We start from the raw sequence: 278295 nt of genomic DNA, 5'->3' as shown, positions 1-278295 counted from the left end.
TTGCTTTCACACTACATTGAGTCAAATAAACCAAACCCTTTGAGCAACCTGTTCTCTTGGCCTGTTTGGGCATTGCACCAAGAACTAGTGAAGGAAACGACACAAAACCTCTGAAGAAGACGCTGAGCTCAACTTCCTTCTTTATGAAATGGAAACAAAAATCAGTGGTTTCAGATTTTGGAGGATTTCTCCACTTTTCTCAAAGTGTTTCTTTTGGTTGTATTTACCCAGAATGCCTTGCCTCATAGTCTGCTTCGTGCTTTTGTTGGTGGTCTCCAGTCCACTTGGCATTCACATATGCATTTCAATCGAACTAGGGCCGAGGTTTTTAGGGAACCAGAGTTTGATTGATCTTTCACAGCTCTACAAACGAACCAAACTTTTAAATCAAATAGTTTAATTAAGCGGACCAAACAAAGGCAGGTGTGAATTAACTCTTACCTTTAAAAACCAAGTTCACTTTCACTGGGCACTGGTAGACCTCAAGAATCAAGAATTCCCTTAAATAGAACCTGTCTGATAACATGAAGTAGTCCAAAAAATTGAGCCTCCAGCTGAACATGGAGGCTCAATCTAAAGCAATTCAAGAGCAGATAAGAAGCATCAGAAACCCCTGCCACTGCCAAAGCCGTTTCGGAAGTTTTGGGTCTCCAGTGAGCCTCCATGCCAAACAGTTAACCACTAAAGGAGAGAAGAACGGCCGGCCGGAAACCCTCCAAATAGCAGTCAGCACACCAGATTTGCTCCCAGCAGCCATCAATGACTCAAGCAGGAGATCACAAAAGAACCCAGAGGGACATCCGAAGCACAGACAACCTCACTTGTCCTAGGTGACATTAGACTTCACGATTCAGCAAAAATACTAGGTGAAAATGGATTCCAAAGCGAAAACCACTGCTGGTCAAAAAAGACTGCAGAGGTCCATCACACTTCCTGATGTTCCTCAAGACTTCTGGGGAAATGTTCTGTGGACTGAAGAGACAATGGTTCAATGCTTTGGAAGATGTTTCCATGACATCTCCTATAAAAACTAAGAATATTTCAGAAAAAGACCATCATCCTGCCATCAAATATACTGGTGGAGGTGGTGTGATGCTGTGGGATGGCTTTGCTGCTTCAGGACCTGAAAAAATTGTTCTCACTGATGGGGCAATGAATACTTCCCTCTCTCAGAAAATCCTCCTAAACTGATCAGATGCTGTAGTGAGTTCATTAAAGAATCAGGACTGAAATTCCTACTCAGCTCAGTGAAAGACTGAGTTATCAGAAACGCGTGAGTGAAGTTTCTGCCACCAAGACCGACGCTGTTTTACACGGGAAAGCGAAGTAGGGGGCAGTGTGCTACTGATGATCTTCCTGTCTGAAACTTGACCTGAAACGGAACCTCTGATGTCTAGAAAAGTACCATATTTTCCGCACAATAAGGTGCACCTATTTTAAAACTTTTTTCATATATAAGGCGCATAGAATAGGTGTTGCAGGACAGGCTGGAGTTACGTTATGCATCCACTAGATGGAGCTGCACTAAAGTGAATATCAACAAAACAGTTTGACTCGGGTCGGCGAGGTGAGCCTTCCTGGGCCAGGACGTGGCCGGACGATGGTCACCCTTCTCCGTTCGCGCACAGCATGTTCGTGGAGAACGTGGTAGATAGGTCAGTCAAACTTTATTAATAGATAACAAACCAGTGTTCTGACAACTATCCCAGCATGCACCGCATGCTTCTTCTTCTACAGGCAAAAATGAAGTCGGCGGCTGCTTACCGTAGTTGCTAGACCTGTTGTGGCTCAATATTGGTCCATATGTAAGGCGCACCGGATTATAAGGCGCACTGTCGGCTTTTGAGGAAATTGAAGGTTTTTAGGTGCCTTATAGTGCAGAAAATACGGTAATAAAATATTTATTTTCACCACTACTTTAGCCACCTTTAGGTTATGTTCTGTTCTCAATAGGTTTCAAACAGGAATATCTTTTTTCCCCTCTTCCAACTTCTATTTCCTGTGTACCATCCAATTTAAATCTGACAATGTTTAAATTTGTACTTAAATAAACTTCTAAGACTTTAGTTGGGTTCAATCTTAAAAGTTTGTGTTGATTCTGGTCCATCCAGATCCAGGTAATTATATTGTGGGTGTTGGTTCTTTTCAGGTTATTTTTAAAGTTTAGTTTTCTCCTGCTGTAATCTGCCACAGTCTTCTCCAAACTTCAGCTGAAACGGCAGAAAACTGAAATATTAACCTCGGATATCAGAGGGTCTTGAAGAAAAGCTTTGCTAACGTTTCTGTTAACCTTTTGTTATTTCATCGCTCTCTTAATGGCTTGCATAACTGCTCGTTGTCGGTCTCTGCTGTGTTTTGATTTAACTGCGTCTAAAAATTCAGAAATTGTCATTTAAATTTAAACGTAGACTTGCAGGTTCAGAGAAATCCCATGCTATTAACAGGAAGCTAGAAGCTGGGCTGTTTTAAGAGTGCTTCACTTCAGTTCGTCTGACTGCACTGGAGATGAGGAAGGAGCATTTATGAAATCTCAGGGGGTTATAGAAAGGTAAAGAGGGTGCATGGATGTGGAATAACATCCTGAGGGGGTGCGCTAATTGAGGACAAGAAGATGGAAGAAAAACATCCAGGGCTGTGTCTTTTCTTCTTACAGATTTCTTCTGTTTTTGCTGGTTTTCGACATTTTAACCTGAATAAATGGGACACACCAGCCTAATGTGAAAAATAATTCATGCCCTAAATCTAATTAGTTGATTTGTAAATGACCCCCCAACGTAAACATAGCAGTGGCTTAAACCTCCTGGCAGTGCCAGCTCCAAGCTCAGAAAGAGCAAGATAGATGTCTGGCTGGACAGCGAGGAAACAATCAGGGAAATAATAAGAATGACCTATTAGTTCCCCAAACCACGATTAAAAAGAAACCTCCTGAAAGGCACGTGCCAGGTCAGGGCGACCCTCTATGGTCAGGGCAACACATTGGGATCAGAGCAACCCTCAGGGGTCAGCTCAGAGGGTAAAAAGCTCAGGTGTCTGTAGTGGTTTAACCCTCCTGTGGTTGTAACACTTGGCGTCATTTGGAGCTCACCGGTTTACTATGTGCGATCCAGTAGGTCGTGTGCGCTTTCACTGATGGGACACATGCTGGATCTATGCCACTGGCTCCAGAGACTGACCTCTGACCTGGAGTATAGCAAACGGATGGTGTTGGCTGCACTCAGACTGCAGGAGGGTTAAAGGTCCATAAAAGGACGTCTTTGGCAGCAGAGGTCTAAGATGGTTAATGTCTGTTTTGGTTATGGGAACTCCTACATTAGCTGTTAGCTTTAGCCTCCAGCACTAAGTAAAATGTTTTACAACAGGCAAAGAAGGTTTCCCTCATCTTCTCTCAAACTAATCCTGAGACTGGAGGTTTTGGAAATTAAAAGCAGCAGAGGAATTAGCTAGCAAATAGCCAAGCGAACTGCTAAATGAAGGACACAGCTTTGTCTTCAGGGATCGCCTGTGATGTGGGAAGGTGTGCGGGCCTCTGCTGCAGCCTGTGAACAGGATGTAATTAAGGTGTCAGAGAGGTGGGGGGGAAATATATCACTCTTCTACAAACTGAAAGATCCAGGCTGGGGGAGAAAGCATGCAGCACTTTTCTTGATTACCCACTTGGAAACAAAGCACTCGTCTGTCCCTGCTGTGGTTCCCAGAACACTTTGGCCCACCTTCCGCCTCCTCTCTAACTCTTTTCCTCCAGCCAACAGCTGTGAAAACAGGGACAGACAGAGGCGATAATGACAGCCAGCGTGGCGGTTCGATCTCAGGTTCTGAGTCGTTGAAAGCTGGTGCCTGCAGGCAGGACTTGGGCTGTCTCTGTGCATTGTGCTGTGAAGACAGTATCGATGAAGTTGACAGCAGTTTAGCCCGCCTGAGTTGTGCTGGCCTCCGAGGACGCCTCAGAGACGTTGTGCTGCCAACGCCTGCCTGGTGATGTCACAGCGTGGCAGAAAAAAGACTTTGTCTGCTTCTCAGGCAGCAGGAAGGAGCCGGTTGGCTGACTTACAGGCTTCCAGCGTTACCTGGAGGCAGATTTGAAACTACAAATTAATCCTGTCAACTAGGACTTTTCTACATAGGTGATGCAAAATACACAAAACTCACGTTTTCCATGAAACATGTTTGATGTTGATGAGGTTGAACATTTACTGACATCTTTATTAATTAATCTAATTTTAAATGGTTAACACAGACCTGACCTGAGTGAACTCTACCTCTCACCCAATGAGTGCTGGAGACTGACCTCTGACCCAGAGCATAGAGGATGGATGGATGGATGCCATGTAGAAAAATCACTAAATAGAACAGAAACAAATTCACATATTTTGAAGCTAATGAGTTTTTTAGTGTTTTAAATTTGAAAAAAGCTGAGTGTTATTGTTCTGAGCTTTTAAATTTCAGTTGTTTCTTTTCAGACTCCCTGTATTAGCTAGCTGTGCTGCAGTTTCTACACAACTACTATGAAAAAAATCTGGTTGTTTTTCTGTATGGTTTGTTGTCACACTGATTGTGTAATGGTAACATGGAGTTACTATTGTCTCTTGAACCAATATTTAATAAAAGGTTAAAGTTCAGAGGGGTGAGAGGTACAGTGGGTGACAGCTCACATATGGAGGAAGTCAGCCCAACACACCACCGTCTTCAAACCTTTTTGCTGCTTGTTTTACACATTTCCTGTTTAAAAATGTCAAATAATGAAGCTGAAAACTGATAGTTTTCTTACTTCTCTGCGGCAGCTAGCTGTACTGCAGTGCTAACAAGCGACAGCGTCACAATTAAAAAATGTGGCATAACTTTTATGTAATGTTGTTAAATGAGTTGAAGCACATCTCATCAGCCTCTGTAAGTAGTTCTGGAGGTTCAGTTGGAGGTTCACAGCTGAAGTGGCTTATTGAGATGAATGCTTTAATTAGGCCATTATTATGAGGAAGTGGCCACTTTAAGTTCTATAAACACTTCCAGAATTGCAGTGCAAATTCAAAACTCCTACTGTTATATGTTGATGTTAATGACGTCTGAACAATGATACTGATGGATTGGCAATACATTGTGCATTTCTCTTTTTTATAGTGGTTGGACTTTCACAGTGGAAATGCTTGGATGATTCTGATCAATAAAGTTTTGAAAAACTAAACTCCAAATCTGTAACAAATTAATCTATTATTCCAACTTCATGGACAGTGAAATCTGTAAACAGCTGGTTAATCTGTCTTAGAGTAACTAAATATTTTAAACTCCAGTTTTTACTTTGTAAACTGAGTGTTAAACTTTATAACATGATCCGTTTCAGCCTTTGCTGCCGTTCAGTGTTTGTATAAAAGTACAGTTGGTAATTTTCCTGCAGAAGAAACCAGAACATTTATAGAGCCTTGCGAAAGTATTCAGTTCCCTTGAACTTTTCAACCTTTTGGCCCTTTTCAGGGTTCAAACATAAAGATCTGAAATTTGTATTATTTTGTGAAGAATCAACGAGTGGGTCACAATCGTGAGGTGGAACGAAATTTACTGGATATTTTAAACTTTAACATGAAAAACTGCAAAGTGGGGCGTTCGATGTTATTCGGTCTCCTCTGTATCACCATCTTTTGCTGCAATTACAGCTGCAAGTTGCTTGGGGTTTATCTCTATCAGTTTTGCACATGGATCGACTGGAATTCTTGCCCATTCTTCCTTGCACAACAGCTGGAGCTCAGTGAGGTTGAGTGGAGAGTGAACAGCAGTTTTCAGCTCTCATTGGATTCAGGTCTGGACTTTGATTTAGCCATTCTAACACCTGGATACATTTGTTTGTGAATCATTCCATTGCTTTATGTTTGGGATCATTGTCTTATTGGAAGATAAATCTCCGTTCCAGTCTCAGGTCTTTTGCAGACTCCAACAGGTTTTATTAAAGAATGGTCCTGTATTTGTTTCCATCCATCTTCCCACCAATTTTAACCATCTTCCTTGTCCCTGCTGAAGAAAGGCAGACCCAAACCATGATGCTGCCACCACCATGTTTGACAGTGGGAATAGTGTGTTTAGGGGGTTTGAGCTGTGTTGCTTTTACGCCAAACATATCATTTTGCATTGTGGCCAAAAAGTTTGATTTTGGTTTCATCTGACCAGAGCACCTTCTTCCACATGTTTGGTGTGTCTCCCAGGTGGTTTGTGGCAAACTTTAAACGAGATATGGATATCTTTGAGAAATGGCTTTCTTCTTGCCGCTCTTCCATAAAGGCCACATTTTAATTTATTTGTGGAGTGTATGACTGATTATTGTCCTGTGGACAGACCGCAGCTATGTGGACGTCCATGAATATGGAGGCTTACCTGGGCATAACACGCCACTTCATTGATCCCAATGACAAACTGGGCATTAATTAATTTGTATTAATTAGAGTGGAGCTTTAATGTGGAGCTTTAAGCACCCTTCCACTCACACATGTGACAATATGGCCAGGGTTGTGCATAAACACATGGCGGAGTGGGGAATTACTGATAAGGTGAACTGTCTGGTGACTGATGCCACAGCTAACATGATTGCATGTGCTAAGGCATTAAAGATCAGGCACTCCATCTACATTGCTCATGGACTGAATGTATTAGTCCAAAAATCATTTAACCAGATCCCTGCCCTCTGTGACATCTGCACAAAGGCTAAAAGAATTGTGGCATATTTCCACTCGAGCACCACAGGTAAAGAAAAGCTAGAAGGGATTCAAATACAGATGTGAAGACCATCACAAAAGCTCATAATTGATGTGGACACATGTTGGAACAGCACTTACCTTCTGTTGGAACGTCTGTTTCAACAAAAAGAACCTATGGCCGCAGCCCTCACAACACTCAAAACTGATATAATCCCTCTGACTTCTCAGGATTATGAGATAATTAAGGAATCCTTACCGGTGTTGTTCCCATTTTTCCAAGCAACTTCAGAGCTCTCTGAAGAGAAAAGGATGTCAATATCCAAGGTTATACCTTTAATGAACATGCTACACCATACAGTGCTTACAAAGATGGCAAATATCAAAAATGATGTTGCACGACTTCTGTCTGAAAACCTATTGAGGCGTGTCAAAGCACAAATTGAAAATATTGAATCACTAAGTGTGTCATGTCAATGGCCACATTGCTCGACCCTAGGTTCAAAACTCTTGGTTTTCTCAGTCAAAGCAAGGCACAAGAGGCAGTACGGCAGCTGAAAGCAGAATGTTCTGCACTGATTGCAACCAATGAAGGTATCCAGCAGCAGGATTCAGCAGATGCAGGGAAGGCACCAGCAAATCTTGTGAGTTTTTATTTTTGAAATTTTCTTGACATTTGTACTGCTATTTTTCAGCTGTTGGTGTTGTGTATTATCTGTAAATATTTTTTTTGTTATTTATAGGTGAACTGTGGAATCTGTTAGATACTACAGTGGACCAGAAGAGGCGTTGAAACATGTGCATCCCCATTTGTACTGTATGGCACTGAAGTTCCTCTGTTCACCTGCATCATCAGTGCCTTGTGAACAAGTTTTTTCCAAGGCGGGGGAAGTCATCTGCTCAGGCAAACTTTATTTGTAATATTAAAAACCAGAACTAGAACTCCCAGGAAGAGATTATTTTAAATAAATTATGTTTTTCAGGAAGCAAGTTTCTAACTCAAAGTATTCAGTCTGCCTCAACAATCACTCAATTCCCAATACAGTAAAGTACAACACATCTTCATTGTCAAATAAGTCCATGACATAAAAGAAAACCCAACACAACCACTGATGGTCAAGGATTAGATTGGCTACAAATCATTTTAATAATTAAAACAAGACAATTAAATATGATTTAATTGTCCTGTTAGTTCTCCTGTTACTAAATATGAGTTTGATGAAAACTGACAATATTGCATTTACAAATTTTTGGAAGTATGATCAAACTGGGTGACAAAGCTGTTACAGTTCCACCAGCAGATGTCACTAGTAAGTGATGAATGAAGCATCGAGTAATGAACCTTTTCGCAAAGCAAAGTGTTGGAAAGCTTCATTGCTTCGTGAGGCTTCATTTGCCCATCACTAATGTCCGGGTCTTGGTAGATTTGCAGTGGTCTGATACTCTTTCCATTTCAATATGATTGCTTGCACAGTGCTCCTTCAGGTGCTTAAAGCTTGGGAAATCTTTTTGTATTAAAATCTGGGTTTAAACCTCTTCACAACAGTTTCTCGGACCTGCCTGGTGTGTTCCTTGGTCTTCATCACATGTGTCAAACGCATTGTATTTTGATACATTTATGCTAGGGGTGCCCAAATCTAGTTTTCCAGAGCTACCATCTGCAACTTTAGATGTGTTCCTTCTCTAACACACCTGGATCATTGACTCATTATAAGCCTCTACAGAACTGAGTTGCTGCTAATGAGGGAAGTCAACCTTTTGTCTGGGGTGTGTTTTAGCAAGGATGCATCTAAAAGTTGCAGTCTGGAGGACTGCACCTGGGAACTCCTGATTTGTACCGTCAATGTGGCCCGTTGAGGGTGGCCAATATGCTGAAGTGACCCTCAGTGAAATTGAGTTTGACACCCCTGGTCTTCATGATGCTCTCTGCACTTTAAACACAACCCTGAGACTATCCCAGAGCAGGTGCATAGGGGACTTGATTACACACTGGTGGATTCTATTTATTATCATCAGTCATTTAGGACAACATTGGATAATGGTCCAATGTTGTCCTAAATGACTGATCTAAAGTTGCAGAGATCCTCATTGAACTTCTGGAGTGAGTTTGCTGCACTGAATGTAAAGGAGCCAAATAATATTGCACACCCCACTTTGCAGTTTTTTGTTAAAAAAGTCTAAAATATCCAATAACTTTTATTCCACCTCACGATTGTGTCCCACTGCACTGTACACTGAATAAATCTAGTTTGTAATGCAGAGCAGAACTCCAGGAGATCAGGTAGATTCTGGTTCTTACCTTTAAGGGAATCTTGCAGGATGGTCTACTGTGAAGATTTTCCATTTGATGTTTTTAGTCCTGGTTAAAGTTGAACTGAAAACTTCTGACCTTTAACTCTGCAGCCATGTTTTACACATTCTTCTGTGACCCCTTCTGTGTGGACGACCTTCCCTCTCTTTGTGACCATGCGACCACACTTCTCTAGTCCGAATGACATCCCAATGTCAGTGCTGTAGATCCTGGTGGTGTGGATCAGTGAGTCGATGTCTCGCTCGCTCTTGGCGTACAGCTTGATGTCATCCATGTAGAGGAGGTGACTGATCGTGGCCCCATTCTTGAGTCGGTATCCGTAGCCAGTCTTGTTGATGATTTGGCTGAGGGGGTTCAGGCCCATGCAGAACAGCAGTGGGGACAGAGCATCTCCTTGGTGTATGCCACATTTGATGGACACTTGTGCAAGTGGTTTGCAGTTGGCTTCAAGGGTGGTTTTCCACAGCCCCATCGAGTTTGCAATGAAGGCTCTTAATAACAGCAAACCAGCGCATTCAGCAGAGCGCTTCCTCCCCCTCCCCCGTCTGAACGGCTCAGAGTAAAGGCAGCAGCAGATGGAGTCAGAGAAACTCCGTTTGAATGAGGTGAATGATCTGTCAGGAATTTTGCCATGAATATCGCTCGTTTATAACATCTTGTTGTCAGTTTACTTTCATATATATAACTAAATCTTTTTGGTTAAGCAGTTTTAATTCTGGAATAGTCACATGTCCAAAATTTTACTGCTAACTTTGTTAAAAGTTAGCTAGTCGAGTCACAATGATTTAGAATGAGATTGAAACAGCAGCAAACTTGGCCTTTTTATTATTTAAAGTGAGCAACACCTGATCATACTCGACCACTTAACATGTATTTATATTTTATTATATTATATTATATAGATATTTAGGAGAAAAGTAGAGCTAGAATGATGAAGAAAGGTGATAAAGCTCTGGTGAGATCTTCATTTAGTTTATTGAAATATGTATGAACTGTTTTTAATTTTTAAATAAACTAAACTATTTTATTATGAGAGGAGCAGGTCAGGGAAGACAGGAGAGCCAGGTGGAGTTTCAGAGAGTGAAGATATAAAAATTATATTAATTTCAATAAAACCAGAAATGAGAACGGGTGAAGACTGATGTCAGGTTAATTTCTTTCAACGTTTCAATATTTTTTTCATTATTTCCTCATTATAAGGGTAATGGTTAGGAGACAATAAGAAAAGTGCTTGAGGAGAGGTTTAAAAATAATAAAAACATACTTTTTATATTTAGTTCACATTCTGACACTGTACATTACTGTAGTGTCTGTTGTGTCATGTATTTACATGAATCCATGCAGGAACATCAGGCTGCAGAAAGTCAGAGGGAAGCAGAGACAGTAACACATATCCGTAGATATTTTAGTTAAATGTTTGCGGCTGAAAATGACAGGGAAAAAAAACATTTAGGCTTTTTGCTTCAGTGTTTTTTATGGCTCATGTTTGGTAAGTTACTGAATGCAGAGCTGGAAAGTGAGACTGAATTAACAGTGAGGAGCTAAAGGTCTGTTAGACATGAAAAGTATCATTTTTATTTATTTTGTAGATCAAACTGTTGCACTGATGTAGAGAGATGTTCAAGAAGAACAAAACTTGTTTTTTAGATTTTATTTTTGTTGGTCATACTGCTGTATTGAGTTTAAAACTGCCGAGTCCTATTTTATTAGCTGTTTTCTACTTTGGTTTTAGAAAGAGGTAGAACCAATTCAATTACCAGTCAATTTATATCAGTGCATTTTGACCAATAATCAAATGTCTTTTGACCAATAAGATATATCAGAATCTGGTAGCCTGTCTGTGCTACCAGAGTATTTAGCTTGCCAGTTGTGAGGCAAATTCTAAAGTGAGTGTTCATCCTGGAATGACGGTCATTATACTATGCATAACTTTAATCTGATTATTGGATTGTACATAGTAACATGTCAGAATGCTTGTTACTGAAACAAGGGTCAGACTAGAGTAACACATTACTGATGGCATAATTGTTTGACATTTCTGCTCAAGGTATTTACTGATCTGTCAGGTTTCCGATATGCAATGACAGACTGGTTCCTACGCCCTTGCTATAAATGTTGTACATCTCTAAGCATTCAATTATTCAAGTGTGTGGCACAATCCAAGCCACACACTCGGGTTTTGCAGTCTCGGGCGACTGTGTGGTCTACCAGGACTTGGTGTTTGGCTCCTCTGCTATTTATGCCTATGCCCTTCTGTGCCGGGGTCATGTATTTATCCATGTGCCCGCTTATCTTAGCCGCTATGATGCCTGAAATGAGCTTCCATGTTGTACAGAGACAGGTTATTGGCCGATAGTTGGATGGGACTGAACCCTTTGAGGGATCCTTCTGGATCAGGATTGACCGACCTTCAGTTAACCATTCAGGGTGAGTCCCATTTTGTATCAGCTGGTTCAGTTGAGTTGCCAGTCGCTCATGGAGGGCAGTGAGTTTCTTCAGCCAGTAGGCATGGATCATGTCAGGTCCTGGTGCTGTCCAGTTTTTCATACCCGAGACTCTGTCTTGGACATCTGCCACAGTGATGATTACTAGGGCTTGTTCAGGGAGGTTGCTGTGGTCCTCTCGTAGAGAGGTTAGCCACTGTGCATTGCTGTTGTGGGACGCCTCCCTTTCCCATATTTCTTTCCAGTATTGTTCAGTCTCCAGCCTTGGTGGGTCTGCTCTGTTGTTATTACCCTGCCATTGAGAGTACACTTTAGCTGGTTGGGTGGAGAAGAGCCGGTTAATCCTCCTGGCTTCATTCTCTCTTGTGTATACTTGTGTTTAGGCGGCTGGCCAAGGCTTGGAGCCTTTGTTTGTCAGTTTCGAGTGCTTCAGGTATGGGCATCTGGCTGTACTTCTTAGGTACCGATCTTTTCATTGCACCCCTTTGGAGTTCTGACAGTTGGCTCACTTCCCTCCTTGTTACCTTGATTTTAGCCTCTAACCGTCTTTTCCATGGTGGGTATTGAATCTCATGGTTGCTCTTATAGCCAAGCATCTCAAAGATCACTGATGCTGAGTTGTATATCAGCTCATTGGTTTATGTTATGGTGTTGGTAGGGATAGTTCTTAATGCTGCATTCACATCTTCAATGAGACTTTCTGATGGTACTTCACTCAACCGTTGTAATTGGCGTCGGGGTTGCCTGGTGTTCATTCGGGCCACGATTCTCTCTCTCAGGTCACCTGGCATCCTGGCTCCTTGCCATAGCACTTGTGTTGTACCTCGTCAATCTCAAGTTGTGATAGCAGTTGCTGTTTGTGGATGTTGGAACACTGAGCTACTAGTTGTTTGTCAGTTAGTGTTGACTGGGGATGTCGAACTAACCATTCCTTCCACATACTTTGCATGTATCCTCTCTGACTAGGGTTACTTGAGTAGTAGCATTCCAACAGATCCATGTTTTCACCTCTCGCCCATTTCCGTCTTGTTCCAGTTTTCATCAAGGTGTTCTGGTTCCCCAGCACCTGACGCAGACCTTGTTTGGCCGGACGACGTCTGAGCCGGCATGTCGTGCTTATCAATGTCTCTCATGGTATGAGGTAGGCTATATAGCTCAAAGGGTCTTGCCTAAGGACCCACACTCCCACACTGGATAGCTATAGCTATATATATATATATATATATATATATATATATATATATATATATATATATATATATATATATATATATACCTAAATTGCCCCTAGGTGTGAGTGTGTGTGTGCATGGTTGTGTGTCCTGTGTGTCTCTGTGTTGCCCTGTGACAGACTGGCGACCTGTTCAGGGTGACCCCGCCCCTCGCCCGGCACGCTAGCTGGAGATAGGCACCAACAACCCTCCCGACCCCACTGAGGGCCAAGGGTGAAAGAAAATGGATGGATGGATGGATGGATATATATATATATATAATTACTGGTAAGGCATAGCTGTTTATTGCACAGATCTTGTTCTTGGCATTGAGCTGGCTTCTCAGGACGTGCCTTATTCGTTGGAGGTATTTGGCTGTGGCTCAGACTTCTGCAATAGAAGCTCAGATCTACCACATGCAGTCATCCATACAAGGTAAAGGATATGAATCAGGCTTTTAGTTATGCTATTGACTTTTCTGAAATCGGAACAAAATCTATAAGTTTTGTCTGATTTTGGAACAAGCAAGCAAGGTGAAGACCAGCTTGAACATGATGCTTGAGTGATGCCATTTTTTGACATGTAGTCAACCTCAGCATCCAGATGTTTACATTTTTCTGGGTTAACCCTGTAAAACTGCTGTTTTATGGGTTGTGCATTACCCACCTCAATATCATGTTCGATCAGGTGCGTGCAGGATGGGACATCTGCAAATAAATCAGAATGGGATTTTATCAACTGAATCAACTCAAAGCGTTGAGATTGTGGCAAATAACTTAGCACAGTATCTATGCTTTTCAAAACTTCAGAATTCTTGAGTCGACCAGTTAACATGGCTGAATCTGGAACAGGCAACCCATCACCATGCCCTTCATCGCCAGCAGATGTCACTGTTTCAGCAATGCACACAGGGTGAACTTCATCCACCAAGACATTATCAGCACGAACATAAGGTTTCATTAGGTTGACATGAACTATTCGCCGTTTCTTCCGCCTTTCTGGAGTCGCAATGAGATAGTTTTGGTCAGACAGCTGTTTCAAAACTGTGTGTGGACCAGAAAATTTGGCCTGAAATGGTGAAGTCACAACAGGAAGTAAAGCCAGTACTTGGGCACCTGAAAGAAAAACATGACGTTCAGCTTTCTTATCATACAAACGCTTCATTTTTTTCCTGTGCAGATGATAGGTTCTCTTTTGCCAACTGAGTAGCAGTAAAGAGTCTCTGCTTAAACCCATTAACATAATCCAACAGGTTTTGTGGTGGTTCAGCATCCTGACACTCATCTCTCAAAACTTTTAATGGACCACACACAGTATGACCAAACACCAATCCATTAGGCTAAAGCCCGTACTCTCTTGTGTTACTTCTCTTGCTGCAAGTAACAACCAGGGTAGACCATCCTCCCAATCAGCATTCATCTGAACACAATAAGCATGGAGCAAAGATTTTAATGTTTGATAAAATAGTTCCAGTGCTCCTTGGCTCTGCGCATGGTATGCTGTGGATTGGTTGTGCTTAATGTGCAGCTGCTGCAAAACTTGTGCAAACAAATGAGAGGAGAAATTAGATCCTTGGTCACTCTGAATGACTTTAGGTATCCCAAAAATACCAATAAACTGCACCAGAGCCCGCACCAGACTTTGCAGTAAGTGTGTGCAATGGATATGCTGCTGGATACCTGGTACTTTGGCACATAATAGTCAACAGGTACTTTGCACCTGAATGTGAAGGGGGAAGAGGACCCACACAATCAATCATTAAGTTCTCGAACAGTTTACCAATAGCTGGAATAGGATGCAGTGGTGCCCGGTTTAGGACTTGATTGGGTTTACCAGTAAGCTGACAGGTGTGACAAGTTTTAATATAAGAAGAAACATCTTTTTTCAGTCGTGGCCAAAAAAAATTCCTCAAAATGCGGTCATAGTTTTTCCTAACTCCCATATGTCCTGATTCATCATGGGACACCTGCAAGACTAAGTCACGCCATTTCAAAGGCACCACAACCTGATAAACTGGCTCCCCAATAGCATTCTCACCACAAGGCATCCACTTCCTTAACAATATCTTGTTTTCAACAAAGTATCCAAGAGCACGGCTCAGCATCTCCTCAGCAGATAATGCAGACTGAAATAAATGCTGTATGGTGGGGTCAGATCTTTGCTCCTGTCCCAGATCATTCTGTGAAGTAGACAGAGGAATATTAGATAAACAAGAAGAAATGCATTTATGTTTTCCGAAGTCTTCATCCTGATGTACATCACTGGATGCTTTCATTGCTTGTGTCACAGCACATGCTTGAAAAATGTCAGGGTGTGATTTTTCATTTTCATCAGGACCACTGCTGATCAAAGGTACTGAAACAACAACTGGAGACTCTGGTTGATCAGGCCAGACTTTCCCTCCAGCAATATTGTTCCCCAGTATAACTGTAACACCCCTCACAGGCAGCGCTGGTCTCACACCCATCCTTACTTCTCCTTCAAACAACTCTGAATGCACGAGTTTATGTACTGGAACACAAAACACAGACATCCCCATACCCAACACAGGTATAGATAATCCAGTGTCAGACTCATCTGAAAAAGGTAAAACGGATCCCAAAATGAATGAATCGTATGCACCAGTATCTCTTAAGATAGTAACTGGCACCTTAATGTCACTCCCAACCAAAGAAACGTGTCCTTCCAAGAGAAATGTTTCGTAAGAACTCAAGTCAGGTTTTCCAGAAGATGACACTTCAGCCATTTTGTGAGGAACGTTTATAGAAACTGATGCAGCAAACGCTGCTGGTTTAACCAGAGTTCCATTTTTATTTCTGGATTTCAGCAAAGCACAGTCTTTCTTCCAATGACCTTTTCTGTGACAATAATTACAAATTTTGTCCAGATCATGGTTACTGCGATCAAAAAAGGAACCTCCAGAATGTGTTGAATGCCAGTTTGGAACTCTCCTTCCAACTGCGTGCTCTCCACTTGTATCTTTATGTGTCAAGACAAAATCGTCAGCCAAGACTGCAGCTTCTGACACAGTTTTAACCTTCTGTTCATTAATGTACACTGCAATACTATGAGAAACAGAGTTTTTAAATTGTTCCAAAACCATTAAATTACAGAGATCACCAAGTGTTTTAATCTCAGAGGAAGTGCACCATCGGTTGAAATGAATTTCCAACTTTCTTGCAAACTGCACATAAGTTTTGTCACCTTTTTTCCAGTTTCTAAACTTTTGTCTGTATGCTTCAGGGACTAATTCATATGCTTTCAGTATTGCAGCTTTAACCTTAGCATAATCTTGGCCATCATTCAAGCTCAACATAGAAAAAGCTTCCTGAGCACGACCAATCAAAACACACTGAAGCAAAATGATGCGGTCTGAATCAGACCAATCTCTTGTGTCGGCAACTCTTTCAAACAAAGTGAAAAACGTGTCAACATCCTTTTCACTGAACTTAGGCACCAAACGCAAGTCATTTAATACATCAGAGGGTTTGCATTTTGAGTCCCCAACACAAGATTCCACAGACAATTTGCCATCTTTCACCAGATTTAATTTCTCACTTTCCAAATTTATTCTTGCTAATTCAGTTTCCTGTCTCATCTTTTCCAAAGCAAGAACTTTATCCAAATCTGCCTGCTGTCGTAAATTCTCTAAAGCCAACTCCTTTTAATTCTCCAGTTGCATTCTCAACCTTAACATCTCTTTTTGTTGTTCAAAATCCAAAACCTGAGCACCCAAATCTTCAAGTCTGGAAGGTGAAGACCCATCTCATTTAAATTCTCCCTTAAGATTGCTTTAACATTGTCTTTCAACCTTTTGTCACCAACACTTATTTTATAGTGTTCAGCAATTTTTACTAATTGTTCTCTAGAACACTGCTCCAAAAATCCTGCTGATAGACATTTATTAAAGTCTTCCACAGACATGACTAAAGTCTTAATCACAAAACAGCATTTCAAAAATTTTAATTGCTGACAATCTGTGCAACACAAAAACAACCAACCCAAACCTCCCCTCTAACTGCCTATCAGAAACTTTCTAACTCAACCCTCGTCTTCAGAGATCAGGGACGATGGGTATTTATGCACTTAATACCAATAGAGTGGAAAAAGGCGACCAAAAAAATCGGCAACCCCCCCCAACACTATGGCTGTGCCCCCGAGACAACTGCTCCAACCATATGATCTCACGCTACTGTTTTTGAGCACATGAATCCCCAAGGGGAGACACGCTGAGGCCTACAAGGGAATCAATTCAGATCAGACATAATGACTTGCACAAATCAGTCAACAATCAAGATTTACCAGTGAGCTCATCAGATGAGATGAAAGCGAGCAACTTACCCCAAACCAGAGAGAAGAGAAAAAATAATAATTTCCCCAAAACTAAACTCAAGATTCCCACACTAGCTTCCCAGTTAAATTAACAAACAATGTTTACCAACTAACTAACATAAATTTGAGCGAGCCCCCAATTAGTTATGGTCTGGCTCTTAAACCATAACAAATGAAAGGGAAGCAACACAAGGGATAACTTAAAAGGGAATTTATTTAACAAAAATCATAACTGGTTGGGAAAGAAGGGGAGAGAGTGGCAGGGAGACAGAAAGAATGAGCTGCTCTGTCAGAGGAAGTGGTGCGTCTTAAGGTGGATCGTCATCTGGAGACACTGGCCACTTCCTCCACTTCCAATCAGCACCAATTAGTGAGTCCAAAGACATGGATGTTAGAAACCCAGAGGAAAAGGCCTTGGGCCGTAACACACCAAGCAAGACCCAAGGTGTAGGTTGTGCAAGGAGGCCCCTGAGACAGTCCAGCACATAACAACAGGGTGCAAGATGCTGGCAGGGAAAGCGTACATGGAACGACACAACCAAGTGGCGGGCATAGTGTACAGGAACATCTGTTCAGAATATGGACTGGAAACCCCGAGATCAAAGTGGGGAACACCCCCAAAGGTGGTGGAGAATGACCGAGCTGAGATCCTGTGGGACTTCCAGATACAGACAGACAAGATGGTAATGGAGAACCAACCGGACATTGTAGTGGTGGATAAACAACAGAGGAAAGCCGTTGTAGTGGATGTAGCAATACCAAGTTATTACAACATCAGGAAAAAGGAGCACGAGAAACTGGAGAAGTACCAGGGCCTCAGAGATGAACTGGAAAAGACCTGGAAGGTGAAGACCACAGTGGTGCCTGTGGTCATCGGGGCCCTCAGGGCAGTCACCCCCAAACTGGAGCAGTGACTAAAACAGATCCCAGGAACAACATCAGACATCTCAGTCCAGAAATGTGCAGTACTAGGCACAGCCAAGATACTGCACAGAATCCTCAAGTTCCCAGGCCTCTGGTAGAGGACCCGAGCTCAGAGGATGAGAAGGGAATTTATTTATTTTTTTTATATACATTTAGAGTAGCCAACAGAACTGTCACTATTGTCACTGGATTCTACTGAGCCAGCCAGACTGTAGTTTTGAAATTTATAAGTATATAAGTAAAATTGACTGTGTTTTTTTTATTTTGAGAAAACTTGAATCTTGCAGAAACCGTACAGGCACTGCCTGTGTCCACAAAGTTCCTCTTAAGAACGTTGTGAGCAGCACAACAGAGAAACGTTGTTGTAATGATGAAGGCAGAAGGTCAATAGGTGGGATTTTCTCTCAAGTCCAGCAAAAATAGATCTGTTTCTATTGACCACATATTAAGCAATTTGACATTTTGTTTTGCAAAACTGCCATGGAAACGCTTCTTTCTCATTATAAGTCATGCATTTAACAACCAGATGTTTCTGCTGGTGGAAATGACAAAGAAAACAACAGGAAGTGGTAGTACGATGATTGTTTTATCACATCAACAAACTTACTCATGTGTGACTTTATCTGCATTTCTTTTTTTAATGGAAACAGCAATTGTGAAATTGTGTTTTTGAATTTAGTGGAATATCAGCAAAGTTTTGTGCATATTTCTAATGGAAATGCAGATAAAGACAGAGAATGAAGCTGGTGGCTTCATTAATAAGCACTGGGTTTGAACAAAGCCTAACTTAAAAAAAGATTTTACATACGTATTAAAACTTTCGCTGTCCTAACATGAGACAGATAATCTCTAAAAAATAATTGATCTCCTCCCTGCTCTGCATAATTACTCCGCTCAGTCAGAAACAGCCACTCAGAGCTAGCAGTAATCAGCTAGCCGCCATGCTAACAGCCTCTTCAGAGTTTTCATGTTATCAGTTTGTTAAAGATAGTATTACTGATAGTACAATTTGCAGAATACGACTTAAAATAAAGATTAGAACTGATGTTTGATAAATTCTCCATGATATAAATCTATAAACAGTTTAGTTTCTGTTAGTTCTGTCAAGATACAAGAAAGGGTGAATATCTACTTGTATTGGTCAATCGTTTTATTTTAAATATGCTGTAGGAGCCGTAGTTTGACAACTGTTATAAATATCACCATGTTTTTAGAACACAGGGGATTAGCTCAGTTTTTGTCGCTTGTTTTTAGTAATTGCAGCGGCTGCAGTGGCGCCACAATAAAGGTACAATAAAGCTGATAAACAGGTGAAGAACCAAACAGAACCACTTCTGACTGTTCGCAAAGCCAAACATCCAATAAAAGTTCCACCAAGTCACTACTAAGGCACTGGGGTCATGATTCTAGACACAAGCAAAACAAGGTTCAACGTCCAAACTTATTGATTGTTCTTGGTGATTTATTTTTCTCTTTCACCAAACAATTACAGACATCAAACTTTCATTTGTTCTCATGCTACCGCTCTTAAAAACCATCGGCCCCAAACCCAAATGCCTGCTGGTCCTTCACCAGGCCTGCACTTATCTATGTGGACTGACCCACATTACTTCCTGTCTAAATTTAGAAAATAAATAAGAAAATAATAAAACAAAAAAATAAAATCAACAATTATCAACCTACAAATAAACTCTGTAAATAATACAAAAAATAGAAATTTAAGAATAAAGTAACAAAATTCAAATGGATAATGAAATAAAGAAAAAATAGCTCCAACAACTTTTATTCTGCCTTTTCTCACTCTGTGTGTCGCTTTACGCGGACCCGTTGCCATGGCGACCGACAAACAACAGCTCAACGAGCTCATAGAGCAGAGATTACCGATCAGGGCAATCAACACCAAAAAACAAACATTTCCCACACAAAAAAGTAGCAAAAACATTAAAATAACATCCAGTCTGTTACATTATGCTTTCAGGCTTAATGTCTTAATTTGGATTATTAATAAGTTTTCGCCTGGGCACAGCGGCGGTTGATTAGTTGATTTAATAAACAGCTGCTCTACTGATGACGTGGTGGCGGGTTGACCTGTTTTAGTGCCAACGGAACCGGGGTGGCAGGGGTGGCAACTGCCACCCCTGCCACCCCGCTAGATCAGCCCCTGATACTGGAAATCCCGCGCTCCGCGGAGTAAGGGGCGTTCAGCTCAAGGTTGATGCTAATTTCAGCCAACTGTTCTTTACCGCTCCTCCTCAAGCGTTCGGAGGTTCATATATGGACCGTCAATTTCCGAACCAAACACTCCTGTAAATAAATGCCTTGTCTTGTGACCAACTGATACAAAAAAGTGGTCATTCATGCTATTACACGAGGCACACTATCCTCTATTAAAATTTTAAGTCATATTCAATAATTTTAATAATTTTAATGTTAAATGTTTTCTTCAATAGCTTCCAAATCGTGTGCCCCATTAACTCAAAATCTGTGTGAAATTGTTCTACTAGACTGTATAGATGAGGCACACTCATCTTTATTACATTTTAACACTTTTTATATATATTTTAGCTATTTCTGTAGTCAAAATTTTGTATTTTTCTTCAATAGCTTCTAGGTTATGTGACTTATTAACTCAAAATTCATGTGAAATTATTCTACTAAACTATATAGAATAGGCGTATTTTTACTTTAATTACATAAAATATTTAAAAATATAATCTTTCATTACGTGTATGTTTATTACCTGAAATATTTACATATCAAATTTTGACTTACATATCAAATTTTGACTGTTTACATGCAACTTGAAGTGCTTGAATCAAACGTTTCAAGAATGTTGAATACATGAAATTATTAAATGAGAGAAAACAGCCACTTCCAACTGTACACATATTTCAACAATTGGTTCCTGTTCCTCTTCAGAGTCTGCAGCCTTGCTGAACTCCTCTTCTGGGGTTTCTTCCTCAGCCTCTCCAACTTGCTCCTCTTCTATTGCCTCCGCTACTGTGTTTTCATTATTTACCTCTTCTGGGGTAAATAATGAAACCAGTCTCAGTAACTTGTTGATCCACCATGGTTTTGCTGTATCGCCTCTTTAATTGACACGCATGTCGGTCCGATGTTGTGGGGTTGACCTCGCAGTGACCCATATTCAGCGCTGGACCCCAGTCAGGATTGAGCTCATCCATTTCACACGTCGGTTTGCCTTTAAGAGGACATATCAGAACACACATCAGTATTAATGCTGTAAATTTGATAACACTAAAAAACGTAAATAGTTTACCTCACAATAATGGAATAACCTCGATATCCACTAACAAAACTCGGTTTATGCTACATTAACAATATAAGCTCGACCTAAACAAGGTTGACCCACTTAAATGAACACAACATAAACTGAACATGAGTACACCCGGACAAAATTATAGCAAACAATATGACACAACACCAACAAAGCAAATTTAGACACCAGAATGGAAATGTCTGGAAAAAACTTGTAGGCATCTGGGGATGTTGGAGAACGTAATATCAGGACATCTCAACCGCTGATGGCAGGACATTCGTCTTCTTCTCGTTAGCTCCGTTAGCTTAGCCTCCTCGCGTTGTTTCCAAGCAGGAAAATAGTGAAACGAAAGTCAGTTTTCCATCTTTTTACTGTTTCAGTCGTGTGATCGGACATTACATTCAATAACGCAGAAAGTTTGTACCATAGCTAAATTATTTTTAAGTAACTTGGATTTAAAAAAATCTGCGACTGTTGTTTTTGTCGTTAATGTTTATGTACCCCAAAGATGGCGCTGATATCCCCTCATCCACTTTTAGCAGGTTCCAGTCCCTGCTGAGGAAAAGCATTCCCAAAGAATAATGGTAATGGACGCCATAGGGACAGAGTTCATGTGTTTTACCTTACATGGCTTTTTGCTAAAAAAAAATAGCTGCAACCCTCAAAGCTGACTTCATGCCTCCCTCCCTCCATCAAGGTCGATGGCCAACGCCTTTTACTTTGCTTTTATACCAATTAGGTTCACTAGTTGAGTGATGGTTGCTTTGAGTTTTATTCAGGGTTATCAGAATTAATTCATTAATAAGTAATTCATTATCTATGTTTAGGTTTACTCTGTGCCATTTATAGATCAACATATTTCCATGTACATACTTATCTTACTTTATTTATTTTTTATTTAGGTCATAGTTAAATTACTTATAGTATCACACCTATGTGTACATTTTTATACATTCTATATTGCTTATGATTATATTTGTATTTGCTAATATTTAATACTTTGTCAGCTAATAATAAATTTCCCCTTGAAGCTAAATGAGCTTCTGATTCTGAATTAATGAACTAAAAACAAATGTATATTTTGAGTAGTAAATCTGTATTTCTCTCCCTTCAAAGCTGATCAGTTTATGAATCATGAACAGTTGATTCATATACAGTTTATGTATATGAATCAATATAATAATTATTTGCTTTTATTAAATTGCACCTATTTGGTATTTAAATAATATCTGTAGCAGCTCCCCAGCATTTGAATTAATTTGCGGGGTCTCGACGGGTGATTTTCAAGGTTTGTTTATTTTGTTTGATGATCATCAATCATCTTGATCACCATAGTCATCATAGTCACCTTGATTACGTCACCGTGAAAACTAAACAGATATACAAATATTAGAATATAAACATAAACTTACAACACACAAAACAACCAAATAAAACGTGCCTCACTGCTTTCACCGGGAAACGCTAAGTGTTGATAGTGCCAAAGACTTTGACAGTTCATTCAAGTCGTTCATTAGTACAATGATTCTGCCAGCTTTTATAGGACCTGCCCTCATTTAGTTACGGCAGCCCGTGAGGTACATAACACACACACACAAAAATAAACTTTACAATGTGCAAATACAGTTAAACAAAACAAAATACAAACCACCAGTGCTAATCAAAACAGACAAATATTAAACAATCGGCAACATTCTTCAAATAATTTACAATAAATAATCTACAAATTTGAATGATTTAGGCAACTTAATTTAAATGATTCATTATCCATTACGTGTTAAAACACACATTATGTGTTTTAAGAAACACATCTCGGGTTTAATTCAAATGTTCTGTTCCGTTTTGTGTTTTTTCTCTAATACTTGGAAAACCCACGATCCAGAAAATATTTCCACCTAAGTAAAATCGTGTTATGTTGCAGATTTTTCCTCCCCAACAGTCGCTGCCTGAATGAAGTGAAACGCTCACAATCTGCTTGATGGTGAAGAGTGGCTGTCCAGGTTCCTAGCCCTATCTTTATTTCACTCACCATGCATCATCTGTACACATTACTGCGCAGTAAGCCATGAATCAGACGCTGTTCTTATCATAACCCAGGCGTGGCAATGTTCTGAGGCACGCTGGTGCACTGTCCCCCTTCCCTCTGTGTCTCCAGTAAGCATAACTATATCTGACAAGACCAGAACTGGAAGGAGGGAGGAGAATCCTCTCCTCCTTTAGGTACATTACCAACCGTCTGTTCACTTGGCTTATTTCCACCGATGCTGCCTTGGCCTCGTCCTCAAAATGGAGTAGCTCTATTTCTTTCTGTTTCTCTTATTTTTCTCAAGCATTTTCTTTTACCCCGCTTGTCTGTATCCTGGGGCCTTCTGCAACAGGATGAAGGGAAGTAAACAATACCTCACTTTGTGACTTTAGACCAAAAAAAGCACGATCCAGCAGAGATTTGGCGTTGTGAAACGGTTTTATGTATGTTTTCAGGCATAACCTCGTAATTTTTTCTCTACGTTTGGGAAAGAAGTCGACCTTTTCCACCTTTAAATCAAATTACATCTGCAAACTTTAATCAATCAATCAAGTTTATTTATATGTCACATTTTAGCAGTACGTGCTTTGTGTAATAAAAACAGAAAATTACAAAGTTATAAAAAAAACACAATGCAGTCAAGAACTGAGCAAACATTACATTTTGACGAGTGACATCACCAAAATCATACACATCAATATGTTGATTAATGTTTCATTTATTATGGTTAAGAATCATCTCCAACCAGTTGGGTTTAAAGGACCTCAGTGTTTCAGCATCTTTTCAGTTTTCTGGTCATTTCTTCCAGATTTGTGGCGCATAGAAGCTGAATACTGCTTCTCCATGTTTGGTTCTATTCTGAATCCTCAAAACCAGAACCAGAAGATCTGTGGGGTTTTCATGTAATAGACCAGAAGAACTTTGGCAAAAGCAGACTAGTGGACCGTCGTTGAATCACAGTTGATTCGCAGATTTTTCTGTGATTCATAGCTAAAAATTATTTCCTTAAAATTCACCTGTTAATAGCTTGTTTCATAGAGCATATCATAAATATTCTAAAGAAAATGAGCACTATGAATTTTCCTTGACGCTGAGGAAGGATAAGGAAGGCTGTAGATATTAGCTTCTATGACCGTGCTAAGGTTTCCATCGTCTGTGTTAATGCATATTAAAGCTGCTAACATACTAATATAATTACTTTTATAATAATAAAACTACATACTACAAATTAAGCTTTTACATTCTATGCAAAACCATTTTGTGGAGGAAAACTAGTACAAGGCTTAAAGTGACAACTCAATTAGATTTTTCATAACCTCCCTACTTAACCTGTGCTGTGTAAGAAAATTCATGTTTCCACTTTGGCAGAGATAAAGTAGAAGGAAAGGAGAATAGTTGGCTAATTAACAAAAAATGCTGAAGTTGTGCAGATGTTATCTTAATTGATCATAATAAACTATGATCAATTGAGCCCATCCATGCAGGTTTCGTACTTTCTCTTACACTGTTTCCTGGATTGTCCATCACCACAGTGAAACATGGTTTTGGCAGCATTATGCTGTGGAGAGGCTTCTCTTCAGTAGGTCTGTGGTGCCCAAGGTGCATCCTGGAGGGCCGGCATCCTGCATGTTTCAGTTCTCTCCTTGGTGGTAGTAACAACGTCCTCAGCATGTCAATGTTCTTCTAATTAGTCACCATTTGATCCAGGTGTGTTAAACCAGGGAGAGAACTAAAACATGCAGGATGCCGGCCCTCTGGGACCCACTCTGGACACCACTGCTGTAGGGCAACAAGTATAAACATACAACAACATTTGGTTAGGATGGTTTAGTCAAAGTCAAGAGCTAAATTCAGTTGAGAATCTGTATTAATACTTGAAAATCCATCCAGTTTGACCGGTGTCGAGCTAATTACAAAGACAAATAGGCAAAGATGTCAGTGTGTAAATGTGCATGTTGTTGATCCATCACATCAAAACCAGTAAAGTCTATTAAGGTCATGGTTGTAATGTGTAGATTTGTTAAAGTTTCAAATGTTTGAATACTTCTGCAATGCATTGTGGGTACAGGAGGCCCACACACTTGCATGAAATTCATTAAGTATCCACATACTGCTTTTCCTGACTTGATCCTGCGTCTACAAGAATGATATACATGCGGCCAGTATCTGCAGAAGGAGCTGCCAGAGCGTGAGGGCATCTTTTGCCTGACTGACTTTCATTTACAAAGTGGTGATGTTACTATTGTGTGGAGAAATGAGATGGCACCGCAGCAGACAGTGAGCTACATTATCCAGAACCGGGCACACATCCGGTTTTCTCTTTTCCCCTTTATCAGCGACTTTTTCTCACATTGTTCATCAGCCCATGAGACAGGCGGTTGGGGTGGGGGTGGGCAGTGTGTGTGTGCATGTGTGTGTGTGGGAGGGAAGGGGGGTTGTGTTGGTCTCTCAGGATCAATTAGTCTCTTGTAGGGAGTTGTGGAGCAGAGAGGGAGCTGGGAGACAAAAGCTGCAGCCATGTTAGCATTGCATGGAGGTGATTAAGTGACACAGTGTTTCTTCCAGGCCATTAACGTGACGAGCACTGGCTGTCCAGGGAATGTGTACCTGACAGTGGAGTGATGCCACAGCAGGATGAGAGCATAGCTCTCACAGGAGAACGGCCTTCTTCCTTTTAACGTACTTTCCTCAGTTCTGAGCATCTCTACCTTCCATGTCCTCTTTGCCAGCTGTTTTCTTTCACTCTCCATCTCAGTGCTTTCCCCAGGGGCGACTTTTATTCTCCTTCTTATTATAAAGAGAATAATTGTTAAAACTTTGAGCTCGTTGTATTCTCTTCTCCCCGGGTCCAAGGTGCCACATGTGTGAAAGTGACAGAGATAAAAGTCAGCGCTCCATGTCACACATTTTCAGAGTTTATTCAGAGAATCAAAAGCATAAAATCATATCAACAGCACATCAGAAACTTCAAAACCACAAAGCAGACATTAATTACCTGAGAAAAGTAGAAAAATAGGAGCAAGAAAGATAGAAGAAAAAGGCAAAAACACTTTTTTGGAGATCGCCGTGTCGCTGCAACAGCAAAATCTAACTTGTTGCTCGGGGTGGTGACTTTTTATCAAAAGGGGTGTTGTTTTTAATATATGCAATTAAGGTGTGTTCTCTCCTATAGCTGCAAGAAGTTTCAAATTACTAAAATGGGTTGTTCGAAGTAAATTTTATTACCTTCTGAGGCCTGTTTAATCTCAGAACTACAGTGTTTCTTTCTCTAGAAAAGGGAGATCATAGTTAATTTTAGACAGGATTTTCTCTTGTCAGTTTGAAACTTGGACTCTCTCACAGTTCCTCGGTTTGAACAAAGATTCTTTTTATTTCCAAAGTTCAACCAAAAGTTATCTTCTCACAGACCTAATTTTATTTCCTTGCCGAGCAATTCCTTCAAAAAGACACAGATCTTTTGCCGTGAATTAAAATGACACAAAGACCAACAGAGCAGAGTGAGTCAGAATTCCTTTCCTGGCTGGTAGATCACAATGCCGACTTAAGAATTAACACAATTGTCTTCCCACACTTCTTAGAGTATACCTGAACAGTTTAAATACAAACATATTCATTCCAGACATTTTCTAATTAATGTTCCACTTGTTTTGATTATTATGTATTTGACTAACTGACATCACAGTTTAACATGAGTTAGACAGTAACTAGGGCTGTTAATATAAGACTTCCAATTACACTATTACTCATCAAAACATGCTGTTAATAGCTAAGAAAAATCCTACAAATTAGATCATAATTATTAAAAGTATTACGTGTTATCTTTAGCCAGCAGTTTTATACTAGCTCAAATACTAGCATTTAATGAACCATGTGCTCTGCCAAAACTTGATCTTTTCCAGCTTTCGAGCCCTGAATCATGTCTCTTGTGTTACTGCTTGCTTGAGAAACTGCATGTGTAGAAGAGTTCATTTATGGCCTCATTCCTCTCTGATAACAAACACAGTCTCCCCTGCAGGCCCAACTCTTGTCTGTAGTGTTTATATAAATTCAGCAAATACTTAACCAGTTATTGAGATTACATCATTAACAGAAACCTACCTAAATTAAGATCTTGTTCAAAATAATCACGCTCAATCTGCTATTTTCACATGCACTTCGATTAACTGTTATTAATACTAAAAATAATCAAATTTGAGTTGATTTGGCTCGGGCATCTGGTAAGGATGTCTCCTGGACGCCTCCCAGGTGAGGTGTTCCGGGCACGTCCCACCGGGAGGAGACCTTGGGGAAGACCCAGGACAAGCTCGAGGGACTATGTCTCTCGGCTGGCCTGGGAACGCCTTGGGGTTCCCCCGGGGGAGCTGGAGGAGGTGGCTGGAGAGAGGGAGGTCTGGGCCTCCCTTCTGAAGTTGCTGCCCCCGCGAATTGACCACGGATAAGCGGCAGAAAATGGATGGATGGATGGAATAATCAAATTTGTATTCCTGACATTCTCTTTGTCTATCACCCCTCCTCACTTTCATAAAAAGCTGCCTTCATTTAAAGCTGCAAACTCCTCCACACACTCATCCAAATTTCTCAGTTCATCTTTGACTCGGCTGCTCTTTTTTCACTGTACCTCGAATCGTCTCGACCTTTTTTCTCTGTGTCGCCCATCTCAAGTCTATCAAACCCAGCTTCTTACCTAAGAAGCTTGTGTTCTTACTTGCCTCTTCGGGTTATTGAAGGTGACAGATGATGCAAAAACATGTTCTCTGCCATAATAACAGGACAAAGGCCCAACAAAGCAGAAGAAGGTGTGGGTTGCTGTTGATTGTCTCTTAGAGAAGTAGTTGTAAGGATGGAAAAGCCTTGTTGATTTCAGAGGCCAGAGTAGAACAGGCAGCAGAAGCTCAAATAACCACTTGCTGCAACCAAAGTTTGCAGATTAACATGTTTGAACACAAAAAGCATGAAGTTTTGAAGCAGCAGAATATACACACAAGTGTCACATCTGGTGACTAAAAACATGAAACTGAGTTTGCAATTTGCACAAGATTATCCAAAGCTGGATAACAACAAACTGGCAAAAGTTGCCTAGTCTCTACTGCTGCCACAGCATTCAGGTGATACACTCAACATTTGTCAATAACGTCACAAAAGGATGAATGCAGGCTGTCTTGTTCAGGCTGGTAATGGTTTAATGATGTGGGGAATATTTTTCTTAAGGGCCCTAAGTACCAATTTAGCATAATTTAAACTCCATATTCTGCCTATAGTTGTTGACCATGCCCTTCTCTTCATGACCACAGTGAAACCATCTTCTGATCTGTATTATAAATCTTATCAGAAAGCTAAAATCATCTTAAACTGGTTTGAGTTCATTGTACAATCCGCAGTTACCGGGTCTCAGTCTGTTGCCCCCACTGACTGCATGCTTAATTTTTTGGGTTTTTTTTTGCAAGCGTCTGTTGCTCTGAGCATTTCACTGGCAGAGCAGATTTATTCCTAAAAGATTGGTTTTCACACAGCTGGCGCCTCTGCTCATTCCCTCGTTGCGGATCGCGTGCACCTCCTTTCACTCAAACTGGACACAGGCTGAGCTATGGATATTTACATCAAGCCCCTGTGAGGAATTATGATTCTTTGGAGAACTCTACATCAAGGTAAGAGTTTAAAACCCACCGCATTATGTGAACCACAGGAATAACTTGTGGTCACGCGCTTTCAGAGGTGCGCTTTGAGGGAGCGGTGAGAATGATTTATCTTTATGAACATCTCAACACACTGCCCAGTGCCTGGCTCTGTCTGCGCTGATAAAGTTTATGTCTATGTTCCCAGTTAGCTGGTGCTAGTGGTTAACAAACCAGCGCTAACCTCATTATGCAGGGTCAGCCCGGTGAGGAGCTTTCGCGCTCGCCTCATAGTCACGCTGATTTTAGATTATTTTTCTAGGTTACACGATGGATTAAACCACATCAAATGCTTTGTCCACTTAGTCAGCCAGAGTTAATGCACAGAGCCGTGCAGATGTCTGAAAATCTCGTCCCATTAACTCCAGCAACCAAAACAGATTCTGTGGCATTTATTGGAAGAGCTACTAAAGCCACATTAGCAGCATTAAATGAAATCCTCCGTTTGTTGCGCATTTCTGCGCAATGCAGTGGATTTAACTCATCATGCAAGGCAGGTTCAAGGCTGTATGAGGACTCGAGCAGAATTTTACTTAGGGGCCCCTCTAACAGCTTCTTTGTTACATTTTATGAAATCTGGGAGAGTGGGAGTAGTTTAATTGGCCTACTTAAAAAGCAATCAGTTATAATTGTAGTTTACTAAATTGTATTTGTGAACAAACAGCTCAAACTCAAAGATTAAACTCACAGCATCACATTGTTACTGTGGTAACATATCGAACTGTGGTAACATAACTATGAATATTGTTCCTTGAAGTTTTACAAAGTTAACTTGCCAGCTACTTAAATTGTTTAACATTTAAATGTTAAACAATTTAAAGTCTTTCAATTTATGTATGCTAAAACCATTAAATCAAATTTAGCAGCATTGATAATCTCAATAAACAAATGTTACATTTTTGTATCTGTAATTTGTGTTAAAATATGAGCATTTATGGGGTCCCAAAGGCCTGGGGGGCCTTATGGACCTGCTGACTTAATTTGAATTAAACAGAAGTGCAAATAATTTATATTCATTTTAATTGCATTTTTTGATATGTTGTTTTTAAAACTAGTTGTGGGTTTAAATAGCGTTTCACTGGCGATGTTTTCCCTTATCATATAATTACGCAGTAATATTCCTACGATTCCTGACTACTAAACATCTTTAAATACAAAACACGGAGGACCGCCTCGGTGCCCCGACCATCAGGCTTAGCCCTGAGTTGGCAAAGTGTCGAGCTGCAAATGGATGATTCTATGGTCAAACCTGGAGGTCTAAAACTTTTTGTCAACTGTGGCAGAAGAGCACATTGCAGTGTCAACTGGATGGGGCAACCCGCAATGAACAATTATGTCGAGATTTTTTAGAAAGTGGCCACACAAAGATACATGCACAAAAGGACATCATTGGACCACCGGCCTCAGCTACTGCACACACGTTCCTGCCCATATCCATGGCCACGTAGTGAGGAACACACTGCCAATGGAGACAAAGATAACTTGGCTAGAACCAAAACAGACATTAACTGGCTAGAGCAAGACTCAGCAGTGGAGAAGGGGCTTAACAGAGTAGCACTGGGAAGTGGTGAGACATCCCAGTGCCACTCTGTGCTGGATTCACATTATGGATGCACATCTGACAAATCTGGATCAGAATCTCTCAGGAATGTTTCCTACACCTTGTTGAACCTTGTAGAAAACAGTTTGTATTCATTTCTTTACTTTTTATAAATAGCAAACATAACTTTTTTTTTAATGTCAGTTTCATGTTTGAATCCTGCGATTGGAGTTAAAACATTTGTAACGCTAACCTGTATGTTGTTCCTTTAAAACCACAAAACTTCATGTATTTGAGTGCATCTGAATGTAAAAGATCAACAAAAATTAGCACCAAGCTGAGTAGTGGAAGAAGCAGGATACACGGTTTGCAACTTTTTAGAAGTCCAAAAATGTGGATCTCAGAATAAATGCAGGAGCTCTACAGAACTCTTTGTTCTCTAATGTTCTCTCAGAGATTTGTTAAGAGAACATTGGAGAGCAAACAGTATCGTGAGGAACCAGGAACACAGCAGGGAGAAAGTTTTGTTCATGCACTGTTCAAATGGAAAAAATAGGGTCCTTCTACAAAGACTTTCTTTTACAGAGAATGCATGTTTAAGAGACATTTATTTCTCACTTACGGCCAGAAGAATGTGACCTCACCACATTCAGCCCAAAACACGGTCATAGTCTGATCTGTATCGCTCCAAATGTTACATCATTTCTGTTTCATTTTAAAGATGGGGCAGTGGTGGTTTGCCTTTAGGTCAATCTGACTAATTGTTGACTCGCAGAAAGGAGTTGGTGCATTTCACATGTTTGCTTTGGTTTTCTTATAGCATGTGTTTATTTAAATGCTTACTCTTTTACTGAATAGAGGTGAGGGTGAATGCTTGTTTATTTCATCTGTCTCTATGTCAGTGTTTCTCAATTATTTTCTGTCATGCCCCCCCTAGGGATCATAATTTTTTTCACACACCCCCAGTGCCCTGCGAATCTGTTCATATTTCATAATTTATCTGTACAAACTAGAGATGTGCCGATCAGGATTTTTTCTGCCGATTCCAATTCCGATCACCCGTGAGGGCCGATCATGGCCAATCACTGATATTGATCACATAATTATTATTTTTTTTAATCATAAGCACTACATACATTATGTGGGAAAAGAAACCATGAATTCACCTTAATTTAGACAAAAAACTTGTTTTTAATAACTTTTTTCAAGAAACAAACAAAACAAAACAGGCATTGTGCAAATTGTACTGCTCTCGATAATACTATCTTTAACAGACTGAAAACATATGAAGGTTCTGAAGAGGTTAAATAATGCAAAATGTCAAAGTAAAACCTCTCAACATAGCCAAAAAATTCAAGTATAAAACTTGACATTCAAAGGCAAATACAGGTTCCATTACAATAAACAGTTACTGAGTTAACTGTTACTGAGTTACTGAATGAAAACTTCCTGATAGCAAGACTAGCTGATTACTGCTAGTTCTGAGTGGCTGTTTCTGACTGGGCGGAGTAATTATGCAGAAAAGGGAAGAGGCAGATCAGATCGGTTATTTTTTCAGAGATTATCAGTCTCACGTTACGACAGCGAAAGTTTTAATACGTATGTAAAATTATTTTTTTTTTTATTAAATGCTGCATCTTTAAACAGAGGTTCGGTGTGAGAGTCACTACCAGGTGCAGAAGAAGCAAAGATCCGTCTGTGAAATATTACTACCTGTATCTGGAGTTAGATTTGTTTCACAATTATACAATCAAAAAAAAAAAAATCACGTCAAACAAAAAAGTAGTATTCAATCAAAAAAAAAAAATCATGGCAAACAAAAAAAATCTTTAAACTTTTTTTTGTTTCATAAATTATTTTTATGATTAAAAAGTTTTAAAGATTTTTTTTGATTGAAGTCACTCATTTTTTCATTGAAACTTCTTTTTTGGTTGAAACTTTTTTTTTGGTTGAGTTTTTTTTTGTTGAACTTTTTTTTTGGTTGAGTCTATGTTTTTTTTGGTTAAACTCGTTTTCTTGCTTATACAACTTTATTTGCTTTGGCGAAGCTTACATGAACATTCTGGGCGGGGGTTAAGTACGAGCTACGTAAGACGTCTCCCTATTGGTTAACGCTGACTGAAGCGATGCAGCTGGAGCTGGACTGGAGTTTTGTTTGACTTTAGTGGCTTCTTGAATGGAGACATCGACTGAGCTAAAGCGGCTAACAATGTAAAATTTGAAACTTTTTTTTTGGTTGAAAGTTTTTTTTTTTGGTTGAGTCTTTTTTTTGGTTAAACTCGTTTTCTTGCTTATACAACTTTATTTGCTTTGGCAAAGCTTACATGAACATTCTGGGTGGGGGTTAAGGACGAGCGATGTATTGGTCTCCCTATTGGTTAACGCTAGAGAGACTATATATACCACCTCCGAGTTTGATGGATTAAACGTTATCAAAGCCCGCCCCCTTTAATTACCCCCTCCCCCCATAGGATGTTTGTGACCTCCTGACCTTCCCCTATGGAAACTTTGTAACCTCCCCCTACCCCCATAGGACGTTTGTGACCTTGTGCCCTCCCCCCTTCCTGTGACCGAAAATTCCCCCACGAACAAAGACTTTAATCATACGGGAACTATGTAACCTCCTGACCTCCCTCTGTGACCATCTGCTCACCGTTAACTCCTCCCGAACTCTTTGAATTAACCAATAGGAATCATTTACTTGTAAGTGAATGTTAAAATAGATTAGGAATAATGTAACTATCTCAGGTTTTAAACAGATTGTCATGCAGCGTGTGCGTGCGTGTGTATCTGTCATTAAAGAATGGGGCCGGGGAGAGTCTTGCTGCATGTGCGTGCGTGTGTGTGTATCCTCAAGCATGAGAAACCCACAGGATACGTCAGACATTCCTTCTGACAATAGCTTACAGTGCATTATTTGATGTTAGACTACCTCTGAAGGAAAACAACAGTTTAACTGTTTTACTACAATATTTAGCTTACGGTGCGTTATTTGGTGTTGGACAACAGACTTATAGTCTGGTAAGAGGGACTGACCTCTGTCCAGCACACCAAAGTATTTGTGTGTCCCTGCATAAAAGCGGGTAGAAACCTCTGAAGGACAACAACAGTTTAACTGTTTTACTGCAATATTTAGCTTACGGTGCGTTATTTGTTTTTGGACAACAGACTTTTAGCTAGGTATGAGGGATACCCTCAGAAGGAAAACAATAATTTAACTGTTTTACTGTAAATATTCAGCTTACGGTGCATTATTTGGTGTTGTTGTGACCTCCCGACCTCTCTGTGTGACCATCTGCTCACCGTTAACTCCTCCTGAACTCTTTGAATTAAGCAATAGAAACGGAATCATTTACTTGTAAGTAAATAAATAAATATACTATATTCTAAATCATGTTGATTTAGATTAGGAATGTTGTAACTATCTCAGGTTTTTAACAGATTGTCTTCTTGTTGGGTCTGCGTGCGCATGTATCTATCATTAAAGAAGGGGGTTACGGGGAGAGCCTTTGCTGCTGCGTGTGAGCGTGTGTGTGTGTGCTCAAGCATGAGAAACCCACAGGATATGTCAGACAGCAATATTTAAGGTAGCACGACTAGTCAGTACTGACTGAGTTTGTAATTTCCTTCATCCGTTCCGAAAACAGTGACTTAAATTTTAAACTCTATAGGTACTTTTCTATAACACCTGCTAGTGTGATACATTTCAGTAAAAGTTCTTCATCTGTAATTATATTTCTTAAAGATATGTGGCAAGTAGTAAACAGGCCTACATGAGGCTACTCAAATGTAACTTTTAGTTTTCTGCAGTGAGAGTGAAAGACAAACTCTAACATCGCTGCCTTTCCAGGATTTGTCCTCGCATCATTGTGAATTCTACTTTGCTTCAGTCTTTTTCCTGCTGTTGAATCAACACTGATCTTCTCAGTGCTTCATGCTTTCTCCAAAATAGTAAAGGTTGGTTGAAACTTATAGATTTTTTTTTCTTCAACACTTGCTAATGTGACAGATTTCAGTAAAAGTTCCTCATCTGTAAATGTATTTCTTAAGAATATGTGACAGGGTCTAAACAGGCCCAGGTGAGGCTACATATTTATCTTTCAGTTCTCCCCAAAGTTTAAAGTTTTTACACTGCACCACCACGCTCCAAGAGTTGCTCCAACATTTTGTTACCTTTAAAATTATGTACAGCTTTTGTCTCTGACTTATACGTTGTTTGTTTTTTGATACTAATGATTCTTTCCTTCCATCTGTTATCTTACATGCTTAAGTGTGTTCACTAACAAAATATAGTACACATATAGTTGTTAAGGTTTCACTACTAAAAACTTATAAATGATCAGTGTCAACCATCAGTCTGTATTAAAGTATTTAGTACAATTTGTATTTATTTAGATTTGATGTTTTGATGTGAGCACTTAGATTTCTATCGATTTATTGAATAATGCTCTATGTAAATATTTATCAAACTGAATGATCATTCAGGTTTTATATAGTTTTTGCTTTCCTTTCAATGTTTGTTGCACAAATTCAAATATATGCTGGCTATCGACCAACAATTCAATCAGTGAATCTTAGTTTTTTTCCTCAAGTAGCCCCTCTCACAGAGACTTACTTGCATCTTCTGACACCTGGTCCTACTTATAATAACATTGACTTGTTATGGCTACACTTTACCTAAATAATAAAACATGCTCACTACACAACCAGGCTCCGAGAGTTGGTCACAATGTGGTAAATTGTTTTGTTACCTTTAAAAGAATCTACAGCTTTTGATGCTGTCTGTTCACTAATGTTCACTAACAGACAGTAACTAATAAGTAGCTGTAACTGATACGCTTATAAATGATCAATGTGAAGCATCAGTATGTGTTCAAGAAGATCATATCAGTCAGACTTTGTAAAATATCATGATACTGAAAGGAATCAAAATTATAGTTCACAGAAAGGTGGTAATGTATCATTTTTAAGGAGCTTCGACTGTATGAAAGGAATGATTGAAATATACTATGAAAATATTGTATTTGCAGAATCCTGATAATAAAACTTCAATTGTGAACTGAATAATTAGATTGCAATTAGACACAAAAGAATCAACTGTTAATTAGTAATCATACTATGGAAATGACAAGCAAGATCTGAACAAACAAGAAACTTGACTACCTCAATGGATTTCACTCGTAATGAACCGTCTGACTTTCTTTAGCCGACTAAATTTAATCTTACCAAATTGTTGCCCGAGAGCAAACAGGTACTGAGTTTGAAGCGGGTCAGATGCCTCCAACCGTCTGCTAAAGCTAGACTCCGGCCTTCCTCACTGTAAAATAAAACATTCTGCTTAATTAAAGAATTCAAGTGAACATCACTTAATTCTCAACAACATGTTGTTTGTACTCATCTTAAATAAGCAGCAGGGACTTTTGGATTTAAAAAAGAAAAAAAGATGCTTTACAAGTTAATCTATTTAAGTTGAGTCTGCAACAACTAGAATAAAATAAAAAGTTAACTATTTGAAAGTAGTGAGAATTTTGGGTGGTAAATGTTTAACATTTTAACATACACAGACATTACTCCATTTCTACTCAAGCAAACCGAAAGGTTTTGAACAGTACAACTATGTCATGTAATGACATGTAGTAAATATATTGCTGCTGCTGTAAGCAGAAAGTAAAATAAATTTTGCATTGAATAATATTTTGGATGAGTTTAAGAATATTGTTTGCCAAAATCATACAATGTAACTACACTTGTCTTTTACATGTTGCAGTAATTGAATCTTTTGAGGCAACTGGTTTGGATAAATTTAAGTAACTACAACCTATTTTCCTGCTCCACATACTTGGCTAGCAATGTTCCAGTTAGCTTCCCACTCTGAACTTCTGGACAATGTCTTGATTCAATCAAATCTTCTATCCTGTATCTCCTGTACTCTGATATTCTACAGAATTCATTCTGTGAAAGCTTTGCTTGCTGGTCTTCATGCTATGAATGCAGTATCTGGTTTTTCTTACTTTAACCTGCCCAACTTGCACCTGATTGGCATGTTAGCCTTTCGATTCCCTCCCAGTGAGGCGGTGCTTCACAAAGCAAACTGTTTGTCAAACTGTTGATCTCCATCAGAAGATGAGAAGACATGGTGACTGAGTTTTAGACACTATTTGACAGCTCATGCAGCTTTTTACTAAATGGCAGTCCTAAAAGTATATATCTTTAAACTATGAATAAATACGTACAATTTTATAATTATTCGATCCAGCGGTTATAGAAGTTTGATAATAATGCAATTCGGGGATTGTTGTTTCTTAATGTCAGTGTTTCTGCTACTGGAGTGAGACAGTGAGAAGACAAGGATTAGGGTTAAACGAGGATTTAGAAATAAAAATACAAAGATGATAGTTGTATTTACTGGGAGAAAGACTATGACTAGTTATCAGGACAGAATGAGACCCGTAAAACTGTTGGGTCCATACAGTCATCTGCTCCTACAATTTATTACCCTTTAGGAAATGTTTGGACACAAGGAGCAGGAACATCACAACATCAGATGTATTTTTCCTCCATATATCAGTGATTTAAAACTATTTTTAATTTTTGATACCATACGGCAGAAAGCAAAGTTGTGCATGAATGTAAAAGTCAATTATTTTCTTCATCGATAGAAGAGTGTAACATGTTTATTATGAGTAGGATTAACTGAGCTGAAGGAAAACAAAGGAGAAATAAATATTCATTGATACAGAACCGAATCAGGAAATATGAACTTATGAAACTATTGAAACCTTCAAGAATCTTATGTTGTGTAAGATATTTAAGAAAATAATACTGAAACCGCACTCATGAATTTTTTTATTTGACTGTTATCTCCAAAATATTTTACTTTTTTATGTTGAACACCAGACACATCTCACCTCTTTCCCACAGTTTTTCACTTAGTTCCACGACTGCAGTGGATTTTATAGTCAGTGTTTAAAGCAGCACTGACTCTGAAGCGATGGAGGAAATTTACGTCAACATGGAGCCTGTTAGACAAACTGCATCTAATCACACAGGTAAGAAAAACGTTACAGATAAATCTAGCATGTACTGCATTACATTTTGCTAAGGTTCAGGTTTTTCTTAAGGTTCAAGCAGCTCCAAAGAGAGGCTCTGCCTCTGTGTGGCTTTGGGAATCCTGAATGTTTTACTTTTGGCCAAACTCATCGCCATCAGTGTACGCAGTGAGTCTCGTTCTAGTCATCTTTTAAGGATGAGTAAATTTTAAGAGTAAATTTTATGTTTCTGTAATAAAAAATATTGACTCTTCTGTAATCAAACTGACCAAATAGCAAGGGTTTTAAAAGCATAAAGCTTGGTGACTCAAAGTGTTTCAGAGGTAAATCATTACACTGTTACATGAGTTTGATTTATTTTCAGCAACGGATGCATTTTCAGCCATTTATGTCTTTAATATCTCCTCTTTTTTACACTATCTACCCAACGATTTATTGTTTAGTGTATTGTAACACTAAGTTTTCTTGGCATCTTATTTTCTGTTGTTTTACTACCCCTTTGTGGCAGGATTTAAGTTAGGTTTTGTCTCGGTTAAAATTCAGTCGGTAGCGTTTTCGGCCTGCAACGTGGCAGAGCGACTTTGTCTGAATCTTTCTTCAAGCCTCGAGTATCTTTCTCCTTTTACCAAAAACGATTAAAGGTCAGACGTACTACAGTTCGACGTTTGGAGTTTTTGTGTTCGCTATCTGTCTAGCTCAGTCCAGTACGACTGTGTGAGGAAAGAATAGTAAAAGGACAGTTATACATCCGGCTGGGAACAGATTCAATGTCGTCGACCACACACTACAATCAAGATAAGGACATCATGGAGCAACGAAGGCAAGCAGACTTTGAAGTCTTGTCTCAAGTTGCAGCGTCCAAGTCATCTGGGAGATCAAGTAAGTCCTCAGCCAGTGCAGCAGCTACCAAAGCAAAAGCTAAAGCACAGGCAGCCCTGGTAGAAGCCAAGTATGCAGCTCAAGAAGCGGAGATGATGAAAGAAAAAGCCCGCATTGAAGCTGAAAATCAGAAAATGATAGCTGAAGCAGAACAGCGCAAAGCAGAGTTGGAAGCAAATCTGTACGTCCTAAAAGTCAACAGGAGTGCAAAAGCAGCTTCAGCAGAAGCTGCAGTCTATGAATCCGCAGTAGCATCAGAGGTGGATTCTCTTGAAGAAAGAACCCAGATCTACCCTGAGGATCGCACTCAACGCACAAGTGAGTATGTGCAGGCACACTACGTGACACCAAATGCTCAGCAGCAAGCTCCGGTCTCACAAGAATCACCTGCCATGCCCATAAGTGCAGAACGAGTTCATCCTGACCCAACTTCGTGGTTCCCAATTTATAACGAAAAGCCTTGTTTACCTAAGTTCTGCATTGAAGATGAAGAAATGACTAGTGCACAAAACAGAGACTACCCACCAATGTCGCATGCATCCAGTCTCAGAGATTATCCGTGTGAACCAGCACAAGTAACGGCTCTCACTAAATACCTCGTCAGAAGAGAGATAGTAAGCTCTGGGCTGTTAAAATTTTATGACCGTCCAGAAAACTACTGGGCCTGGAAAACATCTTTCCAAGACATCACTAGAGAGCTCAACTTAACAGTACGAGAAGAACTTGACCTTCTGATAAAGTGGCTAGGTCCAAACTCATCTCCTCAAGCCATGTGTATCAGGTCAGTTCATGTCCACAATCCATCATCAGGTGTCGCTATGGTGTGGCAAAGGCTAGATGATACATATGGTTCCCCTGAGATTATAGAAAATGCACTTCTGCTAAAGGTAGAGACTTTTCCAAAAATATCCAACAAAGACAATCAGCGTCTTAGAAAACTGGGAGATATTTTAATGGAGGTTCAGTCAGCTAAGTCAGGTGGAAAATTACCAGGTTTAGCTTATCTTGACACAGCCAGAGGGGTTAACCCAATTGTGGAAAAGCTTCCCTATGCCTTACAAGAATGTTGGATTACACAAGGTTCTAAGTACAAGGAAGAACATAATGTTCCCTTTCCACCCTTCAGGTATTTTATAAGTTTCATTTGTAGTCAAGCGAAAACCCGTAATGATCCGAGTTTTATGTTTTCTACATGTAATGTCATGACTCATGTAAAGTCAGAGAAACCGTTAAGACACAACAACCCTTACAAAACAGTGTCAGTGAGAAAAACTGAAGTTGCAGTCACACCTGGAGTCATCAACAGTGTATCAGAAAAGAAACTAGAGGAACCAGCTGAGAGGTGCCCGATACACAGTAAGCCACATCCCTTAGCAAAGTGTTGTGGTTCTAGAATGAAGCACTTAGAGGAGAGAAAAGCTTATCTAAAAGAAAACTCCATTTGTTTTCGTTGTTGCGCATCCACTAAGCACTTGGCCAAAGACCGTAAAGTTTCTGTAAAGTGCAAAGAATGCAACAGCGACAAGCACCTTACTGCTTTACATCCTGGTCCTGCTCCTTGGGTTACAGAGGTTGAAGCAACACAGCAAGAGCAAGGCGGGGAGCAAGAAAATAGTCCATCACTGAAGGTCACTTCAAAATGTACAGAGATTTGTGACACATCTCATGGACTCAGATCCTGTTCAAAAATCTCATTAGTGAACGTGTACCCTGTTAACGATCCCAACAAAGCCCAAAAGATGTATGTGGTTTTAGATGACCAAAGTAACCGATCTCTTGCGAAGTCAGCCTTCTTTGACATGTTTGGCATTGACGCAGTCTCCACCACTTATACTCTGAGGACGTGTGGAGGAATTAAAGAGGCTACAGGAAGGAAAGCTCACGATTTTGTTGTCATGTCTCTGGATGGAAAGATTAACGTAGCTCTCCCACCTCTTTTAGAATGTAATACTATGCCAGATGATCGTTCAGAAATTCCTATGCCTGACATTGGGCAACATTTCCCTCATTTAGCTCCTATTGCAGGTGAAATACCATCGATTGAGCCAGAAACGCCCATTCTTCTCTTGCTGGGGAGAGATATCCTGAGTGTCCACAAAGTACGTGAACAGTACAATGGTCCACACAACACACCTTATGCCCAGTGACTAGATTTGGGCTGGGTCATCGTAGGTGAGGTGTGCCTTGGAGGGGCACACATAAAAACAAAGGTGAACGTCTACAAAACAAATGTGCTAAACAATGGGCGCATTTCTTTTCTTGAACCTTGTCCTGGTGCAATACAAATAAAAGACAAGTTCAGTGATCCCATTCAGCAAACTATAGACCACTCATTGGACATCACACAAACAGCTGCAGTCAAACTAACTGACAGTCTGGGGCTTAATGTGTTCCAAAAGAACCCGGATGATGACAAAACAGCCTTGTCTATCGAAGACAAGATCTTTCTTGAAATCATGGACAGAGAGGTTTATATGGATAATGAAAATCACTGGGTGGCACCACTACCATTTCGTACACCACGTCCTCTACTTCCCAACAACAGAGAACAGGCTTTGAAGCGTCTTGCTGTTCTGTTACGGACACTAGAGAAAAGAAAAGACATGAAAGAACAATTCATTGAATTTATGCAGAAAATATTTGATAATAACCAGGCTGAAGAGTCACCACCACTCAAACCAGAAGAAGAATGCTGGTACCTACCAACATTTGGAGTGTACCACCCCCAGAAACCAGGGAAAATACGAGTTGTGTTTGACTCAAGCGCCTCGTACAAGGGTGTTTCATTAAATGACATTCTACTTAGGGGACCTGACTTAAACAACACACTGCTCGGTGTTCTACTGCGCTTTAGGCAAAAACGAGTTGCAGTTACTCTAGATGTTGAGCAGATGTTTTACTGCTTCAGAGTCAAAGAAAGCCACAGAAATTATCTTCGGTTTCTATGGTTCCAAGATAATGACCTCAGCAAAGAAATCATGGAGTTTCGCATGAAGGTGCCAGTTTTTGGCAACAGTCCTTCCCCAGCTATTGCAATCTACGGTCTCAGACGAGCAGCTGAACTTGGGGAAGAAGAGTATGGCTCCAACACAAAGCAGTTTGTCTTCCGCAACTTCTATGTAGATGATGGACTGGCTTCTGTGGACAGCGAAAAGGAAGCCATTGAACTCTTAACACAAGCAAGGAACATGATGGCAGAGTCAAATATAAGGCTTCACAAAATAGCCTCAAATGTCAGTCAAGTGATGAATACATTTCCTCCAGAAGAAAGAGGACCCTAACCCTAACCCTAACCCTCCACATTGTCTTACTGGTGTAAGTATTTTTTCTTGTTTTGTTTTAATGAGGAGCTAGCTACATTTTCAACAACAAAAACTGGTGCTTAATAAACATGATTTGATTTATAAAGATAACTAGACAGAATTTTTTACCTTGTTAATCTAACATTTCTCTTTCATACATTTTATTTATTGTTGGCTTTCAGGGCCCTGTGATGGACTGGTGACCTGTCCATGGTGAACCCTGCCTCTCATCTGATGACTGCTAGAGATGGGCACCACCAGCCCCCCTCACCGCCCTGCAAGGATCAGTGTGTTCAGATCATGGATGGAATTTAAAGTAGTTAAGTCCACACTTACAACAGCTTCATAGTTAATGCCAACATCAACTGATTCTATGACATTGCTGACTATTTTTTTCTATTTCTAACATAAGCAGGCAAAGAAGACGCTCAGAAATGTTTTTCCACCCCGGGCATCCGGTCCCAATCATCATCATCAGTTCTGATGATGTCACATACACAGCGAGTCCACAACGTCTTGAAATTGTAAGAATTTTTTTTTTGTGCCATTTTTATGATCTCTTTAAAATACAAACGCTTTCTCTGTCTAATTGCTCTATTGTTCTTTTTTGTAAGTTTCTGTAAGGTGCAGTGGTGAAGTGAATAGGAATGTTCTGTCGTTGATCCTCACTCCTGTTAGGAACATACCAACAGTGTCATGAAATGTCCTTCAGTAAATAATGACAATTTTAATGAGAATTTGCCTTAAAAGTTGGATGAAAGGTTTTATGTGATGTTTATGACAGTGTCATGTCAGTCTTATGCACCTCCCATAAAATAAAGTGTTACCAAAATGGTAATATATTGAAAGCACAATGTAATTATAATTTTTGTTCTTTAAAGTAATAACTTTCATGTTTTTTGTCACACTTAAATTCACTTTTGACGTGTAAACTGATAATTTATGTAAAGTTCATAAAGTTGAGTAAAACTGGACAATTTTAAAATGTCGGTAATAAAACAGAATATTTGAATTACCTTGAACATCTTGTGTAATTAATCGTTCCGTGTAATTGTAGCACAAAACAATGCAAGTACTGCAGTGTAGTTATGCATGTAATGTATAAAATAGGAACATAGGAATAAAGACTTCCACGAGTAATTAAAATTGTAGTTTATCATTAGCAGGAAATCAAAAATAAAAATTAAGTGTAATTTAAATACATTACTAATATATTAATAGTATATTTAAAATATATTTGAAGTATGTTAAAAATATATTTTTAATAAAATTCTGACAGAATTAGTACTCACAATATAATAATCAAGTTCTTAAATATTACATTTAAAAAGTATAAGTACACTAAGTACTACTTGAAGTTGTTCCAAAAAAGTACGTCTAAGTATACTAAAAGTTGTAATTTAGTATACTGCTAAAGTATACCAAGCACAAAATTTGTTGTTCCAAAATAGTACAGTAAAAGTACATTAATCAAAGTATGCCAAAATATGTTAAAATTTAACACACTAAAGTATGCTTTTTTTTTTTACTTGGGCAGGCTGTGAAATGAGAAGCAGGCGACCAGTTTGTGTGATCGGCAACAACAGACTGCAAAAACCGATCATACACTTTTTTGCGGAAATCGGACGATTATGATCGGTGGTCAATCGATCGGCACACCTCTAGTACAAACCACTGGCTCCAGCATTGTATGACCGTATTATCAAAATCGCTGTTTTGTTCTAAGTCTCAAAATAATTTTCCAAAATCAGTTTAACATTTAATCAAGAATACTTAGTTTGAAAGAAAAAAAGTACAATTGATTCACTGGGATGTGCATTTAACATTTACTGTGGAAAAAATGGCAGCATATTGCTTATACTTCAGCTTGTCAGATGAGAAGAGATGAAAAGTGCTTAACATTTTGCATCAACAATAAAAAGATAGGTTTCGTCTATTTCCTGACCTTTTTCCTGAGTTACAGTTACTTGCTTATTATGGAGTATAAGAGCCAGGCTCTGAGTTTTTGATTTGTATTTTAAGTACGAGTAAAGTTGGATGAGAATAAAGTCATAATTTTATAACTTTTCACCATACTGCCCGAAATTATGAAATACTGATCTTGTAAGGTTATAGTTGGTATTGGTTTAACAAATGAGTAAATACTAAATGTTTTGGCATTTAAGAAGCAAATTTTCCGCCCCAGGACTTTGAAACAATTTGAAATAAACTTTTTATTTAACAGAAAGAACTGGACTTGCTGTGTGGGTCACATTACATATCACTCTATCGAAGCTTTTTAATTTAACAACTTTCTTCCGGCAATATTGCATCTTTATTCTGCCAATATAATTCTGCTACAACTTGGTTCTTGTAGTATTATTACTATATAATAATAATATTGTATTTGAAAATAAAAATCTCAGCCTGGCCATTAAACTCTGTCATACTTGTGTGACCAATATGGTCCCACGCTTAGTTCGCGATACAAGAGGAGCAAATAACTCAAAAAGCCCAACCAAAGGAACAATCAAATTTAAAATATATTACAAAAAAAAGGTCACTTTCCAATAGTGACAATAAAAACAGTCATTTTCCTCTTTATCAAATCCAAAGTTCAATAATTGTCCTTAAAAGAAAGTCACCAATTCGAGGCCATCAGTTGGGTTCCACTTATCGGGCTGCTCCAGGTGATGGCAATCTGCCTACAAGGCTCTCACTTGCTGATCCTCAGCTGACTTCTTCGACCTCCTGTACCATTCCACTCTTTGGCGTACCACGCCCTTTTCAGTCTGACCCAGAGGCGCGGGCAGGTTCCCTTCTGCCCCGATCCTCTGCAATGAGCCATCGGCCCGCCTCTCGGCGCTCCGCGCTTGGCGTGCAGATTCCTTTCCGCCCCGATCGTCTACGCCGTCGACCCTCTCGGCGCTCCGCGCCTGGCATGCAGATTCCTTCCGCCCCGATCGTACGCCGTCTCTCCCTCAGTTACAGGATCAGTCTACAAACACACACACGCTCCTTTCTCCTTCTTCCAGGCTCCTTTTATTCTGGCTTCAATGAGCCCCACCTGGGCGCACCGATTACAGAACGCACTCAGTGCGCTCCGCCTCCTTAAACTGCCGCTTTCAGCCCAGTGTGTTTGGGTTGTTAAAGGGGAAAACAAAACACAAAGCAATCCAAACATGCAAAACGCATCAAAAATAAAATTAAAGAAATCAATATTTTCCACTGTGCGAATGTAGTGGTATAGAAATGCACCTAATTCCACACAGGTGGTTGTCAGGTGAGAAGTTCCGGTTGTTAAGGTGGGCGTGGTATATAAGGAGCTGCGGCGTTCATTCAGGATGTGTCGTCTTTGCTCTTCCGCTGTGTGGCTTGCATCCTGTGGACTCTGGCAGCGGAAAGTAACAAAATCTCTGGCTGGCTGGTGCGTGCTACACTAAGATCCTGGTGGTAGGTGTTCTCTCTCCCTGCACTTCAGCTGATCTTGGCCAGAAAATCTAAATTGACTTGTGATTATAGGTAAAGCGCCACTGCGCTGCGCTCCTTCTCTTCCTCCTTCTGCGAGTGTGTGTGTGCGTGTTTGGATCGGCAGGTAGGAAACTAACGCTCATCTAAGCAATAGTTTGTTAGTTTTATTTAAAATGGTGGCTAATTAATTTTTCCTAGGTCCCCCCACAGTTGGACCATTGCTGCTCTGTTCTGCTCGGATCTACTCTGCTTTGCTCTGTCTGCGTTCGTTTCCCGGATCCGTCAGTCGGCGTTCGTTTTCCCGGACTTCCATCTCAGTCGTTTTTAAAGTTGGACTGCGGCGGTATTATCCGCCTCCATCGAAGCGGTGTTTGGGGTGTGGCATCGGCGCACCCATTTCACCTCCTGTTGTGGCAAGACAAGCGGGCCACGCATGGTCCTGATGTTTTAACTTGCATTGGCTGTTGTTAATTTCTATTACTTTACTTATTTTGCTTACGGCCCTTTTTGTCTTTTATTTTGTTGGGCTGATATTGTTTTTTTCTAATTAGGTTTAAGATTGTTATCTTGGTTAACTGTTTTTCTTTTGTTTTGCAGTTGCTGAGGTCCGGTGGCGGTGTTGGTGTGGTGACGGTGTCTTCCTCTTCTGCGTGCTGTGATTCTTGAGTTTGGGGTTGTCTCACTGCGTCTGGTGTGTCAAAGGGTTTTTTTTGTTTGTTTGCTGTGTTTGGTGGATTCCGTCCCTATAGCGCCCCCTCTGGCCGGTAACTTCAGCTACTGCACTTACTTTGATTTTCTTTGTTTTCCTTTGTGTCCCATTCTTAAAAAAGAAACTGGTTTTAAAAAGTGTTTTAAAAAGAGCTTAATGTTTGTTTTATAAATTTGAAACTGTCTCAGATGTGCTAAATTCATGCATAACTGAACCTGTGTGCCTTATACCAAAAGAAATATTCTCTGGGTGAAATTCCCAGGGTGGCGTTGTTGTGCAACCTATTAAAACTAAAAGTTCACCAAATCTGAGTTTCCGTCTAGTATCGCCACACAACCATTGCATTACTGACCTCTGCTGCTGTTTTTCTTTTTACTGTTTGTATTATTAACTCCATCATGACAGAGATGGATGGATTTGTGGTGTAGTTGGTGAGGATAGACGCAGTGGACCCAGGTAGTAGAGTAAATGATGGTTTAATGATGAAATTACACAAAAACTCTAGGCAGCACCGGTGAGCAGAATCAATCAATCAAATTTTATTTGCATAGCACATTTAAGCAGCAAGGCATTTCAAAGTGCTTTACAACATTAAAAACAGAAACAGAGTCATGTAACATTGAATAAACAGAAAAAATAAAAATAAATAAATAAAGATAAAAACATTAAAAAACCCATTAAGACCCGTACCCCTTTACACTTCCAAGAAGGGGGGATGGCACCTGCGCAATTCCGGAGGAGACGACAGTCGCACCCCTGTACACTTCTAAGAGAGGGGGTCGGTACCCACACCTCTCCGGGGGGACGACACCCGCACCTCTTTACACTTCTTAAGACCCTAGACTCTGTTCAGCTCAATGTTTGGATCATTGTTGCTTGGTGATCCAAACACATCCATAACGATGCCATGTGACTTATTCAACTCGCATGAAAAGGCATTGATATGAGATAATGTCAAGGGGAAAGTTCTCATATGGAAGTGTTTTAAAACACAACACTGGATTGTAATTTGTTTCCCAGTTCAACAAAATATGCAATATTTTCATAAGGTAAGAAGAGTAGTTTGATTTTAGTAGAAAATGGATCTGTAAACCACTGTAAATCCAAACATGATCCGGGTATAGTTTACAGTCTTGTATTATTTGTTGTGTTTAGCCAAAATGATGTAATGTATGTGCCTGAAATGCTTTCAAAGGTGTCCATCTACCAAATTTATACCTTTCATCAAAATCTGGCCTGGAAAAATTGCTTCTGGACTTTGTGAAGAAGAATACCCAGTAAAAATCAATGTGTACATACTGGGAGCTCCTTTTAAGCAAATGTATCAGTAACCTCATAGCATAATTGCGTAAGTCATATTTTGGTCAAATTGAGATATTCTTACACTACTACATCATCCTGATTGCCCATGTCCTGAGCCTATCAGAACATGTGTTACAGTACAAAACAATCCATATTTTTTCTATACTTTAATTCATGTTTTTCCTGTTTTCCAAAAACACTAACATATGACTTAGTATTATGAGGCTAATGATATGCATATGAAATCTGTCAAAATGGTGGCAGAAATCGGCATCTATCTGTACAACATCAGAGCAAAATTATCCAGAGTTTCTAAAGGTAGACTGTGAAACCTGCATGGCAATACTGTTTCACTGTTGTGTAACAATGAGCTTCCGCTGTCTGCATTATAAAAAAGACAGCAATCACATTTTAGTATGAACTTGACAGAAAACCAATGGGAGGTGTCATCACCTTATAAAAGTTTTTTTTTAAATATGTTAAAAAGCATGAAAAAATAAAGCATGAAGGGCTTATTCTCTATGAACAGAGCCTTTAATGAGCTCCTCTCACTGTAGCCATGTTGTGTCTTGAGGCGGTGATGTCAAGCTGCTGTGCTGCAGTAGAAATGAGCTCTGACTGCGGGATGCCCGCACACTTCCTGACACTTTCTCCTCTAACTGGTCCACAGGGTCACCGCAGCCCGGTAAGCCGCTTACACCCGCGGCTCTCTGTTCAGGAAAACAACTTCTTGTTTGTATTATTAAACTTTAGAAGACTTCCTGCTCCTCACCGAAACAAAAGCTCCACACAACACGTTGTTTGCTAGCCTCTTCTCACCATTACCCAGTCCAATGCACACACACACTCTTCACTGCGTCTCCCCCTCCCCTTTACGCTGCCCTGACAGCTTTGTCACAAAGATGAATTTATCGTCAGCACAGCAGCCAAAACAAGTAATTTGATTGGCTGAACCACAAATTAAGTTAGTGTGATTCAATTTTTGATTTGGGCTTCTCCTGCAGCCATGCATCAAGCGAGACATATTTCATTACACAGCAAAACCGCAGAGGGAGGGAGTGGTGGCGCGCTCCCTCCGTAAGAAGACATCATGGCAGCATTATGGCATTTACTCAATATTGTTGCGGGAACGGTCAGGACGGTGTCGGTCTCGGAGCCAGTCTCCGGGCTTGTTAACCACAGGACAAACGCTGCCACATATAGAAACAGCCGACATATGCAGCAAGTTGGGACAGCTGTGAGTGTGGCAATGTGCAGAAAGGAAGGTCAGGCTGAACAAGGAATCACAGGAAAATGGATCAGAACTCCCGAGTTTCAAGACTATGGCAGGTTCAAAAAGTATTCAACCCCTGAACATTTGTACCTTTATTTTCCTCAACCACACATTTCTGGATATTTTATTTGAATTTTCCATGATGGTGCACCAACAAACTCACTCAGTGTCATGTCCCTGCTGATATTAGCTGATTTACCAATTTTACATTTCAACTGGCATTTGCATTATTTTATTTTTCTCATATTGTAAATAGACTTTTGTTCTTAATGCACAAATACAAATGCACATATATATGTACATATGTATGTACATATATATGTACATATATGTAGGTGGATCAACAATCTACAGCTAAAATAGGTGGTGTGAAAACTAACAATGCCAGAGCAGCAACCACCTTCTAACATGTAACGATGGCATTGTTTAAATTGTATTTCCAGATATTTTATTGGAATATCTGGAATATAATCTGCCTAGCTTGGTTGTCCTCAGAGTGCTAATGTTGTTCACAGCTAACTCAGTGCCGAGTTCTGGACAGAAAATATGTTTATTCAGCGGAACTTTAATGCTAATAAAAAAACCCCTAAATAAATTAAATATTAGCTACTCAGCCATACAGTCACAGTGAGCTGTGGCTATTCCCCCACATAGTTTGTGTCTGGACACAAATTATATTCATGGCCAGACACGAACACGGGATTTCTGTAGATCGTTGCAACTAATTGACCTACATTGAGCTTGAATCCAGAGTCCTACAACGACTCAGCATTAATATACAACTTCAGCATGAATTTGGTTTTACAGAAGATAAATCAATTATTTACCAGGCGATCCAGGCTCATAGAAATAACATGGGTTAGTTTGTTGTTAGCGATAGCATTGTAGACCAGTGTTTCTCAACCTTATTTGGCCAGCACCCCCCTATCCATTATCCAGGTCCCTCACCGCCCCCCATGAAAAAATGTATAGGCTACTTTGCACTGAATGTTATTAATATTACTATTACTATTGTTGATGTTTTAATTTTTATCGTTGTTTCAGTATTTATCATCAAAAATGATTTCCCAGAGAACAAAAAAGCCATGGGAATAAAAATCATTTCTGCAGGCGTCTACGAAAAATGAATGGACATTCAAGTTAAAATCGGTAAGCCTAACCGCAGCCAATCAGAGTGGGAAAAATTCTTATTCTGTGCCATTTTCTGATGTTAACTGTTAAATATTGCACAAAATGACTAGATAAAATATGTACAACAATGCCAGTTTAAACTTTGAACTATTTTCCAAAAACTGTGCTCTGCAACATTAAAACATGGATAGAACTGCAACTATAACATTCAGAACTCTTCTTCTCTTCAGTGTTTCTGTGAGTTTCTGGTGGTGCAGCTCTGTGCTTCCTTTAGGAGAATCAGACATCAGAGTATTATCCATAAAATTTCACCCACATAACATTTACTGTGCAAAGTAGTGCTTTCAGTGGAAAAACTAAAGTTCCAGATCCTTTTAATGCCATACAAATTAGATTTATAGATTAATAATGAGTCAAATTGAAAGTGTCGTGAGTCATGACATTAACACTGACATGAAAAATAATATTGAAGAAATGAATATATCAAATCTACTGTAATTAAAAACGTAACTGTTATCGTCTGTAAGATACAGGGGCGCCGCCAGGAATCGTGGGCCCCCTGACAAAAAATTTCTTTGGGCCCTCCTGCGTAGACTGTTTTTGAGTCTATTTGACCCATAAAATGCGTCACAATTTTAAAGGCTTGCATCTGCCTTGCTTTCTTTGGTTCACTACTGATAATTGGCACAATATTTACTTCTCATGAATTTAACATCCAACAGTCCACCACATCCAGTATGCAAGTAGGTTGCTTAAATTTTTTCTATTAGTTTTAGATACTGAAATGTCTCTCCCCATGAGCAACAGTCACAGACAATGTGCAAAATACACATAAAGCAATCCAGACTTCTCAAAAATGCTATGTAGTTGCATTTTATTTAAGCTGCAATATATAACTTTAATAAAAAAAATGTTTTCTCCATATTTGTTAAAGCTGTCACCATGTCGTAGCAGTTTGTTATGAGACAGATAATCTGTGAAAACAATCAATCTCCTCCATCTCCTTCCTGAATTACTATTACTGCCTATAGTTATGCACTGTTCTGACCAAAACAACCAATCAGAACTAGTAGGACGCTCTTAGTGCTGTCATTAGCCTCATTCTATCAGGGCAAATATGGATGTGTGTTTTTTGATCTGGGAGTGGGAACATAAAATTTTTACTGCTAAAAACAATCTTTGAAAATACAATATGATTTATTTTGTAATTGACAGGACCCCAATTTTTGTTTTCATTTCTATGAAAAAAAAAATTTAATTGTGGAGGGCCCCCTGTTGGTCAGGGCCCCTAGAATTGTCATCACTTTCCCCCCCCATACCGCTCCCTGGTAAGATATATTTCGTCTTGTTACTAGAGGTGGTCCCAACATCCCCATGGCACTTCAACAATATTATTTTACCTTTTATCTGAAAATAGTGTCTGTTATTGTCATATAGTCCTCTGTATTAATTATTGCTCGAAAAGTCTTGCCATACAAGTATATTCCTCTGTATTTACTTTAGGTTCTTAGTTTATTCATGCATTTTGTTCTTCATCTCCATTTAATTTTATTTGATTAGAATTGTCCTCTCCTGGTTTATTATGTCCTCTTTAGTTTCTTTCCTGTTGCTAGTTTTATTTTATCGTTTATATTGACGCTTACCACCAGTAATCTTCACTCATGTCATTCACCTGCTGCGTCGCCTAATCATGTGTTTCACCTGACCTGCCATTATAAGCTCTTGATTTTTCACTGTTCAACGCCGTATTCTCTGATCCTGATTCACATCTAGTTCGTTACTCCGTTCTACGAGAATCTTCAGAGTTTTGCGCAACGTGCGCGTCGGGTTTTTTTTCCTAACCCCTTACGGTGCGGAGCGGTCGGGAAACGTATTGATGGAGAAAAGCAGACTGACGTAAACCTTTTAAAACAACAGAAACAATTCTGGTATTCTGATGATTAAAATTCAATAGTGCTGTCGTACCCTTTCATACCGGATTACTTACAGCACCAATGTTGACTCTATAGAAATGAACGCTCTCTATCGTGGTGTCACCCATGGAGAGATTTCTTTATTTACCGTATTTTCCACACTATAAGGCACACCGGATTATAAGGCGCACCTTCAATGAATGGCCTATTTTAAAACTTTTTTCATATATAGGGCACACCGCATTATAAAGCGCATAGAATAGACGCTACAGTAGAGGCTGGAGTTATGTTATGCATCCACTACATGTAGCTGCACTCAAGGGAATGTCAACAAAACAGTCCGACTCCGGTCGGTGGGGAGAGCCTTCCGCGACTGGGCCGGGACGTGGCCGGACAATGGTCACCCTTCTCCGTTCGCGCACAGCATGTTGGTGGAGAATGTGGTGCAAAATGACCTGCAGACGACCTGATTCTTGACAGTCGGTAGGTAGATAGGTCAGTCAAACTTTATTAATAGATAACAAATCAGCATTCTGACAACTATCCCAGCATGCACCGCGCGCTTCTTCTACGGGCGAAAATGAAGTTGGTGGCTGGCTGCTTACCGTAATTGCTAGACCTGTTGTGGCTCAATATTGATCCATATACAAGGTGCACTGGATTATATACCTGATTATATATCACTGTTGGCTTTTGAGGAAATTGAAGGTTTTTAGGTGTGCCTTATAGTGCGGAAAATACAGTAACTTAGTCCATTTTTCTGAGGGATACACGGGTTGGATATCGTGATCTTAGACATTACATATTTATAAGAGCGATATTTAGTTGTCCTTCCATGGAAGAGTGCAGCATCCAGACAGACAATAAAACACTTATACAAGTTGCTGCTTTGACACCACAGCACTGGCAAAACATATTTACAAAAATACTCAATAAAACATAAAATATTTGAAAATCAGACTCCAGACAAGTGAATGACAGCAACGTCACCAGCCGGTGCAACTGTGACCAGTAGGGGGGATTTTTTTAAAAAGTTGTATACAAGATGCACCAAAACACAAGCTGAATTGTACACAATTCCCGGAGCCCAGGAACTGATGTGCTGAATGTATTCTTGTTTTGAACAGAATAAACTTGCCCCGCTGCTGCAAATCACCCTGGGTCCTTGTCTGCTGGTTCCTTTTATCCATTACACACAACGCAGAGTACACACAACAGATGAGTCAGATGATGACGACTACACCTACATTTTATTTAGACCTATAATAGTCTATAAGTTTTAACTATGATATCCATTTAGACCTTGTTTAGATTAATTTGCAACAACAAAAATGGTTGTAGTTAATTAAAATGTAAATAATGTAACTGGCTATTATTTCAAACCCTAAGTAGTTTTTTTTTATGGCATATGACCCTTAGAGGTTTATCCTTTCCTGCCAGTGAGTGAAGAAAGCGACAAGTTTCTCTGAGACTATGGTGAGATCTTGTAGCATATGTCCTCATCTAATCTTAATGCTTTAATATTTCATGCAGTTCAAGGCTTCCTTTGTAATCTGCCGCTGCAGCACTTTTCTGGACAGTATTTGAATTATGTGCCTGCAGGCCATTCTGTGATTCAGGCAGGAAGCAGTTGTCCTAATGAAAAGAAATAGGGGTCACTTGTCATAATGGTGGAACCCTTCTGTGCTAAATGGATGCTAAGATTAGCTCTTCTGAGAAAAGGATGAGTCATAATGTCTGTGCAAAGTAACGCAAGCGGCCGTTCGACATTTAAGTGGACAGCGCTGTGATTTCAGCAACAATAGAGCTGGAGCTCCTGAGGGAGGGACATTTGAATGGAAAATGTCACCAAGGAAAGATTTTTCCACTGCATATTCTAATTGGATTTTACTCCCATTTTTCCGGGAGTAAAAACGGAAGTTTTTCTCCTTTTGCTTTTCAAAGATGCTTTAACTGCTTCTCCATGAAATGTTAATTGCATTGCATTGCAGCAAGTAAGAAAACATGAGAGGAAGCTGCCGAGACGCGGCTGCAATTTCAGGGCCGTTGAGTCACTTTCCCTGGGAAGCGGCTTGACGAGCAAACACAAACTTCCTGCTGTGGCCATATGCTTGGCTGGCTGCCACTCTGCCTACAAAATAAAGAACTACAGTAGGCATCTGTGAAGAAGGATGGTTCTACTAATGGCATGAGCCTTAAATATTTACTTTGAAACACTATACAATCATTTACCCTTGTTTTTTTCCCTCACCATATGTAATTAATTAAGTTTTAGGAAGCTGGAATTTCTCCCCCGTCCACAGAAAATGGTTTTTATGCCAGCTGATTCTTTCCTTGGCCTTTTTGTTTTGAAGTGCAGAGAATTAATAAAGACCTAACTTTGAAATTCTAGAATGGATACAGCACCAATGTTAACTCCAAAAACCTTGGTGGTAACACTTTATTTGAAGGGGGGTGAATAAGACTGACGTGACACTGTCATAAACACCTGTCGTTAACATGAATAAGCCTTCATGAATATTTATGACTGTTGTCATAAAGCGTAATTCGGTAAATTATGACACTTTTAATACAAAGTTGACATTACTCAAAATGTCTTTACGACAACCTGACATTTACCAAGAAATCATTACTGATATAAATTTGTTATAAAAGTATTACTGATTGCACTTTAAAAATTAGGTAACGTTATGTTATTAAAGGTAAAGTTTAAACAGTAATGATTTATTGATTAATGTCAAGTTGTCATAACAAAGACATTTTGAATAATGTCAACTTTGTATTAAAAGTGTCAGAATTTACCGAATGATGTTTTATGACAACAGTTATAAATATTCATGAAGGCTTATTCATGTTCATGACAGGTGTTATGTCATGTTTATGAAAGTGTCATGACAGTCTTATTCAGCCCCCTTCAAATAAAGTGTTACTACATTGGTTTATAGCATCTTGTATATAACTTTTTAAAAGAATCGCCCCTACTGGTCACAGTTACACCGGCTGATGACTTTGCTGCAATTCACTTGTCTGGTGTCTGATTTTCAAATATTTTATGTTTTATTGAGCCCAAAATGGTGCATGTTGGAATAATTTTAGATTTTAATTTGCCCTTGGATGATGGTGTGTGGATGGTTGTTTTCTTGTCTATTTGTTGCTGGTTTCCTGCCTGCTGATTGCCAAAGAATTGATTGCCAAAGAACACCAGGTTCCTGTGAATTCTCATTTCAAAGACACTCCAGTTTTTTTTCAAACATAAAGGTGATGTAAATTTAAGTGTTTAGAGTTGTTTTTGAAACATAATCATGAAATATTAATCAATAATTTGATGTGTAATGTTGGCAAAATGGAATGTTGAAGACTCTGTTTCTATGACTTTGTATTTTTGTGTTTTTATGATGTGAAGCACTTTGACATGCCTTGTTGCTGAAATGTGCTATGTAAATAAAATTTGATTTGATTTTGATTTAAAAAGCCTTTACCCCATGACATGTGTAAATACGAGTTTTCTGTGACAGAGAAAAGTGTTGCATCTGTTAGATGGAACATTATCACATTCCTAATATAATGACCTCAGTCATTTTTTGCCAAAAGTTATTAGGTAAAAAGAAAATCATCACCAGTTTCTTTCAAAAGATGATTTGGGTAAAACAAACAAACAAACAAACAAACAAAAAGACTTTTTGCAAAAAAATTACTTTGGCTTTTAATTTAGGAAGATGACAAAATGTAAAAATGAAAAAAACTTCAGTAAACTAAATCTAGGTGTGTGTTCAAACTAACAGTTTGATTCATTTTCAGAAATTACACTGGACACTTAATAAATTAAAATTAAGTTAAAGCCACTTCATAGGATTATACTGACATATGCTTGTTTTCATCTTTTAGCTTAACGTTTAAAGGGACTTTAAAAAAATCAAAATGATCTCAGTATCAGTCAGATAAAAAACTGTTTTTTTTCTACATTGCATTTATCCATATTTGGCTGCACAGTGGTGCAGTTGGTAGCTTTGTTGCCTTGCATCAAGAAGGTTCTGGGTTTGAATCCCCACACAGGGTCTTCCTGCATGAAGTTTGCATGTTTTCCCTGAGGATGGTGGGTTCTCTCCAAGTACTCCAGCTTCCTCCCGCATTCCAAAAACATGACTGGCAGGTTGACTGGTCTCTCTAGATTCTCTTTAGGTGTGTGTGTGTGTTCATGGTTGTCTATCTCTGTGTTGTACTGGGATGGACTGGTGACCTGTCCAGGTGACCACGGCTTTTGCACTTTGACCTCTAGAGAGGCACCGGCATCCATTATCATACATGGGAATAAGCATGTGTGATAATGGATGGACTTATTCGTATTAAATACCATATATTTAATGTATGTGCTAGATATAGGACTTTTTTGGTGACATTTATGAAAAATTTATAATGTTCATGTGTGTGTATATATATATAAATTCCCTTCTCACCCTCCGCGGGTGGTCTGTTTCATCCTCTGTGCTCGGGTCCTCTACCAGAGGCCTGGGAGCATGAGGGTTCTGCACAGTATCTTGGCTGTGCCTAGAACTGCACATTTCTGGACTGAGATGTCTGATGTTGTTCCTGGGATCTGTTTTAGCCACTGCTCCAGTTTGGGGGTGACGGCCCCGAGGGTCCCGATGACCACAGGCACCACTGTGGTCTTCACCTTCCAGGCCTTTTCCAGTTTCTCTCTGAGACCCTGGTATTTCTCCAGTTTCTTGTGCTCCTTTTTCCTGATGTTGTAATCACTTGGTATTGCTACATCCACCACAACAGTTTTCCTCTGTTGTTTATCCACCACCACAATGTCCGGTTGGTTTTCCATGACCATTTTGTCTGTCTGGATCTGGAAGTCCCACAGGATCTTAGCTCGGTCATTCTCTGCCACTCTTGGGGGTGTTCCCCACTTTGATCTTTGTGTTTCCAGTCCATATTCTGCACAGATGTTCCTGTACACTATGCCCGCCACTTGATTATGCCATACCATGTACGCTTTCCCTGCACCCTTCTGTTATGTGCTGGACTGTCTCAGGGGCCTTCTTGCACAATCTACACCTTGGGTCTTGTCTGGTGTGGTAGATCTGAGCCTCTATTGCAGAAGTCTGAGCCACAGCCAAATACCTCCAATGAGTAAGGCAAGTCCTGAGAAGCCAGCTCAATGGCAAGAACAAGATCCGTGCAATAAACAGGTATGCCTTACCAGTAATCATATATATAGCTACCCAGTGTGGGTCCTTAGGCAAGACCCTATGAGCTATATAGCCTACCTCATACCATGAGAGACATTGATTAGCATGACATGCCGGCTCAGACGTCGCCCTGCCAAACAAGGTCTGCGTCAGGTGCTGGGGAACCAGAACACCTTGATGAAAAATGGGCTACTGGAACAAGACGGAAATGGGCGAGAGGTGAAAACATGGATCTGTTGGAATGCTACTACTCAAGTAACCCTAGTCAGAGAAGCTACATGCAAAGTATGTGGAAGGAATGGTTAGTTTGACATCCCCAGTCAACACTAACTGCCAAACAACTAGTAGCTCAGTGTTCCAACATCCACAAACAGCACCTGCTATCAAAACTTGAGATTGACGAGGTACGACACAAGTGCTATGGCAAGGGGGAGGAGCCAGGACGCCAGGTCAGAGGGGAGTTAACTACAACTACCCGCCCAGAAACTGGGTATGTAGCCACAGCCACAGTAATGAACGAACCATCAAAACTGAACAAGGCAGCAACTGACCTGAGAGAGAGAACCGTGGTCCGAATGAACACCAGGCAACCCCGACGCCAATTACAACGGTTGAGTGAAGTATCATCAGAAAGTCTCATTGAAGATGTAAATGCAGCATTAAGAACTATCCCTACTTTGACAGTCCGTGTTGATCACACTTCCAAATATGGAATTAACATTAACAGCTATCTATTTTGGATTGGTACTTCTCTCTTCACAGTTCTTAGCGAAGAACTGGCACATTGGCATCAGGAGGTTGGGTGAAGATGGGGCAAGAAATGTTTACGTTTCCCTACTGGTCCTTTTACACAGGGATGAATGAATTAAACTTAACTCATTGTATTTTCCTCTCCACTCTGTCTCTTAGAGCTGTTGTAAAATAGGGGAAAAGGGTGCCAATGCTTCCCTGCCACCTTTTACTTCCCCAGCGGTGCTCCTCCTGGGATCTTCAGGATTCTAAATAAGCAAAGACACTTGTCAAGTTTTGAATTTACTGCCTGGTAGATCTGTGGTTTATCTTAGAGCAAGAAGGGAGGGCACGGTCTGACAGGATGGGAGATGGATCATTTGGTTGGGTGACCAGACGTTCCCGATTTTAGCGTTTTATGAATGAGAAAAAAAGTTTCCTATAGATTAGCGGTTCTCAACGTGGGTGGTACCGCCCACCAGGGGGCGTTCAGAGGATGGCAGGGGGCGCTGGCGGACATTTTTACAAAAGGGGGGCGCTGGGATGCCTTTGGGGGTCGTTTAGTCAAAGGTAAACTTTACACCTTGTAAATGCACAACAATGCCAGTTTAGACTTTAAGCAACTTGGTAAACAACTTGGTAAACTTGACAGTTCTTCTTCTATTCAGTGTTTTTAGCTTCTGTTAGCTTCTTGGCGCATCTCCGTTCTCCAGCTACTGGTAGCTAAAATCACGATACCCTCACTGTGTATCCCTCTGAAAAATGAACCCATTTAAATAAAGAAATAAAGAAATCCCTCCATGGGTGATTCTACGATAGAGGGCGTTCATTTTATAGCGTTAACACCGGTGCTGTAAATGGTCCGGTATGAAACGGGGGTGATAGAACAACACAGCACTTTTAAATTTCAATAATCAGAATGCAGAAATTGTTTCCGTTGTTTTAAAAGGTTTATGTCAGTCTGACTTGTCCCCATCGATACGTTTCCCGACCGCCCTGCACTTTAGGGGCTTAAAAAAAAAGAGGCGCACATCGAGCAAAACTCTGAAACAGGGGAAGCGGGACATATAACGGAGCGATAAACTAGATGTGAATTATGGCATAAAAACAGAATCCGACGCCGCTGAACAGTAAAAAAATCAACACATGATGTGAAACACATGACGATTAGGTGGCACAGCAGGTGATGAGTGAAGAGTACTGATGGTCAATAAACGATAAAATAAATCTAGCAACAGGAAAAAAACTAAAGTGGACATAGCAATAAACCAAGAGAGGATAATACTAATCAAATGAAACTAAATGGAAATGAATGAAGAACAAAATGCAAGAATAAACTAAGAAACTAAAGTAAATACAGAATAGAAAACTGGTATGGCAAGACCTTTCGAGCAATAATCAATACAGAGACTGTATGACAAGAATAAACAGACACTATTTCTAGATAAAAGGCAAAATAATAATGTTGAAATGCCATGGGTTTGTTGAGACCATATCTAATACTGAGAATAAATATATCTTACAGACCATAACAGTAAAGAATTGATAACTTATTTATGTTTTTAATTAGATTTGATATATTTCTTTCTTCAATATTATTTTTCATGTCAGTGTTAATGTCATGAGGCTGATGACTCCATGACACTTTCAATTTGACTCATTAGGATTTGATTAAGAACCAGATTTGCTCTTTGTAATTTCTGTCCAGTAAAACTAATCAATCTATAAATTAATAGACAGGTCTATCTAAAGATATAATCCATGTTTCTGTCTCATATTTGTATGGCATTAAAAGGATCTGGAACTTTTGTTTTTCCACTGAAAGATCTGGTTTGCACAATAAATGCCATGTGGGTGAAGTTTTATGGATGATACTCTGATGTCCCATTCTCCTGAAGGCAGCACAGAGCAGCACCACCAGAAACTGACAAACACTGAAGAGAAGAAGAGCTATGATTAATGTTCTATCTATGTTTTAATTTTGCAGAGCTGTACATCTTTTATCTGGTCATTTTGTGCAAGATTTAACAACTAGAAAATGGCACAAAATAAGAATATTTTATCCACTCTGATTGGCTGCTGTTAGACATACCAATTTTAACTTGAATGTTTATTGCATTTTTCAGACGCCTGTGAAAATAATTTCTATTCCCATGGCTTTTTTGTTCTCTGGGAAATTATTTTTGATGATAAATACAGAAACAAGCATAAAAATCAAAACATTTACAATAGTGATAGTAATATTAATAATAAAATAATAGTCAGTGCAAAGTAGCCTGCAAATTCTTTGGTGGGGGGTGGTGAGGGTCCTGGATAAAGGTTAAGGGGGCGCTGGCCCAAAAAAGGTTGAGAAACACTGCTATAGATCGTTATTACAGTAGCTGGAGATTCCTTATGACACGGAGTAGAAAGTGTGAGTGAGCGTATTGCGCACAACAACAGCAGTTACGACAGCAGTTACGGTAGCTGCTCGCGCTACTGTTAACTGAAGAAGAGCAGCAGAGCCAACCGCCAATAAAAATCAAGAAGAGCAGAGCGCACTGCCAGAAAAGACAAGCTGGAAGAGGAGAGCTTGAGTTTTGACCAGCTTCGAAGGGGAGCTGACCTGTGATACGGTATGTGTGAATCAACAAATTTTGTTTGAATTGGGCTAATCTTTGTCGCCATAAAGCTTGGTTCACGGTAAAATAAAACAAAGCTCTTGTTAACAAACACAACAAGCCGAGAGCACATTGAGCAGGTACAGAATTAGCCAGAGTGAGAGAAAAAGCAACAGGATCATTAAAATAAACTTAGTGTAAAGAAAGATGTTTTGTAATTAACTGGTCATGATGGGGTTGTACTTTCAAAGCTACATATGACTTTATACATTTAAAAGTTTCTCACAAAAACTGGAATCACTCAGGGACAAGGAAACTGAATGAAGAAGAGCATAGACTGAAACTGATGAGGATGGAGAGATAATTTCTTCTGTTCGTTTAGCTCCAAACAATTTTTTTTATGCTAAATATGGCATTTTAACATTTCATCAGCTGATGAAAGTTCTTTAGGGAAGTGTAAACTCTTAGGGAAATTTACACTTCCCTAAGAGTTTACTAGGGAAAATTCAGCTCCTCATCTCAAAAGTTATAAAGAAAACTAATCTAATTTTATTTATTACATTCTACATTTTCAGTATGTCGTATGTACATTATAATGTTCTTTGGAGGAGATTGTGATATGTCTCTGTTTGAGAATAGTGGCAGACTGATAAAAGATGAGACAGGAGGAAAATAGTCTGATAAACTGAATGAATGAGGAATATGGGAAAACTGACAAAGCTTGAAATATAAACATATTATTATTTAATTGTGTCTCTTATGTTGTATTTTAAGTGTTTCTCTTTACTATCACCTGTGGTGTTTCTCAGTTTTTCACTTAATCTATGCTGCTCTTATTCTATCCAGATCTGCCATGTGGCTAATGGCTCTTCAGATAGAGGAGGATTTGCAGATCCAGAGTTGAGCTCATGTTTCCCGACTTCCTGACCAGAGTTCACTCACCTCAAACACACATATCAGCTTACATATCATTGACATAACTTTACACACACCTCATGTATTTATGGACACTTATGTGTCCATTCATGCTCAACATTAACATGTGGACAAAGTTGTTGGTACCTTCTGTTAATGATTGAAAAACCCAGTTGTCACTGAAATAACTTGAAACTACCAAAAGTAATAAATGAAAATTTACTGAAAATTAACCAATAAAAATCAGACATTGTTTATAATTGATGTTCAACAGAAGAAGAAAATGACAGGCCAAGATAACTACAGTTGCACAGATTATTCTGAAATTTAAGGTCCACAGGACTGGAGCCAATCTCCCAGGCTGTGGCCGCAGGGAGAAAATGTACAAATTAGAGATGGTTACTAAAAGTCCAGTACAACCAAGTCCAGAAAGTAAAGGTGAACTCCAAGGTCAAGGAGGACTTTATGTGAGACCAAGGAGGAAAGAAAATCATTAAAAAGTGAAGCTGGAATTTACCACAAAGACTCTGGGAGAGATGAGACAAAAGGTGCATCAGCTCTATGGTCACAGACACAAAAATGCTAATAGGTTTTAGCTACCATTATTTTAATTGAGCCACAATTTAAAATCAGTGTCTGACTTTCATCAGTAAACAATTTTTTACTACTTTTGTCAGTTTCGATTTACTTCAGTTACCATTGTGGGCTTTTCGTTCATTAACAGAGGGATACTAATTATGTTATTTATGTGTATGCATGCTCACTTACAGGCACGTGCATAGGGGGGAGCTAGGGGTGCTTGACGACCTGCCCCTTTTGCTCCTTGCCCCCAAGTGCCCTTTTGGTCAAATTTTTTTTTAAATATTTTTATTTCCTAAGCCGTCTTCTGGCATATAATAACATGTACTAAAATTATTTTGTTTTTTGTTGGGGTTTTTTGTACAACATAATAAGCCGGTCACCTTGTTGCCTTTGACCTTTTGCCCGTGACGCATGACGCAAAATTGCCTCTTGCACAGTGAGATAAGGCAGCTAACAAGCTCAACGTAGCGAACGTTCCAGATTACAGAACAGTTTTTGGTGAATTAAAAAAAAACTTTTTTGGTGAATAAAGTGGGGTAGACTTGTTACTTGTCAGATGCCAGACATCGTTGAAGTATCGTTTCTGCTTCAGCAGAGTATACTCTACACTATAGTGGTTTAAGCAGAGAGGTAATGAAATACAACAGACACTGACAGGCCTCTGCGTCTGCCTTTCTCTGAAGAACTACTGAGCGGGAGGAGACAGCCAGGTGAGGAAAAACTGTTTTTATCTATCGATTCAGAATTTTTATCATACGGACATTAGGCTGTTGTTGTTGTGATATTAGCTAGTTGCTAGCTAACTACTTTGCTAGCAAAGCAAGATAACTAAAAAGCTTCTTCCCTGTATCGTTAATGATATCAGTCATTCTTCAGTATTGGTTATGCAATAGGGCCACAACGCCTGTCCAAAACCGGTCATCTCCATAATGGATATATGTCTTCTAATTTCCTTTGCTGCATAATGTACATTGCATTTATTCTAGTGGCAGGTAAATGTATCTTGAAGGAGAATAGCACTTAAATAAAAGACCAACAAGGATATTAATTTAGAATTAAAAATTACTCACCCTGAACTACATGATAAATACAATGTATAAAAGTGTCATTAATGAAGGGAAAAAACTCAATCTAGACTTTAAGTTTAGGGTCTGGTTCACAGAGTATGAAGTTAAATTTTTTCACAACTATTCAATTAAAAAAAAAACTGACCTCAGTTAAGTAAAACAAAATTGTAATAAAAACTTTTCAAATTGTAATAATTTCTTTTCTTAAACAAAAACTTTTTTTTTTTTTTTAATTAAATAACTCGTTTTTGTCTTGTGAACTTTAAAAGTTATTTGCCAAACAAACTTTTATTTGCACACATCAGAAATCTTTTGTTGTGATTTTGGGCCCTGCCTGTCATGGTGTCTGGCAATTTGCGAACCCACATGCAGAAAACCACACTGAGGTGTAGAAAAGGTGTATATTTATTGAAAACAAACAGGTAATGGAAAGGGGGTTCTGAAGCAGAGAACTGCCTGGCTGGGTCTCTGGGGATCCTGGCGCGCGGACAAACAGAAATGGTGAGTTCACGTTCAGCGGGAATTTGAAGTGTATAAACGGAGAGGTTCGATCTTACTTGTAAGAGGAGGTCCAGGTGTATAGGGGGGAAATATGAGGCTCCGGGGTCGGCGGGTTGAGTTGGCGATGGAGGAGGAGGAGCGGACAGGTAGGTAGGCAAATCGTCTCGTTCTGCACAAGGATAAATCATTACTGATCAACAATCAGGCATCGAAGTACCAACAGCTCCCTGTTGATATACCCGTCCACTGATGAGGAATATGCTGCAGGTGCGTGCAGCATCATCATGGACACACCCTCCAGGAGAAACGCCTCTCAGCCCCCTCTGGTGGACAAAGAATGGGAGAACAACCCCAGAACCCCAACACTGCCCACGACGTCATGTGAGAATCACAAGCAAAACTTTGAGTCACAAACAAAAACTTAGAATAGCAAGAAAAGATTTCTGACACACGCAAATAAGTTTGTTTTGCAGAAAAAAAATTCCCTTCATGAGACAAAAATGTGTGATTTTAATTTTTAAAAAAGTTTTTTTTAAGCAAAACTCAGTAGGTTTTTCTCATGGTGACATGCATTAACAATTACATTTTTGCTTTTTTTTTCTCAGTTCCACGTTAAAGTTTGATGCAGCTCTGCTTTCCTGAATGGACCATCTTCATCTCCACTGCAAGTGCAGCAAACATGCAGCTCTTTTTTTATAGATTACAGTCACTAAAAGGTTGCTTTGTGCCCTTTTTATATTTTTAATAGTGTAATTCTGTAAAGACAAAATATGTCTGGTGCTCTGATTTGCATATCTTGCTAAATTGCGGGTTTGAATATTGCAATACTTTAATATAACAAAATAGACCTGCAGAAAGAAATTACTAATAAAATATCTTACATGTTCTATATAGAGATTTTCCTTAGCTTTGATTGTATATCTCACAATTTTGTAATTTGTCATTGTTTATTAAACTCTGAAAGCTGTGTGGCTTTGTTAATATTCTGTCATAGAATGCAGTTAGATGTGCTCTTTTATTGTTGTTGAGCACCTGCCCCTTTAGTGGTCTCTGCACGACCCTGCTCACATAGTATGTACACAATTTCCCCACATATTTTCAGTTTTAGTTTTCTATCACTGATATTACTTTTATTATTATTAATAGTAATATTACTACAGTGTGGAAAGACATATTCCTGCTTTTATATTTGATTTTTAATGTTTAAATACTAATACATATGTAAACTGTAACTGTCCCGGTTTCTTCATTTTATTTTGATAAATTTGCTTGTTCTTTATCGCCGAGCGAAAAATGTCCCCAGATTTAGTCTTGGAAATTTGGTCACCTTATCATTGGACGCACTGGAACAGCAGCAAAGACCCAACGCTTCGTCCTCTTCCTCAACGCTGCCTGCATGCTAATGCAGCAGCTACGAATAGAATGAGACAGCCAGCTTGACTTCGTTATCCTCCAAATCAAAGCAACGAGTCTTCATCACTGGGAAATTTCCAGATTTCTACAGAAAGGCTCATACAGGTGACAAGAGCTCCCAACTTCCCCGCACCGCCTGGACCCAGCGCGTTTTATCCACAGGGGGTGAGCTGCGTGAGACCCTCGCTGCCCCTCTTCTTCTTTAATGTATATTTTATTGGTTTTTTATTTTTATTTTGTCGTGACATTTCACTGCGCCGATGTGCACGCGGCCATGCAATGACGCACCTGCGGCTTTTGGCCGCGTTTCAGTGATCTCATTTCGGATTGTTCTCATTTTAACGGGGGAGTTTAGAGATGGCGCACCGGAGTGTCCCGTTTTCTGACAAGTTTCCGCTGCTGTTTGGTATGTTCGTCATGTCCCCCCGGCTTCACGCGCTCCTCTCCGTGTAGAACCAGGCGCGGATTCAGAAGTTGGTCGGGAATAACAATAAGAGGAGTGCGCAGCTCGGAGGAAGAAGAGCAGAAGGGACAGCGGCATTCAGGGGTGCTGAGCGGCTGAATTTACTACCAGCATCAGCATCTCTGTGCGAGGAATAAAAACTGCGAGGGGGGTTCTGCTGCTGCCCACTCCCTCTTCATCTACACACGTTTTAATTTTTTAAACATTTTCTGCAGTGAATCCAGGCTTCTGGAGCCGCAGCGGAGCAAAACTTGGCCAGATCTGGGAACATTGTCGCCTGTTTGCGCAACCTGCTGGATATGCGGCTGACGGGGGGAATTTAATATTATTATTATTAAAAAAAAAAAAAGAAAAAAGCAAGGGGGATTATTTTCAGTCCCTCGTCCATTATACCCTCAAAATGGATGCCTACGTCAGGCTTTGGGGACGCCACTGGAAAATAGGCATCTGAGACGCGCTTACAGGCGTTTAAAGTTTGGATAAATCCGAAGCAGCTGACAGGGTAGGATGCAGTCTGGGGCCAAGACGCTGTCCGCAGGTGGAGGGGCGTCCCTCTGCTGCCTACTTCTCCTCTGGATCATCTACTCGCACTTGCTCAGAGAAGGTAAGGGCGCTTCCAGTCAGCCTCTTCACTACTTTGCCAGCAGCAGCAACAATGTCTGTACGGACTGACCGGATTTCAGCTGCACGGTCAGATCCTTTCATCTGAGAGAAAAAACCTTCCAGTCCAAATAAAAAACCTGCAGCGACCACATCACTTTATTTATGCTCTCCTTGTTGAACCGTATGACATCTTTTAAATATAGTTATCTATCTATTGCAACGTCTCCGCAGTTTTAGGATGAAATGCCTGACAGTGAAAGTTGTAAATTTTAGTTTGGAAATTATAAGATAATAGAGATAAACTAAACAGTCTATTTTCAGTTGATCGGCTCTGATAATCTCTAAAACGTCTGATTTTTTCCCTGTTCTTTAAATGCATCAGAACTAAAAACACCTACCATTGATATATAGCACATAAACAACATTAATTCTGTTGCACTTTCCGAGTTTCATGAAAATTAGATAAAGGTTCTTAACACTGCTGGATGAAAATAGAGCTATTTCTGTTATTTCATTTTGTGATGCCGATTGCAGTTGAGCTAAGAAATGAGGTCATTTTCTTTAATAATGTTTCTTTTCCAACACCATAATGTCACCGCTAGCTCTGAACTTTTGCATCTGTCACCAAAATAAAGATCAATTGTGGACATAAATTAACTGCAAATTCAGCAAACATATTATGGGTAAGCAGAGTTTAAATAGACAGGATTCAAGATAGTCTAGCAAATATTGCATGCAATCCTTAGAAACTGCAGTATTGCAAAAAACTATATTGCAATGAAGCCTGTGGATCAGTAGCTTGTACAGTTAAAAACAACATGACTAGTTATTTTGCAAAGTCCTGAGGTATATGGACGGACGCCATGGGAGTGATTATTATTTATTGAAACTGCATAAAAAATACCAAATCTGTAATAATAATAAAAATAAAAAAATCTCATACTGTTTAGATCAGTGTTTCTCAATCTGTTTTGGCCCAGCGCCCCCCATCAAAGAATTTGCAGGCTACTTTGCACTGACCATTATTTTATCATTATTATTACTATCACTATTGTAGATGTTTTGATTTTTATGCTTGTTTCTGTATTTATCATCAAAAATAATTTCCCAGAGAACAAAAAAGTCATGGGAATAGAAATTATTTTCACAAGTGTCTACGAAAAATGCAATAAACATTCAAGTTAAAATTGGTAGGCCTAACAGCAGCCAATCAGAGTGGAAAAAATATTCTTATTTTGTGCCATTTTCTAGTTAAATCTTGCACAAAATGACCAGATAAAAGATGTACAATATGCCAGTTTAAACTTTGAACTATTTGCAAAACGACTGAGCTCTGCAACATTAAAACATGGATAGAACTGTAACTACATTAATTATAACTCTTCTTCTCTTCAGTGTTTCTGTCGGTTTTTGGTGGTTCAGCTCTGTGCTGCCTTCAGGAGAATGGGACATCAGAGCATCATCCATACAACTTCACCCAGATGTCATTTACTGTGCAAACTAGAGCTTTCAGTGGAAAAACAAAAGTTCCAGGTCCTTTTAATGCCATACAAATATGAGACAGAAACATGGATTATATCTTTAGATAGACCTGTCTATTAATTTATAGATTGATTAGTTTTACTGGACAGAAATTACAAAGAACAAATCTGGTTCTTAATCAAATGAGTCAAATTGAAAGTGTCATGGAGTCATCAGCCTCATGACATTAACACTGACTTGAAAAATAATATTGAAGAAATAAATATATAAAATCTAATTAAAAACATAAATAAGTGATCAGTTCTTTACTGTTATGGTCTGTAAGATATATTTATTCTCAGTATTAGAGATGGTCTCAACAAACCCATGACATTTCAACAATATTATTTTGCCTTTTATCTGGAAATAGTGTCTCTTTATTCTTGTCATACAGTCTTAATTATTGCTCGAAAGGTCTTACCATACTAGTTTATTCCTCTGTATTTACTTTAGTTTCTTAGTTTATTCTTGCATTTTGTTCTTCATTCATTTCCATTTAGTTTTATTTGATTAGTTTTATCCTCTTGGTTTATTGCTATGTCCACTTTAGTGTCTTTCCTGTTGCTACATTTATTTTAAGTTTATTGACGCTCATCATCAGTAATCTCATCACCTGCTACTCCGCCTAATCGTCATGTTTTTCACATCATGTGTTGATTTTTTCACTGTTCAGCGTCGGATTCTCTGTTTTATGCCATAATTCACATTTAGTTTGTCGCTTCGTTTTATGTCCCGCTTCTCCTGTTTCAGAGTTTTGTGCAATGTGCGCGTCTTTGTTTTTTCAAGCCCTAAGGTGCAGAGCGAAAATCTGCTGTCATGTCATGAGCTGAAAAAAAAATCAACAAGCACGTTTGCAAAAATAGAAGTCGCATCGTATTTTCACTTAAGACTTATAAAATTGTTTTGTGATTTTGGTTATGGTTGTAGAATTTAAACTGAGGTAACACTAAACAATAAATCATTGGGTAGATAGTGTGAAAAAGAGAAGATATTAAAGACATGCTAACCTAAATGGCTGCAAATGCATCCATTGTTGAAAATGAATCAAACTCATGTAACACAGTGTAATGATTCACTTCTCTGCAACACTTTGAGTCACCAAGCTTTATGCTTTCCAAACCGTTGCTTTTGGTCAGTTTGATTTCAGAAGAGCCGATGACATTTTTTATTACAGAAACATAAAATTGACTCATCTTTAAGATGACTTTTGGCTGAACAGAAATGATGTAAGTCAGATGGACTTTTTGTTGTTTTTTGTTTTAAATATGTATTTTTCTTTCTTGATAAGGATTTGTCTGTAAAATGACTAAAAATATAACTAATTAGTGATGTTAATAATGACCCTATTATTGATTATTATTGATATTATATAATGATAGTGTAGCGAGCATGTTTTATTCTTTAGTTAAGTGTACCAACAGCAAACTTGGTAATGTTATAAGTTGGGCCAGGTGTCAGAAGATGTAAACCTTTGTGAGAGGGGCTACTTGAGAAAAAAGCAAAGATTCACTGATTGAATTGTTGGTCGATAGCCAACATTATTTGAATTTCTGAAACAAACATTGAAGGAAAAACTATATAAAACCTGAATGATCATTCAGTTTGGTAAATATTTACATAGAGCATCAATTCAATAAATCGATAGAAATCCAACTGCTCACATGAAAACATCAAATCTAAATAAAGAATACAAATTGTACTAAATATTTTAATACAGACTGATGGTTGACACTGATCATTTATAAGTTTTTAGTAATGGAACCTTAACAACTACAGGTGTACTGTATTTTGTTAGTGAACACACTTAAGCATGTAAGATAACGGATGGAGGGAAAGAATCATTAGGGCCAAGAAAACATATAGCGTATAAGTCAGAGACAAAAGCTGTAGATAATTTTAAAGATAACTCTTGGGAGTGTGGTTGTACACTGTAAAAAACTTTAAACTTTGGGGAAAACTGAAAGATAAATATGAGCAGTAGCCTCACCTGGGCCTATTTAGTCCCTGTCACATATTCTTAAGAAATACATTTACAGACGAGGAACTTTTACTGAAATGGAGAAGATCAGTGCTGATTCAGTAACAGGAAAAAGACTAAACCAAAGTAGCATTCACATTGATGTGAGGAAAAATTCTGGAAAGGCAGTGATGTTAGAGTTCGTCTTTCACTTTAACTGCAGAAAGCTAAAAGTTACATTTGAGTAGCCTCACCGACATCTGTTTACTACCTGTCACATATTCTTAAGAAATACATTTACAGACGAAGAACATTTACTGAAATGTATCACACTAGCAGGTGTTGAAGAAAAAAATCTATAAGTTTCACATGTACTTAAAAGTAAAACAGTTAAACTGTTGTTTTCCTTCAGACGTTTCTACCTGCTCTTATGCAGGGACACACACACACACACACACACACACACACACACACACACACACACACACACACACACACACACACACACACACACACACACACACACGCACACGCACACACACACGGAGCAAGACTCTCCCCGGCCCCCTCCTCCTTGGAGACAGACACACATGCAGAAAGACTCTGGTTTCCCTGCCTCTTATGGAACAAGAGTTAGAGGCATTTAATTCCAACACTGTGTATCATGAAGACAATCTGTTTAAAACCAGAGGTAGTTACAATATTCCTAATCTAATTCAACATGGTTTAGAATATAGTATATTTATTTATTCACTTATATTTATTTATTCACATCAAACTCCGATTAAAATTTGACAGAAGGGTGTCAGGGAGGTCAGGAGGTCACAAAGTTCTCATGGGGGCCGGGGGGGGGGGTTGTTATCAATTAATATCAATTAGTCACGGCCATCAATCAATCATCTGATTAAAATTTGACAGAAGGGTGTCCATATGTCTCTCTATGAGCCTATCAACTATTGACAACAATTGCAAATAAAGCTTGTGCATTGTTAATGTTTTTGTTTATGACATCTGCAAAGAAAGCCTCTCTTGCGTGTTTTAGTGTTAGTGATAATTACGTAGTCTTTCTTTATAGATTTCATAATAAACGTGAAGTTGAGTTTTACGCCATTTCCGTTCGGCCCTACGGCAGAGTTGTCTTGCAGATTGAACTGTTTGTGCATTTCTCCATGGAGATTTCTTCCTAACAGACACAACTTTCATGGGGGCAAGATAATCAATGATATCTGAAAGTTTAGACTGAAAATCATCTACCAACTTATCTACGTCACTACAGCTTAAGGGTGAGGAAGAAGAATTTGATTAAATGTTTCTGTCGTGTTTTCTGTGAGAGAACGTTTTGTGATAGTAGCTGTTTGTCCAAGTGGGTCAATGGATAAAGAACTTTCAAAGATAACAGCAAAGTGATCTGACAGGGCGAAATCAGTTACAGAGACATTGGAAATATTCACACCTTTACTGATAACCAGGTCCAGTGTGTGTCCATGAGTGTGTGTTGCTTGGTTGCATGTTGTGCTAGACCAAAACTCTCTAATATATTAAGGAGCTTTTTTGCCCCTTGGTCTTGGGGGTTGTCAACATGAATGTTGAAATCACCAACAATTATTAAACAGTCATAATCAATGCATAGAGATAGAAACTCATTCAAGTCAGTAAAGACATTTTCCACATATGTTGGAGTTTTACAGACAGGTAGTCCTTCACAGTGGTTGATGTGGATTCAGGTTGTTAGTTCAAGTTGCACCTGGATTAGCCTCTGGCACAGTCTCTGCCAGTGTTTGGATTTCCAGTGTTTCCTTCATCACAACCCAGTCACCTGGTCTGATGGCGGCAGCACTCTGGCAGGACATGGCAGGAAGGTTCTCACTGTCTGTGAGGCTCGACAAAGCATAGTGGACAGGTTTTAGCAATAAGACAACATAAGAAGAAACTTATCACTTTTTTTCCATTTTCAATTTTTCATTTTTTTTTTTCATTTTTTAACTTTAGTTGGTGAGAATTGGGCAAAATCCAATATTTAATGGTTAAAAGGTGTTTTAGGTGAATAATGTTTTAAAGGATAGGACTAAGGAATGGTCTCACCACCAAACCTGAGGAAAATTTCTGTGCTTTCACAGAAATTCAAAATCACAAATAACCTGGAATCTGCGAAAATATAAAGCGCACACAAGTAACTAGTTTTCATGCTTCAGTTAGTGCTACTAGTGCAGATGTTTAGCAGAAAAATGTTTTAGCATAGAGCCAAAGATAGGTGTTTTATGCAAAAGCAAACAAGGCTAGATCCAATAGCATGGTCACATGATGCAGAGCCATCAACAAATTGCAACAAGTTCAGTTAGTCAGTTAGAGCATTGGTCCCCAACCCCCGGTCCGTGGACCAATTGGTAGCGGGCCGCGCAAGAAATAATAAAATATTTCCGTTTTATGTATTGAGTCTGGAGGATCTTTTATTTTGAAAAACCTTTAACCGGATTCTCTCGGTTACTTGTGCGCCAACACTGAGCCCAGAAGCAGCAAAATGAGTAAGAAACAGATCAAATGTCTTTGGAAAGTTTCTTTGCAAAGGGGAAAAGGCCCAGAGAAGAGACAGGAGAATTGATTTATCCCGGACCGGTAGGTGAGTCCCACATTACAACCCCGCTCTGCGTAACATGCGGCGACCGGCTGCTAATGAGGCAATGAAGCTTCAAACTGCTTCACAACGTAGAGACCAAGCAGGCTGTGGATATAAGCAACACTTCGGGTGTCATCAGAGGCGCAAAAAGTGGGTATGCAGGGTATGCAACGCATAGGGGCGCAGCACCAGAGGGGGCGCCAAAACCCCGTCTGAAGGGGGCGGCGCGCCGATGATGTCTTCCCGTACACTGTTGCGCGCCTTACGCTCCTTCACCTCGCGCACAGTTTTACCCTAGCGAGTTTTACCCTTCACGTATCTTCGCCTGGGGGGGGGGGGGGGGGGGGGGGGGGGGGGGGGGGCTGAGTGAGCGTTCGCTCCTTCACCCTGACGTTCCTTCCCTCGGTCGGGGGGAGGGGGGGGCGCCGATCTATGTTTTCGCATCCACCTGAATAATGTGTAGTTGCGCCACTGGGTGTCATTGTCTCTCATCACTCCCAGATGGGACCGCCTCGTTGCAGAGAAACAAGCTCAGGGCTCCCGTTAGTCATTATCGTGAGTTAAAATTTTCACGAAAGTAAAATGTTAGTTTTTGTGGTGTATCTGTATCTTATTTTGAAGGGATATGTAAACGTTACCATAGCAACCAGAGTCGGAGAGCGTTTGGGCAGTGGTCGAGAGGAGATGAGTAGAACTTGTGAGTCTTAAGTCTGGTTTAGACGGCAAGATTTAAAAATTGTCGGCCAATTCTCCAAACCTCTGTTTCCACAGAGCTGATAAAAGTACAACAGGTTCAATCGGTTTGTGACTCCAAGGCAGGAGCAACACGAACCGATTCCAGTCACGTCGCGATTCCAGAAGAAAATCCACAAGACTCCCAACATAGCATATGGGAATTTAGAATAACCAAACATGGATGACTATGTAGAAGCAATATCAGGATGCGGAGTCATTTTAAGAGATAAAAGACGTAACAAAAAGAAAAAGCGGTGGATAAAAGACGACGGGAGCAGCCGCTCTATTTGCTGCACTATGATTTGGAGGTGACTGTGTTTTTTCATAGTTAACATTTTTTACTGAATAAACATATGTAATAATGACCTTTACATATAATAATAAACATTTCCACATATCATCTTCGATATCCACCGGACTCACATTTGCGCAATATGTCAGCTGTTTGGGATTCCCCTCTGTTCCTACGTCACCGCACTTTCTGATTGGCTCCCTGTCACATTCAACAGGTTGTATTGTTCCCAATCAGGGAAAACCCCACAGGCTGTGATTAAAGGGCCAAGACAATGTAAATTGGGTATATTCAGGATTTGGAGGGAACACCACCATGCAGAAGCCTTATCTGACGATTCACCACCCCCCATCCCCGGGCCGCAGCAAAATTTTCCAAGTCTTGACCGGTCCGCGGTAATAAAAAGGTTGGGGACCACTGAGTTAGAGGATTTCAGTTAGTGAATGTCAGAGTATGGAACCATGTATAAAGGTCAAAATCAATTTAAATCAAGTTTGAAGTTTGAATTTGGGATAATTTAAGTATTTTTAACCCTGTCTAAAAATAATGAAAAGTAGTTTCATTAGGCTAAAATGTTAGATTCATACTTTTAAAGATTTGCATCCAATCATGGTTAGAAATGTTTCAGCAAACAGAACATTTAAAGTTTATTATTCATTATTTTACCAATCTACGCTGTAAATTATAACAACATATTTATTTGAGAAAGATTGGTGACTCTAAATTTCTTATTTTTTATAGCTCTCCAAGTAAAGGAAGTCTAGTTAAGGTTTAAGTGTATTTTAAAGTCCAATTTCAAGTTTAGCTTAAAAAAAATAAGTGGATTTCACATCTTTTCCAGACCAGTAGTTATAGTTAGTGCTTAAGGCAGATAAGCTTAGTCTTTTAGGTAAGCCTGTTCTCAATCAATTTAAAATATTAACACATTATGTGATATTGGGGATCGGCCAGCAAAGCATCCCATGATGCCTTTAATCAAAAGGACTGTTACACTTCCAAACCAACTTTTGTTCCGATGGTACATTATATTGTGCATTATGTCATAACAGAAGTCATCAGGGGTTTACATTAGTTAATTTCCAAAGGAAAAGTTGAAGTGCTTAGGAAGCTTTCAGGTTGCTTGTCTCGTTTTTTAAGTAAAGATATAGATTGGAATCTACAATATAGTTAAGATTTTCCATTGGTTTCCTTAACAGTGTTATACATCGGTGAGGTTTTTTCTTACTACCTAAACTCTGTGAAACTCAAAGGGAGGAGTGGAAACTAAAGGCGTGAACAAATCCAGTAGGCTGGAGGAACTAGGAGGTGTCAGTCTGAGACAGTTGATAGGTAGACTGTGTAGGCAGTCCTACTTTCTCCTTACACTGTTAGAATTAACACAGAGCAACTATAATTTTGGTTATGCGTGTATCAAAAACAAAAAGTACCATCTTGAAGACAAAGTAAGTTCTCAAATCATTTTATGCAATATTCCTTTATGAACTTAAGACTCTGAACAAATCTTTTACTCATTTTCAGTCTAGTAAACAACTTTGAACACATAACATGGCAGACAAACCAACATTCACTCCAACATGAAACGGACACAAACAAACGTTGGCACAATCAAAATTTGGAGTCAGTCAAAATTTCATCGCAGTCAAAAATGTGCAGTCAGTCCTCTGTGTTTATTTTCTTAAATTGTAATTACCAAATTTACTGAAGCTTCAAAATTTTCTAATTTTTCTTTTAACAACATATTTTAATGTTGGGGTGGTGAAGGAACGGGTGCCGGAGGGGGGGAGCGAGGCCTACTGATCATTTCATGCATGCTCAAACAGCTGTTAAATACAGAAAATGCCCAAAATTTTCCCACATCATTTTGGCGCCTCATCTAGTGCAGCGGTCCTATGCTTTGCATACTGCGTTTGCATTAAAGAGATTGAAATTTACATTTCTCTCTGCATCTCAAAGTTTCTGTTTGCCTTTCGCATTTACTACTTAAAGCTGCACTGTAACTTTTACAAAAATATGTTTTTTCCATATTTGTTAAAACTGTCAGTATGTGTGACAGTATGGTATGAGATCTGTGAAAAAATCTATCTCCTTCAACCAGAGCAAGGAAGAGAGGCTTAGCGCTGTTAATCATGCTCGATGGGCCAAGTGCCGGAGAAACAACTTACTGGCTCAGGAAACTGTATCCGCCATCATCAGTGGTCATGCTAACTAGCGTTAGCATTCATGGCAGGCTATGTTTTGATGAACTAGCTATAGCGTAGCAGAGAGCAAGGAGTGAACAGTGCTTACACGAGATTGACAGCGCTAAGACCCGTCTCCAGGCTCTGATTGGTTGTTTCTGCAGTTATTCCTAGAAGAAGACAAAGCTCCATCTTTTTCACAGATTGTCTGTCTGGACATGATGATAATTTGAACAAATATCCTTCACTTTTAAGTGCCTCAAGTCTATTTTTAGCAGCTTCCCTCTGCAGAGCCTTTTATCATTTACCTTTGCAGTTTGGCAACATATCTATATAAAGCAACCTCCTTCATATGTTCTGGATGAAAGAACAGACCTGAATTACACTGTTAGCAGTGCATGCATGTACTGGGGATGTTTTCTTTTTTTTCTTTTTTCTAATTTATTTCTGATTTTTAACTAAACAATGAGCACCATAAATACACATTCAAGTCATACTTGAGACAGTACTTTGGAGAATAAACATAAACTAATAAATGACAAAACGAGAACCAAAAATAAAACAAGACACATACAAACAAAAATCCACCAATTATTTTCATAAGTACATGGATAAAAAGTAGATAACTAAAAAACAAACAAACAAACAGAGGTAACAGAAAGAAATTAAAATATAAATTAAACAGAAAACAACTAAAACGGAGCACTTAAAGGGCTTAATGCATTCTGTGCTACTAAAATTGTTATACGACTTAAATAAAGGGTGTATGCCTTTACAACTGGGTTGTAAGGTGTGCACCACTCATGGGGTCACATCGAGTGTTAAAGACCTAACATGCTCCAGAAACGGTGACCAGATTCTTGAAAATGTGATTTCAGAGCCTTTGAGAGTATGCCTAATTTTTTCCAGTTTTATGAACTTCTTATATCCAATGAGAATGTGAGGGTGGGAGAGGATTCTTCCAATGCATCAGTATAATACGTCTAGCCAGTAACGTGAGGAAGGCCACAAGGTCAGCATGATGGGGTGGCAGTAACTGGTTTTTGGGGAGGACCCCAAATAAAGCAGTGAGTGGAGAGGGCTGTACTCTGGTCGAGGTAATTACAGAAAGTGAGTCAAAAACAGATTTTCAAAATTGAAATTATCAATCTCTGTGTTAAGATCATCAGACCAAGTAGCTTGAAGATGGCCAAGTCCAGGAGTCACATTGGACATTAAGGATACAATATTTTTGATATTGTACCCTTTGGAGTGGGACTAATTTCTAGGAGTTGATCAACCATATTGGGGGCAGGAATTATTGGAAAACCTGGGAAATTATGACAAATAAAGTCTCTAACTTGTAGAAATCTAAAAAAGTGGACAGCTGGTAAGTTAAAATGTGAAGATGATTGAGCAAATGAGGCACAAGTACCATCTAAGTATAAATATTTCACAGAAAAAAGCCCATGGCTTTTCCACACTGAAAAAGTTTTATCAATGAGTGAAGGTGGAAATAGAGGATTAGAGTTTAGTGGTGATAAAAGAGGTATTCTCTGGATCCCAAAATGTTGCATAATCTGAGCCCATATTCTAGGGCAGTTCTTAACAATTATATTGTTAGTGTAAGTTATAGGAGATGTTGCAGGGGGAAGGCAGAAAAGAGAGTACAAGGAAGCAGAACTACATGAGGCCTCTTCTATTGGTAACCATTTGGGAGTCTCGCAGTTTGCATTGCACCAACATAACATTGTACGAATATTAACAGACAAATAATAGCATAAGAAATTTGGTGTGGCAAGCCCTCCCATTTCCTTACGTTTCTGTAGGATACTCTTTCGTATTCTAGGAGGTTTTCTGTTCTATATGAACTGAAAAACTGAAGCATCCAGTGTCCTAAAAATTTTTTGGGGGATAAATACTGGTAAACACTGGAAGAGGTACAAGAATTTCGGCAAAACATTCATCTTGATACAGCTGATCCTGCCTGCTAAAGAAAGTGGCAGCATGGACTGAGTCAGCTGGTCAAGTAAGGGAGTAGAATTAACTTTAAAAAGTTGTGATTAATTCTTAGTTACATGGATTCCCAGGTACTTACACAGGACGAAAAATGGGATTTTCGTCAGCAATTGACACCTTGTTCTGCCGTGCGCATGGAGATTGAGGGCTTTCGACAAGAGCCTTTAGTCAGAGTCGAGCACAGCCAAAAATGGTCAAAAACGCTGTGTGTCTGTGTTTCCCTATCACCCCCCTCCCCTTGTGCCTAGCAGAGGTTTTCGTATTTAAATGACGTTGCTGAGTGCCATGCAAATGCAAATCAACTGTTGAGCACCGCCTTTTGAGTCTTATTCATTTTGTAGCTAATGCTTTTTAATTTCTGTTCACCAGAAAGAAGCATGTTTGGAGAAAACAATCTATCTTATCCATTAAAATATATATTAGATGTGTGTTTGGAGCACTGAAAAACTTAGTTTTGGTTGAATTGATGATATAAAAGAAGAATATGCATGATTACATACAATAGACTTTTGTGAAACGTGATCTTACTTTGACATTCCTCCTATCTGAAGATTTATCTTGTGATAAATCTTCAGATAGGAGCAGGATGAATTGCACAACTTAATCAAAAATAATAATAAAAACCATGTTCCAGAGTGGTAGATTGTACATAAAGTATTTTTGTGAATAATATTCAAACTAAAGTTAATGTTCACTGATTGCTTTAAAGACCCAGAGTCATGCTATATTGGAGTGGTAGTGGTTATTCCACATCACAATACAGGACTTGAGAAAACTACAGATTTTTCAGTATTCAGTTGCTTAACTCTCAAGTTTAAATTGAAGAACAAAATGGTTGAAAGTTTGTGATACCTTCTGATAGAGTATAAACATTTGTATTCTTTTTTTTTTTTTTTTTTAAGTTTTGTTAGTTAAGCATTAAATATAACTCACGGATTATGAATCATGTTCTGTATAAACTGAAAAGGAGACAGCTCAAAGTAGAATTGAGTAAATAAACATCTATACATTTAAAAACATTTTAGCAATTAATTATAATAAAAATAAAATATACTGTCACGTAACTTTTGAAAAAATAACTTTTAAAATGTATTTTTTTCTGTCAACTTTCATTTAACACTCCAGTCCAGTTGGTGGCAGTAATGCGCTTTCATAGTCGGTCAAGCAACCGCCATTAAACTCCAGAGGAAGATTTGCACTGGTGGTAACGAGTGCTAACTGCTACACCCAACATGAACGAAAATACCCGTGCGTTGTGTGAAATGGTGGAAAAAGTCCTATTTCACGGAGTTACCTTTTCAGTATCGTTTTGATATTAAGCAATGATCCGGCGGAAAACAACAAATGACACCGCGGCGGTCCAACAAGACCGAACTCACGGTAAGAAAGCTTTTATAAATAACACGTGGAGCGAGACCAGTTGCTTTGTTTGTTTCTTACAGAAAGCGGTCTGTCGTTTTCTTAATGCCGAAACAAGTGTAGGGTGAGATTTTGTATTGTAATCTCTATTACATGTGATGTTCTGAACTCTTAAAAATACTCGCATCTTCTTTGATTTTTACAGACCTGAAAAATGGCCAAGCCGTACCAGCCAGACCTCAGACCACGGTGCTGAGGAGCTCTTACGGAGTCCACCAGGAAGAAGAGAAATTCAGTAAGTTATGACTGTATAATGTATAATGATTGGTTGAGAATAATTTAAACTTATTTACTTACGTATTTTTGAGAAAGCGATATATTTGCTACAATATTTTTTTAATTTTACATTTATTTCCACAGACTCCACAGAATGAGAGTCACATTTATGTCAATCAGACTCTTCTGGAACGTTCTGATGTCCGTGATGAGGACAGAGATGCAACTGTGTGTGAGTATCTACCATTTTAGAATGTTATTTCATGCTTCAACATTGTTTATGTACATAATGTAATTATGCTATGTATTGACGATGCACAAAAATGTTTTCCAGCTGCATCCAGGACCTACTGTCAGTCATCCAGATGTAGCTAAAGAAAGAAGCAGGTGAGATTTATTACTAATCTAGAGATGTCACAATTGCATCAAATGCATCAGTTTTGCATGCATGTTTGTATATATGTGTGTATGAATGCAATCAGCAATGAAAAGAAAAATAACATTAAATTTTCTTAAGAAGCTGTAACATTTTGGGACAAGATGGTGTGCAATAATTTTAATGTAGCCTCAATGGTTAATGACAAATCACTTAAGTACTTTTATCAATGTTTTGTTAAATATGTTTATTTACATGATATTCAGGAGTTGATACTTTACCACATAGCCATAGTTTTTAATGACAAATGGATTACACCTGTTTCTAAACCAAGACACTTAAAATGTCAGTATAGTTTCAACAATATGTTTTCATAAAGATTCTTTATGACTTAATGTCTGTTCTGTGTCAACAGCTGCTGGAGGCGAGGGAGAGCGTCCTGGCAGCAGAGGAGATTTCCTTTTGGGAAGGTGTCACCATTGACCTCATGTCTGATGAAGAGGATGGCGTCTTCGAGGGTGTATCGGGCTGGATTGTGAGACCACCAAGTTTCCGCAGCCAGGAGCTCGGCAACCTCTGCTCCAAACTACAAGAGAGACTTGAAGCTAACCCTAAATACAGCATGTTGCGTCATAAGCGTTTGTATGTTGGATCATGCTCAGAAAGAAAGCCGCCGCCACACGGCCCAGAAGTAGACATGCATTTTGTGCTGTAATCTTTTTTTTTTTTTTTTAACTGAAGTTTTATTTATTTATAGATGTTATTTTATGTGTGGTTTCTTTATTTATAGATGTGTTTTTTATAAATATGTGTGGTTTCTTTATTTGTAGATGTGTGTTATATGCATGTATGTACATATTTTTCAACATAAATTAAAAATATAAACTTATGCCTTGTGCTTGGTGTATTTTTATTTCTGGGTTATTTTTTATAATTTATTAGGGGAGGGACTTAACCAGGCCTGTAATTATAAAGGTCTAGTGTGTCATCACGACTTTACACAAGTGTGTCTTTAACTCAGCGGCAGAGGCTCCGCCGAACCCCTGAGACTGACTCATCAACCCCCGGGGTTCGATCGAACCCAGGTTAAGAACCACTGTCTTAGATGTTTCCCTGGTCCTACCTACTTGAATCCAATAGCTGAATCACCTCCTAAGTGCAGTCAAGTTCTCCAGAGTTCTGCTAACGACCTCATTATTTGACTCAGGTGTGTTGAAGTTGAGACACGTCTAAAATTTGCAGGAGACCGGCCCTCGAGGCCTGGAGTTGCCCACCCCTGGTCTAGACCACCTTTTGTGATGCCGTGCATGGGACTGGATCTAAGGGCTGCAGCTAAAGACTCTATAGCAATTGCAAACCAGAGGGGAGAGTGGACAGCCCTCACAGTTAGGGTTAGGGTAGGTGAATATACCCCACCCCTTCCACAGACTAGGTGAATATATTCTGAATGGTCATTATTTGTGCGAACACTGGCTAACAGTTATATATATATATATAACAGTTTGATCCAGGAAATAAAGGAACAGCCAAAACCAAAACGTCGTAAGGTGTAAAACAAATAGGACCACTCTACTCGATCAAAAGCTTTTTCGGCATCCATTGATAATCACTTCTGGGGTATCAGCTGATGTAGGTGAATATATTATATTTAGCAACCGCCTAATATTATGAAAGGAGTGTCTGTTTTTAATAAAGCCTGTCTGGTCAGGGTTGATGATCTTGGTCATGAATACCTCCAGACGTTTTGCCAACATCTTTGCCAAAATCTTGACATCTGTACAGAGCAATAAAATTGGCCGGTAGTTGTTGCAGACTTGTGGATTTTATCTTTCTTTAGGATAAGGGAGATAGTAGCTTGTCACATTGTGAGAGGGAGAACACCAAATTCATATGCTTCTTTAAGCACATTAAGCAGAAAGGGAGATAGTTTGTCTGAAAAGACCTTATAGAATTCTGATGGAAAGCCATCAGGTCCAGGGCATTTTCCACTCTGCATTGATAATATAGCACTCTTGACCTCAGCGAGCATAAAGGGCTTGTCTAAATCAGAGGCTGTTTCTGGATCAATTGTAGGGATAGTAAAACTATCAAAGAAACGTTCATAATGAGCTTGATCGGGTGAACACTCTGAAGTGTATAAAGTGGAATAGAAGTCTCTAAACTGATTGTTGATAGTTTGTGGATTAATAGAAATCCCATTGGATATGTTAATTTCAACAATGTGCTGGTTTGAAGCTCTCTGCTGAATCTGATGAGCAAGAATTTTGCTGGGCTTGTCACCAAACTCATAATAACTATAACAGGTTTTTAATAATAGTGCATCAGAGGCTAGAGTGTCAAATTCAGCCTTTTTTTATCAACAAACTTTTTATAAGGTCAGGAGCAGGGGACTCTGCACATTTTGTTTGCAGGTCAGATATAGCACTAGATAGGATAAGACTTTTTTGTGTGGTTGTTTTTCTAAGATATGCTGAGTAAGCTATTATCTCCCCCTGTAAATATGCTTTACATGTCTCCCAAACTGTCGCTGAAGATACATCTGGAGTAACATTAGAGGAGACAAACAAGTCCAAATGGTCATTCATAGTTTTGACTAAAACAAAATCATTGAGTAAAACTGAATTAAAACGCCACGGAAGCCGAGAAGCAGTTCTGCCCGGGAGAGAGAGATCCAAGATGACAGGAGAATGGTCTGAGATTACGATGGGATTATAGCAACATGACCTAACTGAGGAGAGCAGTTTGTTATCCAGGAGAAAGAGGTCAATTCTAGAGAAAGTAGAATGCACTGGGGAGAAAAAGGAAAATTTTCTGGTGTTAGGGTTGAAGTAAACTGCATATTGCTGCATAAATGTATGTAAAACTTTGGAAGACTTAGAGACTGAATATGACTTGCTTGAGGAACGGTCAAGCAAAGGGTCAAGGCAGCAGTTAAAGTCACCCCCAAGAATGAGCTGGCTATTATTTAGATCAGGAAGTGAGAAGAAAATGTTTTTGAAAAAGTCCTCATCATCCCAGTTTGGACCATATATGTTTACTAATGCCAAATTGCTACTACTAATTCTTCCCAGGACAATAATATAACGGCCGTTAGGGTCGGATATGACTTTGGTCACAGAGAGGGGAACAGATTTATGTATTAAAATAGCAACCCCACGTGCCTTGCTATTAAATGATGAATGATGCACCTGGCCAACCCACCCACAACGAAGCTTGAACTGGTCTGACAGCTTTAAATGTGTTTCCTGTAAGAAAGAAATTCTTGTGTTTAAGTGTTTTAGATGATGAAATACTTTTTTACGCTTTATAGGAGAGTTCAGCCCTTTTACATTCCAACTGACAAATCTTAAAGAATCCCCTGGTGCCAATGAGGCGTCATTACTTGGCATAATACCATAGGTGTGATAGATATGAAAATGACAGTGAGCTATTAACTGTATCACATATGTAATGAGTAGCACCAATACATGCAGATAAGGAAGACCCGCAAAACACACATATAAAAAGAGGAAAGGAAAAACAATAAAAATAAAAATGGGGAAAAAATGGTGCCGCAAAAGGCAGGCACCAGAACTCTAATAAACCTATCAGCATATTTTAATACTTCCTTTTACTTAAATACCAACTCCTTGAAACCGCAATATGGAAAAACAGATACCCCCCACTCCTTATAGCTATGGTGATCAAGCTGTGTATATGTAACGTAAATACAATATTATTCACTAACAAATGGGCCTAACAAGCCACACTGAATTAGGGAAATAATTAAACGCAATTGAAAAAAGAAAAGAAACCAATGTTAGATTTCCAAGGCAACAAAGAATGTTACGCAGATTTTTATTTTTATTTTTTAATCCTGACCCAAATCCTGGACGAATGTAGCCGCAACTGTGGCCGACAGGAACCACTTCTTTTCTCCGTTCGGGAGTGAGATGCGCAACTTCGCAGGAAATAACAACGCTTGTATCCGCTTGTATCCCCGCTTGTACAGTTCAGTCATGACACCACTGTATTCGCCGCGCTGTTTCACAACCTCTTGGCTGTAGTCATCATAGAAGTGGATCCTATGCCCCTGATAAGACAGTGCACCCCTCTTGCAGGCTTCACTGATAATCAAGTCTTTCTCTTGGAATCTATGGAAGCGCAGGATGACAGGGTGAGGACGGGATCGCGGGGCGGGTTTGGGGGCGAGGGTGCGGTGCGCTCGATCTGTAAGTGTTAAGGAAGAATTTTTTAAACAATTAAATTTAGCAAAAAATCTGGCTCTGATTCTTCCTGTTGATCCCAGGTTCTCTCGCGTGGCCACGTGTGGGGACAAAAACACAACAATGCGTGTTGACGTCACAGAATTACAGAATTTAATACAATCAGAAGAACGTATAAGATAGAACAGGAAACTGGAGAAAACACAGATACAAACATTGTTACCTGAGACAAGAAGACAAAGAAATATCAAGGACGTCCTTGGAGAAAGAGCTGGTGCAGAAGTAAAATAAATCAGCTTTTTTCTGAATTGTTTCCCTTGTGCACAAACTTTTATACCTGTAGGTGTGTTTACCTCTTTAATGTATTCAAATAAGGCGTATTTCTAGTTGACCAACTGGAAGGCATCTCTGGCTCTTTAGAAAAGTCCCTGCAATTTGTTCACAAGATCAAACACCTTTTGTTAAATAAAGTGGAAGCAGACTCTCTGAATTATGGCTTTCACAGATCAGTGTGAAAAGCTAGAACTTCCTACTGATTGTTTCCAGACAGACAAAGGACAGAACAGAGATCTTGGCGAACAATCTGCTTTAACTACAAGTAAAATAAAGATCAATAGGCTAAAATAAGTTAGAATTTTAAAACTATAATTAGGCTATTTCAATCAAGTCATGTTAAATTTTAAAATTAGCTTATTTTAAATATATTTTCTTAACATAAGCTGACAATGCGAATGTTTTGGCGCCTGCTGCGCCCCTCCAGATCCACCACTTTAGCTCTCAGCATCTCATTTTCTTTTTGAAGATTAGCACACACCTTCTCCACCTCCAGCAAACACGCATCAGAAGCAGCATTATCTTCCAAAGAGCAAATACGCTGACCGTGATCTGTCATAGCAGCGTTGATACTGTCCGGTGTGGAGTTCAGAGACTCAAAAGACAACTTGAACTCCGCAGACTTTATGACTACTAAGGAGCGAGCTAATGTCCGCGATTGTTGTGCTAGCAGTAGCTGGCGGTGCATCTTTTTCTCTTTCAGAGGATTTTCCTTTGAATTGGACATGACGAAGTAAGTTTGCAAGAAATATGAACAACAAGAAAACAAAATACTTTAATCTTTACAAAGGAGATGGGGTTCCAAGAAGGTATAAAAAGCACAAATGCAGCAGTAGTCCTCACGCATTCCACCCGGAAGTTCCCTGGGGATGTTTTCTATTTAAAAGATGCCCTTGGCAATGTCACATAAGTGTTGCCTATAAACTTCACAAGCATAACTAAACCAGAAGGACCTAGAAGTCCTGAAAAGTTAAACTATTCATCACGCTGGGTTTTTGCCACACAGAAAGGAAGCAGTCCAAGTATCCCTCTGTTGTTCCCAGTGTTGCAGCTAGCTGGAGAACCAACATTTGGGGCAACCAGAGCACATCTCCGTTATCAGCAGTGTTGTGTTGCTTGCTCCTCTTTCTCTGCAGCCCCACTGGATGCTTGTGATGTGTAATGATGGTGCTTGAAGCAGCTTCAGGGATCATCAAAGCTGAACGCAGAGCTGAATGGAATATGCAGAGCTTTTTAAGGCGGAGGATGATGCTACCTGACTGGATGCAAACATGCATAAAAACGAGAAGATTATGTATAACTTACCACTCCTGTATGGAAGTCCTCTGTTCCATCCAGGAGCCTGCTCTGGCTGCTCCAGCTGGAGGTGGGACGGAGCAGCTGCAAGGCCAAACAAAGGTCAAACGAAGTCAAACATGCAGATGGTGACCTGTTTGGTAGACAGTATCCATCCATCCATCCATCCCCCCGCCTGCCCGTCCATTCGTCCGTTAGTCTTTTTGCAAATGTTCTAAGATACTGACACTAAACTAGACAAAAATACTTAATTTAGTGTTTTTGCATTACTGCTAGAGTACATTAGAGGATTTATGGAGATGGTTGAGCAGATTATTAAAATGAGCTGAAAGCATTGATATTAAGATATTACTGATATTTTAAGAGTTTTTATAATTTTTTTTACCTTGGTTAACTCTTTTATTGTCATTTTGTAGCGTATGGTATAAATAAAATGGTATGGTATAAAAAACGGTCCGTCCGTCCCTGGTTGTTTGCCATCCAACAAACCCTGGAGATTTGCATATTCTCAATTATAAATATAATATCAAATAAATATTTGATTCATAGAGAAGTTTTATAACAACTGAAGGTAACATAAAATACATAACACTGCCCCTTTAAAAAAGGATTCCTTTAAAAAAAAGCCGAGCTCACAACATTAAGCTGTTTTCTCCTCTCCTGCTGGATTTTCAGAGCTGCATTAGGATCACGGTGGACGTCAGGAAGCATGTAGCACCGGGTCAGTCAAACATCTGTCAGGCTCACCTGGCGTCCTGTTACACCATACCTGCTGTGCCGCACACGTCAAGTGGTACTACGGTAATGTGATACGTTTGGCTGCAGCTGCTTGACAAGCATATGTTGAGTGGGTGAGGTTCCTGTTCCCTGTCATCCTGTGTCGCTAATAACAGGCAGAGCTGTGAGATTAGAGCATATAAAAAAGGAAAAGTTAAGTCTTTAATGCTGAAGTTAGAACTAAAGCAGCAGTAGGAGTTTAGTCTGTATGAACTAAATGGATTTACATTCATAGAACTGGTTTCTTTTCACTGTCTTTAATATGAAGTGTAAAGCGGTACTTTACAGTACAGTACTCCAAGGCTGAAAAAATGGTATAAATATTAGAATATACCCAACACTTGGATCAGCATCTCAATGTCTTAAGATTCAGTTGCATAAGAAATGATCAAATAAAATATTTAAACAAGCAAAGAATTTTACTGCCATGTCCTGGTGTTACTGGAATAAAAAGTCTCTTAAAATTAAATTTCCTTGAATCTATGAGGAAATATGTGTATTCTCTATTCAGCTGAAGATCTACAGATTTCAGACCATCAGCTGAACATTGTCCGTTCATCACTTAAAAGAAAAAGTTAATTTGATTAGATGTAAACAGGGACTTCCAATTTGTTTTCCTTTATCAGGTCTGATAGAGAATGTTTCACTGCAAAAACAAAATCTTATCAAGTATTTTTTAGATCTGGTTTCTAGTGCAAGTATTCTCCGTTCACTTGAAATAAGACAAAACTTTTTTTTAGCAGCATGTCCCAAATGCTGTTCAGGTAATGAGCAGAGTTTTTATCAGCTGCAAACAACTTTTTTTCCTGACATCACCTGGAGGCATCACTGTCATTTCTACTGCCAGAGAGGAGAAGCTGCTGCTTTCACTTTAATTGAAGCTTCATGTCTGAAAGCAACTGAGAGAAGTGCTGTTAATTTTCTGCTGTAGCCATGAAGACAAAGTGCTTCATGATTTGAATAGGTCGCAGCAACAGCACTGAGACTGCTGAATGTTGTCCATCTGTTGACGCCAGTTGTGATTTATGGGATAAACTGTGTTTCCTAACTGATAAACAATATTTATTTTAATAATTATTTATTTTGTGAGAAATATAATATTTGAAAGGTGGAACCATGTAAAGACATCAAAGACTATAACTCATTCTAGTGTATGAATTAAACATTAGGGCTGCAACTAACAATTATTTTAGTAATTTATCATATTTGGATGATTAATCAATTTATCAGATTAAAAAAACTTTTATAACCATTTATCATGGTTAAATAATTACCTTGCTGGTTTTTGTTAACAATTCCACATAAAAGCAATCCAGCTAAAAAAATAAATAAAAAATTACTCAATTACTCCATGATTATAATATTCATTCGTTGCAACATCAGAGTTTGCAAAAGTGTGAAATGGAGGGCAGTATTTAACACCACTGCCCCCCCCGATCACGTTTTACCATTTGATAATCACAGATTAATTTAGACTGATTACCTGCACCGTGAACATTTAAAATGCTTCCCTCCGTGCTTTAAAGAGTGCATAAAATATTTGCTGAGCTCATATCTGATGCTGTGCATGGTAATGTGATTGTCATGCTATCTAAAGCGTTGCTTCATTGGCGGCACTCTTTTTTTCAGCGGAGATGCAGTGAAGAGAATCACTATATGCCTCATATTGTGTGGCAGTTGTGATTGGAGCCTGATTAGAAACCAGTTTAGAATCAATGCCATGATGTCCGGGCCGGGCTGACGCAGCGGGGCTCCGCTCCGTAGCTGTGTCATAATGAGGAGTAATGCCATACTAAGTTTACTGAAATGAATAATTAACAGCTCATGGTCTAAAAGAGGGCACATTTTTAATAAGTTTCGAGACAAAATCCTATTTTGCAACATCGCTCCTTGCTGTAAAACATAGTAAAACATCACTTTCATCCTTAGCAGCCCACATTCTTTAAAGGGAGATTGTTTTAATATGGAAATGGAGTCGGTGTCATACTTCATTCACTGCGGCCTGTCATAATTTTATGGCAAATTCCCTGAGGAAAAGCAGAGCATTTCACACACAAGGTCCCAGTCTGGTTCCAGTTGTACTGGAGCGGTGAGCAGCAGTGTTTAATGGGATTGCCTATTAAATCTGATCAAAGTATTTTGTCAGTGCGGCTGGACTGGCCTAATTAAAGAGGAAAACCTGAAAACTGATATTCTAGAACGCATGGAATGTTTTATTGGAGGATGTAAGAGTTGATGCTGCTGATGTTTTTTGTTGTTGTTCCTTTTCAGTTTATTAGATGATCAATGCTGCTAAATTTGATTCAATTTTAGCATACATAAATTAAAAGATTTTAAATAGTTTAACATTTAAATATAAGATTTTAAGGAGCTGGCAAGTTTACTTTGTAAAAGTTCAAAGAACAATATTCATAGTTAGATTGTTTTGTTATCATAGCTACAATCTGATGCTATAAGTTTACTCTTTTAGTTTGAGCTCTGTTTGTTCACAAATACAATTTGTTATTATAATTATAATCTGCAATTATAATTGATTGCTTTTTAGGTTGGCTAATTAAACTACTCCCCCTCTCGCAGATTAAATTCCACACATCTGTTAGAGGTGCTGATGTTTTTAGTAACAAAAGTGGCCCCTAAATCAAAATCTGCTCCAGGCCCCATACAGCCTTGGACCGGCCCTGCATGATGAGGTAATCTGCTGCACTATGCAGAGATGCGCAACAAACGGGAGATTTAATCCAATGCTGCTAATGTAGCTCTTTCATTTTGTTTCTGTTGAGTTTTTAATAAGTGTCACAGAAACTATTCTGGTTGGTCGAGTTTATGGGACAAGTTTCTCAGATCTCCGCACGGCCACGCACATTAACTCTGTCTGACTAAGTGATACAGTTGTGTAACCGGAAAAATAATACTAAAATTAATAGTACAATAATATAAAATCAGCATGATGCGTTACAGACAGGAGAGCGCAAAAGCTCCTCACTAGGCTGAACCTGCATGATCAGGTTAGAGCTAGTTCGTTAACTAATACACCGGCCAACCGGGAACACATAGATAAACTTTATCAGCGGAGGCAGAGCCGGTGTTAAGTCGATCCGCGTTTCCCCATCAGATATTGTTCCCCCTGCGTCTTCTTGCTGCTCCGCAACGCCCAGGCGGCAAAATACGCGTAGCAAGCACGCGCTTGTTCAGTGCGCTTATCCAAGTACACCTCGCTGCAGCAAACAGAAAGGGGCGGGGACGGACCACTGTCAGTCTTACCTCATTTGGAAATGGGACCATTGCACTCCGGAAGTGAAGGGGGCGCTATTTTCTATATTATCCGCGTTCTCCCGTTTAAATTTTCTTTTGAAATCTGTAATATAGCTTCATCTGTAGGAAGGAGTTTCACTCTCAGCATGTATTTCAACTTCTATTTTTTATTTACTTCAGCGCAGCTCACAGCTTTTAACAAATTCTGTAGCTTTCTATGTACTTCTAAATCTGCTTCTTAGTTGCATCTTTTCGGGCCTGCTACTGATTCTAGTGGCGTGGGGGTGGTAGCACAACTAATATAATTATGTCACTAAACGAGAATACCACAAAATCTTTATTTTTTACTATTAATTTCGCCATTACTGGCAACGTGAAAGATAAATTATCTTCTAAAATACCACATTTTTCTTCATTTCTCCATTTTCTGTAGAGCTAATTAGGTGACATAAACAACACCTTTATACATTATAAATAATATCTATATATCTCCATCACCTATAGGAGGAAGAAAAGAAATAAGACATGAAAAACAACATTATCAACAGCAATGTATACATAAGAAATTTCATTGAGTAAAAGTCAATAACCAACAAATTAATTAGGTTCACAGACGAATAACCAGGGTTGTTAAACAAGCAATAGTCCACATTTTTGTTTTGTTGGTAAAGTCCTATATATAGGAAAAAATATGATTAAATTATTTAATCTTCCAAGGTGGAAACTTTTCTTTGACTCTAAAACAATAAAATAAGTCATTACTAGAATCACAATATCAACAATTTGTGCATCAAGTAAAACACTTAGCATGCTACAGGTAAATGTTATCATTTATTTTGGCTAAGAATAATTATTGCACTGTCAAAGAATGACTTCTAATAGATGTTCTATATTTACCAGAGGAACACAGTAACGTCTTCATGAGCTCAAACTGACAAAATAAAGAGGATGGATGCTCTAAACAGTTTAGACAGAGTTGTTTTTGGTTTCACTACTATTTACCTACTTTTTCCTGCTATTCCAAGTATTCTTAAAAGATTGTCTTAGTCAGCAGCTCATGTGACCAAACCAGCTGAGGAGATCCATCCATCCATTTTCTTGCACCCTTTTTCCCTCAGTGGGGTCAGGAGGGGTGCTGGTGCCCATCTCCAGCCAACGTTTCGGGCGAGAGGCGGGGTACACCCTGGACAGATCGCCAGTCTGTCGCAGGGCAACACAGAGACACACAGGACACACAACCATGCACACACACACTCACACCTAGGGGCAATTTGGAGAGGCCAATTAACCTGACAGTCATGTTTTTGGACTGTGGGAGGAAACCGGAGTACCCGGAGAAAACCCACGCATGCACAGGGAGAACATGCAAACTCCATGCAGAAAGACCCCAGGCCGGGAATCGAACCCAGAACCTTCTTGCTGCAAGGCAACAGCTCTACCAACTGCGCCATTGTGCAGCCCCAGCTGAGGAGATGAAAATTTAAAGTCCTCAACAGTTAAAACTTGAGATGACTTAAAACTTAAGTTAAATTTTTAAGTTTTAACATTTTAATTCATTGTTAAAATGTTAACATTACTTAACTAGAGGTAATGTTAGCCAATGTTACCACTAACTAGAGGTTTTGCACGAGTTGCACTTGTTAGGTCACCCCAAGATCACTGGGTCTTCTTAAAAGATAGAGTGACGTTTCTTAAAAGTGTAGCCAGTGTTTTCAGCAAAATTGAGCTGACTGTCCAGGAATGATCCAAGGTATTTAAAATTGCCATAGTTTCAACAGGTTGGCCAACAAATGAAACTGGAACCACTTTCAGGTCTTGTTTATGTCATTTAATTAGCTCTACTTCCTTAAGAAAATTAAAAGGTATGGTGTTTTGTGAGGGACTTTATCTTTTCTGGTTCCAGTAATGCCAGAATTAATAATAAATAAATAAGGCTTTGGTATTCTGATTTAGTAATGTATTATATTAGCTGTGCTACCACCCCCACCCCACTAGAGGCAGTAGTAGGCCCGAAAAGATGCGAAAAAGGAGAAGATTTAGAAGTACACAGAAAGCAACAGAAATTGTTAAAAGCTGTGCTGAAGTAAATAAAAGAGAGAAGTTGAAATATATGCTGAGAGAGAAACTCCTTCCTAAAGATGAAGCTATATCACAGATTTCAAAAGAAAATTAAAACGGGAGACCGCGGGTAATATAGGAAATAGTGCCCCCTTCACTTCCGGAGTGCAATGGCCCCATTTTCAAATAAGGTAAGAGACTGACAGTGGTCCTCCCGCCCCTTTCTGTTTGCTGCAGCGAGGTCCTTCTCTGTTTTTGCGTGAAACTAATAATAATATTAATAATAATAACAAATATATAATAATTATTATAAGATAGATAGATAGTGCTATATGAATTACAAACAGGGCAATGTATTTTAATGCTATTTTAATGGTATCTGATGTACATAAATCACCCATCACATACCGTCCCTCCTGTTTTACAGTGGGGGAAACGATATCTATACATATATGCTGTTGTTGCCTCCCCCCAGCCCTTCTCTCTCTCTTTCTCTCTCTACTTCCCCTTCTCAGAGGAGGGAGATGTGCTACCAGCTCTCCGTCTAACGGGGGAATTGAGTTTCCTAAATCTCCTGGGATTTACCCTGTCCAGAACTGAAGTAAACTCTGTTTAAGCTGGCATCGAGAAAGACTAGCCTGGTTTCTGACGACCTCCCCCTCCAGATGTCCCACCTTCTTCACCCTGTGAATTAGCCAGATTGAGCAGCCTGCAACCAACTAGTTTCACAGAGCACTCCTGTTAACGGTCGCTCTTTCTCTTTATTACAACTTGCACTTGTTACTGAACCAGGTTGGTTTTAGTGACTCGTGCGAGTCCCAAGGGTGTTGTTTTAGTTTTGGCTAAAAGAAACCTATAAAACATTTTTCACTTTTTCCTCCCAGAATCAAACTTCATAGCTAATTTACAACCATCAAAGAACTTTAAGGTGACTCATTAATTGAATGTCCACAACCTCTTTTAGATTTTCTTAATGCTAATTATTTTATTAGTAAGGCAATTTTGCAAGGGTCAGTACAGCTTAATTCAGTAGCAGAAATAATCAAATAAGTAAAATCAATAATCTAGTCTATCTTTCCATAATGCTGACACTACGAACTAAAGAATGGAAACTTTGAGAGAGACGGACTGAGTTTGGCATCTTGAACCCCAGAACTGGCCTGATGATGAAGAAGGTGTTGCAGCAGCAGGAGGTTCCCAGTACAGGAAGAGTACTGACTTAGAGCAGCAGGTCTCGGGCCTCAGGGTAACTTCCTCATGTGTGTAGCGGTCCTCAGCTACTTGTCTTGCAGCTCTGTAGCTCCTTTCTCCTCGTCTCACAATCTTTCTGGTCCATTGAGATGTAGATGACCGAGCAGGTCTCATGGAAGGAACACACCAGTTCTTCTTCTTTGCCTTTGTCTTTATCTTCATCCTTGCCTTGGTGTTTGTCTTTGGGGTCTGAACTCAGCTGATGAGAGAAGTGCGATTTGAAGCCACATGTTGCAGGACAGCCTTCGGCTCTGTGGCCCCGGCTCTTCTTCAGCTGCAGAGTTCTTTGTCCATCTCCATCTTGGCTCGAAGCTGCATGAAGGATCCAACCAAAGATTCCTCTTTTGCACCCACCTTATAAAGGGTTTATCCACCCTTTTGGTGCACTTGCATTGGCTAGCTTTGTTGCTGTGCCTGTCTCATTGGCTGACTGCTTGGACAGAGGATCTCATATCCATCCCCGTCTTGGAGACATTATGACCTGATCTCTGTTCTAATGTCCCCCGAGTTGCTCAACAGTCCTCTTACGTCTTTTGCCTGCCCAACATTTTCTTAGGAAAGTTAAATTTTAGCAATAAGGCCTTGGTTACCTCCGCTCTCCCATCAGTTCCTCTTTCCCCCTGACGTTTCACCTACCATCTACCTCCAACACATCAGTGACCTTTAATTACAGTTACACATTTTACACCATTTCAAGTTCAATGTCAAAATCACATTTATAACCTTTTAGTTTCTCTGGTGTAGCATTCATTTGTAATATTATAATAACCATGACTTATTAGTTACTCTTATTATAATCATAATGTGAGTTATTACAGGCATTTCTGAAAAAACCTCAAGAATAATCCATTATTCTAATTATTTGATACCAAGTTACAGTTACTTGTTTCACCTGTAAGTACTTCCACAAGTGTAAGAGTAAGTTCAAATATTTTTATAATCAAACCAATATCAACCATTGGTTAAACCAATATTAATTATTGGTTAAATTATAATTATAAATTAAATTATAAATTAGAAGTTATTAATTTAAGTATTTTACTCTGGGTTTTATCCAATTACTCAAAATGTTTAGATTTTATTCTTTAAACCTTTAATGCTTAAAATAAGGATTAGTCTGAACTATTTTTATATACATGCAGGCTGGAAGCTTACTTCTGTCAGGGTCTGTGTTTGTTCCCCTTGTTTGTGCCTTAGTTCATTTCCTTTAGTTATTATTTACTGGTCTCCGAGCCGCTATTCCTTGGACATCCACCAGAGGTCACCTATGTGCCACCCCTGGGAAGCGGCAGAGTTCAACCCGGGCACACACCTGCAGCTCGTTGAGAAGGCTCCTGCCCTGGATATAAGCAGCAGCGCCACTCCGTCTCATCGCCTGAGTGTTTGCTCACCTCGGTACTAAATGCTCCAGAGAAAGGCCCTCTGCGATCTTCGTTGTTGCTAACTTTGTTGTTTCCCTCGTCAGAAATCCAGCTGTCTTCCCGTTGTTCCCCGAGACCAGTTACCCCGAGTCTGTGTGAGTCTGTCTCCCCGTTGTGGATCACCTGCCTCCTGTGTCTTCCCCCGACGCTACCGGTGTTGCCGGTTTTGACGCCACCCCTCGTGTGCTCGTCTTCTCCCTGTCGTGGATCCTTCTTCGGCGAAATCCCCTTCGGAGTGTTCCGGGTTAGGAGACCCACGTCCGAACCTCACCGGAGAAAAGGAAAGTAACATCACCTTCGGAGCCTTCCGGGTCAGGAGACCCGCGTCCGAACTTCACCGGAGAAAGGATTGTACAAGACCGGAACCTACTCCGCCATCCCTGTCCGCTCTCCAACGTTTTCTAGTTCACGCCACATATCCACCCAGCTCAAGTAAGCCCTCTCTGTTTACCTCCGGATCCCTTTCCTACGCAGCCTCTAACTCTGTTCTCTCATCGACAGTAGACGACCTGGTTCTTCATTCCAGTATTCACCATCCTTCCCCTGACTTCAATAAATCATTATTGTATTCATTATCGTCTCTTCTGGTCGTGTTCTCGCATGTGGGTTCGAAATATTACATCCACCATGACAACTTCCTCTTTCTTCAGGAAACCTGCTCTTCCTGTTTCATGACTATTTCTGCCTGACTATTATTTTTTTATGATTAAATAGAAAAAAGTAGAATCTAAGCAAAGTTTGCAGGACACAATAACAATACACACAACCAGATTAATTTTATTACAGTCTGACTCTGCTGTTGGGTCTTGATGTCGCCTGTGTAATTATTTTTAAAGATAACTTTATTCATTGTTATTATTAAACTAAAATCTCCAGCATGGGGAAGTGGGATGAGCTCGACTTTTCTCGACAATATATATATATATATATATATATATAATTATTATTATTAGTTTCACTCAAAAAACGCGAAGAAAGTGTGACAACTTTGCCGATACAGGTTGTTTGAGCTTTCACGGTGTCCATAGTTCTCCAGATAAGAGCGCTGAACAAGTGCGTGCTTTCTCAGTGCTCATAACGAGCATGCACGTATTTTGTCGCCTGGGCGATGCGGAGCGCCAAGACGACGCAGGGGGAACCGTATCTGATGGGGAAACGCGGATCGACGTAACACCGGGTGCTGGGCACCGTGTTGAGATGGAAAAGCCGCACAAACTTCTTTGTTCACAAATATAAATTATTCTCACTGCTCACTCAACGCACCTCTGAAAGCACAAGTTATTCCTGCAGTTCACGTACAGCTGCGCAACCAGAGCTAACCCGAGTGGTGTTTAAAGTCCTACCTTGATCAAAAACTCTGAAAGGAATCATAATTCCTTACAGGGGGGTTGATGTAAATATCCATACAGGTCAGCCAGTGGCGCAACACATTATTCAGGTGGATGCGAAAACATAGATCGGCGCCCCTCCCTCCCCCTCCCCGACCGAGGGAAGGAATGTCAGGGTGAAGGAGCGACGCTCACTCAGCCCTGCCCCCCCCCCCCAGAGGCGACGATAGGTGAAGGGTAAAACTCGCTACGTGCGCGAGGTGAAAGGAGGGTAAGGCGCGCCAAAAGTGTACGGGAAAACGTCATCGGCGCGCCGCCCCCTCCAGACGAGGTTTTGGCGCCCCCTCTGGTGCTGCGCCCCTATGCGTTGCATACCCTGCATACCCACTTTTTGCGCCACTGAGGTCAGCCTGTGTCCAGAGTGAGTGAAAGGAGGCGCGCGGGATCCGCCCTGAGGTAACCTTAATCCAGCTACTGCAGGGCGTGAGGCAACGAGCAGAGGCGCCAGTAGTGTGATTAGTCCGGCTTTAAATGCATAAACTATAAACCTATCTTCTATAAACATTTCTTTTAGGAATAAATCTGCTCCGCCAGTGAAGCGCTCAGAGCAACAGAGATGCTTGCAATCCGGCTTAAAAAAGAAAGAAAAAAAATAATTTTTAAAAATTATTATTTTCCTAAAAACATATGCTAGTATGCTAGTAAAGGATGGCAGGCCGCCAGGCCTACAATACACTGGGGAAACCCTGTACCTGGTAACTTTTCAGCTGTTCATCGTTAACATGATATAAATAGGTTATGATGATGAGGCTATTCGTTCAGCCGTGTTCGTTCAGGTCTGATATAGTGGGTTTTTACGGGATTTTCTGTCTGAAATCTGAATGTGGGTGAGAGAAATCGGTTCGTGTGTGGGTGTGTTGCTCTTGCTGTGTTGCTGGACACCACATCGAAGCCGATCGAACCCATTATGATTTTTTGTTGGCTAGTGTATCTCAGGTTTTGAAAATGGGCAGACGATCAGCCGACAATTCTGATGAGATACGGAAATACGGAGGGGAGGGTCAGTGGAGAGCACCGGAGTTGAGCCTTTTTTCATTCAGTGTCATCAATGGAATGAGAAAAAGGCAGGAATAAACAATAAAGCCGATAAATTAAAATGAGGTTGATAATTTTCATTTATCGTGCGATTAATTGGTTTATTCTTTATTGTGACAGGCCTAGTCACAGGTACTAAAATCAAAAGCTATTTCAATATAAAACATCTAAACAGACCGAGTTTCATGTTAACATAGGACCCCTTCTTTGATATCACCTGCACAATTCTTGCATCCATTGAACTTGTGAGTTTGTGGATAGTTTCTGCTTGAATTTCTTTGCAGGACGTCAGAATACCTTTCCAGAACTGTTGTTTTGATATGAACTGCATCTCACCCTCAGATCTTCTGCTTGAGGATACTCCAAAGGTTCTCAATAGGATTGAGGTCAGAGGAGGATGGCGACCGGAGTTTCTCCCCTTTTATGCCCATAGCAGCCAATGACAGTGGTATTCCTTGCAGCATGCATTGTCATGCATGAATATGATTTTGCTACTGAAGGTACGGCTCTTCTTTTTGAACCATGAAAGAAAGTGATCAGTCAGAAAGTCCATATACTTTGCAGAGATCATTTTCACAACTTCGGGGACTCTGAAGGGGCCGACCAGCGCTCTCCCCATGATTTCGGCCCACAAAATGACTCCACCACCTCCTTGCTGACTTCACAGCCGTCAGCAAGGAGGTGATGGCTCCTGGGATATGGTGGTGGATGGGATATGGTGGCCACCAATCCACTACTGTGCCCATCTGGATCATCCAGGGTTGCACAGCAGTCATCAGTGAACAAGTCTGTTTGAAAATTAATCTTTATGTACCGCTGGGCCCACTGCGACCGTTTCAGCTTGTGTTAGGGGTGGCCAAATAGTAGGTTAATGTACCGCAAGCCGCTGGAGGATCCCCCACCTTGAGGTTCCAGAGGCACCAGCAGCTTCAAATTATGGCTGAATCGATTCCTCGAGTGATTCGAGTACCTCGATTATTAAAAATTCCTCGAGGAAAATTAACCTACCTCAAAGTTTCGTTAATTTATATTTTATTATTTAGCGCACCATGTTCCGGCCGAAACATTAGTTGCGGTGCACAGAGCTCTGACTTCCGCCTCTCAGTTGTTGACAAAAGCTAAGTGTTAGCGGCATAACGTCCTATCTTGAAGTTCGGCCCATGGGGATTTGATTGATTGATGATAATGCCCGGGTTTTCATCGTTTTTGGGGGACCAATAATCATCCTTTAAGTAATAGGAGTGATGCCTGGAGTTTGGCAGCCTTTCTCCTTCGGGTGCTGCGGGTTCAAAGCGAATGGCAGGAAGAGCGCTGCGGGAGTATTTATACAGGTGAGCGGATAGACTGAACACGGCGGGCGGCTGAGCAGTTGATGCTTACAGTGTAAGTGTAGCTTTACGGACGAACCGCACAATAAATTTCATATCATCCCAATCTGAACAAACGTGTGGCAAAGCGCATTGTTGTGGTCCATGGCTGATAGATGAGTTTCTGAGTGTGATGAATGAAGGTGCCGTAAATATCCCGTATTGCTACCCCCCGTTCTTACTTTCGTCCCCTGGTGTACCGGTCCCTGGACTTACATTTGTCTGTTCCCTGGTCTACTTCCTCCCCTCCACCCCCATCTTACGTTTGTCCGTTTGCCTGCCCCCCACTCCCACCACCAGGGAGGCAACTACATACTTTCTGAGGTGTGTGCAAACATGTCATCGGCGCTCACTCCCCCCGTGCCCCAAATAACATAAACTTGTACAACTCATCTTTAATTAAAGTATCAAAAATAATAAATGTACATATATGGGAATAAGTTGCTACCTACAGGGCAATTAAAAAACAACAAAACAAAAAACAGGGCAATATTTTATCATTTAATATGTAAGTGAGCCAAAGAGCCACTTCTGTTAGCCTGTGTATAGAACTGCCTATGGGCTGCAAGTCTGAGGCATTTTGTTAGTAAGTTTTCTTTCATTCTTATACAGGCACGGGCAGAAAAGGGCACTTGCTCCCAAGTGCCCTTTTGGTCATTTTTAAAAAATTATTATTTTCTAAGCCCTCTTCTGACACATAATAACGTACTAAAATTATTTGTTTTATGTTGGGTTTTTTTTTTTGTACAACATAATAAGCCCTCCGGACACCTTGTTACCTTTGACCTTTTGCCCGTGACGCATGATGCAATTGCCTCTCGCACAGTGAGATAAGGCGGCTAACTGGAGCTCAACATAGCGAACGTTCCAGATTACAGAACTGTTTTTGGTGATGACGGAAAACGTTGAAGTATCGTTTCTGTTTCAGCACGGAGTAGCGGTTTAAGCAGTGTCTGTTACTACCCAATAGTAAGTCCCGCCCACTCCTCACAACTCTTTGGACTCACTACGGCCCAGTTCTCTGTCCAACAGGTCCGGAAAATCCCCAGAAACTCGGGTCTTACCCTAGCGATAGTTTGTGGAGAATTATCTGTTTAAACTGGGGTCGGAAAGGACTCGTCTAGCTCTGACTACCTTCGATCCAGAAGTTATGACCTTTTACAGTTGAGGGGCAATCCGCTGAGTAGCCCTCACAGCGACATAACCCCTACAACCACTCCTGTTAACGGTAGCTCCTCTCCTAAAATAACGGCACTTGTTAACGGCTAGATTAAATTTAGTGACTTAGATTTAAGTCCCAAGGTCATTATTTTAGTTTTGGCTAAAAGCAACCTATAAAACATTTCTACTTTTTCCTCCCAGAATCAAACTTCATAGCTATTTTATGACCATCAAAGAACTTTAAGGTGACTCATTAATTGAATGTCCACAACATCTTTTAGATTTTCTTAAATGCTAATTATTTTATTAGTAAGGCAATTTTGCAAGGGTCAGTACAGCTTAATTCACTAGCAGAAATAATCAAATAAGTAAAATCAATAATCTAGCCTATCTTTCCCTAATGCTGACACTGAGAACTAAAAAAGGGAAACTTTGAGAGAGACGGACAGAGTTTGGCATTTTGAACCCCAGAACTGGCCTGATGATGAAGAAGGTGTTGCAGCAGCAGGAGGTTCCCAGTACAGGAAGAGTACTGACTTAGAGCAGCAGGTCTCGGGCCTCAGGGTGACTTCCTCATGCGCGTAGCGGTCCTCAGCTTCTTGTCTTGCAGCTCTGTAGCTCCCTTCTCCTCGTCTCACGATCTTCCTGGTCCCACGGAAGGAACACACCAGTTCTTCCTCTTTGCCTTTGTTCTTTGTCTTTATCTTCATCTTTGCCTTGGTCTTTGTCTTTGGGGGTCTAAACCCAGCTGTTGAGAGAAGTGCGATTTGAAGCCACATGTTGCGGGGCTAACGGGTTGGTCCCCATGTGCAGAACAGTCTTCGGTTCTGTGGCCCTGGCTCTTCTTCAGCTGCAGAGTTCTTTGTCCATCTCCGTCTTGGCTCGAAGCTGCATGAAGGATCCAACCAAAGATTCCTCTGTTGCACCCACCTTATAAAGGGTTTATCCACCTTTTGGTGCGTTTGCATTGGCTAGCTTTGTTGCTGTGCCCGTCTCATTGGCTGACTGCTTGGACAGATGATCTCATCTCCATCACCCTGGAGACCTTATGACCGGATCTCTGTTCTAATGTCCCCAAGTTGCTCAACAGTTCCTCCTACCTCTGTTTCCTGCCCAACCTTTTCTTGAAGTTTAGCAATAAGGCCTTAGTCACCTCCGCTATCCTATCAGTTCCCCTTTTCCCCTGACCTTCCACCTACCATCTACCTTCAACACAACATCAGTGACCTTTAGTTACAGTTACAACATTTTACACCTTTTCAAGTTCAATGTCAAAATCACATTTATAACCTTTTAGTTTATCTGATTCAACATTCATTTATAATGTTATAATAACCATAACTTATTAGTTACTCTTATTATAATCATAAGGTGAGTTATTACAGACATTTCTGAAAAGAACCCAATAATAATCCATTATTGTAATTATCTGATACCAAATTACAGTTACTTGTTTCACCTTTAAGTACTTCCACAAGTGTAAGAGTAAGTGTAAATATTCTTATAATCAAACCAACATCAACCACTGGTTAAACCAATATTAATTATTGCCATAATTATAAGTCATTCTTTTAAGTATTTTACTGTGGGTTTTATCCAATTTCTCAAAATGTTTAGATTTTATTCTTTAAAAACCTTTAATGCTTTAAAATAAGGAATGGTCTGAATTATTTTTAGACTGATGCAAGAAAGAAACTTCCGCTTTTCTTCAGGAAACCAGCTTCCTGTTTCATGACTCTCTTTCTGCCTGACTTTGATTTTTTATGATTAAATAGAAAAAAGTAGAATTAAAGCAAAGTTTGCAGGACACAATAACAACACACACAACCAGATTCATTTTATTACCGTCTGACTCTACTGTTGGGTCTTGATGTCACCTGTGTAATTAATTCTAAGGTAATTTTATTTATTATTACTATTAAACTAAAATCTCCAGCATGGGGAAGTGGGATGAGCTCGACTTTTCTCGACACCCCCTCCGCGAGGTCAGACCTTTCACATGCTGGGAACCCAACATCCTCTTGCAGGTCTGCGTCCTCATCCCCTGGAAAGAGAAGATGGCAGTCTGGGATGTGAAGATCCTCCATCGTCACCAAGGCCTCAGCAGTCTGGGATGTGAAGATGCAGATCCTCAGTTGTCACCAAGGGCTCAGCAGTCTTCAAACTCCACTGCTCTTTGACACCCCCTCCTTGGAGTTTTGATGTCTCTCAGGAAGTGACGAATGTTGAAGAGAACCCAGGTCGCTCTGATCCTTTAACAGTGACAAAAAATCCTCAGCTGAATGAAGCGTTGGTTCTTCAGGATGTGGAAGATTCCTTAGGGACAGGTTGATGGGCAAAAAGCCTCAAATAAAAAATAAAAAAACTCTGGGTGTTCAGTAGAGCAAAACAAAAAGCTTAAGCAGCACGACGCTTTATCCATAATCATAATCCTTTTCCATCGCTGGGGTCGTTAAAGGGTTACTGGCGTTGTCGGAGGCAACAGGACTCTGTCAGGCAGGACTCTGTGAAGTCCACAGGTTGCTTCCAGGTGTTGGGTGTGGTTTCAACACTTTGTTGCAGGATTGATCTTGGTGGTTGTCTATGACGCCACTCCTTCCTCACGACTTCAGTCCCTTTTCCAGTTTAATCCATCCTTTTGTGACAGGAGTTCTTCTTTAGCATAATCCAATTTCTTCAGGGCCCTCCTAGTCCTAAGCCTTGAAGTTGTTCTTTGAATGGCAATCATCCTGTAATAGTAGCCAGTCTAACACAGGATGGCATGATGCTTAATTCTTGCAATGTTCTGGTTCGCTTTAGCTAAGAACTGGCTTGAACACTGACCTCGTGGACCCCTTTCTTCATAAGTAATACTTTTTTACAGTGCAGTACTTGCTTCACAAAACCCATTCCATTGAATTTCAACTTGATCACCGTGACTACAGGCCGATCTTGATCTTTAATCCAAACTTTCTGTCCTGTTTTCAATGACACTGTAAACTGCAACTTCCCCTTTCCCTCTCTGGGCAAAAAGGAGAAGTGCCTTCGCCTTCCTGCTTTCTGTGACGTGAACGGAGTTCCTCTGCAGGGGAAGACCTGCTCTTTTTCAGCTGTCACTGTTACACCATGTCCATCAGCACCAAGAGGTACTCCTCACCTCGCTTTTCTGTTATCCATGGGGCCTGCTACATCCATGCAGATTGAGCTCCAGGGGATTGTGCTTTTGATGATCAATCCTTCCAACCGCTGCGACGCACAGCGACATAACCCCTACAACCACTCCTGTTAACGGTAGCTCCTCTCCTAAAATAACGGCACTTGTTAATGGCTAGATTAAATTTAGTGACTTAGATTTAAGTCCCAGGGTCATTATTTTAACACTCACCAGAGGAAAACACAAAGCCATCCATTCTCTAGAATCATGTATGTTAACTTTACCACAATTAGGAGAACCAACAATAATTAAGACTGACACAATTAAACTCACTGTTCACAATTCTCATTAGAATTTTTAGGATTATAATTTTATTAAGCAGGCTTTAGCAGGGGCATATGACAACAGATTAAATTCCCAAGAGTTATAAAAGAAACAAAGTTATGATGAAATCAACTAGGATCATTCACATCCTATCCTTGTTCTTATCCCTAACCTATTTCACTAAATTCACTGAGCGAGGCTTTTGGGGGAAGCAGGTCAACTCATACCCGATGGTCCTTGGTTTTGGCAGCTGTAATCTGTTAGACGTCCTTGGACAGAGTCCTTGTCCAGCCGGAGCAAGGTCCTCTTTAATGAAGAGAAGCGGAGAGAAGACTCACGCTTTCCATTAAACGTGCAGACTCTTTATCTTTAAAAGACCTCCGTCCCTTTTCCAAGTCGGCTGCGATGATTTTAGAGAGCGTTGGGTAGAAGCAGAGGAATCGGTCGAATCTGGAACCGGAGTTGGTGGCCGGTGGAACTTGTCCCTTGTTATCGGCGTGAAGTCTTTGAGCCTTTTTCCTCGGTCCCGAGTGTAGTCCTCTGCTGGCCTTTAGTCTGCTTCCCTTTGCTGGCTCCTCTTCTGCGCCGGAGACGAAGTACGATCTTTTTCTCTCGACCATCAGTATTTATGCACTGTGTTTCTATGGAACCCGCCTATTTTCCTTACATCATCCTGACATCCTGCAAGGCCGGGCTGCCTGACTTGGAACCCGCCTATTTGCCTTATCATCCTGATGTCCTGCAAGACCGGGCGGCCTGACTTTCCCAAGGCCTATTACTCACCGGCCATCTGGCTCCAATCCCGCCCCCACCTCTCGCTCAGTGAGAAGAGTTTTTTTGCTTTTTTCCTCTCCTCTCTCCTCAGCCTTTGTGATTCCAGTAATAAATGATAACCATACATAATTATGCTAATCGTTGTTAACTCAAAAGTATAACCTTCAGTTTCCCATAGTATAATAAAATCAACTGATTAAGAGTACAGATTATACATTACTATAACATTCACTCGATTAAAAGTACAGAATACATGTTTTGATAATTCATTACAGACATTACTTCATTGGCATGTATTATCACTTTATAATCACCTATCGCTCATAATCATCAGTTAATCATTGGCATGTATTATCACTTTATAATCACCTATCACTCATAATCATCAGTTAATCATTATCTAGGGTATACTGTTATTTCTCAGGCCTTTATTCCATTTTTCTGCGTATACCTGGACAGATCTCACATGCTCATACCAGATTTCTCGACAGCAGAGAGGTAATGAAATACAACAGACATTGACAGGCTTCTGCGTCTGCCTGTCTCCGAAGAACTACTGAGCGGGAGGAGACAGCCAGGTGAGGAAAAACTGTTATCTATCGATTCAGTATTTTTATCATACGGACATTAGGCTGTTGTTGTGCTATTAGCTAGCTGCTAGCTAACAACTTTGCTAGCCAAGCTAAATAACAAAAAAGCTTCTTCCCTGTATCATTAATGATAGGAGTCATTCTTCAGTATTGCTTTTGCAATAGGGGCACATCGCCCATCCAAAACCAATCATCTCCATAATGGATATATGTCTCCTAATTTCCTTTGCTGCATAACATACATTGCATTTATTCTGGTGTTAGGTAAATGTATCTTGAAGGAGAATAGCACTTAAATAAAAGTCCAACAAGGATATTAAATTAGAATGAAAAATAACTCACCCTGAATCACCAAGATAGATATAATGTACGTAATAAAAGCGTGAAGGGGAAAAAAACTCAATCCAGACTTTAAGTACTGTAAATTTAGGGTCTGGTTCGCAGAGTATGAAATTATAATTGTTTTTCCCCAATTATTCAATGAAAAAAGAAAACTAACCTCAGTTAAGTAAAATAAAATTATAATCAAAACTTTTGGAATTGTAATGATTTCTTTATTAAAAAAGTTTTATTTTAAAAAACTTCTTTTTTAAAAAATTAATTAACTCATTTTTGTCCCGTGAACTTAAGTTATTTGCCAAACATAAACTTTTGTTTGAAGACATCAGAAATCTTTTATTGCGATTTTGGGCCCTGCCCACGACGTCATGTGAGAATCACAAGCAAAACTTTGAGTCACAAACAAAAACTTAGAATAGCAAGAAAATATTTCTGACATGCACAAATAAGTTTGTTTTCCAAATAATTTTTCACTTCATGAGACGAAAAAGTGTGATTTATATTTTTTTTAAAGTTTTTTTTTTAAGCAAAACTCAGTAGGCTTTTCTCATGGTGACATGCATTAACAATTCCATATTTGCTTCTTTTTTTTTCTGCAGTTCCACGTTAAAGTTTGATGCAGCTCTGCTTTCCCGAATGGACCATCTTCATCTCCACTGCAAGTGTAGGAAACATGCAGCTCTTTTTTATAGATTACAGTCACTAAAAGGTTGCATTGTACCCTTGTTTATATTTTTAATAGTGTAATTCTGTAAAGACAAAATATGTCTGGCGGTCTAGCTCTGATTTACATATCTTGCTAAATTGCTGGTTTGATTATTGCAATACACCTGTCACAAAATAGAACTGCAGAAATAAATTACTAATAAAATATCTTACATATGCTTAGTTGTATGCTCTATATAGAGATTTTCCTTATCTTTGATTGTATATCTCACAATATTGTAATTTATCATTGTTTATTAAACTCTGAAAGCTGTGTGGCTTTGTTAATATTCTGTCCTAGAATGCAGTTAGATGTGCCCTTTTTTTTTGAGCACCTTCCCCTTTAGTGGTCTCTGCACGACCCTGTTCTTATAGCTTGATAGGAGCCTGATCCAAACTGGCAACCCACATTAATAAAATGGTGAAATAATATTGACCACATAACACTGAATTTATAAAAGATATCAACATTTTTCCTACACAAACCTAACAAACGTTTTTAATGTTGAAAACATAAGCGGTTTCTCTTCACAATATTTATTAATTTACTATTAATCTATTTGTATGATTTGTTATTTAAATCGCCATTTATATTATTTTTCGGTCGCAGAAAATGATTGAGGGATGAAGAGACTGATGTCTGGTTCTTTAGGTTTTGTGCGGTTCTCCTGACCCATGGACCTTACCACAGGGCCCGCCTTTCTTTGGCTAATGCCCATTTTACGTCACAGCGCAGCTATCACATGGGTTACCGGCTCACAAACTCATGCTAATGTACATTGTGGACTACCAGACCGTTTTGCGACAGGACTCGAAAAAAAATGGTTCTCCGTCAGTGGGATATCTGTACAGGCGATGTCAGGTTTCCTGATCGTGTTTGTGGAACTAAAATTCACAGATTTCCAAAATCTGAAACGGAAAGCCTTGCTTTGATTAAAGATTGTACACGACCACATTTGCAGCTCAATAGGATCAATAAGAACAAAGTGTCTGCTGGTGTAAGTATTATTGCTTTGCTTTCTTTGTGTTTAGTGAATGAAAAAAATAGTCAATAATAAACACATCCATTATGAAAACCTTTTAGCTAAGTACAGCATAAAGGCAGTACCGATACAACTTCTACATCCTGAAGCCTGTCTATTACGTTAGCTGAACAGATCAATATGCAATGTGTACCGTATCTGACATACGTTAAAGATTTTATTTCACCTGAAAAGGCTTTTTACTAAACTGTAATCGTGCTAGCCACGCTAACTTTTACTAAACTGTAATTGTGTTAGCCACGCAAGTACTGGGTATAATTCCTATGCACATTCGAACCCTCAAAACCATGAATGCCCGACTTACCCAGCCTTGCAAGAACAATAGGCATCAGTGATCTTGTCCACAGCTATATTTATGCTGAGGGTGTGAGGATCTGCTGTTTTCCTCATCGACTGGTAGCATTTAGCTGCAACTCGCACAATGTTAGAGGCATCGCATGGCTAAAACATCTTGATGTCGTCCAAAAAAGATGACATGAACTTGTTGGCTCCCTTGTCCATTGTCGTGGCTGATATTTTGTGAAAATCCGGCAGAAACGCTAACCTAATCGACTCAGAAATACTCTGCAGTCAGTCGAAACGAAAAATCCCATAGAAGCTAAGCTCTGCGAGGAGGTTAATGTGAGACATGAAGTCACGTGAGACTTTCGAGGAGCGATTCTGGGTGGAGCTTGGTATGGTCCATTCTGTCTGATATCAAACAACCCACTGTGTACCACTGAATATCGCCGACACATTTTTAATGCCCCTATTAAATGTCTTCTGTGATTGTTTAGCTTGTCTTCCCACTACTGTCTGTATTTTTGCCAGAGATTTTGCTTCTAAGGAACCGTCCGTAGTATCAGGTGGACATTTTAAAAAGACACGGCTTGATAGCAGCTGCGCAGTGTCCGTCTCTAAGCAACTGTGACAACAGCGTCAGTTCAAGGGGTTAGAGGAGGGGGGTCCTATTTTGGTCCCGCAACGACAATTTAGCTGATCTTAATATTTCCCGTATTTTGTTTCGGCCATTATTACTAGACTTATTGTTGAGATGTGTGTGTCTATCAGACATTTATAGCAATACGGAATAAATCGCGTTCAATACGTGCGTAGACAACGACCACCTGTCATTTTAGGCTAGCTCAAGCTAACCTGACTATTTACAACCCTCTTGTTGATACACTGACATTACTTACCTACTGTCTTTCTATGGAGTTAGATTTGTTTCACAATTATTCAATCAAAAAAAAAAATCAAACAAAAAAGTAGTATTCAATCAAAAAAATCATGTCAAACAAAAAAGTAGTATTCAATAAAAAAAAATCATGTCAAACAAAAAAGTAGTATTCAATAAAAAAAATCATGTCAAACAAAAAAGTAGTATTCAATCAAAAAAACAGAACTTTTTAATCATAAATTTCATTTTTTACGAAAAAATGTTTTTTGAAGTTTTTTTTTAAATTGAAGTCAGTAATTTTTGTTTGAAACTTATTTTTTTTAATTGAGTCTAATTTTTTTTTTTTGAAGCTCCTGTTTTTTGAGTTGAACTCGTTTTCTTGCTTATACAACTTTATTTACTTTAGACCCTTTTCACAGTGACGTCAGACAATGGCCACCATAACTCGAAGCGTGTGATTTTGAGGGAAACATGACTGAAAAATTCACAGATACTCATTATCTTAAGGATATAATAAAAGGTAAGGTTAATAATAACAGCATTTAAGTGTTAGATAGCTGTTATTACTCATTGTCAATTCATCATTCTCTGACTCTGTATAAAATAAACAGCCTCCGATCAGAGAGTAAACCAACTAGCAGCAGCTTTAGCCACAATTGGGAAAATATATACACCGCTGTCAGTCAGTGTTGTAACGTTAAAAGTTTCACTAAAATCACTTACATCTTCCAACACTGTTGTTAAGAAAAGCATTTTAAATATTGATTTAAGCGCTATCTGCCAAATAATTTACATATTCTGATGTGATTCATAATTTCTCCATTTGTTTTGTTGTCCATATTTCTCAACAGTAGCCGACCTAACAACCTACCATATCTGGGATGGTCTTGTCAATCAGCTGTGGGACATCTGCTGCCTAGTCAAACTATCATGGGCTTCGATTTAAAAGGAGACAAACCAGTACAGAGCCTCTCTGCTCCTGCAAGTCATACTTCTTGGATGAACTCTCACTACTGCTAGCAGCTGTTAGAAATGAAATCTTTGTGTATCTATTCTGTAATTAATATCTATATGTATCTATTAATAAATGAATTGATGTTGTGTAGAGTTCTGTAAAAACTATTGTAAATAGCTTCTCTTGAGTAATCTACATATGTGCAACTTTTACATTTAAATAGCTTCTTTTTGTAAATTTTACACATCTGGCAACGAAGTATGTGGAGGAGAGGAAATGCTAAAATTAAAGCTGCCATTGTGGAACAAAGACATGAGGTTTGTGGTTGTTTCTTTAAAACATCTATTTAATAATTATATTAAACACTGTACATGGTTACTACATTACACAAACATAATTACCACAGTTAACAATTTAAGTCATTGATAGAGAAAATGTATTTACAAAAGGCATATCAATTTTATTTCAACAGTATGTACTCAGGGTTTACAACTTGTCCTTGGCAGGTGCCAGTCTGCAGTGAACTGGTGGATGACAGAGAAAATGGTATACTGTAGTGAGCAGTTTGAAGCAGAAGTCCCACCATGTGATCCACAGGGTTTTTCCACCTGAGCACAAACTTCATGCACAGGCACCACAGCAGAATCAAGTGTAATCTGTTAAAAGGGATATAAAGTTGTTATTCCTATGTTATCAATTTTATACTGCCAAGTCTACAACTGCAGGAAGACAAAGTAAAAGAAACTTAACCTTCTAATGACATTTGATAAATATTCATTAGAGAAATGTGAAGTTAATGAGCTAATATATATATATATATATATATATATATATATATATATATATATATATATATATATTTAGGCAGTTCTAGACCCGAGCTCAGAGGAGGGTGAGAAGGGGATAGATAGATAGATAGATAGATAGATAGATAGATAGATAGATAGATAGATAGATAGATAGATAGATAGATAGATAGATAGATAGATAGATAGATAGATAGATAGGTCGGTCATCACATTGACTTCTTCCTCCTCATGTCTTGATCGTAGCAAGAGTTTAACTTCTCAGGACGTGATGGAGTAGAGGGTGTTTGGCATAACTCAAGTTTTGGACTTGTGGCTACAGGTAACGTCGCTACTTAGCGGGTGGTGAAACTAGCGTAAATGAGGAGAGTTTAATACGATCATGCATTTTACATGACGGGTGGCAACCCCAGTCTATACTATAAACATCTGATTAAGATTAGAGCCTAAATACGTTCTATTTCCAAAACAGAAAGGCTACGTAATGTTAGCCAGCTAACAAATTACTATTGCTATCCTAGCATATCAACTAACAGCTAGAAAAAAACAAAACACGTACCTTCGTAGTCCAACTGGTGTCAATCAGCGAGGAATTTGTCCAGTTTAGATTATGTTGATGAAGAAAAACTGTTTGCAAATAGTGATACATCTTCAAATCGTATTTGTGGCAGCTGCTTTAGAGTCCAGAAACAGCGTTAACTACACACACGGGAACTAAAGATACTCTGGATCGAGTCAAAATGGATGTTGTCTGATGTCATGTGAAAAGGGTCTATTTGCGAAGCTTACATGAACATTCTGGGCGGGGCTTAAGGACGAGCAATGTAAGACGTGTTTCGATTGGTTAGTGCTGACTAAAGCGGATGACTCCCTGAGATCTCAGAACTCTGTCCCGAACTGCAGGGCTTAGGTGACGGGAGACAGAATGTGAATGGTAAGTAATCTTCACAAAATTACACCGTTTAGCAGCTACTAAAGTGTCCACCCTGTTTCAAAGAAGAAATCTTACACAACTTATGACGAAAGTCACATATTTTGTCTCCCGCGATCCCCGGTAGCATATTGTGCTAGCTAATGTTAGCACTAGGTAAAGTTCATATACAGGGTCAAAAATTCCACTTTTCGTCCAGTGTTAAATGCTTGCAGAGAGATCTTGAATGGTAAGCTAGTGAGTGGTTAGGTGGTTAGTGCATCATTAATTGGAAATAATTCACTTTTATTGAAGTTCAGTTTATATCCAGATATTTGTCCAACCTTTTTAAGCAGGTCTAATACCGGAGGCATGGAGGTCTCTGGGTCTGAGAGAAGGAGTAACAGGTCATCAGCATATAAAGAGACTTTATGGTCTAGACCAGGGGTGGACAATCCTGGTCCTCGAGGGCCGGTGTCCTGCAACTCCTAGATGAGTGGTTCTTAACCTTTTTTGAGGTACCGAACCCCCCAGTTGCATATGCGCATTCACCGAACCCTTCTCAACCCCTGCCCCCCCCCACCCCGCGCAGACACAGAATACTTTGCTGATTTAGTAATATTAGTTGTGTTACCACCCCCACGCCACTACAGGCAGTAGCAAACCCGAAAAGATGCGACTAAGGAGCAGATTTAGACTATAGAATTTGGTAAAAACGGTGAGTTTTGCTGAAGTAATTAAAGACACAAGTTCAAATCCATGCTGAGAGAGGAGGTCCTTCAATCAGTGCTCCTCCGCAGCACTGATTGGCTAAGCAATGTAAGGTGATCCTCTGCAGCAAGTGATGGCAAAGCGGGGCGCGTCATCACGACTTTACACAAGTGTGGCTTTACCTCCGTGGCAGAGGCTCCGCCAAACCCCTGAGACCGACTCACCGAACCCCTGGGGTTCGATCGAACCCAGATTAAGAACCATTGCACTAGGTAAAGTACATAAACTAGGCTTGTGTAATATTCGCCTGTCTTTATGTTGAATTCATTAACCAGCGCACTTCTGTCGAGTTGCATTAAGCGTGGAAAATACCAAATGTATCTGGAGGAAATATGTGTTAAAAACTTGTGTAATCCTCCATGTGTGTGTGTGTGTGTGTGTGTATTAACTAGCATTTGGGCCAGCGCCCCCCTAGGCTTTATCCAGGTCGCTCACCGCCCCCCACCAAAGAATTTGCAGGCTACTTTGCACTGACTATTATTTTAGCATTACTATCACTATTGTAGATGTTTTGATTTTTATGCTTGTTTCTGTATTTATCATCAAAAATGATTTCCCAGAGAACAAAAAAGCCATGGGAATAGAAATTCTTTTCACAGGCGTCTACGAAAAATGCAATGAACATTCATCTTAAAATTGGTAGGTCTAACAGAAGCCCATCAGAGTGGAAAAATTATTCTTATTCTCTGCCATTTTCTAGTTGTTAAATATTCCACAAAATGACCAGATAAAAGATGTACAACATGCCAGTTTAAACTTTGAACTATTTGCAAACCGACTGAGCTCTGCAACATTAAAACATGTAACTACATTAATCATAACTCTTCTTCTCTTCAGTGTTTGTCAGTTTCTGGTTTTACTTTAGTTTCTTAGTTTATTCTTGCATTTTGTTCTTCATTCATTTCCATTTAGTTTCCTTTGATTAGTATTATCCTCTCTTGGTTTATCGCTATGTCCACTTTAGTGTCTTTCCTGTTGCTAGATTTATTTTATTGTTTATTGACCATCAGTAATTTTCACTCATCACCTGCTGCGCCGCCTAATTGTCATGATGTTTTTCACTGTTCAGCATCGGATTCTCTGTTTTTATGCCATAATTCACATCTAGTTCGTCGCTCCGTTTTATGTCCCGCTTCTGTTGTTTCAGAGTTTTGTGCAATGTCTTTTTTTTTTAAAGTGCAGGGCGGTCGGGAAGCGTATCGATGGGGAAAAGGCAGACTGACATAAACCTTTTAAAACAACGGAAACAATTTCTGCATTCTGATTTTTGAAATTTAAAAGTGTTATGGTACCGTTGTTCTATCACACGCTTTTCATACCGGACCACTTACAGCACCGTGTTAATGCTATAAAATGAACGCTCTCTATCGTGATATCACACATGGAGAGATTTCTTTATTTCTTTATTTAAATGGGTTCATTTTTCAGAGGGACACACAGTGAGGATATCGTGATTTTAGCTACCAGTAGCAGGAGAACAGAGCTGCGCCAAGAAGCTAACAGAAGCTAACAAACACTGAATAGAAGAAGAGCTGCCATCGATACAGTTGCAGCCAAGCATGGTTTAATGTTACACAATACAGTTTTACCAAGTTGCTCAAAGTCTAAACTGGCATTGTTGTGCATTTAAGGTGTAAAGTTTACCTTCGACCAAACGCCCCCCAAAGGCATCCCAGCGCCCCCCTTTTGTAAAAATGTCCTCCAGCACTACCTGCCGTCCTCTGAACGCCCCCTGGGGGGCGGTACCGCCCACGTTGAGAACTGCTACTCTTATCTCTTAGAATTGCATTCTATTCTAAGTAGAGATAACTTTTAGTCTGACTAAAAAAGAATTTTACACAAAATAGAATACATTTTATTCCATATAGTGTCAAATTGTGCTCTTAATAGTATAAAATTTTACTCCTAATTTAATTTTATTCCATATTGTGCTGTTAAACATTAAATTAAATTCAACAATAGAACCAACTTTATTTCACTCATCAAGCAATTGTTTTACAGTTATTATACACAACTGAGTTTGTAAGAATCAATTCAAAGACCAGAAATCAGTATTTGAACAGCCATTTTTATTGTTCACAAGAAACAGTATGGAACAATATAAACATTTGCATCTTCATGACTGTATGACACCTGTAAGTCAAAAGCTCTGGAACAGAAAAGCTCTTCTACATAAATAACATAAGGTCCGTCTCTTGTACACAAAACTTGAAAAACACTGAAATGCTCATTCAGACACACTGTTTGCAGTGCAAATGTAACTTCTCATCTTTCACAACAATATATAGCCCTCAACTCTGCAACCCTAGGATTCACTTTGGTTGTCTCAACATCTACCTCATAAATGGCGGTCTGCAGAAAATTGTACACATTGACCAGATCATGGTCATATGATGAGCTTTTTAGAGTGAGCTTTAAAAAGCTAATCAAAACAGGCAAGAAAGCCTGGTGATTTACAAGGTATGGCATGTTTGTCAATCACAATGAAGTACTTGTGATTGACAAATCACAAGTACTCCTCTGAGTCCCTACTGCAAGCAGGTATGGCTGAAGCCTTTCTGCAATGCCATCAAGGTGCCTGGATGGTGGTTCCTGTCTGTGGCAAAAACAGAATAAAACATGATTAGTCTTGGGTTTCAAAGAAGACAGGGTTCTTATAGATAAGGCAAATTACTTTTCAGGACCTCTTTAATGTCACTTGAAATTAAATTTAAGACCAACTTCACAAGAAATACAAATAATACAAATTTCTTTGGTCCCCCTAAAAAAATTATATGAATGTGACACTCCATCTTAGGATTTAATAAATAAGGCTTGGGAACTTATTGTGCAGTTTGGTTGCAGGATGAGATTTGTACAAGTATAAATACACATACCTGTTTGGGCGAACCGTCAGATAAGGCCTCTGCATGTTGGTGTTCCCGCTAAATCCTGAATATACCCAATTTAGGTTGTCTTGGCCTTTTTATCGCAGCCTGTGGGGTTTTTCCTGACTGGGAACTAGAATACAACCAGTTGAATGTGACATGTAGCCAATCAGAAAGCGCGGTGCCGTAAGAAATGAGGGGAATCCCAAACAGCTGACATATCGCGCAACTGAGATTCTGGTGGATATCGGAGATGATATGTGGAAATGTTTATTATTATATGTAAATGTCATTATTATGTTTATTCAGTTAAAAATGTTAACTATGAAAAAACATAGTCACCTCCAAATCATAGTGCAGCAAATAGAGCGGAGCCCTGCTCCCGTCTTTTATCCACCGCCTTTTCTTTTTGTTACGTCTTTTATCTCTTAAAATGAGTCCACAAACTATCACTATTGCTTCTACATTGTCATCCGTGTTTGGTTACTCTAAATTCCCGTATGCTATGTTGTGAGTTTTGTGGATTTTCTTCTGGAATCGTGATGTTCGTTACTGGAATCGGTTCGTGTTGCTCCTGCCATGTGGGTGGAGACACGAATCGATCTAACCTGTTGTAGTTCTATCAGCTCTGTGGTCACAGAGGTTTGGAGAATCGGCCGACAATTCTTAAATCTTGCCATCTAAACCAAACTTAAGACTCACAAGCTCTACTCATCTCCTCTTGACCACTGCCCAAACGCTCTCTGACTCTGGTCGCTATGGTAACGTTTACATATTCCGTCAAAATAAGATACAGATGCGCCACAAAAAAGAACATTTTACTTTTGTGAAAATTTTATCTCACGATACTGACTAACGGGAGCCCTGAGCTTGTTTCTCTGCAACGAGACGGTCCAATCTGGGAGTGATGAGAGACAATGACACCCGAAGTGTTGCTTATATCCACAGCCTGCTTGGTCTCTACATGGCGAAGCAGCTTGAAGCTTCATTGCCTCATTAGCAGCCGGTCGCTGCATGTTACGCAGAGGGGCTTGTAATGTGGGACTCACCTACCGGTCCAGGATAAATCCATTCTAATGTCTCTTCTCTGGGTCTTTTCCCCTTTGCAAAGAAACTTTCCAAAGACATCTGATCTGTTTCTTACTCATTTTGCTGCTTGTGGGCTCAGTGTTGGTGTGCAAGTAACCGAGAGAATCCGGTTAAAGGATTTTCAAAATAAAAGATCGTCCAGACTCAAATAATACATAAAACGGAAATATTTTATTATTTCTTACGCGGCCCGGTGCCAATTGGTTCATGGACCGGTACCAATTGGCACCGGGCCAATTGGTACGGTGCCAATTGGCCCGTACCAATTGGTACGGACCGGGGGTTGGGTACTACTGATATAATGTACTCGGGGACCACTTCTTTACAAATGTGGATGTGTAATAATAGAGTACGGAACAAATTGGCAACCCAAACTGAAGCGTCTATTCTATGCGCCTTATAATGTGGTGTGCCTTATACATGAAAAAAGTTTTGAAATAGGCCATTGATTGAAGGTGCACCTTATAATCCGGTGCGCCTTATAGTGCAGAAAATACGGTAATTGTGAGAGGTGCATACAAAAAATAAATAATATATAATGGTGTCATCGGAGTCCATTTCAGTTTCTCCACTGGAACTGGTAAAGGAGCTGCTTGCTGCACAACTTAGCTGATCCATAGGATTATCTAAACATTTTGTTGGTAGAGTTAACAGTAGCCAACACACTAAAATTGAGAAAACCATAACAAAAAAGATTTTAAATAAATTAAACTATCAAGTCACCTGATGAGCTCTTCTCACACGAAACAAACACATCTAACTTATGCACATTTTTCTGTGTACACTGTAATTAACCACTGAAACACTAAAAATAGGTTAAATTGTTGAAGTAGAATGTTTCCACATGTTTGAAATGCTACAAAGGTGAATGCTTTTATGATGTCATCCTAGATTGGTGATATCAAATGGACATCAACATGTCTATACTGATCTGGAAAGCAATTTCTATCCCTATTGGTCAAACCCATAAAGATGATCAAAAATAGTTCACAAAAATAAACAAATGACACTTCAAAACTTATAGAGATTTTTTGGTATTATCGTTTTGTTGTTACTTTAGTTCATATTCAGTCTAATGTTAGTCAGTTTAAAGTGTTCTCTTCTTTAGTGTGTGTATCAACTGACCTGCAGGTCACAACTGCCTGTTCATCTTCATGTGAAACAGTTTGACCGAGATTTGAACCGGGCTCAGACCGTAGATCAGATATCACATCTGGAACTGGGTTGTTAGTTGTTTAGGTTAATTGTTTTACGACCTTTGCTGTGTTTGGGTAAAATGTTTACGACCTCTGCTGTTTTTCCTCTGCTGTCTATCTTGCTTATCCTCCCTCTTTGTTGCTTGATAATAAAAGACAAGCTGTACCCAAAGATCTTCAGAACGCTCTGTGAACGGCTTGGAGGAGCAGTTGACAGAGTCTTCTCCTTTTGCAAAAGCTTGGTCATGAAATTTATATACGTTGTCTGTGGTTCCTTTATGTAGGTTCTAGAAAAATACCTATCAAAAACAACTTACCTTCTGGATTGAGATCTTGTGCTTCATAAATTTCCAGCACACCAAGGTTTGGACTTTTCAAAAGGAGCTCAAAAACCTCCTCATTCACTTCAATCTTTGAGTCATCAAAGACTTTTAAGTTCAAGGTTGGGATGCTGAACTTTTTTGCAGCTGTGAACATAGCAAATTATTTATTTATTCTATACTTGAACATATGTATATAACGATTAAAATAAGACAAAAAGTAAAATTAAGTAATAAAAAAAAATCTGAAAAGTTGGTAAAGCACCTATTTTGGCACCATTCCCAAAACGTTTTTTATACACCCAATATGTGAAAATACTGTAAACTTGTTTTGTTTGCACTCACCACATTCCAAAAACAAGCTGTAAGTCAGTTGGCCTTCAAAACAGATGTATTTCTGTCGACCTCTGTATTTGACACACACAGCTTGCACCCTGCAATATGTAAAAATATATTTTTCAATAATCATATAAACATACTTATCAAAGTGAATAAAAAATTAAGATAAAAGAAACCATCATGGGGAAAAAGCACTGTATGGCTAACTATCCTTAATGGGCTATTTAGCCAATCACCACAGCTAAAACAACAACAAAAAAAAAAAACATTTCAGCTCCATAAAACTTGATGTAAATGGGGTTTATGGACAAAATAGTCAGTCAAATGTTTTACTGACAACTTACATAGTTTGCATACAAAGCACAACTTTAATCCTGTTTTTTTTATCCTGCTCTACGTTCAAGAAAAGTCACTAGCATAGTCCTTCCGCGCCATTTTCTGGGCGGAACCCTGGCTCCATATGCTAGCAGAGCCAGCTTCGACTGTACAGCTAGCTCCTCTTTTAAACTCCGTTCCTCCGCTTAAAAATAGCGACAGCCTTGACTTGTGAAAATTTAAAAATGGACGTAGCATTGTACAACATTGATGTTTTTTTCTGCTTACATTGTTGTAAACGGCTGAAGTTAGCTGAAGCACACGCTAACTAGTTAGCCAACCATGTTAATTCCTCGCTACGCCACTCCTTCCCCCATGACCACACAGCAGCACGTCATCTTTCCACTAGAGATAATTAGTCTTAATAATAAAAATAAATCATAAAACCCCTCGTAAAATATATCTACAACCCATTTGGGGACTTACCTGGCACACAGCTAACCATTGCCTCCGTTCCAATGCGGGATAACAAGATGGAGGAAGAAACAAGACTTAAGGAACTTCAGTGGGCGTGTTCTTGTTTTACTCCGATAAGATTTACTCTATTTTTTTGTTCCGATTCTATTGACCAATCGAAATGATTTCACTCTATAATGTATAAACATGACTCTTTCAGATGAAAATAATGTTAACTCCGAAAAAATTACTCTCCTATTTTTCCTGTGTAGGTCACAGGCAGAAGGAGGATATTCACATAATTTCTGTGTTTTTTATTATATTGGTCTCATAGTTCTGACCAATATTCTTTGTTCGTATAAATGTTATTTCTATGAACAAAATATAAATAATTAAATTGTGGAGGGCCCCCTGCTGGTCAGGGCCCCTAGAATTGTCATCACTTTTCACCCCTTTACCACACCGCTGTGTTCAATATGTATATATATATATAGTTTTTCTCTCTTCCTAAAAACGCACCACTTGTGATTTCGTTGGTGGTTGGTCTGCTACGACATGTACGAGCTTACACATCTTATCAGGCGTGTAAACTCCCCGGTGTTAACAATCCTTTAGCGTCCAGCCGGTTTTCCCAACAAATCAAAATAAAAGAAAACAAACTTCATCCTGGCCAAAACATCCAACGCTCCTCTGGATGAATCTGTCCTGAGGTGAAGGTACTTTTTCCTTCCAGAGTCTTCCCGCACCGTACTTTTATGTTATTTTTTTCTTAACGAAAATTCCGCTGCTGCTGCAGCTTCATACACGCCACGCATCCCTCATCACCCTCAGGTGTGTCACCAGCCCAGCTAAAAACACTTAGGCTGGCTGTTCCCCCACCAGTGAACCGTCAATGGTGCTAAAATAAAAACAACAATCAGGAGACAGAAGCAAATGCGACCATGTAACACTTCCCCTCTAAACAAACAAACAAACAAAATATATATTTATTTTATTTTATTTTATAGTTCAATAAGCTTCCTACATCTTCAATCCATCTCTCATATTCTTGACAGAACATCAGCAATTACATTATCTTTCCCCGCGATGTGCTCTATCACAAGATTATAGGGCTGTAATATCAAGCCCCACCGGAAAATTTGCTGATTTTTAATTTTTAAACCTTTCCAGAAAGGAAAGTGGCTTATGATCAGTGTACACTTTAACAAAGTGTCCTCCACTTGGCACATAGATCTCAAAATGTTGAATGGCAAGTACCATTGGAGCCAGTGCTTCCTTTTCTATAGTGGAATATCTGCGTTGATGCAGATTTAACTTCTTAGAAAAGTAAGCAACAGGTCTGTCTACTCCGAAATTACCTTCTTGTAAGAGTACAGCTCCTACTCCTACATCACAAGCATCAATAGCTAGCTTAAATGGCAGAGAAAAACTGGAAACTGTTAGGACAGGTTCGCAGGACAAAATGGCCTTAAGTTGTTCAAATGCCACTGTACAAGAATCTGTCCAAACAAACATTGCAGACTCCATAAAAGATTGGTTAAAGGCGAAGCCACTGTAGCAAAATTTGGGACAAACTTTCGGTAGAACCCAGCCATTCCAAAAAATCTCAAGTTCCCTCTTATTCTTTTGAGCTGGCATCTGAGCTATAGCTTGCACTTTAGCAGCACGAGGTCGAACTTCCCCTCATCCTACCACATGCCCAAATTAGATTATGGAAGCCTTGCCTATCTCACTCTTTCGCAAGTTGATTACAAGTCCAGCCTCTTCTAACCTCTCAAAGGAGCGTGTCATATCTTCCATGTTCTGTTCTCAAGTATCAGCATACAATACGACATCATCAATGTAAACTGTACAGTTCAACAAACCTTCTGTGACTCGAGTCATTAACCTCTGGAAAGAAGCAGGAGCAGTTTTAACCCCAAAAGGTAGCACTCTTAAAAGCTATCAGTTGTACAAAAGGTGGAGATTTCCTTTTCCCGTTCCAACAAAGGAACTTGCCAGTATCCTTTCAGAAGGTCAAACTTTGAAACGAACTTAGCTGCACCAATCTGATCAATACAATCATCTATTGTAGGGATCGGAAAAGAGTCAGATTTAGTTAAGGTGTTAACTTTTTGGTAGTCAACACAAAGTCGAATGGAACCATCAGGTATTGGAATTACAACAACAGGAGAGTTCCACTCACTCATACTCAATGATATCATGTTGTAACATGTATTTTACCTCCTGTCAAATTTTAGCCATCTTATCAGGATTTACTCTATATGGATGTTTAACTGGAGGAGAAACACCAACATCACCAAATAGCATAGAACATTTCTTCAGAATAGCTGTCACATAATTTTTTTGCTGAGCAGTTAAATGACTCAGGAACTTCTCCTGATCAGCCAACACTATTTGCCAACTTAAGATCCTTAGGATCCATACAATCCAGTTCAACTAAATCCATTTCTTCCTATTGATCAGGATGAATAACACACACAGCTACTGATAATAGTACACTCCGTTCATAATATGGCTTGATAAGATTCAAGTCACAACGTGCCGACTTTGTCCTGTCTGGTTGACTTCACCCACATAGTTGACATAGTTGACTTCACCCACTTTTTCCTTAATTATATATGGTCAGGAAAATTTTGCTTGTAGGGGGTCACCTTGAATGGGCAAAAGTACCAACACTTTATCCCCAACTGAAAATTTTCTAGAAACGACTTTCCGATCAAAATGGTCCTTCATCTTTCCTTGGGCTTGTTGAAACTGACCTTTAGCCAGAGTGCAAGCTGCTTTCAAGCACTCCTTAAACTCAGAAACGTAATTCAAAATGTTTCTGTGGGGTTCTTCAGCCAGACATTTCTCTTTAACCGACTTTAAGGGATCCCTCACTTCATGTCCATAAACCAACTCAAATGGACTAAAGCCTGTAAATTCACAGACAGAGTCACTGACAGCAAACAATAGAAATGGAACACTCTTGTCCCACTCCCTAGGCTGATCCACATAGTAGGTCCTGATCATGGACTTAAGAGTCTGATGGTATCGTTCCAGCGCCCCCTGTGACTGTGGATGGTACACAGTTGACTTAGTGTTTAATCCCTAGTTCTTTCCTCACCACTTGAAAAACTCCGGCCATAAAGTTAGAGCCCTGATCGGACTGTATTTCTCTAGGAATCCAAAACTGTTGGATTGCCTTCTCAAAAACAATCCAACATTTGTTCAACAACATTAACAAACAAATGTTAGGGATGCATTTGTTAGGGAATGCATTGATAACAAATGCATTCCCTAACAATGCATTTGTTAGGGGTGCATAACATGTAGCAACATCCATCACTGTTAACAGATATTGGTGTCCACGCTTAGTTTTTGGTAAGGGGCCCACACAATCTATTAAAACACAACTGAATGGTTCTCTAGCCACTGGAATAGGAATCAGTGGAGCAGGTGAAAAGTTTTGGTTGGGCTTTCCACCCATTTGACATGCATGGCAGGTCTTACAAAATTCCACAACATTCTTCCGGATTGTGGGCCAATAAAAGTGCCTCATGATCCTAGCCTTGGTCTTATTAATGCCCAAATGACCTGAAGTAGGAACTTCATGAGCTAATCTCATAATCTCCTCCCCATAGCAAAAGGGAAGGACAATATGATGATACACTCTCCACTTTTCAGCAGCAGGACATTGAGGATCCCTCCACTTTCTTGTCAAAATTCCGTCTTTCACATACAAACTTACAGGCTGTCCTGCCACATCTTCTAGAGTACCAGCTTTAGACAACGCATCCCTAACAAAAGACTCATTACTCTGTTCTCTCATCAAATCCCCCTTACTGAACTTTTGTTCATCTGCTGTACCCTCAGCAAAGAAAGTTTCAGCAAGAATAACCTCTGGTTCTTCCTGATTTCTTACCGTTTCTGTAGGTTCTTCCTGATTAACCTGAGACTGAGAACAAGTGACAACACAGGTAGGAAAAACTCCAGGAAATTCCCTTTGCAGGGCCTGAGTCTCAAAAGAATATATATGAGAATTTACAACCAGAGGGGCAACATGTACCTTTTTACCTGCTAAACCATTCCCCAGTACAAATGTGACACTCTGAATGAGTAAACTGGACACCACCCCAACTTTAACCACCCCTGTCACTAAAGATGACTGTAAATAGACTTCATGAAGAGAGACAGATTTAAATTTAGAAACATCATTGTACACTCCTTGAATAAGTGCACACATTTTCATTGAGCTAGAAGGAGGAAGAGTCACATCCTTCACCATGCAGAGTGACTGAGCAGGGCCAGTATCTTGCAGAATAACAACAGGATAATCATTTCTAGTCACAGACATAATCCCAAAAGAAAAAAACTCTTTATACAGATCAAATACAGCACTGTTTGAGCACTCACCAGCACTCTTTGACCTTTGTGACACTAGTAAACCAGGTTTAAGAATATTTTCCTTCATCTTTTGCTTATTTGCAAAAGCCCAACACTCAGTTTAGTTTTCTTGTGTCCCTTTTTACCACAATAGTAGCACACCAATGCTTCTGAACACGCTGTCACTGCACATTCATCTGTGATGTCTTGAATCCTCTAGATGGTTTTGGGAAACCACCTTCAGCTCCAATTCCATGCTGTGTTTGGTAACTAATGGACTTACTCCCTCCTCTCACTGAACACTGATGAGTGAGTTCAAAATCATCAGCCATAACTGTAGCTTTCTGAATCTCAACCTTTTGATCTTCTAGGTAATTTTTTTACCTCAAAAGAAACACTACTTTTAAAATTTTCCACAAGAATAAACTGTTTTAATTTCTCATAGTTCTGACCAATATTCTTTGAACGCAAATAATATTGCTATCTCTGTCTCCCTAGCATATTCAATATAAGTATGAGTCGCACTTGTTTTCAGGTTACGAAAAAGCTCAATAAACCTCTGGAGACAGTTGGTAAGCAGCAAGAACAGTAGATTTTATATCTTCATAAGATGATGACTTCTCTGCCAGTAAACACACTGTACAAGAAGAGATCATTTATTTTCGGGTCACAAGAACAGAAAGAAAACATCAACTTCCATTTCACAAAACTGAGGAACTAATCGGGTGTTTTTACTTAAATCAAAAACTCTTTCTGCTTCCATAGCTGCAATTTTTCGTTTTTCTAATGCCTGCTTTTGTTGTTCATTCTCCAGTTCTTTCTGTTTGTACTCAAACTCAATCTATTTTATTAGTTTATATGTGCATGCGCGTGTGACATTTTAATAGTGAATATGCGCAATTTTAGTATTTTGTGTGTGTGTGGGAGAAAAAATAGACTTAGACTTATTTTATTGTCATTGCACAAAGAAACATAAGTAAAATTGGCAATGAAATGCCATCGCTTGGCCACCGGAGCACACACAAAAACACAAGTGTGCCTATAATTAAATAATATGCAAATAATAATTTTATTTTCAAACAGTTCAGACGGTCTTCATGATGAGATTGTTGAGCAATCTGATGGAAAGTGGAAGACAACTATTTCTGAGTCTGGCTGTTCTGCAGCAGATGCTATGGACTCTCCTCCCAGATGGCAAGTGGATGAACAGACCATGGAGAGGATGGGTGGAATCAGAGAGGATCTGGTTTGATCTGGCTAAGCAGTGTCTGTGTGCAATGCTCTGGATAGGAGGGAGTGGAACCCCAATGATCCTCTTGGCTGCAGCTCCCAGACCAGACGGAGATACTGCTGCTCAGCAGGCTCTCAATGGTTCCTCTGTAGAAGGTGGAGAGGATGGAAGGAGGGAGCGAAGCTCTTCTCATCTCAAATTGTATGCGTGTGTGACATTTTAGTAGTGTATATGCACAATTTTAGTATTTTGTGTATGCGTGTGAGAGAGAAATTGCATGTGTGTGACATTTTAATAGTATATATGTGCAATTTCAATATTTTGTGAGTGTGTATGAGTCTTTAATAGTGTGTGAGAGACAAAACATAGTTTTTGTCCTAAACGGCCCCTCATAGCTCATGGCCTCCCACTCACACTCTCTTCCACCTCCGCCCCACAACCCCCAGCTACCTTACTCTGCTGTTGCCTCAGGTTTATTACATGAGGCCAATGCATCTGCTCAGTGCTGAAGCATGGCATGCAGCACTGATATCTGGTGCCACCTCAGTCTTTCAAGCGACCAACAAGTTTGCCTTAGCAGAAAGAAATGGAGGCTGGGCTCCATTTTTTTCTGAAGGGCTGAAGCACTGAATTGAAATCTGCATATAGGCCTGTCACAATAATCTATAAATCAATTAATCTCATGATAAATTAAAATAAACTCAACTTCCTTGGCATGATTTATCGTTTTTCCGCTTTCTGCCTAAAACCAGATGATAAAAGTCTTTTTGGAGGATAATTTTGTTTACTGAGACTTCGTAATTCATTTTATTTGTTGTTTCTGTTGCTTTGTTTATTTATTTTGGATATTGAAAATGTCTTCCCAGTGCTGTATGTTCATTACAATTAAAATTTTATTGATGTTTGAGAATGTGTTTTTGCATATTATTTTTGTATAATAATATGCAAAAAATAAGAATTGTGATGGTATTATTACCGTTGTACTACTTTAAAATGGTCTCAAAATAACAATATTATTGTTTATCGCAATAACTTATGGAACAGTTTATGGCCCAGCAAAATTATTTTTCATGACAGGCTTATCTATAGCAGTTTTTTTTTTATGGTTGTTTTTATGACTGTAAAGATTGTCTTAGGCTGTGATTTTATGTAAAAACCCACCACTGAGAACTGCAATCTGACTACTAATCCATTAAGATGCAGGTCTGCCTATGAGCAAACATTTGGTGACAGGATTGTAATGTGAAAGAGAAAAAATCTGATCTGTGAAAATATAAAAAGGAATTAACCAGGAATATACGAGCAGTTATTCTGTGGATGACCAATATGCACAACGATGTTTACTTAATGATTACTAAGTTTCTGAAGTGCAAACAAGATGAATGTTTGAGAGACCGCCAAGTGAGCATTTTAACACAGAAAAAAAAAACATTACAAAAAATGGATTCTGCTGTTCCCAGAAGATTGACAGTCTAAAGAATGATAATGCAACTCAAACCCAAGAACTTCTTTTTATCAGTTCCCATTTAATACACAAATCATTAACCTGTACCTTTTCCCAGTTGAATAATCAAAACTCAAAGGGGCAGCATTTGTTTTGTTTTGGTGCTATGAGTAAAACATATTTTAGATTTGCATTGCTAAAATGCCAGCGCCTGGTAAAGGCTACAAACTGCAAATTACTTGTCTGTTAGAGAAAATTATTATTGTAAATCCTGAATAGATCATGTTTATGGTGTTTGTTCATGAAAAATAAAAAAATGAATCACTCATCTAGATTGCATTTCCTCCCACATCTCAAATGAGGTTTTGGAGAAATAGTCTGACTTGCTCATGTTGTCCCTCATGTGTTTGGCATTTTGATGTTGTAACTGTAACCTTACTGAATAAAAACACAAAGCATCGCAAGGCAGTGGTGTCCATTCATTGCCACCTTTTTTCTGTTAGTTCACTCTTATAAATATCAAAAAAACATTTATTATAGTCGAAAAAACACATTTTTTGACTGTTGGGTATGAGTAGATTATGGATGATTTCTTTAAAACATTGGTTATCCAAACGGGCCTGACGTTTTTCCAAGGTGTGTCTGAACTGTCACATGATCAGCTTACTGGGGCAGTTTTATGTAAAATTTTACTTTTTAACTTTATGTCAAGTTATAATGTTATTCCCTGATCAAAAACAAACCTAGAGTGTTGCTTTGATTCTTTCATGGATATTTGAGAAATATCCATGAATTTCTCAAATTCATTGATATTTGAGAAATTCATGGCTCATCTGAATGAGCAAAATGCCTGGTTGGACCGACGGTGCAGCTTTGGAGCTTCCGCCTCACAGAGCAGCTCCTCCCACTCAGCTCCTTCAGACTAGCCAGCAGCAATTAGCAAGCATCTGGTAGAACTGCTGAGCTCATTGTAGGAGCAGGTTATGAATAAATGTATTGCTGAATGCTGTTGGGTCACATGATTGGTCAGAGGTCTATTTTGGTAGGAACGTTTGTTGGTGATGATAGGTGTGTTCCACCCGAAAGGGGGAAACAGTTTTTGACCGTTAACGTTGAACGCTGAAAACAATTGATGCTGAACACTGTTGTCAGGTTTAACCCCTGACATAAGTATATAACTCTGCAAAAGAAACACGGAGACAGAGATTAGAATTCAACTCGCTGCGAGGAGAGGTGTTCGGAGATGCAACCAGTCACATGCCCCAAACAAACTCTGGCTTGCATTCCGCTCTCCCCGCTTTTATTTGGGGAAAAGCCCTGGTTACAAATGGTTTCTAAAGGTGGGGGAGCAAACAGGCTGAAACTGGTTTACAGTATGCATTCCTCTTCCTTCTCCAGATGCCCCCAACTGGCCTTCTTCTCCTTATAAGGTAATGGTCAGCATGCATCGTTGACACCAGCAACTCTGTCTGCTGGCGTCCTGGAGCGGGGGTGGTTTTACAACCACATGAAACAAATATGTGACACAAGTTTCTACTAAATCCACACACTATTCATAAACAGAAGAGATACTTTTATAGATAACTACATTATTTAGAATGAAAACTAATAAGTAGAAAAAGATAATATAACATTTATCCAACAACTGTGCAGCAGCACAGTGTTCAGCATTAATTGTTTTCAAGTTGGATTCATTCCTCCAACTTGTCGACAGCAGTCGACAAGTTGGAGGAATGAATCGTTGTAAAAGTTGTTTTAAGATGATTATTGCCGAGAATCATGGAAAATAAATGGATTACCTGCACTAAAATCAAGGACGGCTCTGATTTTAGTTACCACCTCAGGGGCTTAAAGCCTTGGCTTAGCCTCTAGACCAATGTTTCTCAACCTTTTTCGGGTCAGCGCCCCCCTAGCCTTTATCCAGGTCCCTCATCGCCCCCACCAAAGAATTTGTAGGACACTTTGCACTATTATTTTATTATTGTTACTATCGCTATTGTTGATGTTATGATTTTTATGCTCATTTCTGTATTTATCATCAAAAATAATTTCCCAGAGAACAAAAAAGCCATGGGAATAGAAATTATTTTCAGGTGTCTACAAAAAATGCAATGAACATTCAAGTTAAAATCAGTAGGTCTAACAGCAGCCAATCAGTGGAAAAAATATTATTGTTCTTTGCCATTTTCTAGTTGTTAAATCTTGCACAAAATGACCAGATAAAAGATGTACAATATGCCAGTTTAAACTTTGAACTATTTGCAAACGACTGAGCTCTGCAACATTAAAACATGAATAGAACTGTAACTACATTAATCATAACTCTTCTTCTCTTCAGTGTTTCTGTGAGTTTTTGGTGGTGCAGCTCTGTGCTGCCTTCAGGAGAATGGGACATCAGAGCATCATCCATAAAATTTCACCCACATGGCATTTATTGTGCAAACCAGAGCTTTCAGTGGAAAAACAAAAGTTCCAGGTCCTTTTAATGCCATACAAATATGAGACAGGAACATGGATTATATCTTTAGATAGACATGTCTACTAATTTATAGATTAATAGTTTTGCTGTACAGAAATTACAAAGAACAAATCTGGTTCTTAATCAAATAATAATGAGTCAAATTGAAAGTGTCATGGAGTCATCAGCCTCATGACATTAACACTGATATGAAAAATAATATTGAAGAAAGAAATATATCAAATCTAATTAAAAACATAAATAAGTTATCAATTCTTTACTGTTATGGTCTGTAAGATATATTTATTCTCAGTACTAGATATGGTCTCAACAAACCCATGGCACTTCAACGATATTATTTTACCTTTTATCTGGAAATAGTGCCTGTTTATTCTTGCCATACAGTCTCTGTATTGATTATTGCTCGAAAGGTCTTGCCATACAAGTTTATTCTCTGTATTTACTTTAGTTTCTTAATTTATTCTTGCATTTTGTTCTTCATTCATTTCCAATCAGTTTCCTTTGATTAGTATTATCCTCTCTTGGTTTATTGCTATGTCCACTTTAGTGTCTTTCCTGTTGCTACATTTATTTTATCATTTATTGACGCTCACCATCAGTAATCTTCATTCATCACCTTCATTAATCACATCATGTGTTGATTTTTCACTGTTTAGCGTCGGATTCTCTTTTATTATGCCATAATTCACATCTAGTTGTCCACTTCTCCCAATGTGCGCGTTGTTTTCTTTTTAACCCCTTATGGTGCGCAGCGTTCTGACATAAACCTTTTAGAACAACGGAAACAATTTTGGTATTCTGATTATTGAAATTCAAAAGTGCTGTGGTACCGTTGTTCTCTCACACCCGTTTCATACCAGACCACTTGCAGCACCGGTGTTAACTCTATAAAATGAACGCTCTCTATCGTGGTATCACCCATGGAGGGATTTCTTTATTTAAATGGGTTCATTTTTCAGAGGGATACACAGTGAGGGTATCATAATTTTAGTAATTACATGTTTATAAGAGCGATTTTCTATTGTCCTTCCATGGAAGCGGGCAGCCTTCAAACGGAAATAAAACACTTTTTAATATAAGTTGCTGCTTAACATGATCACAGAACTGCCAAAACATATGTACAAACATACTAGACAAAGTGAATCACAGCAAGTCATCAGCCGATGTAACGCTGAATTGACGAGGTGAAGCTACTAGCAGGAGCGGAGCTGCGCCAAAAGCTAACCATAGGCGTAGGAAGCGGGTGGGATGGGTAGGGACATGTCCCCCCCAATATTGGAGAGAGCCACATTCGACCCCCCCCATTCCCCATAATTTCACAGCAGTTGCGAAAAATTTTAAAATCTTCCACTGTCATGCTTTTTTTTTGAAGGCGCATAACAGCGCATTCAGCAGAGCGCTTGCTCCCTCCTACCCCTGCCCCCTCTGACCGGCTAAGAGTAAAGCCAGCAGCCGGAGGAGTCAGAGAAACTCTGTTTGAATGAGGTAAACCAGTGGTCCCCAAACTACGGCCGCCTCCACATTTGGTCCGGCCCCCTGAAATTGTTCAGGTATGCTCTCTGGTATTGACCAGAGAGCATTCAGATTTTTTTTCATTTACCGTATTTTCCGGACTTTAAATCGTTTATATGTGGATTTTTCTTCAACCACCAGGGGGCTCTTTAGCAGGAAGTGAATCATTGGAAGTCTGGTTACTTGCGCGCCAACACTGAGCCCAGAAGCAGCAAAATGAGTAAGAAGCAGATCAGATGTCTTTGGAAAGTTTCTTTGCAAAGGGGAAAAGGCCCAGAGAAGAGACAGGAGAATGGATTTATCCCGGACCGGTAGGTGAGTCCCACATTAGAAGCCCGCTCTCCGTAACATGCGGCGACCGGCTGCTAATGAGGGAATGAAGCTTCAAGCTGCTTCACCACGTCTCTAAGCTACCAAGCAAACTGTGGATATAAGCAACACTTCAGGTGTCGTTGTCTCTCATCACTCCCAGATGGGACCGTCTCGTTGCAGAGAAACAAGTTCAGGGCTCCCGTTAGGCATTATCGTGAGTTAAAATTTTCACGAAAGTTCGTTTTTGTGGCGCTTCTGTTATTTTGAAGGAATATATAAACGTTACCATAGCGACCAGAGTCAGAGCATTTGGGCAGTGGTTGAGAGGAGATGATAGAGCTTGTGAGTCTTAAGTCTGGTTTAGACGGAAAGATTTAAGAATTGTCGGCCGATTCTCCAAACCTCTGTGACCACAGAGCTGATAAAAGTACAACAGGTTTGATCGGTTCGTGTGTCCAAGGCAGGAGCAACACGAACCGATTCCAGAGGATAATCCAGTAAAACCCCCAACATAGCAGGAATTTAGAATAACCAAACGCGGATGACGATGTAGAAGCAATAGTGATAGTTTGTGGAGTATTTTTAAGAGATAAAAGACGTAACAAAAAGAAAAGGCGGTGGATAAAAGACGACTGGAGCAGCCGCTCTATTTGCTGCACTATGTGGAGGTGAATGTTTTTTCATAGTTAATATTTTTAACTGAATAAACATAATAAAAATATATAATAATTACCTTTACATATAATATTAAACATTTCCACATATCATCTCCGACATCCACCGGACTCTCAGTTGCGCAATATGTCAGCTGTCTGGGATTCCCCTCTGTTCTGACGTCACCCGCTTTTTGATTGGCTACCTGTCACATTCAGCAGGTTGTATTCTCGTTCCCAGTCAGGGAAAACCCCACAGGCTGCGATAAAAGGGCCCAGACAACCCAAACTGGGCACATTCAGTATTTAGTGGGAACACCAACATGCAGAAGCCTTATCTGACTGTTCATCTCCCTTTCTGGAAAACAATATATTTTGACATTTAGGCACTCCTGCAATCGTCACACCTTTTCTGTTACAAAATGATTTTATTATTTAAAATGAGCAACAGCTGATCATACTCGACCACTTAACATGTATTTATATTATATTATATTATATTATATTATATTATATTATATTATTTAGATGTTGAAGAAAGGTGAAGAAGCTCTGGAGAGGTTTTCATTTAGTTTATTGAAATATGTATTAACTGTTTTTAATTTTTAAATAAACTAAACTATTTTATTATGAGAGGAGCAGGTCAGGGAAGACATAGGAGAGCCAGGTGGAGTTTCAGAGTGTGAAGATATAAAAATTATATTAATTTCAATAAAACCAGACATCAGTCATCAGTGAAGACTGATGTCAAGTTGATTTCTTTCAACTTTTCAATATTTTTAAAATCATTTACACACTAAGGGTAATGGTTAGGAGACAATAAAAAAAGTTCTTGAGGAGAGGTTTAAAAATAAATTAATGAAAATTTTTGCTACACAGTAAATAGAGTTGAGATGTATAATAATGTATACATCTGAAAATTAAGTTGTTTAAATTCTCATTCTGTATGATAAAAACATACTTTTTATATTTAGTTCACATTCTGACACTGTACATTACTGTAGTGTCTGTTGTCATGTATTTACATGAATCCATGCAGGAACATCAGGCTGCAGAAAGTCAGAGGGAAGCAGAGACAGTAACACATATCCGTAGATATTTTAGTTAAATGTTTGCGGCTGAAAATGACAGGGAAAAAAAACATTTAGGCTTTTTGCTTCAGTGTTTTTTATGGCTCATGTTTGGTAAGTTACTGAATGCAGAGCTGGAAAGTGAGACTGAATTAACAGTGAGGAGCTAAAGGTCTGTTAGACATGAAAAGTATCATTTTTATTTATTTTGTAGATCAAACTGTTGCACTGATGTAGAGAGATGTTCAAGAAGAACAAAACTTGTTTTTTAGATTTTATTTTTGTTGGTCATACTGCTGTATTGAGTTTAAAACTGCCGAGTCCTATTTTATTAGCTGTTTTCTACTTTGGTTTTAGAAAGAGGTAGAACCAATTCAATTACCAGTCAATTTATATCAGTGCATTTTGACCAATAATCAAATGTCTTTTGACCAATAAGATATATCAGAATCTGGTAGCCTGTCTGTGCTACCAGAGTATTTAGCTTGCCAGTTGTGAGGCAAATTCTAAAGTGAGTGTTCATCCTGGAATGACGGTCATTATACTATGCATAACTTTAATCTGATTATTGGATTGTAAATAGTAACATGTTAGAATACCGTATTTTCTGCACTATAAGGCGCACCTAAAAACCTTCAATTTCCTCAAAAACCGACAGTGCGCCTTATAAACCGGTGCGCCTTATATATGGAAAAATATTGAGCCACAACAGGTCTAGCAATTACGGTAAGCAGCCGCCGAAGCGCGTGGTGCATGCTGGGATAGTTGTCAGAACGCTGGTTTGTTAATAAAGTTTGACTGACCTATTTACCTACCGACCTGATAATCAGGTCGTCTGCAAGTAATTTAGGATCACATTCTCCACGAACATGCTGTGCGCGAACGGAGAAGGGTGACCATCGTCCGGCCACGCCCCGGCCCAGTCACGGAGGGCTCGGGTCTCCTCCTCCTTTGTTGACATATTCCTCCTTTGTTGACATAAAGAATGTCAACAAAGGAAATCTTTAGATATTCATCCGGGGTGCTTCGACTAGGGACCAAGGGACCAGCCCCTATACATTTAAAGCCTGGGGTATTGACGAAAGAAAGACAGAGACTGCGGCGGCAGCATGTCGGTTGGTCTGTGTTATCCAAAAAGCAGTTGGGCACAATATCGCAACACCAACACCGTGAGTGAAACAATGACTGGGACAGCCTACTATATAAAGTACTCGGGGACCACTTCTTTATTATTACACATCCACATTTGTAGAGTATGGAACAAATCGCGTCCCGTATAGGTTCAATACGGGACAGGCGGCAACCCTAACTGTAGCGTCTATTCTATGCGCCTTATAATGCGGTGAGCCTTATATATGAAAAAAGTTTTAAAATAGGCCATTCATTGAAGGTGCGCCTTATAATCCGGTGCACCTTATAGTGCGGAAAATACGGTACTTGTTACTGAAACAAGGGTCATGTCAGGTCATCTGTCAGGTTTCCGATATACGTCCCCCCCAATGACAGACTCGTCCTACGCCCTTGAAGCTAACAAATACTGAATAGAAGAAGAGCTGCCATCGATACAGTTGCAGCCAAGCATGATTTAATGTTACACAATACAGTTTTACCAAGTTGCTCAAAGTCTAAACTGGTATTGTTGTGCAATTAAGGTGTAAAGTTTACCTTCGACCAAACGCCCCCAGAGGAATCTCAGCGCCCCCCTTTTGTAAAAATTTCCGCCAGCACCCCCTCCGTCCTCTGAACGCCACCCGGGGTGTGGTACCGCCCACGTTGAGAACCGCTACTCTAGACTCATATAGGAGCTGCTGCTTAAAGTTGCTGATAAATAAATTGTTAAAGGTTTAATAGAGGAGCTATGTTGGGATGACTTAAATACTCTAGTTGTAATATAAAGAACAAGGACATTTTTAAATTTTATTAAAGCACTAAAACCAGAATAAAAAAAAAAAACTACCACTCAGTTAAACTTTAAAATTTTAATATGCAATATTTTGATCACAAAAGTCTATGAGGGAAAACCCAAAGGAAACAGAAAAACAGAGCTAGCTTCCTTCTTTCTGAAATTTAGGAAAGTGTACTTCCTTTGATATTTTTAGTTAATAGAAAAGCAAACAGCAAGAGCAGAAATGCTTTCATTTACTGCTTTCACACTACAGTGAAAGCCAATTTGAAGGTAACACTTTCGGTAACAAAAAAACTGTTAATTGACTCGTGTCTTTTTCCATAATAAGATTTTTAAACATCTCGATGCTGTGACTGCAGATATCACATTTATCTTTTCAGATTTTGCTCTTAAAGGAGGTCACTGTGGGAACCTGGATGCTCACAACTGTTGGGTCATTTTATGAGTCATTCGTGTTGATCAACAACCCATTCAGCCTTTGCTAGTAGGGTGCTCATTTCATGCTCACTTAATGAACCTCTGAGAGCATTTTGAGCTGAGCTGAGGCAGCAGAACGGAGGGCGAGCGCTTGGTGATTGCCAAGGACTGACCTGACATGAACTGCTGCCACAGATTCTTCTCTGTTCTGCCTTCACCGAGCTCATTTAATTTCACCATCAACCTGAATTGCCCTCTCAGGCACATTTCTGTACAATATAAAAAGGGAAGTGAAGAAACGTTGCTCTCTTTTTTCCTGCTCATTACAAAGATGAAGGAAGCCTGCAGTGGTTTTATCTCAGTTTTCCAGTTCCACCTTGAAAAGAATCGCAGAAATATTCTTTGCCTGTTCTTTCTATGGACATTTACATGTGAAAAAAAGTTAGTTTTAGATTGGATTTGTTTTTCTTGCCTCATATTTCTAATGTTTTAATGCAGCTCGACTGATTGTTAAGTGGCTATCTCCCTCCTATTAGAAGATTTTCACAAGTAGCTGATTGAAAATGACAAATGAATAATCTGTGCTGTATCATTTGTTCTTCAAATCAGCTGATAGCCTCTAACAGTTCATTGTAATCAAAGCTTGAGTATCTAAAAAGTGCAACGTTATTAACATCTATTAGGTTTACTGAACACACCAGTAGAGGCTGAATTATATTAAAAGAAAAAAACAATTAAATGCAATCCCTCAGGTTTCCAAATAATCTGCTGAAATATAACCACCACCACATAAAGTGTTGCAGGAAACTCCTGCACAGGGTTTCATAAATGTAAACAAGAACTCCTTTTTTGGAGGGGCAGGGGGTCCGCTGCGAATCGTCCTGAGTTTTTCTGTGAAGCTCTTTGCAGAAAATCCCATCGCTTCACCTTGAGAATATTCCGGCTGTGTGTTTGAGCTGCTGGAAATTCACACAGTATTCTTATGGAAGTTTATTTAAACACAACTATGCATGATTCATACTTAAAAAAACATAAGGCCATTATAGAGTATTTACCTTATGATAGCTTCCTCTTGTTCATTTTTGTCACACCTACATATTTTTAGATTTTTCACTAATAATAATGATGATTTAATAAGAGAAAAAGCCTGTAAACTAACCAGACCATATGGAAACAGAAATAAACATGAAGGGATTTTGAGCAAGACACACCTGTTCAACATCTTTCCACAACTGCGATTTTGGACTTTATCTAGGTCACTCTTTTTCTCCTTGATTTATGAACCATGATCACTGCTATAGTTCATATGGTTCTGAAGGTCTAGTGTAACGTTTTTATTAAATGCGCAGGTCTGACTGCAAGGTTTAGTTTTAACCACTTTGTAGAATCAGAAGTAGGTACGGCATGGAGTCATGATTGGGTGGGTAATTGATGCAACTGATGCAAAGAGGTTTGTTTATATTGCTATTTATTGCACAAATAGCCATGACAATAATAATAATAATAATAATAATAATAATAATAGCAACTAAACAAAAATAAATTGCTCAAAAGAAACAGAGGGGGAAAAAACAAACAAACCATCCATTTTCTTTCACCCTTGTCCCTCAGTGGGGTCGGGAGGGTTGCTGGTGCCTATCTCCAGCTGGCGTGCCGGGCGAGAGGCGGGGTCACCCTGGACAGGTTGCCAGTCTGTCACAGGGCAACACAGAGACACACAGGACACACAACCATGCACACACACACTCACACCTAGGGGCAATTTAGACAGACCAATTAACCTAACAGTCATGTTTTTGGACTGTGGGAGGAAACCGGAGTACCCGGAGAAAACCAAACATGCACAGGGAGAACATGCAAACTCCATGCAGAGGGACCGGGGCTGGGAATTGAACCCAGAACCTTCTTGCTGCAAGGCAACAGCTCTACCAACTGCGCCACTGTGCAGCCCACAAACAAACCAACAAAGAAATAATAATAATAATCAGTGATACTTCAAAACCAAATAGAGTTCAAAAGAAGTCCAAGAACAAGGGGAGAATAGTTCTTTTCCTTTTAATACTCCTTTAGAGTTTAGTTTGTTTCCTGTGTGGAAAGTGTTGTATGGTTTTCCTGTGTGAAGAGTGTCATTTGGTTTTCCTGTGTGGTTTTCCTGGTCGTTTTCCTACCACCAGGTGGTGTGTGGGTAGCTCGCCATCCTCCGTCATCAAGTGAGTCGATGAAGGGGGAAAAAAAAACCTGACCTAAAAGGCCAGAAAACATACATTAAGTTAATATATAAATGGTATATTTATATAAGCTAATTGGGGAAAAAAAGAAAAACAATTAAATACGTACTTGCTATGTATTAACAACTTCATAAAAATAGGAAAGAAGAAAAAAAGTCTTTAAAAAGTGCACTTCATAATTCAAGTTCAAAATTTCTCAAATAAAGTAATTAGCAGTCGCTACAAACAACAACTAATAATAAATCAAATCAATCAACTTAAGAATGTGATTGATCAAAGTAGCTACAAACAAAATCATATCAGGTACCAGACTTCATTGCTGCACCAGCATGGAATGCAACAAACAAAGAAACCATGAAAAATAATCAAATCTAAAGTTGAAGGGGACGCCTTTAAACATTAAAGGTGTGGTCTTTAATTCGGCTTTAACAGTGTGACTTTTCATTGAGTAAGTAATTAGTAAGTGGACTGAACTGATGTGGGCAACTGATTGTTGAGTTGGTAGCTAATGCTAAGTGGTTTAGCCGTCGAGTAATGGATTGTCGGAGGAGGTGGATGCAATGTTAACTTGTTCTCATCAGGAAGGTATACCAGCCGTCAACGAATCCCAACCTGGTGAGTATTGCAGCGGATATATTAGCGGAGCTATTATTGCAGATACAACGTCAAGTCAGATGGTATTTAACAACTCACCGCAGATCCTCAAATTTTAGGGATTAAATTGTTCAATGATGAGTCGATTTGGAAATTTCAGATTGTTTTATGAACAACCAATGCCACAACCAACAGGGAGCAGCAGCATAGTGGAAAATCAGAGGAAATACACATGAGGATCCCAGAGCTTAAAGGGAAGGTGGTTGGTCATGTGGGTTACACTAGATCTGATCTTATGTGTTCTTTCTGCTGATTTTGTCCATTGTTCTCTAGCTTGCTCTCGCACTGCAATGAGTCAAACAAGTCACACTCTTTGAAAACATGTTCTCCTCCTCAACTGTGGGGGTGCTGCACCAAGAATGACATGAAAAGCTTAGAAGACACTGAACACATCTTCTTTCTTAGCAAAATGTAAAACCATCAGATTTTAGTGGTTGTAGAATTTATCTCATGTCTTTAATAAAAGACCACAATCCACTTCTCCTGCTAGTGTTAGGCTAGCATGTTTGCTTTGGTTGTATTTACCCAGAATGCTCTGTGCTGTAGTCCACTTCCTGCTTTTGGAGAGGTCTCCGGTTCGCTTGATATTCACATGTGCATTGGAACCACACCAGAGTTCACTTCAACCAAACTGAAGTTTTGGTTAAAGTGAGAGTTTTTAGGGGACCAGAGTCAGCTGTTTGGTCTGCGTCAGAGTTTTATTGATTCACACAAACAATCTAAACTTTCTAGGCAAATGAATTACTTTGATTACAAGTAATGTAATGTCAAAGGTCACATGTGGGGTACCTCAAGGTTCAATCCTAGGACCCCTTCTTTTCAATATTTATATGCTCCCACTGGCTCAGGTTATAACAGGAAATAAGATTAGTTACCATAACTACGCGGACGATACACAGCTCTACATCATGATGGCACCAGGTAACTCTGAACCCATCCAATCGCTGAATAGATGCTTAGAACAGATAAATGTGTGGATGTGCCAAAACTTTCTCCAGCTGAACAGAAACTAAACTGAAGTTATTATCTTTGGACATAAAGAAGAGTGAACTAGAATCAATGCACAGCTTCAGTTATTACAACTGAAAACCAGTGATCAGGTCCAAAACCTGGGAGTAGTGATGGACTCTGACCTGAACCTTCAGAGCCACATTAAGACAGTCACAAAGTCGGCCTTCTATCACCTGAAGAACATCTCCAGGATTAGAGGACTGATGTCTCAGCACGATCTAGAGAAATTCATCCATGTGTTTATCTTTAGCCGCATTGATTACTGCAACAGCGTCTTCACAGGTCTGACTAATAAATCAATCAAACAGCTGCAGCTGATCCAGAACACTGCTGCTCGCGTTCTCACTAAAACCAGGAAGATAGAGACATAACACCAGTTTTAAAGTCCCTACACTGGCTCTCTGTAGCTCAAAGAATAGACTTTAAAATACTGTTGTTAGTTTATAAATCACTGAACGGTTTAGCACCACAATACATGAAAGATCTGTTATTGCTGTACCAACCGTCTAGACCCCTCAGATCTTCTGGTCTGCATCCCCAGAACCAGAACCAAACGAGAAGCAGCATTCAGTTTCTATGCACCACAAATTTGGAACAAACTTCCAGAAAACTGTAAAACAGCTGAAACACTGGGTGCCTTTAAATCTCAACTTATAACCCACCTGTTTAGAGTTGCTTATGGCTAAATTAGGGTTAGAGTGCAGGTTTTGATGTCTTCGATGTTTTTAATGTTTTTATCTTTACTTTTTATCTATTTATTAATTTCTTTTTATTTCTCTCTCACTGTTTATGTTTTAATGATGTAACCCCCTCCCTCACCCCCCCCCCCCCTAAGAGGCGCGGGTACTGTCCCCCACTCGTAGAAAATGTGGGTTAGAGTCCCAGTTAAACGACATTTAACTAAAGTCCTACGGGGTTTAGAGTCCCAGTTGACAGCGTTACAACTAAAATCCTAGAGGTTGGAGTCCTTGTCAAACAGCGTTTTTGACTAAAGTCCCAGAGGGTTAGAGTCCCAGTTAAATGGCGTTTAACTGAAAAATCTGGAGGTTTAGAGACCTTGTCAAATGGTGTTTTGACTAAAGATCTGGAGGTTGTGGCGTGAAAAATCTTAAAAAAGATGATTTTTCAAAATAAGGCTGCTGAGAATCAAACGTTTCAAGGAACAAATCTTTAATATCATCTGCAGATGGAAAACTCATTCAACAGCAGTCAAAGTGAGTTCTGATTCAATTTAAGAAAAATCCTGTTTTTATACAGCTCCATACACGCGCAGGTGGGGACTGGAAAACGTTTAGCTGCTAGACATCTACATCACTCAATTCCGAGAAACATCTGACAACCAAGTTCATTATTTCAATCAAAATAAAAAAAGTGTGATATTTATAAATATCAGAGATGTTCCAAAAGGTTAAAAGGTGTGATCTACTCATGTGTCAGAGATGTATCTTTGAGTTTGTTGACTGCACATTTTGCAAGGGTGGGTGTCAATATTTCCTCTACGATCAGCAGATGTTCTTAACTGATATCTTATTTTTATTCTTAGGTGTTAAAAAGCTGAACTTTAACTGACTTATGTAAATTTAAACAGCATCCTTCAAGTACTTGAACCGAGACAACTAGGCCTCTTCTTGCTGCATCTCTGATCTGCTTGCATTTCCTGTTAGAACTGTTTTATATGCAGACACTTCTATTCGTTCTTTGCACACATAGCTGCTGTTGAACAAGTATTTATCAGACTTTAAATAAAGGTATTTAAACCTTGATTTTGTTGTTTCTTAAATATGTAATAAAAAGTAATGTTATTTGGAAATAAGTATAGTATATATGAGCTTCACTTAACTTTATGCAAAAGTTAATCCCAGGACTTTAAGAGTCTCAGGGTAGCTTCCTATGATAAAACAAAGCAAAATGACCAATTAAAAATACTCACACCCTCATAAAAGTTTTGGCACCCTGGTTAATTTTGATGCCTATAAGGTCAGAGATGATCAGACATTTTAATTTGACAAGGTTTAGAGTCCTTGTCAAATGGCGTTTTGACTAAAAATCTGGAGGTTTAGAGTCCTTGTCAAACGGTGTTTTGACTAAAAGTCCTTAGGAAAGAAGCCCAGAGGGTTGGAGTCCCAGTTGACGGCGTTTCAACTGAAAACCTAGAGGTTGGAGTCCTTGTCAAATGACATTTTTGACTAATGTCCCAGAGGGTTAGAATCCCAATTAAACGACGTTTAACTGAAGTCCTAAAAGGGGGTGCAGGTTTTAATGTCTTTAGCTTTTTTAAATCTTTTTTTTCAATATCTCTTTCTCTTTCTTACTGTTTATTCAATGCCACATGCAGTTTTTTTTATTATGTGAAGCACCTTGAAATGCCTTGCTGCTGAAATGTGCTATACAAATAAAATTTTATTTGATTTTGATTTGATTACAGCAGACTAAACAGGGCTTGGAGTAACATCTGTACCCCTGAAAAATGTATCAGTTTTCCATGTTTAATTTATTTATAGATAATATTTGTCACCACAGTAAATCACTTTGTAGACTGCTTCTTCTTCATAATGTGTTGTGTTGCTCTTTGAGATTTTTGCCTCTTTCATGTTGTCAGCAGGGGTGCTGCCAGGAATCTTGGGCCCCATGACAAAAAATTAGATTTGGCCCCCTCGCGCAACTACTGTTACAGTTTCTTGAGTCTGTCTGACCCATCAAAAGCATCATAATTTTAAAGGCTTGCAACTGCCTTGCTTTCTTTGGTCCAATACTGATACTATCACAATATTTGCTGCTATTGATTTTTACCTGCAACAGTCTGCATACAATACAGCAAATAAATTGTTACATTTTTTATTATTGGTTTTATCTCATTGAAATGTCTCTTCCCACTTGCAACAGTTTCAGACAACGTGCAAAATATACATAAAATAATCCAGACTTTAAAAAAAATGCTATGTAGTTGCATTTTATTCAAGCTGCAGTATGTCACTTTAATAAAAAAAATAAGTTTTTTCAATATTTGTTAAAGCTGTCACCATGTCATAATCTGTGAAAAAATCAATCTCCTCCACCTCCTCCCTGAACTACTATTGCTAGCTAAAGTAATGCACCGTTCTGACCAAAAACAACCAATCAGAACCAAGAGGAAGGTTTTAGTTTTTTCTCTCTTTTTTACTTTGCTCCCTCCCTGCCCTTGCCTGCCCTGCTCGCTCTGTTTTTGTCCCGTCTTTTTCTATATTTTTGGAGCCTTTCTTTGCACATTATCCAAATCTACAATCTGGTCAACCGATCTCTCAATGCAATTGATCAAATTTTTGACGAAAAGTCTGGGCACAGGAGAGCCGTCTTGTCCTGCGGGGACACACCTGGCGGGATTCACCCAGGATTTATTCATAACAGGATTTCTGCTGTTTGGAGCTTGTGGATTCCTGGCTTATCAACAAATTTGTGACGGACTTGGCCGAACTAGCGAACACTCAGACTGTTGGTGTGGACAGAGACGAGGACTCTAAAACTCACTAACCAGATGGAATCGATCTTGGGGAAGTTACTAGTTTCGGCTCAGTGGGACGACCAAACTAATTTGGATGATTGGGTACTGAGATGTATCGGAGAGACTTTAGGGAAGATTGAAATTTAAAATCTTCCCCACCTAAGACATTCTGTTTATGAATTGGCTTGCCCCGTGTGGCCTTGGAAGGGCTGCATATCACTAATCTCCTCGAAGATATGTAAACACAACGCGCTTCCCTCCTCACCCCCTCCTGTATCCATGGAGTTGCGAAGCTGAACACTCCTAAGGACATTCCTAGATAAATAACACCTTATCAGACTCTACCAGGGTGCTCAGTAACTTTCCTTCATGGCCCTTTGACGTCACCGCCTTCACTCCTGTCTTTGTTTTGCCCCTTTGTTTTGTCTGAATGTTGCCACCTGCCCTAGTGTCCATTCTTCTTTTTTGTTTTAGAAACGGTGGAGTGCTCCCTCTTTAACCCAGAAAAAGATTATTTTAGTTTATTAGTAATATCACAAATTGTGGAGTACGCACTATTTAGAGCAATATTATACAGCCCAGAAATGGAATCAGAATTAGAATTATAACTTACAAACTTGGAATCCAGAAATACTTAACAAGAACAGTCACTGCTTAGTTTATATTACTTTGAAATTTCTGAATTTATTTATTTTTTTTACTTCAAGTTTAAAAAAAAGACCTTAGAGCTGCTCCCACTCTAAGGTCAGCAGAGAGCGAGCAGCAGGCGCTGCTGCCCTCCGATAACATTTATGCATAAAAATTTACATTTTAAATTTTTTTTATAATTAGCTTTTTTTTGTTTATTCTGTAAACATGTAAAAATATTACATAATTTATTTGGCAATGCTCCCTAATGAGAATGGCTATTTTTAGAACTTGCCCGGCGGGCGACTGACAAGGGGCCCGCGGGCACCGCGTTGGTGGCCCCTGTTCTAACACAACTGTGCAACTCCGCACAGTAGCAGGTCTCCTTCGCTGCCGCACAGGTGTAAACCCAGCGTCGTAGCGCTCATATGTTGCGTTTAAAGGTGGCAAACCTGATTACCACATGTTAACAACGGATTAAACAGTTTTACCTGCTGATAAAAGTGACAGAGGACACAGATATGGTTAGTGTGGAAACCCCTACTGTATCAAATTGACAGAGGAATAACAGACTTGGCCGTTCTAAAGTAAAAACCCAGCGCATACAGGGTTCATGTTTTTTTTTTCTTTTTCATCCAGACGGCTTCCCGTGCCCCCCCTGCAATGGCAACTTTTTTTTCAACACAATGCTTATGTGTCTCTATACAGCTAGCTTTGCTAACATCACGTCAACAGAGCTTACCTTTCGTTGAGATACTTTTCTAAGTGACGAAAAATGTTAGACCTAGTCCCCACTGTCTGTGAAAGCGAAGCGCTGCTGAGTTAGCTGTGGTCATCGGATTTCTTATAATTTATGCAGCGCTATTCTATTACTGACGATTAGACAGATCTTCTGCCGCTGAGAGAAAAGCACTGCGCATGTCTTGGACCACCGCGCGCGAGTGAAAGGTGGGGACGGAGGGGGCAGAAACATAAACACGTAATTGGCAAGTCACGTTATTGGTTGGATTTTTATCGGTGCGTTTTGCATCCACTGAAAACAAAGATGTTAACAAATAAACTGGACAGTATGCTGTACGTTTAGTGATATTTTCACAGTAGCGGTCTCGACCGGTCTTGAAATAAAATGCCGAGTCCTCAGAGCCCGAGACCGAGACAATACCGAGACCAAATGCGACTCGACCGAGACCATCAAAAAATGGTCTCGAGACCGGTATCAAGACCAAGACCGATCTGGAGTGCTACAACACTGGGTAAGGGGCTTATGTTGGTATCGGGGATTAGAGCAGCTGCTGACTGACTCATCTGTTGTCAAGTAAAAGGTACAGGGACAAGTTAAATATATGAATATCTTGGTATTTCTTTTCTTTAATTCATTAAATGCTATGGAGGCAAACACTAGTCTGTAGCAAAGCTAGCTATGCTAAGCGGTTGATAATCTCACACTCACCTCTCTTGGAAAAAAACTGGGTTACAAATAGATACTTTAGTCTTTTTCTCTCATATCTCTATTTTTTTGAAAACTTGACTATTATTTTTCTAGGCAGCATAGAAACTGCCACAGGTTCTTGTCTTATACTGATTGCTGCTGAAAACGTCACAGTCAAGCGCGCTAAGCAGGAACGGACCATTTAACGCAGATACAGGGGGGTTCAGGGCAAATATGGATGTGTGTTTTTTGGTCTGGGACTGGGAGGGGCAACATTTAATATTTACCTGCAATGAACTGGCGACCTGTACCCTGTCTCTCGCCCATTGACAGCTGGACATAGGCACCAGCACCCCTTCTGATCCCAATGGAATAAGGGTGTAAGAAAATGGGTGGATGGATGGATGCTGTGCATGAGTTTTCTCAATTTTTCTTTGTTTGGCAATCAGGCCTTTTTCATTTATGAAATGATGCAGACTTTCCACATTTTTTTGTTAATGACCACATTATGCAAAAAGATGAGAAAATAAAGAGAATTTTTCTTCAAAAGAGAAAATTGTCAGGATGTGGGGTTGGTAGTGGTGAGGAGATGACGCTTAGGCCCAGATTATGGTGAAAATGATGAATTTAATGACAAAGATCTTACAACAAGGAACAACAGGGAAACAGCACGAGGAAAACTGGCAGCACGGAGACTGGTGACATCAATAGACGAGGACCCGACGAAGAACACAGACAACAGGGGAGACTAAATACACACGGGGCAATCACGGGAACGAGACACACCTGGGAGACAATCAACGGGGAAAGACGCAGAGACAGGACTAACAGGGAACAGAATCACACAGAAACTCAAAAATAAACACATAGAAACACGGATCATGACAAAAATAAGGTGCAGAAAATGTCCTGCCCAAAGTTTCACTAATTAGTAGGAAGAAAATGTGAAATAACATTTTTTGGTGGCCAATTAGCTACCTTTTTAGTTCATAATGCTGTCAAAACTTTACAGTTTTTTTGGGTGCTTGCACATAAATTAAAATAGTAACTCTCAAAATGCAGCGTTCTCTGGGCGAATCGTCAATGTGAGAGGTTCTGTTCATTTGCAGTCTCAGTAGATTTCAATTCAGCTTGAAAATTGGTCTGTCATTGAAGCACAGAGCCCAGCAGTCTCCTCTTTGTCATCCAAGTCACATTTTACTCCTGGCTGTGGTTCGTGTTTCCTTAACTCATTTCAATAGTCAAATAAAAAAATCCACACAGTGAACTTTTAATATTTAAAATTGTAGTCTGGTACTGCCCTCAGGGCACGCATGAAATTGAGATTCTGAACACAGAAAAGTTTGTTTCAAATGATGTGTGAGGTTAGTTTTTAACAGGAGGAGGTGCCGTTTTGACTTTCCTTTCATTTTCCTGTTAACCCTCCTCATCAACCTTTCTCTGAGACCATGCTGTGCTCTGGAAATCTGTAGATACTTTCAGTTTTCAGACTAACTTCCAAATGTAGGCTGTTTTTAATAGGTGCTCATTGAATGAGGCATACTGAGTTTCATGATGATATCTAAGTTAATTTTTATGAAAAAGTCCCCAAAATGTTTTATTTGACGGTACTGTGCTTTTATCATTTCAGCCTTTAGACTTCCTGCACAAATATTCTGGTCCACAGAATTTTTCTTGCAAATGTATATGCAAGATTAAATTGTCATGGTTTGATATTACCATCACAAACTTTAATGCCATCATTTAACAAATATTCAATAGAACAGGAAAAATTATAAATTCTTTGAGTACAAAAAACATGTTTTGCCCACTTTGCTTAAAGACCCATAAATAAATCCAGGCATTATTAGAACCGAATGGATAAATGGATGAGTACTTCATTAATACTTTGAATAAAATAGTTGTTTTAAAGCAGTGTAGGAAGTATTATTAATGATTGTTATTGAATGCAATAAGAACTGACCTAAGTCCATCATATTTATTCTCGATATCATTGCACATTTTGTGTGACCTTACGGCCTGTTTGTTACTACCCAGTAATAAGCCCCACCTACGTCTCACAACTCCTCGGACTCACTACTGCCCAGTTCTCTGTCTAACAGGTCCGGAAAATCCCCAAAACTTGGGTCTTACCCTAGAGGCAGTTTATGGAGAATTATCTATTTAAACTGGGGATGGAAGGGACTCGTCTAGCTCTAACTACCTTCGATCCAGAAGTTACGACCATTTTCAGTTGAGGAACAATCAGCTGAGTAGCCCTCACAGCTGCATAACCACTACAACCACTCCTGTTAACGGAAGCTCCTCTCCTAAAATAACGGTACTTGTTAACGGCTAGATTGGGTTTAGTGACTTAGATTTAAGTCTCAGGGTCATTATTTTAACACTCACCAGAGGAAAACACAAAGCCACCACATCTCTAGAATCATGTATGTTAACTTTACTATATTCAGGAGAACCAATAATAATTAAGACTGACACAATTAAACTCACTGTCCACAATTCTCATTGATATTTTAGAATATAATTTTATTAAGCAAGCTTTAGCAGGGGCATATGACAAGCAGGTTAATATCCCAAAGATTATGAAACAGGTAAGAATATAATAAAATCAATTTAAAATCAATCACATCCTGTCCTCATTCCTATCCCTAACCTGTGTCACTAAGTCTACTGAGCGAGGCTTTGGGGGAAGCAGGTCAACTCATACCCGATGGTTCTTGGTCTCGGCAGCGGTAATCTTTAGATATCCTTGGTCAAAGTCTTTGTCCAGCCGGAGCAAAGTCCTCTTTCAGAAGAGAAGCGGAGCAGAACTGTTTGTTGTCCTTCTAACGTGCAGAATCTTTGTCATTAAATTACCTCCGTCTCTTCTCCAAGTCGGCTGCAGTAGAGTGGAGAGCGTTGGGTAGAGGCAGAGGAGTTGGTCGGATCAGGAACCAGGGTCGGGGGCTGGTGGAACTCGTCCCTTCTTGGCGGCGTGAAGTCTTTAAGCTTCCCTTGGTCCCGGGGTGTGGTCCTCTGCTGGTCTTTAGCCTGCGTCTTCTTGTTGGCTCCTCTTCTGCGCCGCGGACGAAGAACCCCTTTCCTCCCCTGTGCTCCAGTTTTTATGCCCTCTCAACCCAGGGCGGTCTACGGGGCAGGGCTGCGTGACTTTAGAACCTTCCCACTGTCTGTGGAAAGTCCCAACCTTCCCCAACTCTCTTATGACTCACTCATACCTCATTACAGCAATCTCCTGTACTTCCTTTTGTTCCACTGGCCATCTGTAATTCATAATCAATTTTCCCCTGGCCATCTGTAATTCATAATCAATTTTCCCCTGGCCATCTGTAATTCATAATCAATTTTCCCCTGGCCATCTGTTTCTGCCGCACCCTCGTCCTGCTCAGTGTACTCAGCTCAACAAAGTCTATTCTCCTTCTTAGTCTTTCTTTCATTACAAAACATAATCAATGTGTTACTTTATCAACTTATTACTTCAGTATGTTTCTTCCTCACTTTGGGGAAATCTCTAATCTTTAATAATCAATGATCATTATACAACAATCAAGTTGTTACTGTTAACTCAAAAGTACAAACCTAAATTTCCATAATGCATTATAACATTTAACTGATCAAAAATACAGAACATATATTTTGATTATACATTACAGACATTCCTTCTCTGACATGTGTATTATTATTTTATACTTGTTACTCTTAATCATAATTAAATTAATATACAAGATTTACTGTTATTTCTCAGGCCTTAATTCCGTTTTCTGCATGCACCTGGACAGATCTCACATTCTCATACCAGTTTTCACGACAGGCCTTAGAGGTCACACATTTAATAATTATCAGAAAAATTATTTAATGTGGTGTAAAACTAACAATGAACAAGCTGGATTGATAAATGCAATGAAATCCTTGACGAAAATGTGATTAGACTGCAGAGACTGGTTCAGTTAGAGACATGTCTCTGGAAAGCATATTCATGAGACGTAAAACACATAAACATATCCGAGCTAGGTTCTATGCAAACAGCTGATTTTACCTTCCAACACCAGTTGCTCCTATTTAAAGTTAATTATACTCTCATTATGCTGACATTGTGGCCTTGTTCTCCTCTTCTTTTTTGGCAGGCCAGTTAGTGGTGGGGACCTGTGAGATAGTGATGCTCAACAGAGACAGCACTGTTCCCAGACGGACAATCGCACGGCAGACCGCGCGCTGCGCCTGTCGGAGAGGCCAGATTGCTGGCACCATCAGGGCGAGGCCAGCTTGTGTAGACGGTGAGTACAACAAATTCCCTAACTTTGATCAAGGGACATACTCTCATCTTTTGTACAAAAGCATCAAACAGAAAAACATTAAAGGGGGCTTGGGGGAAGAGGGAGGGAAACAAGTAAAGGTCTCCGGAAAATTAAAAGCACTATATTTTAATTAACCTGACCTTGCGCCATTAACTGAAAGAGAATCCTGGCAGTTGACCCATTTGTGTTTTTTTAGGTATTACACATGAGAAGATTTTATAAAGCAACTAGATTTTTATTGGATTTTTTATTAATAATGTCATTATAATCTTTAGACACAGCAAATTCATTGTTTTTAGTTGGCACAGCAACCTAAGCAATCTATGCACTAGCATGAGTTATCTCATTCAGTGTTGTCTTTTGTTTTCTCACCTCTTTCACCAGTAGAAGAAAATGTCCTTTCTAAGGAAACTATGTCTCCAAGTACTTCAACTGTTACACAAATAGGAACCTTGATCTTGCTTAATTAGTGTGGTTTTTCTTGTCGAAGTAGCAGTTGTTTACTCAGTTTGTAAAAATCTGAACAAAAAATGACATACCTGTTTAAAACTAGACATGCAGATGATACCAGGAGGATGTTGGGCCTCTTGTAGTTTGTTGTGTAGTTTATCTCCTTGTTACCTAGGGAACCAATGAGGTCAGTATATTAAATTAAAATGATATCCATTAAAAGTGCTCTACTTTACATTTTTAGGGTCAATGGACAGTGGCACAAAACAGAACTGACTACCAGTCAGGCATTTACAAAAGTATCTAAGAACAGTAAAATACTATTTATCATATTCAAGGACATGAATCTGCTGTGATTTGTCAGCTGATTTTCATTATCAGAAAACTTATTTCTCTGAATGCCTAAAGTTGGGACTTTGACACCTTTTCATCTTTACTGTACATGGAGGGTTGAAGTAAAAACACAGAAAAACAGAGAAAAAAATTAACCCCCCCAAAAAACACTTTTTTGTTCACTTTGGAAGAGGTTTAATAGAAATTTTTTTATGCATATTCTAATGCATACACTACGTGGTGCATTAGAAATGGGCAAATGAACTGAACCAGTTCTTTAACCGTTTTCACTCCCCAGTTTCTAGTTACAGCCCCTCTTCCCACACATTGTCTGCTTGTAGTTTTACGACTGCTGACCAGGTGAAAAGACAGTTGGAGAAACTTCACCTGGGAAATCCCATGGTCCAGACAATATCAGCCCAAATGTCCTAAAGACATGTGCAGGTCAGTTAAGTGGAGTCTTGCTGTACCTCTTTAACTTGAACCTTAAGCTCCATAGAGTACCAGAACTATGGAAAACATTGTGCTTGGTTCCAGTACCAAAGAAGATACTTCCAAAAACACTGAACGACTATAGACCCATTGCTCTGACCTCTCACATTATGAATGTTATGGAGAGGCTGGTTCTGGTACATCTGTGGTCACAGGTGGATGCAGACCAAGACCCTCCCCAGTTTGCATACCAGCCCCACTTAGGAGTGGATGATGCAATTATATACTTGCTGCAGAGGGCGTATTCCTCTCTTGACAGACCTGACACCATTGTCCGCATCCTTTTCTCTGACTTTTCATCAGCCTTCAACACTATCCAGCGAGGATTACTATGGTAGAAGCTGACTAAAATGGCTGTAGATGCATCACTCAACACCTGGATCATTGACTATCTGACAGCCAGACCTCAGTATGTGAGATTACAGAGCTGCAAATCAGAGCGTCTAATATAACTTTCACAGAGTGAAGAACTGTTCACAAAACAGAACTGCAGCAATATAAACGTCACAACCAAAAGACAGTGATGTGCCTTTTGGGTTTACTGCGTCTCTTAAGTCCATTTGTTCGTCAGTCGGTTGCACATTTGAATTTGGTACTGTGACGTTTGACTCTTCCTGAAGAGGAAGCCCGCTCTCCTCCCATTCAATTTCGGGAATCTACACCCTGGAAAACACAAAGAAGGGATCAAGAGAACTCAAAATGTACTTGATTGCAGATTCCTATGTTACAAATTAAATGAACGATAGTATACATGCTACACATTAAATTATCCAATTAAAAATTTACTCCTGTCAAGGCACTGTGGGGTTCAGGAATTGAATGGTGTGTAACTTAATCAGAATTTGCTTTTAATTACAACATTAATCACAAATTTTAGCATAGCTGAAACATTCTTTGTAACCAAAGATATATTTTGGAGATACAAAGTAGTGGGGATTAAAATGATTTTAATAAGTTAGCAGCTGTACTTGCAAGCATATATTTTCTTCAAAATGAGTTAAAATCAAATGAAAAAACAAAGGAGGTTGTTTCTAATGTTGCTAGGTAACAGAACGACGTTTTGTACCACAAAGTAAAAAGAATGTAAATTAATATATATCAACACTTGTCAGATAAGAGAAGCAGTAGTTTGGATGACGCTATAATGACCATAAATGTATTAATTTATTCATAAATGAAGTCACATGAACAATACAGTAGATGAACAGAATGGGGTTGTGGTTATAATTAATGTCGGTAGAGTTCACAGCCCCTCCTTGAAGCATACAAGGCAGCCATATTAGCTTCTACATTAGCAGTAGCATCACCTGGAAAATTACGACTTTTACTAAGACTGCCTGTCTCAGTCTCACCTAAGACAACATACAAACAACCCAGAAAGTCGCCACCCATCAGTTATCTTTAAAGATTCTAGACTTGGCGCAAGTGATATTCCTTTTTTAAATAAAACAGGGGAAATTTGGGTGTGGGACAGCCAAGAGAAGGGGGTGGAGGTCTAGCAGGTAGCGAGAACTAATATGCCAGCATTACATGGCGTAAGATTAACAACGGCCCAAACCCGTGTTTTAAATCAAGCTTTAATATCATGTATCAAAGTTCATGCGCAAAATAAAATGTACTACAGAAATATGAAAGCATAGACTCACCGTTGGGTTTGCGTTCGCCTCCATGGTCGCTGACCTCGGTGATGCTGGTATTTCTTCAATATGACGCTTAGGTCATGTGATTGGCTCAGTGTTGAAATCTGACAACGATTGCTAATGTCTGTGACCTGAAGTAACCTCGCCATTTTTGTACAGCGAATTTTTAGATGTTGAATTTGAGACAGCAAATTTGAGCAAGTTGAATTTTTACGACACTGAAAATATTGCATTTGAATTTTTAAAAGTTGAATTTTTTTATATGCTGAATTTTTTTAACACTGAAAAAAATATATATTAAAAATTTCATCACTTTGAAATAGGAATGTGAATTTTTTTAACAAATGAAAATTGCAAACGTGTACAAATAATGACACTGAATTTTTTTTTTAGGTCAAAATTGTATTCTGAATTAATTTTCAAATTGAAAAAGTAAGCGCAAATATACAACATTCAAGTTTCAGATGCATTTTTGATTCAAATTCTGATGGCACATATTTACTTCCATATACCTACAGTTAATGCGGGGAGGAATGGCGACTTGTAGAAATGCCCGTAAATAAACCGCACTAGAATCTTTAGCTACTTCACTGACTCAGTTGCTTCGAATGCAGATGCGGATTTTCTTCCCTTGGTTTTCTATCCATACAATGAAATGAGCACACATAGAGCATTTTGGGATCTCTGTTCAAGTTTAGAATTTTTAGTCAAATTCTTTTTGTTTCCTTATCTGTCGGTAGTTGATGAAAACTACCGCCTTGGTTTTGGGAGCATGTTCAAGACACACTTGTTGCTGCCACAAATTAAACTTGGTCTGATTATTAAAGTACAGCCACGAACAGTACAACAGTTACCCGAGCTCTAAAAGGGCAGACACTTTCCAGTGGCAAGTTGCTCTCTATGACAGGTTAATGTGTGATTCAGTTCGGTTCTGGTTCAGTGGGGAGATTCTCCATATTACGGTTTGGAGTGCAGCAGTTGTGCACATTTCTCCACTGATTTGCAGTGACACTCAGCAATGGAGAACCTCGATATTCTGGTTGTGATGGACAAAATGAACCCAGATATTTTGTCTTATAAAAAATGTTCCTGACCCAAACATAATAATAAAGACTCATATCATGAACTTTATTATTTTTTTTAAATACAAATGAAAAATAAAATTCACATCACATCAAGATAATATTATGTAGTTCTGGTGTTTTACACTGTCGGAGCAGAACAGCAGCTCAGAACTCTGAACAGCTTCTCTACTTTTCTCGTCTTTATTAATGTCAGCTCTTCAGAGAAACAAGGTGCTTGCAGTGCTGCTAAGTCACGGTCATTCCGTTACAAAACGTAATGATCGTGTTCCTGTCACTCCCCATGATTAAACTCACAATTACGATCCTATCCTTTGTACTGAGCAGACGGTGTGTCCGTGAACAAGTTAAACTAAATATTGTATTTTAACTGAAAAGAAAGATGCAAGAGATGTAAGAGAGATGTATCATGAATGTAGACAAAAAAAAAAACACAAAAAAAATCACGGTGAAATATTGCTACTTCCGGTGGGCGCCGGAAGTAAGACCCATAATCGTTTCCCCAGTAAGCCTCCCAGGTGGATATGCTCATTATAATTTATTATTGTTTTTGTGTGCAATGCTGAGACAAACTAAATTTCCCCCCTTTAGGGGATCAATAAAGTATTATACTAGATTACTGAGTAATGTTTAGTTCCCATCCATTGCTCCTCTGTTTCCACAATAATGACTTGATTTCTGAAAGATATCAAAATGCCCGCTTTGGTGATTAGTTACAGGTAGTTTAGTGATGGGCATGTCTTTATGGGTTCAAGATGAAATTGTCTATTGGTAATTTCACTTCAAAACTTAAAAGGTTGTAAAAAGTACATGACTGTTGTCGTGGAACCTGGTTGGACTGATTGAGATCTTTCCAGGACACAGAAAACAGATCACAAAAAATCCCGAGGCAACAAGTAATCTTGAATTATGATTTAATGTTGATTGAAATTTATATAATCTTTATTGTAACAGAAATCTAGAAGTAACAAGTGATTCTGTATTATGATTGATGTGATTAAAACTCATGTAATCCTTATTTTAGAATGTACTACTAATCAATGTGATGACGGCCAAAAAAAACAAAAGTCCAAACACAACAAGGGTGGGCGGAGGGGTGCTGGACAGGGGGCTAGAGTCCAGGAAAACAACAATGAAAAAACAACCCAACAGGGTGGAGGGGTGCTGGGAGGGGGGAATCAAAGTCCAGAAAACAAAACACAAAAAACTCAGTCCACAAACAAAACCTACCCAACCAGGGTGGCATTTGCAGGAGGCAGAAAGTTCTGGGAGGTCAGGCAGGCGTCACCGGCACAGGAGGCAAACCCCTAGTGGGAGGTCCGCCGGCGGAGCTGGAGCCGCGGGGGACAGCGATGTCAGAGGCTGAGCTGCAGCCGCTCAGGGGCGTCTCCAGGACCCCTGAAGGCGGCGGCTCTGGAGGGCTGGCTGCAGGCTCTGGAGGGCTGGCTGCAGGCTCTGGAGGGCTGGCTGCAGGCTCTGGAGGGCTGGCTGCAGGCTCTGGAGCACAGGGAGCCTCGGGAGGAGCACAGGGAGCCTCGGGAGGAGCACAGGGAGCCTCGGGAGGAGCACAGGGAGCCAGAAGCTTGGACGGAGCACAGGGAGCCAGAAGCTCGGACGGAGCACAGGGAGCCAGAAGCTCGGACGGAGCACAGGGAGCCAGAAGAGGGAGCCAGAAGCTCGGACGGAGCACAGGGAGCCAGAAAGACAGCAGACTCTGAGAGCTGCACCACAGCAGCGGGCACTAGGACCGGCAGCAGCGGGGACAGATGCTGCCTCGGCGCAGGGACCGGCGGCAGCGAGGACAGGATCAATGGCAGTGGGGAAAGGACCGGCGGCAGCTGCAGGTGATGGATCTCCGGCGGCTCAGAGCGGCGGTGAAAGCGTGGCCAGGGGCCGGGATTTCCAGCGGCTCAGGGTGACTATTCCTCCACTTTGATTTTACACTTTAACCCTTTATGTGTCACTGGATAGTATCTGGTTATTGGTGATATAAAAAATGAAGGAATAGAAACCGGGCTGAGTTTTGATCTAATGGTATCACTGTCGTAGACATCTCACTGCGCCATCACTTCATCAGCCTAGACACATGACCTCATAGCCGACGCCACATAGCCTCATTTCTGAGAATGAGCCCCAGTTGTCTGCAGACATATCTCTGTAACACTTTACAAATGATGATTAATCTACAGAGAAGTATGATTACAGCTATGGAAATAAAAGATTGCTGACTGACTGCCACTCTCTGCACTCTATTAGCAGGCGCAGCATTAAAGATTGGACTTGTTGCTGGAGGGGGTGTACCTCACTCGATACCTCACTCATTACATTAGAAAGTGTTCTATGGGTTAGACATGGGTTAGTATAATTAACCCATTTAAAATGCCACAGAAATCAAGAACGTGGTCTAATAGCTTTGATAGTAGTAGTATTTCTAATAGCTTTGATAGTAGTAGTATTTCTTTTAATATCTGCCCTGCAGAATAATATCCCATTTTAATGTTCTGCTCATAAAACAGTCACAAAGGTATGTATATCAATCCTATATTATCAAGTTTATTAGTCTTCATATCTGCTTGGGTAGAATCTGCCATTGGCTGCTTTACAGATATGTTGTTTCTGCTTTACCAGCTGTGGTATGAAATCGGCCTTTCTTTGTCAATACCTGCAGGATCATTGGAGTGGGGGGCTGGTGTCTCTCTGCAGAGGTCATTGTGAGAAATCACATTGCTCAATCCCATCACATGGCAACACAGAGACACAGGACAACCATCCACACACACAATCATACCTAAAGGCAATTTGGAGAGACTAGTTCAGCTAACCATTTGAAGAAGCTGTAGTACCTGGAGAAAACCCACTCATGTACCGGGAGAACCAGCAAAGAGCATACAGAATAATCTAGAATTACCAACTGCACCACTCCATCACCCAGGCTGTAATTCAGTACTACTTCATAGGATTGGGAGGTGATGCTTCCTCATGTTTTACACCATGACTGACCCTGGAGAGACCACTATTTTCCATGATGATAATGGTGTGTTTTGGGTTGATGTGTAGCATTCTTTTTTCTCCACAAATATAATTTTGCATAAAAGCCATGGTTGCTGTATGCGTTACATGGCGTGTGGAAAATTCTAAATGCGAATATGTGTCTTTTGTTTAATTGCTCCCTAATGCCACTCTTCCATAAAGGTCAGCATTAAATATTTCAACCTAATCTCTGAATAACGCTCACCTTACCAACCCGTGTCTAGGTAGACTGGCAGCTTTGCAATAGTCTTTCAATTTCTGAATGACAGATTGAACTGTGCTCTGTGAGATGTTCAAAGCCTAAAGTATTACTTTATAACCTAGTCCTGCTTTGAGCTTTCTTCATGACTTGTTTCTTTTCTTCATGATGCTGTTTGTTTGTTCACTAAATCTCTGAAAAAAACAAACAAACAAAATAATTACAATATTAATCTACAGAGTTGTACTGGATTTTATTTATGGGTATCAGAGTAAAGACTGAGTGTCATGGTGTCTGGCAATTTGCGAACCCACATGCAGAAAACCACACTGAGGTGTAGAAAAGGTGTATATTTATTGAAAACAAACAGGTAATGGAAAGGGGGTTCTGAAGCAGAGAACTGCCTGGCTGGGTCTCTGGGGATCCTGGTGTGCGGACAAACAGAAATGGTGAGTTCACGTTCATCGGGAATTTGAAGTGTATAAACGGAGAGGTTCGATCTTACTTGTAAGAGGAGGTCCAGGTGTATAGGGGGGAAATATGAGGCTCCGGGGTCGGCGGGTTGAGTTGGCGATGGAGGAGGAGGAGCGGACAGGTAGGTAGGCAAATCGTCTCGTTCTGCACAAGGATAAATCTGTGGATTTGAACAAGAGGAAGGATGTCACAGAGGATTCACAAGGATTCTACACAAGAGAATTCACTGCGGCCGAAAGTACCATTACTGATCAACAATCAGGCACCGAAGTACCCACAGCTCCCTGTTGATATACCCGTCCACTGATGAGGAATATGCTGCAGGTGCGTGCAGCATCATCATGGACACACCCTCCAGGAGAAACGCCTCTCAGCCCCCTCTGGTGGACAAAGAATGGGAGAACAACCCCAGAACCCCAACAGTACCCCCCCCTCAACGACCGCCATCTGGCGGTCCAGAAGAACAGGATGGGAAGGAAGAGCGATAATCAGAAATAAGGGAGGGATCCAAAATAAAAGAACTAGGAACCCAAGACCTCTCCTCAAGACCGTAACCCTCCCAGTCGACGAGGTACTGCCATCCCCGACCTCGCCGACGGGAGTCCACGATCCTGCGGACAGAGTAGGCAGGCTGGCCATCAACCTCCCAGGCGGGAGGAGGGGATGCAGGAGGGACAGGCTTCAGCTGAGAAACATGGAATGTAGGATGTATACGGAGAGATGCCGGAAGGCGGAGACGGACTGCGGATGGGTTGATCAACTTCACAATCTCATAAGGACCAATAAAACGAGGGGAGAGTTTCTTGGGCATAGCTTTTAATGGGATGTCCTTAGTAGACAACCAAACCTTATCTCCAGGAGAGTAGGCTGGGGCTGGTCTTCTCCTCCGGTCCGTAAGACGGCGGTTTTCTTCAGCCGTTCTGTTCAGAGCCAAGACTGTTTGGGTCCATATGGGCCGGCAGCGGCGAATGTGATGCTGAACCGAAGTTACAGCAATGTCCTTCTCGTCCGCAGGAAAAAGGGGAGGCTGGTATCCTAATGATACTTCAAATGGGGAGCGGCCCGTAGCAGCAGAGACATGCGAGTTATGTGCATACTCAATCCATGTGAGAAAATGGCACCAGTCAGAGGGATTATTGGAGGTGAGGCATCTCAAGGCGGACTCCAGTTCCTGGTTCATCCGCTCGGTCTGGCCATTAGACTGCGGGTGATATCCAGAGGTTAAAGAAATCTTTGCTTCAAGTGCAGAACAAAAATGTTTCCAAACCTGAGATGTAAATTGAGGACCCCGGTCAGACAGGATTTCTTGCGGGATCCCATGAAGGCGAAAAACATGTTTCACGAGGAGCTGGGCAGTTTGCAGGGCAGACAGGAGCTTTCTTAAAGGAACCAAATGACAAGACTTAGAGAATCGATCTACTATTGTAAGGATGGTGGTCATACCTAGAGAGACCGGTAGTCCAGTGATGAAGTCCACGGCGATGTGAGACCATGGACGTCTGGGAATAGATAATGGCCTTAAGAGACCAGATGGGGGTAAGTGAGAAGCCTTGTTTCGGGCACAAACTGGACAAGAGAGGACGTACTCCCTAACATCTTTATGGAGGGACGACCACCAAAATCTCCGCGAGACCAGAGCAATCGTTCGGCTAATAACCGGGATGAGCAGAGAATTTAACCGAATGCATCCAGCTTATCAATCTGCTTCTGATACTGGAGGGAACATACATTCTATTCTCCGGGCCAGTGCCAGGGTCAGGTTCAGACTGTTGAGCCTGTTTAACCAGGTCCTCAATTTCCCAAGTCACCGTGGCCACCGAACAACTGGGTGGAAGGATAGAGGTGGGAACCTTCACCGAGTCGTCTGGGGAATGGATTCTGGACAGGGCATCCGGTTTGACATTACGGGATCCAGGCCGGTACGAGATGGTTAGATTGAAACAAGAGAAAAATAAGGACCACCGGGACTGACGGGGGTTTAATCTTTTTGCTGATTGTATATATGCCAGGTTCCTATGATCTGTCCACACCAGAACTGGATGAGAGGCACCCTACAACCAGTGTCGCCATTCTTCGAGAGCCAGCTTAATGGGCAGCAGTTCCCTGTCCCCCACATCATAGTTCCTTTCGGCTGGAAACAGTCTACGGGAAAAAAAAGCACATGGGTGAGTCTTGTTGTCAAAATCAGAGAATTGTGAAAGTACAGCCCCAACTCCAGTGTCAGAAGCGTCCACCTCCACAACAAACTGCTTATCTGGGTCAGGTTGAATTAGGATGGGAGCACTGGCAAACATGTTCTTAAGCCGACTGAAAGCAGCGTCGGCTTCTGGCGTCCAGGTGAATGGGATCTTGACCGAAGTGAGAGCAGTTAATGGTTGGGCTATTTGACTGTAATTCTTAATGAAGCGACGGTAAAAGTTAGCGAAACCCAGGAACCTCTGCAGTTGTTTTCTAGTTTGAGGAATGGGCCAACTTAACACCGCCTGAATCTTCTCCTCCGCCGGTTTCACCTGTCCGCCCTCCAGGACAAACCCTAAGAAGGTCACAGAGGGTTGATGGAATTCGCACTTCTCTGCCTTTTGACAAAAAGCTTGTTTTCCAAAAGGCGCTGAAGGACGAGGCGGACATGTTTCTTGTGTTCATCAAGGTTCTTAGAGTAGATCAAAATGTCATCCAAATACACGAATACAAACACATTTATAAAGTCTCTTAGGACATCATTTATGAGTGCTTGAAAGCAGGCTGGGGCATTTGTCAGACCAAACGGCATAACAAGATATTCAAAATGTCCTAATGGTGTCTTGAATGCCGTTTTCCATTCATCTCCTTCTCGAATGCGCAGGAGATGATACGCATTTCTAAGATCCAACTTAGAAAAAATGGTCGCACCGTGAACTGGTTCAAATGCCGAGGAGAAGAGTGGCAGAGGATACTTGTTCTTTACTGTTATTTGGTTCAACCCTCGGTAGTCTATGCACGGTCTTAGTGAACCATCTTTTTTCCCCACAAAGAAAAACCCCGCCCCTAACGGGGAAGATGAGGGGCGAATTAAGCCAGCCTCTTGCGATTCCTTTATATATCTCTCCAACGTTTGCCTCTCAGGCTTGGAATAGTTATATTTAACTAGATAAGTTAAATATAATATTTAACTTATCTAGATTTTTTTTTTTTTTTTTTGCATATTTGAAAACATAGTGACCCAAATGAGATTCAGTAGTGAAATTTAAGATTACAAATAAAAAATGAAAGAAGATAAACATCAATATATCTACAAAACATACCTGACGGAATTAAGCCAACATTTTTTCTGTTCTGATCATCATGCAATCTGAGCTGAATATTAATTTTCTAGATCATTTTTCAGCCAAAACATTCCCACACAGAAAAAACTGTCCATATGCTCATCAAGATACTTTTGGAACTTGAGTGATGGATGGTCTTGTGTAATCAGTATAATTATGTACAAAAGCATAATTGTATAATTGTGCAATAAACCTATTATGTTTCTGTGAGGGTCAAATTACTTTGTGTCCTAGAATGAAAAAACTTGGAAAATCTGTCACATTAGTTTGCTCCCTGTAAATTACTTTGTTCTTACTTTGTTCACGATGAAAGTTCATATTATTGAGGTTAAAACATGAGAAATGTGCCTTCTTACGTCATCTAGTGCCCCACGTGTCCGGACTGAGAGCCACCACATCGTTGTCCCAAACGTGTCGCATTGAGATCGTTGAGCATATTATGTGCCTTTCATTTCAGTTTTTGCTCTGTTATCACATTTTTGTTGAATAATAGTGTTTATTGGAACTATTTAATTATTCAAATGTAAACTTTTACTGATTTTAGGTCAAATGTAATGTATAATATTGTGTTTGAAAAAATCCTTTTGCAATTTATAAAAAGGTAAATTGACAATGTAGTGAAATACTGCATTGAGGCAAAAGATAATTGTTTTATTGCAAATTTGAGCAATTTGATAAATTGATGTCAAATATGATGTCTATAGAAACATGATTTAAGGATTAAAGCTAGAACAGCTTAATAAAATTCTATTATAGAGCTTTGGAACTTATGTCACTAAGTGTGACGTTTACTTCTCGCGCAGTCACTCGGCGCCATCTTTGTTGGCCACTGACCAAAACAAACTAGTCAGAAAACCGTGTTTTCTTTGTGTTCCCGACCGCAGCAAAGTTGTTTTCAAGTTGGATATTGGATATTTGCGCTCCGCGGAGTAAGGGGCGTTTAGCTCAAGGTTGATCCGATTTATGAACGCTAATTTCGGCCAGCTGGTCTCTGGTCCGTTAATTTCCGAACCAAACACTCCTGTAAATAAATGCTTCTGTTCTTGTGACGAACTGATACAAAAAGATGGTAATTCATGCTATTACAAGGCAAACTATCTTCTATTAAAGTTTTACATCATATTCAATATTTTAAATCATTTCAATATTAAATGTTTTCTTCAATAGATTCCAAATCGTGTGCCATTAACTCAAGATCTGTGTGAAATTGTTCTACTAGACCAGTGTTTTTCAACCTTTTTTGAGCCAAGGTACATTGTTTTAATTGAAAAAATCACGAGGCACACCATCAACCAAAAAATGTAAACAAAGATACTCTGTCGCCGCCTATATTACATATATAGTCATTCTTATCAAAGTATCTTGAATAGGAGTCAAATAAACACAAACATTTATTTTTATCACATTTTACATTTCTTATTTCAAATTTCACTTAACATGCACTTAACTTCAAAAATACACCTGAACAGTGCCACAACAATGTGGTGTTAAATTTAAAGAAGTTGTAGAAAACTTCAAAGTGTTTTACAAACTAATCCACAAGCATTCTTTTAGCCGGAATAAAGAAAGTAATTCTTATTCTGAAAGAAGCAATAATATTTGAGAAAGATTTCACTTCACATTTGCTATTACAATATGAAGAGTGGCATGTACAAAATGTCAATATCTATCTTTTATCCACCTGGTGTAAAACCTGTGCATGTTTGGATGAAAACTATGGAAGTAAATATGTGCCATCAGAATTTGAATAAAAAATGCATCTGAAACTTGAATGTTGTATATTTGCGCTTACTTTTTCAATTTCAAAATTAATTCAGAATACAATTTTGACCTAAAAAAAATTCAGTGTCATTATTTGTACACGTTTGCAATTTTCATTTGTTAAAAAAATTCACATTCCTATTTCAAAGTGATGAAATTTTCAATATATATATTTTTCAGTGTTAAAAAAATTCAGCATATAAAAAAATTCAACTTTTAAAAATTCAAATGCAATATTTTTAGTGTCCTAAAAATTCAGCTTGCTCAAATTCGCTGTCTCAAATTCAACATCTAAAAATTCGCTGTACAAAAATGGCGAGGTTACTTCAGGTCACAGACATTAGCAATCGTTGTCAGATTTCAACACTGAGCCAATCACATGACCCAAGCGTCATATTGAAGAAATACCAGCATCACCGAGGTCAGCGACCATGGAGGCGAACGCAAACCCAACGGTAAGTCTATGCTTTCATATTTCTGTAGTACATTTTATTTTACGCATGAACTTTGATACATGATATTAAAGCTTGATTTAAATCACAGGTTTGGGCCGTTGTTAATCTTACGCCATGTAATGCTGGCATATTAGTTCTCGCTACCTGCTAGACCTCCACCCCCTTCTCTTGGCTGTCCCACACCCAATTTTCCCCTGTTTTATTTAAAAAAGGAATATCACTTGCGCCAAGCCTAGAATCTTTAAAGATAACTGATGGCTGGCGACTTTCCGGGTTGATTGTATGTTGTCTTAGGTGAGACTGAGACAGGCAGTCTTAGTAAAAGTCGTAATTTTCCAGGTGATGCTACTGCTAATGTAGAAGCTAACATGGCTGCCTTGTATGCTTCAAGGAGGGGCTGTGAACTCTTCCGACATTAATTATAACCACAACCCCATTCTGTTCATCTACTGTATTGTTCATGTGACTTCATTTATGAATAAATTAATACATTTATGGTCATATTAGCGTCATCCAAACTACTGCTTCTCTTATCTGACAAGTGTTGATATATATTAATTTACATTCTTTTTACTTTGCGGTACAAAACGTCGTTCTGTTACCTAGCAACATTAGAAACAACCTTTGTTTTTTCATTTGATTTTAACTCATTTTGAGAAAAATATATGCTTGCAAGTACAGCTGTTAACTTATTAAAATCATTTTAATCCCCACTACTTTGTATCTCCAAAATATATCTTTTGAGCTCAAATTTGTGATTAATGCTGTAATTATAAGCAAATTCTGATTAAGTTACACACCATTCAATTCCTGAACCCCACAGTGCCTTGACAGAGGTACATTTTAATTGGATAATTTAATGTGTAGCATGTATACTATCATTCATTTAATTTGTAACATAGCAATCTGCAGTCATCAAGTACATTTTGAGTTCTCTTGATCCCTTCTTTGTTTTCCAGGGTGTACAGATTCCCGAAATTGAATGGGAGGAGTGCGGGCTTCCTCTTCAGGAAGAGTCAAACGTCACAGTACCAAATTCAAATGTGGAACTGACTGATGAACAAATGCCTTAGGAGTCGCAGTAAACCCAAAAGGCACATCACTGTCTTTTTGTTGTGACATTTATATTGCTGCAGTTCTGTTTTGTGAACAGTTCTTTACTTTGTGAAACTTGTCCAGTTTCAAAATACAGCATTTATGAAATGTAAAGCTAAGTGCTGATCATATTACCACAGAGGTAAAATTTGTGTTTTGGAAAAGTGAATCATAGTGCTTTTATGGTAGACTTGTTAAAGAACTAAAATGTTCTAAATTTGTGAGTTGATTGTTCTTTTATCTCAAAAGGAACCTAGTAGGTACAGTTGTGTAGGACCTTCATTTTCTTGCATTATAAGAATGGAAAAGTTAAGTTTGTCTTATGTCATTTATTTTCTAATACTTCAAGCATAGATGAACATTCAATAAAATACTGCATAAAAACAGTTTCCGTTTCATATTTCCTGTACAAACAGTGCTGACTCAGAAACTCTGAACATAGTTACTCTAACATTTAAGATTTACAGGGATGCTTGACAAACATTTCAGGTACTTAGTCGTCACTTCAAAGAACACAACTTAATGTCAAGACTGCGGTGAATGATTAACAGTATTTGTAAAAAAGAAAAAAGCTAATAATAAAATGACTTTGTAATTTTACTTAATTGCCATATTGAAATGCAATTATTGAACAAATGAAACACCAATGCACTGAGTTCTCAAAGAAGACCAAAGCCAGTCCCAACCGATTTAAGACACACCGTCATGTCAGCATACAGAGCCTGGTAGGTAGAACAATGGCTTGGAAGGCGTAAACGTTCACTGCAGGTGGATGAAGTGGCCATGTGGTTTGGTCCAGTTGACTGCACTACTTCAGGCTTCAGTTCCTGCCATGGAGCCTCCCAGCCAACCCAAATCTCATGAGCTGGTGCAGATTGTCTGAAGATGCTAGGAAAAGTATTCATTTGTTTTTTTTAGATACATGGTGAGTTAGTTTCCTGTAGATGTTATCATTCATAAAGCTGACTTTGAGATATGACTTTATGCGAATGTCTTTTCCATCTAAGAAACTAATGAATATGAATGTGATATCCTTCAAAAATCATTTGAATACCTTTTGCCATGTTCACTAATCAACCTGAAAAGCTTTATCAGCTTTATCTGTGCAGTGTTAAGACATGATTATAAGAAAATAAATGTACTGTATTATGCTGGTATGTATTGCACATCTTATCATTCTCAAAATAACAAACATTGGCCAAATGTTTATACAGACATTTTACCTTCTTTGAGAAACTGATGGAGAAACCCTGTCACCTGCGTAGTTTCTGCTTCCAAGACATCATCGTTGTCGTCACCGTCATCACTTTGCTTCTTCACCTGCAGGACCTGGATTGACTGCAGTCAATCCGGGTCCTGCAGTCAACCCGGATTGACTGCAGGACCATCTGTAATTGGAGAAATAGAAATGGCTCCAAACGATCAGGGAGTCTATCAAAAATATGATCCAGCAAAAGTTCCTTGAAAAGAAAAAAGAAAAAAAATGTCAAAAACATTGTCAATAAAATAAAAAAACTATTTTGAAATCAATAGGTCAGTATTGAGAAATCGAATTAAATAATATTTAATCTAAAATAAGTTAGCAGCTGTACTTGCAAGCATATATTTTCTTCAAAATGAGTTAAAATCAAATGAAAAAACAAAGGTTGTTTCTAATGTTGCTAGGTAACAGAACGACGTTTTGTAACGCAAAGTAAAAAGAATGTAAATTAATATATATCAACACTTGTCAGATAAGAGAAGCAGTAGTTTGGATGACGCTATAATGACCATAAATGTATTAATTTATTCATAAATGAAGTCACATGAACAATACAGTAGATGAACAGAATGGGGTTGTGGTTATAATTAATGTCGGAAGAGTTCACAGCCCCTCCTTGAAGCATACAAGGCAGCCATATTAGCTACATTAGCGGTAGCATCTCCTGGAAAATTACGACTTTTACTAAGACTGCCTGTCTCAGTCTCACCTAAGACAACATACAAACAACCCGGAAAGTCGCCACCCATCAGTTATCTTTAAAGATTCTAGGGTTGGCGCAAGTGATATTCCTTTTTTAAATAAAACGGGAAAATTGGGTGTAGGACAGCCAAGAGAAGGGGGTGGAGGTCTAGCAGGTAGCGAGAACTAATATGCCAGCATTACATGGCGTAAAATATGCCAGCATTACATGGCGTAAGATTAACAACGGCCCAAACCCGTGATTTAAATCAAGCTTTAATATCATGTATCAAAGTTCATGCGCAAAATAAAATGTACTACAGAAATATGAAAGCATAGACTCACCGTTGGGTTTGCGTTCGCCTCCATAGTCGCTGACCTCGGTGATGCTGGTATTTCTTCAATATGACGCTTGGGTCATGTGATTGGCTCAGTGTTGAAATCTGACAACGATTGCTAATGTCTGTGACCTGAAGTAACCTCGCCATTTTTGTACAGCGAATTTTTAGATGTTGAATTTGAGACAGCGAATTTGAGCAAGCTGAATTTTTAGGACACTGAAAATATTGCATTTGTATTTTTAAAAGTTGATTTTTTTATATGCTGAATTTTTTTAACACTGAAAAATATATATATTGAAAATTTTATCACTTTGAAATAGGAATGTGAATTTTTTTAACAAATGAAAATTGCAAACGTGTACAAATAATGACACTGAATTTTCTTTTTTAGGTCAAAATTGTATTCTGAATTAATTTTAAAATTGAAAAAGTAAGCGCAAATATACAACATTCAAGTTTCAGATGCATTTTTTATTCAAATTCTAATGGCACATATTTACTTCCATAGAAACAGCTGATTTCCTGGCAGAAAGTGAAGAAAGACAAAGCTCTTCCTCAGCAGCTCTCAGTCTCTCTCTGTTTTTAGTTTTTATCGTAGCCAGGCTTGAGAAGCTCACTTCACACAGATATGTTGTGGGAAATGGACCCATGTTCTGTTGTCACAGTCTTTCTAGATTCAGTGATCTCACCGCTACCTGTAACATTCATGCATCACTAATTCTCTTGTTTTAATGTAAAATGCTCTGTACCTACTGCCATCTAGTGGTAAGAAAATTACATGATTACGCCACTAGTCACTACAAGAGTAGACACTCGAAGATGGCATTATTTGCAGATAATTTTCAAAAAATCTTTTAAAACCAATTACCATATTTTTCGGACTGTAGACCGCACCATACTAGCACCTTCAATTAAAAAAAAACTGGAAGCTGCGCTCGGTTTTCCAAAAGGACCCAGCAGAGGGTTGCGTCCTAATAAATCTTTCTGGATATATTAAGGACGCAGCACTCCGTCTCCAAAGCAGAACCATGGTTTCGTTCACACCGAGCTTAAGTGCAGCGGCTCTATTTCCCTACTGTAGTGCCAGATCGACAGCCCTCAACTTAAAAGCTGCATCATACGAGTTTGAAAACATTTCTCTGTCGTACCTGCTGCTAGCTGGTTGTTCTAAATGAAAATTAACCGTTCTTCTTTGATTTCCAATTTTGACTTCCAATGATTCTCTTCCTGCTAGAGAGCCCCCTGGTGGTTGAAGAAAAATCCAGAGAGAAGCCGCACCGGGCTACTATCCGGCATGGTTCAAAGCTTAGGAAAAAAGTAGCAGCTTATAGTCCGGAAAATACGGTACCGTAGTGAAATTAAATAATTTCCACGGCACACCTGACGATCACTCACGGCACACTAGTGTGCCGCGGAACAGTGGTTGGAAAACACTGTACTAGACTGTATATGTGAGACACATTCATCTTTATTACATTTTAACACTTTCTATTTTTTTTTTGTTACTTCTGTAGTCAAAATTTTGTATTTTTCTTCAATAGCTTCTAGGTCATGTGACCTATTAACTCAAAATTTGTGTGAAATTATTCTACTAAACTATATAGATTAGGCATATTTTTATTCCATCTTGACCCCTTTTTTATTTTTAACCAAAATTATATTTAAAAAATATATTTAAAAAAATTTAATAAAATGTATTACCTCAGACGATCATCACATTTGTTACCTGTAATGTTCAATTATATAAAATTCTAGGACAGGATCTATTCCATTACTTGTTCACTTACTTGAAATATGTTAAATACAACAAATATTTACTTAAAGTGTGATCTATTTAATAAAATTTACTTGTAACCTTTATTGTTTAATTACACATTATATGTTTAAAGATGGGCTCTTTCATTTGGTTTGTTCATGATGTGATGTGCCGGTTGACCCAAACACAGCAGGCAGTAGTCGTACTTTATGTGAATGTTATTTTAATGAACAAAATAAAGCAAAACAAACCCAAAAACCCAGTGTCCTGACAGTCTGTTTGTTACATTAAATGTTCACATCTATTAATACCCAGTAAATGTAACAAGCAGATGTCTATTTATATAATAGTTTACTTTAGTCACATAAAATATTTATTTAAAAATATAATCTTTCATTACGTGTATGTTTATTACCTGAAATATTTATACATCAAATTTTGACTTAAAATGTGATTAATTTCTTCACCTGTTTACATGCAACTTGAAGTGCTTGAATCAAACGTTTCATGAATGTTGAATACATTCAATTATTAAATGAGAGAAAACAGCCACTTCCAACTGTACACATTTCAACACAAATGGTTCCTGTTCCTCTTCAGAGTCTGCAGCCTTGCTGAACTCCTCTTCTGGGGTTTCTTAATCAGTCTCTCCAACTTGCTCCTCTTCTATTGCCTCCGCTACTGTGTTTTCATTATTTACCTCATCTGGAGTAAATAATAAAAACAGTCTCTGTAACTTGTTGGATGGTCTTGCTGTATCGCCTCTTTAATTGTTGCGCATGTCTGTCCGATGTTGTGGCGTTTACCTCACAGTGACCCATATTCAGTGCTGGAACCCAGTCTGGATTTAGCTAATCCACTTCACACGTCGGTTTGCCTTGAAGAGGACCTACTGTAAATTTAATACTGTAAATTTGATAACACTAGAAAACTTAAATAGTTTACTTCACAATAATGGAATAACCTCGATGTAAACTGACAAAACTCAAACTACACTACATAAACAATAAAAGCTCGACCTAAACAAGGTTGACCCACTTAAATGAATTCAACATAAACTGAACATGAGTACACCCGGACAAAATCATAGCAAAAAATGACACAACACCAACAAAGCAAATTTAGACACCAGAATGGAAATGTCTGGAGCAAACTTGTAGGTGTCTGGGGATGTTAGAGCAGTGTTTTTCAACCACTGTGCCATGGCACACTAGTGTGCAGTGAGTGATTGTCAGGTGTGCCGTGGAAATTATCCAATTTCACCTACCGTATTTTCCGGACTATAAGCTGCTACTTTTTTCCTACACTTTGAACATGCGGCTTTTCTGTGGATTTTTTTTCAACCACCTCTTTAGCTCTTTAGCAAGAAGTGAATGATTGGAAGTCAAAATTGGAAATCAAAGAAGAACACACTAATTTTAATTTAGAACAAGCACATGCTAGCAGCAGGCACGACAGAGAAATGTTTTCAAACTCATATGATGCAGCTTCTAAGTTGAGGAGTATCGATCTGGCAGTACAGGAGGGAAATAAAGCCGTTGCATGTAAACTCGGCATGAACAAAACCGGATTTGGAGACGGAAAAATGTGTCTTTAATATATCCAGCAGTTATTAGGACGCAGCCCTCTGCTGCCCTCTGCTGGGTCCTTATGGAAAACCGAGAGCGGCAGAGATACCAGCGGCCTGTTATATGTAAGTTTCCCGGGGGGTTAAAAAAATTTGAAGGTACGTTTTATAGCAGGGGTCCCCAAACTATGGCCCGCAGGCCGGATCCGGCCCACCTCCACATTTGGTCCAGCCCCTGAACAATACCAGAGAGCATTCAGATTTTTTTTCATTTACTGCCACCACCAGGGGGCTCATTAGCCACCAGGGGGCTAATGAGCCCCCTGGTGGATTTTTCTTCAACCACCAGGGGGCTCATTAGCAGGAAGTGAATCATTGGAAGTCTCGGTTACTTGCGTGCCAATATTGAGCCCACAAGCAGCAAAATGAGTAAGAAACAGATCAGATGTCTTTGCAAAGTTTCTTTGCAAAGGGGAAAAGGCCCACAGAAGAGACAGGAGAATGGATTTATCCCAGACCGGTAGGTGAGTCCCACATTACAAGCCTGCTCTGCTTAACATGCGGCGACCGGCTGCTACTGAGGCAATGAAGCTTCAAGCTGCTTTGCCACATAGAGACCAAACACGCTGTGCTCAAGCAACACAGCTCGGGTGTTATTGTCTCCCATCACTCCCAGATGGAACCGTCTTGTTGCAGAGAAATAAGCTCAGGGCTCCCGTTAGTCATTATTGTGACTTAAAATTTTTACGAAAGTAAAATGTTCGTTTTTGTGGCGCTTCTGTTATTTTGAAGGGATATATATAAACGTTTCCATAGCGACCAGAGTCAGAACGTTTGGGCAAGAGGAGATGAGTAGAGCTTGTGAGTCGTAAGTCAGGTTTAGACGGCAAGATTTAAGAATTGTCAGCCGATTCTCCAAACCTCTGTGACCACTGAGCTGATAAAAGTACAACAGGTTTGATCGGTTCGTGTGTCCAAGGCAGGAGCAACACGAACCGATTCCAGTCATGAACATCCCGATTCCAGAGAATAACTCAGTAAAACCCCCAACATAGTGGGAATTTAGAATAACCAAACACGGATGACGATGTAGAAGCAATAGTGATAGTTTGTGGACTCATTTTAAGAGATAAAAGGTCCTGCGGTGTGGCCTACCCCAGGTGTACCGCAGATAAGGATACAGGCTGGATAGGATACAGGCATCCTCATCCCAGGATGCCTGTATCACTCACATCTTCACACACAGTTGGTTATGCGTGAGACCACTGAGTGGCATTTTTCATTTTTATTGTTTCATCCTGAAATTTTGGACATTACGTTTTGGACCAGTTTTTATGTGGGACATTGTAACAAACTGCTGTGTAGGAAAGTCTCCTCATGTGAATGATGCTGAGTTGAACCTAATTGGAACTGAAATTGATTCATCTGTTGTCTATTACGATTTAAAATTCAGATTACCAGGGTGCACCCAAAAGATTTAAAACTGAGAACTAGCACTTGGCCAAGTATTATTATTATTATTATTTCTTGTATTTTATTTTGTGTAATTTTATTTTCATAATTGTGTGTTTTGTACAACTGTTTGTCAATTTTATGGTTTGTCACTGAAGCCAGTTGTTCTTTAAATTTATCCAACTGTCTTTGTATGTCATTTAAACACTCCACTGTGCTCCTACAGCCAAACCTATTGGCTTATTAATTAAAATATATAATACCCTTCTCTTCTGTGTTACACTTACTTGAAACCAGCTGATGTAAACAAAGTATTATATGCAGGATTTCCTTGCAGTCTGAAGTCAAGACATGTTTGTGCTTACTGATTTGTTTAGCTTTTGAACTGTGTATATTTGTAAGCAACAGTTGTTTTAACCAAGATGGCGCCAGTGTGTACGGCGTGCCGTCTGTCCACCTTATTTGTGGTTGTTAATGTTTGTATCAGCGCTTGTTTTTCAAAGTTTTTACACCAGCGCTCTACTGATTTATGACCGCCGAACTCTTTTGGATCTCCGATCCCTAGCAGAGGCGAAATTTTCTTATGGAAATCCAAAAACTTTGCCTCCGGTTCTATCGGGAGTTCCGGACTACCTTTTCTGTGCTCCGGCTCCACCTTTCCGGAGAAAACGCCACCGTGCCCGAGGGAAACGCAGCGGTAGGCTGGTGAGGTTGAAGGTCTGCTTAGCGCGGATTGCTACAACTGAAAGAAGCCTTTTTTGGTGCCCTTGGGATTTTGCTTACACCTGGTTGGTGCCGGTGGCTGGCTCAGAGGGACTGTTTCTGCAGCCGCGGCCTCGCTACCGTATTCCGAGCCGCTCCAGGCAGCAGGGAGTTAATACTACGAACCTCCAGGCTCTCCGTCGGGGTGTTTGCGGCGCTAAAGACCCGACCCTACCGGCTCCTGTCAGGATCGCCAGATCCCTCTCAAATAAAACTTTTATTCTTAAGGATTTCTTCACTTTAAACCAACTGGATTTCCTGTCTGTGACAGAGACTTGGCTGAGTGTTGGTGAGCTCAGTGCTTTCTCTGAACTCTTACCTCCTGACTGTGTTTATTTGAACTGTCCCCAGACATCAGGTCGTGGAGGAGGAATAGCGACTTTCTTTCGGAACGTATACAAATGTAAGCCGCTGTCCGCGGCCTTCTCCTCCTCCAGCTTTGAACTGAGTATGTTTGAGCTGGGTCGCTCCCACCCCTTGCTGTGCGCTGTTATCTACAGACCTCCTGGATACAATAAGGACTTTTTGAATGACTTTTCTGAACTGTTGGCAGACGTTTTGCCCCAATATGATCAAGTCCTCATTATTGGAGATTTTAACATTCACGTTTGCTGCCCGGACAAACCGATGGTAAAAGACTTTTTGAATTTGATTGATTCTTTTAACTTCACTCAGTGGGTGTCTGAGCCCACACATGAAGGTGGTCATGTACTTGACCTTGTTTTGTCATTTGGGTTGTCTATTTCTCACTTGCTGATTGGTGATGCTGTGTTTTCAGACCATAAGCCGGTGCTGTTCAATATTGCTATGCCTGGTAATTCTGTTAAACCCTGTGTTTCTGCACGGTGCCATCGCGTTATAAACCAGCTCACGGCTACTCGTTTCTCTGCGATTTTTGATCAAAACATTTCTATGTCCACATCTTCTGATACTGAGGCTCTCACCTCCTAGTTCTACTCTGCATGTCAGTCTGCTCTAGATGAAGTGGCTCCATTGAAACCCAGGAAATTGAAGACTAAATTAGAACCATGGCTGAATGACACAACTCGTGCTGCTCGCCGTGAATGCCGAAAAGTTGAACGAAAGTGGAAAAAAGACAAGTTGCAGGTGTCGTTCCAGCTACTGAAGGATTCCTGGCATCGCTACCAGTTAATAGTGAAAGATGCCAAATGGGAGCACTTGTCAAATATAATTTTGCTTAATCGTCATAAGCCTCGCTTATTATTTAGTATTGTTGATAGTGTTTTGAATGCCCCTCAGTACACGGGCTTTGAGCCATCACTGGAGATATGTGAGAAATTTCGCACTTTTTTCGTGAACAAAGTGGACAGTGTTAGGGCACAAATAACGTGCTCAGCCTCTGACCCTTCAGTCTCTGTCAATTGCTCTACTGCTTTGTACCAGTTTGAGCCTGTTACTCTGTCTTCATTATATGAGATTATTGGTCATCTTAAGTCCTCAGGTTCTGAAACTGACATTTTCCCACCGCGGCTTTTTAAAGAGGTTCTTCCTGTCTTAGGCTCTTTTGTTCTGGCTCTTATAAATAGTAGCCTGTCTACTGGTGTGGTTCCAAGACTATTTAAACAGGCATTAGTTCAACCACTGATCAAAAAACCTGGCCTAGACCCTTCTTTGTTATCCAACTTCAGGCCTATTTCTAAGCTTCCTTTCATCTCTAAAATCTTAGAGAAAGTTGTTTATAACCAATTAAAAGCCTACCTCGATGAAAACAATATTCTTGAGGCCTTTCAGTCTGGTTTTAAAACTTTTCACAGTACTGAATCTGCATTGTTGAGGGTTTTTAATGATATTCTTCTGGCTACAGATGCTGGGGACCCTGTGATTTTAGTTCTCTTAGATTTGACTGCGGCCTTTGACACGGTGGATCATGATGTTTTAATTTCTCGTTTAGAGCATTATGTAGGTCTCAAAGGCACTGTCCTAGCGTGGCTTCGGTCTTACCTGGCCGATAGGTCTTTCTGTGTTAACCTAGATGATTTTAGATCATCCCCTGCTCCTTTATTGTGTGGGGTGCTGCAGGGCTCAATACTTGGACCTCTTGTTTTCTTTATATTTGCTTCCTCTTGGGTCAATACTTAGGAAACACAATATTGCTTTTCATTGCTATGCGGATGACACACAGATCTATGTGCCCCTAAATCGCAAGGGAGTCATTTCTGTGCGGATTTTAATGAAGTGCATTGATGAAATTAAAACTTGGATGGCTCTGAACTTCTTGAATTTTAATGAAAGAAAGACGGAAGTGATTGTTTTTGGCCCTGGTACCACTGGTAGGTCTCCTCCAGTGGACGTGGGTCCGCTATCACAATATGTAAAGCCTTCTGTCACAAACCTGGGATTCGTAATGGATGAAAATTTTAAATTGGACAGGCAAATCAGTGCCGTAGTGAAATCGAGCTTCTTTCATTTGAGGCGGCTTGCAAAGATTAAGAACATTTTATCAGCTGAGCACTTTCAAGTAGTAATCCATGCCTTTATCACAACTCGGTTGGATTATTGCAATTCCTTATACGTTGGTGTAAGCCAGTCCTCTCTGTCTCGTCTTCAGCTGGTCCAGAATGCTGCTGCACGGCTTTTAACTGGATCGCGGATGAGAGAACATGTTACCCCTATTTTATCCTCTCTGCACTGGTTACCTGTCCATTTTAGAGTCCATTTTAAAATTCTTTTATTTGTTTTTAAATCTTTAAATGGCCTTGCCCCCTCCTATCTTTCTGAGCTGCTACATGTACGCTGCCCTTCCCGAGCTCTCAGATCAGCGAGTCAACTGTACCTGGAGGTGCCGAGGACTTTGAGGAAGCTCAGAGGGGACAGGGCGTTTGCTGTGGCAGCTCCTAAACTTTGGAACTCTTTGCCAATGTCGGTAAAACAGGCCACTTCTCTGGCAACTTTTAAATCTGCTCTTAAGACTCACCTTTTTCGGCTGTTCTTTGATTCAGTTTGAGCTGCTGCTACTTTTAGTTACTTTTATTGCTTTTTTTAGATTACTTATTGTGATATTTATTATGACTGCATATTTCGGTATGTTCTTGTATTGCATTGTGTCTTCATTTTAAGTGATTGTATTTTTGGTGTTGGTGTGCTTTTAATTTTTATTTCACTTGTTTTAATTCTGTGGCTGTACAGCACTTTGGTCAGTGGAACTGTTTTAAAGTGCTATATAAATAAACTTGGCTTGGCTTGGCTTATGTTTGACAGTCGTGGTGGTTTATTGAGAAGAAATGTATTCATGCTGAAAAATATGAGTCATGATGAGATTTTGAACACAGATTTATTAGAGAAGATAAATATAAAAACAATGCAGAACAATAAACAATGGTATCAGCCTGTGACAGCTGACCCTACTGTCACACAGACCTGAATGGTAACTGTTTGTTTTGTTCATCCTTAATATTAATTTAGACATTAATTAGTGAATAGTTTAGATTTTTATTTTTGAAAATTATTTTCATTAGCTTGACTTTTTAGTTAACTATTTGAAGTGCACACATTTAGTTAACTTTATTTGTCAGTTATTTATATTTTTGTTAAAAGCAACAAATTGATTTATTTGTTTTGAGTTACCAGTTTCCTTTGGAGCTGCTGCTGGAGGGTCACAGAAGAGCTCCAGCTAATTGACATCCATATATGGCTGGCAAACCTCCTCAGCGGGCCGTTCCATTTGTTTGCCCGGGGACAGGGAAATTCGGTTTTCTTTAATTTAATTTGACCAGTTCTTTAATGTCTCTTCTATTTGGTAGTTTCAGTCTAATGTTTGTTTAATTGAAAGATTTGGTGTTGCATTGATTAGTATTTGTTCAAGTTTTTGCATGTTTAAATTACGCCTTGTGTGTCAGCTGTGGTCTGATCAGCCACTATTTAAGCTCCCCTCATGTCTTGTTTGTTAGGTCAGTTTTGTGCTTGAGTTCTTTGTGTTACTACCTGAGTTGGAGTTTGTTATGTTGACCTCAGTTTTTGGGCCCAGTTCTTCATTGTTTAATTATTTTTGAACTTTTTTGTAATAAATTAAGATTATTTTTGGATTCCATTCAGCGTCTCTCTGGCTGGTTTATGCAAGAATCCTCACATTTGGTGTCAGAAGTGGGATCTTACCAGCCAGGAGCACAAAGTTTTTTTTCCCCCATTACCAACCCTGATGATTGAAACATGCAGCGTGGAGGAAGGAGTAAACGAGGCAATTTTGTGGAGTCTCAGGGAACAGCAGACCTTGATGAGCAGACTGATTGCACTGAAGCAGGAGCATCTGGAGGACATGTAGGCACTGAGGGTGAAGAGGTGAAAGAACCAACATATACAGATCTTGTTGATATTCTTCGTGCCCACATGAGCCAGCAGGAGGAACAGAATAGAACAATGAGAGAGGAAGCAGCTCGCCAAGATCAGCGGTTCAGGTCTCTGCAACACCAATTCAGTCTTTTGCAATCAGAAGTGCAGGCCTGAACATTTCCAATATCTGAACCTGCTAAGCTGGAAAACTGTGATTCAGATGAACCAGAACCACAAGATAAAGATCTGTTGCCAGGGGACATCTCTTCGCAAAGTCATCTCTTCAGGTCAGTTTCATTCCTTCTTGGAACCTAAATTAGAAAAATTAACAAACTGATGACATTGAACATTTTTTAATTACTCTGGCAAGAGAATGACTGGGTCTTCCGTCTGGTTCCATTGCTAACTGGAAACGCCAGAAGCGCTTATGTGCATATGGACATTGATGAAGTGGATGATTATATATCTGTTAAAGAGGCAATTCTTAGGAAATATGACATTAACCCAGAAACCCATCATCAGAGATTTTGTTCTACAGAAGTGGAGCCTGGAGAAACTCCCAAGGAGCTGTACATAAGGTTAAAGGAGATGTTTGAAAAGTGGATACAACCTAGAAGTAAAACAGTGAAAGCCATTGGTGAAGTTATTGTGTTGGAGGAATATCTCCGTATGCTGTCTCCTGAGCTTCAGGTTTGGGTCCGGGAACATGATCCTCCAACAGCTTCCAAAGCTGCTTCACTGGCTGAGGTGTTTGTGGCTGCTAGACGGAAAGGACAACCATGGAGTTACTCTTCTTGGAAGGCATCTAAAGACGCACGCAGAGCTGCACCTGTACAACACCACCAAAAGAGTGTATCTGCTGTGGGTAAGGCCTTCCTAAGGGAAACCCAGTCAGTAAGCACAACACCCAAGCAATACAATAAAGTGCCTGTTTGTTATTTGTGTGGTCAGGAAGGCTATACAAAACCTGTGTGTCCAAAAAAACCCTCCCAAACTCACTCAGCTGTGTGTTGTCCCATTTAAAAGTGACAACTGCATCAGTATTGGACAGTCTGTGAAACTGAGTGATGTTACAGTTAATGGGAAAAGTGTGAAGGCCTTAATTGACACTGGGAGTGTTCAGACTCTGGTTGAAAGAGGGCTGGTTCCATCTAATATAATTTGCACATCTGACACAATCCCTATCCGATGTGTGCATGGTGATGAAAGGCCATACCCCACGGCGGATATTTATATTGAAGTGCAAGGACAACTATACATACTGAATGTTGGTGTTGCAGAAAATCTCCCTTTTCCAGTAGTATTGGGTAGTGATTTACCCGTTTTGTTTGACTTGCTACATACACCACAGAACTGCAATGTAGTGACTCGTTCTCAAGCAAAACAGCCAGAAGAGTCTCCTCCAATTCTGAGTGTGCTGCCTTTTTATGATGTAGAGCAGGATGCGCAGCCTGGAAAATCTAGAAAATCATGTCGACAAAAGAGACAGAAAAAGTTTCTGAATACACCTGTTAAATCTACAGAAGAGGTTCAGGATCTGCCACAAGGTTTTAAGGTGCCTTTAAATATGGCTCAAATCCAGCGTGATGACTCAAGTCTGGCTGCTCTTTTTCTGAAAACCAAAGGACCTTCGAAAGGTGACCACAGAGATGGTGCTGAAGAGTTTGTTCTACAGAAAAATATCCTTTACTGCCAACAGGGGGCATTTAAGCAACTTGTGGTCCCTAAGGATGCAAGAGAGATGGTGCTTATTTTGGGCCACTCAGTTCCCTGGGCTGGCCACTTGGGGAGCCACAAGACCCTGGCTTGCATCAAGCGCCATTTCTACTGGCCTGGATTACGGACTGATGTTGCACAGTTCTGTGCAACTGTGGCCCTCAGTGCCAATTAACCTCCAAAAAGTTCCCTTCCAGAGCACCACTGCGGCCTCTTCCCCTAATTGACACGTCTTTTGAGCGCTTGGGTACGGACATTGTAGGTCCACTTGAAAGAAGTAAATCTGGACACCGATATATGCTGGTGATTAGACTATGCAAACAAGTACCCATACGTGTTCCCATTAAAGACAATTAAAGCAAGAGCTGTGGCTTTCTCCTTGGTGCAATTTTTTTCAAGGGTTGGATTTCCCTGTGAAATTGTGACGGATCAAGGCACTAACTTCATGTCTACTCTCCTAAAGCAGGTACAGTGGGGCAATAAAGTATTTAGTCAGCCACCAATTGTGCAAGTTCTCCCACTTAAAAAGATGAGAGGCCTGTAATTTTTATCATAGAGATATACCTCAACTATGAGACAAAAGGAGAACAAAAAATCCAGAAAATCCCATTTTCTGATTTTTAAAGAATTTATTGACAATATATGGTGGAAAATAAGTATTTGGTCAGCTACAAACGAGCAAGATTTCAGGCTCTCACAGCCGTGTAACTTCTTCTGTAAGGGGCTCCTCTGTCCTCCACTTGTTACCTGTATTAATGGCACCTATTTGAACTCGTTATCAGTATAAAACACACCTGTCCAACCTCAAACAGTCACACTCTAAACTCCACCATGGCCAAAACTAGAGAGCTGTCAAAGGACACCCGAAACAAAATTATAAACCTGCACCAGGCTGGGAAGACTGAATCTGCAATAGGTAAACAGCTTGGTGTAAAGAAATCAACTGTGGGATCAATTATTAGAAAATGGAACACTTACAAGACCACTGATAATCTCCCTCGATATGGGGCTCCATGCAAGATCTCATCCCGTGGGGTCAAAATGATCACAAGAATGGTGAGCAAAAGTCCAGAACCACATGGGGGAACCTAGTGAATGACCTGCAGAGAGCTGGGACCAAAGTAACAAAGGCTACCATCAGTAACACACTACGCCGCCAGGGACTCAAACCTGCAGTGCCAGACGTGTCCCCCTGCTTAAGCCAGTACATGTCAAGGCCCGTCTCAAGTTTGCTAGAGAGCATTTGGATGATCCAGAAGATGACTGGGAGAATATCATATGGTCATATGAAACCAAAGTAGAATTTTTTGGTCAAAACTCTACTCGTGTTTGGAGGAGAATGAATGCTGAGTTGCATCCAAAGAACACCATGCCTACTGTGAAGCATGGGGGTGGAAACATCATGCTTTAGGGCTGTTTTTCTGCCAAGGGACCAGGACGACTGATCCGTGTAAAGGAAAGAATGAATGGGGCCATGTATCGTCACATTTTGAGTGAAAACCTCCTTCCATCAACAAGGGCATTGAAGGTGAAACGTGGCTGGGTCTTTCAGCAGGACGATGATCCCAAACACACCACCTGGGTAACGAAGGAGTGGCTTCGTAAGAAGCATTTCAAGGTCCTGGAGTGGCCGAGCCAGTCTCCAGATGTCAACCCCATAGAAAATCTGTGGAGGGAGTTGAAAGTCCGTGTTGTCCAGCGACAGCCCCAGAACATCACAGCTCTAGAGAAGATCTGCATGGAGGAATGGGCCAAAATACCACCAACAGTGTGTGAGAACCTTGTGAAGACTTACAGAAAACGTTTGATCTCCGTTATTGCCAACAAAGGGTATATAACAAAGTATTGAGATGAACTTTTGTTCTTGACCAAATACTTATTTTCCACCATATTTTGCAAATAAATTCTTTAAAAATCAGAAAATGTGATTTTCTGGATTTTTTTTTTCTCCTTTTGTCTCTCATAGTTGAGGTACATCTATGATGAAAATTACAGGCCTCTCTCATCTTTTTAACTGGGAGAACTTGCACAATTGGTGGCTGACTAAATACTTTTTTGCCCCACTGTATATCAGCTGCTGGGGATTAAGGGTGTTAGAACCCCTTATCATCCACAGATGGACGGGCTCATGGAGAAATTCAACCAAACACTCAAGCAGATGCTGTGTAAGTTTGTGGATGAAACTGGCTCCAATTGGGATCAATGGTTGCCTTATCTCCTCTTCGCCTACAGAGAAGTACCACAGGCCTCCACCGGGTTCTCTCCTTTTGAACTTTTATATGGTCATGAGGTGAGGGGACCTCTGGCGCTATTAAAGGAGACCTGGGCTGGAGAAGAGGGGAGGGAGAGGCCTGTTAATGTTAATTTATTACAAAAAAGTTCAAAAATAATTAAAGATTATTTTTGGATTCCATTCAGCGTCTCTCTGGCTGGTTTATGCAAGAACCCTCACACAGCCATACCATGTATCAGCAGAGATGTGACAAAGAAATTAATGCATATAATACAACCATTTTTATGCTACAAGTATTTGTTGAAAACTCCACAAATCCTGTCCTGAAGGAAGAGTGGCAAGAAAAAAGACATTGAGAAATAAAGACATGACAATTTAAGTACAAACAAGCCATGTTGGTGTCAAAGAAAAGGAGCACAGATCAAACGACAATAAAACATAACATTTTGGCTCATGTGAAAAAACATATTTTTTGTTAGCTGGAATAAGGAAGCTATAGATTTCCCTTCCAGCAAGCCTACAATCCTAAACATACAGGCAGAGCATGCTCAGAATTGCCCAGTCAAAGTCTTGAAATAAATTCAATTGAGAACCTGTGACAAGACTTCAAAATTAATAGTTATAGACAAATCTGATCTAGCTGAGCTTGATTTATTTTACAAAGAAGTGATAGACAAAAAATTCTCGTGCGCAAACCTGACATGCATGTAAAAAACTTTCAGGACAGTCAGACAGACAGAGGCCTGCTGTTTAACATCACTTGAACTGCACCTGTGAACAAAATGAACTTCAGAGCTCCATTCATGTCTCCCTCTAGAAAACCAACTCATTATTTATCTTGCAGTAGCTGCACAAGAGCATCTCATACAGCTGTACTCTCATATCTGCCACTGCCTCTGCAGAGTTATATTCAGCTGCAGATACATCCCATGTGTTATCATACATCTCATCATGGTTTTCACATAGGTTGTGCAGCGCACATTTTGTCACCATCATTTTGGCAAGCTCTATGTCGCACTCATTTTTTTGCAATAAACAGCTCCATCTTTCCTTTAATCTACCAAAAGCATCCTCAACCCCCACCCGAGCTCGACTCAGTTTGCTATTGAATTACTGTTGTTCTGTTGTCAGTCATATAGTGTCCAGGAATAGCTTCATAAGCCAGTCCTGCAAAGGATACGCTGAGTCTCCAATGACATAATATCCAACATTGACTGTTCCGATTTCTTTAGTGTGTGGTAGAAAAAGGTTTCCAAATGTGTCCAGTTCCCAGAGTGATGACAGTCTCGGTACCCTTGCATCCCTGCACAAATATTCCAGAACAAACTCTTTCCATCCACCACTCCCTGCAGAATCAGAGAATGCCACCCTTTGCGATTGAAAAAGTCACTGTGGTATTTGGTTGGAGCTATTATAGGTATGTGGGAACCAGCTATCGCACCAACACATTGTGGGAGACCCCACCGGTTCTCAAAATATGCTGCCATCTCTTTAAATCTGTCTGCATTGGGGATTTTAATCAGCTCAGGCACTAATACAGTTTGTATTGCAGCACAAAACTCCTGGACACACGTGCACACTGTTGTAAGTCTCACTCCAAAAAGGTGTCCGATGGTCCGGTATTCCGAGCCTGTAGCAAGCTTCCATAAAGCAGTTGGCACACATTTTCTAAAGGTTGCATCTGTTCGCTCCAAAATGTGGTGTAATCTTGCACACAGATAATTTATTGTGTCTTGTTATTACGCAAAAATCAGCCACACCCCTACCTCCTCTCAGACTGACTACTTACCAGCTCTCCACCTAATGGGTCAGAGAAGCCTTTAACTCCTGAGTTTTACTACAGATGAGAATTTAGAGGACATTATATCTAAGCTGGGAGCGAGAAAGATGTGTCTAGACTCTAACTACCTCCAGGTCCAGGAGTTATGACGTTTTACAGTTAATGAAACTGACATCTAAGTAGCCTGTAAATGCCTGACTTCAGAAACCACTCCTGTTAACGGTAGCTCTTCCTCTATTAATAACGTGCACTTGTTACAGTCTAGATAACTTTAGAGACTTGGCACAAGTCCCAAGGTCATTATTTATCATAACCAAAGAAACGTCTGAAGCCCTTTAGTTTACTAGGATCATGAACATTGATCTTATCTTAATCAGAAGAATTAATTTTTAGATGACTCAATCAATTTAACTGTCCACCACATCAATTAGACTTTAATATTTCATTAGCAAGCTTTAGCAGGGGAAATGGCATACTGCTACTTCAATCAAAAATTAAAAGATTAATATATGTAAGAAATTTAGAAATCAAACTTCCCTCCGGTCCCAATACTGTGTCACCGAACTACAAGAGAGGCTTTGGGATGCAGTTGTCCCCAGATGCTGAGTTGGTCTTGGCAGCAGAAACTTTAATATCCATGGGCCGGGATCCATCTCGTCCTGGCAGAATCCTTTTTTAGAATAAATTCAAAGTCGAACTGGTGAGTATCCTCGATGAGCTCAGTTCTTTATCTATAGGCAATCTTTGTCTATCCCCCATGTCTACTGCAGCATCGTTGAGATCTTTTGGGGTGAGTGTAGGGCGGTTGTCGAATCTGAACCCGGGCTATGGGTAAACGGATCTTATTCCCTTCTCGAACAGTGCGAAGTCTTCAGCTCCCCGTGGTTTCAAAGCGTCGCCCTCGTCTGATCCTGCGTCTTCGTGTGGTCTTGACTCAAACACTGAGGAACAAAGAACCCCGATTCTTCTCTTGCATGTATTTTTATACTCTTGTACTTCAGCTGAACGCACAAGCGGTTTACACACAAGCGGTTTACACACAAGCAGTTTACACAATCTTCCCTGCACAATTTCCTTAACGTCAAGCAGCTTCGCTTAATCGTCATAAACTTCCTCTTTCCTCTGAGCTGCTCTTGCTGACGTTCTTATCTGTACCCAACATATGGTCTTCTGTGCGTTTCACGACACCACTTCCTGTATCTCCCGTGCTCACAGTTCTTTCTCCCATTCATCCTCTAGTTGCAACACAGTATGAGACATTCCATTTAACTTGTATTCATTACTATTTTTTATCCAAAATCACATAATTTATATTAGTAATTGGTACTACATTTAAAACAAAGATTACATAAATTTCGATCAACATTAATACAAATTACATGGTTACTTATTACCTTCTTGATTTTTGTGACAATAACGATTATATAATTTTTAATCAACATCAATAATCAACATCAAATCATAATTCAAGATTACTCGTCGCCTCTAGGTTTTTGTGACCTGTTTTCTGTGTGTCCTGGAAAGATCTCAATCAGTCCCAACCAGGTTTCACGACACCCCCTCCTTGAGATCGAACAGAACATTACAGAAAACACAAAGTTCAGACAAGGAATTCCATCTCCTCGTCGTAATCCAGCCGCAGGATGTCGTCCTCATAATATTCCACAGGGGAAAGCGAGGCAGTCCAGGTGTCCACGATGTCATATGTCGACAGGTTTGATAGCGGAGACAGCCAGGTATCCATACGTCCACCATTATCCGGGGATCTCCCGGTGACTTCCAACAGATGTGGGGAACCAGCAGGGGATTCTGGATCAGCAGGGCCGTCTTGTGGAGCCAACGGGTCACACGGCAACAGGTCTAACTCCTCCAGTAGCTGCTGAAAATCCACCTCAATGTCGATCGGTGTCGTTTGGCAGTCCCGGTCGACGCTCATGCAGACAGGTTCAGGTAGGAGTGGAGGTGACGCGAGTCATGTCGGATTGTTCCCGACACCCTGGCAGGGGCGATGAGAGGAACTGAGATTCTCAGTTTGGGTATGTCCATTGTGAGTTGCAATGCAGGTTTGGCAACCAACGTCTATGAATAAATCCGGTGAAGCAGGGCAAACAGGTGGGATGTAGGCACCCACAGCCACGATCTTGCCATCCAGAAGATGCAGAGTAGGGAGGCACTTTCGGATGATTTGATGTTCCCACATTTGTTGGTAGACAGAAAGCATCTACCAACATCTACCATAGCTCCCTTGGGATACTTGAAGGACATCGTCACTTTTCCCAAATGCAGAGGTCCACACGACCACGTGCCCCCGCACCAGGGTTCTAGATGTGGAGACCGCAACAAGTGGCAGGTCTTCCTCGCCGTTCATGCAGAAGACAGCCCTTATGCTGTCAAAATTACTGGGCACACAGGTGTGGCACCAGCGGGTAGACGATGCAACCCAAAGGAATCCAGAAGATTCTGCGGTGACTCCACACCCCACACAGCAGAAAGGTGCCTGAGGAGAAACAGCAATCTAGGTAACTTAATGATTAAAGGTTACGGATTAACAACTTATTAAAACAATCAAGCAGGGCTGAGGGGAGTGGTGCAAGCGGTGCGCTGACTAAACTTGTGTGACTGGTGGAGGCGAAGAGCCAAGGGGGAGATTAACATAAATTGGGGGTACTTCTTCCTGTATTTGTGGTTTAATGGTGTCTACAAATATGGCGGCGTAGGTCATGAGCCATACAATGATAGGCAGGGCGGTGGTGTCTTTAACCCAATACAAGACCACCAACACACCCCACCCAATCGCCCATGTGGTCATGACAGCACATCTCTGAATCCAGCGAGACCTACTTTGTCCTGTGATAGACAAAGCCTGGCTGGAGAGGTTACGCTATAATGGCTATGGCCAGAACCGCCTCTCTATTGCAATCTTGAGGGGACCGGTGCGCTTAGCATGTATCCCACGGCATGCCAGCTCAATGCAGAAGGCCTTTGAATCCAGGGTAAGCCAGAGCGCCACGACGGAGCCCCTTCGCCAGTTGATCTTGGTGCGTCCCATCAATGCACCAAGGTAGGAAGCGAAGAGTAAAGTAGCCATATCCCATCTCCTGAAGAAGATGGGTCGTAGGATGATCTTTGCATAGCCTTCCACTGTCACTAGAAATCTTAAGGGCTGTTGGGTGGACCAGGAGCCGGTATGGCAGAAGACCAGCCATGCGCAGAGCATCAGCAACTTCTTCTGCTACTTCGGTGATGGTGGTGGTCACGGTTGAACTGAGGGTCTCGTACCGCCTACAATCATGTCGATGGTACCCTTTTCCACACTTCTGCCACAGCTTCTCAGGTACCTTACAGGTTAGATTGGAATACAATAGATTCTGGAAAACCCAGTTAAACCCTGGGTCCACTTCACCTTGGCACAGGCTCCTTCGAAAAGCGTGTTCCTCTGCAACAGCAATAAGGGTGTTGAGAATGAAAGGTACAGGAACACCAATGATGCTCTTCCGCTTTTTCAACTGAAAACCCAAAATGGCGTCTGTACACGTCATCCCCGGCCAATTGCTCTTCGCCAAGTCCCTCTGTTCTTTTTCCACTCAACTTCAAGGGAATGGGGGTCATATTCATCCGTATAATGCTCTTTACAGTGACCCTCACAGCCTCGTACAGTCTGACAGGGTTTCTGGGCCAGCCCAATGGTGCACTCGGTCCTTTTGGTGTTGCAGGTCATCCGCCACGGTCTTGGGTGGACAAAGAGGTCAGGCTGCCAAAAGACCCCTGGCCAAATTACCCGCTCCTTGGACTAAACAGTGGCAAGGTATTGATACTTTATCCAGTAGTTGTCAGACTCACCGAGACACAGCAGGACCCAGGTTTTTAGCTCATTCTTCTGGAACCCCCACCATTCATAGTCTTCCCTACGCTGGTAATTCTCATACCAGGCGTGAAGGAACAACTTTGCTGTGGGATAGGATTCGGGATCCGGGCAATTATACTTCCAGGAAGAGTAAAAGGTGTTACTAACTTGCCAAATATCACATCGGGGTGAAGCACCATTTTTAACCCTGTCAGTGTCATTGAGGCTGTTAACAACCCTCTTAGCCACACATTTGTTAATTTTAGCAAAGTCTTCTTTAGGTGCATCATTGAGGTCATCAGGGGTGGGGAGGCATTGGATGTGCATCATAGAATAGTACGCTCCTTCCAGTCCATCAGGGGAGCGAGTCGCTCCCTCCGGGAAATCACCTTGAAAGTATGCGTATGGTCCAGCCGTCCAAACCCATGGGAAGGAGTTATTCAGCCAAGTTTCGACTTTTATTTGCAATTCCCGGTTATGTACAACTGAGAAGACCACATACTCTCGCAGGGCAAGAACCATGAAATTCTGGCCATTGCATTTGACAAGCTTGTTCCAAAGGCAACTGTGTAGTACGTTGAACTTGGTTCTGATGCATTCTAGCTGATCCATCTGGTTGAAGAACTTTCGAGGTCCTTGCCGGATCAGGAAAGCGGTAATATTCATAAAGCTCTCCGACGTGGGTCGTGGAGTTGGTTCAGCTTTAGAGCTGTTGCCTTCAGTTGATCCGTTGATGGATGATCCTGGGGCCGAGGTAGATTTCTGGAAGCAATTCAGAAGATGGTTACCCCCGAATTCCCATCGTGGGAGCCAGGTCTGACAACCCGATGTTTTGTGGGGAGCCGGGTAGACCAACTCACTTTCCCAATACCCTTGAGTGGGAAGCAGCTCCAGGGGTCGAAAGGCCATGTTGCAATGCCATTCTGGCCTCCCTCGGTCAGGATGGATCCAGTTACACCTGATGATCCTGCGCACCTTGTTGTGCAGAAGCCAAATCCAACAGATCACTCCATCTTCTACAAAGTCATGATTGTAGACCTCCCAGGTGCGATTCAGGAGTTCATCCACAGTCAAATCATTCAGGTCATGCACTCGACTCTACCAATCCACATACTTCTTCCTTTTATCCTTGGTAAACAGTGTGGTATAATTCTGAACATACGTATTGTTCTCCCACGGGATGAAGATGGTAATTGTGCTGGTATTCCAACAGCTCACATTTGCATACTTGGAGGGTCCATAGGTCACTCTTGAATGTGTAAGATGCCACCGTCCAACGCCGATTAAGTTGAGAACAGTTATGAGTATACCAAAGACAAATAGCGAAGTAAAAAGCATTAGCAGAGTTTTCACACAAAGGGCTTTATCCGTTATCTTGGTTGATTTCCATCGCTGGGTTCGTTCTGAGAATTCCAGGTCATCGTCTTCGGAGTCTGTACTTTTGTCGGTGTTCTGAGCACTCACTGGATCTAGTGGTATATCCAGTTGTCTTATGCGTGTTAGTTCCATAATTGTTGTTTTGCTTATTGCATTAAGGATTCCCTTGGGTCTGGTTCACTGGGTGCACTGCAAATCTTCCTCAAAGTTCTTCTGTGGTGATGAGATTCCTCCTACTCATCTGGTTGCTCGCCCTTGCTGCAGTGTGGTATATACTGGAGAGGGGAAGGACAAATCAGGTTCCAGCCCCCTCCACACCCGCTTCCAAAGAAACGCCCTCCAACACAGTGGCTTAGGCAACGGGCCTTGGATGGTACCACACGTTAGGGCCAGAGTTTACCAATCCATGCCTCCGTTCCCCACGGGGTTCGGCATGGTGATACAGCGACTGTCCAATTAAAGCAGGGGTGTCAAACTCCAGTACTCAAGGGCCGCTATCCTGCAGTGTTTAGATGTGCCACAGGTACAAAACACTGGAATGAAATGACTTAATTACATCCTCTTTGTGTAGATACGTTCTCCAGAGCCTTGCTAATGACCTAATTATTCTATTCAGGTGTGGTGCAGCAGAGGCACATTTAAACCCTAACCCTAACCCAAGAGTCTCCGCTGTTGCAACGTGTCGCGGCTTGTGTCGTCCTGGTTCCTCCCAACAGAGAGGGAGCTGATTAGGCTTCATACAGACTGGGCAGTTATGTTTGTTCTTGGTCCACTCCAACATTTCATCTTCTTCTGACAGGATTCCAGTTTTAGCACTTTCCTATTTCCTCAGGGTTCTTCCTGTCCATATCCCCGAGGTTGTTCTTCTGATTATAACCACCCCTTTCACAGTGGCCAGTTCAATATAGGGTGGAGTGTTATATGATCCACTGGGCATTTCACCGGCTTCTGGTTTACTTTAGTCAGGAACTGGCTTAAGTTGCTCAACTCCTTGGATCCCCCTTCTTTCCAGCAATACTGTATTCCTATCCAGTATTTGCTTCACAATGTCTATTTCAAAGTTTGGCTTCACCGCTGTGTTCACAGGCTGTTCCCTTGCTTTCACCAACACGCTCTGTCCCACACAAAATGGCACTTTGGGCGTCAGCTTCTCCTTTGTGTCATCGGAGCTCCGCCCTGCTTCCTTCGTGGTGAACGGTCGTTGGTTGAGCTCCATTGACAGGGCGGGTCTACCGGCAGACGTCGGTCTGTCATTTAAGGCCTGCCCGATCTCCCCTGCGGCCTGCGTTGTATTGACCACACACCTTGCAGCCTCTCAGCACGCGTTGAACCCATCTTACTGAGATCCAAAGGTTTTGTTCCACCAGTTCCTCACATGTAGGTCATACACCTGCATGACCTAAGGCCTCATGCACGCCTCGCATGACTTCTTCCACGTGTTCCTCTGGGACCTCCCTTCCCTTGGGAGTACTGTCCCTCTTCTCGATTCCCTTTGCTGGACATAGCTGTCCACCTCATCGTTCCCACGCCAATGAGCTCCCTCATGCATGTGCACTCTCTGATGCTCAACCTTGAGCTCCAGATGCATTCTCAATTCAGCAATCTTCTTCCACAAGTCCATGTGTGCCACTGGCTTGCCCTTAGCGGTTTCAAATCCAAATGGATAGATCCTCTCTAAGGGCCTGGGCACAATAGTAGTTGTCTGTCACCAACCTTGCCTTCTTGATTCTTCTTTTCACCAACTCCAACAATCCTTCCAGTATGGCAGTCACTTCTCCAACCTGGGCACTACCAGGGGATCTTCCCTTCTGTTGGCCTCTCTCTGTGTCGTCTGGCTTCAGGATAAACCCCCAGTATGCCATGTGATTTGACCCTTTTCTTGATCCATCAGTGTAGAGTGTCCACTCTAGATGTTGTTCTTTCTCAGGTATGGCTAGCGGTTGTTTCTTGGTGGTGGGTTGTGCCAGCCCGATCTCAAGCTCTGGGTCTAGCAGTATGTCTTCCCATCTTCCCCACCGTGCAGTATGTCTTCCCATCTTCCCCTTTGGTCCTTTCAACAGTCCCCTTCCTCAGGTATTTGTGAATGTGATGGACCGAGTTAAAACAGGAGAAGTCACAGGATATTAATTAGAAAAATATGGTTAGGGTTTTTATTTTAACACAAAGATTATAAAATGACAAAAAGATGAACTGAGCTCATAAAAGAGGTCAAAGAAACAAAACTGAACTCAGGCAAAAATGTAAACAAACTGGCTGCACAAACAAACATAACTGACCTAACAAAGAAATGACACACAAGGGTTTATATACTGGCTGATCAGACCAATTAAGACACAATAGGGGTAACTAAACAGAACACAATTACAAACACAAAAACAAATAACAGTACAGCTAAGTTTAGCTAAACTAAAGACTCACAAAATGAAAATCAAAAATATTAAAGTTTAAATACTAATATTTACTTAAATACAAAACTTATCTAAACAAAGAAACTACAAATTTCCCCTGCCAGCAGGAACTAGTGGTGTAGTCCAATCAGCATTTAAGCCTGCTGAGCCCTGGCCCCAATCTTTTGTCTGGCCACTCCAAGGCAGGTAAGTACTGGCAAAACACAAACAAAAGGTCAGTCTCAAGCAAACAAATTAAACTTAAGTTGATACAAATACACATGCTAACTAAATGTGCGCGCCAACATAAAGAACAAATGTATCCAAATCAACTAATACATGTTTTACTGAAACTAAAGTGTTGTGTTTGAATGAAAAAACAAATTGTGCATAAAAGTTACCGACTTCAAAGTGTGGCCATGGATTTGGCCATCACAGTGAACCTGACTTTGTGTGATGACTTTAACCAGCTGTCCTTGTGCTAGGTCTTTGAGCACACTCCAGTATCGCGCTAACACAGCCAGTTCCTTTTCTTCTTGTGGATATTTCTTCTCGACAAGGTACAGTGTGTAGCTACACAAAGTAACCAATCCTCCATTCTCGTTACTTACTCGGATCATGGCATCGTCGTTCTCACAGCTGATCTCGGCCACCAGTTTATCTTGTCAAACTCCTTGGCTCCAATCTCACCACTGCTTGTATTGCCTTTCTCAGTTCTTCCAAGTTTTGTTGATTTGCAGCCGTCCAAATCCAGGGTTTGTCAGATCCTTGTTTTCCTTCTCCATTTTTCTTCAGACAGGCATACTTCTGATAATTTGGAACATGGTCTCTGACGTAATTGCACAATCCTAAGATCTATTGCAATTCATTCTCCGATCGTGGGGGTCGTTTATCAGTTTCTCCCTTTATCCATCCGAAAGTCCCAAGTCGGCTATGACTTGGAATCCGAGATAATTCACCCGGAACTGTCCAAATGGACATTTCTTCAGATTCAATTTCAAACCGACATCTGCAAGTCTTTTGATCACTTTTTGTAATCTCTTCAGATGTTCATCTTCCGTGTCATCGGCAATAAACACATTATCGATGTACACAGTTGCACCCACGTCCCCCAATACTTCCATCACAGCTGATTGAAAGATATTTGGTGAATTTTATATCCTTGGGGCAATCTTTGCCATACATAGCTTTTTCCTTTGTGGGTGAATGCTGTTTTTCCTTTTGACTGTGTGGCGAGACAAAGAGAGAAAAATCCATTTGCCAAGTCGATGCAAGACTTGTACTTTTTGACATGGATAGTTTTCAGCGCTCCTTGTTGGTTGATCAGACTAGCCCTGTTCGCTATTGTCCTTCGATTCAGGGCTTTGAAGTTGATGACCGGTCTCTAACCCCCTCCCACTGACTCCGGTTTCTTCACTGCCTGGATGGGGCTGTTAGTGATGGGGCTGAGATCCTCTCTGATGATTCCCAGGGCGCTTAACTCCCTCACTATTTTGTCCCATTTCCTCAACTGCTTCCGGATTCAGCAGGTACTGTTGAACTGAGGATAAACACCACCCTCAATGTGGTGAACAAACTTTGGTCCTAAATCCCCACAGTCGTTCTTGAACTGTGCCACATGCGCTGTAGATATGATCTTACGCAGCTTCTCTTTCCCAGCTGGGGAGAAATCACTCTCTTCTAGCTTTTTTTCAGTGACTGCTGACACATCGACAGGTTTATACCAGTTGTGTGTGTCTGGTTCCGATGATGTGGGTCCGACTCTCACTAGCCTGGCTTTTAGGTCGGTCAATTGTCGCTTCAGCGCGCGGCTACTTCTCTTCTTTTTATTTAGATATTCCAAATCCTTGACTGTAAGGAGGTTGTAGGGGCCTTTTACCCATACTATTCTTTTCCAGGTCCCATACGGCATTTTTTCAACTTTTACATTTGCCAATTTCACTGTCAGGTGTCCTATTGTTTCTAGGTCATTACAGGTCACAGACACCTCCGCCCTGGTGTCCACTAGGTAGGGTACTCCTTTCACCATCGCATAGATCTCATCTCCCTCCCAGTAGGCGTTGTCCAGGATGACCCGTGACTTCGAAGCCATTACTTTGATGGCCCCCCTGTCCCAGCTTTGCGAGACTCACGGAGGGCCCTTTTCTGTTCTATGGTTAATTTGTTGTATTCTTCTGGTGGCAGGATCGCGTCCTTCTGTTGGTTTCCCGCTGTTGGTCGAACGGGAAACTTTCCTTGTTGTTCTTGGACTTTTTGTTGTGGTGCTCTGCTCTGGAAGCTGGATGACGGCCCCACGGCGGCTCTGCTGTGCATTCTCATCGGCTGACCGACCTCCTTCTTTCTCTTTTCCTTGTAGAAAATTTGTTCCAGGTTGTACGCTAGTACTGCTTGGTCGATCTGGGCAACCATGGTTTGTCTAACCGGCATCTTAACGAAGGTAATTTCTCCTCTTCTTCCCTTCGTTATTTCTCGCAGAGCTTGGACATATCTGTTTGAGGGTATGCCAAACGGTCATCAGGCGGTTTCCATTATCCAGCCGCACTTTAGCTCTTCTGATCTGGGAATCTTCGTCATCCATGTCCTCCAACACCATTCTCTCATAATGGCTCTGAGCTGATTCGGGTCCGAGCAGGGAGTTTGTTGTCACATAGGTCAGCCACAGCTTCCTAGCCCTGTCGTGGTCTGTTGACGCTGTCACCATGGGCCATACATCCTTGAGGTAATCCTTGTTGTTTTCGCTGGCTCTCTTCTCCCGGACCAATGCTTTCAGCTTCTTAAACTCTTGGAAGGCCTCTTGACCGGAGTTGGATCCTGGGGACGTAGGTGGGGTGTTATTGGAGTCTGGTGGGTAGGCTCCGGTGTAGCTGCTCGCAGTTCCTCTTCATCAGCTGACACCTCGTCCAGTTTTTGTTTGGATTCTTGTGCGAAGGAGGCTTTCTTCAGCCTCAGCAGCATCATATTGTGCATAATCCCGACATACGCTGACCTGAAATTGGCAGTGAGAGGCTAGTAGGCAGCCAGTGTGGCACAGGAGGGTGTTATTAATATATTAGCCCATTCACACATAGTTGCCTCTACATTCAATGCGACTCGATCTTCCAGTCGGTAGGCCACTCCCCGGGATCTGGTAATCCTTCTGGCCGACTTCTGGAACGTATGCGCGTTGTCCATCCTTGGCCTGGATAGGTCCCCAGGTTACATCCCTCACCATCTTCTCAGAAGCCCTTTCGATCTCAAAGATATTGGTCTCTTTCTTCTGCCCCCGACGTCCCATCCGCAGTGGCTTGTACTCCGCAGCGGGTTGCACAGGGCCAGAAAAGGCACTGTCCTCTTCACCCTCTTCTTCCTCCGGGTCACTGATGTCCTCATACTGCGGCTGTCGAAGAGGTTCCCCCTCCGAGGGGTTCAGCGGCTGTATCTTGAATGGTTTCATCACTGCTGTTCCTTCTCCAGGCGACGTTTTAATCCTTACATCCCCGAAACCCGGTTTTTCTTGCTCATTGTCACATGGCTCACACACAAACTGATTGATGTATCCTTTTGTGTCAGGCTCCGATCCAGGTTGGGGTTCCTTCAGCCTTATCCTAAACTTCTGCACCGTTTTAGGACTCTCTGTCTGGGAGAGACTCAGGGGCTCTGGTGGTGGGCGGCCGACGCGTAGTTTTCCTTCCATCTCGGCCGCCATTCGGACTACTCTGAATCTGGTGCTTTTTGGGATCAATCACTACTACTAACTCCTTGAACCCAAAGAGATGACCGTGGTTTTTAGCCAGATCCACTACTCCTCTCTCAGTCATAGCCTGGGCTGTTTCCCATGGCAGATCTGCAGACCTCAGTCCTTGCATGCACACCACCACTTGCCTCATCTTTTGGTTATTGGCCACCATGAGCCCTTTCTCTTATCCATGCCACATCTCCCGCCGATAAGCCTCCAGAGTGTAAGCCTTCCTATCGTAGGCTTCGATCGGGACTAGGATCACTACACATTAGGGCAGATTGCGACCGTTTTCTTCACCATTGGTGGTCTTTAATACATGCTCGTCTTGATGGTAATCCTGTCCTGCTTTGGTCCTCAGCTGCTCTCTGAACCGTCGATTATGAATCTTGTACCGATGGTTGGTGAAAACTACGAGGCCGTCTCCCTCGAGGTCCCAAGGTTCTCCCACTACTTGGTAGACCTTGGGTCCCGCCAGCATTCCAATGTGGGAGGTCTTCTGAGGCAGCAGAGCCAACTCTCGAGTCATCTTTCGGAGACCGGATTTTTGGGTTGACTTCCTGGGCCGATGGATCTCCTCCTCTTCCTCCTCCGAGTCTATGTTTCCCTTGTCGGGGCTGCTCCTCTCTGCACCTTCCACACGAGCTAGCTTCTTCCTTTCGGTGCTGCAGGCTCCTGGTTGAAAGGTCGGTTCCCTTGATCTTGGTGGGCAAAACTCCTCTGCCGCTTCCTTCAGGAGTGCCTCTGTCAGGAGATGGTCATCCTCTCCTCTTCTCTCTTGATCTTCCGAGCGTGGGAATGCTGGTGTAACTGTAGCGTTTGCACCCCAATTGTTGTTGATGTAAATGCACACACCACCTCCCCGAGATTTACCCGTGCTGGCGTGGTTTCTGTCTGCACACAATGTTGTAAGCCCCTCCAGTTGAATGGCGCTGTCCGGAACGGTGTTGTGAAGCCACGTCTAGGTTAGGATGATCACGTTGCACTCTCTCACGTTTCTTTGTGTGGTTAAATCCAGCTTCAGATAGTCCATTTTATTTTTCAGTGAGCGGATGTTGGATATGAGAATAGAAGGTAGTGCTATTTTGTGAGGGTTTCTTTTCAATCTGTTGGTGATGCCAGCTCGACAGCCTTGTTTTCTCCACTGACGTTTTCTCCACCAACGCATACTAAGTCTCCCCTACCACCTCAGCTGCTTCCAGTTTCAGCTGGTGGGGGAGGAGGAACCCGCTGCCTCGGAGGGCCCGTTGTCTCGCTGGGGTATGATTCCCAGACCGAGAAGAGTTTCTCGATCCGTGGCGAAGTTAACTCCTGACATATCCTTTGTGGTGTAGTTGCTTCTCAGTCCAAGTAATGTACTCCTGTTGTACGTGATTCTTGAAGAAGATTGTGACAGTACGGACGACATATTTAACATAAAAAGCACATCGGTATTGGGAGCTGGCTTGGCCGCAGCCACACAGGGCGCCGCAATCTTGCTATCTATATTGGCTATATTGAAAAGCACCATAAAAAGAAGAACAATCTTGAAGCGAGGACCGCTGTTCAAATTCGCCATTTTTACTCCTACAATATTGTCTTAAAAGTAGAGAGAGCCTTGATAATAGTTTTGGTAAATTCAAACTGGTGAGCTCATAGTCCGAGTTGGACAATAACATCACAGGACAAGAACTGTATAGAAATTAAATGTTTGTCACAAAAGGAGCCCAAAAGGAGGAAGGCTGCTATAGGCAGTTGTTATAACTCATTCATCATTGTTTTTATCTTCAACATGTTTTTGCAGTTTAATCAAATTAAGATAAAAGAGGAAGCTAGGGATCAGGTATTAGATAACCTAAAGACTGTCCTGTGTCAGGTCACCGCCCGAGTTCTGAGGATGATTCTCCACATCATCTTTATGGTGTCAGGCTTTCTTTTTTTTACACTGAGCAGCTGGTTACACTGTGATGGACAGGTGACCTGTCCAGGGTGAACCCTGCCTCTCATCTGATGACTACTTGAGATGGGCACCACCAGCCCCCCTCATCAGATCATGGATGGAAAGCTTTTAAGGTAGTTTGTCTCCTTTAAGTCCACACTTAAAACAACTTCATAGTTAATGCCAGCATCAACTGATTCTATGATATTGCTGACTAGTTTTCTACTTCTGACATAAACAGGCAAAGAAGTCATCCAGAAATGTTTTTTCACCCCAGGCATCTGGTTCCAATCATCATCAGTTCTGATGTTGTCACATTAGTGAGTCCGGAATGTCCTAAAATTGTAAGTCATACTTTTTTCTTTGCCATTTTTATTTACTCTTTAAAATACAAGTGTTTTCTCTCTTTAATTGCTCTGTTGTTCTTTTTTGTAGGGGTCTGTAAAGTGTACTGGTGCAGTAAATGGGAATGTTCTGTCATACTCACTGTTGGATGGAGAAATGTCAGTTTGTCTGCAGTGATACTGGAATACTGTGACATTGAATTAAAACAATCCTCTGTCCTCCTTGGTGAAATATTTTTCACAGTTCCTCTAAAGTGTACCTATTGATTTATTGTACTAATTTTCATAAGCATGTTGTCTGTAAATTTTTTATATATTGACAATTTGTACAATTCTCTGATAGTATATTGGCAATGTATTCTTGAAAAATGTGAATATATTGAACATACAGTGTATTTTTTTTTTCAGCCAGAAAGTGTGTTGTAATTGGTGTGTCCTAGTAGCCTGATATGTTTGCAGTACTGTAGTGTGTATGAAGAATGTAATGTGCAAAGTGGCAAAGCAGAATAATAAAAGACACTACGTAACTAAAAAGTGTACTTCATTAGCAATTATAGTAAACCAAAGGCGTAAATGGAGCATACTGTGATCACACTACAAATTATGTAATTCCATTATACTTAAAATACATTCTAAATATATTTTAAATGTAATTTGATCGCAAAAACAGTACACTGTCAAATCAAGCATGTTTGTGTTCCATAAAAAACAATATACTTAAAAATATACAATGTATAACTTTAGTTGTTCCAAACAAGTATGTGAAAGCACACTTAGTACACTTTAAACTGTGATTTTCTGCAATTTAAGTACTTTTAAAATACACAAAGTACAAAATTAGTTGTTCCAAAATAACACACTTCAAGTATACTGATGATCAGTCTGGCTTCAAGTATGCTAAAATTTAACATGCTTAGTATATTTATTTTTCACCTGGGAAGACTAAAAGTAAAGTAAACAGAAAGAAGAATATTCTTAATGACTCATTCGTGCACTGATTAGCAATTTAGCTGGAATCTAGACTTTTGTGGAAAACTTAATAACATACAGTGATCCCTAGTTTTTCGTGGGGGTTGCGTTCCGAAAATAACCCTTGACAAGTGAAATCCGCGAAGTAGTTACCTTTAGTTTTTACAATTATTATACAGCATAATTAAATACTCTTATTGAAACTGAAGAACAAAACCTGTTTTCAAGTCAGCGGATGTGCATGTTCATCAATTGGGCCTTAATGTGATCCGGAATTATGTCAGCAGTCTCCTCCAACCTGCCCTGCGAGATTCACAGCTGTATCTACGGCAGAGTGATGGATCTCATCAAGCGAGCCTCCGGTCAGGTTTTGCGCTGATTCTGGCCACAGTTTTTATCAGCAGGCATTCAAAGTTTTCAGCTGTCATTTCCTGAATGGCCAATCTGTATTACTTATATTTAAATACTGTAACATTATTGGCACAAAGGTAGAGAAGGAGCTCGGAGACTGTTTAGCCAATCAGGACACAGAACACAATGCACTGTGAAAAAAACTGCACAAAAAAATCTGCTAAGCAGTGAGACCGCGAAAGGTGAACCACATTATAGCGAGGGATCACTGTACTGTAAAATTCACAAAGACTTTTTTGTCTCTTTTTAATATTAAAATACATTAGCAATGAACCACCAACACATCATGACCTATGAAAATAACCAAAAATTTATTAGCACTTATAAAGTTATAAGTGTTACAAGTTTATAACACTTGGTGCTATAAGTGTTGTGTTATAAACTGTGCTGAACATGTTGGGAGTGTTCCTCACACAGGGTGGGTGGATTTGAGAAACTGCATGTTCAGAAAACAGATTGTACAGTTCAGCCTCATAGAAAAAACACCATGGGGCACTATAAAATAAAAATGTCATAGTTTGAACCAGAAAGATATTTCAGGGGTAATTACTTCCACAAAATGTCAAAAGTGGAAAAACAATTTTTCAGTGTATCTGTAATGAAAGCTAGCATTAGCAACAGAGTAATTTATGGACTACCATCTGCTCTGTAAAGGTTACTAACCACAGGCAATTCAGACATGCAAGTACTACTAGAACCTAATTAAAATACAGCAGGATTTGAAACACATCCACTTCCATGGAAACTTTTCCGTCTGCTGAGTTCAGAAAACACAGTTTGGCTTGTTCCAGAAAAAGTTGACATTTGAACAGATGTTCAAATGTCAACTTTTTCCAGCTTCATCAGTCTAACATGCCTCTTTGGCTTCTTGCCTTTTTTGCCCTCCCAGCACGAGTCGTGCGGAGCCGTCAGTGGTGTGAGATGGCTCCCTGCATGGAGGGAGAGGTCTGCAGCCTCCTGTTCAACAGATCCGGCTGGACTTGCACCAGGGGCAGTGGTCGCATCAAGACCGTCACGGTAATTCACACGACGTGACATTAATACATGCCATATGCACTTACAGCAACACTAGCGGAACAAGTCAGCGTTGGGCCGGGGCCAATGACCGGACCCCTCACGTGTATCACCTGCGCTGCTGGAAACTGTTGAGCGGGGGAGGGGGGTTGGGCCGCATTTCTCGTTTCATTTTTACCCAGGAAGCACATTGGCTAAACCGTGACTCAAACAGTCACTGGGACTGACTACTATATATTCCATTGAGGGACAGTAACTTTAACATTACATACACCTTTCTGAACAGGCGAGGGCGCACTTTCTCCATCTATAATCAGACATTAAAGCAACTTGAAACCATTCCTCCCTCCCTGGCACCTCCAGACTCGGGCCCGGATGGGTGGCCATGGGGGCCACCCTCCTATAGCTCCGCACCTATACAGCAACATGCCTTCATGTTCAGTATGAGGCAGCCCAATGAGGTCAAGTCACTTTTCTTCACATTGGGGTGCCGCCAGGAATCGTGGGCCCCCTGACAAAAAAAATTGTTTGGGCCCCCCGTGCAGTTGCTGTTGCAATTTTTTGAGTCTATTTGATCCATAAAAAGCATCACAATTTTAAAGGCTTGTATCGCCTTGCTTTCTTTGGTTCAATACTGATAATTAGCACAATATTTACTGCTCATGAGTTTAACATCCAACAGTCCGCATACAGTAGGTTGCTTAAATTTTTTTCTATTAGTTTTAGATTACTAAAATGTCTCTCCCCATGAGCAACAGTCAAAAGCAACATCCAACTACACATAAAACAATCCAGACTTCTCAAAAATGCTATGTAGTTGCATTTTATTCATGCTGCAGTACATAACTTTAATAAAAATATATATTTTCTTCATATTTGTTAAAGCTGTCGCGATGTCGTAGCAGTTTGTTATGAGACAGATAATCTGTGAAAACAATCAATCTCCTCCATCACCTTCTGGTTAATGTAATGCACTGTTCTGATTGTGATTGACAGCACTAAAACTCACTTGCCATTGACTGGTTTTTTCTAGTATTAGGCGAAGGCAGAGGTAATAGATTTTTCACAGATTACCTCTCATACCATACTATTACGACATAATGACAGTTTTAAAAAATATGTGAACATTTTTTTTATATAAAAGTGACATACTGCAGCTTTAAATTACTCAGGACAGGTCAGGAGGGACGTGGGTTAGAGCTACTGCTGACTGATTCATCTGTTATTAAGTGGTAAAAGGTACAAGGGACAAGTTAAATATATGAATATGTTGGTAATTTTTTCCTTAATTCATTAAAAGCTAGTGAAAAGGAGGCAAACAGTAGTTTGTAGCTAAGCTAATTATGCTAAGTGGTTGATAATCTCTCACAGTCTACCCACCTCTCTTGGAGAAAAAGTGGGTTATAAATTGACATTCTTGCCTTTTTCTCTATCTCCCGCTCTTTTTTTTGAAAACCTGATTTTATAACTTTTCTTTTCAGCATAGTAACTGCCACCATCGTTCGTGTCGCAGTCAGTGCTGCTGAACAGTGTCACTCTCAAGTGCTCCAAGCAGGAATGAACCATTTAACGCAGTGTTCAGGGCAAATATGGATGCGTGTTTTTTGATCTGAGAGTGGGAACATTAAATTTTTACTGCTAAAAACAATCTTTGAAAATACAATATGATTAATTTTGTAATTGACAGGGCCCCGATTTTTATTTTTTATTTTTATGGACAAAAATTAAATAATTAAATTGTGCCCTCTGTTGGTCAGGGCCCCTAGAATTGTCATCACTTTTCCACCGTACACCGCGCCCCTGTCTTCACATGTTCACCTTCATCCCAACCACTTAACTTGCATATGCCAAGGCATATGCATGTTATGCATATGCCTTGGCATAACTTGCATATGTTGTGCCTTAACTTGCACATGCCTCGGCATATGCAAGTTAAGTGTTTGCTTAGGGCCCTCACACCACCAGGGGGCCCCTAAGAGTACCAAGCAAGCATGATTAAATATATATATAATTTAAAATGCCATTTAATAATACAAACTAAATACGTTTGCACAAGAAAATAGCTGATTTATACATTATTTTTACAGATGTTAGACAAATAATATGATGATAATTTCCTGCTGATGGCTGCTGCCTCTGTTTTGGAAATATAACAAATCAAACTTGTTAACTGCTGGGGTTTATCAGCTGATGTTACTTTCAAATAATTAAAATAATATTACTAACTTTCATGCCACTCTGCATTTCAAAATCTAAATATTTTTCTTAGTTTGCTAATCCTGTAAGAACCTCTCCGTCGCTAGAGGACCCAAATTTGGGTCCTCGGCGCTTGCCGCAACAAGATCAATTAAAAACACATGCTATACATTTATCAATATAGGCATATTGCATATCCACGTAAAGGGAAAAAGCTCTTCTAAATGATAGGATCGATATTTTCTTCCTCAACAACACCCAGAATGAACACTAAGCAGATTGATAAAAAGAAACGCAATTAGACGCTAACGAGGCTAACGAGGCACACCCGGTAAAAAACGCAATAGTAAAAGAGCAAGGAGGCCCGATGTACAAAAACTATTAATCAGAGTAAAGACGAAGCTCTGAGGTTTTTAACAATACTAGAGTCACCACGCTACGTGCAAAACTCAATGAACCAGCAGCTAAAGAAGAAAAACAGAAATAGCTCATTTCACGAAGCTAAAATCAAAAATCCAGTCCTACCTTTGCCGTTTCGTGGTCATAATCCATATTAGAGTAAATATTTCCACCTGGTCCGATAATCCCTTTTCCCTGAGTACATCTCAAATGGTTTTTGGTTCGGCACAGAGGCATTTCCGTGTTTTATGTGGATTCACATTATGCCGGGTAAAAATTGGTCAATTTACGTCACATGCCTTTTTTTCGCTGTAATTGGTGAATGACTTTAGTTTCCGTATTAATGTCAACGCCCTCAGATTCTATTGGCTCTGACGGTTCGAACGACATGTCAATCGTCAAAATTGACCAATGGGTTCCCGAGAAACTGCCCCGCGTAGTTTTGAAAAAATGAATGGGGAATTGGGAGGTTTTACGCACAGAGCGCAGTTATTGTAATGTAATTATGAGATATATTAGTTTTTCCTTTGATCATATAATTTTGACAACTTAGTTTTCATTGCTATTTGCATTTTCATTGTTGTATAATTCTATTTGAATTAATTCTTTTTTTGGCTTTCACTGCATGTTTTGAAAGGAGCATTCATAGATTGAAGTGGTTTTTTTTAGGCGGAAATTGATTTTTTTCTTAATTTCTGCTGTTTATCATATTAATAGACTTTCCTCAGTAACAGGCAGGGTGGTTTTTAGAGCTGTAACATGTTCTCTAGGGTCTTGCCTTTGTTTTGATACCAAAACAATTAAAATAAACTCTGTAGTTCTTGAGATACATTCAATTCATTTTGGGCATGTTATTTTCAGCCATACTGCTCAAAAGGAGGCCTTGAGTCGGAGAGGTAAGATCAGCAGCCATAATAGCACAAGTACTGACATGATTCAGATACAGATGGATGCAACCCAGCTCCAGTCAAGTTTAACATGGGGGGCATCGGTTTGGGGAACAAAATGAATGAATAAAAGGCGGCTCGGAAAAACAGGTCACGGCGTGTTAACAACGATTAAACAATTTAATGGCTGAAAAAAATGACAGAAGGCACAGATATTGGAAGTGCGGAAGCCTCTAATGCAGGGGTCACCAACTCCAGTCCTCGAGGGCTACGGTCCTGCAACTTTTAGATGTGTCTCTGCTCAAACACACCTGGATCAAATAAACTGCGTGTGTGTTTGTGTTTGTTGCTGCTTTTAATAGTGGCTAGGGACTTAAATCCACTTGCATTACATTAGCAATGCAAACTTTTATTTGTGTTTTTTGCGTTTTGATCCTTCTGTTCCCGGAGGATCTTATTGCAACTAAAAAAGCAGAGCATCTGAATCTTAGTTTTGTAAATAGTGTACAGCAAAGCCTTACTTCCTCTCTGTTCTTTTCTATTTCTCGGTTCTTACATTGTCTTGTGATCAGCATTCATGTTACTCAAATGTTTGGGTCCATCCATCATTCGGCCATCACTGTCTCCAATACAATGTTACAATATTTTACATTAAAACAGTTATGAGTACTCTTAACTGTAATAAGTTATAATGTCAGGGGCTTGCATAGTCCTATTAAAAGAAAGAAAATTTTACTGCAACTCAGACAATCAAAATGTCAGGTAGCACTGCTACAAGAAACACACTTATCTGATTTGGAACATTTAAAATTAAATAAGTCTTGGGCTGATAGTTTACTACTCGTCACATTGTTCTAGTAGGAAAAGGGGGGTGGCTGTACTGATCCATAGGCAGACCAATTTCACGGAAACGTTAGTACATAAGGACAAGGAGGGTAGGTTTATACTGGTAAACGGGATAATTGATGGAACAGCAGTTTCCTTTGTAAACGTAAATGCCCCTAATGAAGATGTTCCAGGATTTATTAAGTCAGTCTTCAATATGATTGCTGAATACAGCTCTGGGCTACTGATTGTGGGAGGTGATTTTAATTGTGTGATGTCTAACATAGACAGGCAACCAACCTCTCAGTCTCGCATATCTAAGATGGGCAAAATACTTAAAACTCTATCGGTGGAAGCTGGATTGGTGGATGTATGGCGGTCCAAATTCCCAAAGGAGAGAGATTTTACATTCTATTCAAGCCGTCATGCCTCTTACTCACGAATAGATTATTTCTTTACTGCGAAGGCCGAATTACACAGGATTGAGGATATTAGAATATTGCCCATTACAATTTCTGATCATGCACCTGTTGCTGTCAAGTGGAATATAGGTCTCCATTGTTTAAACAATGGAGACTTAATGCCTCTCTCCTTAATGACAAGGAATTTGTTGCATTTGTCAAATCAGACCTTAAAACTTATTTAGACATAAACAACATGCCGGAAACATCTCCTATAATGTTGTGGGACTGTGCAAAGGCCTATCTGAGAGGCAGCATCATCTCCTACACGACTGCAAAAAAAAGACAAAAGGCAGCCAAACAGAAATATTTAGAAGATAGAATCCAGGAACTGGAACTTCAACATAAAAAGTCTAGGGCATCCAGAACTCTGAATGATTTGAATATAACATGCAGAGAACTCCAAGATTTATTGTTAGAAAAGATAGAAGGTAACGTTCATTTTGCCAAACAACGGTACTATGAAAATGAAAATAGAGCGAGCAGACTTTTGGCCTTCCGACTTAAAAAACAACAGTCCTCAAATGTTATTCAAAAGCTGAAATTGGGCCATAAATCAATTTCAAAACCAAAAGATATTGCTGAAACATTTGCAGAATTTTACAAGGTCTTATACCAGGACTCTGACACTTGCTCTGATGAGAGTAAGATAGCAGACTATTTACAAAACATAAATATTTCTGAGTTATCTGACACTGTAGCTAAACAATTAGATATGCCAATTCAAGAAGATGAAATTAAAAACGTGGTCTCATCCCTTAAAAATAATAAGTCTCCAGGCCCTGATGGTTTCATAAATGAATTTTATAGGTGTTTCATAGACGAAGTTAGCCCTCTTTTATTGGATGCATACCGCTTTTCTTTAGAAAATAAGAAAATGGCGCCTTCTTGGTCTGATGCCACAATAGTTGTGTTACATAAAGAAGGTAAGGATCCCACTGACTGTGGGTCATATAGACCATTATTGATGCTTAATGGAGATGTTCGCATTCTAACTAGTATTCTGGCAAGATGTTTAAATGCCATAGTAACTCAAATCATACATCCAGATCAAACTGGGTTTATTGTCGGGAGGTATTATGGAAATAATCTGCGGCGCTTATTGAATATCTTGTCACACCGAAAAGAACATAAAGATATGACAGCTGTGATTTCTTTAGATGCCCAAAAGGCTTTTGATCGCGTGTCATGGAAATACCTTACTCAAGCCTTAGGGACGTTTAAATTTGGGCCCAAGTTCATAGATTGGATCCATACACTATATTCATCCCCACAGGCTGCGGTTAGAGTTAATGGTTTTAGATCGGCAAGTTTCAAGCTGGAGCGCGGATGCAGGCAAGGCTGCCCTCTGTCACCTCTTTTGTTTGCAATTAGCATTGAACCGCTGGCCCAGCTTCTCAGGGACAGCGATGACATCAAAGGGATTTTGATCGGTTCCGAGGAACATAAAATATCTCTGTACGCGGATGATGTCCTCCTGTATCTATCTGATCCTGCTTCATCAATACCCTGTCTGAGAGAAATGTTCTCTGTTTATGGTCATTTTTCTGGCTATAAAATAAATGTTGATAAGACTGAGACAATGGATGTCAATGGTAAGATTCCACTAAGGGTTAAACAATTGAGTGGATTTAGGTGGCCAAGATCAGGCATTAGATATCTATGCATCAACATTCCCCTCTCTTTAAATGATTTGTATCATGCTAATTATAGCAAAACTCTGGATATAATTAAAAAAGACCTAGAGCGATGGTCAGCATTACCTTTATCTCTCCTTGGCCGCGTTGAAGCCATTCGGATGAATGTATTACCCAGATTATTGTATTTGTTCCAAATGGTACCAATTGCTATACCTAAACCCACATTCGTTGAGCTGGATAAAATTATATAAAAATTTATATGGCAAGGCAAGCGTCCTCGTATAAAATATAAAACACTTCAAAAAAGTAAGACAGATGGGGGTCTCAATCTTCCTGATTTAAAATATTATTATTGGGCAGCTCAGTTAAGACCTTTGATTTCATGGATTCGACAGGATTCCCAAACAAGATGGTTGAGTATAGAGCAAGCACAGTGCTCAGTACCATTGAGGGTATTGCCTTTTTTAGATATTCCAGTTAAGGATCTGCCACTGTGGACTAAAGTCACTTTTAACATTTGGATCAAGGTGCGTATCTTGTTCAAGCTTCCAAGAGGTTTATCAATATTAACAAGTATAGGACATATTAAATCCTTTACACCTAATTCCTTGGACAAAAATTTTGCTAAGTGGACTGAAAAGGGGCTCACATTTCTTCATCAATTGATCGACAGAAACATTCTCTTATCGTTTGAAGAATTATGTAGGAAATTCCTTCTCCAGAAAAGTGATTTCTTTAGATATTTACAGTTGCGCTCTTTTTTGTTTGCACACAAAGACTGGGAAAGAGTACTAAATCCCACACCAATAGAAAATCTTATAGTCCATTTCCAGAAAGGGGGAGAGAACAAAAAATTGATAGCCAAGTTATATAGGATATTTTTGTCAATGAACATTAACAAACCCTCCTGGACAAAACAAAGATGGGAGGCAGAGATGGCCAAAATAATTTCTGACAAAACATGGGAGGATATCTGCTCTGAGGCTCACCGAGTTACTAACTCAAATACATGAAGGGAATTTAAATGGAAAATTATTAGCAGATGTTTCAGGACCCCTGATGTAGTTGCTAAAATGGATCCTAAGGTCCCTAGCTTGTGTTGGAGAAATTGTGGTTCAAGGATCCCCAACCACACACACGTTTTTTGGTCCTGCCCCAAACTCAAAAACCTTTGGGATGAGGTGTATAGAGCTATAAACCATATCTTTTCTGGGATCATCCCAAGGGATGTTACTGTTGCCGTACTCGGTATTATTCCTGATGGTTTGCAAGGGCGGGCCAAAATGTATTTGTTAAATGTTCTTTTTACAGCAGCCCTGAAATCCATTACAATTAGGTGGATGCAATTGGAGCCGCCTTCTTACGACTTATGGGTTCAAAGAGTAAAGGAATTGCATACAATGGAAAAGATAACCTACTCACTCAGACTTCAAAAATCCAAGTATGACCTGCGCTGGGGACCTGCAAAGGCCCTGTTGATTTAGATAAACCTAATGGATTTGTCTTTTGCCTTATGTCGTTTGGTTTTCTCTTCCAGAGTCCATTCTTATTTAAATGGTGTACAGTGATGAGTCTATAAACATGCTGTAGCTGTAAATTGTTATTCCAAGATGTTTATTGTATGGAAAACCTAAAACCAGCAGTACACTGCTGGTTTTAGGTTAATATCATCTATTTTTTGCTGACAAAAGGCACCATTACAAATTAAATCCAAATTTTTGAATAAAGAAAATCCACTAGGAAAGAAATAATAAACACTCTCCAGGCAAACAAATTGTGCCTTTTTTTTTGCTGAAAAAAGGCACCATGGTAGCATGTCTACAGTATGTTGTTTTGGCATCATATGGCATATTTTAGGCTGTTAAAAATAGTTTTGTTTTGTTTCCCTTTAAAACAGATGATTAGAGTTCCTGTGGTAGCAAAGGTTTGGTTCAAATTAAAGAATAGACGATTTCATTTTTTTCTTATCCCGCCATAATATACAGCTGATTGACAGTTTGCCCCAGCATGTGGGTAGGAAGTAAGAACAACTTTTTCATACATAAACAAATAAAACCACTTAAATCAAAAAAAATTTACCAGAAAAGTCTTTATTTCAGATTTAATCAGAGAAATTAAAGTGAAAAAGTATAAGCAGTCAAGCTTTTTGTAGATCTGCAACTGTACTGGGAGGACTGGGAGTGAGGAAAAAAGGCTCCGCTCATTGAAGTAAAAGCAGTGATAAGTAATTCCCAGCTTCTTCACTCTAAAGCACAGATGTCAAACTCCAGTCTTGGAGGACCACTGCCTTGCAACTTTTAAATATGACTCTGCTGCACCACACCTGAATAGAATAATTAGGTCATTAGCAAGGCTCTGGAGAACTTATCTACACAAGAAGGAGGTAATTAAGCCATTTCATTCCAGTGTTTTGTACCTGTGGCACATCTAATAACTGCAGGAAAGTGGCCCTTGAGGACTGGAGACTGACACCCCTGCAAAGCAACACTAAATTTGCATCAGGGGGCAATTTCAATGAGCTATAAATAGATTTTACAGGCAGACTTCCAAATCCATCTACATTTGTGACAGTAGGAAAATGTCAATCAGGATAAAACCCAAGTTTTTTGAAAGTCATAACTTTGTATTTTTTTACATTGGTTACTATGAGACAAAGAGTAAAAAAAATCTTTCTAAACTCATGTAACGTTGGCATATGTTGTCCTAATTCTTGGGTGCTTGGGTTATTTTCATTTTTTTTATTATGGGCTATGTATGGTTAATTTTTACTTTATCAGTTCTTTCTAGTGGGTTTGTTTTATAAATTATTCTGTTGTTTCCCTCCCCTGAATAGTTTCTCTAGGTTGTTTCTGTTGGTGTGTTAGTTGAGGTCTTTTCATATTCTGTCAGTTTCTTTTACTCTTTGTTCATCGGGTTTTGTCATGCTGGTTCACGTCTAGATTCATAGTTTATTCTTTCTCCCTGGTTTTTGTTTTTACCTTTTGAATTATTCCTGTTCTTCTATCAGGATTGTGGCTTTCTTTTTATTTTCATCCTCATTAGTTTCATTTGTGCTATTTAGGTTTGCTGTTCATTTCTTTGTCCAGTAAGTGTTGCTGTGTTATTTTTGTTAATGTTATGCTTATTGAGTACCTGTATTTATTTTTTTAGATTGTTTCAGGCTTGTTTCTCCTTTTGGTTCCAGTTCCTCAATACAGCCATGAAATGTAGAAAGCTACGAAAAGACCCAGAAACTAACCTGGTTCTTGGAAAATGTTTCAGCAGTTAAAAAAAATGTTTTTTTCTAAGTGTGTAGAAGTTATGTTTAAGTTTATTGTTAGTAAACTTTAGACTGTGTGAATAATTTTAGGCTGACTTAGATTCCAATGTGTCTTTGTTACTTTAAGCATAAAGTAATAAGGCAGGCACTCCTACCAAACAAATCTAAAACTCCATAGAGTAACACGTCGCTGACTGATATAATATCCTGGTTGACTTATATACCAGAAGTTATTTTGACTGCGCTACACTTTTTTTTTCCATTAGACTTGAATAGCTGAAGGGCCCTGAAAGACAGACACCCTGCCCCCTCCAGGTATTATGTCGTCAGAATGAAGAAGGAAGACCAAAGTGAAATAACTTATAGAGACGGGACAATTACAGCATAATGCAGCAAAGCACAGCAGGGGACGCAGTGGTGGACGGGGTGACAGGACAGACAGAGCCTGAGAGATATCCGTTCTCGTCGTCAGGTACAGAGAGGTCAGCCTGCGACCAGTCTCTCTGATGTTTCATTTTCTCTGCTCCTCTGCCCCATCCGTCTATCAGACCCCGCTGATACCCTCAGGCAACTGTGGCAAATTTACCACAGTGCTGAATAATGCGCCCTGACAGCACTCTCAGTTTAGTGCTTTGGCCTCGGTATAGACATTAACACAAATGCATATAATTTGTCTTGCTGCTTATTTTTAATGAACTGTTGCTGAGCAGCATTACTATTGCTGAAGTAATCACAAGTGATGCTTGTGAGTCTTCTCTCTTTTTTCTGCTGAGGATTTAGCTGGAAAGCAGCAGATATCCTGAAATATTTGTAGTAAGACCTGAAATTTGAGCAGAGGATGAATGAAAATGAGAGATCTGTGAAAGAGGATTGATCAGGTCAGTTTCCTCTTGTGAGCTGCTAGTGTCTTCCAGATGGTGCAAGCAGGAAAGCTGGACTCACATGACTAGTAATTTCATTCACCATTTCACACAGTGCCATGCAGTGTGTCTGTCCAGGTCTCTGAGATATGGCTGCGCTCATTTTTTCATGCTGAGATGCACAACGTTTGCGGAGGTGAACTTAGCAGATAAAACAAAGTGACAAACGTGCATGATGGGGCTAAATTATGCATAAAGCCGTGAATTTCATAAACAATTTACTATAAAACCAATGATTGTGTTTTCATTCTGATTTAACTCATCTAAATAAATGATTAAAATCTTTTTGAATAGTTTTTAAGGCTTTTAAATGGGCACTGAAATTTTTTTTTATCAGTTAATCCAAAAATGTTTTACATCAGATTTCTCTTCCCCCCCCCTTTTTCTATTGTCTCTGTTGTTTTGTTGCTAGTTTTTCTCGGAGTTCTGCTCAACGTAATCAAAGCACATTGTGCAACACACATTCATTGATGTCTGATGTCAACCTGTTTATGCGTCTCTTTCATCCAGAAGAAGACGTCTAAATTACCACAGGACAGATTATGGAGTAATTAGCTTTAATCCCCAGATGTGACTTCCTATAACCTTATCTTTTTAATACTGAGGAATTTCTCTGTGAACTACAAATTGAATTTTTTTTTGAGAATTCTCATCATTACCACATTTGAGGATAAGGTATGTCGTGTTTTGGGCAGCTGATGCTTACTTAAACTTAAAGGGCAGACAAGAGAAGTATTTTTGCCCAGAGGAGAGACTTATTCGCAACTTGTTTAATCAGAAAGAAAGGCAATGCTAACAGTGTCGCTGCCACTTGTTTAAAGGTAACATTAATTTGTTTTACAATCACAAAGATTTCAAATGGTTACACAATAGTTTGCTGGAGTTTTGGTCCACTCCTCCTAACCTGATGAAACTCAGTGAGATTTGTAGATGCAAGACAAAAATTAACTTTTTGAACTTAACATCATGTTATGATGTCCTTTACTCATCAGAAACAAACCTGGAGTTTTGCTTTGATTCTTTCATGCATTTTTGAGAAATCCTTTAATCTCCATGGCAACCATTCAGCTGTTTAAACACTTGAGTGGATCTAGTTCCACCTTCAAGGACAAAGCTCCTCCTCAGAGCCGCAGTTTCCTAGCTACCAAGTTTCAGCCTCACAAAACAGCTCCTCCCTCACTCAGCTCCTTCAGACTAGCCAGCAGCAATTATCAAACAGCTGGTGGAACTGCTGAGCTCATTATAGGAGCTTCTGCTCAGAGCTGCTGATAAAAAACGTTGTTAAAGGCTTAATAGAGGAGTCATGTTGGGATGACTTTCTGGAGATGGAGCTTCAGAAACAGGAGTTTCTTAAAGAGACAGAGGCCCAATTTCAAGGTGTTAAATCAGAAAGAAAAAATTCTCTTACGTCATTTAGATAAATAAAGCATTTATATAACAGCTGAAGGTAAAAGCATGCATATTAACTAGTTTTTCAAATTCACTCAATGGTGTTATAATCCTCAACCACTTTCATTTTGGAAAGTTGCAAAACAGGACGTCTGCAATTGTTGGAAAATTCATTTGTGATTTTATAAAGAAACAGATTGTCATTCATAACAGTTGTTATATATAAACAACTATAGATTGTGCTAGAAAGTTGCACTAAGCATGGAATACTCTTACTCAGGCATTTGTCCGTAAGTACATTTGGAAACATGTTGTCTTTGGCGTAATTGCCTCCTCTGCTCTGTGTGGCTTTTCAACCCATATTGGCACCTGATTCTTACATTGTCTTACCAGCTTCAGCCAGCATCTTTACCAGGTTTTTTCCTTTTGTTTTTGGGTTGAGATAAATACTTGCCACTGAATGAATCAGGTGTAGAGAATGGATGAATGGATGGAAATAACTTTGGTTATCAAACTTGTCCTTAAGAAAATGGGGAAGTTTCATCTAATATGTCAGAGAATATTTTTATAGAGAATAAAAAAATATCTGGTTTCAGCAGTGATGAATGCCAATTACTTTGACATCTATTTATAAGTTATCTGCACCACCTCCATGCCAGAAGTTGTGTAATATTATTAGCAATTTTAAATAATACCACGAGATGGTAAATAGATTGCAATGTCATTTAGCTTCCCCTTACTGTGGCTTTAAGACATTGCTTCTTGTCTTATCAAGGAGCAGCAAACAATTAGGATTTTTTAGAAGACAAAAATGAAAGGATGAAGATTTATAAGTCACATAAATCCTAATAGATGAGTTGTTGTTTCCCTTCATGTAATAGCTAGCATTGATAATGAAGCACAGTGAGAAAAGTAGCATTTTAAAACACCCATGAACTATTGCTACATGACCCATTGCTGTTTGTTTTTGGCCATGCGGTCCCCATTTAGGCAGATAATTATGGTGACAAGTGTGCTCATGGTTTTTAATTATTAGCTGTATTAATATTAGAGATTAATTTTCACCAAATTAACAGTAAGTCCAGAAATCGGTCACACTGGACGAAAAGTGGGATTTTTGACCCTGTATTCTGACGCAAATGCAGCTAGTCAGCGACAGACATCGACAGCAATCGACAGTTGGCGGGGCAGCGCAGTTTCGCCGGGCGCAGTCGAATGCTGTCGAATGCGGAATCCTACAAGGGGGGGAGGAGGGGTGCGGAGGTGAGGGGGAAGTGGGGGTGAGGAGGGTGCTAACAGGTTAACGACTCTACTTAACATGTGAATAGCAACAGGAGACCCACGTGAATTGTCAGTCATTGGATTAAAAAACAATGACGTCACAATTTATTACTTACATGTGATTGGTTGGTAGATATCTCCCTATTGGACACACTAGACCTTTATAATTACAGGCCTGGTTAAGCCCCTCCCTAATAAATTATTTAAAAAAAAATCCAGAAATAAAAGTACACCAAGCACAAGGCATAAGTTTATATTTTAAATTTTAGTTGAAAAAGAAATATGTACATACATGCATATAACACACATCTACAAATAAAGAAACCACACATATATATAATAAAACATCTACAAGAAACCACACATATATATAAAAGACACCTACAAATAAAGAAACCACACATATATAAAATAAAACACATCTACAAGAAACCACACATATATAAAAAACACATCTACAAATAAAGAAACCACACATAAAATAACATCTATAAATAAAAAAAAACTTCAGTTAAAAAAAAAAAAAAAGATTACAGCACAAAATGCTTGTCTACTTCTGGCCGTGTGGCGGCGGCTTTCTTTCTGAGCATGATCCAACATACAAACGCTTATGACGCAACATGCTGTATTTAGGGTTAGCTTCAAGTTTCTCTTGTAGTTTGGAGCAGAGGTTGCCGAGCTCCTGGCTGCGGTCTGTGGGCTGTGGTCTCACAATCCAGCCAGATACACCCTCGAAGACGCCATCCTCTTCATCAGACATGAGGTCAATGGTGACACCTTCCCAAAAGGAAATCTCCTCTGCTGCCAGGACGCTCTCCCTCGCCTCCAGCAGCTGTTGACACAGAACAGACATTAAGTCATAAAGAATCTTTATGAAAACATATTGTTGAAACTATACTGACATTTTAAGTGTCTTGGTTTAGAAACACCAAATATGGGGAGGTGCAATCCATTTGTCATTGAAAACTATGGCTATGTGGTAAAGTATCAACTCCTGAATATCATGTGAATAAACATGATTGAACCACCTCATGTTTATGGCTCATGGCTCTGGAAGGCGGAAACTCGGCGGGAGTATCAGGTATTTATACTAATTTACATATGTATTTATGGGTGGCGACAGGGCGGACCAGCAGCTGCGCTGTATTTCCCGCAAATTGGGATAAAAAAAAAGAAAGGTGCGCACCCATGTGCCTGTGCACAGCTTTATACATCCAGATTTTTATGTGCGCCACACTTTTCTAAATTTGTCCCTACGCCAAGTTTTAGTGTGAAAACTGCGCACTCTTTTGTTTATGAGGCACCTGTTCACTTACATATTGGAACAAGTCTGTTAGAAACCAGCTCTTTGTTCTATGCTTCACTTCGTCCAGAGACTTCATCTGGACCCTCAGTTATTGAGAAACAATTACTCCCTGGAGGCGTGGTTTTAAAGCTAATCCAACCGCTAATGTTTGTCCGTGACATATGCAGGGCTTAAAGAGCTCCGGCCGGGGGCCGGATTTCCGGCTTTTGACCAAACGGTCCGCCTCAACCAAACTGTAGATAAATAGACAAAGATGTCTGCCAATCAGAATTCTAGCTCCCGTGTTCTTGACCAATGACTGTAAAACGGTTTGTAGAAAAGAAGCGCGTGCGTTCGGTTCGGCAATTAAATCAAATGCTATATGAAAGAAGATGGAGTTTGTCTCACCCGGTAAAGAAACACGTTTACTTGAGAAAGGAATTAAAAACAAGAGGAGAGGGGAAAGAAAGTTGGCGGAAATTTTTCCAAAAGGGGGTGCTGGTATTCTTTTGGGGGGCGTTTGGTCGAAGGTAAAGTTTACACCTTACAATCACAACAATACCAGTTTAGACTTTGAGCAACTTGCTAAAACTGTATTTTGTAACATTAAATCATGCTTGGCTGCAACTGTATCGATGGCAGCTCTCCTTCTATTCAGTGTTTGTAGCTTCTTGGCGCAGCTCCGCTCCCGCTACTGGTAGCTTCACCGCATCAGGTCAGCGTTACACCGGCTGATGACGTTGCTGAGATTCACTTTGTCTGGTGTCTGATTTTCTAATTATTTATGATTTATTGAGGATTTTTGTACATATGTTTTGGCAGTTCTGTGATCATGTCAAAGCAGCAACTTATATTAAAAAGTGTTTTATTTCCGTCTGGATGCTGCCCGCTTCCATGAAAGGACAACAGAAAATTGCTCTTATAAACATGTAATTGCTAAAATCACGATACCCTCACTTTGTATCCCTCTGAAAAATGAACCCGCTTAAGTAAAGAAATCCCTCCATGGGTGACACCTCGATAGAGAGCGTTCATTTTATAGAGTTAACACCGGTGCTGTAAGTGGTCTGGTATGAAATGGGTGTGATAGAACAACGGTACCACAACACTTTTAAATTTCAATAATCAAAATACCGAAATTGTTTCTGTTGTTTTAAAAGGTTTATGTCAGTCTGCCTTTTCCCCATCCATATGTTTCCTGACCGCCCTAAACCTTAGGGCAGTGTTTCTCAACCTTTTTTGGGCCAGCGCCCCCCTTGCCTTTATCCAGGTCCCTCACCGCCCCCCACAAAAGAATTTGCAGGCTTCTTTGCACTGACCATTATTTTATCATTAATATTACTATCACTATTGTAGATGTTTTGATTTTTATGGTTGTTCTGTATTTATCATCAAAAATAATACATATAATAGAATTATATAAAAATAATACAGGCATCTACGAAAAATGCAATGAACATTCAAGTTAAAATTGGTAGGCCTAACAGCAGCCAATCAGAGTGGAAAAAAATCTTATTTTGTGCCATTTTCTAGTTGTTAAATATTCCACAAAATGACCAGATAAAAGATGAACAACATGCCATTTTAAACTTTGAACTATTTGCAAAACAACTGAGCTGCAACATTAAAACATGGATAGAACTGTAACTACATTAATCATAACTCTTCTTCTCTTCAGTGTTTGTTTCTGGTGGTGCAGCTCTGTGCTGCCTTCAGGAGAATAGGACATCAGAGTATCATCCATAAAACTTCACCCACATGGCATTTATTGTGCAAACCAGAACTTTCAGTAGGAAAACAAAAGTTCCAGATCCTTTTAATGCCATACAAATATGATACAGAAACATGGATTATATCTTTATATAGACCTATCTATTGATTATAGATTAATAGTTTTACTGGACAGAAATGTCAAAGAACAAATCTAGTTCTTATTCAAATCCTAATGAGTCAAATTGAAAGTGTCATGGAGTCATCAGCCTCATGACATTAACATTGACATGAAAAATAATATTGAAGAAATATATCAAATCTAATTAAAAACATTGATAAGTGATGAGTTATTTACTGTTATGGTCTGTAAGATATATTTATTCTCAGTACTACATATGGTCTCAACAAACCCATGACATTTCAACAATAATATTTTAGTTTTTAATCTGGAAATAGTGTCTGTTTATTCTTGCCATACAGTCTCTGTATTAATTATTGCTCGAAAGGTCCTGCCATACCAGTTTATTGCTATGGCAATAAACTTATTGCAAAATGCTATTCCTCTGTAGTTACTTTAGTTTCTTGGTTTATTCTTGCATTTTGTTCTTCATTCATTTCTATTTAGTTTCATTCAATTAGTATTATCCTCTCTTGGTTTATTGTTATGTCCACTTTAGTTTCTTTCCTGTTGCTACATTTATTTTATCAATTATTGATGCTCACCACCAGCAATTTTAACTCATCACCTGCTGCTCCGTCTAATCATCATGCGTTTCATATCATGTGCTGATTTTTCACTGCTCAGTGTCGGATTCTCTGTTTTTATGCCATGATTCATATCTAGTTTGTCTCTCCGTTTTATGTCCAACTTCTCCTGTTTCAGAGTTTTGCGCAATGTGCGCGTCTTTTTTTTTTTTTTTTACCGCGTATGGTGCAGGGCGGTCGGGAAGCGTATCGATGGGGAAAAGGCAGACTGACATAAACCTTTTAAAACAACGGAAACAATTTCTGCATTTTGATTATTGAAATTTAAAAGTGCTGTGTTGTTCTATCACCCCCGTTTCATACCAGACCATTTACAGCACCGGTGTTAACGCTATAAAATGAATGCTCTCTATCGTGGTATCACCCATGGAGGGATTTCTTGATTTCTTTATACTTAAATGGGTTCATTTTTCAGAGAGATACACAGTGAGGGTATCGTGATTTTAGCTACCAGTAGCAGGAGAAAGGAGCTGCGCCAAGAAGGTAACAGAAGCTAACAAACACTGAATAGAAGAAGAGCTGCCACCGATACAGTTGCAGCAAAGCATGGTTTAATGTTACACAATACAGTTTTACCAAGTTGCTCAAAGTCTAAACTGGTATTGTTGTGCATTTAAGGTGTAAAGTTTACTTTCGACCAAACGCTCCCCAAAGACATCCCAGCACCCCCCTTTTGTAAAAATGTCAGCCAGCGTCTCCCTGCCGTCCTCTGAACGCCTCCTGGGGGGCGGTACCGCCCACGTTGAGAACCGCTACCTTAGGGGGCTAAAAAAAAAAAAACGAGCGCACATTGCGCAAAACTCTGAAACAGGAGAAGCGGGACATAAAACGGAGCGACGAACTAGATGTGAATTATGACATAAAAACAGAGAATCCGACGCTGAACAATAAAAAATCAACACATGATGTGAAACATATGATGATTAGGCGGAGCAGCAGGTCATGAGTGAAGATTACTGATGGTCAATAAACAATAAAATAAATCTAGCAACAGGAAAGACACTAAAGTGGACATAGCAATAAACCAAGAGAGGATAATACTAATCAAAGGAAACTAAATGGAAATGATTGAAGAACAAAATGCAAGTATAAACTAAGAAACTAAAGTAAATACAGAGGAATAAACTGGTATGGCAAGACCTTTCGAGCAATAATTAATACAGAGACTGTATGGCAAGAATAAACAGACACTATTTCCAGCTAAAAGGTAAAATAATATTGTTGAAGTGCCATGGGTTTGTTGAGACCATCTCTAGTACTAAGAATAAATATATCTTACAGACCATAACAGTAAAGAACTGATCACTTATTTATGTTTTTAATTAGATTTGATATATTTATTTCTTCAATATTATTTTTCATGTCAGTGTTAATGTCATGAGGCTGATGACTCCATGACACTTTAAATTTGACTCATTAGGATTTGATTAAGAACCAGATTTGTACTTTGTAATTTCTGTCCAGTAAAACTATTAATCTATAAATCAATAGTCAGATCTATATAAAGATACAATTCATGTTTCTGTCTCATATTTGTATAGCATTAAAAGGACCTGGAACTTTTGTTTTTCTACTGAAAGCTCTGGTTTGCACAGTAAATGACATCTGGGTGAAATTTTATGGATGATACTCTGATGTCCCATTCTCCTTAAGGCAGCACAGAGCTGAACCACCAGAAACCGACAGAAACACTGAAGAGAAGAAGAGCTATGATTAATGTAGTTACAGTTCTATCCATGTTTTAATGTTGTAGAGCTCAGTCGTTTTGCAAATAGTTCAAAGTTTAAACTAACATGTTGTACATCTTTTATCTGGTCATTTTGTGGAAGATTTAACAACTAGAAAATGGCAAAGAACAAGAATATTTTTTCCACTCTGATTGGCTGCTGTTAGGCCTACAGATTTTAAGTTGAATGTTCATTAAATTTTTCGTAGACGCCTGTGAAAATAATTTCTATTCTCATGGCTTTTTTGTTCTCTGGGAAATTATCTTGATGATAAATACAGAAACAAGCATAAAAATCAAAACATCTAAAATAGTGATAGTTATATTAATAATAAAATAATAGACAGTGCAATGTAGCCTACAAATTCTTTGGTGGGGACGGTGAGACACCTGGATAAAGCCTACTGGGGCGCTGGCCCAAAAAAGGTTGAGAAACACTGATTTAGTTGGTAATGTTGCATGTTCTAAATTACTTGCAAAAACATTGACTGAAAGGACTCTTATTTAATGTTGAGGGATTTTTGCCTGTAAGGCAAACCTTTAGGGCACAGACATTTTACATTTTGTTTTGAGTTGAAATGTACTGAAGTCTTATTTAAATTTGAGTGTTTAGCTTGTTAATTGTATTGTTAGAAGCAATTGCTTGCACTATTCACAGACACTTTTTATTTAACTGTGGCAATAGCAACGCTATAGTTAATTTCTATCATCACTATAAGTTTCAGGCTCAGGATATTTCTTTTACTTTAAGCCCTGCATATGTAATGTAATGAAAACAACCATTCTTCACTGTGAAGATAGAAGAGCTGACCTGAATGAGGAAGCTGTTAATTCAATATTTGGAGCGTGACTAACAAGGCCAGAACAGTTTCCTTCACTTTGTCCACTGCCGTTGCCAAACTACAGACTACAGTTTTAAAACAGCGCAGAAAATTGACGTAATTTTCGACTTTTCCTTTTGTTCACTAATTGGCCCGATTGAAACTCTATTGGAGGAATCAATTTAAATGGGAGAAATCCCAGGTGGATCAGTGAAGAAAGATGAGAATCGAGCATAGGAAGGATGGCCAGGCTGCACTGGAGCCCTGAACAGTAGTTGATGTTTTAGAATGACTGTAGGTTTTGCTTCACTGTACTGCATACAATGGGAAACATTAACACCCAATGCTACTTATCTAATGTTAAATATGAACTCCCACAGCTTTCAAAAAATACAAAGTGGGTGATGAAGACAATAGGACGGCTTTAGTTCAAGGTTATGTAACGTTCAGTTCAGTCTAAAGGCCAAGAATTGTTTTTTTTAGAATTGATAGGCTATAATTGTAATCCTTTTGATAAAGAGATTTAGTGCTGCACCTTCATCATACAGAATTATATTACACACAAAACCGACACCTGAAACTCCTGCTAAATATCCTCCTCCTTGTCAGCCACCTTTTCTCGTTTGTGCAGTTTATGGTGGCCCTGCCAGGTCACTTCAGCCTAAACTATTAATGGAGTTTGTATATGCACCATGCACTCCACTGCCAGCTAGCCATTAGTATGAATTACTCTCCAGGGGCCCGCAATTCCTTCCCCCCCCAGCCCCCCACATCAGATCCCTCCCACCCGTTTTCGGAAACAACCCAGCAATTTGTCTTCATTCATGAGCCAATGAAAGGTCCACATATAATATTCTCTGAGGTGGATAGTGCAGCTCAGGAGGGCTGGGAAATAATGTTATGTTAGGATTTCACGCACTTGACAGCAGGAAGTGGAAGTGTAACCCGGTATTAAAAACACAAGTAAAATGAATAGATGTCGATTTAATATCTTATCCTACAACGAGATTAAAAAGTAATAAAGTTTAAAAAAAGAATGTTTGTAAATATGTTCATAAATATTGATAAAAAAGTGCTAAAAATCTTTTAAACCTGTGAAATATCCCTTTAGTGATTGCTTTTAGTGACAGTTCAAACAACCAATAATCAATAACTGATTTCACATTAGCTAATCAGGTTGATTGTCCCACCCCTTTAACTACAGCGCTGAGATTTATCTCAGATTGCGTCTTAACTCCCTTGAGAGCTGAGCGCTGACGGTTGTCCCGTAAATTGCCTAGAAGATTGCGTTAAATTCTTTGAAGAATCCTGGAAATTGATCTCCAAAAACTTATGTTCTAACAGCTGACGTCCGGGAAAAAATCCCTGGTAGTTGTGTAGCATTGAAGCATCGTTTTTTTTTCTTATGGTGCACTTTTGAAGCATTGTGCCCAGAGACATCAAGATCACCCTTACAAGAACTTGGATGGCAAGCCCCAGCCCAGAGGACCGAGTGAACTGGTAGATGGTGACCCAACTGGTCACCAGCTATGAAACATTCAAAAAATATTTCACAAACACATTGGAAAGACTAAACAAACTTGGAAAGAACATTTGACAGACATCAAAAAGACTGGGTTATTTCTTTTATTAATTTTTTTTTTTTAAAGCGCGCAATTTTTGTTTATTTGTGCAATGTGGATCCACAAATGTTGTTTATATTAAATTCTGCTTTTTTTTATATACATTGTGTGCTCTCCTCTATTGCTCACACCTAGGCTCCCCCAAATTTAGAATCTCCTGATCAGGCCCAACTTCCTTTATACTTTTGTAGTGTTGGCATTAGTAAAGTAAATTAACTTAACTTGCCATCTACTATTACAGGTATTTAAAATAACCTTTCTTGTGGGTTACAGAAGTGACAAAAGCAGTGTTGCTTTTGTCACTACACACAACAATAGAGGATCAACTTGATTGTTGATTGGACATATGAGAGGATCAACACATTTTAGGATGAGAAAATGTGTTTTCCTTCTTTTTTGGCAAATCCAAGGGTAGTGGTGTTGCTTTGACTGGTGAGAGCTCTGATACAAGCTCTTATTTTCTGTTTTAGATTGTGACAACCACAATCTGAAACTATTCATATCAGAATAAACTCTGGTCCACTGACTTTAGTTATGGAATGTTAGTGTCTGAAAGCTTGATTTGATCATTTTCAGACTATTTTTGGTACATTTAATTTCCATTCAGAATTGACGTTGTCTTAGGAAAAAATAAATAAAAATACACCCACACAACAAATGCTACACTGTGAGCTTGTGCGTCGCCTGAAGGGAAGTAGCGCAGTTGTGTAGTTGGGCTTTTTTTCCCCCAACAAAAGAGGAAACTGCAAAATCTAGAGCTTCCACACTGAAATACACAAACCGAGTGACCCACCAGGTCAAAGAAGCTTGCATCCATTTTTTTTTCTTTTTTTGCAGTTTCCTTTGTCTTCCTGTGGTTCTGGTAGCTCTCCTCCAGCAATGCCCTCTTTGTTTCACCATCAGCCGAAGCAAAAGTGGATGGAACGTCTGTGTAGTCCTGCCAGTGTTGCTGTAAACACGAAGGCATCACAGTGAGCTGAACACTCTGGGCTGCTCTGAAAGGATGGCATGTGACAGAAGAGGTCTGGATTCTTCCAGGAAGCAGTGAATCTTCACCGTGCAGGTATTCTTCTGCACGATGTCAACATCATACAAATCCGAGTGTAGTTATGAAACAGATTCTTGTAAAAAGAAGTGAGACAGGGGGATGTAGTGTTATGTAATTCTTTGTAGCACCTCAGTCATAAAAGCCCCAGTGTCCACAACAACCCATCAGCCAAGATGCGAGACGCCATGGTCACCGTGGTGCTGACAGCCCTTCTGACCGCAAACACATTCTTAATGAGATCATACCTCAAAGGAACGGCAACAGCACTCCCAGGTCTGCTATCGACTCGACTGCCTTTCTGCATCTACTTGGCACTGAGCTGTTGATTAGCTGCAGATTCTCGAGTGCCGTGGGAGTGAGAACAGATCAATGGCTCGCTTGCTGTTATTATTGTCAGAAAGCAAATGACAAAATGCTGCGTCCGAGTAGGAATAAATAGAAAAGCAATAAAATGTCCAACTGAACCTTGGAGTGCTTTTGCTAAATGATGCACCATAAAGTGGGAAAATTTAATTATCACTCCAGATCAAATTACCCAGTTAAATAGAAAAAAGTAACCAAGGTTCGGGCAACGTCTCACCAGGAGACCGGAAGTGAGGGCGGGGGCCCCCTGCTCTTCAGACCGAGTTTGGGGAAGAAGACAGCGGTTGTCCTTTTTTTCTATCTCTGACGCTGTTCGTCTTTACAGGTTAGTAATGAGAAACTGGTGAGGGCTGCCCCCCCGGTAAAAATGTGGAGTAACAATGTATATTTGGATAGGATTTGTAATTTGATAGATGTGCTGAAACATTGAAAAAAATAAAGATAAAAAAAAGGATTTGTTAGCTACATTTTGGCTACAACGGTCAACTAACGGCCGTTCTGAAGATCGCTACATGTATCTTTTAGCTCCGTTCCATTCCCCGAACAAACATAGGTACCTTGACATACATTGTGTTGTTTTATCTGTTAAAAGTGAATTATTATTATTATTATTATTATTATTATTATTATTATTATAGATGTTACTTTTTCTCCCTTTCTATGTAATCAATTAAACTGTAGTTATTCAGTCGGTCAGTAGTTAGTCAAAACACATTAGAGTTTAATGTTTCGTTCATTATAACATCTCTATCTTGCATTATTTAACATAATTAATCCTCTTATTTGAGAAATGTTTTTTTTAAATGTACATCTCTGCGCTGTGGATTGATTGGTGGGAGTTGATACTTTTTACTTAAGTGAAGGCTGCGTGGTTGTTTTGATAGCAGCAGAGGGACACAGGAATGTGATTGTTCTAGGAAGTGTTAATAATTTCACGATTTCAATAATTTGTAATAAAGAGACCGAGTTTGGGGAAGAAGACAGCGGTTGTCCTTTTTTTCTATCTCTGACACTGTTCGTCTTTACAGGCTCTCCTTCAGGATCAAAGGGAAAGCAGAAATTCACCGGAGGAAGAAAAGGAAAAAAAATAAATAAATAAAAATAAAACATCATTTGTTACAACTGTCCATCATATGCTGAGATGTGTAACAAACTGTGGGGGCTCGTCTGGGATCTCTCCTCATCAAAAATATTGGGAGTAGATCCAGAGATACCAGAACCACGTGACCAAGGTGGCAGTACACCGCTGAAGACCAGGAGTCAACCCGTGGGTGTCCAGAGTGGAAGATCAGTGTGGGAAGGAACCGCGATCCTCCACTGGAACTGCACTGCTGATCCTGAGGTCAACATATGCTGATCACCAAGGAGCCACATTGCCGATTCAGAAGACAACGCACTCTAGCTGCAGCTGAGCCACGTTGCTGATCCAGAGGACAACGTACTCTAGTTGAATCTGAGCCAAGTTGTTGATCCAGAGGACAACGTACGCTATCGTCAGAGAAGTCAACTCATCAATTTGGAGGGCAACGTGTAATTTATCAGAGGACTGAACTGGAGGACCAAGCTGTAGGAGAACCAGACACCATGGCAGAGGTTCGCAGAGTTAATATGGAACATCAAGAAACAACTTTTCAAACTCCCAAGCGACAACGTTTATCAGGTGGCAAAAGACATTGCTACTATTAGCCAGCATGGAGGTGAACTGGACCCAAACAATGAAGAAAGCTGCATGGACTTTGTCATCTCCTTTTTGCAGTCTGATGCCTTACTCGAGCGGGAAGACAAAGGTATGGGTTGGTTGCTGGATTTGAATGATTTGATATATAAGCTAATGAATGCTGAGGCTACTGATAATTTTGGAGCGAGTGTTTTAGATGATGTTTGTGCACGTATTAAACCTAGTCACACTCAGTCTGTAACAATCAAACACTCCACATCACAACCCCATGCTCACTTTAACAGTAGTCATACAGTCCCAGCCTGACTCCATTACCCAACCCAACACAGAAATGGGGTTGGTAGAAGGACTGAGACAGCTGTATGAAGAACTGGGTGAGAAACTCCGACAGTATGAATCTAGTGTGACCCCACCAATTTCAGTTTCTCTCCACCAAGTTGAGTCAGAGTTATATAACAGACCACAAATGACCCCGGATCAACCTGTATGTCTGAAGGACCTCTCCTATCTGCAGCGCAAAGATTTCAAAGTACATGGTGGTCAGGTTGGAGATCAGAACTCTGACTTAAGCTACAACAACATCAGTAAACAAATCGATGAGGGAGTAAAAGAGGGTTTCACAGAGGCAGAAGTGGTCAGGGGGGTGTTGAGGATCATAAAACCAGGAGCCTTTAAAGACATGCTCGTAAACAAAGACTCAATCACTGTATCCGAGCTCAAAGGCTTCCTCAGGTCCCACCTTGGTGAGAAAGCATCAACTGAGATGTTCCAGGAATTGATGTGTGCCAGGCAATCAGACCAAGAACCACCTCAACAGTTCCTGTACCGCATGATTTTGCTAAAACAGAAACTCCTTTTTCAAACTCGACACACCAGTACAGACATCACATATGACCCCAAGACCATCCAAAAAGTCTTTCTCCATACTATATACCAGGGTTTAGGAACGAAACATGCAGACCTCCGACAGAGACTGAGGCCCCTGATTGCAAACAGTCAAGTTACAGATGAGGAAATCCTCAGCCAAGTCATGAAAATCATGAGTGATGAGAATGAGCACCAACGCAGACTGGGCCAACTCCCTAGACAAAAGACAACACAAGCACACAGTACCAAAGTTGAAACAGGAGTCACAAGACGCAGCAGCAGACAGTAAGAATCTCCAGACAATAGGACAGCTCAGTGCTCAAGTTGAAGCCTTGACTCAGATGGTGGCTTCATTGATGGACCTGCATACAGCTAACCCACAAGTGTCCCTGCCTCTAACTAGGTAAGCCCATATGCAACCACACCCTCCCTACCAACCATCCTCAAGCAGGCGGCCACAACCTCTGTTGAGACAACCCACAGCTCAGATGAGGGGCAGGATGGCTCGTTGCCCTGTGTGTACTGAGCAGAACTCACAGGAGTGTAACCATTGCTTTACATGTGGAGAAGCAGGGCACAGGGCGATTGGGTGTTTGAAGCGAGTCAAGCCGCAGGGAAACGGGACTCGGTCTCTGATGAGGGACACCCAGAGACCGGTGAGCAATTCCAGTCCTGAGCAGTAGATCAAGCTTCAAGTCAAATAGCAAGACGCCTCCAACGAAGACAACGTCAGGAACCTCATACACCTCTCAGCCAGAGAACAGTCGCCTGTAAAGCACCCCTGGTTGGAAAGAAAAGCCTGCTGAAATGCCTACTTGGTGGCTACCCAATTACAGCCCTATTTGATTCAGGGTCACAAGTGAGTATAATCGACCAAGAATGGGCTGCCACTCACATCTCAAATTGTACAGTGAGACCCCTTTCTGAGCTATTAGAGGAGGAACTCAGTGTCTATGCAGTTACAGGCCATTCAGTGCTGTACAGTGGATGGGTAGAGCTCACTGTCAACTTAGCAGGAAACGATGACCCCAACCTGACCATACAGGCTCCTTTTCTTGTCAGTCAGCTGTCCCTGCCCCAGCCCCTTCTTGGAGCCAATGTACTGGAGGAGATCATTAAAAGAAAGGAGTCCTCGGGTGAGGTGATTACCACAGTGGTCAGTTTCCTCCGTGATGCATTTGGGATAGAGGAGGAGCAGGTGGAGGCCATTGTGAGTTTCATCCAGGTGCCTCCCAGGGCATATGATGATCCAGTCACAATAAGGGTGGGTAGAGACCACACTATTATTCCCCCTGGCAGAACAGCTCATGTGTGGTGCAGGGTACCCCCAAATTTTAACATCTTTGACCCTTTTGTCCTATATGAGCCTGCAGAGGGGATCACTGCTTTAAGACACTTGGGTGTGGAGGAGGGCCTCTTAAAAGTCAATGAGGCCAGGCGACCATATGTTAAAGTGCCCATCTCCAATCACTCAAAACATGAGGTCATCCTACCCAAAAGAACTCCCCTGGGAACCATCCAACATGTCATAAAGGTCCTGGAGACCAACACTCCAGGGTCCCACAAAAAAGAAATGGCTGCAGTTAGGGTCAATGGAGTTGCATCCTCCAGGAGCTCTCCAACTGACTCCTGGCTCCCTCCTGTCGAGATCGGTCACCTAAGCCTCGAAGAACAACAGGTGGTAAAGGAAGTGCTCTGTGAGGAGTGTGGAGCCTTCTCCCGTGATGGTGATGACATTGGATGCATTCCTTCTCTGCAGATGGAAATTAGGACTAAGGATGATATCCCAGTCCAAAGAGCCTACGCATCCATTCCAAAGCCACTCTACAAAGAAGTGAAGGAGTACATCCAGGAACTTCTGGTTAAAGGTTGGATTGTGAAATCTCAGTCACCATACGCAGCCCCTGTCATATGTGTCAGGAAGAAAGATGGGTCCTTACGACTTTGTGTCGACTACCGGCTCCTCAACAACAAAACAAGTCGGAGAGCTCAACAGAGAGATGTGGCCTGGGTGGCAGCCCTCAACTTGTCACATCCTAGCCAACCCCAGTTCGAGGGTCTGCAGACAGTCAGTCACGATGAGCTGGTGAGGGAACAAAGAAAAAGACCCCGCTATTGGGAAAGTTGTGGAGTTGAAACAACAAGACAAACCACTAACAGAGGAAGAAAGAAATAAAGTTGATGGACACACGAGGAGGCTGCTGCGAGAGTGGGGCAAATTATACCTGGAGGATGATCTGCTCTACAGAAAGACTGCGAGTCGACAGCAACTGGTTCTGCCCGCCACGTATAAACAAACAGTTCTGACTCACCTCCACAACAACCTGAGACATGTCGGCGTTGAAAAAGTGCTGATCTTGGCAAGGGAGCGATTCTACTGACCTTTCATGAAAAGTGATATAGAGGACTACATCACCAGGAAATGCTCTTGCATCAAACAGAAGAAACCAGTTACAAATGAAAGAGCCCCAATGGGAAGTATTACATCGACTTCACCCCTTGAGCTGCTTTGCATCGATTTCCTTCACTTGGAAGCCAGCGGGGGTGGGTACGAGTACATCCTGGTTGTTATTGACCACTTTACCAGGTTTGCCCAAGCCTATCCCACCAAGAACAAGGCAGGTAAGACAGCAGCCGACCGACTTTTCAATGATTTCATCCCGAGATTTGGGTACCCGGCCAAACTCCATCATGACCAGGGTCGGGAGTTCCAAAATGACCTCTTTAAAAATCTCAGACGATTAGCTGTGTGGCCCATTCAAGAACCTCCCCATATCATCCCCAGGGCAACCCGGCCGAATGACTAAACCGTACCTTACTGCAGATGCTCCGGACTCTGGGGGAGAAAGAGAACTGGAAGGATCACCTACCTCATGTGCTCCATGCCTACAACTGTACAAAGCATGAGGCCACAGGGTTCTCCCCCTACTATCTGTTGTATGGTCGACATCCTCGCCTCCCTGTTGACATCCTCTTTGGTCTCATAACAGACCAGGAGGCCGAACTCAAAGAGCCAAATGGATATGCCGAGAGGTGGACTCGAAAAATGACTGAGGCATATCAGATAGCCAATGCAAACAGCCAACAATCCAGCATAAAGGGAAAGACATACTATGACAAGAAGAGCAGAGGTGTCGTCCTTCAGCCTGGGGACAGAGTACTGGTGCGCAATCTCGGTGAACGTGGGGGCCCTGGAAAGCTGAGAAACCACTGGGAGCAGCAGATCTTCATCGTCAGAGAGCAGGTGGGTGACAACCCTGTCTATAAAGTCAGCCCTGAGCGAGGAGGTCGGCCAGTTCGCACTCTACACCGAAACCTACTGTTACAGGTAAACGACTTACCTATAGAGCCAGTCCAGAACCGACCACAAGAACAGCAGAGTCACAAAGGAAAGCCAAAAAGAGTTCAAACGACCTTCAGCCCAGACATGCTGTACTGCACTCAAACACAGATGACTCTGACGAAGAGAAGGATGGGGAAAAACCTTGTTACTGGCTTCGAATACCTGTGGAGAGACCCACACCAAACTTTCACTCACCTGATCAAAATACTACCGATGCTTTCCAAGAGATAGCTGAAGAGAATGAAACCAGTTTGATGGAAGCAATCCCAACCGAACCTGGACAGGAAGGAGAGTGTGTCAGAAGTGGAAGGCGGGGGTCAAGCAGTGGAAATGGACAATATGTTGAGGAGCTTCAGTCCACATTCCTGGAGGACATACATTCTGCCCCTCAAGAGGACAATACTCCAGCACCTGATGCGGAACACCCAGTCCCCCTGAGACGGTCTACAAGAGAAAGACAGCCAAGACATATGTTCACTTACCCGACTCTGGGTCAACCAGTGTACCAGCCGCGCCCCATTGTGAATGCAGTTGGAACCCAACCAATCCAGTGTATGTACCAGTGTTTCTCCTCCCCTTTCTTCCATCCTATCCAACCACCACCCATTAGCCCTTACCCTTACCTACCTGTTATGTATCCAACGGGTTTCCCAGATGTAGATAGAACATCTGGGAAAGATTGTTACATACCTGAAGCACACATACGTCATACACTGCATACTCACCTGGAGCGACCTGCAACACACAACACTACATATTTTTGTTTTGTAATGTTTTGGAAAAAACTTATGTTCAGTCAAGTTATTTTGGGGACTAAGTGTCAGGGGCCACCTTTGTTTGTTGGGGAGTGTGTGATACACCATAAAGTGGGAAAATTTAATTATCACTCCAGACCAAATTACCCTGTTAAATAGAAAAAAAGTAACCAAGGTTCGGGCAACGTCTAACCAGGAGACCGGAAGTGAGGGGCCCCGCCCCCTGCTCTTCAGACCGAGTTTGGGGAAGAAGACAGCGGTTGTCATTTTTTTCTATCTCTGACGCTGTTCGTCTTTACAGGTTAGTAATGAGAAACTGGTGAGGGCTGCCCCCCCGGTAAAAATGTGGAGTAACAATGTATATTTGGATAGGATTTGTAATTTGATAGATGTGCTGAAACATTGAAAAAAATAAAGATAAAAAAAAAGGATTTGTTAGCTACATTTTGGCTACAACGGTCAACTAACAGCCGTTCTGAAGATCGCTACATATATCTTTTAGCTCCGTTCCATTCCCCGAACAAACATAGGTACCTTGACATACATTGTGTTGTTTTATCTGTTAAAAGTGAATTATTATTATTGTTATTATTATTATAGATGTTACTTTTTCTCCCTTTCTATGTAATCAATTAAACTGTAGTTATTCAGTCGGTCAGTAGTTAGTCAAAACACATTAGAGTTTAATGTTTCGTTCATTATAACATCTCTATCTTGCATTATTTAACATAATTAATCCTCTTATTTGAGAAATGTTTTTTTTAAATGTACATCTCTGCGCTGTGGATTGATTGGTGGGAGTTGATACTTTTTACTTAAGTGAAGGCTGCGTGGTTGTTTTGATAGCAGCAGAGGGACACAGGAATGTGATTGTTCTAGGAAGTGTTAATAATTTCATGATTTCAATAATTTGTAATAAAGAGACCGAGTTTGGGGAAGAAGACAGCGGTTGTCCTTTTTTTCTATCTCTGACACTGTTCGTCTTTACAGGCTCTTCTTCAGGATCAAAGGGGAAGCAGAAATTCACCGCAGGAAGAAAAGGAAAAAATAAAAAAAATAAAACATGATTTGTTGGTGCTGACAGCCCTTCTGACCGCAAACACATTCTTAATGAGATCATACCTCAAAGGAACGGCAACAGCACTCCCAGGTCTGCCATCGACTCGACTGCCTTTCTGCATCTACTTGGCACTGAGCTGTTGATTAGCTGCAGATTCTCGAGTGCCGTAGGAGTGAGAACAGATCAATGGCTCGCTTGCCGTTACTATTGTTAGAAAGCAAATGACAAAATGCTGCATCCGAGTAGGAATAAATAGAAAAGCAATAAAATGTCCAACTGAACCTTGGAGTGCTTTTGCTAAACAATTGGCCCAGCTTGTCTTTTATTTGAAATGGTGTTTTCCCACTGTAGCGGCCTCTCGGACTGAACAGCCAGACGCAGGGAGTTTCAAACAGGTGCAATTTAATCTCAACCTTTCTTTCCATTGACACCGTGAAAACTGTAGTATAAAACAAAAGAATACAGAACCGTTGTATAAAACCAACATATCAATATTCAGTTATACACAAAAAAGAATACGTTATGTCCTTTAACTCATCAATATACAGTTTCGTTTATAAACCACGACATTCTACTCTTTCTTAAATAAAGCTATAACATTTCTTATTACAAATCACAATTACATATATTTATACCTCATTCTGCTTTCCGAGGGCGCTATTTTAAAGATTTTCTCCGGGTTTCTTTATAATCTAACGTTGTCTCATCTCGCAAGGTGTTGCTAGGTAACCACAGAATTAACAAAGAAAAAAATCTACCGTTCTTTAAAATGAATGCATAAATTAACCACTAGGAGTCACTGTTGGACCAATGAACAAGGAGAATTTTCCAATTAAGCAGTTATTTACACTCCCACCAAATCCTGTTACAATGAATGAACAAAGTAATACATAAAGAGTAAATGAATTGAACAGGATTTTTTAACTCTACTAAATAATTTAGACTAAATATGTTTCCATAAAATTACCATGAAATAATTCAATACCATCAATTTTTCAAAAGAAGAACTAAATTCTGAATTGGCCTCTCAATAATTGAAGGTTTAGAAGAAGAATTTGACTGTCGTTCACCGACTTGAACTTTGGCTCAATGGACCAATCCATCACTGCCTTGAACAGTGTCAACCACTCGTCCTAGTTGCCACTGATTTCTTGGAAGGTTATCGTCTTTGATAATGACAATGTCCTCCTTCTTGAAATTGCGTTGAGCTGAGTGCCATTTCTGTCTCATGGAAATGTTAATCAAATATTCCTTTTTCCAGCGACTCCAGAATTGTTCAATGAGATACTGCACTCTCCTCCACCTCTTTGTGGCATATATAGGTCCTCTTTGACAAACACCCCAGGGAGGGAGAGCAACCTTAGATTTCATCATAATGACATGGTTTGGTGTTATGGGCTCCAATGCTTGCAGATCATTGATTCCATTCACTGTTAATGGGCAGCTATTGACAATAGCCATGGCTTCAGATAATAATGTCCTGAGGGATGCATCATCAAGTCGGTCTGAGCACTGTGCGAAGGTAGCATTCAATACATTTCTGATGGTTCTGATTTGCCTTTCCCATACACCACCTGCATGACTGGCAGAGGGGGAATTGAAAACAAATTCACACTGTTTATCCGCCAAGAAAACTTCTAGTAACTTAGTGTCACATTGTTTCAGTGCTTGTGTGAACTAGTTCCTGGTACCAACAAAATTAGTGCCTTAATCACAGTACAGTTGTCGTACAGCTCCTCTAATGCTAATAAAGCATCTCAGTGTATTTATGCATTTATGAATGAGTCAGATGACAAATCTTCGAGCATTTCGATATGGACAGCTCTAGAGTAGAGACATGTGAAAATTAGGCCATATCTTTTGTACTCTTTGCAGGCTTTCTTCACAATGAAAGGGCCAAAACAGTCCATGCCACTAAATGTGAAGGGTGCAGAGGATTCAACACGTTCTTTAGGAAGGTCAGCCATTCTCTGCTTTTCCGTTGACCGCCTAAGTTTTATGCAAAACACACAATCACGTATCAGCTTGGCTACCAACTTGCTCCCACCAATGATCCAGAATCCATTGATCCTGATCTCCATTTGTGTCTGGCCTCGACCCTGATGGCATGTCTTAGCATGGAAGTGTGATGCAATAAGGTCAGTAATATGACTGTTATTTGGTAGTATTACTGGGTGTTTGACTTTAAAACAGAGAGATGACTGCTTCAATCTCCCACCCACGTGGAGAAGCTCTTCAGACCTGATGGGATCAAGTCTAAAAAGGGTGCTGGTGTTTGGAAGGTTCTTTTCACCTTCTAGTATCTTTATCTCATTTGGGAAGGTTTGTTGTTGAACAATCTTAATCACAGTTTCAGCTGCTCTTTGTACTTCTTCAACAGTCATATGTTCGCTATGTTGTTGCTTTGAGCCTAGTCTCTTGATTCCTGCAATCACCTTGAGAAGTGTTGTCCAACAGGAAAACCGATTCAGGTGTTCGAGGATGTCATTACTGCTTTTGACTTCAGTTACAAGTACCTGAATTGTCTTTACTTCAGGATCACCGACAAGCAATTCTGTTGGAGTGTTAAGTGTAACTCATACTCCCAAAGAAACCTTGGTCCTTGCAACCAGTTTGTTGAATGAATATCTGAAGCACATAGACCTCTGGATGCATAATCGGCTGGATTTTCTGAGGTTTCAACATAATGATTAGGATTACTGTTATCTCTAATCAGTTGAACACGGTTGGCAACAAATATGTGGAACCTGCGAGCATCATTATTAATGTACCCTAGTACAACTTGTGAGTCAGTCCAGAAAAATGCTTGATCAATCTTCATATCAAGTTCACATCTTAGCATAACACTGACTTTTGTAGAAACCACTGCTGCTGCAAATTCTAATCTTGGGATACTTGTGATCTTTGAAGGAGCAACTCTTGCCTTTGCTATCACAAGACTGCAGTGGACTTCACCCTTGTCATTTATGTACCTCAGGTCAGAACATGCACCATATCCTACACAACTGGCATCTGAAAAATGGTGCAGCTCTACGCGGACAACATTGTGGAAGTCAGCAGGATGATAACATCTCGGAATTGAGATCTCTTTCAATCTTCTGGGAGAGGATTGTCCCACCTTATGCCTCTGTGACAAAGCTCTTGAAGAATAAGTTTTCCACTAAGGGTGAATGGAGCAATGAAGCAGAGAGGATCATAAAGGAAAGCAATTATTGACAAGCAGCTGCGATGGGTAGAAGGTTGATCCCTGAAGCCGATGTTAAAAATTAAGGTGTCATTTTTTATCAACCATTGAATGCCAAGTGCAAGATCCGAGGAGGCTGGATCCAAACCATGGGGTTTGATGGCTGTTGCTACTTCTGAAGGACCCAAGCAGGCGAGAGCAGATTATTTGTTTGAGTTGAATTTGTGAAGCCATAAGCCTCCCTTTTTACACAACTGTTGTGACTCAATGATCAGTTTCTTGGCTTCCTCTACTGATGGGACACTAACTAAGCCATCATCCACATAAAAGATTTTCTCATTAGATGTGGCTGCTTGAGGATAGTTAGTCTTGTACTGTTGTGCTAGATGCTTTAGCCCAAAATTGGCACATCCTGGAGATGAAGCAGCTCCAAAGAGATGAACTGCCATCCTGTACTCCTGTGGTTCTTTCTCCAAATCTCCTCCTTTCCACCAGAGGAATTTAAGATAATTTCTGGATTCAGGAGTGACAGAAAATTGGTAAAACATTCTTTCTATGTCACAAATTATTGCTATGGTCTCTTTCCTGAAGCGACATAGCACTCCTAACAAAGGATTGATTAAATCAGGCCCAGTAAGCAGTGTGTCATTAAGCGAAACACCATGGAACTCTCACCTTATCTGGCTTCCTGGGATGGTAGATGCCATGATGTGGAAGGTACCACTCTGCTTCTCCCTCAGATGTTGAAGGGCCAGGCTTTGCATCACCCTTATTTATGGTTTCTTCCATGAATGTTTTGTATTGCTTGTAGTATTGTTTGTTGGCCTTAAATTTCCTCTTAAGACACTGCAGGCGAACTTGGGCTAGTCTTTTGTTGTTTGTTAGGTTAGGCAGACTGCTGCCTTTGAAAGGGAGAGGCATTTTGTAATGCCCGTCATCTTTCTGTGTGATGTTGTTGCTGAGAAACTGTATAAAATTAACATCATCTTGAGATACATATTTATCTTCATAGCTTCTCTCCATAAAATCCGATTCTAAGACCTTTAAAAAGTCAGTCGTCGATGGGATTGCTAGCTCCTTTACTGTGAGCCGATGCACAAAGCTTTGACTTCATTGTCTGTCTAGGTGGGGGTTTGATGAGCCTATTATACTCCATCCTAGTTCTGATCTTTGTGCAAAGGGTTGGGTTTTGTCACCTGTTATGACTTCTAGTGGAGCTAGGGCAGCTGGACAGTCATATCCAATGAGAAGCCCTACATCACAGTCTTGAGTAGGTGGTAACTTATCTGCCAAACTTCTGAGATGAGGCCACATCAATGCAGTTTCTTTTGTTGGGACATAAGACTTGTCTACTGGGATGCTGTAAGCTTGGTGTAGTTGAATGTAACTCTCTGAGTTAAGACCTTGAACTTGTAGACCATAAACACTCTTGCTGGAAATAATTGTGTCGAAACTCAGTACAGCAGTTATAGTACTGAGTTTCAATTTTGTTGGATGGAAATCCACATTCAGTCTGTCAATGACATCTTCTAACATAGCGGTTCTCAACGTGGGCGGTACCGCCCCCCAGGGGGCGTTCAGAGGATGGCAGGGGGCGCTGGCGGACATTTTTACAAAAGGGGGGCGCTGGGATGCCTTTGGGGGGCGTTTGGTCGAAGGTAAACTTTACACCTTAAATGCACAACAATGCCAGATTAGACTTTGAGCAACTTGGTAAAACTGTATTGTGTAACATTAAAGCATGCTTGACTGCAACTGTATCGATAGCAGTTCTTCTTCTATTCACTGTTTGTTAGCTTCTGTTAGCTTCTTAGCGCAGCTCCGTTCTCCTGCTACTGGTAGCTAAAATCACACGATGCCCTCACTGAGTATCCCTCTGAAAAATGAACCCATTTAAATAAAGAAATCAAGAAATCTCTCCATGGGTGATACCACGATAGAGAGCGTTCATTTTATAGCGTTAACACGGTGCTGTAAGTGGTCCGGTATGAAACGGGGTAATAGAACAACACGGCACTTTTAAATTTCAATAATCAGAATGCAGAAATTGTTTCCATTGTTTTAAAAGGTTTATGTCAATCTGCCTTTTCCCAATTGATAAGCTTCCCGACCGCCCTGCACCTTAAGGGCTTAAAAAAAAAAAGACGCGCACATTGAGCAAAACTCAGGAGAAGCGGGACATAAAACGGAGCGACGAACTAGATGTGAATTATGGCATAAAAACAGAGAATCTGACGTTGAACAGTGAAAAAATCAACACATGATGTGAAACACATGACGATTAGGCGGCGCAGCAGGTGATGAGTGAATATTGTCGAGAAAAGTCGAGCTCATCCCACTTCCCCATGCTGGAGATTTTAGTTTAATAGTAATAATAAATAAAATTACCTTAGAATTAATTACACAGGTGACATCAAGACCCAACAGTAGAGTCAGACGGTAATAAAATGAATCTGGTTGTGTGTGTTGTTATTGTGTCCTGCAAACTTTGCTTTAATTCTACTTTTTTCTATTTAATCATAAAAAATCTAAGTCAGGCAGAAAGAGAGTCATGAAACAGGAAGAGCTGGTTTCCTGAAGAATAGGGGAAGTTTCTATCTTGCATCAGGCTAAAAATAATTCAGACCATTCCTTATTTTAAAGCATTAAAGGTTTTTAAAGAATAAAATCTAAACCTTTTGAGAGATTGGATAAAACCCACAGTAAAATACTTAAAATAATGACTTATAATTATGGCAATAATTAATATTGGTTTAACCAGTGGTTGATGTTGGTTTGATTATAAGAATATTTACACTTACTCTTACACTTGTGGAAGTACTTAAAGGTAAAACAAGAAACTGTAACATGATATCAGATAATTAGAATAATGGGTATTCTTGGTTTCTTTTCAGAAGTATCTGTAATAACTCACATTATGATTGTAATAAGAGTAACTAATAAGTTATGGTTATTATAACATTATAAATGAATGTTAAATCAAAAAGGTTATAAATGTGATTTTGACATTGAACCTGAAAAGGTGTAAAATGTTGTAACTGTAATTAAAGGTCACTGATGTTGTGTTGAAGGTAGATGGTAGGTGAAAGGTCGGGGGAGAAGAGGAACTGATAGGAGAGCGGAGGTGACTAAGGCCTTATTGCTAAACTTCAACTTGCCTAAGAAAAGTTTGGGCAGGAAACAGAGGTAGGAGGACTGTTGAGCAACTTGGGGACATTAGAACAGACATTAGGTCATGAGGTCTCCAGGGTGATGGATATGAGATCATCTGTCCAAGCAGTCAGCCAATGAGACAGGCACAGCAACAAAGCTAGCCAATGTAAACGCACCAAAAGGTGGATAAACCCTTTATAAGGTGGGTGCACAAGAGGAATCTTTGGTTGGATCCTTCATGCAGCTTCGAGCCAAGATGGAGATGGACAAAGAACTCTGCAGCTGAAGAAGAGCCGGGGCCACAGAGCCGGAGACTGTTCTACACATGGGGACCAACCCATCAGCCCCGCAACATGTGGCTTCAAATCGCACTTCTCTCAACAGCTGGGTTCACACCCCAAAGACAAAGACCAAGGCAAAGATGAAGATAAAGACAAAGATAAAGACAAAGGCAAAGAACAAAGGCAAAGAGGAAGAACTGGTGTGTTCCTTCCGTGGGACCAGGAAGATCGTGAGACGAGGAGAAGGGAGCTACAGAGCTGCAAGACAAGAAGCTGAGGACCGCTACACGCATGAGGAAGTCACCCTGAGGCCCGAGACCTGCTGCTCTAAGTCAGTACTCTTCCTGTACTGGGAACCTCCTGCTGCTGCAACACCTTCTTCATCATCAGGCCAGTTCTGGGGTTCAAAATGCCAAACTCAGTCCATCTCTCTCAAAGTTTCTCTTTTTTAGTTCTCAGTGTCAGCATTAGGGAAAGATAGGCTAGATTATTGATTTTACTTATTTGATTATTTCTGCTACTGAATTAAGCTGTACTGACCCTTGCAAAATTGCCTTACTAATAAAATAATTAGCATTAAGAAAATCTAAAAGAGGTTGTGGACATTCAATTAATGAGTCACCTTAAAGTTCTTTGATGGTTGTAAAATAGCTATGAAGTTTGATTCTGGGAGGAAAAAGTAGAAATGTTTTATAGGTTTCTTTTAGCCAAAACTAAAACAACACCCTTGGGACTTGCCCGAGTCACTAAAACCAACCTGGTTCAGTAACAAGTGCAAGTTGTAATAAAGAGAAAGAGCGACCATTACAAGGTGTGCTCTGTGAAGCTAGCTTATTGCAGGCTGCTCAATCTGGCTAATTCACAGGGTGAAGAAGGGTGGAACATCTGGAGGGGGAGGTTGTTAGAAACCAGGCTAGTCTTTCTCGATGCCAGCTTAAACAGAGTTTACTTCAGTTCTGAACAGGGTAAATCCCAGGAGATTTAGGAAACTCAAATTACCCGTTAGATGGAGAGCTGGCTGCACATCTCCCTCCTCTGAGAAGGGGAAGTAGAGCGAGAGAGAAGGGGGGGGAGGTGTTGCGCAACAACAATATTACTGATGGTCAATAAATGATAAAATAATTATAGCAACAGGAAAAAAACTAAAGTGGACATAGCAATAAACCAAGAGAGGATAATACTAATCTAAAGAAACTAAATGGAAATGAATGAATAACACAATGCAAGAATAAACTAAGAAACTAAAGTAAATACGGAGGAATAAAATGGTATGGCAAGACTTTTCGAGCAATAATTAATACAGAGGACTGTATGGCAAGAATAAACAGACACTATTTCCAGATAAAAGGTCAAATAATATTGTTGAAATGTCATGGATTTGTTGAGACCACATCTAATACTGAGAATAAATATATCTTACAGACCATAACAGTAAAGAATGTATCACTTATTTATGTTTTTAATTAGAATTGATATATTTATTTCTTCAATATTATTTTTTATGTCAGTGTTAATGTCATGAGGCTGATGACTCCATGACACTTTAAATTTGACTCATTAGGATTTGATTAAGAACCAGATTTGTTCTTTGTCATTTCTGTCCAGTAAAACTATTAATCTATAATCAATAGTCAGATCTATATAAAGATACAATCCATGTTTCTGTCTCATATTTGTATGGCATTAAAAGGACCTGGAACTTTGTGTTTCCACTGAAAGCTCTGGTTTGCACAATAAATGCCATGTGGGTGAAGTTTTATGGATGATGCTCTGATGTCCCATTCTCCTGAAGGCAGCCCAGAGCTGCACAACCAGAAACCGACAAACACTGAAGAGAAGAAGAGTTATGATTAATGTAGTTACAGTTCTATCCATGTTTTAATGTTGCAGAGCTCAGTCGTTTTGCAAATAGTTCAAAGTTTAAACTGACATATTGAACATATTTTATCTGGTCATTTTGTGGAATATTTAACAACTAGAAAATGACACAGAATAAGAATATTGTTTCCACTCTGATTGGCTGCTGTTAGGCCTACCAATTTTAACTTGAATGTTTATTGCATTTTTCGTAGACACTTGTGAAAATAATTTCTATTCCCATGACTGTTTTGTTCTCTGGGAAATTATTTTTGATGATAAATACAGAAACAAGCATAACAATCAGAACATCTGCAATAGTGATAGTAATATTAATGATAAAATAATAGTTAGTGCAAAGTAGCCTGCAAATTCTTTGGTGGGGGGCGGTGAGGGACCTGGATAAAGGCTATGGGGGCGCTGGGCCAAAAAAGGTTGAGAAACACTGTTCTAACACAATGTTGAGTCTCTCTGTGTGTCCGGCATCGTATATGTTAGTATTTCTTTGTGCGGTTCTTGTAATGAAGACACAAGTACTGGTACAATACTGGTGGTGGCAGAAGCATGCTGTGTTGATGTATGGGACACAACTCTGTGTGTTTCTTGACTAGCAAGTTCTTCTGTGGAAGTGGAGCTATTTGTTGTTGTCTCCACAAGTCTTTCCTTCCTCTCTTCATGTAAGCAGGTTGGATGACGACGTCTGCATACATTGCACGTGTGTCGTCTTTTACAATCCCTTGTCACATAACCTTTTCTTAGGCACCCAAAGCAGAGCCGATTTTCATGTATGAATGTCCTTTTGTCTTCAACACTTTTTGATGCGAAAGTAGGACACCTGGTGATGCTATGGGCTTCACTTTTACAAACATAGCAAGGTGATTTTGGTTTACAGCTATTTGTATCTTGTGTCCCGTGACTGGAACCTTTTTGTTGTGCATTTGTGTTGAAAGTTTTGGCTCTTTTTGGGGTTTTGTCATCTGGAAACTTGAAATTTTCCCCCAAAAGGGGTGAGGCGATGGGATTAGAGGCTATGTTTGCCTCTTTGCTCAAAAACTCTGTGAAGCATTTAAAATCTGGATAATCACCTGATCTATTAAGTTCCTCTACAACTATTCGACTACACTTGCGAACAATCCATTCAGGCAATTTTTTGAGCAATTTATGGTTCTCTTCACAGTCATTGAGGATAGCTAGTCCCTTCACATATGGAATTGCTTCTTTGCAACCTGGGAGGAAGTCAGAAAACTCACTTAGTGCAAGTGAGTCATTTGCATTGATCTTTGGCCATCTTGCAAGCTTGTCGCAGAAGGCTTTCTGTATAATAAACACGTTTCCATATCTGTCTTGTAAGACTTTCCATGCTTCAATGTATGCAGTTTTTGAGTCTCGATAAAAGAAACCTTCAACAGCTTTGCGTGCTTCTCCAGCAAGATAATTTCTGAGATAAAACATCTTCTCACTTGCTGGGATGGGCTTTCTGTCAATAAGAGTCATAAATGACATCTTCCAATCAGTAAACTTCAAAGGATCCAATCGCTTGAAGTTTACTTCCAATCAGTAAACTTCAAGCGACTTATACTTAATGAGCTGGCTAATGCTTCAGCTAGATTGTATGTTTCTGGATTTATTGTCACCTCAGGAGCTGATTGGTAAGGTTGGAATGATGCAGCATCTGGATTTAAGCAGGGTTTATCTCTAGAGAAGACAGGGTTAGTTCTGTAAGTAATATCTTCATTTTCTTCAACATTGTTTTCACAGTGTTCAAATTCCTCATATGCTTTCACGAGCTGCCACTATAGCCATTTCCTTTTCTTCTTTTAACCGCTGCAGTTTTGCTCTTTCTTGTTCCAGCTGTTGTTGCATTTCCACTTCCTTTTGTTTCATTTCTGACAGCATTTTTGACTCTTTAAGTTTCCAATCATTTTCTAATTTTTGGAGTTGTGCTTGCTATGCTTGAATTTCCCTTGTAGCCTTTGATTGCTCCACTTTAGCAGCAAGCTCTGCTTGTGCATCTGCCTTGCTGTTATAGATGAGTTGGAATGTTTGCTTGAACTCTCTGATGCCTTTGATGAGTTTATGGTTTCAGTTTGAGTGTGACCAAAGATAGATCCATATTCATATTTGTTTAATGTTTCTCTTACTCTTTCTGTCTCGAGATGACTATTATAATCTTTATCAATAGTCTCTATACGATTGTTTATGAGGTCACAGATTTCTTTTGTGAGTGTAACACAAGCTTCCATCTTTTTGACAATCTCTGCTGTGGTGTTACTGTTATGTAGAATGGGTTCGTACTGCAGTCTTACAGCATGCTTGAATTCTTTCCTGTAAATCATTGAGTTCTTCTAATGTACAGAGGGCCTTTAGTTTTTTCCAAGCTTCTTTTGCTACCCACTTCCAAGAATCATAAACTTTTTGAAACGCTCTCTCACGTATTTTGTTCTCTTGGATGTGCATCTCTTGGCCTTTTTCTGTTAGTTTTCTTTCTCTGTAACTAGACGGCATGTCAACAGGATTTTCTGTTTTCTCTGTTGGAAGTGACATTTCATTTGCTTTCTGTAACTACTTTGGGTTCACAGAAGACTTTTTAACTATCCCTTGACACTACGTTGATTCAGTTATGCTGTGAGCTTCTTCTTGTGATTGTCCGTTTTAACTTTATGCTTTATCTTGCCTGTGTGAGATCATTGGTGTGAGAGGAAACAGCTTCATTCGAGATGGGATGGTGTCAGCTTCACTGCAGAAAGATCTGGTCTCTTGCAATGAGTTTTCACTGTAGCGGCCTCTCGAACTGAACAGCCAGATGCAGGGAGTTTCAAACGGGTGCAATTTAATCTCAACCTTTCTTTCCATTGACACCGTGAAAACTGTTGTATTAAACAAAAGAATACAGAACCGTTGTATAAAATCAACATATCAATATACACAAAAAAGAATACGTTATGTCCTTTAACATAATATACAGTTTCGTTTATAAACCATGACATTTTACTGTTTCTTAAATAAAGCTATAACATTTCTTATTACAAATCACAATTATATATATCTATACCTCATTCTGCTTTCCGAGGGCGCTATTTTAAAGATTTTCTCCGGGTTTCTTTATAATCTAACGTTGTCTCATCTCGCAACGTGTTGCTAGGTAACCACAGAATAAACAGAAAAAAAATCTACCGTTCTTTAAAATGAATGCATAAATTAACCACTAGGAGTCACTGTTGGACCAATGAACAAGGAGAATTTTCCAAATAAGCAGTTATTTACACCCACTGAGCAATAGAAGTAGTTTCAACAGTGAGTCTTGTGGTTCTTATTAAACTTTGAAAATGGCCGACTAAATTTAAACTGCAACAAGTCCAAAGCTGTTTGTTCTTGCACATTGATTTCTGTGACACACAATTGACTGGAACTAAAAGTTGTTTTACTGATTTATTTCTAAATAAATCAGTAATCAGTTACCGTTGGTAACCTTTCACATAAGAAAAGAAACAAGAGAAAAAAACACCTCCATCAAAATTCACCCTAAAATTCTTAGATTTCTGTCAATAGTTAACATCCTCATGTTTCATTGAAAGGAGCCTATTATAGTTTAAAATTAAATGCTTTATGTAATATCCTCCACCAATGATTTCAAAGGCTAATTCCTTACTGACCAGCTTTATGTCAGTGTCCTGGGAGGTTGGCTACACTTCTATGAATGTTAAGCCTGGTATCTTTTTTTCCCTCCAGCAATGTTTGATTGTGCAAGCAGTGCTGGAATAACAATAACATGCAACATATAAGCTGGATAAGAGTTATCTATTTCCTCAACATGTTGCAACAAGACCGGTTTGGAGCTACTATACTATTATGCATCTAAAACATCCGTGGCTCCAACGAAAATTAGATATTTAGTTACTGTCCCATATGACATCAAATCTAGAGAAATATCTTTATCCAGTTTTTGTAGGCAAATTATTCTTTCAAAATGTTTTATTTAATTTTTTTTTATCTAAACACCTCATTTCAGAGTAAAAGCTTAATCTAAAATGGCTGGTTAAGACCCCTTTGGCACACTTGATTGTGGCTTTGCTTTCATGTTTTGCATAAAATGTTCTGTTATGTTGTGGTTTCATAGGCTGTTGCTTTATTTTTCACCTTTAATATTTACTCCCTGCAGAAGCACTTGCAAACAGTTTAATTCTCAGTGGGATGTAGTCTTCACATTAACATTTTCAAATTCTGAAATAGACTTTGTTAGACGCTGCGCACTGTTACCACCAGCATCTATAAAATACATAAAATGAGGAGAAAACTAGGATGTCTGTTGAACTCCTGAACTGTGCATAAATAAAAACACAGACCTTAGGCACAGGGATATTTAATAAATGGTCCTGTTTTTATTCTAGCAGAAGTAAAGGTCATTCAAAAATTGTAAATCTTTGACGTTAATATTTGACGTTAACGCTGCAGCCCAGAGAACGGCAGATTCATTCCCTTTCACCTTTTCATGTTTCTCCTATTGCAATCACTAATCTAATGTACTTCACTGAGAAGTTGTTTTAGGCCAACACAAAGTAGTGCATATTTAAGAGGGAGTATTATGTGTTTTTCAACCACACAGTGCAGTTTTAAAGCACATTAAAAATAACTATGCCACCTTCAGTTGTTAAAGCCATGTCTAATATATTAGACTTTAAAGAAATTTGACTTTGCAATTTAATGCATTGAAATTGGGCCATTGTCTCTTTAACAAGATCCTGCTCTCACCAACACTCTGACGTCCACATCTCATCACATCCACATTTTTCTCACATGTACTTAGAAACGTTTATCAGAGTCCTGCACTGAGAAGTAACTTGTGTAATGAGTGCAGATGTGCAGTTCCACTGGGTGTTTGCTAACTGCTGATGGCTAGTCTGAAGGAGCCGAGTGGGGCAGTTTCAGGTGAGGGCTGCTCTGTGAGGCAGAAGATCAGAGACTACAGCTTTGAGGAGGAGCTGCACCATGGAGGAGGAGCTAGGTCCCACCAAGCATTTTACAAACCCAAACGGTTGCCATGGAGATTAAAGGATTCCTCAAACACGCATGAAAGGTGTGTGTTTATGATGAGGCCCCTTTAAAAAGTGTAATGATAATGAAGTGTCAGTTGGACAAGCTCTCCCTTATTTGCTTATTAGGCTCGAGTAGCAAAAGCTCTGCGAAGGCAGAGCTTATAATCGCTCAGTTTCTTCTTATACCTCGTGTTCGGGTCAAATTGACCCGTTTTAAAGATAGTTTTTTTTTTTTAAATAGTTGGAAGTGTTTTTTTGAAAGAAACTTTTTCTATGTGTCTTAATAGGTGCACTCTACATATAAATTGAATTTTTATTCATTTTACATATTTGCAGCCCCCCTCCCCCATGTCTATATTTTACATAGATATTGTTTGGGTCAATTTGACCCGGCAGTCAAGTTGAAGGGTAAAAAAGATTTTTAAAAATTCCAATTCTATGTTTCCTTGCAACTATGAGACATATTTCACCCCCACCACCTCACCCCCACCCACACACACACACACACACACACCACACCACACCACACCACACCACACCACACCACATATATACATGCACATGTGCACGCATACAAGCACTTTCTCACTATTCTTTTTACTTCACTAGGAAACTCAGAGAAAGCAGGTAATCATGCAACTTTTGACGGGAACCTTTTCTGTTCCATAGGCAAACTCTTCCTACAACGAGTGGACACTCAGCAGAAGTGGGGGAAAACATAAATACTATCTATATGACTCATTTGTCTTGATTTTAATCAGCAGGTCAATTTTACTCAGAACACAATATGTGTCTCAAGTTCAATTATAAAGATAACCCATTGAAAAAAAATCTAAATGTAATATATATATATATATATATATTTTTTTTTTTACAAAAGATCAATTTCAAGGACAATTTGTGTGTGCGCATGTGTGTGTGTGTGTGTGGGTAGGCTTTTCCAGTGGACAAAAAAAAAATCCAAATTACATTTTTTATGTTCAAATGAGTGTCGTCATGGATCCTTTATTTGTGAGAAATAAAAAAACCATCATTGCACAAATATTGATTGAAATGGTTAATATTGGAGTTAATAATCAGATACAAAAATGTTTTGGAGGAATTTTTGGGGGGGTTTTACACTACGGCATAAACACTCCCTGGGTCAAGTTGGCGGACTCATCAAGCCTGCATGGTTTAAGGTTGTTGACAAAATTGCAAAGGAAACGACTCCACTGCGCCACCTAGCAACTTTCAAAATACCCTCTGCATTGACCTTACTTTATTGTAAAGATATGAAATTTGGCACACAAGACACACAGAAAAGTCTATTTATGTCATGGTGTACTTCAATCCAAAGTCAACGATTTTGGATTGACGTTCAGATTTTCATAACATTTTGATCGTTTACAGCCTTTGCGTTTGATGAAACTCATCCTAGGGATTTTTATTGATCGGGTTCAAACTTGGTCAGATTGTTCATAAGACAGGGGTGTCAAACTCCAGTCCTCAAGGGCTGCTGTCCTGCAGTTTTTAGATGTGCCACAGGGACAAAACACTGGAATCAAATGGCTTACTTACCTCCTTCTTGTGTGGATACGTTCTCCAGAGCCTTACTAATTACCTAATTATTCTATTCAGGTGTGGTGCAGCCAGGGGCACAATATAGGGGGGGGGGGGAGTGATGACAATTCTAGGGGCCCTGACCAACAGCGGGCTCTCCACAATTTAATTATTTTTTGTTCATAGAAATAAAATAAAAATCGGGGCCCTGTCAATTAGAAAATTAATCATATTGTATTTTCAAAGATTGTTTTTAGCAGTAAAAATTTTATGTTCCCACCCCCAGATTAAAAAAACATGCATCCATATTTGCCCTGAACACCCCCCTATCTGCGTTAAATGGTTTGTTCCTGCTTGGAGCGCTTCAGAGGGAGCAGCAGTCAGTGGAAGACACGAATGATTGTCACAGTTACTATGCTGCTAAGAAAGTTATAAAATCAGATAAAAAAACAGAGGGAGAGAGAGAAAAAGGCAAGAGTGTTAATTTATAACCCAGTTTTTTCTCCAAGAGAGGTGAGTAGACTGTGAGATTATCAACCATTTAGCATAATTAGCTTAGCTACAAACTACTATTTGCCTCCTTTTCACTAGCATTTAATGAATAACGAAAAAAAATTACCAACATTCATATATTTAACTTGTCCCTTGTATCTTTTACCACTCAACAGATGAGTCGGTCAGCAGCAGCTCTAACCCACGTCCCTCCTGACCCGTCCTCTCCTGAGTGAAATTAAAGCTGCAGTATGTCACTTTTATATAAATATTTTTTTTCACATATGTTTTAAAACTGTCATGTTGTGACAGTATGGCATTAGAAGTAATCTGTAAAAAATCTATATCCTCTGTCTTCTCCCAGTGCTCTCTAGAAACAACCAGTCAGTGGCAGGAGAGTTTTAGCACTGTCAATCACAATCTCATGTGGTGCTGCTCATCCTTCCTCCCCTTTGATTTGTGCTGTGCTGCAGCTAGCACAGAACAGAGCTGTGCAGATTCAAACTGTGAATGTTCGGTGTAGTTAGCATAGCTACCAATGACGGTAGATAAACGGTTTTTTGTAATAAGTTGTTTCTCCACCATTAGCACATTTAGCAGTGAGTCAATGAGTCTAATTGACAGTGCTAAGAATGTCCTACTAGTTCTGATTGGTTGTTTTGGTCAGAACGGTGCATTACTTTAACCATTAATAGTAATTCAGGAAGGAGATGGAGGAGACTGATTGTTTTCACAGATTATCTGTCTCATAACAAACTGCTATGACATCGTGACAGCTTTAACAAATATGGAGAAAACATTTTTTTTAAGTTATATACTGCAGCTTGAATAAAATGCAACTACATAGCATTTTTAAGAAGTCTGGATTGCTTTATGTGTAGTTGCACATTGCTTTAGTCTTTTGCTCATGGAGGGAGACATTTCAGTAATCTAAAACTAATAGAAAAAATTTAAGCAACCTACTTGCATACTGGATGTTAAATTCACGAGCAGTAAATATTGCGCTGATTATCAGTATTGAACCAAAGAAAGCAAGTCAGATTGCAAGCCTTTAAAATTGTGATGCTTTTTATGGATCAAATAGACTCAAAAAATTGTTACAGCAGCTGTGTGGGGGGCCCAAACAAATTTTTTGTCAGGGGGCCCACGATTTCTGCCAGCGCCCCTGGGTGCAGCAGAGGCACATCTAAAAGTTGCAGGGCAGTGGCCCTCCAGGACTGGAGTTTGACAGCTGTGTTTATAAGGCATGGCCAAAAAAAGTTATCAAAATACTGACTTTTCATGTATGCTGAAGGGGTGTGGCCAGGCCTCAAAGTTTGCCTACTCGCCATGAAAAGCGAAACTGTTAAATCTCCTGCACAAACTCGCTGAGGCACCAAAATTCAGTGACTGATCATCGGGCGTCCTACAATTCCCAGTGGTAAAATGATTACATCACTTAAGCCCTTGAGAACAGGAAGTGTCCAATCCCAACAGGTAGTCAGCCATTTTGAATCAAATCCGCCACATTGTCTTTGTTATTGACGTCAAATTTATCCTACAGCTTTTGAGATGCAGACTTCAGAACCACTCAGCAGAATCTTGAGTCTAGAACAGGGGTGTCAAACTCCAGTCCTCAAGGGCCGCTGTCCTGCAGTTTTTAGATGTGCCACAGCTACAAAAAACTGGAATAAAATGGCTTAATTACCTCCTTCTTGTGTAGATATGTTCTCCAGAGCCTTGCTAATGACCTAATTATTCTATTCAGGTGTGGTGCAGCAGAGGCACATCTAAAAGTTGCAGGGCAGTGGCCCTCCAGGACTGGAGTTTGACACCTGTGGTCTAGAAGGTCAAAAGTTATCAAGGGATTTTTCCTACATCAAAGCATGTGGGCATGGCTAAGTGTCTAAATCTGACTATTCGCCATGAAACATCCAGATGGAATAACTGCCACACACAAAGCTAGAGCTGCATCAGACTTTCTGTGTCTCATTACAGACCAGCCCTCATTACATTTACATGGTCAATTGATGCCCCCTTTCAACAGGAAGTCACCTGTTTTTTTCTGCTGGATGTACTTTTACCCTTTGATTTATATATTTTTAAATCTGTGCCAAGTGACATAAAATGACATGATGATGAATTCTGTCAACGCTGGCTTCTGGGTGAACGGTGTGGGCGTGGCTAAATGGCGAATTTCAATTCCTTGCAATTTGCTATGGAGCAGTGTTTCCCAACCCTCTTCCTCAAGGCACACTGCCCTGCAAGTTTTAAGTATTTCCTTCCTTCAGCCTAGCTGATTTCAATCAATGACTGATTAACAGGCATTTGTTGAACTCCAGTCAGCTGAATCAAGCACATTAAAGCAAGGAAACCTCGAAAATATGTAGGACAGTTTGCCTTGAGGACCAGGGTTGGGAAACACTGCTATGGAGGACCAAAACTGACATCAGAAATAAAAGCAGAAATGCTCAAAAAAATAAAGAGAACACTCAAATAACACATGCGAGATCTGAATGAACGAAATATTCTCATTGAATACTTTATTCTGTACAAAGTTGAAACAAAATCACACAAAAATCATCAACGGAAATCAAATTTATTAACCAATGGAGGCCTGGATTTGGAGCCACACACAAAATTAAAGTGAAAAAACACACTACAGGCTGATGCAACTTTAATGTAATGTCCTTAAAACAAGTCAAAATGAGGCTCAGTATTGTGTGTGGCCTCCACGTGCCTGTATGACCTCCCTACAACGCCTGGGCATGCTCCTGATGAGGTGGCGGATGGAGCGAGATATGATGTCCCAGATGTGCTCAATCGGATTCAGGTCTGGGGAACGGGCGGGCCAGTCCATAGCTTCAATGCCTTCATCTTGCAGGAACTGCTGACACACTCCAGCCACATGAGGTCTAGCATTGTCCTGCATTAGGAGGAATCCAGGGCCAACCGCATCAGCATATGGTCTCACAAGGGGTCTGAGGACCTCATCTCGGTACCTAATGGCAGTCAGGCTACCTCTGGTGAGCACATGGAGGGCTCTGCGGCCCTCCAAAAAACTGCCACCCCACACCATTACTGACCCACTGCCAAACCGGTCATGCTGAAGGATGTTGCAGGCAGCAGACCGCTCTCCACGACGTCTCCAGACTCTGTCACGTCTGTCACATGTGCTCAGTGTGAACCTGCTTTCATCTGTGAAGAGCACAAGGCGCCAGTGGCGAATTTGCCAATCCTGGTGTTCTCTGGCAAATCCCAAGCGTCCTGCACGGTGTTGGGCTGTGAGCACAACCCCCATCTGTGGACGTCGGGCCCTCATACCATCCTCATGGAGTCAGTTTCTAACCGTTTGTGCAGACACATGCACATTTGTGGCCTGCTGGAGGTCATTTTGCAGGGCTCTGGCAGTGCTCCTCCTGTTCCTTCTTGCACAAAGGCGGAGGTAGCGGTCCTGCTGCTGGGTTGTTGCCCTCCTACGGCCTCCTCCACGTCTCCTGGTGTACTGGCCTGTCTCCTGAGTGTGAAAGCACCACCAACATTCAAAACTGACCAAAACATCAGCCAGACAGCATAGGTACTGAGAAGTGGTCTGTGGTCCCCACCTGCAGAACCACTCCTTTAATGAGTGTGTCTTGCCCACACACGACGAAATATTACGAGGAAACATCCCACCGCTACGGATGTTTCTTCGGAGACCAGGTCAAAAGGGAACCTCAGGGCGATCTGAGGCTAAACTCCGGGTTGGCTAGTTTTATAGGGAAGGCGTGTTTTTCCTTCGACGCTGTATTCAAATTAGGGGACTGTCCTTAGCTAGGTTCTAGTTAACTTTGTTCCAGTAAAAACCTGTTTCTAAGATCAAAGAAGTATTATTTTTCTTTTGAGTGAAGACAGATGTTTTTTATGACCCTGTCTAGAATTTTATCAAGTGGTCAAGCGGTCAAACACATACACTAACTTATAGAGAACTACAAGCTAAGTTATTTTAATTCAACTTAGTGTATAATGTTTCAATAGAAATATCCTAGATAAAAGATTACGCTAATTGAACCATGGATATAATTTAAAGTGAATTTCCTTATTTGAAACACCATTAATTTTACCTAATATTGAACCTATGGTTAAGTTTTCACAACTAGCTTATTTTAAATTTATTTCTTAACAATTCCCTCATTTAATCTCTTTTAAGAGATCCATCCATCCATTTTCTTTACACCCTTGTCCCTTGATGGGGTCGGGGGTGTTGCTGGTGCTTATCTCCAGCTAGCGTTCCGGGCGAGAGGCGGGGTCACCCTGGACAGGTCGCCAGTCTGTCGCAGAGCATCACAACCATGCACACACACACACTCACACGTGGGGACAATTTGGAGAGGCCAATTAACCTGACAGAGGAATTGGCCGGAGTACCCGGAGAAAACCCACGCATGCACAGGGAGATCACGCAAACTCCATGCAAAAAGACCGGGGCCTGGAATCGAACCCAGAACCTTCTTGCTGCAAGGCAACAGCTCTACCAACTGCGCCACTGTGTAGCCCATCTTTTAAGAGATTACACTCTAAAATATAAATTTAAAATATAGTATAAAAGAATATAAGCCCAAATTCAGAAACACCATTAAAGTTAAGCTGTCATAATGTGAAGTACCAGGACTCGAAGGCAAGCAACAACTACAGACACCAAACTCAGTTTAACAGATTTATTGTATAATGGAGGGGGAAGGATGGAGAGGTGTAGACCAGCGGCAGCAGGGGGGAACCAGGCCAGAGGAGGAACTGAGGAATGGGTGAGTGGTTAGACAGAGGAATAATGACAGGAGTGAAGGTGTGACCTGGTGAAGGCTTACGGTTGGAGGGTTCAGATGAGCGGAGGAGGGTACAGCAATTGGGGCAGTGAGGGGGTTTCCAGGTGGAGGAGTTCCAGCAGGTAACTCAGGGTGGACAGGCAGCAGCAGGGTGGTGGTTGTGGAGGAATCCAGGGGCTAGGCCGAGCAAAACAGCGAGGATCAGGTGGTCCAGGTGGATCAGACTCTCAGAGAGAGGTCAGAGCTGGTTCTAGGAGGAAGGAAGAGATGGAAGAGGCGTCAGGAACAAGTAAAACACTTGAGACACAGCACTAAGAGCTAGAGTGTACCACTGTAGAAGCGGAACCATCTGGCATCTTCTTCCGGGAAGCCACTCCTATTTAAGGCCCTTGCTGATTGGAGATGATGAGCACCAGCTGGATCCCATCAGCCTGCCACCCTGAGAAAGTAGAGAAAACACTCCCCTGCAGAACCCAACAGTACCCCCCCCTCAACGGACGCCTCCTGGCGGCCGACCAGAAGAAGACGCAGCGGAATGTTCAAAAGAAGATATAAGGGATCGGTCCAGTATAAAAGACCGTGGGACCCAGGACCGCTCCTCTGGGCCATATCCCTCCCAGTCAACCAGATATTGCCTACCCCGCCCACGAGGACGCACATCCACAATGCGACGGACGGAGTAGGCCGGGTGACCATCAATGACCCGGGCGGGTGGAGGGGGCTTGGAAGGAGGGCACAAAGGACTTGAGAGGTAGGGCTTGATCTGGGACACATGAAACACTGGATGGACACGGAGATGAGAAGGCAACTTAAGACGGACTGCAGATGGGCTAATGATGGATTCAACAATGAATGGACCCAGAAACCTGGGAGATAACTTGCGGGAACATGATTTTAGTGGAAAATTTTTAGATGATAGCCAAACTCTTTGGCCAGGTGAGAAAATGGGGGCAGGAACTCTTTTCCTATCTGCAAGACGCTTATTTTGGGCAGACGTTCTTTGAAGTGCAGACTTAGTCTGGTTCCAAATACGCTGACAGTTCTGTATGTGATGCCTGACTGACGGGATGACCATGTCTGGGAAGGACTCAGGTAGAAGGGATGGCTGAAACCCTTGCGAGGCCTCAAATGGTGATAAACCAGATGCGGAAGAGATGTGCGCGTTATGGGCGTACTCCACCCATGGTAAATAGACACTCCATGAGGTGGGATTGGAGGCACATAAACAGCGCAGGGTGTTCTCTAGTTCTTGGTTAAGACGCTCGCACTGTCCATTGGTTTGTGGATGGAACCCTGAAGACAAGCAAGGCCGAGCACCGAGCACAGAACAGAAGTCCCGCCAGACCTGAGAAGTAAATTGGGGCCCCCTATCAGAGACAATCTCTGTGGGGATGCCATGAAGGCGAAAAACATGGCGAAAAAGAAGTTTGGCGGTCTCGGCGGCTGATGGGAGTTTGGTGAGGGCAACCAGATGACAAGCCTTAGAAAAACGATCGATAATAGTGAGGATGACACTCTTCTGTTTGGATGTGGGGAGACCAGTGACAAAATCTAGAGAAATGTGGGACCAGGGACGGCTAGGAATTGACAGTGGTTGTAAGAGACCAGAAGGTGGGCGGTGTGAGGTCTTGTTTCTAGCACAAGTGGAGCAGGCAGACACATATTCAATGACATCTTTATTAAGGGAAGGCCACCAAAAGTATCGACGAAGAAAGCCGATAGTACGGCTTATACCAGGATGGCCAGAGAAACCTGATGAGTGTGCCCACTGGATGGCACGAGCTCGGATGGGGGTCGGGACATACTGGCGGTTAGGGGGACCCTTACCTGGGTCTGGATCACTGGTTAAGGCCTCCTGGATGGCCCTTTCCAAATCCCAGGTGAGAGACCCAATGGTGCAGGTGGCTGGGAGGATGGCTCCAGAGGCCTCAGAAGGGTCATCTGGGGAGTGGAGTCTGGAGAGGGAATCTGGCTTAGTGTTCTTAGAACCAGGGCGGTAGGTGATGTTGAAGTTGAAGCGGGAGAAAAAGAGGGACCAACGATACTGCCGTGGGTTCAGGCGTTTAGCAGACTGCAGATACAACAGATTCTTATGGTCCGTCCAGATGATGACCGGGAGCTCTGTACCCTCAAGCCAGTGTCTCCACTCCTCAAGGGCCAGCTTTATGGCCAGAAGCTCTCGGTCACCAATGTCATACCTGCTCTCTGTGGTGGTAAACTTCTTTGAGAAAAAGGCACACGGATGGAGCTTGCTGTCTCTGGAGGAACGCTGGGACAGGATGGCCCCCACACCAGTCTCAGATGCATCAACTTCAACTGTGAATTGAGCAGAAGGGTCAGGGTGAATAAGGATTGGAGCATCCACAAACCTTCTTTTTAGCTCATCAAAAGCCAGATTAGCCTCCGGGGTCCATCTGAAAAGTTGTTTGGTGGAGGTCAGAGTAGTGAGAGGAGTTGCGATGACACTGAAGTTCCGGATAAAACGGCGGTAAAAGTTAGCAAACCCTAGAAAGCGCTGAAGTTGCTTTCTGGAGTTCGGAACAGGCCAGTCCTCTATCGCTTTGATCTTAGCCGGGTCCGTCTTCACCTGTCCACCCTCAAATACATAGCCGAGGAAGGTTATGGATGGAACATGGAATTGACACTTCTCAGCCTTGATGAAGAGCCGGTTCTCCAACAACCTTTGGAGGACCAACCTGACATGCTTGCGGTGTTCATCCAGGCTGTTGGAAAAGATGAGAATATCGTCAAGGTAGACAAAAACAAAAACATTGAGAAAGTCCCGAAGAACATCATTAACCAGGTTCTGGAAAGTGGCGGGGGCGTTGCAAAGACCAAAGGGCATGACTAAGTATTCGAAGTGACCAATATGGGTCTTGAATGCAGTTTTCCATTCGTCGCCCTCTCGAATGCGAATGAGGTGGTAGGCGTTGCGCAGGTCGAGCTTAGAGAAGATGGAGGCTTGGTGAACTGGTTCAAAAACTGAGGACAAGAGAGGGAGAGAATATTTATTCTTTACAGTGATTTGGTTGAGTCCTCTATAGTCGATACATGGCCGGAGAGTCTTATCTTTTTTAGACAAAAAAGAATCCTGCACCGAGGGGGGAAGAGGAGTGACGAATGAGACCTGCTTTAAGTGAGTCATTTATGTACTGTTCCATAGTCAGTCTCTCCTGCTTGGAGATATTAAACAAACGGCTGGAAGGAAGTGGGGCTCCAGGAAGAAGGTCTATACAGCAGTCATAGGGGCGATGAGGCGGGAGAGATTGGGCGAGATCTTTACTGAATACCCGGTGGAGGTCATGGTATTCTTTAGGGACCTGAGTTAGATCAGGTTTACACATAGGCTGGGGTAGTTCTGAAGGTGGAGATGGCTTAGCAGACTGCAGGCAATGGTTGAGACAAAAAGGACTCCATGAGTCAATGCGAGCATCGGCCCAGTTAATGTGGGGGTTGTGTTTGCAGAGCCAGGGAAACCCAAGGACCAAAGGAGTACCCTTAGTGGGAAACACAAAGCATTGAATGAGCTCTTGGTGATTGCCAGAGACAAGGAGAGAAACTGGGTCGGTTTGGTGGGTAATATTGGCCATAGGACTACCATCCAAGGCAGCCACCTGGAGAGGAGAGGGTAATGCATGGACAGGAATCTGATATTGGGCAACTAGATCAGGGTGTATGAGATTTTGCTCAGATCCTGAGTCAACCAAGGCTTGGAATGGGTAGGAATCATGCTGGATAGTGAGAACAGCAGGAAGACTTAGCCGGAGGTAATCATTCTCTTTAAATCTGCCCGCCAGGACCCCCAGACCTACTGGCGGGCCAGGGCTTTTGGGCGAACCGGACAGGAGGAGATGAAATGTTGAGGGGAGCCGCAGTAAAGACAACAACCTGAAGATAAACGGCGCTGCCGTTCCTCTGAACTTAGCCGGGCTCGGCCTAACTGCATGGGTTCTGGTGGGTTCTGGATTGGAGGACTGGGCGAGTCAGGACTGGGAGAACCCCTCCTAATAGGCGGCAGAGATGGCCGGGTATTTGAGGACCGGGATCTATCTCTAATTCTGTTATCAATCTTGATGGCCAGGTTAATTAGCTCGTCAAGAGAGTCAGGTTCATCTCGGCATGCCAGCTCATCCTTCAATTTGTCATTCAGGGCATGTTGGAAAGCTCCTTTAAGAGCTGGTTCATTCCAACCTGATTCAGCTCCAAGAGTGCGAAAATCAATGGCAAAATCAGCCACTGATCTATTTCCTTGTCTTAAATTCCATATTCTTTTTGAGGCAGCTTCCTCACCAAGCTTGGGACAAAATGTTTGTTTGAAGAGCTCGATAAATTCCTCATAGGAATAATATACGAGGTTCTCTTCATCTACTACCGTCTCGGCCCATCTAAGTGCTCGATCTCTTAGTAACCCAACAATAAAAGAGATCTTGCTGGCGTCATCGGGAAATGAGCGTGGGGACCGGCGAAAAGCTAATGCACATTGAAGCAGAAAACCCTTGCTTTTGTCTAGCTCACCTGAGTAGTGTTCAGGAGTGGGCGTGTTGACTTCACGGCACAGGGGTGGTGCAGAAGCAGCTGACGTAGTGGATGGAGTGGGGACTGGAACGGGAGCCGGAGCAGGAGCTGGAGCGGGGGTGGGGTTGGCTGAAGGAGACCTGTTCTGTAAAGTCTGGATCTGATTAGCCATTTGATGAAGATACTGAAGTATGGAGTTCTGCTGATGCATCACAACATTAATTGTGGCATCGTGCCTGCCCAAAAGGACCCCCTGTTCGGAAAGTGCGGTCCGTAGCTGTGCTGCAGAGTCCGAATGGCCAGATGGTTCTGTCATAATGTGAAGTACCAGGACTCGAAGGCAAGCAACAACTACAGACACCAAACTCAGTTTAACAGATTTATTGTATAATGGAGGGGGAAGGATGGAGAGGTGTAGACCAGCGGCAGCAGGGGGGAACCAGGCCAGAGGAGGAACTGAGGAATGGGTGAGTGGTTAGACAGAGGAATAATGACAGGAGTGAAGGTGTGACCTGGTGAAGGCTTACGGTTGGAGGGTTCAGATGAGCGGAGGAGGGTACAGCAATTGGGGCAGTGAGGGGGTTTCCAGGTGGAGGAGTTCCAGCAGGTAACTCAGGGTGGACAGGCAGCAGCAGGGTGGTGGTTGTGGAGGAATCCAGGGGCTAGGTCGAGCAAAACAGCGAGGATCAGGTGGTCCAGGTGGATCAGACTCTCAGAGAGAGGTCAGAGCTGGTTCTAGGAGGAAGGAAGAGATGGAAGAGGCGTCAGGAACAAGTAAAACACTTGAGACACAGCACTAAGAGCTAGAGTGTACCACTGTAGAAGCGGAACCATCTGGCATCTTCTTCCGGGAAGCCACTCCTATTTAAGGCCCTTGCTGATTGGAGATGATGAGCACCAGCTGGATCCCATCAGCCTGCCACCCTGAGAAAGTAGAGAAAACACTCCCCTGCAGAACCCAACATAAGCCCCCCTTTTAGTATAGAACCTTCTACATGACATTTGTTGTTAAAATGTTGGAATATTCATTGCAAATAAAATCAGACCAAATCAGACAGTAAAATCATATAAAGAATTCAAATCCTAATATAAAATACATTTTCAAAACTGTCTAACATCTAACCCAGAATCATGTCTTACCAGAAAAATCATTATTTAAATTGCATAAATTTATGAATGTTGAACACAAAGTTTACCACAAATCTTAATGTTATATTTAAAATGATGCTTTAGAAAAGTCAATAAAGTATTCCTGATGAAAATAGGATGATACACAAATATTTGTCCAAACTTATCCATGAAATGAATGAGCAAGTTAGACACAATATACTGCATATAAAAGACTTACAAACTATCAATAAACCTCCAGTTGAATAGTTTTGTACAGTTTTTTATTTTTATTTTTACATATCTTCATTTTGTGTCTGTGTTCCTTGATGCTTCTTGAAATAAAAATGAATTTGTTGTCACATCGTAGGTGAAAGATGAAAATTTTGTAACAGGAGAAACAACAAAGATGATCCTCTGGTCTCCAGTAGCTAATTTTCCTTATAGTTTTGAACTCAGGCTCATCACCTGAGTAACCGATGCTCACCTTTTGGGGATTATTGTGCCCACAATTTGGTTAGTGAAACAAAGAGATTGTTCCGTCTTTTCCAATTTTGATGACATCAAAAGCAGAATAGAATAAAATAATTTCTGTTGAACATCTGGGTGTGAGGTCGTCCTGGGGCCAGGGATGAAGATTTCTCAGTTTCACCAGGTTGTGGTCCTTTGATGTTTGATGGAGTCACCAGCTGGTCTGCATACTATAATAGAGTCTGTCACCCTATCTAGAGCTCCTTAATGTATTTTAAAATAAAATAAGTCATTCCTTCCCATTTGAATTAATGTTTTATGTGTGATGATTTGTTAATTAATACTCTAATTATTCTTTATTGTTTTAAGTCATATATTGTTCTTGTTATCAAATCTTATTTTAATAGTTTATTTTATTTTATCAGGAAGAGAGATTTTGAGATAGCTTTTAGTTTTAATTTTTGTCTCTTTATGACTTCATTCCAAATTATAATTTCATTCTTTATATTAACTTTCCTCCCGTAATTTTCCTTGTGTATTATTACTTAGTAAACTCAGCCTTTTAAAAAAACACTGCTCCTTTATAGCTGTATTTTGTCAATCTTTTGACCCTCTTTTTATATAAGGCTTATACGAGAAATTAATGTTTCCCATCGTGTTGAACCCAAAACTTAACTGTATTTTAGAATCAGTTCCATAATTGCTAATTTGGCATATTCAATTTAGACCAATTTAATTTGAATCATCTCATTTCCTTATCATTTTAAAACCTTAAAGAATGATTAGCCTGTTTTACAAGAGTTATGTCCAGAAAACCCTTTTATCCCGAAGCAGGACACGCAGAAATCTGTCACAAAAATATTTATAGCGCCATCATTTGTTATCAGATATAGCCTATTAAATCAGCTGATCGAAAACTTATTAATAATTACAATATAGACATCAAGCCTGACAGCATAATGTAACAGACTGAATGTTCTGTTTTTGTATTTTTGCTACATTTTTGTGTGGGAAATGTTTGTTTTTTTGGTGTTGATTCCCCTGGTCGGTAATCTCTGCTCTATCTGCTCGTTGAGCTGTTGTCTGTCGGTTGCCGACAAACAGAGCGAGAAAAGGAAGAATAGAAGTGGTGTTTGGTTCTTCACCTGTTTACCAGCTTTATTGTACCTTTATTGTGGCGTACTGTCTGCAGTTGCTGCAATTCCTAAAAGTTAAACAAGCGACACAAACTGAACTAATCATCAAACTACGGCTCCTACCGCATATTTAAAATAAAATGACTGAGCAATATAAGATAAATTTGCCCCTTCTTGCATCTTGACAGAACTAACAGAAACAAAATTGTTTATAGATTTGTATCACTGAGAATTTATCAAACATCAGTTTTCTCCTCTTTATTTTAAGTCGTATTTAAACAGCTGCTCTACTGATGACTTGGTGGGCAGGTTGACCTGGTTTAGTGCTAACGGAACCAAAACACACCGAACTGCGCAGCACATGTTAAGGTTATCAACGTCAATAGTCTAGCAACAGTTAGGCTAGAATACCTGACCCACTGCTCACTTGTTCAATGTTTTTGTTAAGTTAAAACTTTTTCCTCGCCTGTTAAATCTGAAGCCCTTGTTATCTAATTCATAGGGTTGAATTAACCGCTAAATATTGCGTCCATTTTTCAGATTCTTTGCGTGACTGTGGTATTTTAAGACCACCCATAATGTTGACTCAATGGACAGCAATGGCGCAGGTGTGGCGCACGATAAGTCACGTAATGTCCAGTCCAGTAATTTATATCCATCCATATCAATGCTGCTGCCTCACGCTCTGTCCTTCTCTCGCACTTCCCGCTACTCAGCAGTACGTGTCAGGTTGCATTGTGTTGCATTCAATGTTGTCAGAAAAAAGAGATTCATGCGCTTAATGTCCTTTTTCCCATAACTATTTATTGAATTCATAGTCGCCACCCCAGTAGATCCGCCTCTGACTGGACATATTCAAGCATGCTTAGCAGCACTTTCTCTCTGTATTATAAATTCCTATGAGCTATTCAAGCACTTTGTGTGTATTTTAATAAGTTGTGCACAGCCGTTGTCCTACTATGCACCCACCTAGGAAAGTCTTTGTTTTCTTTGCAGCTGAAGTGATCCTATAATCAAACGTTGAGGGCTTGTTTTTTTGTAGTGTTTCCATAAGGATATGAAGAATGCCAGCTGCTGAGGAGGCAGTCCACTAACAGTCAAGACTAGGGTTGCCACCCGTCCCGTGAAATACGGAATCGTCCCGTATTTGGCTGTTAAATGTTGCATCCCATATTGAACTGAAAAGGGAAGCAAGTTGCTCTGTATTCTATAAATGTCCGATACACATGCCTATCACACACATATCAACACTAAGTGTAACAATAATGACCAAAATAAAACACAGGAAATATTAAGGTCAGCTAAATTGTCGTGGTGGGAGCTACACAGGACCCCAAAACGCTATGGACTGACACTGTTGTCCAGGTTGCCTAGAGACAGACACTACCCAGTCACTGTGAGCTGCTGCCAACCCAAGTCTTTTTAAAACGTCCTCAACCCAATTTTCCACCGTCCTTAGAAGTAAAACCTCTCACAAAGAGGTGAGAGGGAAGACGCAAATCCTAGGCTGAATAATGTCAGTGAGGATGAACACAGGCAATAGTTACAACTCCTTCCAGCCGAAGTGCAATAAACAACAGCCAGCATAAAATTAATTAAAAATATCTATTGTTACACAAATTGGAGGGTTTCCTGTTAACTTTATCAATTCGCTGTCAATGTTCGACCCGAATTTAAACACCACTTCAGGCGGACAAACCCACATAAACCAATACAATGTTCACTGCAAACTTAAGATGCACTCGATTCACTGCAAAAATTATCATGCAATTCTAACTCAAGATTACACCACACAGGATCGGATCTCAGATATTCAAGACTAACAGCAACATGGAAGTGTGCATTTTCAGGAAGTGACCCAAGGACAAGACAAGACAAAACAAACAAAATAAATGGAAAGTTATTAGCCCGCCCTCACAAGTACAAGTGGAGACAAACAATCCAAAACTGGGCGGACTAACAAAAAAGAAAATGTAACTCTAAAAGGACAGCAGAAAGCAGTGTAAAACTTGTAAAAAACAAAAATACAAAAATTACTCAGTGCTTATTAAATCACTGTAATCAAATTAATCTAAAAGACAATAAAAACACTGCATACCTGCATTGCATAAACCACCCGAAATTTGAGTCATAACAGGTCAATTGAATATCACATTTATTAGGGTTGAAAAAGAAAAATGTTGCCAAGATTAGATTTAACTGAACTGATAACGGTAGTTTCCGAACGGGAACTGTAACAGTAAAAGTGCTGATCCTTCGTGTTGCTACTAGCATGGGCTAAATCAGTGGTCCCAACCTGTTTATTACTGCGGACCGGTCAAGACTTGGACATTTTGTTGCGGCCCGGGGGTAGAGGGGGAGGGGAGATGAACAGTCAGATAAGGCTTCTGCTTGTTGGTGTTCCCATTAAATACTGAATATGCCCTATTTGGATTGTCTTCGCCCTTTTATCGCAACCTGTGGGGTTTTCCCTGACTTGGAACGAGAATACAACCTGTTGAATGTGACTGGCAGCCAATCAAAAAGCGCAGTGACGTCAGAACAGAGGGGAATCCCAAACAGCTGACATATCGCGCAACTGAGAGTCCGGTGGATATCGGAGATGATATGTGGAGATGTTTATTATTAAATCTAAAGGTCATTATTATGTTTATTCAGTTAAAAATGTTAACTATGAAAAAACATATCCACCTCCAAATCAAAATGCAGCAAATAGAGCGGCTGCTCCCGTCGTCTTTATCCACCGCCTTTTCTTTTTGTTACGTTTTTTATCTCTTAAAATGACTTCACACTACACTTCTACATCGTCATCCGTGTTTGGTTATTCTAAATTCCCGCTATGTTAGGTGTTTTACTGGATTATCCTCTGGAATCGGGATGTTCGTGACTGGAATCAGTTCGTGTTGCTCCTGCCTTGGACACACGAACCGATCGAACCTGTTGTACTTTTATCAGCTCTGTGGTCACAGAGGTTTGGAGAATCGGCCGACAATCTTAAATTTTGCCGTCTAAACCAGACTTAAGGCTCAAGAGCTCTACTCCTCTCCTCTTGACCACTGCCCAAACGCTCGGACTCTGGTCGCTATGGTAACGTTTATATATTCCTTGAAAATAATATACAGAAGCGCCACAAAAACGAACATATTACTTTCGTGAAAATTTTAACTCACGATACTGACTAACGGGAGCCCTGAGCTTGTTTCTCTGTAACAAGACGGTCCCATCTGGGAGTGATGGGAGACAATGACACCCGAAGTGTTGCTTATATCCGCAGCCTGCTTGGTCTCTACGTGGCAAAGCAGCTTGAAGCTTCATTGCCTCATTAGCAGCCGGTTACGCAGAGCGGCTTGTAATGTGGGACTCACCTACCGGTCCGAGATAAATCCATTCTCCTGTCTCTTCTCTGGGCCTTTTCCCCTTTGCAAAGAAACTTTCCAAAGACATCTGATCTGTTTCTTACTCATTTTGCTGCTTGTGGGCTCAGTGTTGGCGCGCAAGTAACCAGACTTCCAATGATTCACTTCCTGCTAAAGAGCCCCCTGGTGGTTGAAGAAAAATCCACATATAAACGGCTTATAGTCCGGAAAATACGGTAAATGAAAAAAAAAAATCTGAATATTCTCAGGTATTGTTCAGGGGGCCGGACCAAATGTGGAGGCGGGCCGGATCCGGCCCGCGGGCCGTAGTTTGGGGACCCCTGCTGTATAGGATCACGCTTCTATCTGCCAGATCCAAAACCAAAAGTTGCTCTTTGGCTCACTTATTATATACACTAACAAAATATTTCTCTGTTTTTTTGTTTGTTTGTTTTGTTTCATTCTTTTTTAAGTGTCGCCATGGAAAAACACTGACTCTGCTGTGGCCCCTGTGGTTAATTTGGTCTAGAACCCGCCTCCAAACTTAACTCCTTATTTCTAGAAATATTTTAGTAATATTTTTTACAGTACCAGAATGTTCACATAACTTGTATACTTTTGGCTGTCTGAGGACACATTTTGAATATTAAGTCAGGTTTTATAATTAGTTACTCAGTACTTTAGTCGTTTACCAAATACTTTTTACATTTTGTAAACAGCTTAACACTCTACTTAACATGTGAATAGCAACAGAAGACCCTCGTGAATTGTCAGTCATTGGATGAAAAAACAATGACATCACAATTCATTACTTACATGTGATTGGTTGGTAGATAGCTCCCTATTGGACACACTAGACCTTTATAATTACAGGCCTGGTTAAGCCCCTCCCTAATAAATAATAAAAAATAACCCAGAAATAAAAATACACCAAGCGCAAGGCATAAGTTTATATTTTTAATTTTCGTTGAAAAAGAAATGTGTACATACATGCATATAACACACATCTACAAATAAAGAAACCACACATAAAATAACATCTACAAATTAAAAAAAAAAACTAAAGTAAAAAAAAAAATAGATTACAGCACAAAATGCATGTCTACTTCTGGGCCGTGTGGCGGCGGCTTTCTTTCTGAGCATGATCCAACATACAAACGCTTATGACGCAACATGCTGTATTTAGGGTTAGCTTCAAGTTTCTCTTGTAGTTTGGAGCAGAGGTTGCCGAGCTCCTGGCTGCGGAAACTTGGTGGTCTCACAATCCAGCCAGATACACCCTCGAAGACGCCATCCTCTTCATCAGACATGAGGTCAATGGTGACACCTTCCCAAAAGGAAATCTCCTCTGCTGCCAGGACGCTCTCCCTCGCCTCCAGCAGCTGTTGACACAGAACAGACACTAAGTCATAAAAAATCTTTATGAAAACATATTGTTGAAACTATACTGACATTTTAAGTGTCTTGGTTTAGAAACAGGTGTAATCCATTTGTCATTAAAAACTATGGCTATGTGGTAAAGTATCAACTCCTGAATATCATGTAAATAAACATATTTAACAAAACATTGATAAAAGTACTTAAGTGATTTGTCATTAACCATTGAGGCTACATTAAAATTATTGCACACCATCTTGTCCCAAAATGTTACAGCTTCTTAAGAAAATTTAATGTTATTTTTCTTTTCATTGCTGATTGCATTCATACACACATATATACAAACATGCATGCAAAACTGATGCATTTGATGCAATTGTGACATCTCTAGATTAGTAATAAATCTCACCTGCTTCTTTCTTTAGCTACATCTGGATGACTGACAGTAGGTCCTGGATGCAGCTGGAAAACATTTTTGTGCATCGTCAATACATAGCATAATTACATTATGTACATAAACAATGTTGAAGCATGAAATAACATTCTAAAATGGTAGATACTCACACACAGTTGCATCTCTGTCCTCATCACGGACATCAGAACGTTCCAGAAGAGTCTGATTGACATAAATGTGACTCTCATTCTGTGGAGTCTGTGGAAATAAATGTAAAATTAAAAAAATATTGTAGCAAATATATCGCTTTCTCAAAAATACGTAAGTAAATAAGTTTAAATTATTCTCAACCAATCATTATACATTATACAGTCGGGAATCAACGCAGTGATTATACATACCGGTTTTATGACTTCGTCCTCAGATCGGTCCGCCATTTTGTAGATCTTTACTGCACACTCTTCCTTGCTGTACTGCGTTATAACAAAATAAATAAAATAACGGGAAGATCAGTTTTCCTTACAAATATGCGAGTGTTCACTATTCACTAAATGTGAAATCATAACTTACTGAATTTCTCTTCTTCCTGGTGGACTCCGTAAGAGCTCCTCAGCACCGTGGTCTGAGGTCTGGCTGGTACGGCTTGGCCATTTTTCAGGTCTGAAAAAAATCAAAGAAGATGCGAGTATTTTTAAGAGTTCAGAACATCACATGTAATAGAGATTACAATACAAAATCTCACCCTACACTTGTTTCGACATTAAGAAAACGACAGACCGCTTTCTGTAAGAAACAAACAAAGCAACTGGTCTCGCTCCACGTGTTATTTATAAAAGCTTTCTTACCGTGAGTTCGGTCTTGTTGGACCGCCGCGGTGTCATTTGTTGTTTTCCGCCGGATCATTGCTTAATATGGCAGAAATTGAAGAAAGACAAAGCTCTTCCTCAACATCTCTGTCTCTCTGGTTTTAGTTTTTATAGTAACCAGACTAGAGAAGCTCAATTTCACACAGATATGTTGTGGGAAATGGACTCATGCTCTTTCCAACTACTGCTGAGCTTCACTGTCTTTTCCATCACTGTCATCACAGTCTTTCTAGATTCAGTGCTCTCACCGCTACCTGTAACATTCGTGCATCACTAATTCTCGTTTTAATGTAAAATGCTCTGTACCTACTGCCATCTAGTGGTAAGAACATTACATGATTACGCCGTTAGTCACTGCTACAGCAGACACTTGAAGATGGCATTATTTGCAGACAATTCAGTTTCAAAAAATCTTTTAAAACCAATTACCGTATTTTTCGGGCTATAGAGCGCACCATACTAGCACCTTCAATTAAAAAAAATAAAATAAAATAAAATAAAAACTGGAAGCTGCTCTCGGTTTTCCATTAGGACCCAGCAGAGGGCGGCGTTCTAATAAATCTGCTGTAAGGACGCAGCACTCCGTCTCCAAAGCCGAACCATTGTTTCGTTCACACCGAGCTTAAGTGCAGCGGCTCTATTTCCCTCCTGTAGTGCCAGATTGACAACCCTCAACTTAAAAGCTGCATGATATGAGTTTGAAAACATTTCTCCATCGTGCCTGCTGCTAGCATGTGCTTGTTCTAAATGAAAATTAGCCGTTCTTCTTTGATTTACTATTTTGACTTCTAATGATTCACTTCCTGCTAGAGAGCCCCCTGGTGGTTGAAGAAAAATCCACAGAAAAGCCACAGCGGGTTCAAAGTTTAGGAAAAAAGTAGCAGCTTATAGTCCGTAAAATACGGTACCGTAGTGAAATTGAATAATTTCCACGGCACTCCTGACGATCACTCACGGCACACTAGTGTGCCGTGGAACAGTGGTTGAAAAACACTGTGCTAGGCTATTCGTATGCTAAGTAGAGTCGTTATTAACACCTCTGGCCCGCTCCCCAGCACCGCCACTCCCCCCCTGCAAGGATTCCGCAATCAACAGATTTCGACTCCCGTGAGTGAAAATGTAAACTGTCGATTGCTGTCGATATCTGTCGCTGACTAGCTGCGTTTGCGTCAGAATACAGGGTCAAAAATCCCACTTTTCGTCCTGTGAGCGCCAACTCACCTTGTTACCCTTTTAATTAGTGGCAGCAGTTAATAGACCCAGTTGCCTGTGCTGCCTCAGCAATCCTGCCCTGACTTTAAGAATCTCCTCCGATCAATAGCAAACACTTGGACTGAGACAGGGAGAAAAAGGAGAAGCAGGAACTTACACTGTGGAGGCACAGGTCTGATAATTTATTTACAGGAAAATCAAATGGAATATTGCTGTATGGCAACTGATGGGAGCTTTAGCTTTTTTCCCCTGTTCTTGCGCCTTTAAAGCAGGGGCGATTCTAGGATCTGACCTTTAGGGGTGCTTAGCCCCTAGCAGGGCTAAGACCCATGAGAAAATATTCATTGGTGCAGTTTTCTAAATCTAACTGCTTATTAACATACATTCACAAACAAAATTAAGAGACATGTTGTCAGTAATTCATAGAATGAAAGAACAATGTTCATTTTACTCAAACGTATACTTACAAAGAATAAAATCAGAGAAGCTGATAATTTTTTCCAGAGGTGTGGTGTATACATTCAGTTTGAAACATAATCTCAAGATTACATCATCTGCCAACATCTGCTAACATTAATGAGACAAAAGCAGCTGTGGAGCGACACAGTCGTAGTGTGGTCTGCTCCCCCAGAAATTAAAATAAAATCTACTCAAAACTATGCATTTCCAGACATTTGAAGAACATTTTACTAAATTCAGAGGATTAATAAGCCTAAAACCAGTTTATGATCAAGTTAGAAGTTCAGGTTAATGACTAGTGGAAATGGGTCATTCACCTGAACTATATTTGAAAATCATACTAAGAAATTGTATTATCCTTATTTTTATTTGAACGTTATGTGGCTGTTGGCCTTTTTTCTTTAAACAAGAATGAACATCCATCTATCGAAAAACAGACATTATGAGTCAGAGTTTTACTATTTCAGTTCACAGTTCATGAGGTGGACCTGTCATAGTTTCAGTACCAAACACCTTTCTGAACACAGAAAGGTGTTTTATACACCTGTCTGTTCACAGTGTTTGGTACACCTTTCTGTGAACAGGTGTATAATCTATCTGCTCCCATATAGCCGTTTAAAAAAAAATCTAGAAAGGTCTTTACCATTTTCTTTGGAGGCTGGTTTCTAGACATTCTACAGTGTTCTTTAGTTGGACCTTATTTAAGTTGCTCCAGAGAGGTTTGGGAAATTAATTACAAAACAAGAACAGTCACTAACCAAACTTCAAAACAGAGGAACAAGAGTAATTAACAAGTTCTTAGCCTTGTAATTAACAAGGCTAAGTAACCCGGGGTCTAGAACCGCCCCTGGGCTGCAGGTCTGGCACATTTTTGCTTAGCATGATTTTTCTTCATTGATAGGAAGTCAGATTATCCAAACTAATCCACATTAATAAAATATTAGTGAAATAATACATTAAATGACTACTGAAATGACCTCCAACTGCTAAAACCTGACACCACTCCGTTTTTGTTTGCCTTTTTTTAAAGAAGGAGGTTGCACTCAGTGTCTTCTTCAGAGGTTTTGTGTTGTTCCTTCAGTGGTTCTCGGTTCAGCGCCACCACAGGTGATGAGGGGAACAGGTTGGTCAAAGGATTTGGTTTGTTTGACACAGTGCTGTGTGAAAGAAAACCACAGCAGCTGAAAATGTAACCAAGTCTTCTGGGCTATCAAGTCTCAAAACATCCTTAAAAATTTAGTTTGAAGACTGGTACTTTCAAATGAAATAATCATGTTGTGTGTAATTCATGTATAAATGAAGAAATGAAATGTTTGTGTCAGCACTATTCACTTGATTCTGATCCTCTACTTTTCTTTTTCAGCCTTTGCCCAAGGAGCCATCGTAGGACAAAGGGGAAAACACCAAGTATGAATTTTGGATAACAAGCTCATTTATGCTGATTTGCATGCTGATTATCTGACCTTGGTTTGAGGCATTTTGTGCTATGTATTTCTACTGTTATGATAACTTTAAGCAAAAATCCCATATTGGAGTCGTAATTTAAAAAAAGCAAAACAAAAAAAAAAGCAGAAAGTTAATTAATTAGACTATTTAATTGTTTTTATACACAGGAGGGCAGAAGTCAGGAAGCCATATTTTAAATTCAAAAAGTTACAAAATGTCCAGAGGTTCATTAAGCAAATCAGCATTTGGTCTCTATTCATCACGTGTTTTCTACTAACACATTTATGACCAAGCATTTATGACCTGTCTTAAGCCCTGGGCTATATTTGAAACCTCCATTTCATAAACACTGTCATATTTAGTCAGCAACAGCCCCATAAATGAGAGGTGAAACTGCGCTGCGCAGCCTTTGGCTCTCAGGACCCGAGACGATCGGGGAATTTGTGAAATGCTGCAAGTCTCTTTATCTCATTGCCAGGTCAGAGATAAATTTCAAGAAAATCCTATCATTTTTTATGTCTGCGTAATTACAGCTGCAAATCTGAAGTAACAACTGCCCCAGCTGCAGTTTTGGCAACTTAGTCACAACAGAAATTAAAAATCGAAATCTTTTTTAGTCACACAGTTTTGTTGCACAGTCTGTTTGGGGAATAAGTCAGGCTTTAGAACATTATTTTTGTAAACACGGTCAGAATCTGGAGTTGGGCCTCTTAAAAGTAGAGGAGGATAGAAACAGTTAATCATGAATGTTGGAAAACCACAAAGGAATTGTCAATTTGTCAGGATGTAGGCACTTTGATGATTTGTTGAGGTAAAGAAACGTGAAATGAGGGTTGTTATGGGTAGTGGAAATGTTGTATTTATAAAATAACCTATGCAATAAGAATTGCTAGTGCTAGGATTGTGTACCCTTTTATACCAAGAACATCCTATTAAAAGTCAGTCAGGCTAGAGCCGATGATTCATAACCGCATGGCAAATAAAAACATGGGGAAATGTGCAAAAGAATAAAATGAATCCGTACAGGGAACGTCGACTGAGTATCTGTGAAGCTTTTATATTCTGCAAAACCACAACTATTTGGAAGCAACATGCTTTATGTCTCCTAGCCAATATCCGAAGATTGATTTTTCCCTCCTCCACTGAGAAAACAAAATGAATAATTACCAAGGACAGGGAGAAAAGGGAATATTTGCCCGGCCCTGTGAATTTGTGCAATTCTATGTGGATTTGCCAACTTATATTTAAGTGTCTGCATGATTTATATGGGGGGTTCTCAAATGTCACATTTATCCACTGTTGCCCTGAATCATTTATGCATTAACAGTTATAGATTAATACATATAACATATTAGTGCGATTCCACTCATTTGGCGAGGTTTTCCTGACCAAGTGATTGGTTAAATTAAGTCATTAACTACAGGATTTCAACTGAGGGTGATTTCATCCTCAGTTGATGGAAGATATTTATCTTCACATTCAGAATACTTTATGATTCTGGCTTTTGGGTTTTTTGCTACCATCACATAAAAGTGATGTCAGATCTTTTCATGTGGGTTAGGATTTTTAAAACGAGAAACAAATAATAAATAGTATTAATTGATTCTGGGTAAAATAACTTTATGTGAAATGTTAAAGTAAATCAAATGAATTACATTCCTCACTTTGTTCAGGCTGAAGTCATGTTAACTAATGTAAATTGTGATGGTTAAGGTATATTAGGCAACTAATTGATATTTTAAAACCACTAATTAATATCTCCATGTAGCTGAGATGTCTAAGAATACTACAAATATGTGCTGATGTTTGAATTAATTCTCTCTGTGATGTAAAGATTAAACACACCCTTGTCTAATTTTTGCAGGTGTGACATCAAAAACTTATTTTCAGCCGTTTTCCATCTTTAAAGTGACATACAACCTGTTCAATTTACCTGAGAAGAAAGTAGAGACACTTTCTAAATGCTGTTTTATGCACCTTTCAAATCCAGTTTCAGCATTCAGTCCACTAAGGTGTCGCACCATTAGTTGTTTTGTAAATCTGATAACAATCTCCTGTATTAATGTGTGCTTCCTTTCTTCAAAAAGAAAATATCCAGACATAGCTAAGAAAAAAAAATCAATGTAGCCCTGGCAAAGGCACTAACCTCCAAGTTGCCAACCAAAATGGGTATTCCAGAGATGTCCTTAGAATCTGACTGATTTAGTGAATTTTATCTGCAGGACTTGAACAGTTCTGTTCTGCACAACTTTGTGCTGGTCTGTTGATAAAATCCCAATGAAATACATTGAAGTGTGTAGCTTTAACAGCCAGGTGTAACCCCCCGCTCCCCATAGCTCAAAGGATTTACAACCTTTTCAGTCCAGCTGTGGTGTTGATAAGATAATTGAATTAGTTTAGGACTTGTGCTGTTAGATAGTAAACAGCATGTTGTATTATGATAGAACATATTGTTAGCATTGTACCATAGCCTAAAAAAGTTTGTTGAATCAAATCCTTTGATCGTTTTGTGTCTTGTCTTTCTTCTCTCTTCTCTTCAGGGTCACAAACATGGTTTTTCCAAAACAAAGCAGTGGCCAGTCACTATATCTGTATCCATCATTTACCAATGGGCCTCACAAAATCTCCACAAGGACTGACCTCCCAGGACAAAAAAAAAGCTTCTCCAGTCACTCCAGTAACTCTTGGGAGAATTCTGAGAAGCATCAGCTGAGCTGCTCAATACACCAACAGCATCAAACTTTCACCACAGACTGATTCACCAAGTCATCACTGAGAGAGAACAAAGTCCCTATGAGAAACAGTTTTCAGTGGAGCATTGACATACTTGAACTTTGTATGCTGTTGTGTCCTCCACCACCTGATTTCTAAGGGAAGGATCCTTGAAGATCTTTTTATTCGTACCTTTTGTGACTGGATTCAAACTTAAGCTTCTTTTAAGAGTCAGCCATTTTAACGTCCTTACAATCCCCTCCATGAAGCAGTAATAACCCAGCCACATTTCATTAACAACACTTTGCTGCTAAAGAGTCGTGATTTTACTGAGGCTGAACCAAACACTGTAGTCTGCCAGATTAGAGCCTTTAACACCTTTCTCTCGTTTGACTTGGTGGAACTGAGGAGGACGCCGCAGGACCATCGCTGGGAAGCAGTGTTGTCACAAAGACAACAGGAAGACGTCATTATCTATGGCTCCTCGCTGAAAAGTCGGTACTATGTGGGCGTTTTGGATGACTTAGTGTGTGTCTTTTTTTTTATGTGGCGCAAACATAGCCTGGCGCAGCAGTTTTGTCAATGAACCTGAGCAATGTTGCCCACACCACTGGGAGTATTTAGCAGATAGGACCCCTGGCTCATTTTATGTGTTTTGGGAGACAGAGACAGTGCATGTCTGCATCTGTCTATGTGTGTGATTCTCTGCGTGCATGCGTGAATGCGTGTTTGTGGGCGTGTGTGTGCGTGCGTGCGTGCGTGCGTGCGCGTGTGTGAGTACAACAGGAAACACACTGTGAAATAAGTCCTATCCAATGGATTATTCATACTCTTGTATATTTTTGGGACATGTCCAGACTAGAGCTCACCGTCTGGGGAAGAGAATTTCACAAAAGATCCAGTTCATATCCACGGTTTCACCTTTTGCTTTTTTTCCCCTCTTCCTTTAGTATTTACAGATATTTTTACTGGAGTAACAAATGGTTAAAGCTGGATGAAGCTCACAACGGATCAAATCAGTTAAATCCTCTAATCAGTCTCTTGTTTATGTGATTAATATTATTTCTCAATCCTATAGAAATTGATTATATTTTGATATACATGTCCAGCTCCTTGCAGGATGTGTTATTTGCAGATTTAGATGATAGTGTGACTTATTTAAAAAATGTATGTAGGCCAATATATATCAGACAAATATATTTTATGTTAAAGGGCAGCAGAGCTGTTTGATTTAGGTGGACACAAAAACATAAGCACTTCTAACAATACTCAGCCTGAACATTCTTCTACATTGTGAAGATTATTTTCTTTTCTTTTTTAATTTCTGGCAAGAAGATAGGAGCAGTCTGCTTTATGATGCTGAAGTGTTTTTGTTCATGTGTCCATGCTATTTGTTTAATTCTTTCTACTGAAAAACATAAAAACCCTCCTTTACGTCTCCATTAACTGTATGCATTCAAGGATATAAATAGTGTCTGTTTCTTAAGGTGTTTAGGATGAACTTGGTGTATTTGTGAGAATCGGTTTACACCACTCAAAGCCTGTGGGTTGCGACAGTTTTGTAGACTGTTCAAACATCTGTTTAGGCTTTATAGCTCGGTTCAAGGCGTTATGTGTACAAAAGCTTGTAAGAAATACAAAATAGCAATGAATGAATAGCAAATGAAAAACTTTTTCCTAATGGTGAAAACTGGACATGGTGCAGTATTAGATTTTAACAGTATGGTCTTCTTGATTAACTTACACTTGTTTCACTGAATTATGGTATTTATACTATTATGGGATTCATTTCAATAGTTTAGGAAAGTACTGATTTGGGGGTCAGAACTGTCTACCATCCCATTTGACGTTGTAGCACCACCAGTCTGATCTTCACATAATCCTGCTGGATTATTGAACCTGTTAAAAAAATGTTAAAGACACATGTGCCACTGTCGCAGAATTGACAATATCCAACAGTTAAGGTAGTGTCCTGACTTCTCTTTCTACACTATGCAGACCTTCTGTCTGCACTAATGAAGATTTACTTACCTTAGTCAGCTGAGCGCTTGGAAAATTTCCAACTGATGTTCTCTGGCCTACCTGATCATGCCAGCTAATAATCATTTAAGCACTTAGGGAAAATAAACTTTTATCTCCAGAATATCTGCATTCACTCTTATTTTACGGTATATTTATATAAGTTGTAATGCTGATGCCATGAAATGTTTTGGTGTCCAAAAAGCTGACATTCTAACTCATTAAATTCACATTGTTTATTCTTCAGTTTTAGATGTATTACGGGTTCTGGAGTGTTATTTACTTGAAGCCACACTTCAAGTGGAAGATAAAGAGTCCAGAGTGAAGAAGGGATGATAGATGTACAGGCTGTGGTTGGGTGAGATGGAGTACCGCAAAGATTGCAGGAGAGAGAAGCGCGGGCAGGGAAAATGCGGTAGTATAATTCGGAATCAAGAGAACCCCAGTAAGTGCCTAGGTTAAACTGTTGCAAGCGACCTGCTGCTTGATTGGCGAAGAGAATGTGATATTGATCAAACCCAGTGCCCCCGAGCCGTAGGTCCATGTCAAGAACTAAGGAGAGATAGTTGTCAAATTCGGCTCTGCGATCTGGAAAGATTGCGCAAATGGTGTCTCTGTAAAGGGAAAAAGCGAGAACAAATTCGACGGGTGTGAGGTCTTTGGAATGGGAACTTAAAGAATTGCTAAGTTGCATGGGACCTTGGTTTGTGATGATTTCTCTAGGTTGACTAAAACAGATCAGAGAAGGTTGAAGGAAAAGTGCTAGGTCGACATAATTACCATTCAGGATTTGCTGGCGAAGAGAAGGAGGAATGGGTGAGGGCCGTGGTACATTGTTGGATGGCTGAGCTGGAGGAACTGCTGTAGCGAGATTAAAATTATGATTAACGTTTGGGAGAGTGTTTGAGAGGGGGGGAGGCAGGGGTAAGGTATTTGAGAGAGAGGAAATGGAAGGAAAAAGGTTAGAGGGGAGTGAAGAGAGGAATGAGGAAGAAAATCCTGCTGCGCTATACTGAGCTGGATTTGCCGCGGCTTGAGAAGAGCTAGAGGTCGTGGCGTTTATGGAGGTGGGGAGAGCTGAGGAGGAGAAGGGGGGGTGGAGAGAAGAATGAGATGGCGGGAATTGATGAGTCTGTGAAGACAGCGAAGCGATAGCCGAAGATAGCATCTGAGAGAGGTCGGCTAGGCAAGGTGCGTTTGGTGGGGGATGTAATACGATCTGGCTCCCGCGAGGGGGAGCTGTTGCCGGGTGTGAGGGCCTCGAAGGCGTGGGCCGGATGACGTCTGAGGTGACGAGGGAGGAAGAGGATGCTGGAGAAAAACCTGGAAGTCCGGGGTATTCGGATGACGGCGGGGCTGACGTTTGAGAAAGAGCGTTTTCCATTGTGAGTAGAACTTTTTTGTTGACAAGCAACGTAGTCGGTTGACAAACGATGTAACAGACGTGGGACGGCTCTCGAGCGGGGTATATATGGGCTGTTTAGGAAATTGGAGGTGGGGTTTGAGGCGTGGTCCTGCTCCTGAACCTAAATTAACAAGTTAACTCCATATGTGAACAGTGCAACAGAATTGTTTAGTCAATTCAGTGCAGAATTGACTAAACAATTACTCTATCATAGCATTACTTAATATCATGCAATATAATGCAAATGCTTTGTTTACGCCATTGAAGATTCACTCACTTTTCGATGTATAAAACTCAAAGTGGAACTGATAGCACAACTTACTTTTCAGTTTTTTTGCCTCACAATCTTCTGAATATTTGGGAGAAATTAAAGCACTTAAACTTAATTCCCAAGTGGTTAGTATATCAGTAGAATATGGTAAAAAACAAAACAAAACAGTGACACTATCCTGTACATAATGTAACATGACCACCTGTTGTAGGTGAACACTTGAATTTCACATACATGATGACAATACAGACACTATACAATGCCGATGCATACCAAAAGCAGCAAAATACTTAAAAGGAACTAATGGTGTCCAAATTATTCTTCAATACTTCATCTTCAAACCTTCATGACAGGATTTTGAGATATGCCAACTTACAAAGTGAGAAATAAGACAATGTTAAATAAGATGGGATATTTTCTGTTTTAAATCAGCTGTTGTAAGACAAAATGAGATGTCATTCCAATGAGTTTGTCAGTGACACTGGATGGACTTTGAGTTACTTACCAGGGTGTTCCGTTTTATAGTCAGTGTTATTCAAGTTCATCCTTCACAAGATGTTTGGCTCAAACAGATTAAAACTGGATTATTTATGGTCATAGTTTTCTACTTAAAACTTCTGAGCCAAATTTGTGGCCCAACATGAACTTTACATTTCTTTATAATTTTGTACATAAAACTGTTAATGCTAAAATAAAATGTCATTACTTGATTAGAATATTAAACCTGGAAAAGATAAATTGTATAATCTATTTAGCTCTGCCTCTAGTGATTCTGAGCATCACCTCTACATCCAGTTCCAGAATGTGAAGTTAATTAATGTTTCATCCACAAGTGACTCTAAATATAATTATACAAGGTTGCATTTGAGAATCTGAATCAGAATGAATTAGAAATGGTCTCCGCTCATGTAGCATTTTGGCAAACCTGCTGCTGACATCAGTGGTCCTCAGTGGGGAGACTTCTGTGGGTTTCCTTTGTACCAGCTCACTGAAGCACTGGCAGAGTACCTCAGCAGGAATTTTCTGTGTATTTCTATACTGAGAGGCTATCAGAGCGAAGGAATTCCTATTTTCGTCATGAACTGCCACAAACTTGTGGATAATAGTAAGCAGGTTGAAGATCTAATCTTTGATTAGAGGGGGACTTTTAATATGTAATTTAAAAAAAAAACATTAATAACTGAACTATTTCTCTTTGTCAGCCAGCTATATAAACATCTTTTTGTATAAATCCAGATTAGTTGGTCCAGGAGGATGAAGCTGATGACTAGCTAGAGAGGTACCAAGACTGAGTAGAATGCTACTGACTGAAAGTACTGCTAACATTTTGGATCAAAAAACCCAGAGTTCAATCTGATAGAATCTGTGGAGTAAGCTAAAAATGAGACTGATGGCAAGAAGTGCTTTACAAACCCAGACACTAGCACGACATCAGCAAAGATAAATTATCAAAATACCAGAAGAAACAGGCAAAAAACTGGTTGATTGCTTCATTGATATAATTTCTATTCATACAGATTTTTTTCCATTATTCTATTGAGAATAGTGTAAATAATTTTCCACATGCTATTTCAAAAACATTAAAAAGACAAATGAATTGTATTGTTCTTTTACTTGATTTTGGGCCAAAACAAATCTAACCCCACCCTAAAGTTGGACAAGCTCCCAGATATTCCTCATACTTTGCAGTCGTCACAGATACCAGTCACACTCAACAAGCTAGCATTGGGTTCTTATTACTCTGTGATCGTAGGAGGTGGTATGCCACCAAAAATGTTCCTGTATGAAACATACTCAGAATGGAACACCTAGAGTGTTTCTAGTCAATTACCATCCAAACATAAAACTAAACCAATCTGAATTTTCACAACAGTTTAAGTGAGCTACATGTTTTAAAACCTTTGGTACATAATGAACCAAAAACAGCACAACATTTTATTTTTACAAAAAATTGAGACATTTTTATTCAGTCTTCCTTTCACAAAACTTTTTAATTTTTATCCTATTTGTTTGTTGATTAATAAACAGAATCCACTTGAGTGCAATTTAATTTCATTAGAAGCCCAGCTGTTTTGGAAAGGCTTCAGGGGAACATTTATTGAACAAATAGTTTCATGAGGATCAAATTTATCTTTGACCGACGGTTGAAAATGAGTTGTGAAGAAGTCAACACTTCACTTCTACATAACCTTTCCCAATGTGGGATTTGCTGGTGGTAGCAAAATGCCGCTCAGGTCTTTATCTTAAGCTGGAAGAGAGAAGCTGGTCAGAATTGATTAGAGAAATGGGTGGCGCTAAATCCAAAGTGCCACCCAATCTGCTGAAGCCTTTAGCTTCAGCAGATTGGCAACAATGAACCCACATGCACAATGGAAAGATTTAGATTAAAGCTAAATTCATCTGTGTAAGAATGGTTCAAAGTCCAAATCTAGTTGAGAAGCTTCAGCAAAACTAATTATCTCTCCATTAAATCTGACTAAGTTTGAGCTATTTTGCAAAGAAGAATGGCCAAATATTTGTCTCTTGATTTCCAAAGTTGGTAGAGACACACCTTGAATGACTTGCAGTGATGATTGCTGCAAAGGGAAGTTCTATAAACACTTGACTGAATATAAATGAATACCACACTATACTTACAATCTATTTGAATACTATGCACTGTTGCGCTGGTTTGCAACTTGCAATTCCAATAAAATGCATTGAAGTAAAATTTTTGCAAGACACTGTATGCATATTTCAGTAAATATAGTTCAATCTGGAGAGACTCAGACGGACAAAGGGGAACAATTAAAAGATTTAATGACAGGAATGAATAACAGTTCTTTGGCGCTCGGACCCTGGCAGCTAATTTGAGCTGAAATTTGATGTGAACTCGATGAACCTCCCGATAACTGATTAGGGATGCTCTCCCCCCCCCAAAAAAGGACCGAGACCCGAGGAAAGGTGAGACCTAAAACTCATATGCCGACTTGAGGATGCGTGGAGAAAAGAGAATTACGGGTTGTAGGCCGAAGGAGTGCGGAAAACTAGAAGGTGAGAGGTTAATAGGAGGATTCAAATTTGATTGATAGAGATTTTCATGATATGATGCTCATCCGGAGAATGAAGGCCTGCTAAGGAAAGAGCCGAAATAATACCGGGCAAGAGAGTGAAGGATAGTTGAAGGAGCGGAGCCAGGCAAGAGATGGGGAGCTAGGGGACACAAATACATCTGGAGAAAGGCTGTAGGATAGGTGCCCACTGTAAGGGAGCCACACTGAAAAGTATGAGGGAAAGGAAAACCACTGAGACATGGACCAACAAAGAGAGAAAGGCTAGGACACGGGCCGGCTGGAGGGGCAGGCAACGCTTGGGCATGGGCGAGCTGTAGGGGCAGGCAACGCTGGGACATGGGACAGCTGCTGGGGCAGAGACATGCAGGGTTACTGGGATGGCATGGAGTCAGACTGCTAAAGGGCCAGCTGATGGGTTACTGAGATAGCTTCAGGGAAACCAAAAGGTTGGCAATAGAGCTGATTGATTGAGGGACAAAGAAGCTAGAAGTAGACTTGCGGGTTCAATCTTTGGAGTATGCGAGTGAGTAATAACACAGAAATAAACCTGTAAGTAGCAGCGTGGGAGGACACAAGGGACAATCACATGATAAGTTTATACTTTGGACAAGGTAGACCAACCACCACCAGTGAAATGCGGAGTGCTCGACTGTCACAGAGGGAGCTATGGACACAGGGAAGAGATACATAATCATATGAAGAGAATACTGAAAAAGACAAGAGTGCTGACATAACGTCGAGGTAGTGCTTGGAGACTGGTTGAACGTAATCTAAAGCTATGGATGAACATAAAGAAATACTAAGATTTGAAATAAGGATAAAAGAAACAGGGGACATATAGAAAATAAAATTACAGAGCATGACCTGAGATTAAACATGAAATGAGTGATTCCATCTAATAGCTGAACTGGACTGAGCAGAGGTGGAGAGAGACAGCTCATCAACAACAGAGTCAAAAAGATCAGGGGTAAAACGAGCAGAGATAAGATTAAAGTCGGTTGATGACATGAAATGGAGTGGTGAAGGTTCAGCTTTATGGTAACACACGACTGATGAGAGCGACGACTTGGGATTGCTTGCGGAGATAGCCCCTCAGGAAACAGGTTACGGCCATGGAACAATTTTGTAAAAGCTGGAAACTTGAGCTGTTGAAGGTGAAGCTGAACCAACTATAGGAGATCCCCCCCAAAAAATAGCCATGCCCGACGGATTGAATTTTAAATGGGAAATAGAAAGGAAATGCCATCTTAAACTCGTCGAAAAGTTTTGACGTGTTGAAACGTCCCATGCGAATGAACTCCACTGGACCCAGCAATGGGGTTGGGAGTTCAGACTCTAGATGGGGCTGTGAGCTTTAGGATACCTGCAAGTGCTGATTGCCGTAGTGATAGACCCACAAGAATGACTAGTAAGTGTCTAATGGCTATTGGCCTAGAAGTGAGAGTGGAATGAGCACATTTGAGTGTGGGACATGGGCCAGCAAGATAGCTGGCCCATGCAAGAGAACTGACTGCATAACCTGAAAGTGGCAGGATGGCCTGGGAAATAATCTGCTGATTTCGGGAGATCTTGAGATAAGAATTGAGAAGCAACCAATGGAACTTGAACAGTACACATCTGAATATGGGACAGATTGGTTGATAGTGACAAAGCAAGTAGACCAGGAATATCCTGAAGTTGAAACAACCAAGAAAAATCTAAAACTTAAGCTACGAAAAGAATCACTTGTTGATCACCTGCTGAAATAGCGACTACCAGATAATTTAAATCCTCTGGATTGTTCTGTACTGTGCTACCTGAATGAAATATGAAACGCCACTATACATTGTGCGTCTGGAAAAAGTTCCTATAAATCGGATGCTAAAAGCATGTTTTACATTGAGACTAAACCAGTTTCTATTTAAGGATGCTTTTGATAAGTAGTGAAAGGACACCGAGCAATTTTTTTTTTGGGAACAATGATTGGACAAAGGCCCTCATCAATAGGAATTTCAGGCTGATTAATAATTAGAAAAAGCGCTGGACAGGCTCAACCGAACCAAAGAGGAATTATTAGCCAACTTCATGTTACTTTGGCAAGCCACTCTACTGCACATATCGCCGTTGCAACAAGGCAAAAGTCCACAATTAGGTAACTGATAATTCATGCCTCAAGCCGCTGATATGTGAAGGCCAGCCGAGACGCGAACCCCTGCTCCAGACGAGATTAACTGATTGAATCAACTGTTTAGGTCATGTTAAAAAAAAATTTTTTTTTAAATATGCTAGTTTTAAAACTTTCCATGTCTTGCTTGGAAAGCCTAATTATAGTTTTCAGATTAATAACTTATTCTGCCCTATCAACCTTTATGTTACCTGTAGATAAAGCAGATTGTTTGCCAAGATCTTTTGAACTGCCCCTTGTGTGGGAAACCATCAGAAAAAGTTCCAGCTTTCACACAATGTGTGAAAGCCGTGAAACAGCACGGCTTTCACACATTGTGAAAGCCTCGATTTGGTACCGAGGAAACTCTGGTACCAAAATCGATGCAGGAATATCAAAGAGTTGGCCATGTAGATAAAACACGGGGCTTGCAGAACAACCGGGACTAACTGAAGCGGCCAATGCACCCAGATGTCCGCCCATGCTGCCGGGCCTGGGTAGCATAAATTATAATATGCTCAGATGACAAAGAATAGTGCGCTGACTAGCGACAAATAACTAATGTGAAGCAGATAACTGCGGTGACCAAACGACCCGTTAAAGATGGGCTGCACTGCTCTGCAGTTGAGTGCACATGCGTCTGCTATTTATGCAGAAGATAATCCCTCCGAGGCTGTCTGGATTCTAACATACGCCTTGCAGCTCTTACGCAACAGTGGTCACTAATGTTATAGCGTGGCGCTGAGGCGAAGAAAGACGGTGCGGGTTGAAAACAGTGCGATCACGTGTCCGCTTGCTAGAAGTGGATCGTGGAGTAGGTGGCGAGGGAGCGGGAGATGGAGAAACCCCAGTCAGGTGAGAGAAGGGTGGGGAGACGCTACTTGAAATCATAGAGGAATCTCTTGCATCTGAGGAGCGTCCTCACAGCCCGAGATGAGCGTAGAAGGGGAAATCCGGAAAGGTGCTGACCATGGCGGCATGCGGAAGTGAGAGAAGCTTGGGAGGCTGAGGAAGACAGCCTTTTGCTGCTTCCATCAGATCCTCTCTTTTGATTCTGTCGTCTTTTCTTTACATGGCATCTTTAAACAGGGTGTTACCTCCACGTAGAGCTCCGCAGTTAGCTACCTTGTTTCACTGACTGTGCGGGTGATAATGCGTCGTGCGTCACGGGCCAAAGGTCAAAGTTAACAAGGTGACCGGTGGGCTTGTTACGTTTTTTGGAGGTGGATCGTGGAGTAAGTGAAACCCCAGGCAGGTAAGAGATAGGCGGGAGAAGCTGCTTGAAATGATCGAGGTTGAGGCCAGGAGAAATCTCTTGTATCCGAGGAGTTTCTGAGGGGAAAAGAAAGGACCAACGCAGGATGCGAGATCGAAGGACGGGGAATCACAAGACTGTGGAGAAGCTGAGACGTGCTGGCTGACAAGCTGTGGCGTGCAGATGAACGGATTGAACGCAGTTGGGAAGCAGCTGACGGCTTGGGTGTGGATCCTTTTATGCAGAGCCTGATTGCTGATTGAACAATTGAACAGGTCCGGCGCTGAGGTCGGAGATGAGCATGACGTCGATGGGCGAATAAAGGGGGTGGAGTCTTCCAGCCTGAACTTCCGCTAAAGCTCCATTTGTAGAAGTAGCCTCTCTTCAGTTCTCATCTCTCTTCTCTGCTCCATCTGGGTACTCAAGTACTGTGGACCCATGCACCTTTGTGAATCAGAGCATGCTTGAGCTGTCTTTATTTCTGTCAGCTCTGAATGTCAACATTAATTGAAAGTGCATATATATGCTGTCCTAAATATTTGTGTGTGCGTGTGGATGTGTGATTGAACTGGGATGCTGAGTGCACTTTGGCCAAGATCTCATCTGTGAATCACGTCTCATATCAGCCTGTCAGCACTGAAGCAAGCCAAATCAATACCCTGAGGGCCTCCAACTCTGGCAGCTGAACAGCTCAGATGAAAACAGACACATGAGAGACTGAGAAAGAGGAGTTAAGGGAGAGTTTATGGGAGACGGAGTGACAAAGTGAAGGATAAAACTCACAGCTAACACTTATTTTGCATCTAGGGGTGTACCTTATTTGATCTGTAGTAGTGTTACTTCACACCCAATGTCTCAATACTTACTTTTGTCTGATGTGTGACCTTTTTTATTGGCTTTCTCAAGATCTTTGGATGTTTTCTTTGGACTTATGTTGGTTTTTCACTCACTTTCTGCCTAGGTTCTGTACTTCACCAGAACTCTCAAAGCAACAGCAGTACAGAGATTAAATTACTCGGAGGTGGACTCTACTTTACTGCTTAGATTATTTCTGAAGACAATTAGTCATACTTGATCTTATTTTGGGGCATCAGAGTCATGGGGTCTGAATGCTAACTCACGTCACTTTCTATTTCCGCTAAACCTTACAGGATTGCTGTTGCCTCTCTCCAAGTGTTCTTCTGGGTCAGAGGACAGGTTGCCAGTCTACCACAGGGCAACACATATACACAATCAGACACACTATAAATTTCTATCTTCACAAGGATAGAAATACTTGTGTCCACTTGAAGCTCAAATGGACTCAAATCCAGAACCTTCTTGCTGCTAAGCAAGAGTACTACAAACTGCACCACAATGCGCAGATGCACAACGTCATTTGCATATTTTTTGCAAAACAACTAAAAACAATGTCAAGTTTTCCTCCCATATCACTATTCTCCTTTTTTTGTCATTTGGTTTATCACAAAAAAATTCCTGCAAATTATGTTCAAGTCTGTAATTAGAAAAACTTGAACAGTATGAATAGTTTTAGTGTGGGTAATTCAGTTATGTTTTTCTTTGACAGTCACATTCTGAGTCCTGAAACTTATTATTATAACTTTAGACTTAATATATCTACATTGTTGGTTCCATGGTGATATTAACAGCAGTGAAAAAAGTTTTATGTCTTATTTCTGACTATATTTCCAGCAAATCAGTGAGCCTGACCCACCCACCTAGATGTGGGTTTGGATGATAACCCACCAACATAAGGACTTGAATTCATGCCATAAATTTAAGTTGTTTCTTCTAGTCTTGTGGGTCTTTGTCATGAAACCAGTCTACACACAGTGTTACACATGGGAGCACTTTTTATGTCCCAATCAAAAAGAAAATGACAGCATTGTAAAATGAGACACCAATGTGTTGTCGGTGCATTTCCCAAACGATAAAGAGATGGATGGAATGGGAGAGAGAAGGACAGAGTGATTCAGTATGTTTTACTCTCTGTCCCCTGAGGATATCCATGTCCAGATGGCTCATCGGAAAGTATCCTCCCCTCCTCCACACAAACTACAGGGGCGAGTTTTTCCTTCCTACTCCTCTTCAGGATGCAAGTTATCAATTAGGTTAATCTGAAGTTGATTGGTCTTATCAATTGACTAAAGATTACTTGAGTCACCATTTTCTTAAAAACCTTACATTTCTCAAATGTCAACTGTCTTTCCATAATGGTATACATTTTTTATAGTACACTGAACTAAAAAGAACAAAGCACTGTTTAGGTGAAACTTAAAGCGCTAGTCAAGTTTTTATATTTCAAATGAAAATCATATGAAATGAATTTTTCATCACACACTGGACTCTCTTTGGACCATTTCCCTTTCCCATTCTGATGTGGTCCCGCCACCTTTGTTTCTGCATGGCTGCCCTTAAGGCTGACCAGTGGCGCCCTCTGCTAGATTAGGGCCAAAGTACAGCACTAAAAGGTCTAAGTAGATGTTATTAATTGAAACTAATTTAAGTCTAATAAACCATTAATCGACAATCGCAAATTGATTAATTGTTTTCATCTCTAAGTTCCTCTACATTAGGATCTGGGGGCTTTAATCTGTAGCATGCAACATTTTTTCAAGTGCACTCCTCAGACACTTCCTCTAAACCGTTGATCCCCAATGTCAACATTAGGTATGTTTGTGTTTTTACTGCATGTATTAAATGATATGCTTAAGTATTAAAAAATTCATTCAACTCAGTTCATTTACCAGCTACATGTGTCTGAAAGTTGGAGCATGTGGAAAAAGGAAATATTGCTGATTCACAAATGGCTACAACATTGTTTTCATACATTGTTGGGAAGCGCTAGCTTGAAATTAAAATTGAAATTCTTTGCACTTTTCAATTAAAAAGAAAAAAAAAGTCCCTGTCAGCAGCAGCACTGCTTTTCAGAGTTTTTCATTTCAACTTATTCGGCATGCAAATCAATGAGTTAGCAACGTAGCGATTGGAATTCCTCACATGCGGGAGGATGGCATTTGATTGGAATTTGCACAGGACAAGCTGATCAAGGGTAATTCACTATGAAATATCCACAGCTACGCTTCAATGGGTGCATCTGGCCCCACCATTCATTTTGTTTAGCTATTCCATTGTGGCAGTCAAAATGAATTAGCATGACAATTTAATTTCTGAAAAGGCTGAGGTCGTCTCAGTTTTTTATTGACAAATTTCAATAAGGACTTGACAAAAGGGTCTTTGAAATGGACCGTCCTCACCCCGCTGCCCCGCATCCGGTTGACCTTCAGGTAAGCTGTGTCTCTGCTGTGCCTGAACGTAAATGTCCCTAGCAGCCAGAATCGTTTTATTGCTGCAGAGTTTGGGCTATTGAGGGTAAGACCCAGGGTGATGAAAAGGTCTTACCCTTATGACCATATGATTATGGTCATAAATGTACCGGTGCATTGGACATGGTGCTCTTTCTAATCTCGCTCTCAGTTTGTTCATGGTATAATATGATATAATTCTGATAATGACTTGTGTTCTATGGTATTAATGGAAGACGGACTTCTAGAAAAATGTGCTGTCATTAAACTGTAAAATTCCAAGTAATTCAAGGAAGGAAACGGCACAATGGGTCACTGGATATGTGTCAAACAATAGACAACCAACAGATTATCGCTTTCTCCATGTTTGATAGATTTACATTTATAGTCTTGCAATCTGTACCACTTAAACATTTTGATATGTTTTAACCACATACCTCAAGGTATTTTATTCAGATTTTATGTCTGACACAAAGTACACACATCACTGTGAAGAATCTGAAAAGTGTGGTGTGCCATGTCATGGCTTTGAAGGCAGAATCAAAGTGGTTGGAGAGGGTCTGTGAACCTCTGTTCTCAAGTTTTGTCTCATTTGGATTTATGTTAAAACTTTGACAGGGCCATTTTGATATATTCTTTAATCTATCCCAGGATGTATAACCTGCGGCTCCGAATTTATTTATAATTCTCTTATAAATAAGATAATTATAAGAACTGTGTTCTTAAAAGCCACAATGGCTATTAAGAGCTTTTGCTAAAAATGAAAAAGAACCAGCTATTGTTTCTACATTTAGATATACAAACACACTTTTAACAATTTTCACCTTTTCCTGACAAAAGTTGAATTGAATTTTAACAAGGAATGATACTAAAAATACATGAAATACGTTCTTAAATCTGTTTGTGTCATTATGTTGGAATCTACATACTTTATACATTTTTTTACATTTCTCATTCCTCAAAAAAATGTATCTTTCCTATTTTTGCTAAATTTTATGTTTATCTTTAAACATAAAATTTAAATATAAATTTTATGTTTAAAATGTATCTTTAATTTTAAACATAAAATTAAAGATAATTTTATGTTTAAAATAAAATTATCTTTAATAATTTTATTTAGAATTGTATTTAGAATTGTATTTAGAAATACAATTCTAAATACAATTGTATTTTTTATTTTTTTTTAATAGAATTTATTCATTTCATTTAAAACAAAACAGATGCTATTCATACAAAAAAGAATATACAAAACACAAATAAAATGAAAGGTAGCAGAAGAAGAATAAAATTCTTATTAATATCTGCCCCTTTTTCCAAAATAAACAAATTCAAACAATGATAATTTTCAATTAATAAAACATAACAAAAGAAAAAAAGAAAACATCAACTCCTTCTTGTACAACAATTGTTATGATTGCACATTATACAATTGTATACGTCTTCAACAACTTAACTTTTATCATTCTCTTAAATATATCTTTCGAGCCAGCATTTTTAT

The 278295-nt window shown here is 40.2% G+C and overlaps 1 protein-coding gene and 8 long non-coding RNA genes across 16 annotated transcripts; 4 read left to right on the top strand and 5 right to left on the bottom strand.

Annotated features, from left to right (window-relative positions):
* Positions 1-44357: 44357 nt before the first annotated feature.
* On the top strand, positions 44358-46135 carry LOC145552136 (uncharacterized). The gene is made up of 3 exons (XR_014088077.1): positions 44358-45073; positions 45143-45215; positions 45290-46135. It is a non-coding gene; the product is annotated as an uncharacterized LOC145552136 (long non-coding RNA).
* A 16759-nt stretch (positions 46136-62894) lies between these two features.
* LOC103467089 (uncharacterized) lies at positions 62895-64324 on the bottom strand. The gene is made up of 2 exons (XR_534031.2): positions 63065-64324; positions 62895-62984 (listed from the first exon to the last, which is right to left on the bottom strand). It is a non-coding gene; the product is annotated as an uncharacterized LOC103467089 (long non-coding RNA).
* A 12-nt stretch (positions 64325-64336) lies between these two features.
* tafa5l (TAFA chemokine like family member 5, like) lies at positions 64337-265489 on the top strand. Of its 4 annotated transcripts, none has more exons than XR_001776782.2 (6): positions 64337-65488; positions 145371-145520; positions 193545-193672; positions 215762-215921; positions 260552-260595; positions 263175-265489. XR_001776782.2 is itself a non-coding variant. In XM_008413145.3 (5 exons), the coding sequence occupies exons 1-4, from the start codon at positions 65392-65394 to the stop codon at positions 260573-260575; spliced, it is 399 nt and encodes a 132-aa protein (XP_008411367.1). In that variant the 5' UTR covers positions 64337-65391; the 3' UTR covers positions 260576-260595; positions 263175-265489. The 4 variants fall into 4 exon arrangements, 1 of the variants encoding a protein (XP_008411367.1); XR_001776781.2 differs by having other exon boundaries at positions 215696-215921; XR_534029.3 differs by lacking the exons at positions 260552-260595; positions 263175-265489 and adding an exon at positions 216032-216158 and having other exon boundaries at positions 215696-215921.
* Positions 77841-80809, top strand: LOC145552130 (uncharacterized). Of its 2 annotated transcripts, XR_014088068.1 has the most exons (5): positions 77841-78161; positions 78346-78435; positions 78561-78648; positions 78751-78803; positions 79208-80808. It is a non-coding gene; the product is annotated as an uncharacterized LOC145552130 (long non-coding RNA). The 2 variants fall into 2 exon arrangements; XR_014088067.1 differs by having other exon boundaries at positions 77845-78435; positions 79208-80809.
* Positions 114663-120335, bottom strand: LOC145552135 (uncharacterized). The gene is made up of 3 exons (XR_014088076.1): positions 116458-120335; positions 115663-115751; positions 114663-115464 (listed from the first exon to the last, which is right to left on the bottom strand). It is a non-coding gene; the product is annotated as an uncharacterized LOC145552135 (long non-coding RNA).
* LOC145552133 (uncharacterized) lies at positions 143755-154118 on the bottom strand. Of its 2 annotated transcripts, XR_014088074.1 has the most exons (6): positions 153484-154118; positions 153273-153401; positions 148463-153192; positions 146081-147479; positions 145033-145059; positions 143755-144336 (listed from the first exon to the last, which is right to left on the bottom strand). It is a non-coding gene; the product is annotated as an uncharacterized LOC145552133 (long non-coding RNA). The 2 variants fall into 2 exon arrangements; XR_014088073.1 differs by having other exon boundaries at positions 148463-153401.
* Positions 160169-162700, bottom strand: LOC145552132 (uncharacterized). Of its 2 annotated transcripts, XR_014088072.1 has the most exons (3): positions 161222-162700; positions 161078-161183; positions 160169-160742 (listed from the first exon to the last, which is right to left on the bottom strand). It is a non-coding gene; the product is annotated as an uncharacterized LOC145552132 (long non-coding RNA). The 2 variants fall into 2 exon arrangements; XR_014088071.1 differs by having other exon boundaries at positions 160169-161183.
* On the top strand, positions 189827-192014 carry LOC145552134 (uncharacterized). The gene is made up of 3 exons (XR_014088075.1): positions 189827-191065; positions 191173-191275; positions 191367-192014. It is a non-coding gene; the product is annotated as an uncharacterized LOC145552134 (long non-coding RNA).
* LOC145552131 (uncharacterized) lies at positions 255131-260557 on the bottom strand. Of its 2 annotated transcripts, XR_014088070.1 has the most exons (5): positions 257497-260557; positions 257222-257311; positions 256822-256909; positions 256667-256719; positions 255131-256262 (listed from the first exon to the last, which is right to left on the bottom strand). It is a non-coding gene; the product is annotated as an uncharacterized LOC145552131 (long non-coding RNA). The 2 variants fall into 2 exon arrangements; XR_014088069.1 differs by having other exon boundaries at positions 257222-260555.
* Positions 265490-278295: the final 12806 nt, after the last annotated feature.

Source organism: Poecilia reticulata, chromosome 7 (genome assembly GCF_904066995.2).
Source record: "Poecilia reticulata chromosome 7, P_reticulata-male-v2, whole genome shotgun sequence".
Taxonomy (NCBI): domain Eukaryota; kingdom Metazoa; phylum Chordata; class Actinopteri; order Cyprinodontiformes; family Poeciliidae; genus Poecilia; species Poecilia reticulata.
The sequence above is the reverse complement of the archived record's forward strand: the minus strand, read 5'-3'. Positions and strand labels throughout refer to the sequence as shown.

Coding starts and splice junctions, on each gene's coding strand:
- tafa5l (XM_008413145.3), top strand. CDS start 65,392: ATGCAGTCTGGGGCCAAGACGCTGTCCGCAGGTGGAGGGGCGTCCCTC. Junction 145,521..193,544: donor GAGGCCAGCTTGTGTAGACG/GTGAGTACAACA, acceptor TTGCCCTCCCAG/CACGAGTCGTGCGGAGCCGT. Junction 193,673..260,551: donor GTCGCATCAAGACCGTCACG/GTAATTCACACG, acceptor TTTCTTTTTCAG/CCTTTGCCCAAGGAGCCATC.